Below are 237111 nucleotides of genomic sequence, written 5' to 3' on the forward strand. Positions count from 1 at the left end.
TCAGCAACTGAATGCATTTAAGCATGTAGACCCGGTCCAGATGACCTTCAGCTTGAGCATCAGAATGACGACTTTGTCAGTGATTTTGAAAGTGGCACAGTTGGTGGCTGGTCTGAGTACTTCAGAAACTAGGAAATTGAGTGGGATTTTCTCCACACAACCAACTCTGAGGTTTACAGAGAATGGTCTGAAAAAGAGAAAATATCCAGTGAGCTGCAGTGGTCTGGATAAAAATGCTTTGAGCTGATGACTCGAAGCTGATAGGAAAACAACAGCAACTCAAATCACTATGCAGAAGCGCATTTCTGAACCCATTGGATGAGAGAAGATTGGATAGTCTGGACATGGTGGTGTAATAGTTTGGGGGATATTTGCTTTGGGCCCCTCAGTACTAACTAAGCATTGTTTAAACACCACAGCCCACCGATTTATTGCTGCTGATCATGTCTATTCCTTTATGACCACAGCGTACACATTTACCAATCGCTGCTTCTAACAGGACAATTTAACATAGGAAAAAGCTCAAATCATCTCAAACTGGTTTGAACATGACAATGAGTTCACTGTACCCAAATGGCTTTCACAGTCACCCAATGCCACTTCAATAGAGCACCTTTTGTATGTGGTGAAATGGAGAATTCACATCATGGATGTGCAGCGTTATGCTGTTATGTGACTGTGGACAACATCTCTGAGAAGTCTTTCCAAAATTAAGAGTTAAAACAGTTTTGAACTCAAAAGGGAGTCCAAACCAGCCCAGTGAATATATATATATAATACTGAAAAGCAGATGAAGGTTTTGGTGTTGGAGTTGAAGCAAGAAACTAGATCTGTACTTTTTAAAAATCTTTTTAAAGATACCCGATGTGTGTGTGTGTGTGTGTGTGTGTGTGTGTGTGTGTGTGTGTGTGTGTGTGTGTGTGTGTGTGTGTGTGTGTGTGTGTGTGTGTGTGTGTGTAACATTAAACGACCCCCTTTACTTTTTTTTACACCTCTACATTTTTACACCTACACATAATACTGACTGGTTAGACCCACGTTACAGAAACATCATATGATTAAAATAGAAAGTACAAGGAAACGATTTGTTTATTAAAATAGTTTCTAAGACTATTTTCCGCAGTGATTCTGGCCTTTCAGATAACATCTGTCTTCTTCTCTCCTAATTAAGAAAATGAAAAAATAACGACTATAAACAGAATCCCACGAGAACATTTCCTGGCTTATTTTGTGCACCACAATGAGATCATATCACTTGTTTTCGAACATTAAACAAATTATGTTTCAGTGCTAATTCAATCCAGAGCTGTCAGCTAGTCCATCACCTCAGATAAGAGGTTTGCCTTCTCGGTCTGAACAGTGAAACGGGAAGAAAAGACAATAATCTCTTAGAGGGAAGGTTAAATATAGCTTTTTTAAAACAACAGATTAACGTTGTTACGTTATTGGAAGATGCGGTAGTCTGTATGAGAGTTAAAAAAAATCATTGATGTGTTCTAATAATAACAATAATGCCTTTAGAGCTACAATATAATAATAACGTCGTTATTTTAATAAAAATAAACAATATTATGAACCTGGAGGGTCGGCGTGTTTGATGACGACACTCGTTAGACACGCTGCGATTGGTTAGTTTTTAACCGGAAGTAGGTTACAACCCACTCTTTTCTCTTTGCTCCGTGGCATTCTGTAACACAACCTACCTACTGCTGCTAGTTTAACACAAAATGCAACAGCTGTAATGAGGGGCAGGAATGGACAAAGACGGGATTAGGTGAGTGAACGTTTGGGGAATGCTATGATTAACAGACAGGCTTTCTAACGGGTGAGAATAAAAACCCGAAAGCGAAGTGAAGCGCGGAACATCGCTAAGCTAGCAGCAGAACTGTAGCCATGTCCGGTTCGAATTTTTTCAAAATAAGGGGATGTGCTGCCTGTAATGTCGCAAATTTCAAAAGAATTGAAGGTGCTGAAATTTGCAGATATGCCACTAGGAGAAAAAATTCTAATTATCAGAGGTTTTGGGCTAAGAGTTTTTCTGGAAATATAGCTAACTTTTCTCTGTCGCCATACCAGTAGCTTAATTAGAGTTTGAAAGTCTCCCATCATTAGCATGACTTGGTTCTGTTGTTTTTCAGGCAGTCTGGTGTTACTTTGTCCTTGACTTAAGCTATGTTAAAATCATGCAGTTTCATGTTGACATGCTTTCTGTGAGTCAGCGGATGGTACTAAAGATACTTGTATGTGACGCAAAACGACAAGACACATTGTGGCAGGGCTGATAAAGCCCCCATACACACACAAACACACACAAACACACACACACACACACACACACACACACACACACACACACACACACAAACTCACACACACAAAATCCCCCAAACGGTTTAACAAGCACTTTTTAAAATCGGTTCCTCATTTTTGTGACATTTCATCAGCAGAACAGTTTTGCGTTAGACATTCTTTGTGTGAGTAGTTACAATCTGAAAGGCTCATATCTTAGTTGCCTTTCAGCATGTTAATACGAATCATTAATATTTTATATTTCTGTGTTTGGTGTTAAACATTCAAGATCTCATTTTTAGAAGAAAGCATTAAGGTTAAAAAAATAAATGTACAAAAAAGTATTTTGACAGCTACGGCTTTTAAAACATCAGCACAAGCTCAGTTCCAGTTCTGGCTGGATTCAGAGCCCTGCTGATTTCATTATAGCTGTCTAGAGACTGATTTATATCTGGGTGTGAGAGCCTGAAAACAGTGTTACTTTGTAAGTGTAAGCCTGGAGCTGTGTGGCCTTCAAGAACCTGCTGCACATGGTATCTGGTTGATACGATATTAGGCGTGGAAACTCATGAAGGCTGGCTTTTTACCAGGGATTCTTGACTGGTGAGCCTTGTATGACATTTACCCAGCCTGTAATTCAAAAGATAATCACAAATCGGCCTTGGACGCTGTGTGTGTTTCACTTGTTTTGTCCACTTTCATTCCAAGAAGGTACCTCTCGGAATCTGGAGTGTTTGGTCTTGCCGCTTTGCACAAAGCCCGTGCATTTATTTTGAAGAGAAAAGGCTACACCGGAAGTCAGCCTGTAGCTAGCTTTCTGTGAAGCTCGCCCACCAGTTTCCTTGTGTGTGCTGTTGTTTGGCTGAGAGCTAGCTGGCGTGTGTTAGCTGTCCAGGTGTAGCTAATCCCTGCTGTCCCTCCTTCCTCAGGTTTAAACGGAATCTTTGAAGTGAAGAAGTCGGATGCATGTTCAACAGAAACTTACTGACTGAAGGAAACTGTAGATAGCAGGTTGGTTTATTTGAAAGGTTGCTTAAAGGTAACACATTAAATGTCATTGTATGATTATCTGCTGTTTTGTCATCACTGTTTTTAACAAAAGTCCCTGTATTGGGATCCTGGATTGTGGCTTTTTTTTTCCTGATTGTGGATTTCTGTGTTTTTAACAGCTGATCGTTTTGTGGATTTACACAGGACCTATGTGTGGAAATACTGATGCATTGGAGCCAAAGAACAAGATCTCTTTATTCCAAAATGACCTACACACCCATGTCTCTAAGATGATGTATAGAAACCTGTTTTAAGTAATGTGAGCAGTCCGGGTGGCGAAGGGAATGCAGGCTTGTCAGCTATAGCTTTTATGAGAACGTGATGCCCAGGCGGGGGTTGCCACTCCAGGGTCGGGTCCGCTGGCTCTTCCTGGGTCTTTTTCTGCTGCTGGTGTTGCTGCTGTTTGCATACCTGCTGGAGTGCACTCCACCAGCAGACGTCAGCCTGATCCTACCGGGCCCTGTAGGAGAGACCTATGGAAAAGAATACTACCAGGCCCTGCTCCAGGAACAGGAGGAGCGCCACCTGAACCGTGCTGCCAGTCTGAAGCGGCAAATTGCCCAGCTTAAGCAGGAATTACAGGAAATGAGCGAGAAGTTGAAAGTTCTCCAAGAGAAAAAAGAGCTTCCAGGAGTTCCGGGTCTGGCCGATAAAGACCAAGAGCCTGGAGATTTGCTGGAGTACTTGCATTCTCAGATCGACAAGGCTGAGGTCAACACTGGAGCTCGCCTGCCAAGCGAGTATGCCTTGGTGCCGTTTGAGAGTTTTACTTCTTCCAAGGTGTACCAGCTGGAAATGGGGCTGACGCGGCACCCAGAGGAGAAACCAGTCCGCAAGGACCGCAGGGATGAGCTGGTGGAGGTCATCGAGGCCGCACTAGACATCATCAACAACCCTGACGAGGAGGATGGTGTGGAGGATGATGTGCCAATGCAGAGGCAAACCTACACAGATGGTCACTTTACTGAAGGTGAGACTCTCAGTTAAATTACAGACTAAGAGGTAATGACTGTAGCCAGTGTTCAAAATGAACCTTTTATTAACAGTTTCCACTCAGTGAAGAGACTCGTTGAAAAAAAAATTCACCAGCAAAATCTATTTTTAACGATCCAGAATAATAAACTGAGCCTTTGTTCTAAATCTGATTTGGTTAGTACATTTTATTAAGATAAAGGAGCACTGGGTTGCACTGATATACACTATCTGACTAACACTGGCCAATATTGCCTATTGATTGATGTTGGCATATGACAGTTATCAGATTTAGTGAACAGTCTGTATTTAGTAATATAAATTTTGCACTGGTTAAATGTTCAAATTGTGTGACCTGCAAGACTTTAACTCTTTACCCTCTGAAAGCCTTTGAAGCTCTTTTCTGAACTTGGTGGTTTCTGTCATATTTCAGGCCCACTTATAGAGCAAAAGGACTGGGTGTGCATCAGAAGTTAGAAACGAGTCAAAACTAAAGTACATCTTTTATTTTCTTTTAGAGTATTTCTTTGTTTTCCCCTTATTCCAGGAAAACAATAAACAACAAAACAAAATCAGCCAAATTGTTACTTTAAACATTGATATTGGGCCAAAATGTCACAATTGGCAAAGGTCTGATTCAAGTTCCGACAGAAAAATCTTGACCTCAAAAGTGATGCGTCAAACGTAAAATACATTTGAAAGTTCATAAGCCGCACTCTCAGCTGCAGTGACCCTCCATGACTCCTGCTCCTTGGCTAGTGTATATTGCTTGGTCAGAGTTGTGGTTGGGAGATTACATGAGATGGTTAAAGTTTGACAAAACTGCAGGGGTCAGAGCCAGTCAGATTAAGATTGTGGTGTGCCTTTGCATAGCAAGGATGGGGACAAAAGTTTATGCTACGTGTCTGGTTTGCGCGTTAGTCATGCACAGCAGTAGTGCCAAACAGAAATTCTCCTTGAATTTGGCACTTAGTGCCACTTAGTGGATAACTGGTGTTTTCTCAGCCCGTCTCAGTGTTTTTCAAATTGTCTTCTTTTGGCAGGGCTATACCGGACAGAGCGAGACAAAGGGACACTTTACGAGCTCTTCTTTGCCAAAGAGGATTCCAGCAGTTTTCGCCACGTCACACTCTTCAGGCCTTTTGGCCCCTTAATGAAAGTCAGGAGCACATCTGTGGAAACATCAGGAATGATTATTAACATCATTGTGCCACTAGCGGGCAGGGTAGAAACTTTCTCACAGTTCTTGCAAAACTTCAGGTGAGAATGAATCTTAAATCCATCCCTCTCCACTAAACATGAGCCAGCACACTTGGCTTTCATTAGACGTGTTGGCTTTTGTTTCCACCATTGTTGTGGAAAACACTGCAGCCTTGTGTGTCCTTGTAATTCATTTGAAAAATGCATGTGTTTTTAGGGAGGTGTGCATACAGCATGACAGAAGGGTACATCTCACGGTGGTTTATTTTGGGCAGGAAGGTCTACAGGAGGTGACGTCATCTCTGGAAAAAATGTCGAGGTGAGTCTATTGAACAGAAAGCCCTTTTAATAGGCTTGTTAATATGTCGTATGAGGCATTTGTTAAAAATCAGGTTTTGTTTTACAGGGAGGAGAGCTTCTCCAACTACACTCTCATCCCAGTGGACGAGGAGTTTTCCCGGGGTCGAGGTTTGGATATCGGAGCTCACGCATGGAAGAAAGGCGACGTCTTAATGTTTTTTTGTGACGTGGACATCCATTTTACACTCGAGTTCCTTAACACCTGTCGTCTCCACGCTGCTCCAAGTAGGTGTAATCGGCTCACATTCGTTATAGTCTTTATGTGCTCTTGCTTTCAGCCAAAGGTTAATTTGCTTGTTCTGTTTTACAGACAAGAAAGTCTTCTATCCTGTCGTGTTCAGTTTGTACAATCCTGCCATTGTCTACGGAAATTTGGAGCTGGCTCCACCTGTTGAACTCCAGCTGGTAAGAAGTGTAAAGGTTCCCATTCTGACCAACGTGTTAGAAAGCTGGTTTGGTGGTGACCTGTGTGTCAGAGGTGACTATGTGTTTTCAAATAGATTCATAAAAAGGATGCTGGATTCTGGAGAGACTTTGGATTTGGAATGACATGCCAGTATCGCTCCGACTTTCTAAATATCGGTAAGCATTGATCCATGTGTTTTATTAGACCTGACAGTTGTGCGTAACATGTTTTAAATGGGTCTTTTTTCCGCAGGTGGTTTTGATCTTGAGGTCAAAGGTTGGGGCGTGGAAGACGTCCACTTGTACAGGAAGTATCTGCGGAGTGACATGATCGTGATCCGCACGCCGGTGTCGGGTCTGTTCCACCTGTGGCATGAGAAGCAATGCGCGGACGAGCTGACGCCGGAGCAGTACCGCATGTGCATCCAGTCCAAAGCGATGAACGAGGCCTCCCACTCTCACCTGGGGATGCTGGTTTTCCGCGAGGAGATTGAGGCTCACCTACGCAAGCAGGCCTTCAAGACACAGAGCAAAACAGAGGACTGAGCGAGCCTCTCCATACCCAGCATCATTTCTACATTAAGACTGCAAGGTGCTGATATCATTAAGGCACTACAGCGAAGACATGTTTACACGGATCCTTCTGCATTTCACCGCACAGCTGTAGACAAATGAATGTACAAAAATGAACGTTAGTCAATGTGAAAGTTCACAACGTGGCACGAGTCTTACTGAAGAGCTGACGCTCAAATTAGCAATACTTAACTTGCTGAGGGAAGAACAACAGGTACGTATCTCGTGGATTTAGGTTGACAATATGTTACATGAAATCAAATCAATAGGCATGCGCTTACTAACTTTGAACTCGACAACTTCTCATTAAGCCATCCTGCCTGCTTCAAACACAGCACCTGACCTGCAGCCAGCCTCTTTAGCACCTTTTACAGCCAAATATGACTTCAGAAAGATTTCAGCTCATTCAGATGATTTCTGGCAGCTGTTGCGTGTTTGGACAGGCTTTTTAAATCAAACTAAAGACACATTAAAGGATAACAACTTGTATAATTTATTGACAACTGTAAAGACGTTGCACTTTCTCATAGTGACCAAAAGAAGCCAAAAGTTTCAGCTGATCCTCAAACACTTTATAATCTTTCACTCAGTATTTTGGCAGTAGTATATGGAGCCATAATATTCTGTTAGTATTAGAAGTTCTGTGAGAGGGGCAGTATGGTTTGTTTGTTTTTTAAAAAAAGGGAACTTGTGTTTTGTGACAGTCAGTCGCTGTTATCATTCATTTATTGCTGATTGTTTCCAAGTAAAGAGTTCACCTGAAAAGCACGTTGATCAAATGGTTCAAGGACTTGGAGCAAAGATCTGCTTACTGCATGCAACGTTACAATATCAGGTGTATGTGGACCAGTATTATTGTATAAATAACAATGAGCGTCGTTCCCAGCACTACGATTCCCACTTCTTGACTGGGATTGAATGTTACAGTCATGCTTGTAAATATTTTTCTAATATTCCATTGTTTCATACATGTGAGTTAAATATGTGCCTACATGCAGACAGTACTATGATCCGTTTCTTCTGATATTGTTTTTAGCTGTATTCAGAGCTGCTGGTTTCTATTCCACATAATGTTACAGCTGAACAGTTCCCATAGGTCAGAGGGGTAATTTTAATGAGGACAGCTGTCTAAAGATTACATAGAGCAGGCAAGAAGTGCTTTTTTCTCCCTCACAGAGGAAGCAGGTCTCATCTGGTACTGTAATTATTTTATTATTGTTTTTGCAAATATTCCAGCTTTCTGTAGATAGTCTTAGTCTCTCCTTACCCCGCAGGAGAAAACATCAGCAGTACACAACAATTCAAACGAAACACTTGAGCAAGGTGATGATTTATTTTAAGTCTTGCCATGAAATAAAACTTACAGAAGGCTGCATTCGCTTCTGCTCCTTCATTTCTGCTGTTAGTATTTGATCTGCTGATACATGTTCTTGGGAAACTTGACCCCTCCCACCATTTCTATAATTTATACTATAAAAATGTAATATCAAACTTGTCAAGTGTCTTTGAATCAACGAGCTCATTTGTATGTTTCTTAATTTAAGACAAATGGCGTAATACAATTGTATTATTCATCTGTATACAATAAACTACATCAATAAAAAAAAAAGGAAAAATAATCAAAATCCCAGTGAAGAAGTAATACGTGAAACTAAATGGGACCAAAGCAGACAGGTGTACTCTGTGTATTAATGTGCCATCTGTTCTGGATGGATCCCCATGGTCTTGTAGATCTCTTTGAGAATGAGCAGAGCCGTGTCTTCAGATTGCCTACAAAACAACACAAGTGTTAATACACAGGTTTCAGGCAGTCACTGAAGCAGCTTAAAGGACTTCAGACGTAACTCGCCATCATTTAAATGTACAGTTTTTCTACTATGGTGTGTCAGATGCCTCTTTTCCACTAGTACCTACTCGACACAACTCGATTCTGTTGCAGTCATTTTCCATTACAATTGAGTACCACCTCCACGTGGGTCATTAAAGCTTTTTGTCAGACTCGGGAACCACAGTGTTGTTTTTTTCTGCGGCCATTTTCCTCGTTGCCAGGTTTCAAAAATGGTGGTTTGGATTTTTGTGAAGGAGTCACTCTCATGACTCATCGAGTGACACCATCGTCTGGCCTATCGGTGGCATGCAGTCTGATTTCACATTTTTGGATTAACTGATCACTTGGAACCCCAACCGAGCAGGCGCTAAAGAAGGTAGTACCCAGTACCAGGTACTACCACCTAATGAAAAACTATCAAAACTAAGTTGAATCAAGTCGAGCTGAAAAGGTACTGATGGAAACAAGGCAAGAATGTACTGTGAGGAAAGGGCCTAAAAATCAGCAATGAATAAAAAAAACCTATACTACAGAAGAGTAAGTCTTTTTTTTTCATGAAACCAAAATACTACTCATGACTTGATAAATTATTAAAGATCACATATTTGAGAGGCTGAAACCACCAAACCTGTTATTTTTCCACAGGAAATATTTAAATTATTAATTGATACCAAAAAACACTGACTTAGTTTTCAGTCCGTGTCATTCGGCTGCATAATACTCAAGTTTCCATTCAAATTGCAACTACAAACAGGTCTTTAATATAAGATTGCTTGTACCAGTAGCAGAGGTGACTCTGGAGGGCAAACAAATACTCGTTGAAACTCTCGATGGGCTTCTCCTGCAGGACGTAGTCGATGCGATTCCCTCCATTTAACATCCCGATCTTCACCTGAGACTCGTCGTCTTCTTTTTGAAGCTCAGGGTTGTCTGGAATCTTATGCTCTGTGACAAACCACAGCAAAACGGTTGATCTCACACAGTACAGAAAATAGTCAAACGAAGACTCACAACTCAGCCGCACTCACCCTCGTGCACTTGTTGCTTTTCCTCCTCTTCGATCTGATTGGCCACGATGGCCAGCTGGGCCTGAAGTTGGGCATTCGAGGTGTGAGCACGAGCAAAGTCGTTGAGGGTCTGCCAGGCAGTCCTCAAGGAGCTGATGAAGCCCTGCTTCAGGTCAGAGCCCATCCTGGAGAGAGACTCCTTTAGCTCTGAAACACACAGAATCACGCCTAAACCCATTTCCACACAACCAATGAAACCTACATAAACTACAAAAAAAAAAAAAAAAAAAAAAAGCAACCACCACGAGAAACTTTATTTTGCCGTCACCTTAATGTTTTTCTGCACAGCCAAGGAAAAAACGAATCAGTTTTATTTGCCACTACGTTGCTTCATAGCAATTGAAGTGCAAGAATAGTCTTTGTGCTGTGTAACCGCAGATATTGGGGCGCTCCACCCTTAAGTGGCAGAGAGGCCAAAAATACTGAACAGTTTAGTTTAGGTTCAGTAACTAACTCTGTATATGTAACTGTCAGGATTCACAGTTAAAAACTGTTTTTTTTTTTTGTTGCTTTTGTTTGAAACTTAATCTCATATGTGACTAAAACAATGACAGCTCTGCTCTGAGTGTTTGGGTCCATACCAAGATGAAGCCTCTTCCGTCCTTTGTGATGTGGGATCAACACAGGCTTCAAGTCCAGGTCTGGCATTATCATGGGCTCAATCCTGTAAGCCACTGGGTCCAGCTGAAAGACATTATTAAAATTAGAGTCTAAACCATTAGCCTAGTGAATAAAATGCCCGTGCACACCAGAATAACGTACAAATCTGACCCAGAAACAATAAAACATGTTACACAAACACATACTGGATGATAAATATTGAAGAATCCCTTGCATGTGGGCAGCTGGTACGCCTCTTCGATCTTCTCAAGTCCTCGTACAGTCAGGAACATGCCGATTGGAGAACCCAAGGCAAAGAAATTCACAGGCTCAAAGTCCAGAGTGTGGTAGATGACAGACACCTGCAGAGGATTGATTAAATGTCAGCCAGCTCTGCTTCAGAATAGCAGCTCATTGTTGCTGACAGACAGATGTGTTTACCTGCCCCGTTCCAACTTCAAAGTAATTGTAGTCCACATGGACAGAGGAGACGGTGCTGCCCACTGGAAGCTTCTTCACAGTCGGATGAGAGGGAACTTCAGCTGCTGATGTTGCAGCTGCTGGTGGAGGTGCTGCAGTCTGAGTGACCTCTTTGACCTCTTTTTTGTTCTCCTGAGCTGCCTGACGTGCAGCCTGTGAACATGAAACCATGAGGGGGGCGGGGTCATAATCACAATAATTTTTGCAAGCCTCGCAGATACTCAGCAGACAAACTTACCTGCTTATTCACTCTTTCTTTGACAAATTTGGCAATTTTTTTCCTGGGACCAAGTGGGATACCCATCTCCTTCAGGTCCTCAATCGTGCACATAAGCTAAGAGAATATAAAAGGGTCAGAATAAGATGAATTACATTATATCGCATAAAACCCCAGATGTTCTCAAATGACCTTATACAGTTTACATTTATAACTAGATTTCTTCTACTTTTAAAACACATCTTGACTCACAGCAGTCTGTAAAATAAAAGGTGGACTGTGTTCTTACAAAAGATTCAATGTCAATCTTCTCCTCATCAAAGGTACTCTTGTATTCAGACAGGCCCAGATGTTCCAGCATAGCAGCAAGATCCTCAAACTCCTCCCCATCCTCTTTGGGCTGCTCCTCCACAGCTGGAGGCGTGACGGCACTATTTTCCTGTGCAACGGGGGCCGTCACCTGATATGAGGATAAAAAATTTACAATTACATACTGAACTTTTATTCTGAAAATATTCATCTCATTTACAAGTAAACGGAAAAGAGCATGGTGTTCGTTTTATTTTTACAGTATATTGTACTTTATTTAAATTAGCCAGGGCGTGACCTGTTTGACCTCTCCGTTAGCAGCAGGCATGGTTGGCATGGCCCCTCCGGGTGAGGCATTCTTCTGATTTGAAAGCAGATCAAAGAGAATCAAAGAACCTGCAAGGAGAAACATGCAGAAAAATTAAGTGATGGTGGAAAAAACAGAAAGGTTAGAAGCTGATTAAACATGTTTATTACCTAAGCTGTGTCCTGCCACTGACACTGCACCTCTGAAGTCCGGGTTCCTCTCCATGAACAGGGCATAGAGTCGGTTAATCTCTTGAGCAACAGTGTCCATGATGGTCTGGCAGTAAGTGGGACTGTTGTAGAAAAGCACATCTAACAAGGTCTCGTTGGTAAAGTGACGTAAACGCCCGGTGCTGGGCAAAGTGATCTTCTTTATCCTCCTGCAAAGACAAACAAGAAATAAGTCTGTTAAGGTCCTGCAAGGATGTCTGGTGAACTGAGCCACCAATTATCTCCAGTAAATAATGACAGTATCCGATAAATGTTCTGTTTACCCATCTCTGAGTAATGATGAAGGATTTACAGGTGATAAACAACATCAATTTAAAATAAGAGAGTAGCTCCAGTGTTTTCATCCAGACAGGAGCTATTTATAATATCACCACATGTGTGTCAAGCCTCTTTGGTGTTAAACATTTGTCCCCCTCACCTGTCCACCCCTGTGGCATCTCCATGTAAAGCCGTGTGCCACTGCACAGGCAAAAATTCCACTCTGCTGATAGCGTGCTCATCCAGGGATTTCTTAAAATGGCTCTGCAGCAGCTTCAGCGACACATTACGGAAGTCGTCCACTGAAAGCACGACAAAACAGCATTTTTAACGTTTCCTTCGCACACATCGTTACACGGCTGCAGTGTGACTGCTCATTACTTCATTACTCACCACACTCAATCATGCTCCGAAATCTCAAGTCACACACGGGGCCAATTCCATGAACCATGAACACAAGATGATCCACCGTTGAGAGCTCACCTGGAAAGAGGTGCGCACGGTCACTTGTCTCTAATCTTAAATATGTGCATAAAATGTGAACTGCAGTCAGAATGAGGCTGCATTATACTTCACTTAGCACCTAACCAGCTATCACAAAGTCCTAAAAAACTGATTATGATCCTGCTAATGCCTCTGGAATACCTTATCATACTTTCCATTTCCTAAAATTACACTTAGTGGATGATACAAACTGTGTTTACACTTAGAGCAAATTATTTTGAGCACAGCGGAACTTGTCTACCATCAGGCACTTCATCGTGGTCATCATCGATCCCTCTCTTCACCACTCTGGGTCTGGTCTGCCCGTCCTGAGTTGTGCCCCACTCATCTGGTACGCAGGAGGGCTGAAATTGCACTATGACCTACAAAGGCAAACAGATCAATGCTCATGAACTATAAAGCTAATTACATCATCAGACCGCTACAGCACAATAATCAAACAAGGGTTTACCTTTGGATTGTGCATCACAATAGTTTCCCCTGATGGGAACTCCAGCCTGCGGTGCCACTGGTTGGTAGACACAGCTTTCTTATATTCAGCCTAGAGATGATGCAATAATACAATATTATAATTTCCTTTTACAACAGTGCAGCCTAAACTAAACCAATAAAGAACAATGCAGAGGGTTTAAAAAAAACAGTATTTTTGAGACAAACCTCGAGCTTATCGCTGAACTCCTCAGAGTAAGGAATAAAGCGACTATCTGTATCTCCTTTGTAGAACCAGGTGCAGCGCCGGACCTCTGTAGGTTCCTCCTCCCAGTACACTGCAGTCCGCATGCGGTCATAAAGCTGCACGTCATACCTCCCTCCGTCCGTGCGTATGATCACACTTTCTGGATCTGGTTGAACTGAAAGAATGAAAAAAAAAAAAAACAACTTCACTGTGCAGCTCAGGTCAAGATGAGATTCTCAGGACCCCAAAGACAAATTTGCAATTTGTCTTGTCGTACCAGAGTTGTACGTCTCCTCAAGCTGAAGGGAGTCAAAGATACTGAAAGGAAGCCAGACGCTTTTTGACTCCACCTGCTTGCAGTAGAACCAGTGAGGCTGAACTGGCTCATAGACGTTGTAGTTGTACGGCATCATGGGAACAGCAGGAACGACGGCTCCAGCTGTGGTGGCTGGAAGTGGAGGTGGAGGGCCCTGAATCTGTGTGGGAGGAGGCTGAAGAGAGAAAGATGTGATTTAACTACCCAAATAAGTTAATAAACCCAGTGATCAACAACACCGGTGTGACACACTTACCTTTGTATACATGGGTCCTGATGGGGGGAACGTTTGCGGTGGCGAGCTGACCAAGTAGGGATTCTGCTGAGGCGTGTGCGTTGGCGGCAGGATTTCCGGAGCTGGAATATAAGGACTAGCTCTGCTGCTGGTGGGGGTGTGTCTGTACGGGTTGTGGCTCTGCGGCTGCATCTGGGGAGGCGGTGGGGTCATTGTGGTAGGGGGAGGAGTGTGACGCCCCATGGGGCTCTGGTAAACTGCACTACCAAACATCGGAGGAGTAGGGTTCATTTGTGAGCTGGCAGGTGGGGGTTGTGGTGGAACCATGCTGATACTGCTGGGAACAGAAACGTGTCCTGTTGTGGTCGGGGCTGCAGACAGCACTGTCGGGGGGCATGGAGACTGGCCTATGGATGCAAATGGGTCAGTACTGGTTATGGGACTGGAGAAGTAGCTGAACGTAGACGGGGGATGTCCATTCCCAGATGTCTGACCTACAAAGCTGTCTTCTTCTCCAACATCAGTGGAGTCATCTACTGCACACCGACATGGAGAATAAAGGTGTAACACATGTTTTAGTATCTATGCAAAAACATCTGACACACATTAAATCACAGAGATAGAGAATATATACTCAGAGCTGTAGCTTTCTACCGATTAGTCCTTAAAATATAAAAAGAGGAAACATCTTTATCAGGCGCTTGATCAGCAGAATGTCGCATCATTAAATTCCTGTAACAGGACGTTGTCTTGCCATTTAACTCAGAGCACTGTTTTGGCTGTGACCCTGAAACATACGTGCAAAATAAAACATCACACAGCTGCAAGTTTGACCACAACACATCGCTGTCAGTTAGGATAACCTTACGCCTAAAAACCGCTTCGCTACTCGGACAAGGTTTCTTTCTCTTTCTGTTACTTTTACACTCAGTAAGCCCCGTAAGCGATACGGGAACCCAATTTGCTAACTAGCTTAGCTTGCTAACGAACCCACAAATGTTTGGACATTTCCTCAGTCAGCATCTCGTCTCACCTCCTGACAGCACCGCCGGACCAGTGGCCTGACTCACTGGCATGAAAGGCAAATTGAAGTTAAACTCCGGAGCGGCGCTGAATAGTAAATTTGCACTGGTGTTTGGAGCATTATTATTTTTTCTATCTGCCATTTTCCCCGAGAATTACACGTAGCCACTACCGGAGCAGGCAGACAGGACACGCTCAGTTCTCCAATGAGCGTTTTTGTTTTTTTCACTGGGCTCGCAGATTTTGCTGATCTATAAAGCATCAACCGGAGATTGCACGACTACAAGCAGCGTAGCACATATTATTCAGATCTACTAAAATCACGCAGGCAATTTCGCCACAGTTCTTTTGTTGACGCTACAACAAACACTCTCGCTCACCACTGCCACCTATAGACCAGGATGATTACTTACACTGTAATATTTTAATCTTTTAAATAAAAAACAACAACAAACTGTATCTTTAAAAAATAGAAGTAGCTCCATATTAAAGACTATTTCTTTTTTTTTCTTCACTAGAACAGGAATTTAAAGTCAAACGAAAAACACCCAGCCTATCCTGAAGAAGAGTTATGACGAGTAACACCTCCGTGCTCCGGTTGGTCCCCGTACCCAAAACAAACCCACTACGCTCTGCGTCTGGTGACGCAAATTTCCCGCCCTTCACTTCAGCGATCCCGTGTATGGGGAAAGTCAACAAACTGGTGTTTTCACTGTGATTTTACTTTGATATATTTTCTAATCTCCGGACCTTTATCACCATCTAAGCCATGCCTTCCACACATGACTGGATTAACGACCCCCTTGGTGTTGTTGAGGGGATGTTTGGTAAGACACCGGAACTTCACTATGTAGGGCTAACGCGTGAACCTAGCTAGTTAGCTCTCTGACTACGTACCATGCCAACTTTGCACATTGCAGGTGGCTGTGTGTGGTTTCTTTTTTCTTTCTCTTCGAAAAAGCAAATGACTTCTTACACTTTTTCGTGTAGTAACTGTACACACGCCAGCGCCACACATCAAGACCGAGACGGATTTTAAAGAATATGCGGAAAAATCCACATATTCCTTAAAATTTTAAAGGACTGACATTTACGTGTCACTGGTGGGGCGGTTATATTTAAGATTAATAAAAGTTGCTTATGTCTTTTAGACATGTTCTTTTATCTTTTATCTATTTTTTCCTTCTACACCCCTACATTATAACAGGTTTTCTCTTTACCCTGTCTCACTTCTTTGCTCTTCATATTACATCTATACACTTACTAGTCACTTCATTAAGTACATCTGTTGAACTCTTCAGTAAGACATATATCTAATCTCTCTAATATATGCAGTTCCATGGCAACAACAAGTGCATTTAACCACGCAGACATGGGCAAGACGACCGAGCATGAGAATTGGATGAAAGGTTTTAAGTGACTTTGAATGTGGTATAGTTGTTGGTGCCAGACAAGCTGCTTTGAGTATTTCAAAAACTGCTGATATACTGGGAGTTTCCCATACAACCATCTCTAGGGCTTACAGAAAAATGGTCAGAAGAAGAGAAAATATCCAGTGAGGACCAGTTGTCTGGTGGAAATGCCTTGATGATGTCTGAGATCAGAGGAGAATGGTTTGTCTGCTTTGAGCTGATAGGAACACAACAAAGTAACTCGAATGACTACTTGTTACAACTAGGATTTGCAGAAAAGCATCTGTAAATGTACAACATGTCAAAAGGTGAGGCAGATGTGCTACAGCAGCAGAACGCTTCTTCTGTCAGCTAGAAGATTGGGTCAGCCCGAGTCTTGAATTTTTGCTGCAGAATTTGGATAGTAGGATCAAATTTGGCATAAACAACATGAAAGCATGGCTACGTCCTGCCTTGTATCGCCAATTTCAGGTTGCTGGTGGTGTAATGATGTGTGAGGGATATCTTATTTTCACACTTTAGGCCCCTTAGTACCAGCTGAGCATCATTTAAAAACCACAGCCAGACTGAGTGTTGTTGCCCACGGTGTACATCAGCCTGTGGTGGAACAGGAGATTCACATCATGGCTGACAAATCTGCAGCAACTGTGTGATGCTGTCACGTCAATATTGACCAAGATCTCCAAGGAATCTTTCCAGCACTTTGAATCAGTGCCATAAAAAATTAAGACAGTTTTGAACGCAAAAGGTTAAACAAGTGGGAGGAGCACCTTTGATCTTTGCGAGGATGTACTTTGAAAATGCCTGGTGTGGGGACGGGGGCTATTATAAGGGGTTGGGGGATTGGTCTGTGGTGATTGCTCACACCAGAGGGCGCTTTCCATAGTGAGACACTGAGCGAGGCTTGAAAGGGAACATTTTTATCTAATGCAGCACAGCTAAGCTAATTTTGCGCTACAACAACCATTTATCCAACTTTGAGTTTTGATTTGCCAATAACATTAGGCCTTCTTGATATTTCAGCTGCTTCCCAGAGTAATCCAAACTCTGGCTGGGAGGCAAGAGCCGTGGAGTTCTTCAAAGATCGGCTGAAAGAGAAGGACGCTCACACCTTGGTAATACAAATTACACTTTAAACAAAAACATGTGCACGAAAGTCAGGCTCCTAATCTGTTTCTGCACACTTTGATGCAGGTCCCATCTCTCAACGACATCCCCATGCATTACCTGAAGCCCAACAGCCTCGTGAAATTTCGCTGTTTCATCCAAGACATGTTTGATCCAGAGTTCTACATGGGAGTCTATGAGACTGTCGATCCAGCCACACAGGCTAAAGTACGCACTTCTTTATCCTCTCGTCTGCTGTTATTGGTATGAGTGCAGCCCTTTGATAAGCTCTTAGCTGTTTTCATCTTTCATCCTCCTTTTCTGTCTATTCTTTCACAGACGTTGCGATGTGGGAAGTATAAAGACGTGACAGAATGCGGGGTGAGTCTCTTCAAACACTCATTCGCTATAGATGGCTCATTTTAGCTCCAACTTGGTTGTTAACGAGTGTTTTATCTGCAGGTGGATTTTAACTCTAAAAACACCGTGACTGCAGAACGACAGACTTTCTACTGTGTGCCAATCCCTGGAGAAAACCCCTGGGTCAAAGAGATATCCTCAGCTTGCAAAAGACCACACAGAATCGCTCTTTACGCAGCTGGCATTCGTGAAATGTGCATTTTTATCTTGCGATCTGCTGCTCCGAGTTGTCCTTAACTCTGTTGCACAGGTATGCCAACAGCAGCCAAGCAAGAGTGGTGCCTTCCACCTCGTACGTGCCAAGCAGACAGAAACGAAGCTACGAGGAAGACGACGACATGGACGACATGGACACGCAGCCACAGAAGCAGAGGGAAGCGCACGCTGGTACGAGTGTTCAGAGCGTTAGCATAAGGCCCAACTTATAGCTGCTCTTGATCAGTTACATCATTTAATTGTGTCATTACTGTCATTTTTGAAACGCTTTGATAACTTTGTGGATCCGTCCTTGCCTTGTGAGCATCGTCTAGACTCCTTTTTTCCTCGCATTATTGTGCAAATAGAAATAACTTGTGCTTTATAAAAGAAAATAGCATGTTTAGAAATGCTATGTTGAAAATCCTTTGCTCTATTTAAAAAGCACTTGGGGAGAATTTTGACAACGACTTTAAATTTCCTAGGGGGTAATAAATTTGTCCTCATCTGTAGATCTCGTGGTCAAGGACGAACTTTATCAGCATGGCTTTATTTTTCCTCTCTGCAGGTCCTCAGAGTCCCACAGAACATCACGGCAACGGCGACTGTAAGCGGCAGGAGACAGAAGCTCCTTCCAGCCAGACGACATCTGCCTCCCACCTCGACCTCAACTTCCCCCTGCCGGGAGAGAAAGGCCCTTCCTGCCTAGTCAAGGTGTGCTGCGTCAGTTTATTCCTCTTCCAGTACTGAACCGTTTTGAACAAAGAGGTGATTTTAGAGACTATACAGCTATCATGAGGAGAGTTTTAGGACACATGCTATAATGTGGGTATCATTGGCAGGTCTACGAGGACTGGGACAGCTTCAAACTGAACGACATGCTTGAGGTCTACGGGATCCTCTCCGTCAGTCCCGCTCTCAGCGCCTTAGCCGACGAGAAGTAAGACACGTACTTTGATTTTCCTCCCTGCCCTGATCTGCTCAGTTTGTTTCTCATTGTTGACGTTTCCGTACAGAGACGCCTCTTCAAGCCTGCTGGATCCCACTGAGTGCATGGAGACGGCGGAGGAGCAGAGGGTGCATTGCCCGCCAGCCTCGCTCGTTCCACGCCTCCACATGCTCTACGCCAAGCAGCTGCAGCACAACAACCCCCTGCTGCCCTCTGCCGCCACCTCGGAGGACAACAGTGCTTGTAAGGACAAACAGTAGAGTAGCAGGCCTCCAAGTTTCTTCATTCTTTTTCCTCGTGTATGTTACATGCCAATCATAAGCCAGTAAGCATCCAGGGAAATATTTCATAATCCTGCTACAAAAATAAGTATCGCAGCAGGGTTTTTTTTTTTTTTTTTTTCACAGATGTAAATGAGATAGCTGAATGTAATCTCATTTGCATAGCATTCTGCTAAATAAGCCTGAGTACTGGGGTTGTCTAGATTTCACTTGACAACTTGAAGAAGAGACACTTTTGGCACGTTTGACTTCATTCCCCTGGAGAGATTAATTCAAACTGTATGAAAAAAAACATTAATTAAATAACCCGATGCTTCCAGCACTGCAGACAGATCAGTTATTAATGATGAATCAATGTGGGCGACACATTTAAACTGCTTTGACTACATAAATATTATTTGCGGTGACTGTGCGCTATCTTAACGATACACAGTCCCTCCTTCAGCCGTTCTCGGTGCTGGAGGAAGCATGAGAATCCTTAATTTCTGTGCACGTTTAGCACTGTTGCCTCACAGCAAAAAGAGCCTGGGTTCAAATCTAACACTCAGGATATTCTCCGTGTAGCTCGGTGGGTTCTTTCCGGTACTCCTGCTTTCTCCCGCAGTCCAAAGACGGGCTACTTAGTTTAACTGGCGATTCTAAATTGGTGTGAGGAGTGGATGTGAAAGGTGGTCTCTGTGGTCTCTGTGTGTTAGCCCTAAAACAGTGCCGACCTGTCCAGGGTGACCCCTGTCTTCCTCGGTGACTGCTGGGACAACCTCTAGCCCCATCTGAATTGGATAAGCATAACGTGATAACATAGTCGGTGTTTTGCTTTGCTCAGAGATTCTTTTGGCTAAAACGAAATCACTCTCTACCAGAATGATCACGGGTAGTCTGGAAATCGTGTTTTTAAATAAAGAGGTTAAAAATGAACTTATAAGCTCCTTTCAGATATGCAGTCCTCTCTGATCCTCGTGTTCTCCATAACATCTGTAATCTAAAAATCTGAACCTGACGTGCAGCTCCTTTAGAAGTGAAATTACACTTGAATAACAATCATCACCTCGGTATAAGACAAAATAATCCTAGTATTATGATGACTTACAAATGTCAGCAAACTCCTGGAGGGTGTTTGCTGAAAGTACTGGAATGGACGCAAGGCAGTTTTTTAGGTTTCGTCGCTCTGCAAAGATTCTTGCAGAAGGCCTCACCAGGTTAGACTCGAGCCCAACAGGCTGATATTATTGGCTGATATTAATATTGACATTAATAACGACTGATAGTAGAAAAAGTAAAGAAGAGATGGGTGAAACACCCTTCAATTGTGGCGTATTAATGTTGTGTAAATTGTCCACCAGAGGGCACTCTGCAACTTCTTTGGCAAGAGATGTTTTGAATGCAAACACAACCAGCTGAACGGTGCAGTTGGGCAGAATGTAAATGAGTAAATAAATAAATACACATAACAAGGAAAGGTTAGGGAAATCTGTTAAGCTTGATGTGGTTGGAAAAAAAAAACCATCAAATCAAATTTAATTTAAAATTTTTAAATCACCAAATATCGGTATAGGTATCTGTCTTTAAAGTTGTATATCAGTTGGTCTCTAGGCTGGAGCATGTGGGGGGAAAAGCAATACAATCACATGTCTGTAAATATGTGGATGTTTTGTTTTGTAGTTGTTTTCCATATTGGTTCCTTCTTATTTTTCTCTACAGTTTTTAAGTCCATGAGAACAGTCCAGGTCAGGTTAGCAAGATTCAAAAGTAATGATTCCATTAAGTTTAGTAAAACATTAACAAGAGCTGAAGTTTAGTTTCTGTAGCATCAGACATTTACCTACGAGTGTTCAAAAATGAGAGATTTCTGCATATGTAAGCATTTGATGCACAGCAGTAACTCATTCATTTGGTAGCTTATGATAAATTGACATTTCTGACAGGATTACTGTGTACTTTACTTCCGACAGCTGAGTTTTCACACTGTCTTAATTTATAACACACCATTTAAAAACAGTCTGAGGTGTTTACTAAAGTGTGCATAGATATCAAGGAAGTCGCTTCAGTAATTATCAAAGAAGATAACAGGACAGATGTACTGTCAGATCTCATGCATAGTAAATAATATCGCTTAAGCAGGGCGACTTGTTCCATCAGTGTTGTAGGAATGTTTAATGAAGTGTGAGAAGTATTAACATAAAGCAGGAAAACGATCCCATTAAACCAAAGTTCATTTGCCTTGAAAAGCTTTCTAATGAGAGGAACAATGCGGCGAATGGTTCAGACTGGAGCTGAGATGATTCTTTGTCCTTTCTTCCTCAGTTTTAGCTTCGACTCTGAGCGAGATGCCCTCTGTCAGAGAAGAGCTGCTCGCATACTTGACTCATGTCCTCCTGGGTGATGCTCTTGCAGCCGAGTACCTCATTCTGCATCTCATTTCTAACGTGTACGTTAAGTTCAGTATGTGAGCTTCCTGATTTTTTTATTTTTTATTTGATGGTTTCAAACTAACGCCAGCACACTTTTATTTTTCTTGTAGGTACGTGAGACGGGACGTCCTCCCGCTGGGCAAGTTTACCTTGAACATGAGTGGTTGTCCTACTGTTGCCTCATACACTGAGCGCCTTTATCAGATCATCCAGCAGCTCGTGCCTTCTGTGAGTCATCAGCGCAATCGGTCGCAGGTACTGCTTGGTTATATCTGGATGAACTGAGACACACTCAATGTTGTTTCCTCTGCAGTCACACTACCTGGGCATGAGCCTCCAGAACATGAACCAGATGCGGTTGGTGCCTAAGAAGGACTATGTGGCAAACCGGCTGGTGAGCGGCGCCCTGCAGCTGGCCAAAAACACTTCCCTCTACCTAGATGAAACACAGCTGGAGCAGGGACAGCTGGATACAACAGGTGGGTCTTCTAGAAAACCACAAGAGGTCGACAGCGAGGACTCAAACGCCGCCATTTTTCCTGTCCTTGTGACTGTAAGCACCAACCGGGTTGGATCTGTTACTCTGTTGTGTTTGTTGCTGCAGGTGTGCGTAATGTCACAGCCTTGGGGAACCTGATCTCGTGGCAGAAGGTTGATTATGACTTTAACTACCATCAGATGGAATTCCCCTGCAATATTAACGTGCTCATCGCGTCAGAGGGCCGCTCGCTGCTGCCGGTAAGAACGCAGTGAAAGCTCACTCCCACCCATCGCTGATCCCTCCCAGCACCCTCGCCTCGCTCCCAACCCCGGCTACGGCTAGGGGAGGGGTTTGGTTTCCTGCGGTGTCTCACGAGGCAGAGCCTTGTCAGACACTGGAGGTTGTTTCCAGCCGGCGTCACGCTGTCGTCTCAGCTGACATTGGTCGGCCGCAGCCAGCCCTTCAAGCCGGCGGCTTTAACCAGAGTCTCGCTGTGTTGCAAACAGCCTGAGGAATGTGCTGTGTGCTATTCCTGTGTGCTGGTCTAATGGGTTGCCATGGTGGCAGCTGTGTGCCACGGGAACAATCCCGGGAGAGGCGTCAGGCTCGGCCTGCTATTAGGCGAGCAGTGAAGGGCAGCGTGCTGTAAACAACTCCCACGGTTCATTAGAAGTCACAATGGTTACATGGTTGCGCTTACTGTTTACATTGAGCAGCTATTGGCTGATTAGAAGCTGGAGGCTCGGCTCGATCAGATGCTTAACCGTCACCAAGGCTTTGATCCTGTCTGCCGTGCTCTGAAGTTTTGATAATATGCCAAAGTAGGCGGGCATGCAGCACACAGGGGAAACTTTTGCATAGCAACACCTAGTAAAAAAGACATCCCTTCTGTATATGGGCTTCCTCTATGGCACACAATCAATATTACTCTTTATCTCCACAGTCTGACTGTCAGATACACCTGCAGACTCAGGTCGCTCCATCCCACCTGGAGGAGTATCTCAGCACCATGCACATGCTTTCTCAGGCCTCATCACAGCTCAACAAGTTCAGAATCTACCTGAGTGTGGCTCGGCTGCTCGACTACAGTATCTCAGATGAAGTGACAAAGGTGAGACAAGCTCTTATACTTACAGTGAGTTGAGTTTCAGCTAGTATGGTAGCTGTTTCTTCATGTACTTAGTCTGTTTGAGCAGCCCTTTTTATAAGTTTGCATACAAGAGTTAAGTTTCTCCTTTTCTTCCTGCACTCAGTCAGTTGAAGATGACTTTGTAGACATGAGGAAGGATGACCCCCAGAGCATATCTGCCGAGGACCTGCACAGGATGCTCGTTGTGGCGAGGTGGGTTGTGATTCGGTTGTGATTTATATAACTGCCTTTATGTAGCATTTAATTAATTTTCATTCACGAGAATAATAACAGCCCCTAAGGCGCTTTTTAGTGTTAAGCAATAAGCTATAATCAAAACTGAAAGCACCATAAACAGGCTGATGATAGCTTCACGCCTCAGTGCAGCCAATTTTTTTTTTTTTTTAACTCGCTCGTAGATCTCATAGATCGTCTCAGACTGGCAGCTTATTAAAACTGAGATGTGGCTCTCTGCGAATCTGTCCGTAGGTTGTTGTCTCTGAGCCAGGGTCAGACCTCGCTGTCCAGAGACAGCTGGCTCCGAGCCAAACACATCGAGGCGCTGCGGAGGAGCCGGATGGAGCAGCACAAGTGTGTCAACGGCAACGAGCCGTGATCAGAGGCAAATGACACATGACTTTTGTTTGCTTTTTTTCCCTATTTGATATCTAAACAGTTTGTAATAAAGATGTTTTCATTTGCCATATAGTTCAGGTATTCACTTTTTTTTTTTTTTACTGTGCTGAGCTGCATATAAGATTTAGATACTGCTGTATGTACACTAACATCGCAGTTTATCATCACACTGAAGTTCTGCCTTAAATTCAAGGTCTCGTGTGGGGTTCACACCAGAGGTTTAGCTCAATTAGACAGAAAGGTCTGTTTACAAAAATAAAATAAATAAATTTTTTATCTTCAAAAAAAAAAAAAAAAATGTAAATAAAGTAACAAGATCTGGATCACTGTTTCTCCTGGTGCATTTTTCTTCCTGGATTAGCATCGGCTGTGGTGTTAATACATTTGACAGTAAACATGCAGCAATCTTTTAGTCACTTTTTATTCCAATTAAATATCTACCTAAACAAAAAGAAGTGTACAGTGCATCCTGTTATCAAGTAACACACCCAAAGAAGGTAAGAATAAATAGGATACTTTTAATATACAATACAATCTCAGTACACTGTGGAAAACGCTGACAGTCAGTTGGTAAGGATATGAACACAGACATCCAGATGAAACGACGCTAACGAAGGAAAAATGTGCTTAAACAGTGCAAATCAAATGCTTGGAGAGCTCCAGCCACAATGGGAGTGGGCAACCACCAGACGATAAATCAAGAGGTGACCGCAAAAGCACTTGGTGTGAAAAAACGGAAGGACAGACCAAAATTTTACCCAGCAAATACAGGATCGACTAGAACTGGCGACATTTGCATATAAAAAGCAAGACACCGACACTCTAGCACTGTGGACTCTTTCAGGAATGTGGAGGATTAAGTTTCCTTCTAGGCTTGAGAACTGCCCCAGTGTTTGCAATCCTGAATGAAGTTTAAAAACACCGCTTACCCTCTGTGTTAAAACCTCACAGCTATTACCTTGAAGCTTTGGCAGCACCACACACACATACACACACCATCAGCAGCACCTAGAAAAGCAGCCAAGTCTCATTTATAATCAGACAAAATATACAAGTGTCCCGCATCTTATCTGCTGGTGAGCAAGCCGAATGCAGAAAGGAGAAAAAAAACAAAAACAGGCAAAGGTAACACAAAATATGTGACAGTTTATCTTGGGATATCTCAGCTCAGAGCAAGCCAGATTCATATCACAGACGGACACCAGCAGGACAGGGCAGCTGTGATTTATTATAATTTCTTCTGGTGTCTATAACAAGATCCTGTGGTAGATTTGTTTTTTTTAAACAAATTAACATGAAAAAACAAAACATGTACACTGTAACAAAGTTTACACTTCCATATTATAAATAACTGGGGTCTCAAAGGCGAGCGCTCCTAAACACCAGCAGCAACAGGATGCTCCGATTTACAGATTCACTGTAAACCACAAACGCAACCAAAAAAAATAATAATTCTAAAACCTGCCCATTCCCACAGAGAATGAATGTGCCGTTATCACAGTGAGATATCCCAACATAAAAAGCTCTGATGACATGCGCCAACCCTGAATCTCTTTTATACAGTACACAAAATGTAACATGTAAGACTTAAAAAGGTAGATTTTGCCATAAATACCTGATATACATAATCCCACTTTAGTTCCCTGTTAAGGCAAATATGCTTTAAGTTTGGGGAGTGCATAAAGCGTCAGTGTTTCTCGTAACTGCGTGGGTGCAGTTGCATATATACCTACTATATGCTACTCGCCTGTCTTTGTCAAACATGCAGTTTTCAATGTACAACGCAAGCTAAAGATTCAGCTCAAATAAACCCTCATTGTGTAGGTAATTATTATAACCATTACCAGAATAGTTATTTCAATACATAAATCTATCAAAAACAGCTCCAACCAGACGTTTTCTGGTTATTCATGGTTAACAATGACAGTACTGGGCGTCCTTTTCAAAATATAATGCTCATACCTCTTTAAACTTCACCTTATAGCATCAATACAAAAAGCCTAAAAGACAGCTCTACTCAGAGACAGATAGACAATACTCACTGTACATATCAACAACCAGGATACTCTAAGTTCTTATGTAGTCGTTATTTCTACAGCGGTATATCTTCTAAGTTACACTCGACAACATTGATATTACATAGGATTACTACATAGATTATGTCGTCTGGCTAGTTTCTGACAGCTATACAAAGGGTACTTTTCAACACAGAATAGTCCTTTGGGAATCACAAAAGATATTTGGTTGGTTTCTACGACAACTGTTACAAACTGAAGGGCATTACTAGATCACAAACGCCATTAAGTAACCAGGATGAGTTTATCCTACAGTACATGATAAAGTCAGAGTTGGTCTTTCGACATGCAGCTAACTGCTTACCTGCCTCGTCAAAAATCGGTTGTTACCATTAACCTCACATGCGAGCATTGTGGGTAATTAACTAACTTCGGACGAAGGGCAATAACATGTTTACACATGGAAATACTCTGCATACCACTCTTGAAGTACATGAGTTTAAAAGCCTAAATATTTTCTTTGTTCTTGGTTGTTTGTCTCTTGAGCTAATCATATAGTAGAACTATTTCTGGAGTGACTTAAGAGTTGGATGGAGCACTAAGACTTTGAAAATTATTACACCCTCCAAGTACTCAAATTTCTATAAATATGCCACATTTTTTATTCATCTTAGGTACTGTGCACTACTATGCTGAGCCATTTATTCAGCATTCATCTGAGAATTAGTTAATAAACCATAAAAGAGAGGAGAGTCAGTGTGCAAGGTTGCATGGCAAAAGATCTATGATTCAGTGCTCTCAAAAGTAGAGTAACCCATACATATGTGCACGTAAACATAGTAACTACTATGATGGGCTTTGGGGCATTTTTATCAATTCTGTACAAGAGTCATTATTAACATGGGCAAGTTTAACTTAAGAGCACATTTCTTGGCCGAGTAGTGACACCATGTGCAAGCTTTTGCTACTGCTACGTTACGGGAAGTTTATACATGACAAACGACTCCAAAGTGCTGCTACAAGGAAAGCACTAGATCTGAATGATCCTGGTCTGGCACTGTGTAAACATTGCCTTCAACTCGTTCTCTTGGACCTCGTTGACAGCTTCTGGCTCGGGGCTTTTCTGTACCTTTGCAACTGCAAAATTGATGCCCTGAGTGAATCCCGCCTGGGTCATGCTGGCCACCTGGACCATGGAACTCCTGATCTTGGCAAAGGGGGACACCACTCGGCTACCGTTGCTGTCGGCAGGCGAAGGGCCGAGGCTGCCCTCCACCTGTGAGCAAGCGCTTTTCTGAGAGCCTCCCGACACTGCAGAGCTAGGCTTGTGGATAGTGAGGAGGCTGGAACTGGAGGTAGAGGATTGGACGTCTAGCTGGGATGGCCTGGGGAGCTGAGGCTCCTCCTGCTCTATCTGCTCTGAGCTTGGCTGCTTGTTTGAGTCTGCTGGGTTCTTTTTATGCACAGGCACTGCAGGGTTGTGGAGTGGAGGTATGGCAGCTTGTGGCAGCTCTCCGAACACCTCAACAGGTTTGGTCTGTGCATCCTGGACAAACTGGTGGCAGTAGGCATCAATGGGAGTACCAAAGTCAATGAGAATGGCTTCTTCAGCCACTGAGGCAGCCCCGGGAGACTTGTCATCACTAATGTGAGTTGAGCTTTCTTGCTTCCCATCACAGCCCGTGACCCGGATAACAGAGGGTATATTTAGCTCTGCGCTACCGAAGGACTGGGAGCGGCTGCCCAGTCTGGGATTTGATGCTACGATGCCGCAGCTGGGCAGCACATAGTCCACATTTTCTAAGGACCCAGAGCACGGGTGCTCCGGGTCTGAATTATAAGAATCTGAATCTGAAGAGTGTCCATAGTTTTCATTACCAATGTCTTTTAGGGCTCCCGTGCCAGCGACGTTATCTGATGTCTCCAAGCTGCTGTCCGACTTCCACAGGTTGACATGCATAGTTGGCTTTAGGAAATTGACTTTTACATCAGGCTTCGAGAAGCTGCCCAGCTTACCGAGGGGCTTGAAGGGGCCGATGTTCACATTTGTCTTGGTCTGTTTCACTTTCTGATTTAGAGTGGAGAATTTGTTGAGGATAAAACTTTTGCCCTGTGCAAGGCCGGAGCTCCCTTGAACTTGGTCAGCAGGTTTGTTCTGGATCCCCATGATATCCTCGTGAGGTTTACTCTGCCGCCTGGAAAACACACGCAACTTAAGTCACAGCTCTAGCCGCTGTCTAAAAGTTAGCACTACAGTCTGAATGTTTAACTTCATTACACTGAAATCATATCAAAGAGAGACCGAGACGAATGCTAATCAGCATCATTTGTACTTACCTCTCCAGCTTCTTTTCAACCACAAGCAGGTCATTCCCTGTAGCCTGCTTAGTTATGCGAAGCATCTCAGCTATGCACTGCAATGTATCTGTGAAATGTCACAGTGTTAAGTCTTAAGCAATATCTGCACAGTTTAAAGTGTAAAACTAACTTTTTCTCATTTTATTTAAAGAATTCAAATAGTCACACACTACCTTTCCCATCATCCTCGGGATTTCGCGTTGCAGCTCGCAGCGTGTGAAAGTATCCGCTAGTTTCCTCGTTCTTGAAGTGCAGCCGCATACAGCAGAACTTTGGCTTCCCGAACAGAGTAGGCTCAGGACCTGTAAAGCGAAGTGCAACTTCTAATATCCGTTTGTAGTGATTTGCTTCCGTTTCATGAATCATAATGAGCGCAGATATTTCTAAAAGGTTACGGAAGAAACTGTTAAGCACACTTTCGGGAAGTGTTGAATGAGTCACTGAGTCTACAAGAGCTCTCACTTCTCCTTCGAGTTTAACTTCTTACCAATTTCGATCTTTTCCAAACCCTCTAAATTGAGGCGTTGGTACTGGTTGACTTTATCTGCTTCTTCATCATAGCTACAAGGAAATAAATGTACATACAAGTCAAATATAAGAGTTTGGGGTTTTCTCTCTCGCAAATTTAAGGTTCAACTTACAAGGCAATATAGTATGCTTTATCAGACAGGAGCAGCAGCACATCTTCATCTTTGTTGGTTGCATCAATGAGGCTGGTGGGAGATAAGAGAACAGTGTGATTAAAAGAGCACGCAAAAGCCTCGATGGAACTATAGTTCAGTTATATCCTGATTACATAAAGCCATTAAGCATCAACGCACAGTCAGAACAGCATTTCACTCACTTCATGTCACAGTTTATGAGGGCCCAGCCTCCGTGAAACTTCTCATCGTCTGGTAACAGCAGCTGCATGTAGGTCTGCAGAAGGAGGCCGACCTGCTCCTGGGCCCCTCTTTGGCTCTCCTTCTCTTTTTCTTCATGCTCCTTCTCTTTACTGAAGATGGAGTAAAGGTCCTCCGTCACTGGCAGGCCCATCATCAGGTCTGCAGACAGAAGCAAAAGGAGTTTTAACAAATGCAAATTAAGGATTGATTGATGACACTATGGGTAGAAACCAATGAGTAGTTTTTTGTTTTTAAATACCAATCACTGCTTGTCTGTAAGCATCCCTAAAACGGTTCAGATAGTAGCGATTGGCTGAGTTCACCCCGTCCTTCATGACACCGGCCAGTTTTCTTTCTCCCGTCCTGGTGAAGTCTCCCTAAAACAGGACACAAGTGTTACCTTTAATTCGTCACGCCGCTTTTTTATTGGATTATTTGACGACCTGAGTGCAGTGCTATAAAACCTCCTGAGACCCAGTAATTCATTTTTGTGCACTGTAGTACACATTTAGTTTTTGCTTGTACCTCTCATACTTTACTTGCCACTCTTCTAAGTCCTGATGTTTCTTAGAGAGGATAACAGTACCTATAAAATGATATCACATGTGTGGGGGTGTGGCCTTGCCAATTGTCTTTTTCCTACCTTTTCAAAATGGCTGGCATGCCCACAAGCACATTTTATGGAAGAAAGAAAGGTAAGCATGATATTTACATTTAAAATGTTTTTTAAAATCAGATTTTGATTAATTTTCAAAAGTAAACATCTAGTAAGTAATTTGATGGGTTTTTAAGAATTAAGCTTATTTAGTTTCACAGAGGAAATGACTAATTTATTAATGCGTACTCTAGTGCACGTCGGGACTTTGTACTTATATTTATTTCACTTTTTCCTAGTAGACAACTCTTTGACAAAGGCAGAGAGAATTCTTAACAGATTCATTGAGGGAGACTCAAACATAGATTTTTCAGAAGATGAGAGTCATGTGAGCCAGATAGGAGAGGGTGAGAACCCAGGAGGAGCCACACGAAGATTATCAAGATGCAGTGGCAGATGTATTAGAGAAAGACACAGGGCCACCTGAAATCTGTCGTCCTATCTGGTCCAAAACCAACATTTAGGAGAATCTGGAATTTGATTTTGAGTTAAAAATAAAATATGGGTAAAATGCAGAAATGTTTTCCAGTAAAGTAAAAAAAACAACAGTCGCAATTATAGCTGAATCCATGACACCCGATTGTTTCTACAAGATCACGTCTTTGCTGAAAGTGGTCGATGATCTCAATGTGCGAAAAGAACTCACAGAATCTGGAGTTCAAGCTCCTCTTGGCTAAGAAACCAGGGACAAACATGTGAACAAGACCTGAATAATACCAGTAATGAAGAGTTCTCTCCAAAAATCAAGAAAAGGAAGCCCCAACCAGATGAGAGTGTAACAAAATATGGTTCACTCCACTTGCCTGAAATGGTTAACAGTCCAAGGCATTTCAGTTGTAGAATGGTTGGATGCAACAGTAAAACATATGTGAGATGTGGGAAGTGCCAAATGTTCCTTTGTGTCTCCAAATAAAAAAAAAAAATAAAAAAAATCACAGTACTTCCTCAGATATCATAAATGAATTGACTTTTGTGAAATAGAAAGCCCAGTGCAATCACTTGTTCCTGAACCAATGGCTTACAGCTAGTGAAGTGTCAGTGACTTCTAAGTTGACCCATGATCTACATTTTTATGATATTGTTATATAAATAAGTTTTAATATCCTGCTTACAAAAATTTCAGTGGAGCATTTAATTTTCTTAAATAGCTCTTGAATTTTGTTAGTTTCACATTCGTGATCAACGAACTCCCCTTGTGCACTGAAGTGCACATGTTGTAAAATTTAAATAAAATTTGTTAAAAACAATTTTGTTTTTGTAATGTGTTTTTTACCATCCCAACACTTGATTTATCTGAAAAAAAATTAAAATCAAAATACTTTTTTTCCCCTGGGTCTCAGGAGGATAAAGTTATGTCCATATTTGTGACATCCGTTTTTGTTTGGCTTACCTATTGGCTAACACTTGTGTATTTGCACATTCACAGTTATTGCCCAATATTACAATATATGAGAAGTACAGTTTCTGTCTTTAACACTTTTTTCTTTCAGTCAAGTCTGCTAAAGAACATTTAGAATACTAGATGCTTCCCTATGTGTCATTTGGTTCTGAAAAAGTGCTGTTCAGTAAATTTACAGTAGTAAAAAACAATGCTATCTATACTCAGATTTGCTCAGCACTTTTAAGTAGGATTATCCCAGACCTCATACGATTAAGATACCTTGAGAGCTGCTGTTCCAGCGTACTGTCTGCTGATGGTGTCACCATTGTTTGCCCACATGACCTGATAAATCCTGTAACACTTGAGAGGCAGAGGCTGCTCTGGAGGCATCACACCCAATTTCTTCAGCTGCAAGAAGAAAAGCACACATAAAATGCAATCCTTGATATTTATAATGATTCTGATTTTTTGTAATTTCTAAAATATAGGTTATCATTACAAAAAAAAAAAAAAAATCAAGAAAAGTAAAAATCACACCTGTTGTTCCATCACTACCCGGGCAATAGCAGCTTGGACCACATTGGTCCTGTCAAGACAGTCCATACAGTTTACTCTGAAGATGCCCTCCTGCTTGCAGATTACTCCTGCTTGGTCCACCCTGGCAGAGGGACACACAACCAGAATCAAGACACATTCCAAGAAATCACATTTTCACACCAAACCTATCATGCTGTAGTGCTCAGGTGGCCTGACACTTACCAGGCCCACTTCATGTCAGTGATGATGTCAGAAATGGCATCTGTCAGTATCTGCACATTCTCAAACTTCATGCCGCGGCTGAGAAACAGGATATAAGAACCATACAGGGGAAGTGAATGTACTGTGGTCACATATAGATTGTGAAATTCGTGTAAAAGATGCTCGTGTACAAAGGGTCTGTCTCACCAGTGCTCGTGAAAGTCGAATGAAACATAAGTGAGGTTCGAGTTGTTGTACAGGAGGACTTGTTTCAGATATGCATCACCAATTATCTTCTCCCGCCCACTTTGATCCACCAAGTTAATGATGACCTAAAGAAGACACCAAAAAGTCCTGTCACTGGATTTTTAAGATTTTTGGGTTTAGTGAAGAGTGAAAAATTAAATATTAATTTTATCACATGAAAAAACAAACAAACTGGGAAACAGGCTTAAGTCTTTAAAAAAAAAAAAAAAAGTCAACAGCTGAGCTCATCACAAGCTTAAATAAAAGTACTGCTACACTACTGTAAACACTATCTGAAATAATCCAAGCTACTGACAAGCAATGTCACTGATCTTTATCAGGATGTTCTGTTTTAGTTACAACAGGAAGCTGGTTATGCAAGCACTATGTATAGCTGCAGACAGCACAACCCAAAGTAAATAACAGAAAATGCATTTAATAAATAGCCTAAGCGGATATGTGAGTATGCACTCTGATGAGGAACACTCACCTGCTTCTTGTACACTTTAAGTTGTTCTTCAAAGTGAGCAGCAAAGTAGGTCATAGTCTCCTTCTCTCCTGAAATATCAGGTGAAAATATGCATTAAAAACATTTTTTTTTATTATTATTGATTCTGGTGAAAGAGTTGTTTATGTTGTTTCCAATGCAAAACAAGGAGGCAGTCACAGTTAAAATATTTTACTGATTACAATCTAGAATTTATGCAAGAAATAAAAAAATAATAATCAGAGCAAGGACAGAGAAGCTAGGCTACAATTTTTAAGCTACCTCATGAGACATTGCTACTGGAAAGATTTCTACACAAAGAGTGTCAGAAACCATCAGTTTAGGTCTAAATGGAAGATAGAGCTCTACTGACCTTTTTCTATTCGTGGCCGGGGGTTGTAGCGATACCCTGCCTGACTCCAAAAGACAGGCACAGAGCCACGAGTCTGCACAAAGGACAGAGTGTGGCTGTGCACGTGAATCAACTGCTCCGTCTCCACATAGTTAGCTACATGGCCGTCTGTATCCACTCCTCTGCGTTTGTACCGCATCCCTTTGGGAGAGAATAATGCATGTGGCCTATTCAGACTATTTATATCCTGGATCATGCTTCACTTGCAGACAATAAATCAGCTAGCTACCAGAATTTGCCTTGATTCCTTGATGCAGCCCATGCAACTGGACTGAATCAGAGCATGACTCCCTTAAGGCAAACTCTACCTGCGCGGTGGCGGCTACGTCTGGAGATCAGGGCCACAGTGAAACGAGGATGGATGTCATCAACACAAGTGATCTCCTTTGGTGGGGTGTCAGGGCTGCTCCGCTCTTCATCAGAGGTCTCATTGTAGTTTACCACCAGTTCCTCCACCTGCACAAAGCCCTGGATGATTGGTATCACCCAGAAGTCAACCTCTGGGACCTGGAACGTTCAACAGACATTAAAAAAAGAAAGAAAAAAAAATAGCCGGACAGATTAAAATTTAGTTTGAGGCCAGGTTGTTAAGAAAGTACTTTGCATCCCGCCTTTGAGTATTTCCATGCTGCTTTTGATAACGCCCTGGCATTTATCAGTACATACAAATGCCACATTTAAACAGCATGACCAACTACACTCTTTTAAGCTGAGTATTTTACAGAAAATACAATGACTCTGTAAGCAGTTTTCAGGAGAACACGGCGTTTTCATTTAATTCCAATTACTCAAGCCTGAAAATAGAAAAGCAGCACTAAGCAGACACTCTCTGTATTTCCCAGTGGATGGGTGTGGTGGTTGTTCAATACCTGAAGGTCAATAAGTTCTTGGATCATGTGTTTATTCCAGAAGAAACGGTCATCCACCTTTAAAACAGAGTAAAAACACAGTCCGTCACAATAAGGAGTTTTTGTAGTATACATAAGCAGAATAAAATAACTTCAATAACTCCAAACCTGCTTCCACAGAGGCAAGTCAGACTTATCAGAGTCTCCTTGACGCTGGACACTGTTTGTCAGGTCGTAGGTCATGCTGTAGTAGAAGGAGTCGGAGTCCATGAATATCTTGTACAGCTCATCCAGCAGCCGCCTCTCCAGGCGTTCCTTCTCTTTGTTTTCCTTGACCTGGAAAGCAGGAGAATACTGGATTGGGCAGGTGGAAAGAAAAAGTAAGTCAACAAAAGAAGGAAATCCTATAAGAACTTCAAAGCCTTCACTAGTTTGAAAGAGAGGAAAGGTAGGGGATCAGTTTAAAGATGATAATCCATGCTTGTGTGTAAAACAAAACAATACCTTTTTCTTGATGGGCACAGCCACATTAGATTTGATCTGACTTAAAGTTTTCATCAGCTTGGACTCATCTGGAGACTGGGCCAGCTTCTCTGGTTTGTCAATGCCAAAGTGATGCTTCTTGCAAAGCTGGAAAAAAAAAGAAAAGAGGATGGTCTATCAAATTTCTGCAGCTTTACAAATCGAAACATGATAGTGATATTTAGACCATCAAACATGTTCAATGGGACGAGGACAGAGTTGGGAAAAAAAGTGAATTTGGTATCACATGTCAGATATTAGATAACCTCTACAAAAACAGCCAAATAGGACACTAGAGTAAACAATAGTAGCAATACAACTACAGGGCTGCTGTAAACAAGCCAACATCTACACTGATGCACACACCAGGATTTCTATGCACAAAGGGAGACACGTGTTCATTCTGCACTATAAGGGACAAGTGGACAAGATTTAAAAGCCATTGTGCTAACAATCCACCGCCATTATTACTCACTTGGAAATATTCTGTCTCACCATCCACGAAGCTCCCCTGAAAGACTCAAATCTCAGCAATCAACGTCCTTTGCGATCTGCTGCGATTATTTTAAGTCTGCATGTTTTTGTTTTTTTTTAAACTAGATATGTGTGGGCGAAAACAAAACTTATCTAAACAACTTCTACACCTCAGTCCATTCTCAGAGCTGAATCATACACTGACTCATATAGTGTATTCTTGGGTACATTAATAACAATTTAGGACTTTAACTGTTAGAAGTACTGCCCAGGGGACTGGAAGCATGATTAAAACAGAAGTTAAAGAGCAGAATAAACAGCGCATGTGTGCACACCTCCAGCTCGAGCTCCTGAGGCTCTTCGTCAGACAAGGGGATGACGGCGATCTTGGTGATCTTGTAGACTTTGTGGTTTCCCGGTAAGTGGCCAACCAGCGCTTTCTGACGGATTAACACAAGGCCGAGAGGAAGATCTGTCAAGAGGAGGGGAGAAAAAAAAAAAAGTGGGGGAGTTGCATCGCGGGTGCAAAATTCCTCACATTCTGAAAATGTGTGAAGAAAGCAGCTGCACACCGGTCATTAATAGCAACACAAGAAATCTCTTAAATAATATCACTTATACTAGAATGTATAAAAAACAACAAAAACACTCGGCATCAAATAAATCGGGGCTTGTCATCAATTGGATCACCAGTATTGATTCACTCCTCTTGATTACTACACAGATTTCAAAGCTCTTTCACACATTTCTTTTCACACCTTTACTGGTGAATAAGAAACATCCTGAGCACCGGATGATTTGGCAGCTCAAAAGTCCAAGCACACACAGATGGAAAGCACTGGCGAGAATGTGCCCGCTCTGCGAAGTGTTCAAAGGTCTTCCGTGCTCCACGTACCTGTGTGAAGCTGTATCTTTCCAATGACACCTTCCACTAAACCCAAACACACTGGATTCCAAGCTAACAGCAGGTCTGTGGCTGAAAGAAAAATACAGAGATGAAACATGACAACAATCCTGTAATACATGCTCTGCAGCATATAAGAAGTCATAAGTAAAATTTTTCTGCAGACACAGTTTGTCTGTTTTTTTTGGTCACAGTTTTGCATACGAGTTAATCAAACAAAAGTACAGTAGTCATGACAAAACGACAGTCATGGTTGGCCGGTGCTCTGTTACACGCAGGAACTTGTTTTTGTTTTTTTAATCAACACTTAGAACACTCTCAAGCCTAGATGATGTGAACGCTGTGTAAAGGTGGTGACAACTCACAGGCAGAAGGCTTTCTATCTCAAACTTGTAAGGTCTCTCACTGTTCGTGCATATCTATATAAAACGACAGCTATACACTTGCAGGAAAGCCTGCCTGCTTTCATTTTATTGAATAAAATGTGATATGATGTATGAACAGACAGCCTCTGCCTATTTATTTATTTATTTATTTATTTTTTATTTCCGAACACCAGGCCAAGAATAAGGTCAGCCCAGTAAATAAAATGCAATCTTCTGCATTGGTGAGAGATTACACATTACAGTGGAGGAAATTAGAAAAATGTGAAGGGCGTGGCTAAGGGTGGAGAACATCAACTGTAAGCTGCCCCAAACAATGAGTCTTCCTGTTCCACAGGCCAGACAATTTAATGTGCGGGGGAACTGGCTGGGAGGGCCCCCACAAGAAAGGTCTAGAAAACGGCAAAATTAAAAAAAAAAAAAGAGTTAAAAAAAAGTAACAACAACAACTTCACATAGAAAGTACTATCAGTGAAATACTTAACTATGTGCGAGAGAGTGGAGTGGAAACGCAGTGAGGAGCGGAAACCCTTTTTCCAATTAAATAATGGAACAGTGGTGCAACTAAAAACCTGTTCAGGATGGCTGCACAACCATACTACTTCAACTGCCACAGGGGACAACCTGCACAGCTCTTGTGCTGACTCTCATAAAACTTTTTCTTTCCCTTCTGCTGGGAAAATGTTAATACCACAGGCCTTGGTATTCATTTAACATCAAAGCATGTCCAATCATTTGTCACAGCCGAGCCAGTGATTCAGTACTCGCTTATGTGACTCAACAGCTAGAACCTGGCAATAACACTCAATATGCTAGTTTTAAATTTTGGTCTTTACATATCTTTATATCAGAATTATATTATAATTCAGCTCTCATTAATCAAGCACTTTTCCGGGTTTTTTTCATCTTCTCATTGTCTTGTTTTATATCCGATTTGTCTAAAAAAAGAGCTGAAGAGTGAGATGCACCTTCCAGTGTGTAACATAAAGAGCAAAGTCAGAAGTTTGAAGTCTGTTAGGGGTGTTGGCACTGTCGAAATGAAAGCTAAGAAGCGATCATTTCAAAGTGGGATCAATGCTTGAAACATTAAAAACACCTTTTAGCAAGCATTTGTTGTGCTTAACGGAGGCAGGTAAATTAGCTTCGATCTAATAATCACCAAAGGGTTTATTACAGCGATGAATAAGCGTCAAACACGAGAGATTAAGACTGCTGATGTGTTTAAGGTACACTGGGACAAAAACCAATGAGCACAGTGATGCTGTCAGCTTAAAACAAGCCAGCAAAAACGACGCTTCGTCTTGACTTTAGTGGTAAGTCCAAATGTTAGTGGCACTGTAATGTAATGTTAAATGGCCGGCTGCAGCCGTGAAAAGCGACATCGACATCCACATTCACATCCAGTACCTACATACCAGGTCTGACGGTCATCGTCCCGTCTTTTCGGCTGCACCACAGAGCACGGTCCCCGCTCTGAAGAATGTAGTCGTCTTTGGCTTGAAACAACTCCATTTTTGTCTCTTCAGGTTACACAAAAGCAAACAACTAGCTGGCCCGACAGCCCGGTCCTGGTCCTTCACGTTAACCGCTGATAGCCTCGGTTAGCTCGTTTCCCACTGGCTCGCGTGCTACTAGAGCTAGCTACCTAGCGAGCTAGCGGGAGCAGCAGCTGGATGCGTGTCGGATTTGTTTATTCCACTTCTGCGCATATTGATACTCAAACTCTCTCTGTACCGGAGTAGCATCCCTTCCCACGGTCATGCTGGACAGAGTGAAGGTGGCTACACATCAGTGAGTGAGAAAGAGCCCCGGGCTGAAGCTGCGATGTGCCGTTCGAGACGTAATAGGCAGTTTCCTGGTCTAAACAATAACACGTGACATCCGTCATCACCGGTGTGTGCAGGTACTGATCATAAATCCCCCACGTCATACTGTTTACCATATGATTACTGTAATTGTTAACTAATCTTATATTTACACTTTAAAGGATTAAGAAGCTATAAAAATGTGACCAACACATTTCCCAGGTGTTATTATTTAACCAGCCACCATATAAGGGCACAACACCACAGCTAAATCAGTACTGGGCTTAAATCTGAATGATAAATGCTTTCAAAATTAGGCGGTTATCTGCTTGAATAACCACCAGACTAATGTAATATAATCCTTAAACTCATGTTAGAGGTTAAGCTCATTCATCAGTGAAGGGCTCATTTTAACTGTCCACACCCATCCAGGAAAAAGAGGGCAGAAATGTTCCCAGTCATGACTCACTGTGAGCCTTAGGGAACAGGGAGGGAGCAGCTGACCTCACACTGTGTGATAACTGTTAATCTCACCATGGAAAAGTCTTTAGCAGGAAATAAGGCAGACTTAAGACAGCTGCCTACTAGGTACGGGACATGTTTGCATTGGAAATGGAGGACACACATACTTGTGTTTTATTAAAATCCGGCTTGATTTGGTAGCTGGCCAAGTGGACATATACGTATACATACATACAATTCAATTACCTGGTAATTTTCTTCTCCTTGAGTAAACGATTAACATAAAAATGTAAAATAAAAAGTCTCACACTTCGAGAATCTTTGGGAACCCAAGCATCAGTCAAAATTCATGTCAAATACATTTTATTTTCAGCCATACCAACGTGACTTTCTTTCATCAAAGCTACTAATAAACCGTGATCAACATTAAGCCACGATCTATAATTTCTGGTTAAGAGTGTTAGGCAGATGGCTTACAATCGTATTAGAGTAATAAATTACTACACAAACAGTGTGATCATAAAACTGACAGACTATAGTGTTTTTTTGGGGTATTTTATGTTGGCATCTTTAAGGCTTTTAGGGCCATTTGTGTGTGTGTGTGTGTGTGTTAGTGTAATTACAGATTGTGGCTTTGGTAGTTATACAAGGACATTCTGACAATCTCTTAACTGCATCTCCTATTTAGCACCTGATTGAGTGCTGATTGTCTCACATCTCAAGTAAGATACACATCTCACCCTCCATTTATTATTACACATTCATTAATGTACCAAAATACTTCATATAATGATATAAATACTAATATCATGATTTGAAATAACGAGTAAACCAATTCACATACAAACACTCAAACACATCAATCAAAACTCGTTTAACTGATATACTTAAAACGAAGTGCTGCTGATTTTCAGCATGATACAATTCAATGATGGCAAAGTGCAAAGACAGCAGAATCAGTAATGCACCAAAAAGCAGCTTCTAATAAACATATTCACTGTGTTCTGTGACAAAGCAGCTCCAACATGGCCATGTGGCGGTAAAGGGGGAGAAATGCTTTCCTTGTTGACTCAGTTTAGCAGAGTTCTGCTTTAAAGCCCCGATGTTTGCACTTGTGTACAAACACGTGTACCGACTGGATTGTGAAAAGCTTCGTATGATATTCGATCAGACAAAAGGCAATTACACATGACATTTCTTAAGAAAATACTTATGCTTCTCTTCATTTATTGAAAAAAGGCCTCTTATTTAACCCTTGCCTGGCATTTGTTGTCAACCAATAATCATGACGGCCGTCTTATTATAAAGACATCGGCACAACATAGAAGGCAACAACATTGGCTTGAAAAAACATGATTGCACTGAGCTACCATCAATTATGTGCTGAATGGCTGGACATACCAACACTGTTAATCAATGCATGCAACTTCCACAAATGCTGTAGGTAGAGGAGGAGGAGGAGAGTTAGCCAGAGCAGACTTATCCACTATCAAATATACAGCAGGTAATCCCTCTTGACTCTTTTTATGAAGTGTGCAGTCATTGCAATGTCTCCTTCGTCATCTCAATGTTCTCCTTCATGCTGGGCTCTCCTTTCTGTCCCTCCATCACAGTCTCACTGGCAGCCCTGGCTGGCGGCTCCTCCAGTTGCTCTAGTTCTTCCAGTATGGTCTGGACGCGACGGACTCCGTCTCGTCTCGCTTGCCGTACGTCTGAACGGCCCTCCGGGTCGACAGAGTCCAGCGCTAAGAGCTCTTTGGTGAGCAGCTCCTCCAGTAACAAGTATTTCTTATCATTCTTCTTCCCATCAAAGCACTTCACCTCCTGCTCCAGTTTAGCGACTCTTTCCACTATTTGCTGTACCTTAGCTAAGCCTGGGTGGATGGGACCCTGAGCAGCTTGTCCAGCCTCTACTTTTCCAGGTGGGACCTCCGGAGGAAAAGCTTTCATGTCCTGGGGCTCTGGTTTTGGAGGTATTTGAACTGTGATGTCTGAACTGTGGTGTTGTGGTTGTTCAGGTTGCTGAGGCTGTGGAGACGTCTGAGGTGGTGCCTGCTGAAACTGCTGTGGCTGCTGGAACTGTTGAGGTTGCTGAGGTGGAGGCTGCTGGAAGTGTTGAGGCTGCTGAGGTGGAGGCTGCTGGAAGTGTTGAGGTTGCTGAGGCTTTTGGACGTCGGCTTCTGTGTGCATCGGCTGGGGGAGCTGCGTGTTCTCGGGTTTCTGCTGCATGCTTTGTTGTTCCTGCTCCATTTTCTGTGGCGGCTCTCTCGTGAGGATATGCTGCTGAACCTTAGAAGTCAAAAACAATTTATTGGAATCTGTCAAAATCTAGGTCACAGCATGCTAACAGGGAAATCAAAGCTTTATATATATATCTGAAAAAAACAAAAAAACAACAACACGCCACATAGAAAAAGTAAAATTACCTGTGGCCTTTCTCCCATCACTTGTGATATAACAGGTGACTGGCTTCTGATGTGAGGAGGGAGATGAATGGAGGCAGTATCGCGGTGCTGAGGAAACAGAGTTGGCGAAGCCTGTTCCCGGGGGGGCTGCATTGCAGCAGAGTAGCCGGGCCATTCATCTGTCTGAAGACGATGGAAGGGCTGCTGATGTTCTGGGTAAGGGATGCGCTGAGAGTAAACTGAGGGATTTAATTGAACCTGTGTTTGTCCCCCTCCACCCTCATGAATCACTGGTATAGGGATATAACCAGACTGGAGACCGGTGCTGCTGGGCCGTGAAGGTTGGTGATGCGTAACAGTATAAGCCTTAAAAATAAATGAACAAATTAAAACAGTCAAAATTCAGTAGTTGTTTGAAAATTGGAACATTTCTGCCTACTGTAAACATTATACTCCATCTGGTGGCACATTTAAACTCAATTCCCACCTCTGGTGTCTGTGAGACAGGCGAGCTTGTCTTTCCAGGCTCAGCGGAGGAGCTGTCTGACGGGCCATGTAAAGGCGATCTAGGCCTGCAGTGGAGCCCCGGCGTTGGGGAAGGTGTCCGCCCATCTGTCCGGATGTTCTGTGCAGTGCTTGGCTGGATGTAGGAATAACACGGGTGCTGCTGCTGGTGCCTCAGTTCTGCGCCCTCATGATAGACTGGGATGGGAACATAACCTGGGCGAAGAATGGGGTGCTTCATCTCCCTCACAAAGGTCTTCTGTGTCTCCTGAGGACTTAGTTCTGGCTGTATGTTGGGTCCATTTGCTGACACTTCTCGAACCTGAAACATAGCAACATAGCAATCTATATAACCTTATACTCAGATTAATTACAGTTGCTATTGTAGTTTATTGCAAATTTTAGGCATCGGTTGATTACAAAATGTGCTTTAATATATTTTTAGCCATCCTATTCTTGCTCATGGGTGTGTAACAGAAGAAAAATTACTTTTACATATGTTAAATATTCAGCTATAAGCTCCTCCACTTAAAGAGTTGCATTTAAGTCCACGTACAACAGGACATTTTACGATGTGCCACTAAATGTTTTTCTTCAAAGTATTAAGGAATTTTAAAAAGCAAAGTGTTTTCCATCCTGAGGTAACTGCAGAGGTTATAGGTTAAAATGTCACAATTTCGCAGAGGGATGCCAAAAGTATTGAATCTTTGATATGTGAACCCACAGGCTCTGGTGCGTTTCCCGTCAGACAGCTTGCTGTTTCCGTGATGAATATTATTGTTGATTGTTTCACAATCAGAGTAACATAACCTGGATGAATGTCCTGACTTATCCAACAACAACAGTTAGCACATCCTTGGACCTAATAATATCAGCCAAACATTAGTATTTTTACAGAAAGAGGAAATGTGGTTTGCTTTGATTGAAAAAAAAAAAAAAAGCAAATATATGAGTTCTTTCCACATAGCACAGTAAATTCTTTCTCGAGCAACATTTATTCATCAAATCATATACAATCCCAGGATACATTTGTATACATACAAAAGTAAAATGTAATTAAAAGAAGGGGCTGGGTACTACCGTATGACTAGTAAATCAATGCTTTAAATTTCCATTTTCTACTGCAGAAAGGCGCTTGTTTTCTATTACTCTAGACTAGACACCTGCACATGACAGCTATGGATGGGTACAAGCAACAGGTCTGCCAGTTCAGCACTCAGTTAATGGCATAACTGAAAAGTCACAAAAGTTGTACCAGCTGCCCGAAACACACCCGAAGTAAACACCTACAAAGCAAACACTGCATTTATCTGTAAATCAGTGGCATTCTTCCAATAGGACTAAAGTAATGAAATAGCCGTGAACGACCCTTTGCCCTCTGCCACTATGGGACACTGCACGCTGCCAGCACCATTGCACCAATTTTATCCCCCAACAGCTGTGTCTTTCTAGCAGATTCCTCTGGACACTAACTTTGGACAACAGCGTCTCTCTCTCTGAGACGAAAGATTACCAGCTGGCAGGCTGTGAAGCTCACTTCAGCCCACGGGTTTTCTCTGCAGACCTGTGCGCTTTCACAACACGGTTTTTAATACAGCTGAATGCGATACGCGGGGGGCAGCCAGCGCCCGGCTACAGCCGTACACAACCGAAGCGAAGTGGACCAGCCTCGATCCTTGTAAGGGAAAAAGTTTAATATGAGCAGGACGTCGCAGCACTGTTTTGCACCGTGAAAGAAACACATTAAAATGCCGGGGAGCTCATCATGGGTAGCCTTTTGCATGCTGCAGAGTGAGTCATCGAGTAATAATAGTGTTAGATCATGACTCGGGAACATATCAGAGTTGATCACCCGTTATAATGGGCTTATGAGCTGTCCGTGAGGGGGAGGCAACGGTGCCAAACAGGGCCTACGGTCAACAAGACTAATATATAACAGTGATGTAGCGCAAAGGCTTCTGCCGCTTTAACAACGCAACAAACCAAAACATGCACCACAACCGACGCACGTCGACAGAAAAAAAAAATAGCGGTGAAACTGCCGTTAGCCGTTACCGTTAACTGACCAACTTTATCCCGCCGCTCTTTTACCTTTTTCGTGTCGTGTCTCGGGTCATTCCAGGTTGTGGTACGGTTGTTGTGGTCCACGAAGAAGGGCCATCCAGTCTGAGGGTCAATTTTTACTTCCCAACCGAGGGGGAGAGGGTCGTTGTCATTACTCGCCATGGTCAGTATCGGTGACTGTGTCTTCATGCCGTTCATATTGCTGGCTGTCGAGTACTGAGACATTTTATACGGGCGACGGACGCTTTAAAGATTCCTTCAAGTGACGTGGAAAAGTGGGCTGGAAGTTTCTCGAAATAGCAGGGTTAATGTTGGGGGCGGACAGCGCTGGATACAGTGGCATGGGTTCCCAGATTTGTTATGTCGCAGCCAGACCCCCCCTCACATAGACACAGAGTAAACCCTCGGTATTTTTTTTTTTTTTTTTTTTTTTTTTTGCCCACCCCACCATGCATCCTTTTTTCCCCCTCTTTGCTGTAGCTAAATCACAGTGTCCTGTCTGGGCAGAGAAGTAATCACCCTTACGTGTACAGTGGGCACTGTGGACCTTCCTCAGTGACCCCTGCCCCTGAACCATTTTCCAAGACAAGGGAATCCCAAAGTGTTTGCTTAAAAAGATGTTCTCCAAATAGATGTACTCAGACTCCCACATAATAAATGCTGTCCAAGGGAACTCAGTCTGGGTTTGCATTGATTTGGTGCACAATTATGTAACTGGTGGTGTGATAAGTGTGGGCACAGTGACACGTCTAATGACTGATCTTTCTTAATCAAAGGACTACTCCAATTCTGCCCTGTACTACAAGGAAAACACCAGTGCAGCAAACCTTTGATCTCGTGGACTTAACAGTGTCACAAACGTTCAACACATGGATTTTTAAAGGTGTTTGATATTTTGGACATTGCAGGCAACGACATCTAATATTTGCATTTTGGCACACCAGAAAATACACACGTGATTGACAGTAATAAAATATGTATTAAGTAGCTTATGGGAGCAATTCGTTTTAATTGGATATCTGCCTGCGAGGAGGGGAAGCCAACTTTAATTTTTGCAAGCTTGTCAATTATATCACCGTTAATTACCCATCGCCACGCTTTTCTTAATCCACCTCAAGCGGCTTCTTATGGCTGTAAAAATATCGCGGTTCCGCAACACAAATTAGAGCCAGTAACATTAAAGAGTGAGAGTAACTAAAGTCTTTAGTATTTTTTATGGAAAATTACTAGTAGACTTAAGAATGACAGGGGATAGTTTTTTACGCATTTGTCCTTTAATAAAAGTCCTTCAAAATAAAAGCGCCCACCATGCGCCAAGTTTAAACCACAAGGAAAAAATAAAAATGAGGGGGGAAAGAAAAAAAAAAATGTCTTTGGGTAGTATAAAAAAAGTACAATTCTTTGGTTCTGTACACCCAGGGTTATCACAACAGTTCAGGCAATAAACTCAACAATCTTGTTATTCAACTTTTTTTTACATATACTTTGACATATAATTTCCTTCCATCCCCCACCCCACAACCACTGCCTTGTTGTGACTAAGCATTTAAAAGAGTTTGTTAATAAAGCGTGAATGTACAAGTCAAACGGGAAATTTCTTCACAGTGACATCTGAGCTCAGATTCGAGAAAGGTCCTGGTGGTTCGCGCCACTGCCTTTAGCCGTCAAATCTCGGCATTGAAAACAAGCGTACCTTTGCATTGCATTTCAAAATAAGAGTTTCGTATGCAGCTTCCTTTTCCAAAATTAATAAAATAAGTACTCATTAGGTTTGCTCTTTCGGCTTTTTACAGTTAATTTTTAAAAAACGGTGTCATTCAGAAGTAACGGTCTTTAATTAGAAATTAGAAATTTTCAATTTTTTACTATTAAGAACGCAAAAAGCCTTTTATTACTTCAACCTTATGTGACGGGTCTCTTCCTGCACACGCACGTACGTACTCTGGACTCTCACAGTGTGACGTATGCTCTGGCGCCCGGTTAGCTAGCTTCTAAGCTAGTTAGCTAGTTGTGGTTTCTAATTGCCAGTTAATACCAGCTAGAACTAGCTAGTAAGTGGCGTTTTCTTCCCTGGTTACTATCAGCATCGACTATGGACGACGAAACCCACCCCAGAACCCTGTAAGTAGTTTTTCGTGTCCAGCAGTAACGTTGCGTGTCATTAGTTTCGCTATCGTCGGTGTTCGGTGGCTAAATTAGCTAGCTGTTGTTTCCACAAACAACTGGATGACATAAACATTTAGCGTTTATGCTCCACTATTTTCAGGTTAATTGACATAAGAGTTAATTAATAAGTATATGTGAGTTATATATAAGTGTTAACAACTGTCTGTTAGATGTTACTAACATCGTTAAAAACAGACTACTGTAAGGAACTTCACTTCAAAAACTCATAATCACCAATGATACTGTAATACCAGAAACGAAGTACCCGTGCTTCACTTTTTCAAAGTAAATAGCTCGTTTCCTGGAGTAAGTGGACTTCTTTTTATTTTTCCTCCTCTAGGTATGTGGGAAACCTCTCCAGGGATGTAACAGAAATTCTGATCCTGCAGCTCTTCACCCAGATAGGACCATGCAAAAGCTGTAAAATGATCACAGAGGTAAGCAGCTAAGGTTGCTGGGTTATCTTGTTTTCTACATTTTCACCTAGTTGTAGTTTTAGTTGAGCCACACTGTTAATCTGTTGTGTCTGACCTTATCCTTACAGCACACGAGCAATGATCCCTATTGCTTTGTGGAGTTCTTTGAACACAGAGATGCTGCTGCAGCCCTTGCAGCCATGAATGGGAGGAAGATATTAGGAAAGGTAGGACATAGCTGCTCTAAAAAATTATATGCAAAGTTATTAAGTTTATTTGTTGTATTAATGCCTCTCATCCTTGAATATCATACAACATTGTTTTCCTGAGTCTTCTTCACAGTTTTAAGTGCTCTCTGTGAATTCTGTTTTCAGGAGGTTAAAGTAAATTGGGCCACCACTCCAAGTAGCCAGAAGAAAGACACATCCAGTAAGCGATCGCCTATTGATTCCCCTACACCACCACGCACACAAACACACGTACACTCTGCTGGAATCAGAGTCTACTGGGGATTAGCAAATAGTTTGTTTACTATGTTCGTGTTTTCTTTTGTACTAGATCACTTCCATGTTTTTGTGGGTGATTTGAATCCAGAGATTACTACTGAGGATGTCAGGGTTGCGTTTGCGCCATTTGGGAAAATATCGTAAGTTTTTACGTGTGTGTGAGTGTGAGAGTGTTTGTGTGTGTGTATTTTTTTTTCTACTTGTCTTATGTGTAATACAATATGTTTCAGTGCAACCACTGATTTTTTTTTTTCTTCCTCCCAGTCGGTTGAGAAACAGGTTTTATAGGTTGTAAAGGTGAAACAGAAAGTTGCATTACACAATGAGGCCTGCATTACTGATGTAATCTTTTTGGTTGAAAGACAATTATGTTTGATTGTCAAGGACTGCAAATTGGCGCTCTGTGCACACCTTTTGGAGAGAAAAACGAACCAGACAACATAATGAATGTGTAACAGGAAAGGATTAACACTAGAATGGAATAGAATAGAATAGAATAGCCCTTTATTGTCACAAAGAGTATTGCTTACATTGAGTAGAAAAGGTCCCACATCGATGCATGTAAACATACTTAAACATGGAGTAACTAATACCTTTAAAATCATGTTGTTGTTGTTTTTAGATATAGAGTGGCGACACATTTGCATTGACAATGTGGTCGGTCTATTATGTCTTTATTTTTATGACTGAACTGTCAGTTTTTTTTATGCATATGTAGGGTGTGGTAAGTAAACTGTACAGCATGTGAGCAAAATGTAAGCTGTGTATATGTACCTGAACAGCTTTTAGTTTTGAGTCTCAGTGAAGTAATAGCACTTTGGTTATTTTACAGAAATGCTCATAGGATTGGACAGGAGCTTGAAGGCTAACAGCAAGGAACTGTGCACTCTGGAGACTCAGATGTAGTTTTTTTCTCTATTTATTCCATTCTTTCCATATGTCTTTATTTGTAGATGCCATGTATTAACATGACCTAGCTTAGATTAACAAATTCCAATACAAAATGTCTTCCTCTAAATCTGTGTTTTTTGTCTTATTTTTGATTTGCATAGTGTTGTTTGTAGTGCCATGATCCTCTTCCAAAAATTCTGAAAATGTCAATTTCTCAAAATTTGCAGCTCCCCAAACTCCATACTCCATATTGGTGGTAAAGAATTGACCAGGAAAAATAAAGAAATCTGTTAACAGGCCATGTATGCCGTTTAATTCCTTTTTTCTCTTTTTGATATTTTCTATTTATTTCTGTCTGTAGGAAGAGTACGAACAGCAGCTTATAAGAATGCATGGTAATCCATAGCCATTTGCTTTGTGATTTTTAAATCTGTAGCCTACTGTTGTGAGGACTGAGCAAACAGTGGTGCTCTAGTGGTAAAGATCCATTAATACGTCAGAAATGATTTAAAGACAGTACTGTAGGCTGCATGTATTTGTACTTGTTTTTCAAGTGTTGCTTTGAAGTTATATTACGAGTCAGTACTCCGTACAAGGTCATGATAGCTAATGTAGCTTAATGTCGGACAGAGTAGTGGATTCACAGTTCATTGTGTTTTGCGTGGTTCCTTTTTTGTTTTAGTGTAGAAGATTTAAACTTCAAAGTGTGCTGAAGTTGTTCTCATTTCTCCTTCCAGGGATGCCCGAGTTGTGAAGGACATGACGACAGGCAAATCAAAGGGGTATGGATTTGTGTCCTTCTACAACAAACTGGTAAGGCTCCAGTGCGAGAACACAGACTGAAGGTTATTTCTATTTTCTGTTTCTTATCCTACTTCAATACATTCACAGCACTTAAAACTCAATTATTCATAGTTAGTCTTATCCTAACTACAAGCATCCTAACATTACTAATTTCCTATTTTAATCACCAGTTTCAGTTTCAATCTCAGAATTCTGATTTTAAAATGAAAAAGAGTAATGCATGGCCACAAATGAGTTTTATAAATCTATCAAATCCATGAGTAGTCGTTTGGTTTGGGTTTACAGGATGCAGAGAATGCCATTATTAACATGTCGGGACAGTGGCTCGGAGGGCGCCAAATCAGGACTAACTGGGCTACGCGCAAACCTCCAGCTCCTAAGAGCATTCAGGACAGTGAGTATTGTCAGATATCCAGTTTCGGCAGGTGCTATGATTTCAGATTAACTGGCCACTTCATTAGGTATACCTTGCTAGTATTGGGTTGGACCTCCTTTTTCCCCTCTGCCCGAGTTCTTAATGGCCTCAACAAAAAGTGCCTGAAGCATTTTGGTCCATATTGATGTGATAGCATCACATGGTTGCTGCAGAATTGTTAGCTTGAATCCATAATGTGAATCGCCCGTTCTACCACATAAGATATAAGCTTTGTTTGGGATCCATATGGAAGAGGATTAGGGCCACTGGAGAAAAAAAAAAAAGTGAGCAGGTCTTTTTTTTTTTTTCTTCTTTTCCAGAATTCTGGAAAAAAAAAGTCAGAATTTGAGATTAAAGTCAGAATTCTGTGACTTTTATCTTAGAATTCTGACTTTTTCATCAGAATTATTTTTTTTCTCAGAATTCTGACTTTAGTCTCAAAATTCTAAAAGAAAAAAAAAAGATGTGCCCACTTTTTTTTTTTTCCTTTTCCCCAGTGGCCTTAATCCTCTTCCGTAGATCCATGCATTCATGTTATTCACACCAAATTCTGACCCTACCGTCTGAATGCTGCTGCAGATATTGAGATTAATCAGATCAGGAAACAGTCCAATCTTCTATTATCTGGTTTTTGGTGTAGCTGTGTGAATTGTAGCTGACAGGAATGTCATCCAATGTGGTCTAATGCTGCTGTAGCCCATCTAGTTGTAGGTGGTGCGTTCACAGACGTTCTTCTGCAAATCTTGATTACAATGAGTAGTTAAATGAGTTACTGTTGCATTTTTGCTCAGACAAATGACATTCATTGGATATTTTCAGGGTTTTTTTAGACTTATCTCTGTAAACACTCGAGATGGCTTTGGGAAAATTCCAGCAGATGGAAACTCAAACCAGCTTGTCCGGGACAAACAAACATGCCATGTTCAAAGTCACATAAATATATTTTATTCCCCATTCTGATGCTTGGTTTACTCAAATGCATTGAGTAGCTACTATGTGATTGACTGATTAGATATTTGCAATATTGAGCAGTTGAACAGGTATACCTAATAAAGCAGCCAAAGAGTCCGGTATTAACACACTTTGATATTGTATTTAAATATAGAAGAAACTCTCTTAAGAATAAATTCTCTTAATTTCCCTCACTTTTATCTTCACTTTCACCTTTTCATGTGACACATTTGGGTGTAGTTTGATAAAAAGTTGCAGCGCTTTTATGTGCATAAATTGCGGATTTGATTTGATTTTTATTATCAGCATGAACTAAATGTGTAAATTATAATCATCTATTTAAAAATAATCTGTTTTTATTTCAGATGGTTCAAAGCAGCTGAGGTTCGATGACGTAGTGAATCAATCCAGTCCACAGAACTGCACTGTGTACTGTGGAGGGATCCAATCAGGGCTATCAGGCAAGTGTCACATTCTAAAGATGCCATTGTTGCACCCTCTAGTCAGATTGTAATAATAACTTTTTAAGTTGCTTCCAATGAACTAACCTTGTAAACACTTTTTTGAACTCTTGTTTATCTTATCCAGAACATCTAATGCGACAGACCTTCTCACCATTCGGTCAGATAATGGAAGTCAGGGTTTTCCCGGAGAAAGGATATTCTTTCATCAGGTAATACTTGATTCTGTTGCAGCATTTGGCCTCTAGGTGTCAACACAAGCACACTGCATGAGTCAGAGACCATTTATACCTTATTCAACGTCAGCAATAGTTGCTGCTATGTTTATTCAGCGTTCCTGCTTGTAGAACTCTGGATAAGGGAGAGAAATATCTCCACATTGTTGTCCCTATGCAGTTTTCCAAAGCATTTCTAAAGTTTTTTTAGTTTCGATGTGCATGTGGTGTTATTAAAGGAAGTTATTTAACATGCTGGTAAACACGTTCCTGTCTTAATGTTAAGTATAGGGCTTAAATTATTTATTTTCATTTTAAACTGCATCCAAGCTTAACAGGAAACTTGGTTCTTTTTGTAATATGATAACAAATATGGTCTGAGCAGTATGAAAGTTTTAACTGTCCCTGTGATTTATCTGGTAGAAAATCTGACTTTCAATCTGTTCTTTTGCTTTGAAGGTTTTCCTCCCATGACAGTGCTGCCCATGCCATTGTTTCAGTAAACGGCACAGTCATTGAAGGACACGTAGTGAAGTGCTTCTGGGGCAAAGAATCACCCGACATGGCAAAAAGCCCACAGCAGGTAGAGAGAACATGTGACATAAGTGATGTTAAAATGCGTGTTTTGTATGTCAAAATTGGTAGGAATGACTACACACTAGTCACACTAGAATCAGAATGTAGTTTATTGATGTCTTAACTTCCAAACCACAAAAACACCCTGAAACTCATGACTTTGGCCACTCTTAAAGTAATCTTGCTTTTAAGCCATAATATAGAAAAAGTGGCACATAAAAGGGAAGAAGAAATTACATTGAAATTTACTTATCAAAAAGGTTTCTAGTGTCGTATTTTTCTTGTAGTATTATTTTTGCTGTTAAATAAACAGGTAAGAGATTGTATATTTACTCACTTTTCTGTCATCTGGTGTCCTTCAGGTTGATTACAGTCAGTGGGGACAGTGGAACCAGGTCTATGGGAATCCGCAGCAGCAGCAGCAGCAGCAGCAGCAGCAGTATGGGCAGTATGTGACCAATGGGTGGCAAATGCCCTCTTACAACATGTATGGCCAGACATGGAACCAGCAAGGATTTGGAGTAGAGTGAGTTTGACTTTTGATATTTTATATAGCTACACTGTTTCACTTAAACACCACTTATTATATTTTAAGTTCTGAAGTATGTAACCTAAAAGCACCATATTTAACATAAAGAGAAGAACTGTGTCTTTGATTTGTTTTACAGCGCACCTGATATTTTTGTCCATATTTGCACTAACTGGGTAACTGTTATCCTTTCAGGCAGTCCCAGTCAACAGCCTGGATGGGAGGCTTTGGATCTCCATCAGCCCAGGCTGCAGCCCCGCCTGGAACAGTCATGTCCAGCCTAGCCAACTTCGGCATGGCTGGCTACCAGACGCAGTGAGAAGGCCCTAACCTCAATGTAATACCAAGGCGACACAGCACTCTTACATTTGGACAGCTGCTGTGGTAAAAGAAGGGTGGGGCCATATTCACAAAGCCTTTCTAGCTAATAGTTGCTCCTACACAATTACAGTATACAACAGAAGGGAGCACACCCCTGTGCAATATTACATAAATGTCAGGTGATCAGAGCTGTACTGTCCAACAGTAATTGTGTTACTTCTGAGTACAGCAGTATGGTATTTGCTCTCATGCAAAGTTAAAAATGAATGGTATATATTACCTTTATAATAAATATGTTTATATAATATTTGCTTTTCTTCATCAGAGGAAATACCCTTTCAATTCACGCAATAATGCTGTTACTGATACAGTTTTGACTCTTTTGAAATCTAGGTAATATTGTACAGGTGTGTATTCGCTTTTGGTGTAGAGTGTATGATTTTAATCATAGTCAATTAAACTCAGAACATTTAAAAAAAAAAGTTTGTTTCATTATTATTCCTAATTCTGTTTAAAAGAGGAAAAAAAAGTGCTCTTGGGCTTCTCAAGTAAAGCCAAACCAACTGTTTTTGTGTGAGTACGTGTTTAAGGACACGCAGTCTTTATGAGTGCTAGACCATGTGAAACATTGAGGATTCATGCCTACAGGGTAGAGATCTTGGCAGAGACAGGACTTACGATGCCTTTCCTTTCATCACACATTTAACAGGTTGACCAGTGGGCCAACCCATTAAAACATCAATTTAGTTCTTAAATCTAATTTGTTACTCAATACAAATTCTTTCATATTTTACAAAACTAAAGGGCCTTAGAGAAAATGTACGTGTAACATAGCGCACACTTTTTAAATGCCACTATTATTATTATTTTTTTTTAATTCATCAGCTCATGAGGATTAAAAACCGTGAAAACCTCAAACATACCAACATTAATATTTAAAAACCAAACTATGGAAACATTTTTTTTTTTAGTTTATTTTCTGGTCGTGCTTGTCATTTTAGGGCGTAAAACAAGCCTTCACGCGAGTTCATGATAGTGCTTAACTGATCGAGCAGGTAAATCCTCCATGGATTTGTGCTATGCTGCACTGAGCCGCAAGAATGACCCACTCAACGTTGGTCTGGACCTTCAGGGAATAAAATATCCAGACTTTTAGTCCTGTTTTAATGTTTTAAGTCAAAAATGCTTTGTGAATAGAGGCCCTGGAATGGTAGTTTACCTTTCCATTATATGTGAAGAAACTCTTTGTACAAACAACTGTGGCTTTAAAGGAGATTCGGGTGGGAAATGGGATTGTGTACCAAGAAGATTTCACCTACACAGGTCTAAAAGCAAAAAAATTATTAGAATTTTCATGTTTTTTTGTTGTTGTTGTTTTTGTTTTTTAAATCAGATTTCCAGACTTCAGTGAATTTTAGTTTACTCCGTACTGCAGCCAAGATGGACTAATTCATAATGTCTCAAAGGAACGGCTGCAGCACCTGGTCTCTGTATATAGAAAGTATTGTAAAAACTGCTTAACCCCCAAAACTTTGTAAAGGTAACAAACTCTGCTGTGCTGATTCTGGGGCTGGTTTCCTAGAGGAATGCTGAATCTTAAACATTTTTGTCCGATTCTTCCTCCGTGTTAACGTCATCATTTAAAACCGCTTCTTTCCAGTGGCTTTGAATTTTCTGCATAGAGTTGTAGATTGAATTTTGTACTATAACCAGCCCTAGTTTTATTGCATAATTCAAATATTATGGTTTAGTTACCCACTAGCATAAAGAAAAGCTCAAATGTTTTAGGTTCACAAAGAATTATTTTACTTTTATTCTGAAAGCAGAGGGTAAACAGTGATACTAAGTGCACGTATCACTGTTTTGTTAATGTGGCAGAAACTTCCCCTTACACATTCTGAGTTTTCGGTTTAAAGAATATTGACACGTCTCGGGTAAATCATAAAACCCGCTGAGAAATTACGACAGAAGGATTTCTCACAAACATCCTGCCATTTTGGATTTTATTTGTGTATGTGCCATTTGTACAGAATATCACACTGTACCTGCTCGTTCTGTAGTGCTAGCCAACAAACAAACCTGATACCGATTTTGGTTTTGTTCATTCGCGCTGGGGTTTTCATTGAATTAAACAGGGTCTTGTTTGTCTAGAGTGTAAATACAAACCTTGATCACGAATCCTCAAAACTTAAACTGATGTACATACTGTAGGTAGAATGTTACAAAGTTAATCTCCATCATTAAATTTAAGCAATATAGTTTGTGAATGAGCCTTAATTGATTTGTTGGTAAATTCTGAATTTGTTATTTAAAGATGCTCCATTTAAAATCTAAATTATTTTCCTTTTGATTTTTCCTCATTTTAAGTTTGTGTGCCATTTTCAGGATGTAGCAGGAAGCAGGTGATGTATCAACTTGAACTGCACGCTAATGACATGTAATATATTTGTTGCTTAAACTATTGAATGTAATGACGATTTGCTTTTTTTTGACCATTATACACATAAATTGAACAACAGAAGTGATGTTTATATAATAATAAAGGATGGAATCGATTTCACATTTAACGGGAAAACTCAACAAAGTCACTTCAAATAAAGAAACCTTTGAACCTTTGAATGTTCGGTACATTTATTGAACACTAATAAATGCTGCTGCAGGAAACCATATATTCACTGCCTACCAGACACAGTAAATGACAATTATTAAACTTTAGATTAATATAGAAGACAACACATGTTTCACACATTTGCTCAAAATCTTTCTGCCCTTTTTAGTGTTGTTGGAAAGTTTAAAACGTGAATAATGGCAAGCAGTTTTTTTTAAGGTACTGTACTTGGTTAATAGACTTATTTTTCCATTTTTAACAGGAATAGGTTTGGTATCTGCCAGCATTCACTTTTGACTACCAGCATCCTATCAGCTGATGATGATGGCATTAGCTAATGTTTGTTTGTTGTCTCAGTTATGTGTTATGTTATGGTTTTTATAATACTTAACACATGTATTAAACCACCTGTCATAAAACAAGAAAATACAAATCTAACAAAACTTTTTAGAACCAAAAATCATTGAATTCACATATTTATACCCAAATTTGAACCAACACACTGGACTAATCAGAAAAAAATCAAATATAACATTGAACCACTAAATTAACTAATTTTGCAACTTAATCAAAAGGAATGTGTTTTACTACTTTTCTTGTAAAATGTAACATTCGTGGAAAATTCACGGACAACAATAATTATATTTTAATATTATTTTGGTGAGTTAACCATCACAGAAACGTAAACCTATTTTTGTTATTACCTGCACTGGTATTTTAAGACAGCTGTGGTATAAAGCTTACATTTGGTGGTGGTCTAATAAATTTGTTAAACACTATGCAAGTTTTATTCATTTTGTATGTTTAAATTGATCTTCCTTTAAAGATGTAGTGACAGCTGAAAGATTTTGGTTTCACTGAAACAAAAATTGAGAAAAGAATTGTTGCAGAATTTCAAACACTGGTATCATTTCATAGTGAGTGCATCCCAATCTGATAAGTATGATTATTACACCTTGGCATGGTGTTGAAAATTTATTGAGCCATTTCACTAAACCATATAAACTAAAATTGGCCAATAGATATTGAGCAAATGTAACCGAATGTGAACAGTCATCAATAGATTAAAGCAAAGTATTCACTTGGAATTTAGTTGACATATGTATTGCCCAGTACTGGATTATATTGCACAACTTCTCTATTTAAATATATTGTATTACACAACACTAATGCGTAACATAACATAACATTTTATATATATACTTAAACTGTGCAGTCAGCTAGTAGACAAAATATTATTTATATAATTTACATATCTGCATGAGATTTCTGTTCTTTCAATATTGAAATGTCGTATTGTCAGTACTTTATTTAGCATGTATATTAGAAAGTTTTTATCCAGTTGTTTTCCTCAGAGGTTAATTACATACATCACTTGCTGGTGGAGCTGTGTACTGCTTGCCTTCGGGATGACATCTCTGGCGTCTGTTGTGCTGTCCTCACTGACCGAAGTCATGACCATCTGAGACAGTTTCATCCTTCTGGATAAGGGCAGTTTAAAATGAATCATTGTGTGTATGTAACACTGCAACCAAGAAAGTCTACTCTCATTTTCTCGATGCTTTACAACACACTTGGTAGCTTGAATAGGATGTCTAACATGTAGTCTCGCTGTTTACAAGTGATGTTTACTCACATTGTTATTGGTCACGGTTTCTTTGCTGTTGCAGCGTCTTTAGCTTTCCCTTGTAATCCCAGTTTCTCCATAATCAGCTCAATCTGGGACACAATGCCTGCCACGGAGCTTTCAAGGTGAAGAACCTGTTTGGCCAGACTTTTGTGGCAATAGAAAGGTAATTTAGTTAAATGTATTGCTCTGGTTAGGAGAATGAGATAAGTGAATTCCCAGGTTAAGTTTAAAATTTGTCCCACCTCAAGAAATGTTCCCGCTCCACAAAGGTTTGACTGGAATTGCTCTTGTGCTCGTTGGATTTGACAGGAGGCTTCTCGTGTAATTCCATCTGATAGTTCACTCCGAGATTGTTGATTTCGGCACTGAGAGCATCCTGACAGAAACGCAAAATAATAAACATTTATTTTGTTAATCGGCAATCAAAATAAGAAATGATCAGAAAAAAATGTATAAATATGAAAGAACATAGTCATATTGAGCTTTTAAAGTGCACAAACCCTCTTTTGCTCCAGCTCAGCTTTCATCCACCTTTGTTCATCTTTATCTAGAATTTTGTTCCCGTCGCGGTCAAACTTGGAGAAGGCTGCGGTTATTTCTTGATCGCCATGTCCCATCCTTTACAATCATCACAGAGGTGAGGCTCAGGTTTAATAGTAAAATTACCAAGTGTTCCTTTTTGATGTTTTGTCACTTACTCTTTAAGAGTTTCTCTGAAGTCCTGAAATTCAAGATCTCCAGATCCAGAGTGTAGAACCTTCTGAACATCTGATATTTTCTCTTTTTTAAGCTTCAGCTTCATAAATGTCTTCATGTAGCTCTGATTTACAAGAAAAGTCTGGTAAAACATCATCCATAAATACGTCTAGTTTTATGTCAATTTCCTTTAATTTGCTTTTACCTGTTTAAAAATGTCAGTAATTTGTAGTTCATCTTTTTCAGAGAGCTCCTGCTTCACCTCTGCATATGTGTCATTTATGATGGCCAGGAACATGTTCTGAGGGAAAAATACACAAGATAATGTGACTTCTCGGGTCAGATGCTTTTATTATCAGTTATCTCGTGCAGAAGCATGACTTACCAGCAGAACAAAGAAAACAAAGAACACATAAGTGACAAAGTAGATCGGCCCAAGGACTCTGTTAGCGCTGTCGATGGCATCAAAATCAAAGTCTCCAAGAATAATTCGGAACTGTGTGAAGCTGTGGGATGGATAAAAATTATAAAGAACTAATAATCAAGTGATGCTCATTAAGATGAAACCCTTCATCCTGCCATTGTTTTCAACCCCACTTACATGCACTTTACAAAGGTGCTGAATGTTTGAACCTGCGTTCCAAAGAGCAAATATCCGAGTTGAGCATAAGCAAAGAACACGATGAAGAACATGATGGCGAATCCGAAGATGTCTTTGGCACATCGCCCCAGTGTGGAGGACAGCTGATTCATGGTCTTACTGAAACTGATGTACTTAAAAATCTACAAGGACGAGAAGAAAGCACACATTCTCTGGAGAGACACCAAAGCAAAATACCACAAGCAATATGTTGGACTGAAAGGTGTCAGTTCTTTACCTTGATCCATGCGAAAAACAGGTTAACCGCATTCATGTTGTTATACTGGGTTTGCCAGAATGCCAGAAATTCAAAATCTGGATAGATGTTAGGATTTTTCAGCAGATTCCCAAGCAAGCTGTCCACTTTGATGGTCCGAAATACATTGAATATGATGGCAACGATGGCAAGCTGTGAAGAAGGTTGTTACTTTTTAGAAGGGCCTGAAAAATCTGATAAAACGACATGTTTGAAACATCTCTTCTTACCAATATGACAACAATGTCTAGTATGTTCCAGATGCTATTGAAATAGGAGAACTTGTGTATTCTCAGCTCAAGAATCTCCTCCACAATGTAGTAGAAGATGAATACGCAGAAGAGCAACTCGCAGCCTAGGATGAAGTAGTCCCAGGTCGTTATGTAGCGAATCAGTTTGACTGTTCGGATCTGGTAGGAAGGGATTGCTCCACCGGTCGCTGGGAATTCAACCACCAACCTGAAGAAGCAGATGACACTTTGGTTAACCACTGGATGGGAATCAGCAGGTGGGTAAAGGTGCAATGGGAATTAATGCTCCTTACGTGATGACGCAGAACAAGTTGATGTTCGCGTTGTAAGTGGAGAAGTCGATGAAGACTGCTCTGGTTCCTCTGTCCAGCCAAAGGTTGTTCTGTAGCTCTGTCAGTATGTTGGCGCTCTCCTCTTGTGTGCGACTCAGGTCTTGATAGTATCCTGCTCCACTGTAGGTGGCCACCAAGCCCCAGTAAGAGGAACCCTTTATCTCTTTCTCTGTGTGATAGGTCCAGCTGCAGCGGAAAAACACAAATACTTAGAACACTAAATTGTGCTTCTGCACTTCTTTGTATGTCAGTAAGAAAGCAGTGAGTGAATTACGCAGAGCCGTTGATGAGGCCGAAGCTCTGCTCGTCTTCCTTCTGGTTAGTGTAAACAGCGAAACAGTCTTTGATCCCATTTTTGAAGTCACTGTAGACAGTGCAGGAGTTGTTCTTGATCTTGATCTGCCTCATCCTGGGGACACCCAGCAGCATGTTCTCATAGTAGATGAAAGACGTGTTTCCGCTTTCCAAGGGCTGGTTATTGTACCATGTTGTCCAGTAGAGTCCGTTCAACAGTGGGCCCTGGGCAAACTTTTCATAAAAAGAAAGAGTTTGATTTGTACCTTTCTTTGTGTTCTTAGTGATTTTTACCCCTCAGCCTGAAAGGTTTGTGGTATTGCTGTCACCCTGCAGGCAAAGGGGGAAATAGACTGGTAGGCAAGCGTCAGGTGGTGTGAACACCCAACTTTGTAAACCCAATAACTCAAAAATGAGCCGACGTAGGATTTTCAAATTGATACCATCGACTAAAAAAAACACATCTACGAAAAACCAAGACAAAAGTTTGTATAATTAAGTTCATCTCTGGCTCATTTACACAGTGTATCTTTTTCCTGTCTCCCTCCCTGAGCCTGGTTCTGCCAGAGCTCTCTTCCTGTTGAAAGAGACTTTTTCCTTTCCACAGTCATCAAGTGCTTGGGTCGTCTGATTGTTGGGGTTTTCTCTGTATTGATATAGGGACCTTACCTTATAATATAAAGTACCTTGAGGTGACTGTCGTTGTTACTTGGCGCTATATAAATAAAATTAAATTGAACTGAATATCACTGAACCTAACTTCAAGGTTGGGGTCAATGATAGAGGTTAAGTTTTCTGAAAATCTTGTGAGTGCATTTACTCAGGAAGGCTATCATATAGGCTTCTCCTACTGATAGCTCTAGACAATAGACGATCTCAGACACTTTGGTAACCTTGATACAATTCATGCATTTTTTTTATTTTGCCTGTTTCTCAAGGGTGCAGCATGATATGTAGCTATACCAGTGTCACTGTCTCAGTAAATTAAACAACTGACATTAAAAGCTTTTCCCAGTTTTCATAATGATAACCGATCTCCTATGGATTTCCAGGCCAGGGCACAATTTGATAGCAGAAGATGCCCCACACTTATTGTTTCAATTTATGTGAACATGGCCTGGAAAGATCTGTCGATATTGCTGCAGCTTGTAGTCAAAGTGACGATGCAATTCAAAAGATCGACTCAAATGTTGCATAGATTTAAATTTTTGAGTTGTATTATTTGTTACCAATTATAAGTAAGGAGAGCTGATGTGTTTAAGTTGACCTTTGACAAATAACAGACAGTGAATATAAAATTATAATTAGGTGGGTCTGAAAACTTACCAGGCCTTTTTTAGGCCTAGTAAAACAACTCCTCATTTCTTTATGGGGTTGGAAGGACATATTTTTATATTCCTTCATGTACTAATAGGAACAATCAGTAACAATTAACAGTATTGCTAAAATCTTGAGCATGTGGAAAAAGATATGAAAGAGACCAGTAACACAAACATCACTGCTTGGTCATTTTAAGTGATATGCTAATGCAGGGAAGAACATAATCGTACTTAAGGATGATCAGTTTTTATAATTGTTTTTATGATGTTTCCATTTGAGTTCAGGCACTAATATACATGTTCGGTTAAATTAATCATATAGTTCCTTAAAATTTTGAGAACATCTCGGCTTTGAAGGAAATGAAAAAAAATGTTGATGAAAAGAAAGAAACATTTAGTGTCACAACAATCACTACCATGTTTCCCATGGTAGTGAATGAGCGTGTAGGAAAACTTACAGTCCAGAAGTCAGCCATGGAGCCAATAGACTGAAACATAACCCCACTGCTACTGGGTGTATTCACAAACAGGTTCGTCATGGCGTTAGTGTAATAGTAGGCGCTTGAGCTGGTCATTCCATATGTCACTGAAAGACAACGTAATCACATTGTTAATGCCATTGGTTCCTATCTGTCTTTGGTCAGGCTCAGCTCTGAATGTTGCTCCATTCAGTTTTCTGAGATAAGACTCGAATGCTGACACGCAAACCTGCATTGAAGACTTGTTGTTTGGCTCTTTTTTGTTTTTACATCGCTCTAGCTATCAGACAGATCCAGATGAGAGGCCGTAATTTGTTTGAAGAGGGAGCACGCTGTCCTGACGCAAATAGCCTCGTCAAACAGTGTAAATCTAACCCAGACAAAGGATGAGGCTAAAAGCTCTTATCGCTAAAAGGCACATCCCTTTCACTCCTAGCTGGACAATGGCTTTTGGGAAAGAAAAATGGGAAGGCTATTTTGTGGAAGTCATTAAAGCATCAGGGATACTTTTAATGTTAAATCAACAGTCCAAAGTGCCCTAACAGCCTGTCAAACAGTGAGCACTTTAAAGTGATCAGTAAAGCAAATACAGGGTTTGAAAGTAGACATAAGGTGATTAATAGAGAAGCATTAAGCAGCATCACATAATCGACTGTAATGAATTTAGTGCTCATCACACTCACAGTTTAAATCTTTTCTGTCCATCCCCTCAGTCACATTATGAATCCATAGTGTGTAAAGCACATGCTTTTTAGATATGTTTGGATGTGTATCCCATATTTCAATGACAACATTATGTAAATTAAATACAGGATATTGTTTGGTAAGTAAAAACGTGTCTGAATAACTTCTTTTTTTAAATGTAGGAAAACATTTTTCATAACATAAGATTAAGCGTGGACAGGAAGAAGGAATTATAGTTTTTAACCAGGGTGTTGAACATTAGGCATTCATTAAGCATGTTGAACACTCAGTCAAAACTTTTGAGATCAGTGATGAACAGAAATGTTGATGTGGAGTACTCACGGAGGCATATGTCCACCAGGAAAAAGACATAGACCAGCAGCTCCCGCAGTGTGGTTCGGATGAACAGCTCTCTGTTGTCAGAGGTGTTTTCGGTCAGCGTTGTCCCCCACAGTGCTACAGAAAATAGAAGTTTAAATCATCAATATGTAATTACGTGACACAAGCTTTTTGGGTTTTTTTGTTTGTTTTTCTTTGCTGGTCTGTCAAGCAGAAGTATACCGGGCTCGACTGGTTTTACTCATACTTGTTACACTATTCATACAGCTGAGTCTTTCTTCGAAGAAGAAATGCCAACGTGAGGTAGATTCAAATGTGTTCTTGCCTTTGACAAAAGAGCAGCAGCCTCTTCGTTTCTTCTTCAGACTTTGGTCTTTGGTTGGTGGGTCCTCTGGGAGCGTTACCGGGGTATCCAGGTTGTACAGGCTATTCATGTTCCCCTCGAAGTGGGTTTTGGGGTTGAAGACAGTGGTGACCTGGGGGAAGGGTGGAGGGGAGCTACAGTAGCCCTGGTTCACCCAGCCCCCGTTACCCACTTTGTCCAACTCAGAGTCCACTTGCCCAGTCAGGTGGCTCTGAGCCCGATTGTTCAGGGTCTTCATGGTGCAACACGCGTGTGTTTCTCTGTGTGGAACTTCTGGTGTTTCGATCAAAGAGGAAAGTGAAGCCGAGCAGTGTCGGCAGCTTTTGAACACCTGCTGGAGAGGTGGATGACATCAGCTGTGTTGAGGGAGGAGCTGCTGATCTACTGTTGTAGTCTTGAGATTGAGACCCTTTGAAACACATTGACGTAATAGCACAGTAGGTGTTCTGCTAACACACAGCATTGACATACTGATTTCTATAGTGTTTGGATAGTTATAGGATAATGCAGAACAATAACATTTAACATTGTTTGGTTTTCCATTTGATTAAATTAGAAAACAAGAAGCACTCAGAGAGCGCAAACCTCCACCAAGTTAGCTCACTCTCTGGGCACTCCTTATGTAACATATGTGTTAAATACTTGTGAATTTCACCCAAAACACCTTTTTTTTTTAAATTAAATATTTCATTTTGCATTTTAATCTCCTGCCTGAATGATCTGAGTCTGTGTGTGTTCGTGTGTGTGTGCGCTGCGTGGTGATGTAGGCGTGTGCATGTGTGCCCCGGTCACAGCTCCTTTCAGCATGGCCGGAGATGGGCAGTAAAGAGCCAAAGACCCAGTGCTGTCTCCTGCCTCTTACTTTCACGCCAGAACACAACGCATAGACAGGCGTAACACATGAATGGGTTACACTTACTTTGGGGTGGTGGACGGATGTTTAGTTTGATTATGTAAACATTATGTAGGAGTAGGTAATGGATAACAGGCATGGATTTGTGAATAACTCAAGATCATTATATAATATTATACCACAGTATATTTCAGACTAACCAGGCAGCTCATTCTCTTTCTAAAGGCAGATATGAAATGGAAAAGTGAGGTCAGAGGTCAAATGTGAGATGATAGTTCAATCCAAACTATAATGTGATATTTAGAATACATATATACTGGTATCATAAATGTTGCAAATACAAACAAAGGCAGTAGAACTTTAGAAACATTTCAAAGATATTATATGAAACTGTATTTGACCCTGAAGAAGAGGTCAGAGGTCTAATGTCACGTGATATAGCACAATACAAACAATGGCAGTAAGAAACATAGTTTCAACTATCTCTAGCATTATTATGACTTTGATCTATATTTAATTTGTTGACCTTGAAGGAGAGGTCAGAGGTCAAATGTGAAATCTTTATACAGTAAATTCTACATGTTGACAGTACACACCATACTTGTAAGAATCCTAGTTTATAAGTTATAAGGCTTTTTGGTCCATTTTTGACCAATAAATCATTAAGCTGACTTTGAAGCCCTTGGTGGGTGTAAGCTATATTTTAATGGACTGTTAACATGACCTCACTCTACACCCCTACAAAGTTTTATCAAAATTCATTCAAACCTTTTCGAGCTATCGTGTTTACAGAAAGAACGACGCGCTTGCTACCAAAAACACGTCCTTGGCGGAGGTGACAAAATAAGAGTAGCTTCCACATCACTCGCATCCTTCGAAATGACATAAAGGACTTTGGTAAATGATAAACTTCATTCTTTTGTAGGAATCTCTACACAGTCCTGTGTGTTAATTTGCTGGAAATGTCCTATAAAAAAAACACACAGCCATGGGCTGAATAAGGCTGAATAATTCAGCAGTTGAAAGACAGTTTGCTTCACCCTCTCAATTACTTCCATGCTGAGCACATTGTTGTCACTATTGATTAACAAATCATCCAAAAGAGTACTTCTGCTAAGGAAATCAATTAATTGCATGTCAAGCATATTCTCTGTTACCAACTGTTCACCACGTGTGGCTGAATTAATGAGTGTAATTGGAGGTTCACTTACAGCCTCTGAATAGTTACCATTATGCACTTTTAGCTCTTCCATTTATTAATTTTTGCATCATCTGCTAGTGCTATAACAAGCCTCTCGCAGCACCAGCCACTTGTATTAAAGTCTTAAGCACTTAAATCCAAACACAGCTACACAAAAGAACAGCAGGGTAATCAGATGAGTTTAATGCGTTAGTGTTTGGACATTACAGCTAAAGCACTGCTGTAGATGTCTTCAACTTAATGTGGATAGAGTTTGGGGCCAGCTATGGGCGTTCATGCTTCATTGGCTCTGAACAGAGCGATTACGCACACCCACTGCCACACAATAGAGTTTAATTTCTGCTCCCCTGCTGAAGCGGTGGTAGGATCTGGCACGCAGGCTTCCTTGATCTGCTGCGGCTTGTGCCACTGTTCAAACTTACTCATATCTGTAATAATCACTTTTCAGTGGCTTATGATAATGATGATGATCATAATGATCATGACAGCTATTTAGATGGGTAGCCCTGTGGCTGTAAGAGTCGCTGATGATAGTCTCTGCTTACATTAAACTATCCTGTAGCAAAACTAAATGATTGTACTTTTAAAAAAAACTCTTTATGTATCAAGTAAATTTGAGAGTCAACTTGCTAAATGATGCTAATTAATCACAAACATTAAGGCTATTTTCCACCCTGTCATGTAAAAGTGTCTTATCTCAAAGCACAGGACCTTCAAACAAAAGGATGATTTAATACCAAGGCTGCAGAGCGAGGCATCGCTTCTACAGGGAGTTTGACATGTGCAAAACAAACCATGCTGTAAATTATTTCTTCCCAGTGATAATCCCTCATGCAAAGTGACATTATAAGCATTTAAATGACAGAATTCTCTAAGTAAGAGAAATATGTTTTGGAAATGTTATACTTTAAACGTCACAGTTTTGGTATGAAGTACTCAGAAATTAGCCTTTTTTCATATGTATATTTTGCAAACTTAAATAGCAATAAAGAGTGTGTGAATAGGAAATGAGCAGACCTCTCGTAGCTGTACCAATAAAAACAACACTTATAAAGTTTCATAAAAAATAATTTTATTTTTGATGAAAAACTATAATAAAAAAAAAGTCTGTTGAAAAATAACATACTTTTTTTTTCAAATCTACAAACATGCATTTACACCTTGGGAAAATAGTTACCTTAGTTATCTGGACATCAGCTATGCATCTAAGACCACAGTGATTTTTGCATAATCCATCAAACATTGCACAGCTTTTTTAGGGCCATATCAAAATAACCGATTAAAAAAAATACAACATTGCCTGTATCCTCAGTACAATCTAACGGTCATTGCTATACTCTGAACAACAACTTGCTCAACATTGCTGGGTTTCCTAGCAAAAACAAATGAAAGGCTTCAAGCCGAAACCGAAGCCTCTTTGATTGTCATACAAAAGGAAAATAATGCAATACAAATGTATTTACTGTCTCCTAGACTGGAGGAAAATGATTCACATTGTCATTCACATCCAACAACATGACTGATTATCTACTCGATGGAGCAGTTTATGCGTGCACCTCGTTCCCGTCAAACTGATACGAGAGCGATGAGTGGATGTACTCCTGTCCGGTAGCGGAGTCGTACCTCATGAGGCAGGAGTAGTTTTCAGGCTGCACGCAGTCAAACTGCAGGTCCAGCCACTGCCTGTGAGGACCAGTGTGCCTCCTGGCGTCTGTCAGGATCCGGTTGAGGGCCACGATGTAGCTGAGGGCCATCTGCAGGGTTTCATACTTGGACAGCTTCTTGTCCTGGCCCCACTGTGGGACCACCTTACGTAAGCGATCAAAGGCTGTGTTCAAGCCCTGCATCCTCTTCCTCTCTCTGGCGTTGGCAGCCATCCGGCGCCTCGTGGCAGTCTCGTACTTCTCCGGGCTCTTGGAGTCCAGCTCTGAAGATTCGGATCCAGAGTCGGTGCAGCTGGGTCGACGGGCCTTCATGGTTTTCGATTGAAGACTCAAACTAATCAGATTTATCAGAGAGGTTCCTACGTTCAAGATTCAGTGCTTCTCTGTGTTAGAGCTTTGATTTATTTGTTTTCCCAAGGTTTTCCCTGTGCGGGGTCTCAAGTATTTGCAACTCCAAGGAGTGCTCAGTCTGAAGAGTCCAAGGTGTCTGTGATCCTGGAGACATTGGGGCAGCTTTTATAAGACAAAGCAGACGAACAGGTGGCAGCAGGTGGAGCCCCTGCCCCACCCCCACCCTCAATATTGCTCATAGAGAAAAACACACCCATGCAGACTCATAAACACCCACACCCACTCCTAGGCACACACACACATCCTCAGCGCACACACAAACAAAACCTTAATGAAATTCCAATTATCTTGGGCTGGGCTATCTGGCCATGGCTTCACTCGGAGCCATGTGTCACAAACACCAAAAGTCTACCATCTGGTAGCTCCGCTCACCACTGCTGAGGATGCAAACAAGCTAATAGAGGCTAAGATTGTAGGTACTTCTCAGTTATGTAGAAGCTCTAATGTAAAACATACTAATAAACTATAATCGCTGGACTTCTAATTAAGTTAAATGCAAAAATAGATTTCTTGTATTAGAAGCTAAAACTTCAACACAAATGTTGCTTAAAAGGAATTTCATAAAAATCCAGTTTATATCTCAGCCTCTAAAGGCATGAAAGGAAGTTTTCAATCTGTACATAAATGAGTCTTTGCAGTCTAACATTTCTTTTACGTTGTTGTCTTTAACTGTCAGGATTCAGTCTTTACAACATATCCGATTCATATATAAATTAAATATGGACTCTTGCCTACAAAGCGATTATTAAGTTACATAAGCCATCGAGAGAAAGGCTTTCATTTAAAATGTAATTGCCCTCTGTGCGACGAGAACCATAATCTGAGATTAGCCCGAGGCAACGCGAGTGTAAGTGAGGCCTGTAACCTGAGGGACATTAACAGCACATCAGGGGATTATGACTTTCAAACAATATGGAGCAAGATGGTGTAAAGATTACTGCACCGGTGGAGGACTTTTTTGGGGTGTGGGGGGGGGGGGGGGTGGTAGCAGTTTATGTTCAGATGTGCAGACTTTTATAGTTCTCTTTTAATGCTTTTTATCAGTGTTTTGGCTGGTAATGAATGAGAGTGTATGGGATGCATTAATGTTCTTTATGTACTTGGGTCTGCATGCGATATAAATAATTGATCTGTTTAGTCGGCCGAGAAAATGAGACAGACAGAATAATTTGTCTGTCTGTCCTTCCCATCTGCCCACGCCGTCATTCGGCAGGTTCCAGTGACACTCAGACTTATTCTGCTGAAACACCATTTGAAGTCAAACATCATTTGACTTCAAAATAGCAATGTTTTCATCACTTTTACACATTTGCTCTGTACTTACATGTTTTAATGTACTCTAGTTAACTACTTTGAGATGAAATACAGCTAAAATGTATGGGATCAAATATTAAACTTCCAAATTTTATCAGTATAACACACTGTGAGCCACATACAGCCCACTGTGATCTTAAGTGGGTCAGTGTAAAGACATTTAAATAAACATTTAATCACTCAAATGTCTGAATATATGAAAAATAAGTGCAACAGTAGATCTCATTTGTATTGTATTTATTTTCTTTTTGTTTTTTTTTTACCATGGAGAAAACAACAACAACAACTAACAAACAGAAATTTTTACAGTACATAGTAAAAAACAAGAACTTTTCTGTTACTTGACTATTTCAGTTCATTATTGAATGCCAGTTGGGGTCTTTATCAATAGGAAATGCAGTAAAACTTATGAAAATACAGTTAAAAGTTAAAAATCTACACCCTCTTTCACAATTTCCAAAGTTGCCCAGAGGGCCCGATTGGAGTCATTGCTGGGCTTCCTCTGGCCCCCGGGCCTTATGTTTGACACCTCTAATTTACATAATAAGATTGTATTCTTAAAAAAAGGGACTCGTGCGTTTGATTCAAACATTGAATTCAGCACTTTTGTTTATAATTCAGCTCTTTTACATGGTAACCCTTTTTCTTTATTTGCTGCTGTTGCTGTGTTTTGTTGAGGTTTTTTTTCCTGTTGTCGTTCTTTGTCAGGAAGGACATGCAGCTCCTGCCACTGTGTATTGACAGACTCAAAGCTTGGGTGTAGAGGCAGGTTATGAAAGATTAATCACTGTCGGAGCCCGAGCATAATGCCCGTCTCTGGTATTGGGTCAAGCACACAAGCTGATGCTGTCTGGTCATTTTGGGATGGACTGGTTAGCTGTGCAGTTAGGCATGTAATCCCATCTACCAGTTGGTTAATTGATTACAGATTGATGCAGTTTGCCAGCTGCTGCTTGTCTTGTCTGAGGGGCTCGTCTCGACGTTGCCCTGCCCTTACGTGCCTTCCACCCTTTTCTTTTTTCGCAACCCCTCATATGATTGGCTTGTCGGAGCACCGATGGCTCAGCCATGCCCCTCTGTCAAAAGCCATATGTCACATCTGAGGAGTGATTGGTTTGCTCTGAGAGAATCATGCACCCTCAAAAATCCAGATCTCCTCATAGAGAAATAGAGATTAGGGAAGAAAGCGTATGCTTTAGTGCAAGCGAAAGTGTAAGACCAGGTTTAATCTACATCGAGTTAATAAATCTCATTATCATCAGGATCCACCTTACCTTAAACAAGCAGCTTAAATAAGATTACACTTACTTTCAGAGGAAATGCTTTGTGTGCTAAACTTCTCCTTAAACATATGTGAGCGCTTATCAAATGTATTTTGTGACAGTTACTTAAAAAACTGTTCGGCACACTGATGTTACAGTGCAATGAAGACAGTAACAGTTATCAGATTTAACGTATTTTAAAAAACATCACGGCAATAGTCATCACAAAATGAGCTGTAAGTGTAACGAATGCAACTTTTAAAAAATCTAATAAAAAACAAACAAACATTTGATTGTTTACTGCTTTACAACACCCACACACACAGCACCCAGTTAACAAGTAGGCCGGGCAGCTGGTCAGATGAGGCAGCGAGTATAATTGGGTCACGTAAGGTGAACATAATTTTATGCCTGTTTGAACTCTCATCCTCTATAATTGGACTGATTAGCAATGCTTAATTGGCTTCTGAGCTTTCCCATTTGCCTTGTATTTGGCATCAGTTTAAGCTAATAGGGCTCCAATTAGAGCAGAGTCAAAACAGGCTCATAATCGTGAAAGCAAAAAAAATAGAAGTGGATTTTAAAGCCCTCTTAGATGAAAATATTTATATGAATTGTAATCAAACAGACCCGAGTAGGAAATGGAGAAGATGTTTTTTATGTGCTGTTGAGGCTGTTCCAGCAAAGCAAACACGTCACCCATTTGAATAAATATAACTTTATTCTGAGAAGGAGAAAATTATTTTACAATGTGCAATTTTACATTAGCTGAATGTGTGCTTGCAGCCTTTTTTTTACTTGAATGCTCAGTAGTAATGGCTACTTTTGTAGTACATGACTGTCAGTGACTCATTTTCAATCGTTTTCAGACTCATGCCTCTGGGAAACACTTCTTGAACTTTAGTTTGCTTTTAAGCAGATCGATTATCTCACCTGAAATCAAGCCACTGGTGAGCGCTGAACATGGCTGTATAATGACTATGAGAAGAGCCTGCGTGTTTCTTTAGTTATTTCGTAGTCTTCATCAGCCGTAGGCAAACATGCACATGAAAAACGTGGTGCAAAATGTGATGAACCTCAAGGAAGAACCCCACCCTCCTAGAGCCATTTAAATACACCGATCTAAATGGCACATTCAAACGTCTAATATATACTATAAATAAAAACATACAAACTACTTTCTATATAAAGTCTTAAAGAAACTATTGCTACCAATACAGGTATATATGTGATTTGCAGTACAAATACATGGTGCCAGGACCACTCTTGAGTACAGGACAAACAATTAAGAACGGATCTTCAGCAACCTCGCCATCATAGCCAAGTATGATGTTGACAATAAATCAGATTCATTCAAAAACTTCACGCATGAAACTGAACTCCACTGATGGCTCATGAGCTAAGACTTTGCAAATCTGTTATTTTTTTCTGTAGGTGAAACACTCGTTGTATAACTTGAGTAAATAGGAATGGTGACAAACCCCCGCTATCAGTGCTGCATCTTTAACATAATAAATCTCTGCCGTCCTAATCTGAATCCGTCACTTCAAATGCATCACACAAAATCTGCTCAGGTAATCGCTCTCCTCAGAGAGGTCGCAGTATCTGTTTGGAGGGTCCCTCCCCCTGCGCCAGCTCTCACAGTTCTTCACTCTCCAGTGTGGCCTCCGGTGGGGAGCTGGCGAACAGGATGGGGCTGGTGTCCGACGTGGGGAACACTGACTTGATGTCGAGCCCCTGGCCCGTCAGAGCCGCGTATCGACTTCCTGTTCGTGGAGTTTTCTTCATGGGTGCGGGGATGCTCTGATGCCACTGCGCTAAAGGTGGTAGCTAGCATTACTACACAGAGTGACGTACCCAAAAATGCCGTGGATTTCTTAATAAAAGTGATAGCTACTCAGCTGTACAGAATATTTACCATATATATCAAGTCTGCAGGTGCATGAAATGACTCCAGCCTCGTTTTTTGCTGACACTGTGTACCAGCCTGCATCGTCTTTTGTTGTCGGCTGGATAAGGAGACACACATATCCTGTGGCGTCCTGGGTCATGCTGAGGTAGAGAGATGATAGAGAAATTTGATTCAATTTCAAAAGATTTGTTATATGGATTTTGGCCGTGTCTTTTTATTGGACATACAGACAGGAAATTAACAGAGGAGGAGGAGAGGAAAGCAGGTATAACATCTGAATTAAAGTTGCCAAATTTAACCGCTCAGGTTTCTAAATTCATTTCTAATCGAGGCATGGCTCTGAAACTGTGTCTGAGGGAGTCAGAGTTCTTACTAACCCGATTCTGTCTTTAGTTCTGGGAATAGTCTCGTTGTCTTTTTTCCAGAAGATGACCGGAGGAGGCATACCCACAACGCGACATTCCAGCCTTACTGGAGCTCCCTCAGGAATCCCCATGTTCTGCAGCTTCTCCACAAACTGGGGTGGGTGCTTCCTTTCCTTTTCTAAAATGAATATACATAATTGAAATGTCCACATTGGGTTTGCCCATTCATAGTCCCAATTGTATTCTCCTTACCCACAACCTGCAGCTCCAGACTGAAGGAGCTCTGCCCTGCTTTATTGCTTGCGATGCAGGTGTATGTGCCGGCGTCTTTCTGAGTGACAGGGTCAATGACCAAGGAATGGACGCCGTTCTCTCTCACCAGCATCTTGTGGTAAAGGTCTGGGTAAACGGGCCTCCCATTGACCAGCCACATGAGCTCAGGGTTGGGTAGGCCGCTCACCTGGAGAACAGAAACGTGTTACAGTATGGGGAAGCAGGAGGCTCAGTATTCTTCCTGGCTTCAGTGGCACACGGGGACCTCCTGCCTACCTTACAGTCTAGTCTGCACAGTCTTCCCTCATGAGCCATCATGTCCCCTGGAGCCTGGAGGAAGTGAGGTTGAAAAAAGCGCCCCTGACTTTGTTCACCTTCAACTTCCTGTATGCGGTTTCGCACCCTGAAAACGTGGAGGCGATCACAGCATGTTATAGGATACACACATGAATCCACTTGGTTTTGTAAATGGCCACTAAGAATAGATAGCTGCACAAGATCCCAGAATATCAATAACACTACGTTTACTTTTATAGGAATATTTCTGAGAAATAGAGTTTACATGTTCCTTTCAAATGCTAAACAGAAGGACTATAAAATGTTACCAAACCAATATTACTATCAGGGAGGATAATCAATATTTGCCTGTTCACCCTGCACACTCACCTCTGAGCATGAATGGGTGTCATTCGGTTTCGGGGAGGTCCCGTTTGGACTATTAAATGACCTGAGCAGCTGATTCGTCCCTGGTGATTAGCGAAATATCAAAGCTCAGCTCGAGCAGCTAGAACAAGGTGCTGATAACATGAAGAGGATATAAGTCAGAAGTTTCACCTGTGGATTGGCTGCCATGATGGTGTAATTTCCATCATCGTCATTGGTCGTGGATTCTATGTGTAAAGCACAGGTCCCGTCTCCCTCTCTTATCTTCTTGTAATGGACATTCTTCTTCAGGATCTGCTTGCCATCCTTAAACCAGTAAACCTGATGAGAGCCACAGGTGTGAATGACAAAATCTGAGGTCAAAGTCAGAGATGTTTTTGCATAGCCCAGCTGTTGACCTCTCACCTTTGGTGGCGGGATTCCTACTACTTTACATGAGAAAGTTACAGGCACTCCCTCCATGGCCCTGAAGTTCTTTAGTTTCTTATCAAATATGGGTGCAATGCATTTTCCCGTGGGAACGTCATCGTGCTGCACCTCGTCGTCCGACTCCTCCACCGGCGTCCTCTCCAGGCGGAACTCGATCTCGCTCATTAACCTTTGCTCAAAACTGGACACTTTATACTCCTAGTGGAGGAGAAGCACGACATACATATAGTTAGAACAGTCGTACTGCTGCAAATGGCTACAGTAACATGCACACCTGATACACAGAAACCACAACTCAGGGAGATAAGAGAGGTTTGCAGTAATCGGCAACATGAGACAACGTGCATCTCAAAACTCAAACCTCATAAATAAGGATGCAGACTTTAAACCAGTTGTTGAAAGACCACACAGTAGCATCTGGGAGTACCACTGCTGATAGGTTAAAAAACAAAAAAACACCTAAGCTAAATAAAAAGGCTTATCTAACCTAATCACAAAAACTGAGGGTAAAACAGAGAACAGAGGAAGATGAGCTGAAAAAATGGACTTCTTTGTGTGTTTAACAGGAGATGTGTGAAATTTCATGGTAATATGTATGTTTTTAAAAGTAAAAGTGTTACTGAGGAAACACTGAGGAAGGAATTTTTTTTAAACTCATGAAGACATGGCTGCAAAATATAGTTTTCCAATACAGGAAAACTATATCTTGAATCTTTGAATTTGAACCCCTTTAATTCGATTTAATTCAATTATTATTATTATTATTATTATTATCATTCGTGCAGGTTATGCTCTGTATTAGTTAACAGAAGTGTGAATGCTGGATTAGAGATATTAAGGAAACTAGATAAGTAGATGACAGAATCCTAAGTTGTGTGATCTCAGTCTGAAACAGAAGTATAACCCATACAGCCTCGAGCAAAGCAGTGCTTGGGTCGGGTCCGTGTACCTCATCATAGTTAATGACAGTAGCGGCAATGTTTGGTCCAAGGGGCCTGCTCGCTGTTTTCCCCTCATTACTCAGCTTCTATGAAAGGACAGGGATGGATGAAGAACACCAAAGACGCACAAACCCTACATACAAACACAGAGTGATGGAATAACGCACAAGCTGTTATTATTAGCATGCAGAGGTTGTTAGGCTACACTGACGCCAGAAGATGAATGACAGTTAATGACTGGGGGAGGCAATGATTGCACTGCTCTGTATTCATCATTTCCAAAAACACTGGAATGCTGTGCAAAAATAAAAACACAATGTAATGCTTCGAAAATCATGTAAACCCTATATTTCATTTAAAAAGGGACGATATATAACAGTATTTGAAAGTTTAAACATTTGATGTGTCGTCTTAAATAAAGGGTTTAATGATCAGCGGATTAGCTACATTTGCATTTTACACTGCATCACAATTGTTGTTTTTTTGGAAATGAGGTTTCGTATAAATGTCCCCATCAACAAAAACATTTTGTTGACGGAGATGTGAGAATGCAGCACAGTCACTGGTTAATACTCGATAAAATATGATCTTTAAAAGTATGAAAAACTCTATTGTAATTATTGATCACATACTAATACTTTAAACCGATGAGCAGGGATCCAGTGGAGGCGAGAGAAACCACCGGATTCACCCGTTGGGCTAAGAAAAATCTTTTTGTTGATGCTCCGTTCTATTTTCTTCACCAGTACAAATAGGCAGTCACGCCACAGAGACTACCTAGTACCTGCTGATGTACAAAATGTGGGGTGTCGTCTTTAATTCGAAGCTTCTTCTCGATGTCGAGGAGGATAATTTCTCTGCTCTCGCGGATGGCTTCAGCTGACGGAGGGCGGATCTTCAGTGCCTTCTTTTGAAGCCTGAGTAAACAGAGGGCAAAAAACAGAACACATGGCAGAAGGTGTGACAGTTCACATTCGCATTAGCAGTCGTTTGTCGAACACGGCATACCCTAACGGAGCTCCCTTGGGCAGGCCCATTGAGTTGGTGGGCTGGCTTGGGGTCAGGGATGGCAGGACAGAGCTGAGGAAGGCGACGGGGTTTTGGATGGGACTCGGGGTGGAGCTGCTGGAGGTGGGAGAAGAAGCATGAGGGGGTGACTGGGCTCTTAGGGCGAACAAGCTATGCACTGACCCCGGTGTAGGCGAGGATACGAGAGACGGTGGGCTGGTGGGAGACTTGAGGACCCTTGTGGGGAAAATCCTGGGTGGTGGGGAGAGGGGTGGAAGGAGAATAGGGGAGCTAGCGGCGGAGGAGTTGAGCTCAGCAGCCAGCTCATGTAATAGTGGTACTGGTGACTCTGTTGGGGAAGGACTCCTGACCGGTGAGAGGGTCTGAGCGGCTACAAACTCTTTAGGTCGGACGTAGTTGAAGGAGTGGGAGGTAGGTGTGAGATTCATGAGGGAGGCGTGGGTGCTTCTTAGAAGAGGAGCCGGGGACGTGATCTGCTGTAAGGCTGGGGTCGCATTTGTAGGGACCGTGTTGAGCTTTGGTGCAGGCGGAGAATAAAACTGGGCTGTGGGTGCAGTTTTGGCAAAAGATGCAGGGGACAGGTTAATATGGGAGGCATGGATGGTGTTCATCTGGGTTACGGGTGCTGTACTGAGAGAAGGGGCGGAGTTTAGCTGTGGGGCAGGTGGAGGGGAGGTCACCAGTGAGGATTTCATATGCTGAGGAAGTGAAGGAGGAGAGCTCAAAAGGGAAGCTTGGGAAGTGTTAGGAACAGGTGAAAAGGTGGTGTTGAGCGCTGCAGCAGACATTGATCCTGGAGCATGTGGGGTGGTGGTCACTGGAGGTGTTGAGTAGGGGGTTTGCTGAAGGGCTGTTGTAGTATGTAAAGGTGGCACGTGCGGTATTCTTGGAGACCACAGTGGAGCTTCAGGGGAGGTCTGGACTCCGGGCTGGATTTGGATCTGGTACGGTGGGTGAGACTGAGGCTGGATGGAGGTTTGCGTTTGTGGTTCAGTCTCCTGCTGCTGCTCCATGAGGACCTGGTTGTGCAGGATCTGGAGCTGAGCTGGGTCCCTGTTGATCAAGCAGACACAAAATCAAAGAACCAAAACTATACATGGTGAAGACGAGAGAGGCTCAGTGCATCCAGCATCCAGCAGAATACTCTGCCCTTTTATGGACTACCAACAAGCAGCCCATAAACAACACAGACCGAGCTTTAGATACACTGAGCTTTCAGTGAAAACAAAATGTTTGCTTCTTTTGTAACCATAAAATGACTGCAAATTGGCTCACAATAAATTATACATCACTATTTGTCATGTTTATCTGTGTTTTAGCCTGTGAAGAAAAAGAAAAGCTACATCACAGAACAGGATGTGATTTACAGCATTATTAGAAGTAACAAATCAACACAAATGCACAGAAGCAAACTTACAAATAGAAAACGCCATCCTTTGTCTTAGAAAGTCTGAAGGTCCACATTTGAAGTCCGCATGCATTCATTTATGAACTGAAATGATTAGAGCTGCTATCTGAGCAAGTGGAGGAGGAACCACCCACCTCTTCATTTGCTTGTTTCATAATACAGCCCATCAAACACGCTTCAACACAGACTTCAAAGTTTGACCGAATTTGGGTAAATCGTGTACAAAATCTCCATCTGAGCGCATGGTTTTTTTTCATCATGTACTGTTGCCAACAACGCACTTTTTCAAAATTCAGCAAAGTGTTGTTGCTTTCTTTTTGCTCTACTCACAGTTTAGGTTTAGCCAGCACTGGTGGTGGTTCTTTGCTGACTGATGCCTCAGTGATGTCTTCATCAAAGGGACTAGATGTGTCACTTTGCTCATCCTCGTCATCCTCAGGCAGTTTGAAGTGCACACGTCGGCCTGCTCTGGAGTTGGTTCGTGAGTCTTTGTGGTTTGTAAGGTTGCCTGTCTTTAGGCAGGAGTTGGGTGGAGGATCAGGTAAGGGAACCACAACAGGGCTCCCGTTCTGATGGGCTGGGGTCCCCTTAACTTTGGAACTGATGTCAGGAGATGTCGCTGAAGATCTGGACAACTCCTGCTGTGCTGAAGTCTCAGCTGCAGATGGAGAAGTAAAGGATTTCGGATATGAGAAAATTTTTCTGGCACCCTGTGCTCCACTGGATCCAAGAAGGTCCTTGTGTGAGAGAGGATCTAAATTTGGGGTGCTGGTGCTGTGAGAGTTCAAGCAGGAGCTGCTGCTCAGGCTGGAGGGCTCCAGATTGGGCAGGCTGGTGCGGAGGGGGTCTGGACGTAACATGCTAGAGTTGTGGGGGTCTAGACGAAGGCTGCTAGTGTTTAAGGGGTCCAGGCGTAAGGTGCTAGAGACGAGTGGGTCAAGACGAATGGTGCTGGAGTGCGGCTTAATACTGCTGGTTATAACAACCTCTGGTTGAGGCTTTACAGCGGGAGCTGATGGGGAAAGTTCTTGAACTTGACTGGGCTCCACTATTAAACTGCTTGAAGACCTCACATGGTTGCTGTTACTGCCATTGCCTGAGGACAACCAGCAACACACATACAGAAATTTCAATAAGGATAGAAATGTGAAAGCTGTTGACTTTTAAAGCCAAAGAGAGGTGTTACCTTTGACCCTGAGTGCAGCACTGCTAGACACGGTTCCATACTTGTTGTTTGCTGTACATGTGAACACCCCCGAATCTTCAGGAAAGACCTCAGCAATGACCAAAGTGCATATTTCCTCTAGAGGTAAAGAGAAAAAAAGTGTCATGCAATCAAGTCGGATATTCTATAGCTGCACCCCAGCGATTTCTCAACGTGTTTAAGTGCAGAAAAGAAAGATACATGACTCTTGTTTCAGCAGTGAGAATCTACGTGCAGCTAAGGCTGTTTGAAGTGATCTGCAACGGTGATTAGACACAGGATGGGAGGCTACCTTATATGGTCCAGATTCAAGGAAAAGCAGCCCTGGCTTATGTACAGGGGAAGAACAGGAGCTTGAGCCAAGGACTATAAACACTTCAACAGAGGAATATGTACACACTGCAGCATCGTATACAGGCAGGCAGGCAGCTGCTATGGTGCATTCAACACTTGTATTTTTGACAGACTGAATGAAATATGTACCTGATTCAGCTGGAGATCTGGGCTCTGAAATAGAAGCAAGTATCAAAATCATTATGAAACCAGGGGGGAGAAGCTCATGTTATTGTTAATGAATTTTTTGGAGACTCATTATTAGCAATCATTTCCAAAATATTTAAATACTCATGCTGGTGAATTCCACATACAGAGACGTATAAATGTATACACAATCTGAGCTTTAAAATCTGTTAATGCAATATAAAGATTTAGGACCTGGAGCTCATAAAATTAACCCTTGGACATTTTTTTAATACAGTACTGTGCAAATGTCTTGACTCACCCCTCATTTCTTTATATTTTGCTTCTAAAGAGGCAGACATTCTTGTAATATTCTTGTAAGTAATCTTAAGCAATACTTCTCCAGGCTTTCTGAAGGTATTTCAAAGTTTTTCTTTGGACATTGGCTACGTATTCATCCATTTTCAGTCCAGTCCTTGTACCTGACTGTTTTCAGAAGAAGTCAAAACTGTTTTTAGGTTTGTAAAGTCGTTTAACGCTGACCTATGAATCATTCAAGCATAAAAAGGTACCTAACTCAAGGGATGAACCAGTTTTGTGTTTACCCGTAACAGATAACTTAGCAAGTAATCAATTTTAAATAGCATTTTTAAGCACTTCTTGTTACTAGCAGCCTGTCCACAAACCAACAGTCATTTCCAAAGAGCTAGAAGTCGAAAACTTGAAATGACTTGACATTGTATGCATTATGTTCTTGAAAATTTGAGGAACCTAGACAAGTAGAGGACAAAAGAATTGAAAGAAAAAAAACAACTATCTAAAGCAGCTGAATGGGATAGGAAAGTCAGAAAGTCCAGCAAAGACCTGACATAAGACCTGAGAAATACATTTGGCTCTTGATCCATCTATTATCAAAAATCCATTTTCAAGGAAGGGAAACAGGCTGAGGTTTGCCAGATTACACAAGAACTGGTGTGAAAATTTGTGACAACGGGTATTATGGAGTGATGGATCCAAATTTGAAAGTCAAATATTTGCCAAATTATGTGGAGGACATCTTGAAGTACAAGAGTGATTGTCTACAGCCATCTGTAAAACACGGCCAAGGCTCTGTCATTGTTTGCAGCTGCATTTCGGTCAGTGGTGTTGGAGAGCCTGTCAAAACTGATGAAACTACAAATGCTAAAAAGCACCGACAGAGCCTGATCCACCCTGCAATCTTCTGGAAATCCTCTGATAGGCACCGGCTTCATTTTTCAGCATGACAAAAATCCTAAACACACTGCCAATGTAGTAAAAGCACACCTGGCTAGAAAATCAGTCATGGATCGGCCTCCCCAGAGCCTCAAACTCAATATTGTGGGATCATCTTAGCACAGAGCAGCACAAAAAGTGACCCCTCTGTTTTTCTTTACATAGTTTGTTTCCATATATATTTGTATGTTTCAGTAAATCACTCTATTTCCCATTTTCCCAGAAAAATCTAAAGAAATATGGAGAAACTTCAGACTTTTGCAAAGACTTTTTGCAACTTACTTATGATTTATTTTTTTTGTTTAATGCCGCACAAAGGAAAAACAAGTTACATTTGAAACTGTGCATTCTGTATGACAGCAAAGGGGCAACAGAGCTTACTTTTCTGCAGGATCCTGAAATCAGGCGAGTCCTCTATGATTTTTCCTTCTCTGTACCAGTCCACTCGAGGTGACGGCACCCCTTTCACGCGACACTCTAGCACCACCAGCTGGCCTTCTGATGCAATGAGGTCCTGTAGGCTCTGATGGAACAAAACCAGCTTAAAGTTAAATCACTTAACAGGCAGTATTATACAGAGCAGCCTCGTTCTGAGAGAAATGTTACCTTCGTGAAGACAGGGGCAGCCATAATGGGTTGCCCGTTTAATCCCTGTGGAGAGCTGTGGTCGGGAGTTGGACTCTGAAGATGAAAAAAAGTCCAAAAAAGGATTCATGGATCAAATTATATAAACTTAAACTAAAATAAAGAATATGTAGTGAAAGGAAAACCTTTGAGGTATTCTACCTCAGGCTGGGGTGTTTGTGCTGGAGGTGACAGGACAGGCACCACAGACGATACTGAGTTTAAAGGCTGTGACGTGGCTGTTGTTGAAGCCGTGTGTTGCAGCTGTGGAGTAGATATGACTGGGACAGATGCTGACACCCCTTGGGCTTCTGTAAGTTCTGAATCACCTGTTGAAACAGGAAACACCTGCACAGACAGCACAGATGTTTCCTCCTGAGCAGGATGTGCTGCTGATGCCACAGATTCTTCTGATAACTCTGAGACTGGAAGTATAGCAGCAGATGTCCGGATTGGTAGAAGAGGTTCAGATGCTGTTTGAGCAGAAACTGGAGGCGAGAGCTGCTCCTCTGGTGGTTCCTCGGGGGCCGCTGCAGGCTGGGATGACACGCTCTCCTCCTCCTCTGGAGGGAAGGTTTCGTTTAAAGATGACGGTAAAGATGGGGATGACTTTGGTTGGTTTCTCTGCAGCCTTTAAAAATCACAAAAGAAAGAAGTGTTTGTTTCATTTAGTGTTGATAACTCTTGTTGGTGGGTGACGATAACGACAATGGGGCAGGAACTCACTGGGCTACATGTTCAAAGTGCGGTTCCACATCAGAATCGGAAGATGAGGCACCTGTAGGATTGAACAGGAAGGTGTGTATCAATAAAGAAGTTGCAGTGCGGCATATTAAGGTGTCAAAAAGAGGAAAAAAAGAGAAAAGAAGCGATCACCTTCTACGTAGATCTCAGCTGACGTGGAGTCGGTACCGTAGCAGTTAGACGCAAAGCACGAGTAGCGCCCGGTATCCTCCTCGAATGCCTCTGCAATAATCAAAGAGTGCTGCTCACCATTGGTGATGATTTGAATGTCAGGGCTGTTCTCCAGCTCCTTTCCCTCACAGAACCACCTATCAAAGAAAAACAAGATAAACTGATCAGCAGTGAGTTTCTTCCATCTCTGTGACAGTTTTCTTTTGTTTCTTTTTGGCCAACAAAGCCAATCATTACAGGACAATCCCAGCGAGCTTTAAATTTGGTGCGTTTCTCCGTTCATTCAGATTTTTCTTTAACTTGATTTTTTTTTCTAGTAGAAGTAAATACATCTGTTTCCATTTTAGTCACGTTCATTTTTGTTCTAAACCCACTTTAGTTTGATTTCTTTTTTATTAACCTGCTGACACTGTTTCTACCAGCCTGGCCTCTTTCCCACTTCCCAAGTTGTGTTTCTGGCTCGGTAGCATTCAGCAGAGTTATGCAGGCCTGGAGGGAAATGTTTTGACGAGCAAGCCCTATCCTTTTCCCTGTAAGAGAAGAAGCAGCAGCTTGCTGTGCCACTTCAAACGCTGTTTCTATTCACTGCTGATGTTGTCATGACAAGGAGCACAAAACAGTTAGCATCATTTACTTCAACATCAACGAGTTAAAGTAAATGAAAAGCAACCAAATATGACTTTTTTTAATTTGTTTATGACTTGATGAGAGAGGTGCTTAGATGCAAGGCAGCTTACACCAGGGCTGAGTCCCAAAGCCAATCATCAGTACTGCAGTTTAAAATTTTATGTTATTAAATAGCAAAAAAAAATATTTTAACAAATGTAAAACTTTAAAAAAATGGCAGAAAACCCTTCCAGCACAACTAGTACTGCATAACCTTCTTAGAGCCATGCAGACAGGAGCTGTACTTGGCAACAGTCTATTTTTTTGTCATTGTAAAACTATAATAACTTCTTCCTCTAACTTCTTCCCCGTGCTGGCCAGCAACATATGCAGCAGCCTCTGTGTCAGCATACATCTATTTTGAGGAAATGAGGCACTGATGCTTTATAAAATCGAGCCAATAAACGAAGAGGAATGGGGAGCTGATGTGTTGCTCTCTGGAAACACGTCACCACATAGTCATAATTCATATCAAAGCGATTACACTGAGATTATGGATCATCTGCTTCACTTTTTCTGTTCAGTATGCAGGCTCTGATGTCCCCCGCCGCTGTAGTGGAAGATTTCCAGAGGGCGAAAACACAAACCCGTGCTAAAGGGATGTTCCCGATTTTCAAATGCAGGACTGGCTGGAATGTGTACTGCCTGTGTCCTGTCTGAGCCGAGCTTTGTCACTCTCAGTGAGTAAGAGTCTAAATTGAAAGCATGAGTGGCAGAGGAGGTGGCTTGTCTGTGGGCCAAAAACCCTTGCTTTCTGCACCTGTCTGGGATATTTTCCCTCTGAAGATCAGAACGAGAGAGGAGATTCCCTCATGAGCCCCGGGGTCTCTGACTGGCTGACATAACCACATACGCACAAAGCTAAACATAGACTCAGGATCCACACAATGCTACAACCTGACATATCAGAGAGAACACACCACTGAAAACTGATGGAAAATATAAGCCTCACAACTCCATTTTGACTCATTTAATTCAGACACGACGTCAGACATAAACACACTTAATTAAATGAGCTCTGTGTTAACACAGAAAGTAGACTTGTAAGTAGAAACTGTTAAAAAACACCTCAGATCTTCAGAAATGTACATCTGTGAGACACTGGGGCACACACAACAAAACATATAAAAATATCCACTCAGGAGAAACTGTAAATCATCTTACCAAAGTCTTCACACTTCTGTCAAGAGCTCAGTTCCATTATCAGACACGACTGCAGCTCACATTGCCAGCCCAGTCTAAAAATGGCTGAGAGCTACATTCTCCCTGGACAAGTATAAGGTAGTGGCTCAACAATGTGCAGCGGGGCTAACAAGCCCATGCCCCCTATAGTCAGACACCTCAGCGGGTTAAAGCTGCTCACATACTATTCACATATAACAGGTCAAACAAAACAGCCATGAAAACACCATGTGACAAATATTATTATGACGCCTCTTTAAAAATGTCTAAACTTTTGTTACAGGAGGCCTTTAACTGAATGTGGTAAAAGGTGTAAATTGTTCTTAAATTCTAGCCTTTTTATTTTCAGTGTAGTTTTTGATGATTTATAATTTGTATGACTGCTCATCTTAAAAGGAGAAAGCCTCGCGCGGTTATCATTTACTCCCCTGACGACACATAAATTGACACAAACGCTCACTCATACGGTTCAGAATCAGCTGTCGGCCATCATCACATGTCACTTCTGTCTGCATCTCCGAATAAACCTCCGCGTCATTCATCCAGAGTTACAACCTAAATGACTTTGTAATTTAGAGACGGGGTCTGATGACAGGTAACCAAAATATGTCTTTTAAAATAAATATATAAATCACATCAGAAAAGATCATTTTCATCTTTTGCATTTGATCAGCAAAGAATACAGAGTTATACATGCTGATCAGGACATTTCATTGTTACATACATAGGTGCCAATACCATTACATGTATGAAATGTTAATATTATCCAGTGCTGGACTCTAGCATGCATATGCATAACTGTGTGCAGTGTTTAAAAAGCATGTGGATACCATTAATTTATTATTTCATCTACCAAATAAAGTATATATATATAAAAAATAACATATTAAATTGTTTTTTCTTCACCATGATGACCCCTTGTGGAGAAGGAACAGCCGAAAGTAGCTTTTCTCCATATAAATGAAGGTTAGCTGAAGAGGATTAGGGCTGCAGAAAAAACCCCAAAACTTTTACTTTTTTAATAAATGTCTGTTGCAATACTTAAATACGGTTACATTTTTAAAAATCATTATATTGTGCAGTAAAAGCTTAAGATATATTTTTATGTAAAAATTTCAACTTCAAAATACCAAATCACTAACCTAATGCTGCAAAATAAATGTAGTGGAATAGAAAGTTTGATATTTGCTTCTGAACAGTAGTGAAGAAGAAGTACAAAGTAACATTGTATCCTTTGTGTTCTCATTCTATGTACTCACTACTCAAACAAAATCGTTCAGCTGAATTAGACCCTTGTGCGTGCTCTAAAGTCCACTGGGATGCTTCTGTTGAGGAAAACCAACAGCACATTGAGCTTTTACAAACACTGCATTTGAAAAAAATGTGTAGAGTCTGAGACAGACACTGTGTCCTGCAAAACAAAGAATAACTTAATGAACTTACCGGACTTCAGGCAGAGGGAGTCCTCTAACAATGCAGTCCAACCGGACCTTGGTGCCCTCAGAAACCTCCCTGCTTTTCAGTTTCTGGATGAAGCGAGGCGGTTCACACACAGGCTCTGCTGGATATGGAGTTTCTGTTAAGGCAAAGCTTTGAGGCTCTTCCTCCGCCTCCTGGAGCACAGAGTCACACTGGTGCTCCTCAGTAATCGAGCAGTCCTGAAACTCCACATGTCCTGTCTCAGAAGCCAGCTGGGCAACTGGTTGGTGTGTAACGGGAGGGCTGGGTGTCTCCTTCTCCACCTCCATGGACATGACTGCGCGCTCCCGGTTGTCAGAGACGAGGGGATAAGCTGTCCCATCGTTCTGGCTCTTGTTTGGGATCCTGCTCCTGTGGGCTTTGCAGGCTCTCGGGCGTATCCGTTTGGAGCTGTTGGCCTTGAACAGAGAGGACAGCTCCTCAATGAAGTCAGCTGCCTTATTGAGGAACTCCTTCTTGGACTGGGTCTCCACACCGTAAGGGGCATTTCTTGCTGACCTGTTATAGTCTTGGAATCCTTCACCAAAGTCCCTGCTGTTCCTGATCACATTGTCCTGCCGTGTGGATGCTTTGTGCATCTTTCTGTCAGATGTGAAAGTTTCTGGGGCCAGCTGAGTGAGGGGCACAGTTGAGGGGGAAGCAGAAGGAGCATTAGAGGGGTTAGAGATGGGAATAGAACTGGGTGTGGATGAAGAAACTGAGGGTGAGGAGATGCTGGACGGGGTAGATGGCGTGACAGAGGCTTTGACCTCTGCCCTCTCCTCACGAGGCTCGTGTCCGATGGCCTGGCGGGCCAGGTTCACGCTCTTATCCAGTTCCTCCTGGCTGAGGAAGGCTGAAAGGTCTGGAAACTGGGGGTCACTGTGACCAATAGTGTCCTCCGCCTTGCCTTTCAGTGACCCGTAGATCTGAATGCGTGAGGACGAAGCGTCTGAGCGGCTCATCTCGCTGTGGCGCTGCTGGGCTCTGGCCTCTGCCAGGTAACTCTCCCTTAACAGCTGCGACAGCGACGGTGGCTGGTCAATGCTGTTCTCTTGCATGTTGCTAAAATAAACACAAGATTTAATTTAAAAAAGTATGTAAGTAAAAATATTCATGTAGGCTTTTGGGCTTACTGTGATCCTCTGCAGGTTTATAGAATAATTTCCTGCCCCACCTCTTAAATAAGTCATTAACAAATGTGAAAGAAACGAGACCCCCTGCACACTTGTGTGTAGCTGATCCACATGAATGTAAATCAGTGAATGTCAGCAGAGTGAAATGTCACAAACAAATACATTTTGATGTGATCAGCTTCTATCTTAATGCAGTCAGTGGTGTGATCACCCATCCTGTGTGATCTGAGATTGAAAAGATTTAAACAGCTGTGCATAGAAATCTAACTCCTGAGGACAAACTAATGCAAAACATGAATTTGCTGACGTCAAACATTTAGAAAAGTTGCTGTTTGACAATCAGCGCTCAATTGTCTGCCAATATAAAGTTCAGAATAACTCCTTAAGTACAAACAAATCCAGTCCTGATTAAAATCTGCGACAAAAATATATTATAGTGGCTCATTTCCAACTCCATATTTTAATTCTTGGACAAAAATGGAGTAGCTTGGGATTTTTCACATGTCATTGATCTTATAAGGCGCCTCGGTATAGCCCCTCAATTCCCCTTCTGTTTGAAACAAGGCATTTTCACTCCTGTCCTTCTTTATTTAATCCAACTTTCTGATTCGCTGCCCCTCATCACGCTCTGTTTCAGACAGGTTTTTTTTTTTCTACAAGTGACTCAGTATGACGTCAGAGAGGAGTATATTCTTATGGTTATCTCAGGCACTCTGGCCACTATCTGAAACTGAATGCTTTTAAAGCAACTGGAAGCATGAGTGTTTGGACTCATAGTGATTACTTATTTCAGTAACTTTGGCCATGTTTAATAAACAGTATATATGACATATATATCTTTGATTTACAGTTTTATTTTATTCTATCTCAATCAAAAGATGCCAAAACATGAAAATTAACTGTTTCTCTTTTGACTTTTGTTAGATAGTGATAGCTATTAAATTTTCTATTTCCACTAATTAATGACACTGAGTTAACAGTTTATCAAGAAACTAACTGGATTCCCAGCGAGTAAACAGTAAATCTGAGAAATCATTCATGGTTCTTTAAGTCACTGACGGGTTTATCAGATCTTTATGTTCAGAAGTGCGTTAAATCAATTTAAAGCAGACGTCTTGTTTCAATGCTTTCTACTTTTCTGTTTGCGTCGTGTGTTAAGGTGTTAGTAAAAACTATACAGTGACAAGTATCTGAGCTATAACTCTCGCTACTGCAGTTTTGTTTGAACAATCCCTTGTGAAATATTTGGCACGCAGTCAGAACATGAATGCAGAGGCCGGGGTTAAAAGCAGAGATATGTAGTAAAAATAGCTTTTTATTTTAGCCTAAATTCAGCCGCAACAAGGCATCAGGTTCATGTGCTGTCACCAGATCTGAGAGACACAGGCAGGCTTTTTTACCCCCGTCCACCTCAGATCAACATTTTTATGAGGTTTAGATTTTGCAGCGCTTTCTGACACCATGCATGAGCAAGTTATTGAATGCAGACATGAGATAGGGTACACATATGCCACTGACACTCAAATCAGTGCAATTAGGAGAGACAGCGATGCCCTTCCAACAGACCTGAAGCTGCAGCTGTTGTGTACATTTATCCTTTGCAAACAGGCTCCAAGCCTACCAAGTCATATCTAATAATAGCGAGGGGTCAGTTTACTGAAGGGAAATCAACAAAAAGAAAAAAAAGAAAAGAAAAGCAGCAGCAATGCACCTGTGGGCTCTTGCTATCATGAGTTTGATCATTAATCAAGTTACACAAACACTACTATAATTATCATAAATGTGGCACTGCTGAGTGAGATGACACACATGAACAGACCCCCTGACTAAACACAACAGTCCACACAGGTTAAGCTCATTGAATTAAACAGGAGCGTATGGTCCAAACAGAAACAGATTAAAGCTTGTCTGAGGGTCAGTGTCAGTGTTTCTGAGGCTATACACAGCATCTGAGGCTGATGCCAAAAGACCGTCAACGAGACGCATGAACAATTAAATTAGGGGCTGGTGTGTTTTTTACCTTCAGAATAAACCCAGCTGGCCCCTGTGGAAGGACTAGTAAATCCTCAGAGTGCACCTGTGCTGTAAGGGGGCCGATTCCAGTCTTCTGGCTCCTGCCACCCGGCAAAATCTCAGACACCGGCAGCTGCTCGGCGTTCCCGCTTTTCTTGCTGAGAATTAACCTTGAAGTTTACAGGAAAATGTGGAGCCAGGCAGCTACGGTAACCTGTCACCAGTAAAAGTAGCAACATTTGTCAGTGCAATAGTGGCAGGTTATTTTGGGGGAGGCCTTGCCCATGTGGCTGGGTGGTGTCCCTCCTTATTGGTCATGGGGGGCTGTGCTGTAAAGGGATTCCTCCTCCTGTGGTTCATCGCAGACCTCCGTACTGCAGAATTAGAAGCCCCTTGGTGAACCTCTCTCTCACACTCACACACACACACACACACACGTGTGAACCCTGCAGATGAGCAGATAAAATCAATTTCCAAACAGAATTTGCATTAGATAAAGAAACAACAACAGTAAGCGTCTGTCATTAGTGTGACAAATACTAAGATGCAAGGATTTTATTGATTTTGAGATAAAAACAGATTGCTGAAACAGTATTTGAGCCATTCACAGTTGGTTTAAACATGAATTAATTTTGCAGCATGTAAAATTAAAAGGTGAGACATGTAATCTAGTACAGCCAGTGTTCAGCATCCCTAATGATTTAGATTCCTCTTGACTTCATTAACTGTATTACAACCCCGCTTGATGACAGGACCCAGTTGTAAAAGCTAGAATAATGAAATCATGTCCTGTGATTAGTTCATTCAAAGTAACGTGAGATAGAAACAAAAAGCAAGCCTGAGCATCTAATTACACTTAAAACAGTGTAGGAACTTGTATCAAACACATTTATTCGAGTGACTTGTTTAACAAAAACGCACCTGCAACAAAAGCTAGTGTACACATACCGGTATGCAGAGGCAAAAACTATTTACAACACGAAGAGCATGTGCTCTGGCACAAAACCACATTTGCATATCATTTGCTTTGTTAAAGTGAACCCACTGTTCCAGTGGTGACTGCTCGAACTAAACATTATCAGAGTTTCAAATCGTGAGTGCAGCGAACATACGGGTAACCACTGCGAGGCTGAGGTATCAAACTGCTTTAAACACTTAATTTGAGACAGATTTTTTTTCTGGCTCTCTATGATGTCACTCTAAGCAGATATCTTTAATACGGTCATTCAGCTACGCAGCCCTGTGATTGAAGCCCCTCCTACTTGTTGTTCAAACCTTTTGTTCATGCGGCGGCAGCCAATCAAAAGAAAGCGAGCCCAAAAACAGCCTGCTTCAGACGGTGCATGAACTGAGTGGGCGCACTGAGGCTCAGTATAAGATGAACAGGGATTATTTTGGATGGGAAATCATGCAGAGCCACTCTAGTGGGGTCCAAGAATACAAACATGGAGGTGGCAATTTAGGGGGAAATTTAGGAAAGGTGAGGTTACAAAAAATAAATAAAAATTTAAAAAATAAAATAAAATCAGGAAATCCTGAAATGGTATCATGTGGTCCTTTTAACTGTATGGCACTCAGTGTTGCTTCCTGTATACGGCAACCTCCTCCTCATACGTGCAAGGCTTAAACAAACAAGTTGTCATTAAAGGCAGAATGACTTGAGGGTAAACCAGTGGGTGAACCAAAGCTTTAACTTATTAGTATAGAATAAAATTAAATGGCTCAGTGACTCAGACAACATACAACATTAAGAACATAAGTTGGAACCCAACACATTGTGTTTAAAGAAAAAACAATAGAACAGTTATCCTCTTTGGCAAAACTGGAAAATACAACCTGGCTTACCCAAACAGTAAAGGCAGCAGGAATAACCCCAAAAAGTTGAGTCTGTTCATCTGGATGTAGCGTTTTCAGTGGGAGAAACATTTTCGTCAATCAGTGACTTCTTCAGTCTCAGCTGACCAACAACCATGGTCTTTGGCTGGGGAAACCTGCACTCAGCCGAGACTGAAGAAGTTGGTTGCGTTTTCAGTTTCTCCCACTGAAAACGCTACATCCAGATGAACAGGATCAACTTTTTCGGAATTACTTACCTGGATGATTGAGCATGAGAAGACATTTTAAGTAACAGGAAGAAGAGAGTCATAGCTAAGCTTAGTGACTTAGCTCCCACTTCTTTCCACACTCATTTGTGTTGACTGTAGTCACTGAGATACACAATATGTGGGCGACACCAAGGGATTTATGGTATTAACACACAAACAGTATTATTAGCAGCAGCAATAGAGTCTTAATTAGCCCCGTATATCAAAAACAACACAAGACACTTCCATGTTAAAGGTTAGGAATGGATCATCGGCTTCATCATGATATTCAGTCAGACAGACACCGTGAAGGCACTCTTCAGATGAGCAGAAGATGAAGAAATCAGAAGGAAAGCACCAAAATGGAAGTCTGTGTGCCACTTTTTCCTTTTTTTAAACCTTCTGCTCAACAACCCATCATGCTCTCTTTGTTGTTCACAGTGTTTCGTGACCTCGAGTTAAAAAGGGGTGACGCACTGTTAGCGTTGTACCTAGTCCAGGGAGACAACTTGTGATAAAGACTTAAGAGGCACAGTATTAGTTCTGCAGCAAATCCAGTGACGCCGGCCATCACGAGTCCTCGCTGGCCCGTTTGCGAGACTGGTCACCTCTGGAAAACAAGCACAAGACCCAAGTTAAAGCAGATGTGACTCTGTCATCATTTGACGCTAATGACTCCGGAAAACTGACCGTGGGAATCCGTTCATGGAGAGCTCCATCTGTAGTTTCTGGTCATGAGCAGCGTAGTCTTGCAGCAGAGACTCCACAGCAGGAGGGTTAATCTGGGGGATAAACCCGGAGAAGAGATCTGGGGCGAGCTGGGCCCACTCTGAGAGAGGAAACCAAAATCAAAAATAAATTAATGAATTTTTTTTTAAAAAAAGTCTGTGAATAAGAGGAGAGTGTGAGATAAATAATTTATCTAAAATCACCTGGTCGGAGGCTGTAGAGGCCCTTAACCACACTAGCCATTGTTGAGGGTTGCACTTCAAAGGGCATGGACCGAGCTTTAATGAGCAGAGCTGAAAAGAACGAGCACAATGGACAAGATGGTGTCAACTGACTTGACCAAAGGGAGGATTTTTATTTATTTATTTTTCCCTTTTTTGTGACTTTGCATCACATCGTGATTAATCAGAACAAAGCGGATAAGATGAAGCGGTACACTCACGCATCAGTGTGTTCACGTGTTTTTCTGCGACGTGATCGGCGAACAGCTTCATCAGATCCTCTCTGAGGTCTCGGTTCAGTTTAGACTCGATGTAGAACTTGTTCTGAAAAGGGAAGCGTGTACAAACATAAATTTAAGTAACAAACTAACACAAAACTACATTTGCCTGCATGGGATTTGCCAAATATTTGATTGAAAAGGGAAAACAGCAGATAAGTGGTACCTACCAAGTACATAAAGACAGGGACTATACACTGAAGAGAAGCTATATATTGTGTCAGTGCAACGTTGAAATTCTCAATGAAGTTCTCGAGTGGGCTAGCCTGCAAAACATTGCAAAAAGAGTTAGTTTTATAGTTTCTGCATGTGCTGTACGATTACGTCTTGCATTTGGGTTTGCTTACTTGTAGATGGGTGGAGACCTGCTGTAGGTGACCTGTTATTTTTGATGTCAGATCATTGTAGAGCAGCTCAGAGTGCTGCTGACAAACACACTTGTAGACATAACTAGGAAAACAAAAGACAGGCATTTGAGGTTATATTAAAATTCTCAGTTAATCACATGGTAATATATATATGGCGCTTCTTATGGCAACAGAAATCATAATCTAAGGGGGGAGTCTAGTTGAGAGGGGTGTTTATTCAACATCCCTTTACCTGTGCTGTCTCACCTGTATATCTGTGCATAAGAAACAGAGATGTGGTCTGTGGGATTCTGAATCAGCAGACGGTCAACTGCCTTCTCCAGGTTTGGCCAGTGGTTTTTCCGGTAGTCCTCCACTGCCATTGCATTCAGAACTGTGTGAAGAGAGGGGAGCTGCATTGAGCCTTCATATCACTCTCCACATACATTACTAATATAAGCGGAGGCCGAGCTGCTGTAGACCGTGAGCTCTCGGGCCCTGCTTCGAGTGAACTTACGGAACTTGGAAGTGGAGTCGAGGGCGAATTTTCCCTCGGAAGCAGCTCCCGGAGCGGTGCTGTCAGTCTCGCTGACTTCGCTGCTCTCGCTGCCTGTGTCCGAGTCCATTAACTTTGACCCACCGGTTGCACCGGACCACGGTTTCCCTTGTCGAGTACCCGCTTCTCCAACCGGCACCGTCGCACAGACGGGCTGCGGGACCGTCGATATCTCCGACAGCTGGCTGCTAAGATACGTGCGGACTTTATTACTGCCGCTCGCGCGGTAGTTGTGGTTATGGTCGTCTTTTACGTCCAAACTGTCATCTTCCATAGCCTCCATTTTCACTGGTCCGGTGAACCGAAGCACTGCGTCGCTAGATGAACATTTCAGACAACAACTAAAGATGAAGACAAAAACTGTCAGGCGTCTCCGGCGGAGTCCATCACCGTTTTGCTTTTAAGTTTTACGACACGCCGTATTACAGGAGAGCTAAAAGGATGTTGGGAAATGTAGTTCCGAGGTTTTAGGGTTAGGAATGTTCCTTAGCTTTCTGTGTGTGAACCTGCGGCTAGCTAAACAATGTGATAACCACCTAATTGTTAATGATAAGCCGAGTGACAACTAAAATGCTTAATAAAACACATTTAAAACTAGAGACCATAATACGCATGCGCAAACCCCCGATGAGGTCCACCAAAATTGATGTTGAAATTGGACCCCACCGTCTCACCAAACTTCAAGAGTTCACGTGACTCGGGAACTAGCCGGATGAAACACCAGGTGGCGCTGTGTTAATACTGATATTGACACCAATCAGATGCGTTTGCAATAGAAATGAGAGGTCAGAAATTTTTTCTTTCCTGTATTTTTTTTTACTGAGAACTCCATGAGAAATAACAACTAGAATGATGTAAAAACGTATCTTCTTAAAACGTAAACAAAACATTACCTTGTCAATGGCATGTGAATTACGTTGGTGTAGACATGTATCCAACACAGTGGCTCAATTATGTCGATATACCAACACTTTGCAGGCAGCAGACTCCTTAATGCTCAATGAAAAGTGACACAGGCAACAAAACCAGGTTTATAAGGAGGACAAAAAGTGCCATTTTCAATGTGAATATATTCCTAAGGCTTATTATAACAACTCAGTATACCTTTGTACAGATAAAAACCATCATCTACCCTTTGATGAGTATGTCTCACATCAGAGTATAAAAATAAGAGGCTTGACCATAAAAAGTAGCTGCCACATGTCAGAAGGAACACCTTGTCGATAGTTATATATTTTTTTTCTGAATTTTAAATGACAGATTAAACATACAAAGCTTATGACAATGAAGGAGAGTGTTGATAAAGTGTTCTTTGGTCTAAAATTAAAGAGTACTGTCACTTTTCCACCAATGACCCTTACGAAAAGGCAGAACTGAACTTTCTATATTGCAGTTAGTGCGTTCAAGTAAACCATCAGAAGATTCATGTATGTGTCTGAAACTCATAGTACCCACCATTTATCAGCTGCTGGCTTACAAACTGATGTTTCTAATGGTAGCATGAACCAGCTCTAAAACGTATCATTAGACCACAGGTGACGTCGCCGTATGGACCGAAAATAACATTTGAAACATTTGCCTGTAATCACTGCACTGTAGAAATTAAAGCTTAATCTAAAGTAATAATTCAATTTCTGAAAATGTGAATGCAAAAATCAGAAAAGAACATGGAAAGTAAACATTAAAAAAAAAGAAAAAAAACTACAGTATTCTATTTCGTAAGTAGTATACAGTATGTAGTTTCAGACACATGTGCATGTGACTAAACAGGGCAGAGAAAGAAAGAAGAGGGGGGGAAAAAAAAACAAAACAAAAAAAAAAACCTGCTGCATATTCACACAAAGTTGCCACACAACTTCAACTTTATGAAAAACAAGAGCAGGGTTTCCACCAGAGTACTGACAGCCCAGAGGCCCGCTGAACACTAAACATGTTTGAATGTATTTACATTTACTTTCAATCTATGAAAGAGCAGCTACAGCCGTTCAGTTTGTTAGCCCACAAATACACACACTCTGAAGAATTACAACAGGGAATCCTGAAAGTAAAAAATGAACAGGTGAACTGTGATAAACTAATACTCTTATTTTGATTTGTGTAGCTAACAGCCAAGACGTCTTCATCTAATTTAATGCTCTTCCACTCATACTATCATTTACTATCCACTTATGATTTGAAAAGAGAGAAAGACACTGGATTATTTGCTACCAAACAGAATAAATCTCCTTTGACCACTGGGTCTAACAACATTTCTGGAGGAAACCCTGAATATTAAGGATGAAGACTCAAAAATATATGAAACTTATATGTATATATTTATATATATCTATAAAAAGACAATTAGTGCTTTGTTGACTGGGTAATTTACATTTAAAGGTGTGTGGTACTCTCAGTCTTTTCAGAATTACTGTCTGTCTGCACACTTGACGTGGCCTCAGTGGCTACAGTGTGCTGTACTATGTCTTTGAGGCATGTTTCTCCATCCACTGCTGGTACTATGTCGGGATCCTCTGGCTCGCTGTCATCTTCCTCCCCTTCAGCACAGCATTCAGAGTCCTCGCTGTCACTCCCGCAGGAGCTCGACGTCTCATCTTCAGAGTCAGAATAAACCTCTGCCCCGTGGAAGATATAGTGATTTGGTGGTTGAAACAGGTATTGGCCTGCTGTGGAAAACAAAAGAGGATCAATAAGCTTTGCACACCTATCTGGGATCTGTTCATTGTTTATGACAGTTGTATGGAGGGAGAAAAACTGCTGAGCAAAGGGACACACAACATGTCTTTGCACGATTTTGTCACACATCCAAAATCTATTTATTTGTTACATTAAAGCAGCTTTGCTTGCTTTACCGTGGTCTAAAGCTTACCCTCAAGGCGTTTGCTGATTGGAGTTCTGTTAACTCGACTCATCCAGCAACGTCTACGAAATTCAAGGTTGGAGGTTTGACTCTTTCGTTCGGCTGCCTCCTCTTTTGGCGCACCTTTCTCTGGAGATTCAGTGCTCTCCGTTGGACACTGAGCATTTGGACAAGGCTCTAGAGGTGTAACATTATTATCAGCAGTCTCTGTGACATTCAGACTTTCTGTCTCCTCCGAAGGCATATTTACTGAGTCTGTAGTGTGCTGCTTCTGCTCCTCCTGAGTCGCATCACTCGAAGCAGACAAGGCCTCACTTGGTGGCTGTTCTGGTAACCGAGGGGGTTTCTCTGTGATCTCAGTTAATCTTACAGTGTTGTAGCAGAGCTGCTCAAAGTCTCCACCCAATCGATGACAGAGCTCATTGATAATGACGTCACAGTCCCCGAGTAGCTCCACGTCAAAGTTGAGATGAGGCAGCTGCTCCCGATTGATCAGGACCTGAGGCACTTCATGAGGAATGGAGTCTGGATAGAGAGGAAAAACAAATATTCGGTGTTTGAATGACATGCAAAGCATACAGAAACATATTGGTAGTATGTTTAATGTTACAGAGACTAAAACTGAATCTATTTCGATAAAACATACTTGGGATGAGGGCAACCGGTCGGACTTTAAGCGAAGAGCCAATGACGATCAAGAGATCCACCTCATCTTTATCCTGTTTCATGGCTCTGTGAAACATTTCTGGAAGGTTCTCTCCAAAAAAGACAATGTCTGGTTTCATGATTGCCAGGGGGATATCTGGACACCGTGGACAATGAGGGACAACCTGATGGATGAATTTAATGTATTAGCATTTATTTGCTACAGCCCCACCAAACACTATCCAAATTTTATTGGGGGGGGGGGGGAATCACTCACAGCAATAACAAGGCAATCTTTCTGGAATATTTTAAACAGTCAGCTATGTTATGGGTTGTTTGGCAGGTAAAACTAAAAAGAGCATTATCAGCTTTTGAAGTTCATGTGGTTCCTCTTGTTTACAAGTAATTGCGGCCATATTTGAGACCCCTAACAGCAAATATATACAGATAAATCCTTATATTTATTACTTATTAAAGAAGTTTTTCACACGATGTTTCTACATGCAATCTGTATCTCCATTGTTGGCCTTGGTGATGATGCAACATCCAACAGTGTCTGCAAAAAAGTGGTATCCTGGATTAGATTGCAGTGAACACATACCTGGTTAAAGATGTCTTCCCTTATAGCCTCACAGTCCACTTTGTGCTTACAGACGAGACAGGATGCAGTTGCAAATGACCCTAAAATATAATTGACACTGAATTACTGGGGAAGAACTATACAAAAACAAATGAAGAAATAAGCAAGAGGGATCAATCGCGTGCACCACTCACCGTGACACTGGATAATCCGCTGAACCCCAGCCACTTGTTCCAGTGTATCGATGTTTTGTGTATAATTGCGCAGCAGCTTTCTTTGCTTATCTAGCATAGATATAAATCTATGACAGGGAGAAGGTTCAAACTGCCCAGGGTAAATCTCCTGTAATATAAAATTATGCATTCAGTACTTGTGAAGAAAATGCAAACATTGCTATAGTCATATACCCCCACCATGGCTTTTCTGGACCATATTCAAACCCTTAATAACTGTTCATATTTCATGCCTCATAGCATGGCTTGAATATATTTTATAATAATAAATGAGTGATCAATCTTTAAAACAATTTAAAACATTTTTCAGGGTGCAGTATTAACTGACTTAGAACACAATATATATACAAAATGCTTATTGCAAACTAGTCTGTGCATTCAAAGCAGTGCTAGGAAACCTTGCATGTGTGGGACTTCCACATCAGTTTTCCACACTCACTGAAATGGCAGCTCAGGTCCTTTTGTAATGTTATGACCCAACCCATATTATGAGATCTGTTTTAATCTCTATTAGCTAATACATACAGCACTTTATTCGGTGTACTTAATTGCAATTTTATTCATGAAGCACATTTATTAATATGTAAACACAATGTGCTTAAGAGAGAAGATAAAAACATAAAATCCTGTGTAAGTTTACAAGACACACCCACACAGCTATTGAACTTTAAGCACTTTTTTCAACCAGGAAAAGTATTGCTGTGAGGCAACAGTGCTACCCACTATACCACGATATGCTCCTGTATATGGACCGCCTTCCCACCCTATTACAGATATTGTGTCTGTGATAAGGGACCCTCTGACTTCTGTATAGCCTCTGTTATTTTGTGCATCTTATATGATCACTCCTATGTTCTTTTACTATTTTACTGTTTGGAGAATTCCCCACGATCTTTTAAATTTCCCGTCTCTGCAGGGGCCTGGTCAAATGTGGTGGGAACACAAACAGTTCTTGTGATAAAATTTTAAGTTACTTTAGGAAAATTAAACAATTTCAAGCTAAAAGACATATGTTTTTTTTTCTTTACTGTTGCCAAATGTCAAAATGGGTCAAATTTAACTGAACATTATGTCATGTTTAAGTTAACTTAAAAAACAGGCTCTGATTCTCCATTTAAAAGTCAGTGTAAACATGGGGGTGTGGGGCACCGTATTAAACAACATTACAAAATTTAACAGGAACTCAGAAGCGGCTTACATTTAAGTAGTTTCCCTTTATTATATTTTCTAAATGTCAACACCCTTTCACAGAATGAAAGTGCATAATCCTCTAGTCATGTAGACCTTGCAGTGGTCTACATGAAGAGATTTATGGTTTGGATTAAGATTATTAATTCTTTGTTAGGGAGCATTCAAATTGTTATTCTATTGTTTGTGTAACACCAACCTTAGCAAACTTAAAAAACGGTCTAGGGTCCCGTCTGAAGTACTCAATGTCAAACATAGCTTGAGGATCTGGAAGATCTGGAAAATCTACAGCAAGCCGTGCATAAATTCCATCTCTGGAGCGGAAGTCTGGTATTCCACATGAAACTGAAACCTACAACAAATAAAATAAAAATAATAAAGAGATGCAATGAACACTAATACTAAAAATTGAATTTACACAGTAGAGCTACATGATAAAGTAAAAAATGCATACCCCAGCACCAGTCAGCACTAGGATCCTTTTACTTTCATGTAGTAGCCTGACCACATCTTCTAAGGTATTAATATCTTTCCGCTTCTTTCTTTTTGGAGGCTCTGAGATGTTGATGATGATCTGCCACAATGTCATGTCATCTAAATCTGGTGGGAGTACAGTCTCAGGCAGCAAATCCCTCAGGATGGCCCTTGGATCTGTCTCTCTAATGTGCTGCTGGATGAAACTGTAGGAACCTGCGAGCAAGAACATAACATCTCAGTATGGCTGGATTTCCAAAACACACATACTTGTGCAATGCAAACAATTATTATGTGGTTTAAATATATAGATAAACACTAAATACATATCATAAGTGGCGTAATCTAAGATACTGTAGTTTATTAATGATGTTAGTTACCTATTTGCGGTTGAGGAGTCCAGTCGCTGGAGCTTGCATGTGAGGACCTGTCATCGTCTTCAGTGATGTGCTCCGGAGTGACAGCCAAACCGTTGGAGGGAAGATCATCGTGCCCAAGAAAATCTAAGTACAGACATGGAGAAATTTAACTAAATATGACTAGATACAAGTCGGGACTCTCTTTAATAACTGCTATGACCCGTTACAAAAGTAAATCGGTGAAAACAGCCTCTCAAAGTGAACTTTCAACCGGCTAACAAACGCCAAATTGCTCTCAAAGTTTTGCGTGGTTATGAAAAAGTTAAATGGACAAACTTGTGCTGACAGGATCACTGATAGAGAGTTAGCGAAATATAATTTAGTGGAAAAGTTCCCGTTTTTAGGAGTACAGGAGTTCTCGACACCCACACAGCATTACTGTATTTAACATTGGCTAAGTTAACTGTTTCACATGGAGCCAGTTAGCTCACCGGTTAAGTTGGCAAAGAGAATTTTTCTCACTGAAAGTCACTCAAATACTCAAAGTTTTTTTTTCTCCTTTTTTATACCTGGACTGTCCTCGGTTCCGCCAAAGACAGCGGTGTCGTCAAGTTTCCCAACTGGCTTGTGAGGCTCGGAGAGCAATACTTCCAGTCCATTGTTGTCTCCGCCTAGCGCTGCCGGGGCCTGTTCTACCGCCATCACCGGCTTCGCTTCCTTCTCCGCGGGCTGCGCACAATTCAACGCCGCCTCCCAGCTCTCAGTTGCCGCGGAGACGCACGAGAACTGGTCCGCTTCGACGGCTTTCAGTCCATATTTAGTCCCTGGACTGATTTTCGAAATCTTAGCGTGAGGTTCCCCCGTATCGGAGGCGCCCGAAAAGGCCGTTTTCAGACTGTTCTCTCCGTCCGCCATCTTCAGCCCGCAGAGCCGCTGAGCAGGAGCCTTCCTCTCGGACAGCTGGCTCATTTGCATAGCACACGTGACCCGTTCTCCACCAGTAGTCCCGAGCGAAACGCCCCCCTCTACGTCGCTGACATTATACCATAACAAATATTGTTGCCTTCAAGTGCTGTCGGATGATTTCTAATCATAGGTTAGCCCTCACGAATCTTTCAAGCCTTTCGGTGATGTGTTTCGCGTAAATATAAACGATTTTATATTGACGTGTAGTCGTTGTAAACTTAATTAATGCCCCAGTTACAAATCTGTCATTTTCTTTTTTCGTTGCCACACAAGCCTTAAGTATGTGAAAGAAATTTAGTTTTACTACATAAAAATATAACATTTCTAATTTCCTAAAGCCACCATTGCCTTTGTTTCTTAGCCAGATGAATAAACGAATTTTCTAGTAAGCAGGACCATTATCAAGACCCTTGAATGCATCATACGTCATACGGTGAAAAGGGGCAGCTGGGCTCTCCCAACAACTCAGGAGAGATCTCCCTTGAAAATTTCAACAGTTTAATAATCCCTGAAATCTAACGCTAGCTGACAAAACCATACTAAGACAAACTTTGCTAACAGTTAGTAGTTAGCTAGTTGGTTATAGTGAGTGAGTGAGTGAGAGGGGGAACCCTTTGGCAACCCTTTAACTGATCAGCAGTGATCACGTTCAGCAGCATTTGTGGTCAGTTAAAAGAAGCCATACGTGCTTCTCCGACAGATTTTTATGGAGGCTGTTTTGAGCTGTAAACCTGAGGATTTGGAGGATTACTACGGGTTACTGGGATGTGATGAACTGTCATCGGTAAGTTCTGGTCAGTGGGTTTAAGGCTCAGACTATTTGCTGGGTTGCTGAACGGATATAGTCTCGATCTATAAGTCAGTAATTATTTAGGGAGAAATGGGGGTTAAAAACATAAAATACTACATGAGACATCAACGATCAATAGCCTGTACACTGCTGAGCCAAAAAATGTAAAAATAAAAATGTACGTGTGCCTCAGATTAGGCTGAACCAACTGAGACCTGTTGATGTGAAACTAGTCGTGCGTCATCCAGTGTCTGCCAGCCAGCATTTAAATTCATTTGTGTATAACTAGATTAGATATGGAATCAGTGTGATTTTTTTAATGTATCTTACTAAAACAAATCTTTGATTAGCAACATCAACACACATATCCACTGCGGTCTTGTGATCGCCAATTTTCACTCAATATATTACTCAACAATCAGCAACAGTCATAGACTGGCAGAGCTGAGGGTCTCAAATAGTCAATAACACAGTCAAGATAACATCGATCTGATTGATTAGATCACATCAGACTATGAGGTTTGTTTTGCTTTGTTGTCCTGCAGACCGAACAGATTCTCAATGAATACAAGATTCGAGCCTTGGCATGTCATCCAGACAAACACCTCGACAGCCCAAGAGCAGGTAATGCACACACACCACTAACTGTGTGTGAGTCATATTTCATATAACCTTTTTTTCATAGCCCGAAGCAATAAAGTAATAGGAAGTGTGTTATTACCGCTTCAATGCCTCTTAATTCACACTTCTTACATAGCTAATGTCTGTTTCTGACATCTTAACTTCAAAGCAAATAATGCTAATAGAGGGGATGCTTACAGCTGTACACAGTGAATTGTTTTGTTTAATTTTTAATTTTATATTAGAACCCCTTTTTTTCTGTTGTGAAAGTGGCAGATTTCCAGAAGCTGCAGGAAGCCAAAGAGGTTTTATGTGATGAAAACAAAAGGAAAAACTATGATCTTTGGAAAAGAAGTGGAGTTATGATCCCATTTCACGACTGGCAGGCCTTGAACGACTCAGTGAAAACTGTATGTAATGTCTTCACTTTGGATTCTTCAAAAGACTGTGCAATCATTGACGCTTAAAAAACCTGCTAATCTGTTTACAGTCAATGCACTGGGCTGTGAGAAATAAGAAGGAACCAATGTTGGAGGCCTCCAAACCAGAAGACCCCATCACGTCACAAGCAGAGAGCTTTCACTGTGAGCAACAGGAAACGGGGAAATCTTCGTGTGAAAGCACGACATACTCAGGTAACTGAAATTTATTCTGATTCTTTAAAGCAAGATGTTGCTGGAGAGCAATACATAACAACACACAAAATACAAGTAAGGAAGTGGTCAGTGCCATAGGATCCTTATTTTTGAAAGTCAGACGTGAGAAACGTTTAATTGATACCAGTATGATAGACGTGATTTGGTGTATTTTCGATCTAATTTCACTGCAGAGAGGCAATGGATATTCAGAGCAGCTGCTCAAGAGCTTCTCTGCTCTTATATTAACCTCATGGAATATAAAAGTAGGAGCTCTTTAGTGCTCATATTAAAGAGGGGCTGCACGCCCACCCAGTGTTTTGTGAGGTTTTGCATTTTGCACTTCAAAGCTACCACTTTAAAGCACTGATTTCATTTTACTTTGGTTATAATTTCAGGTTCAGCAATTATTCACAACTTGGCTGTGAGACCCTGTTAGTAGTTTCCTCTTAGCTAGCTTTTAGCATCAGTCTTCAGGGCTGACAGGACAGGGCTGTTTTCCTGAGATTCTACAGAAGCTCGCTGTGGATTCCTTTTTCCTTTATAATACTGCCACAAAATGTTTCAAATATTTGCCGCTAAAGAGCACTGTAAGGACTTTGTTCCCAAACTAATTTTTAGAGTTAGAAGTCAGTCATAACCTCTGGGATAAACACTTGCAAGTCAGTATTACTATAGCTGAAACACAGGTATGATTATGGACTTTCCTCCACAAGCATCAGTACAGCTTATAGTCAAGCCGAGTACACAACAGGCTTGAGTACTCAGTGAAGGATCTGAACTGTTCCTCATGTGAATTTCTTCTAGAGTAAACAGCAGCTGTTTAAAAAGTGCTGAACTGCTTAAAGGGAAGTGAAGTGACTTTTTTTTTATCATTGCTGCAGGTGATTTCTGCCATCGACGCTTCCGCTGGGCTGGTGACTCTCCATCTAATCTGCTGCGGAAATTCCGAAATTATGAAATCTAAATATATTAAAACTTTCACGTTGTCTAAGTGTTGCTAGACTTGGGACCATTTTATTGTAATGCCAGCTTTTATAGAGTATGTTTAGGTGTTGTGCAGCTGTGACATCATTAACTGTCTCACTGTTGCAAAGCTAACTGTCAGGTATATGTTATGTTTGGCTAAATACTTTAATATTAATATTATTTTTCTTGCTTGGTGTGTACCTTCCCTACAGTTTGTTGTAAAGACAGCATTCTGGCACCAAATTGCTTCCTCATTTTTTTCTGTCATGTTTGAATTATTTAATGTGTCGTCACTAATATCTCCTCATTCAGGTGAATGGGAGGGCTATAGAGGACTAATTAACCACCAGAAAAAGAGAGCCAGAAAAATGTTACTTCAGCTATCATTTTACCACCGAATCATAAGAAATTTGTCTTTTTTCTTACAATGTCTCCCTCAATGTCTTCCAGATGTATACTTTGTGATCTGGAGACATTTGAGTGAGACGAGTTCCATCTAACTGCCCAATAGACTTATATGAAGTCTATAGGCAGTCTATTGCGCAGTGAGATGGAATACATATATATGTATCTCTCTCAGTAACATACAGTGGAGGCATGATTGTGCGTGATCTTATTGTTTGCTGTAATGTATGTGTGTTTGTATTAGTATTATTCTCTGACTTCTTCAGCTTTGTTTGAGGCCAAACTAATTCTTTGAATAGAAGCCTTAAGTTTTCCACAATTGTGTTTTAGTACAGCATATTTACACCCACCCTTTATCAGAGGGAAGTCACAACTTGTGGTCTATAGCTAAATATAATATGTTATTTTGTAAAGATATAAAATCACTTATTGTTTAGTTTGTTTCACTGCACTGTCAGAAGACATATATTTTAAATGTTCAGTAGCAAACCATATGAAGTGAACACAGGGTTTCAAATCTTTAAGGTGGGAGTCGGAATCAAGAAAAAAGACACATGATTGATGTTATGTTTTCTGGTGCTCTTGCTAATATAAATATGGTTAAATATCGCAAATAAAATAAACAATAATAATAATAAAAAATAAAGATTACCTGTAAAAGCAGCTGTTAAAAATAGCAGGCTACAGAATTTTTTAGTTCCTATAATGAAAAACACACAGGCTGAGTTTCTGTAACACAGATTTAGCTGTGAGCATAAACCTTTTAAGGGAACTTGCTGACACAGTCTCTCCCACAATCTGCCCATGCTTTTGCAACATTTTTCCAAGCCCTTGTTGTCCAAATCTGGCAGATTTTGCAGTGTCTTAGTTTCTTGTTCTTGGCTGACAGGAGTGGCACCCGGTGTGGTCTTCTGCTGCTGTAGCCCATCTGGTTCAAGGTTTGACATAATCTGCTTTCATGGATGTTCTTCTGCAAAGCCTGGTTGTGATGAGTTATTGTTTGAGTTAGTGTTGCCTTCCTATCAGCTCCGGTCAGCAAGTAAATTTCTATATACCTAAATACTCTGAGATTCTGCCATGTGATTAGGTGATGATATTTTCATTACTGAGTGACTGGTGAGTGTATTTATCAGACATTTCATCATAAATAAAATGATGGCATGACAATCCAATACTTGTAATGCAAGTGACCTTCTTTTATTTGTATCACTGACTATTATTCACGTAGCAGACTGTGAGCAAAGAAGTGGAAATAGATTAAAATCTAAACAAAAAAAAGTTTTCGAATGCTGTCATATTTACTGGTGGTTATATACTGGTGAGTTAATCCAAGTTATCAAGATATGTAAAATAATCAGTCCAGTTTCCAGTGCAAAGGGTAGGTTTGAGCTTATTCTGCCTTATTAAGAAGGTTACATTATATGGAAAAAGTTGTGTAAATACCAAGTAATAAACGGCTAAATTACTAGGATTTTTTGGCCTATTACAGAGTACACAGATAATTTGCTCATGTACATAGATACATGGAATAAAAAAACGGGCTTTTATTAGTGCTGGAAATTTAGAAAGAAAAAAGAAATCATATTTCCTGGAGTCTTTCACATTCATTGAATCCTTCTAATTGGCTATCCGAGGAGCCTTTTGTTTTTTCAGGGAACGACTTACTAATGTTCCTAAAGAGGAATTAAAAGTACCAAAGGAAAACGTGTATCTCGAACGGTGTGCAGAGCTTTTATAACAGTACCCGGTTTTCACCACTTGATGTCGCTGTGGTATTCGTGACGTCACTTTTGTAAAAGATAAAAGCCCGAGGAGCACTTCTGTTCCTCGCCGGGTGCGGTGGCGCGCGCCTGTAATCCAAGCTACTGGGAGGCTGAGGCTGGCGGATCGTTTGAGCTCAGGAGCTCTGAGCTGCAGCGGACTATGCCGATCGGGTGTCCGCACTAAGTTCGGCATCGATATGGTGCTCCTGGGGAGCTCAGGACCACCAGGTCGCCTGGGGGGTGCACCGGCCCAGGTCGGAAACGGAGCAGGTCAAAGCCCCCGTGCCGCTCAGTAGTGGGATCGCGCCTGTGAATAGACGCTGTAGTGCAGCCTGAGTAATACAGCGGGACCCAGTCTTTTTACACTCTTTCTCCTCTCCACAGAAATATACGCACAGCGCACACACTCTCACATCACGTTTTTACAGCTTATAACACCGTCAAATACGGATTCTCAGTCCTCTCTTTCCATTGAAAACCACCGCTGTTTGTTGGTCCCACAGCGCCTCCAACCGGAGAGGAGTTGCAAATTCAAAGAGACGGTGAACTATTTTCTTTTCTTTCAGTGATTGAGTTTGATGAACAAGACCATAAACAAAAACAGTCCGAAGCAAACGCGTTATTCGTGGTGTTTTAAAATCCAAATATGGTATCAGTGGAAACATCAAGAACTTCAACATGTAGGAATACTTTTGGTTTAGGTTGTTATTCTTAATACCAGTGATATACAATTCATCGTGGAAAAAGTATATCCTAAAAGAGTAATTTTCTTTGCATTATTATCATTATTATTATTATTATTATTATTATTATTATACAGATAGATGTTTTACAGACAGGTATTTGAAAAGCTAGATCGCAAATGTCTGAACTTGGTTGGAAAAAGGCCTCTCATTGATTGCAAAATCTAATTTATTCATCTTGTCACAGACTGTGGTTTCAGTAAAATAACAGGATGTTTATTTTTCAGTGTAATACCAAAAACAACCAAACTGTGGCTATTAAAGTCAACAAGAGTGACCCTGAAATTCTGCAACAGGCAAAACAGGAAATTTTCATCCTGGAGCAGCTGCGACGCTTGGATCCAGACAGGTGCAACATTGTTGAATGGAACAGCTATTTCCTTGATGGAGAGCGTATTTGCTTAAATTTTGAACTCCTCGATCAAAGCCTGTGGGACTACATAGGGGACCGGAATAACCAGGGTCTCCCAATAAGAGAACTCGGGCCAATTTTGCATCAGCTCGCAAATGCTCTGTTCCACCTGGGTTCTGTGGGAATAGTGCATGCTGACCTCAAACCTGCCAACATAATGGTTGTGAATCGCCATGAGTCTCCCATCAAAGTCAAACTTATAGACTTTGGCATCGCATGTCCCGCTTCTGCACTGATTCCTGGTTACCGTGTGGGGACGGTTGGTTATTGTGCACCCGAGGTTATGCTTGGCATTCCATATGATGAAGCAATTGACATGTGGGCTCTGGGGCTGGTAGTTGTGGAGCTTGCTACAGGGGTGCCTCTCTATCCTGGGGAAGACGATTATGATGTTTTGAAATTCATAATTGAAACTCAGGGTCAGCTACCAGATCATCTTCTAGAGTCTGGCTTGTACACTGATTGCTACTTCATCGAAGATAACTACAACGAACAGTGCTGGACATTTAAGACCAAAGAACAATTTCAAAACGAGACAGATTATCAATCCAAGGAAACTCGATATATAAAACTTAAGTGTCTCGATGACCTTGAACAACTACTGAAGGTAAGGCGAGGACCTGAAAATGGCCAACCATTATTTGTCAGGCTAATCAAACAGATGTTGGCCTTGGATGCAAATCAGCGCATAACACCCTTGGAGGTTCTGAAGCATCCCTTTTTCAACACTGGCCTCTCAAGGAGTGCCCCCTGTACTGACATGAATAGCACAGGGGGACAAAACCTTGTTGTCTCTCAGCAATCGTCTGATTGTTTGGGTTGCCAAAATTCTAGGGGAGCTAGAAATTGTTTTGAAAAAAAGCCCAAAATAATAACAACAACAAAAACAACCAATGAATATGGTCTTAAACTTAGGCACAATTTGGCTTAAAATCCATTGACTAATCTCTCAATATTCAAAGTGGAGCAGCAGTCAACTTACCATCACATCAGTCCTTCAATCAGACCTACAACAACTGTCTTCCTTCTCTCACCCCAGCCGGTCGCAGCAGATGGCCGCTCCTCCCTGAGCCTGGTTCTGCTGGAGGTTTCTTCCTGTTAAAAGGGAGTTTTTCCTCCCCACTGTCGCCAAAGTGCTTGCTCATAGGGGGTCATATGATTGTTCGGTTCTCTGTATGTATTATTGTAGGGTCTACTTAAAAGCTCTTAAAAGCTGTTAGCGCAGAGTACGGGAGGACGTTAAAGTAGAAACGGAAACCGGAGGAAGACTTCTTTGGGTAATTTCAGTTAAACGATTTTAATAATAATAATAACAATAATAATAATAATAATAATAATAATAATAATAATAATAATTCAAAGTTCCACCCTTCGCTCTCAAAAAATACCCGATTCGTTTTATATATATATTAAATGTATTTTTCTTGACATTTTTCCATTATTTATACATGTTTTTCTTCTTTCACTTTTGCCCAAAAGTATCAATTTTGATACCGATTCCGACAAAGGCTACTTTTGTAAATGACATCGAATAAATTATGAGTATTATTTTTATTAAAAATACAACTTGTAACTCGACTAAAATATTTATCTATTTATTTATTTTATTAAATAAGACGTGTTTGGGGTAACTCGAAGCAAAAAAGGAGCTGTCGCTGGCCTTTTATATATGAACCATCAAACAGCAGAAGCTCATTAAAGGACAGCCTGTTTTTATTTTATTTTATAAGAGTGAGATAATTTGGTGTTTTTCAACACAAACTGCGTTATTACGGTGAAAGTGTGCGAGAAAAACGCGCCGGGCTCCAGTCATCACTCTGAGTGCTGTAATATTTTATGGAGATGTGAGAAGGTTGTAAGAGTGAAATATGGCCACGTTAGCATTTGAAAGGCCTCAGCAAATGCACACTGCCGCCCATTTGCTCACCGGGGGAAGGACTGAGGATTTTAAAAGCTTTTTCTTTTTCTCTTCTTCTCTGTATTTTTTGTTGAAGCTCGAGGTGATTCACAATTTTGGCTGTATTTCTTCAAGCTGGATGCAGTGCATGAACGTCTAATTCTATAAATGGCGTCTCTATTTCTAGATTAAATCTGCATATATATATATATGTATTTTCCTCTGGTTATTTTCGGGTCACAGGATGACTGTGAAATATTAGGATTAAAAAAATCTAATCAGATCCTGTATATAGGTTCTAAGAAGCCGACAGAGGGAGGCTGGGGCCTTCTTAGTTTTACTAAAACCCCAGTAAGTTAAAATGAAGCAGTTAGCGGCTGGCACTTTGTCCAGTTCATCTGCAGCCAAAGGCGGCAGCTGCCAAACAGCCAGTCACCGTAAAACCATAATGGCAATTTAACATAATGAATTATTTGAATTTTTATCTCCTAAATTTACAGGTAATTTAAAGTTGAAACTCTTAAACTCAGATTTGTTACAGACTCTGTCGTCACTAAACCAATGAAGAATAAAAAATCTGGACTGAGAGCCGACTACACCTGCACATTATTATTATTATTATTGTTATTATAAATGCTTTGCAGTCAAATGTGGACCTGTTGCTCGGTGCACATGAACATAAGCCTGACTACATTCCTGTGTTTTTCAGTAACGGGTCGTTGGCCCGCTGATGGCGCGTAGTTTGCCGCAGGCCTTTGTCCCACCGTGGAAGGGAAACGGGCTAATAAACAGCGTAAAGATAATCTTATCTGAGCGTAGCCTCGACACAAATGGGAAGTGACAGAGCAGTGACAGGGAGCAGATGCTGGGGCACAAAGACGCTTGTTGGAGGCTGTGGATCCGTGCAGTCACCGGTGGCTTCTCTGTCTCTCTGTGCTTTAAACATCCAAACACGTGCATGCAGTCCCAAGTACATAATATTCAAAAGTCTGAACAAATAAGTAAATAAATAAATAAATGAAGAAATATTTTCTTTAAAAAAAATATTACTTAATAAAAATCCCTAATGTTAGAAGCTAATGAGCACGCTCGTATCTTCTGTTCTGTTGCCTTTAAAAGCACCGTGTCTAAACAGTCCGTGGAAAGGACAAGTGGACAATAAAGAGCCGGGACAGCCCTTTCAAACTTGATTACATTTAAAGAAAGCCACACGAGAGCAGCGTGAGCGCCTACATAATCTGGCCAGCACCGCCCTCTAGTGGCTCGTACGGGAACACTAGTTCAGTGTGCGCACACACTGGTGCTCAGTCTCTCCTTCAGTGTTTGTGGCTTTTCATACCAAAACTAACAAATAAAATTAAATGCACAAACACACACTGTTGTCCAGGGAGAAAATGCATCTATGAACTTTTGGTTTTATATCGGTCCAGGTGAGTGTGTTTCTATTAGCTAGCTAACTTCTCTGAACATTGACGATATTAATAATAATAATAATAATAATAATAATAATAATAATAATAATAATAGTAATAATAATAATAATAATCAGTTTCTTGAGGTCTCTGCAGGACCAGGCCCGTCTTTTCTCCACATGTCCTGCAGAGGTGTGTCGTGGTAAATGCAATACCTTTAGTGCGGGCAGGGTCATGACAGAAAAGGGGATGAGCGCTTATCAAAAGAGGTCATGCAACATATTTATTCCTAAAGAAAGGCCAACAGAGTAGTATAGGAAAAAGGTACACAAATAAGAACAATGCAAAGCAAAGACAAGGACAAACACATAAGATAAGATAAGATAATTCTTTATTGTCATTGCACAGTCATACATAGTACAGTAGTACAATGAAATTGGAAAAACTGTCCTACGTCGGCACTACATATAACACAACACGACACGATATGACACATCACAACGCAACACAAACAACACAACACAGTATATTAACTTAGAAATAAAAAAGAAGAATAAGTGTTATGTGTATTGCACACTGTTATTATTGCACATTAATTATTATTGCACCTTGTTATAAATATAAATATTATTATTGTTATTGTTTCAAACATTGTTACCTCCCCCTAAAAAAAAAAGTCCAGGCAGGTAGCCAATCAGGTCAGCTATTTGCATTGATTAGGGCTATTGCCCTGTTGTAAAAGCTGTCCTTGAGTCTGTTTGTTCGGGACCTCAGCAGCCTGAACCTCCTGCCAGACGGCAGCAGCTTAAACACCCGATGTCCTGGGTGTGTACAGTCTCGTAGGATGCTGCGTGCCCTCTTGAGACAGCGAGTGCTGTACAGGTCCTTCAGGGAGGGAAGAGGATGTCCAATGATTTTTTGGGCCATATTGATGACCCTCTGGAGTGCCTTTCTGTGTGCTGTGGTGCAGCTGGAGAACCACACACCGATGCAATATGTCAGCACACTTTCAATGGAGCAGCGGTAGAAGACGGTCAGGAGCTCCTTCTTCAGGTCCATTTTTCTGAGGATTCTCAGAAAGTGGAGACGCTGTTGGGCACAAAGAAGAAGAAGAAGAAAAGAGCACAAAGCAATAATCAGTTAGGAAGGCAATTATAAAATGAAATTAAAAATGAAGAATGTATTTGAATTGAAACTTCACCCTTATTTCACTTTATTGTTCTTTAATTTTTGTCATTTCACAGCAGTCACAGAGCTGAGTATTTTAAACATCCACGCTTATCCTCTAATTCACCTTTTCTTCATTTGTGTCCCTTGTGCTGCTGTAACAAGTGAATTTCCCCAGTGTGGGATTAAACAAAGTCTGTTCTGTCACCGTGAGGCCATCCTTCATGTGTGTATGTGTAGAACAAGAAACACACATATTTCAACATATTTATGCTGCAGTGTTGTGGAGATCTCCACTTTCATTCATTGTTTTGCTTTCCAAAGAATTTTGAAGGTGATTTTTATTGAATGAGAGCAGTGCTCCCTTTTAATAAAACCTTTAATAGATCACACTTTAAATGACTCTATAAAACCCTTTGTCCTTTACTGACATCAAATAAAGATCATCAGACCAACTGCTCTTAGTGCAACCCAGGTCTCGCTTGAAAACCAGAGGTGATCGTGCCTTCGCCGTTGCAGCACCTAGATTATGGAATACATTTCCTTTCCATATCTGGCCGCATCGGATTCTATTCAGTCTTTTAAATCACGTTTAAAAACATACATGTTCGACATTGCATTTAAGGTCAATTAGGGCAAACTGCATCCGGATTGCATTGGATTATGTAACTATTTTATTGTATTTTCATATTTATAATTTTATTATACTTGATTTTATCTGTACTATGATCTTATGGAAAGCACTTTGGTGTACTTCGGTCTTGAAATGTGCTATATAAATAAACTTTGATAAACTTTGATTTGATCAATTACAAAAAGAGTTTTTATACTCTGTAATTGTTTAAGTCTGGACTATGGCAGCAAACTGCCCTTTGTAATAATAATGAATTGTGAGTGTTCACCACAGGAGGCAGTGTAGCTGACGGCGCTCTGATCCTGCAGTCACAACATTAAAACCACTGACGCTGATCATCTCATCATAATACAGTCAATATCATGTAGCATTGTCTAGGACACACACACACACACACACACACACACACTCTCAGATGGCAGCGACCTTCATACATAGTGCAAAACACCTGCTCAGGAGTGACCCAGACTCCCACCTCCCCAGACCCTAATCTGAGGCCCCAATCCCCAGCAAACCCAGAGTGGCCCTGTGCTCATAACCCGACAGTTTGGACCAGTTTTGTTGGAAAACAGGCGACCTGCAAGGTGAAGTGGCTCTAATGTTGCTGCTGTTGTGTAAATCAGCAATACTACATCAATATTCATTGAACTCAGCTCTAACCTAAACTCTGAGTATTCCAGTAATCATTGAATTGCAGTGGCTGTAATTCATCAGCAATCACATGGGTTTGTCACCCACCCTAACCTGCATGCTCGCCTTTTTCAAGAGCCTGTATTAAACTAAGTGAACACATCTCCTGCCCATTGCAGGTGAGGACAAAGTAGCAACAAAACAAACCCATCTGGATCTTATTGAAACAACACATCTGTGTGTTCTCCACAAGATCCTGTTGTGTGAATGAATAATAAATCTTCAGCGAGGAAGACTGCCTCGTTATAACCTGAATCTGAGCATTCATCACTGCACATCTGCTTCTGTACTGCTGGTGTTTTTCATGCTTTTCCCATTATAAAGGTGAACAGTGAAGCCTGTGTTTGGCTGGTCGAAATATCTAATGTAAAAGAGATTTACTCTGGCCATTACAATTTCATCAATATTTAAATATTCAAAGAAAAAAGATGTGTGCTCAGCGTAAAACTTAGTAACACCTCCTCTCTCGAGTGACGCACTGGATGAAGCCTATGAACCCAGTAATGCCACTAGATGGCGACCTATATCCAGAACAAGGTCAAGAGAATCCTGCTACACCTTCAGAAGCCTGTGAGCCTCGATCATAGATGGGTATCAGACTGAGGTCAGACAATCATAGAGAAAAATTTGTGAATGAAGGTTTTTATGCAGGAAACACAAATCTGGCTGAAGAATTTCAACAATGATGGTTTTGATCTATCAGATAAACTCAATGATGAGACTTACTGTGACAAAGTGTTTATGAAGGAGAGCATGAGGAACAGTCATTGCATTACGTGATATGAGTCTGACGTATGATATGATGTAATACAGGAAGCCTCTACAAGGTTACAGCAAATAATATTTCAGATTTACCAGACTGAAATCAGACTAATGAGTTGTAAGAGAAGAAACAAACATTTATTGACTATTTACCTTTATTTAGTAGCATGTTAGAGTAACTTCATTCACATGTAGAGGATTTAAGTTTGCAAATATCATGCAAAGGATTTCTAAATATAAAATCAAATCAAATCAAATCACTTTTATTGTCACGTCACATGTGCAGGTACACTGGTACAGTACATGCGAGTGAAATTCTTGTGTGTGAGCTTCACAAGCAACAGAGTTGTGCAAAAATACAATAACATAAAACAAGCAAAATATAAGAATGGCTAAATCTGAAAGTAATAAATATATGTACAATATAAGAGTATATGCATTACTGGATGTGTATACTAAATATGTTTTTCTACGTGTGTGTGTGTGTGTGTGTGTGTATACATATTTTACAAATTAAATAGAGTAAACAGAATATATAAAATATACAGAGGTTGGTAGTTGGACATGTGCAAAACAGTGGCATTAATGTACAGTGTGGAGTGCATAATGTTGAAGTTCAAGTAGTGAAGGTGAGGTGTCTATGACGTGTTCAGCAGTCTGATGGCCTAGTGGAAAAAGCTGTCTCTCAGTCTGCTGGTACGGGACCGGATACTGCAGAACCTCCTTCCCGATGGAAGTAGTCTGAACAGTTTATGGCTGGGGTGACTGGAGTCCTTGATGATCCTCCCCGCTTTCCTCAGGCACCGCTTCCTGTAGATGTCTTGGAGGAGGGAAGCTCACCTCAATTATCCGTTCAGAGCACCGCACCACTCTCTGGAGAGCTTTGCGGTTGTAAGCGGTGCTGTTGCCATACCAGGTGGTGATGCATCCAGTGAGGATGCTCTCAATGGCACAGCGATAGAAGGTCCTGAGGATGCGGGGGCTCATGCCAAATCTTTTCAGTCTCCTGAGAAAGAAGAGGCGCTGCTGCGCCTTCTTCACTGTTTTGTTTATGTGTCCTGACTACGTAAGATCCTCAGCCAGATGTACACCAAGGAAGCGGAAGCTGCTCACTCTCTCCACAGCAGCGCCGTTGATGGTGATGGGGGTGTGTACTTCCCTGCACCTCCGGAAGTCCACTATCAACTCCTTTGTCTTTGTGACGTTGAGGGTGAGATGGTTGTCTTGACACCAGTGGGTCAGGGCGCTGACCTCCTCCCTGTAGGCTGTCTCATCACCGTTGGTGATAAGACCCACCACTGTAGTGTCGTCCGCGAACTTCACAATGATGTTGGAGTTGTTAGTGGCTGTGCAGTCATAGGTGTAGAGTGAGTACAGGAGAGGGCTCAGTACACACCCCTGTGAAATAACACCTTCCCCAGCAAAAATCTGATTGTTAATCCCCACAGCACTCCAAGCTCACAAACATCCTTTGTTACTTTCTGTGGTAGGAAGTCTCTTCAGAGCACATTTCTATCAAAGTTTCACTGAAGCACACTTGTTTGCAGAGACCTTAGACCATAGCTGGACTGGCCATCGGGCATACCGGGGTGATTTTTCGTTTTTATGGGCCGACGGTTTTTTGTTTGTTGGTTTTTTTTGTAACAGTATAAACAATGAAAGGTGGTGGACTGGCCAATTGGCAGGACTGGACTGAGACAAAAAATCAGCCCGGGCATTTTGACTAGAGAACGGCCCACCAGGTATTATAGGAAAATCCATAAAGCCTTTGAATGAAAACAAATGCTGTTGTGACAGTGATGTACACTGTCTTGTTGGTACAGTGGCTTGCAAAAGTATTCGGCCCCCTTGAACTTTTCCACATTTTGTCACAGCCACAAACATGAATCAATTTTATTGGAATTCCACGTGAAAGACCAATACAAAGTGGTGTACACGTGAGAAGTGGAACGAAAATCATACATGATTCCAAACATTTTTTACAAATAAATAACTGCAAAGTGGGGTGTGCGTAATTATTCAGCCCCCTGAGTCAATACTTTGTAGAACCACCTTTTGCTGCAATTACAGCTGCCAGTCTTTTAGGGTATGTCTCTACCAGCTTTGCACATCTAGAGAGTGAAATCCTTGCCCATTCTTCTTTGCAAAACAGCTCCAGCTCAGTCAGATTAGATGGACAGCATTTGTGAACAGCAGTTTTCAGATCTTGCCACAGATTCTCGATTGGATTTAGATTCCGGTTGGAAACTCTAATAACTAACCTTATAAATAAGATAAAACAAGTTCAGCATCAATAAAATCATAGTACCCGAACAGCAGTATATAAACTCCGTCATGCTAGCTAGCACGCAGTACGAGTTATTGTGACTGACTGTAAAAAGTCAGCATAACGAAAATAAACTCCACCTAAACTTGGTTTATATCTGACCCAGATAGACTGCAGGTCATAACTTCTTACCTTCTCACCGCCTCGTGTCTCTGCTCCTCCTGCCTTTCCGTCATCCGCCAGCGTGTTGCATCTGCTGGCCTCCACCACTTGCTAATGTTACTGAATCTGTGGAAGCTCCGCAATAGCCACCACCAAACAATTGAGTTATTTTACACATCTCCCAGCATCTGGCCAATCCACCACCTTTCAGTGTTTATACCGTTACAGAAAAAAAAAAAAAAAAAAAAAAAAACCATCAGCCCATAAAAAGCGAAAAATCACCATCGGGATGGTGATGCCCGATAACCAGTCCAGCTATGTGGCCAGTCCAGCTATGCTTCCAGGCACGTTAGTCACACACTGAAACAGACTGACGTGCAGAGGTACAAAACAGCAGCCCAGGCAGAGAAATGTTGCTTTTAGACCAGGGTAGGCAACCTTTCTGATGGCGAGTGCCATTTAAAATTTCCTCAGAAGTCAGTGTGCCATATGATTGCATTAGCAATAAATTTAATAACGCTCTATATGAACAGTTACACATTATATAGAACCACTTTATAGAATTATATTTGTTTGCAAATGTTGGCAGCTATCAGCGAATAGTTATCAGCTATTTTGAAACAAAAAAAAAAGACACTTTTATTCATAACAAGAACTCCATAACAGCAAATGAACTGTACAACAGAAAATACAAATGCTATTTATGGTCTCCTCACAACAATGATAAGAAAAATAAATTGGGCCAATATGGCATGTTTGTTAATACAGAGACACGCATGTTAATGTGATCTCTGGTCTCCCACTCAGAGACACAGGTCTCCGAGTGTCCAGCATTCAGACGGCTACCTGAGGACACTCATGTGAGAGAAAATCTGCTCACACAGATATGTAGAGCCAAATACTGTCAATAAGGCCTCTGCAATGTTCTGAAGACAATTAAACTTGTCAGGTAGTGATGTCCGGCCTGTGAAAATGCAAGCTCCATGAACACGCACAGCTGTGGATTCCAGCTGCTTCGATGTCGCATTAACTGGCATTAACTCAGCCAGTTAATGCCAGACAAATCCAGCTGCTCATTAAAGATTTCTGGTTTAATCAGAAAATAAAACATTGGTCCATACACCTTAAAGTCCCAAAAATGCATTGTGTCTCGAGTCTCTGGATGCATTTTGACTAAAGACCGGCCCCCCAGATATTAAAGTCATAAAGCCTTTGAATGAAAACAAATGCTGTTGTGACAGTGATGTACACTGTCTTGTTGGTAAATGTATGATTTCTATTCATTTTACGTCAGATAAAAACTTTGGTTGTAAGCTTCAGATAATTATTTAATAACAGCCAGACATTTTAAATGAGAATAAGAAAGTATTTCTTTGTGCCCCCCTCTCCCTGTTAATGCCCTACCTGGCCCCCCTGGTAAAACTTTGCTAGATCCGCCCCTGCACAGTTACCAGCTGTCAGCTACATAGAAAAGGATCCTGGTGTTATTTGTCTCTCAGAAACAGTTCATAACTTCCCTTCAACTCATTCATGTCACCTAAAAGGTAAACCTGTTTCTCCATCACCTGTTCAGCTCTGATGACTCAGTAAGGACATCTCCTGGTTTCATCTGCATGTTTCCCTCTCACCAGATATACAAACCATCATGACCAGCAGCTTTACAGCTGTGGCTCCAGAAAACATCAGCTGATACTAGAAATTAATATGAAATAAATTAAACAGCAGCTGACCAAGCTTAAACGTGCTGCTGTTGTTTAGTGCGACATCCGGTGGTTTCCTCTTTGTGGCGCAAAGTGAGCGATAAACAAACAAGAGAGAAAAGCTGATCAGCTGATCATTGATCAGTTTCATGATTGAAGTAGCAACAGGAGAGAAAGCAGTAGCGTGTCTAGAAAATTTTTGTTGGGGGGGCCAGGTAGGGGCACAGATTTGGAGAAGGGTGGCAGATGTAATTGGCAGATAATGTTAAAAAAAATTCTACCAACAGTTAACCATCATTCAATAACCCTGTAAACCTAATAACTGAATTTGCTTTTGACTCTTATTAGAATGAGGTTTTAACCACTACGGTGCAGCAATATTTGCATAGTATTTTTACTGACATATAGTGCATGTATGTTTTGGGCAAAAACATTTTTAAATATTAAAATACGAACATTTTTAACATATTTTAACACATTTAACAATTGGCAAATTAGCCAATGCAAAACTTTATCTGCCTATTAAAAAAAGAAGATAATCTTCTCACAAACTGGTGTTTGATTTTGAAACAGGAAAAAAGTGGGGAAACAAATGAAAAGACTAACATTTGAATAAAACCTGAAAGCAAGTAAATACTTTCTATGCTGCCTTATGGTAAACTTTGGTAATATTGATGTATAAAGAACAACACTGGCTGATGATGAAATACAGTCAGCTGGCATGGTGACACTGCCAGTATTAACATGCAGGGCTGGACTGGGACAAAAAAATGGGCATTTTGACTACAGACCGGCCCACCAGGTATTAAAGCCATAAAGCCTTTGAATGAAAACAAACGCTGTTGTGACAGTGATGTACACGGTCTTGTTGGTATATGTATGATTTCTATCAATTTTACATCAGATAAAAACTTTGTTCGCAAGATTCAGATAATTATTTATTAAAAGCTAGATATTTTAAATGAGAATAAGAAAGAAAAGTATTTCTTTGTGCCCCCCTTTCCCTGTTAATGCTCTACCTGGCCCCCTGGCATAACTTTGCTAGAGCCGCCCCTGCACAGTTACTGGCTGTCAGCTACATAGAAAAGGATCCTGGTGTTATTTGTCTCTCAGAAACAGTTCATAACTTCCCTTCAACTCATTCATGTCACCTAAAAGGTAAACCTGTTTCTCCATCACCTGTTCAGCTCTGATGATTCAGTAAGGACATCTCCTGGTTTCATCTTCATGTTTCCCTCTCACCAGATAACCAAACCAACATCATGACCAGCAGCTTTTACAGCTGTGGCTCCAGCAAACATCAGCTGATACTAGAAATTAGTATTAAATAAATTCTAACAACAGCTGATCAAGCTTAAAGGTGCTGCTGTTGTTTAGCGCGACATCCGCTGATTTCCTCTTTCTGGCAAAGTGGGCGATAAATAAACAAGAGAGAAAAGCTGATCAGCTGATCATTGATCAGTTTCATGATTGAAGTAGCAACAGGAGAGAGAGGGGGGAGAATGAGAGGAGAAGAGGCAGCTGTGCAGCAAAGACACAGAATAACTCCAGCCTTGTGTCTTTTTCATTCTAGCTGAAGTTCGGGACAAACTGTGTCTCTTCTCAGCTCAATACAAAACCTGTAATATTTTCTCTGAATGAGGGACCATTCCATTTTTTAAGGAGCCGTTGGCAACTCTACTAACTAACCTTATGAATAAAATAAAGTTCACTATCAGTAACATCACAGCACCCACCCAGCTGTATAGAAACTCCGTCATGCTAGCTAGCACCAGTACGAGTTATTGTAACTGACTATAAAAAGTCAGCACAACGAAAATAAACTCCACCTAAACTTGGTTTATATCTGACCCAGATAGACTGCAGGTCATAACTTCTTACCTGAAGTTCAGTTCACCTGACACTCGGACCGGCGGCTGCCTCGGGTCTCTCCTCCTGCCTCCCCTTCCCACATCCACCTGCTAGCCGCTGTGGAAGCTCCGCCATACTCGATGGCCAGTCCAGCTATGTTAAACTGTTAATCTTTCGCCGAAAAACTGTTTTCTGCGGTGCCTCTTTCTTGCTTGGCTCTCCTACCTTTGCTAACATGATGCTCATAGCGCAGAAGCCGATGCTGCATTCACTTACACTCGGATATCTCAGCTTCTCTGTGAAAACATAATCGTACATTTGATATTTCATTGGATTTTATTGTTTTGGCTTCGGGGTGGCACCTGGGATGGCCAGTCTGGTTGGGGGGGGGGTGGCCTGTGCCCCCCCAGGCCACCCCGCTGGACACGCCACAGAGAGAGAGAGGGGGGAGAATGAGAGGAGAAGAAGATGCAGCTGTGCAGCAAAGACACAGAATAACTCCAGCTTTGTGTCTTTTTCCATCCTGGCTGAAGTCCGGGACAAACTGTGTTCCTTCTCAGCTCAACACGAAACGCGTAATAATTTCTCTGAATGCCGGACGATTCCGTTTGTACGGGACGGTTGGCAACTCTACTAACTAACCTTATGAATAAAGTAAAGTTCACTATCAATAAAATCATAGCACCCACCCAGCAGTATATAAACTCCGTCATGCTAGCTAGCACGCAGTACGAGTTATTGTAACTGACTGTAAAACGTCAGCACAACGAAAATAAACTCCACCTAAACTTGGTTTATATCTGACCCAGATAGACTGCAGGTCATAACTTCTTACCTGAAGTTCAGTTCACCTGACACTCGGACCGGCGGCTGCCTCGGGTCTCTCCTCCTGCCTCCCCTTCCCACATCCACCTGCTAGCCGCTGTGGAAGCTCCGCCATACTCGATGGCCAGTCCAGCTATGTTAAACTGTTAATCTTTCGCCGAAAAACTGTTTTCTGCGGTGCCTCTTTCTTGCTTGGCTCTCCTACCTTTGCTAACATGATGCTCATAGCGCAGAAGCCGATGCTGCATTCACTTACACTCGGATATCTCAGCTTCTCTGTGAAAACATAATCGTACATTTGATATTTCATTGGATTTTATTGTTTTGGCTTGGGGTGGCACCTGGGATGGCCAGTCTGGTTGGGGTGGCCTGTGCCCCCAGGCCACCCCGCTGGACACGCCACAGAGAGAGAGAGGGGAGAATGAGAGGAGAAGAAGATGCAGCTGTGCAGCAAAGACACAGAATAACTCCAGCTTTGTGTCTTTTTCCATCCTGGCTGAAGTCCGGGACAAACTGTGTTCCTTCTCAGCTCAACACGAAACAGCGTAATAATTTCTCTGAATGCCGGACGATTCCGTTTATGCGGGACGGTTGGCAACTCTACTAACTAACCTTATGAATAAAGTAAAGTTCACTATCAATAAAATCATAGCACCCACCCAGCAGTATATAAACTCCGTCATGCTAGCTAGCACGCAGTACGAGTTATTGTAACTGACTGTAAAACGTCAGCACAACGAAAATAAACTCCACCTAAACTTGGTTTATATCTGACCCAGATAGACTGCAGGTCATAACTTCTTACCTGAAGTTTAGTTCACCTGACGCTCCGACCGGCGGCTTCCTCGGGTCTCTCCTCCTCCTGTCTCCCCTTCCCTCATCCACCTGCTGGCCTCCTCCACTTGTTAATCTGTGGAAGCTCCGCCATGGCCAACACCAAACAACTGAGTTATTTTTACACACCGACCAGCGTCTGGCCAATCCACCACCAAAAAAAAAAAAAAATACCGGACATTTGCTCGGGCCACCGAGCAAATGTCCGGTATGCCCGATGGCCAGTCCAGCTATGGTCGTGCGTGCCATCAGTTAACCCTGCACGCGTGCCTAGGGCTGCCGACCCCTGCTCTATCTGATAAGAAAACTATTCAATCAGATAGTTATTTGTGGTGAATGAAATACGGTTACAGTTTCACGAAGTTTTAAGCACCAAATCCGAAATCCACGAACTACAATATTAAAATCCAAGATTCTTCATTACTTTATACAGAAAAGCTTGACATGGTATGCAGAAAACAACAACAAAAACCCCCAAATACAAATAAACGAACAAAAAGTTTTGTAACTGTCAGTTTCCTTTTAAAATTCTTAGTGTGAACAACATTACACAAACAACCACGTGTGTGCGCATGCGCGCACATATTCGAACGCCTCGATCCCTTGTGATGCGGTAACTTTGCTTTGATCCTTCCTGACGTGGCAACTTTGCTTTGATCCCAAAACCCATAAATAGGAGCGCTCACCTATTATACTTTATGGCTTGACATTGACCTGACAGCGACTAAAACCCTTTCGAGAGGTTTTGAGAGCATTTTCTGACGGAAACCAAAACAAGTTCAGTTTTGTTTCTAAACCAATTCAGAAAACAAGCAGACATATTACACCATGTCAGCCAATCCATCCTTCGGCTCAGATGAGCGTAAAATATCTGAAGGGACCATTTTGGGAGATCACCACATGGTAGAGGCTTTCCTTGGAGAAGGAGGCTTCGGTGTTGTAACCAAATGTCGCAATACAAAAAACAACCAGACTGTGGCTATTAAAGTCAACAAGAGCGACCCTGAAATTCTGCAACAGGCAGAACAGGAAATTTTCATCCTGGAGCAGCTGCGACGCTTGGATCCAGACAGGTGCAACATTGTTGAATGGAACGGCTATTTCCTCGATGGAGAGCATATTTGCTTAAATTTTGAACTCCTCGATCAAAGCCTGTGGGACTACATAGGGGACCGGGATAACCAGGGTCTCCCAATAAGAGAACTCAGGCCAATTTTGCATCAGATCGCAAATGCTCTGTTCCACCTGGGTTCTGTGGGAATAGTGCATGCTGACCTCAAACCTGCCAACATAATGGTTGTGAATCGCCATGAGTCTCCTGTCAAAGTCAAACTTATAGACTTTGGCATCGCATGTAACACTTCTGCAGTGATTCCTGGTGGTACTGTGGGGACAATTGGTTATTGTGCACCTGAGATTATGCTTGGCACTCCATATGATGAAGCAATTGACATGTGGGCTCTGGGGCTGGTAGCTGTGGAGCTTGCTACAGGGGTGCCTCTCTATCCTGGGGAAGACGATTATGATGTTTTGAAATTCATAATTGAAACCCAGGGTCAGCTACCAGATCATCTTCTAGAGTCTGGCTTGTACACTGATTGTTATTTCATCGAAGATAACTACAACGAACAGCGCTGGACATTTAAGACCAAAGAACAATTTCAATACGAGACAAATTATCAATCCAAGGAAACTCGATATATAAAACTTAAGCGTCTCGATGACCTCGAAGAACTACTGAAGGTAACGCGAGGACCTGAAAATGGCCAACCATTATTTGTCAGGCTAATCAAACAGATGTTGGCCTTGGATGCAAATCAGCGCATAACACCCTTGGAGGTTCTGAAGCATCCCTTTTTCAACACTGGCCTCTCAAGGAGTGCCCCCTGCCCTGACATGAATAGCACAGGGGGAGAAAACCTTGTGTTTTCTCAGCAGCCTTCAAGCTGGGAAAGTCATGGATCGCAAAAATTCAACTGCAGTTTCCAAAACTCAGTTGAATATCCTCAAAAAGGACACGTCAACACCTCAGCCAACCCATCTTCCTCTGAAGATGATCTTGAAATATCTGAAGGGACCATTTTGGGAGATCACCACGTGGTAGAGGCTTTCCTTGGAGAAGGAGGCTTCGGTGTTGTAACCAGGTGTCACAATACAAAAAACAACCAAACTGTGGCTATTAAAGTCAACAAGAGCGACCCTGAAATTCTGCAACAGGCAAAACATGAAATTTTCATCCTGGAGCAGCTGCGACGCTTGGATCCAGACAGGTGCAACATTGTTGAATGGAACGGCTATTTCCTCGATGGAGAGCGTATTTGCTTAAATTTTGAACTCCTCGATCAAAGCCTGTGGGACTACATAGGGGGCTGGAATTACCAGGGTCTCCCAATAAGAGAACTCAGGCCAATTTTGTATCAGATCGCAAATGCTCTGTTCCACCTGGGTTCTGTGGGAATAGTGCATGCTGACCTCAAACCTGCCAACATAATGGTTGTGAATCGCCATGAGTCTCCCATCAAAGTCAAACTTATAGACTTTGGCCTCGCATGTCCCGCTTCTGCACTGATTCCTGGTGACCGTGTGGGGGACGGTTGGTTATTGTGCACCCGAGGTTATGCTTGGCATTCCATATGATGAAGCAATTGACATGTGGGCTCTGGGGCTGGTAGCTGTGGAGCTTGCTACAGGGTGCCTCTCTATCCTGGGGAAGACGATTATGATGTTTTGAAATTCATAATTGAAACTCAGGGTCAGCTACCAGATCATCTTCTAGAGTCTGGCTTGTACACTGATTGTTATTTCATTGAAGATAACTACTACGAACAGCGCTGGACATTTAAGACCAAAGAACAATTTCAATACGAGACAAATTATCAATCCAAGGAAACTCGATATATAAAACTCAAGCGTCTCGATGACCTCGAACAACTACTGAAGGTAAGGCGAGGACCTGAAAATGGCCAACAATTATTTGTCAGGCTAATCAAACAGATGTTGGCCTTGGATGCAAATCAGCGCATAACACCCTTGGAGGTTCTGAAGCATCCTTTTCAACACTGGCCTCTCAAGGAGTGCCCCTGTACTGACATGAATAGCACAGGGGAGAAAACCTTGTGGTCTCTCAGCAGCCTTCAAGCTGGAAAAGTCAAGGATCGCAAAATTCAACTGCAGTTTCCAAAACTCAGTTGAATTTCCTCAAAAGGACACGTCAACACCTCAGCCAACCCATCTTCCTCTGAAGATGATCTTGAAATATCTGAAGGGACCATTTTGGGAGATCACCACATGGTAGAGTCTTTCCTTGGAGAAGGAGGCTTCGTGTTGTAACCAGGTGTCGCAATACAAAAAACAACCAAATTGTGGCTATTAAAGTCAACAAGAGTGACCCTGAAATTCTGCAACAGGCAAAACATGAAATTTTCATCCTGGAGCAGCTGCGACGCTGGATCCAGACAGGTGCAACATTGTTGAATGGAACGGCTATTTCCTCGATGGAGAGCGTGTTTGCTTAAATTTTGAACTCCTCGATCAAAGCCTGTGGGACTACATAGAGGGCTGGAGTTACCAGGGTCTCCCAATAAGAGAACTCGGGCCAATTTTGCATCAGATCGCAAATGCTCTGTTCCACCTGGGTTCTGTGGGAATAGTGCATGCTGACCTCAAACTTGCCAACATAATGGTTGTGGATCGCCATGAGTCTCCCATCAAAGTCAAACTTATAGACTTTGGCCTCGCATGTCCCGCTTCTGCACTGATTCCTGGTTACCGTGTGGGGGACGGTTGGTTATTGTGCACCCGAGGTTATGCTTGGCATTCCATATGATGAAGCAATTGACATGTGGGCTCTGGGGCTGGTAGCTGTGGAGCTTGCTATAGGGGTGCCTCTCTATCCTGGGAAAGACGATTATGATGTTTTGAAATTCATAATTGAAACTCAGGGTCAGCTACCAGATCATCTTCTAGACTCTGGCTTGTACACTCATTACTATTATTTCATCAAAGATAACTACTACGAACAGCGCTGGACATTTAAGACCAAAGAACAATTTCAATACGAGACAAATTATCAATCCAAGGAAACTCGATATATAAAACTTAAGTGTCTCGATGACCTCGAAGAACTACTGAAGGTAACGAGGACCTGAAAATGGCCAACAATTACTTGTCAGGCTAATCAAACAGATGTTGGCCTTGAAAGCAAATCAGCGCATAACACCTTTGGAGGTTCTGAAGCATCCCTTTTCAACCCTGGCCTCTCTAGGAGACCCCCTGCACTGACATGAATAGCACAGGGGTATGAAACCTTGTGCTTTCTCAGCAGTCATCTGATTGTTGGGGTTGCCAAAACTCTAGGGAAGCTAGCAATTCTTTTGAAAAAAAGCCCAAAATAATAACAACAACAAAAACAACCAATGAATATGGTCTTAAAATTAGGCACAATTTGGCTTAAATTCCATTGATTAATCTGCGGAGCAGCAGTCAACTTACCAACATCAGTCCTTCAATCAGACCTACAACAACTGTCTTCCTTCTCTCACCCCAACCGTCGCAGCAGATGGCCGCCCCTCCTTGAGCCTGGTTCTGCTGGAGGTTTCTTCCTATTAAAGGGAGTTTTCCTCCCACTGTCGCCAAAGTGCTTGCTCATAGGGGTCATATGATTGTTGGGTTCTCTGTATGTATTATTGTAGGGTCTACCTTACAATAATACATACGGGGGTCATATGATTGTTGGGTTCTCTGTATGTATTATTGTAGGGTCTACCTTACAATAATACATACAGCCTTGAAGTGACTGGTGGTGTGATTTGCTGCTATATCAATAAAATTGAATTGAATTGAATTCAAATATTGTTGTTTGTAATTCTTTATAAATATATATAAATATAGTGCTACTCTTCTACTGTTTAAATTGCTACTGTTTAAAACTGACTCGTTTATTCATACACTCGAGCATAAACACACACACACACACACACACACAAACACACACTGTACAGTACCAGTCAGTGCTTACATACTAGTTCTTTCCCCTACTTTTTCATGCTCACTGGTACAAATGCCTGTTACTATAGAGCTAAATGCTATCAATGTACTCTCACAGTTATCGAACTGTACAAATGCATACAAAATAACGCTCACGTAAACATAACTGTGCACTAGTTTGCCCTTATTGCTGCAGTGTGTTTCAAATCACTTTGAATAAAGCTCAGCTTCTCTCAAGCTCTCTCTCTGTCTCTCTCTTACACACACACACACACACACATACACAGTATGTAATGTTTCAGCATCTTGTCTTGTAAGCTTTTAACTTTCTTCTGTCCAGCAATGCATATTCCAAACTTAAAGTCTGAATTGCTCCTCCTCTTTCTAGGTCCTAACAATATCTCTTCTTAAGATCTTGATTAAGACCAGAGTAAACTAAATGGATGAATGGAAACTAGGAACAATGTTCAGAGAGTAAAGTATCTCTTATTTTAAGCCTCATCTATTTAAACGACGTGGTGTCTGTTTTGTAGCTGAGAGGAAACAGTCAGCTGGAGGCTTCAGAAAGAGTCATCCCTACAGCTGCAACCCCCAATACCAGTATACCTGGGACTTCTGATCCTCTCCAGATACACAGGGAAGTACGTGATGCAGCAAGCAAGCAAAACAAAACCCCAGAAATAACATTTGTTAAATGAAGACTTAGCTAAACTTTTTTAAACTTCACATCTGAATAACAAATAACACACGCAGCACATAGAAACAAATATCTAAAATGAGTTTGATCTAGATCACAATAAAATTAGACACGCTTCCATAAGTTTTATGATCGACTTTTACGAGAGTAAGTAAAGACATTTCACATGAAGACCAGAGGCAGGAGAGTTGTATTTCAGAAAGACATCCAGCTCAGAGCGCTGAACTCATTCATCTTATTTTATTTTCCTATTTCAGTATGCATAATAACACAGCCAGATGTTTTCATTCATTGCCACTGGAGCAGATGCATGTGTGTCTTCTGCAGACTGATTGAATCCTTCTGTACGCAGCTTAAAATGAGTCCTGAGGGACATGTTTGGATGGAAGTGGTGAGGAAGAGTGTCATGTTTTTTTCCTCTGTAATAAATAAACAAAATAATAAGCACAAATATTTTTGTCTTCCAAATATATTATTTATGAGCGCTGAACATGTGATAAATGTTCAGATGATAAATACAAGATTAATTTCACTATTCTGGTGTATTTCTACCTACCTGACTCATTTTTGAATTAAATTAATGTAATGTGTGAGACTAATATTTGTAATCAGATCTTAATTTATGCAATTTTAATTCCAAAATATCCATCATAGACCCCAGAAAAAAGCATGAATAAAAAGAACACCCAATCCATGATATTAAAAAAGCCTTGATCATTAATAGCAAGTCTTTTTTAATATCAACCAATATGAGTAAAGTTAGCTGAAAGGCAAAAAAGCCAAAACCCCTGTTTTTCAGGCTGAGGAGAAAAAGAGGGACTTGGTGTAAGATAAAGAAGCATTTTTTTGAACTGTGAATCGTGCAAAGCTACTCTAGTAGAGTCCAAGAATAAGAATATCATGTTGGAAATGAACATGAGGATGATCAAAACGCATTCCCTCCAACAAATAAATACTATAGAGAGCGGAGCAAACACAAGCGCTCAGGAATCAGATTAACCAACAACAGACAACAGCCAAGATTTGTTTCAACAACTCAGAGTAAAGAGTAATGAGCTAACACTGAGTAACTGTTGGCCAGTAAAATCAACAGTTGCTAACTTTCACATTCAGCAGCTCATTAAGACACTTAAAATAAATCTAATTAAGACATTTAAATGTTGGTTGTATTTTCCTTCCTGATGCATGTGAAAGGTTAAGACTTACATCTCCAAATTGACTGGAACTGATTTGAACCAGAGGACTTACCCACAGTGTTACGATGTACTGCATAAACATGTTTACCGATGAAGGTAAATCAGATGCCGTCCTTACTGTGTGACTAAATTTTGTGCTGAAAGCATCCAATCAATTTAATATGATTAACTTTGCACGTGTGACTTTTTCTGGGTTCATACACCTTTTTCAGGGTCAAATTCAAGCACTTTGTAAGCACGTTCAATGTCCATTTTCAAACTTTTCCAGCACATTACCAAAAAAAGGATGCATATTTCACTTTGCATCACCTCAGTAAGACCATGTGAAAGGCCAAATTAATAAGTCTTCTCATCAGATATTGATGCTTCTTTCTTATGTGACACACAAAATTAGAGGAGACTCATCTTTGCTTGTCTTGTTTTTTAAGTTCATTCATTCAAAACTAACTGTAAGATGCTTAACTAGATTGCAGTCTGTGTTATTGTTGAAGTCCTAAATTATTACCTTTAAAGTGTTTGTGCTAATGACATCATGTACAGTAAGACAGGCATAGAGAACAGTACTGACTGGGAGAGGTTTTGAACAGATGGCATACTCAGTTCAATTCAACACTTTGAATTGAACTGTTGTGACAGTGATGTACACTGTCTTGTTGGTATATATGTATCAGTCTAATAAACTTATACCTACACCATCCTCCCTATTCTGGTATTTTAAACAGTACTTACCGGAAATATCAAACAACCTATAATCAATAATTACATATACCTAACTAACAGGGTTGCCAACTCCCAGCAAAAAAATAGGGAACCACCCCCCACCCTCCGCCTCATGATGCTTAATCGACGTAATCGACTTTAATTTATTGCCTGGGTAAAACAAATGCACAGAAACCAATTATTTTTCTACAGTAATTAAATAGATTCAACATTTTTCTGCAACAGAATTGCAGACTGCACACATGGTACCTTCCCAAAGGAGAAAGTACTATAGCTTATTAGGGCATATATTAGACTTAATATTTACTATATACAATAATGAATTTTTTATATATTTTACATCAGATGACCACTTTGGTTGTAAGATTCGGTTGTATTTATTAAAACCTAGACATTTTAAATGAGAATAGGAAAGAAAAGTATTTCTCTGTGCCCCCCTTTCCCTGTTAATGCCCTACCTGGCCCCCTGGCAAAACTTTGCTAGACCCGCCCCTGCACAGTTACCAGCTGTCAGCCGTGTACAAAAGGATCCTGGTGTTATTTGTCTCTCAGAAACAGTTCATAACTTCCCTTCAACTCATTCATGTCAACTAAAAGGTAAACCTGTTTCTCCATCACCAGTTCAACTCTGATGATTCAGTAAGGACATCTCCTGGTTTCATCTTCATGTTTCCCTCTCACCAGATATCGGTTAGGATATCTGTGTGTTGACTGTGTGTTGACCAGCACCTTTAGGGCTGTGGCTCCAGCAAACGTCAGCTGATACTAGAAAGTCATATTAAATAAATTATAACAACAGCTTATCAAGCTTAAACGTGCTGCTGCTGTTTAGCGCGACATCCGCTGGTTTCGTCTTTCTGGCGCAAAGTGGGGGATAAATAAACTAGACGGGACTTAGGACAGCAAAGCCGATCAGCTGATCATTGATCAGTTTCATGATTGAAGTAGAAACAGGAGATGGAGGGGGAGAGAATGAGAGAAGAAGAGGCAGCTGTGCAGCGTAAAGACGCAGAATAACTCCAGCTTTGTGTCTTTAAAAAAATTTTTTTTTTGCTGAAGTTCGGGACAAATCGTGTTCCTTTACACCTAAATACGGAACTTTAAAGTTCGACCTCATCGGCTGTAATTGGTCCAGCTCAGAGTCGATCATGACCAATTGGCCAATCCACCACCTTTCATTGTTTATACCGTTAAAAACAAACAAACAAACAATAAAACGTCGGCCTATAAAAGCGAAAAATCACCATCGGCCCATCGGGCAAATGCCCGGTATGCCCGATGGCCAGTCCAGCCAGTCCTGAAGGATAATGTTGTTGGCTGCTATCTGCAGCACTGGTTCCTGATGACGTCACGTGTGTAAACCTTAAAGACTGCGTGAACGAGGGCGCCTCTTGCCGGGTGCGGTGGCGCGCGCCTGTAATCCAAGCTACCGGGAGGCTGAGGCTGGCGGATCGTTTGAGCTCAGGATCTCTGAGCTTCAGCGGACTATGCCGATCGGGTGTCCGCACTAAGTTCAGCATCGATATGGTGCTCCTCGGGGAGGTCGGGACCACCAGGTCGCCTAAGGAGGGGTGCACCGGCCCAGGTCGGAAACGGAGCAGGTCAAAGCCCCCGTGCCGCTCAGTAGTGGGATCGCGCCTGTGAATAGACGCTGTAGTGCAGCCTGAGTAATACAGCGGGACCCAGTCTTTTTACACTCTTTCTCCTCTCCACAGAAATATGCACACACAGCACACAACCTCATACATCACGTTTTTTACAGCTTATAACACCTTCTTTTTTTGTCATCACCATGTGAAACAGCATGTGAGCATTGATGTTTGTTGGTCCATCACCGCCTCCATCTGGATCACAGGAGAATCAACCAGGGAAAAAATAAAAGCAAGAAAACACGTTTCTCTTCACGTTTCAACAACTTTCTTCTTTCTCCACTGCAGAGTACCTCTGTCAGCATTTTCTCTTTCTTTCTGCTGGTCTATATTTATTCGAGCACAGTGGTAAAAGGATTTAAAATACCACACCTCATAGGGAAATATAGCACATTTTACAAATAGAATAGAATAGAACAGAATAGAAAAATCCTTTAATTGTCCCACAAGGGGAAATTTGGTTGTAACAGCAGCAAAAAACACCGTCTGGTTGTTGAGTTGTTTGACTTTGTTTTCACCCTCAAATGAGCTGACTGCTTCTGCTCTACAAAAACACACAAAATTTTTTACAGAAACACATATTTACATCACGGACAATATACAAAAACAGAGTACTGTACAGTTATTAATATTGAAGTACAGATGAAAGTGGCAAACCCAGGTTTTAGTGTGAAAACAGAGTAGGGTATTGAAAGATGTTTAAATAATTAAGAATATTTAGAATATTTACAAAATGTACAGATTGTGCATTGTACCTGTGCATCAAAAAGTAAACGTGTAACTTCCAATAAGTTAGTATATATAAAATGAGAAAAATAATGTGCAAGTTATAACAGTAGTAGTTGTTCAGTTGATTAGTGCAAATTACAGCGCTAATGTAAACATCTATGTGTGTTGGGAGCAAACCTTATGTACACCATTGTACATAAGATTTTTATTTTTATCTTTTATGTTTGTTTAAGTGTAAGTCTGAGGTCCGTGGGAGCACTGTAATTTCAAATGCCTGTGTATGGTTTGTACATTTGGTTTTTGACTTTGATGGTTCCTTCTTCCCTTGTAATTGAACGGAAATGTAAATTTAACTAACTACAATAACAGGTGCTATCTTAAAGTGATTTTTTTTTTACATAACAAAAATGAAACTATGTCTTTCTATATCTATAATAAAGTATATAGCGGTGTTTACCACCTGTTGAGCGTGCCGCCCACTGCTGAATCTGATTGGTCGGATCAGCTGCGCTTCTGCTCATTGGCCCGCGCACCCGTCACTCAGGCGGTTGTAGCGGGGTCATTTCAGTCCGGGTTATAGCAGAGTCAGGTCACTCACTGTACTTGGAAAAAGACGCTACAATGGCGGGACGTCTTCTTCTCCGAGCTTGTACAACAACACTGCAGCTGAGGAGCAGCGTGCTGGCCCCGCCGCTGCACCGTTCAATGGCCACGGTGAGAGGTAGGACTCCGTATTTACGACAGGAGACGTGACTTTACAGGCCTCCGGAGTGCGTTACAGGCACAGCTGTCACCGCTCACTTGACTTAGTGCGACCGAAAACGAAAGGCTGGTTATATTGGTAATTTTAGCGGCGTCTTTATTGTTTAGTTTGGTAGCTCACAAGTTCTGTTTTACACATAAGGAGTTTGCAGTACGTGCTAGCTAGCTACCGCCAGTGTTTTATTTACAGCAAAAAGAAACACCTGTGTACATATTTATTTATTTACAGAAGTAAAACATATTTGTGGGAGGCTTATGTGCTTTGATATACACAAAGTCCCCACCTAAATACGACTATAAAGTACACCTTTAACAAAAAAAAAAAAAAAAAAATGAAGGTCATTTGGACTTTAGCGAGTGGAAAGGCCTTTGATAGACCCACCTCCTTTGGCAGACTCCGTTGGGCAGGTGCCAGCACCCTGACAGGGGACAGGAGTGTGTTATTGTGGGAGGCGTCCAATGCTGACGTGCAGGCTTACCCGCACTCACTACAGACTTTATTATAGTTCTGTATTTTCTAATTAGTTAGAATTTTTATTTCTTTTTGAGTTTTTCGTTTTAATTTAGTTTAGTTTTTGTTCTTAGAAGACGTTTAGTGTTGGTTTCTGTGTTAGTTTTAGTCTTTGTAGTTATTAGTGTACGGAGGACATATGCAAAAGGTAAGATTTAAGCAAGTTATTATAGGCTTTTAATATAAAACTGATTTTTTTTTAAGCAGCTGTACAGCCTGAACCAAATAAAGATTTTTTGATTTATTTATTATTATTATTATTATTATTATTATTTTTAAATAAAAACCTTTTTGCTATTTAATTTTTCAGGCATACCAACAGATGAAGAACAGGCCACTGGACTGGAGCGCCGTACCCTCCAGGCCCTCAAACAGGGAAAGGTAGGCTACTGTATACATATAATAATGAACCTGAACTGCACATAAGCTAATTTTTTTCTTTTTCCTGTTTACATCACAGGACCCTTACAGCATCCTGAAACCAAAGCACTATGCCGGTACCAAAGAAGACCCTCACATTGTGCCAGGCATTGGAACCAAGAGGCTGGTGGGATGTCTCTGTAAGTGATGCATATTGAATACAAATTTCCTCTTTATGAATCTGTGTTATCAGTGTTAACAACTTTTTTTTTTTTTTTAAATTACAACTTTTTAAAACTCTTTGCAGGTGAGGAAGACAACACTGCTATTGTGTGGTTCTGGCTTCATGAGGGAGAGGCCCAGCGCTGTCCTTCCTGTGGTTCCCACTATAAGTTTGTCCATCACGAGTTGCCCCACTGATACCAAAACTAACACAAAAAGCCCCCAAATTGGGCAACAACAGACAAGTGTATTTGCCTCCTTTATGGCCATATTCTGCAGTGTGCGCATGTCATTCAACTTGTACAGTTTATGATTAAATTGTGACTTGAAGTGGAATGTGTTGATGGGTATTTTCATGAGGGAACAGACAAACACAGTTAAAATATTAAAGGTTAATTTACTATATAAGCTGGACTTTAAAGGGGACCTATTATTCTCATTTCCAACATATTTTAATTCATCACAGCAGTTTTGTACTGTCAATTTTAAATTTTACTTATACTCTACCTTAATGCAGGCCCTCAGATTTCGTCTCTCACTTTAAAGCAACTTTATTTCTGATTGGCTGCCCCTCACAAAGGCTTCTATTGCACTTTAACTACATTTCTGACATCTCAACAGTTGCCCTTGAAGAAATGTCATGGTATCAACAATTAACCAATCATAGGGAAAAATCACCTTCTTTGGAAGAATGAAGTGATGATATTTTAAATGTGAAATCTAAAACATCGGCATTCTTTTTCTGTCTAGATTTTGGTGTAAATAATTACTTTGGCTGTCTTAACCGCTTTCATGAGACCCTCCACTTGCAGGATGTGAATAGGAAACGGCTGTGTGCCTGAGATGACATCTGCCCTTTGTAACTTCATACAAACCCAAGAGTAGGAAGACACTGATGCCTGAGCACACGGATTACACATACCTATACTTATCACCTCCTCTCAAACTCTGGTCACGTGTCATAAGAGCATCCATCATCAGAACATATTTGAAAGAAAATAACAAAAAGCAGAATTAACCCCTTTTAAAAACAGAAAGTCTGGTATATTTTTGTTATAAAAATACCTTCTACAGCAATATTCAGACACAAGGTACTATATTAAAAATAACCAACCTTTCATAAGAACTTAGAACCTTACCAGCAAGTAGCCCATTTATTTCAGTGGCTGTACTTTGTTTTTATTTGTGGATTGTTAAGGCAAACAGCCAAGAAAATCCACTCAGCATCTATAGCAAACACTTCACATTGCTCTCAAGCAAATGTCACAAGAGAACCTTTGTCAAACATAAAGTAGATTTACATTGGCTAACAATTTTTGCAACAGGGGATGGGGGAAAAAAAACAAACTCCTGTAAAATACAGTGTCACTTTGATGACAAAGCCATGCAGAAAATACTGCTAGTGTAGTTTTAAAAAAATGTGTTTCTGTTGACACTTTGTCAGATGTGAATCAGGTCTTATTTGTTCTCTCTATTTTTGGGGGGGGTGGAATTACATGGTATTTTGTGGTGTTTGACTACATTTTAAACCAGTAAAAACATGATAGAAGCATCTCACTGTCACAATAAATTAGGTGTTAAGCATTACAAAAAGTAATTTCACTGTATTTTACAGGAGTTTGTTTGTTGTCAGTTTATTTATGCCCCTGTGCTGTATATACCAGTAGTTTGCTTCATCATACTTGTCCTATCCAAACATGAATAAAAGCATATCTACAAGAGCAATATTAAATGTGAATCAACTTGTGTGAGATTGGGCATCAAACACTTTGATGGCAAGAAAGCAGCTGGAAAAAAAAATAATTAAAAAATCAACATTAACATTAAAGTCCAGCCGTTCATATCAGTCACTGCTAGTGTCATGTGGCCTCCTTTTTAATTTTTATTTTTTTTCAACTTGTGTTTGACTCATCCAGACTGAGAAGTCTGCAAAAAACCATCTGGGAATGTGGTTGCCATCAACAGTCTCAACATGGATTTCTATGTTCTATCAGGCAAGATTAAAGCCTTGATTGTGATCTATAGCCTGTAGCAGCTTCTCACGGAGCATTTCTAGACTCGTGTATTTGGGCAGGTCCAGCAGGTTGAAGCAGGTGTGGGCAACAGGTAAGTAATGCTCCCCTCCACCAGTAGGCTGGATCACCAGTTTCAAGCTTTTCATGCCCAAGATGGGGATGCGGTCACTTCCCGTGAGGAACACTGTAAAGACAAGATTTTTGTTTCTCTTCACTTGTCAAGGTCCGCACTTAATATGCAAACTCACACAAAATTAATGAAACTAACTTTTCTGCTGTTTTGGGCAACACTTACAGAGAAACTGTTTTTTCTTCTCCAATGGAAGATCGTGAAATACCTCCCAGAAAAGCCTGATTGTAGGGTGGTCTGTCCAGTACTCCCCTTTGTACTCAGTAGTCTATAAGCAAAAGAACATAAGCAAAAATTATTTTCATAATCCATCTTATAATGTACAAGGCTCACTTTAAAAAGTGAGATTCACAGTGGCCACTGGAGCTTCGCTCAGTCATTAACAGACTTTTTTTTTAAAAAAACTTGACTTTTTAAATGATATATTGACTGAGAAACCAAGGATACTGCACACTCTTACATCAGCAACCTGCCAATCACCCGGTAGTCACGCCATACCGGCAAATGTTTCCTTAATTCACAAAATGAAGATTATACTGTATTAGATGGAATGTTAAACTAGCATACAAGACCATAAACTAAATTCGTAAAATGTTTACTGAGGTAATAAATCAAGTGAGAAATAAGGACATTTCAATACAACTAGAGGAGTCGCCCCCTGCTGGACACTAGGAAGAATACAGCTTTCATAGTCCTGAAGGCTATGCGGATATTTTCTTCACATTGCATGGTCAGATGCAATTTTTACTAATCACTATTTAATACAAAACCTTTTCAAGCTCCATCCAGTCATAGTTGGTATTGCCGATAACCATGGCTTGCAGTTCGTTTGGCTGGAACAGTTCTAAAACTTTCCCACCGCACACTTTGTGGAAGCCTGCATAGAAGCACTCGAAGAGTGGAGCTACCGATGTGTTGAAAACATAGTCTACATAGGCATTGACGAAGTCCTGCCTAGAGGAGAAGAAAGTAAGAAAAATGAGAGTAACGTGAATGTTTCAACAACAGGACAGAGGACAGCATTAAGCTTCTTCGTCTTTCGGCTGCTCTCTTTAGGGGTCGCCGCAGTAGATGATCCATCTACATCTCACCCCATCCTCTTCTGTCTTATGCCAACCCTCTGCATGTCCTCCCTTCCTACATCTGTGAATTTTCTATGGTCTCTCTCTTTACCTCTTGCCTAGCAGCTCCATATTCAGCATCCTTTGACCTGTGTAGACATTACCCTTCTCCCAGTCTTTAAGATACTTCTTAGCTAAACCTTTGTTGGCGTCACAGTATTTTTACAGCACAGATTAATAATCCAAAATATCCATGAATCCCTCTTAGTGAATAACTGCTAATGGATAAATATCAGGACAACTTTAAAAAAATCTTTACCTGTTTGACATATTGACGTTAATGTTTTCCCCATTTGGTACAAGCTCAAAAACCTCTGTGGCACCGTAGTTTTCCTCTGTGATCTGAAAAAATAAAAATAAATAAACAGAAAATAAAAATCATATGATAGGTGGATGGCACAACTTAAACCACAGCAGAAAATGTTGATAGTCAATCATCTTACTGTGAAATTCAAGCAGAAGGTTTCCTCAAGGTCATCTTCCGTGTAGTCTAGTAGCTGCTGCAGACTCCTGGATGAACAGGAACACAAATCTTTAAATTTCTGTGTAATTACTGTGGCATCAAAAGGTTTAGATGAAGTTAAGGCAATGCCAAGGTAAACTACCATTCATAAACATATTAAATGGAAACCTCAGGTGACTGTTCCTTGATCTGACCTTCCCACATCTGGCATTAGCTCTTTCAGGTCTTCTAGCGTTGGCTTCTTCTTCAAAAGCTTCTTGTAAAGGGCCAAGGGGAAGTTGAGCTCAACGATAGTGAGATTGTAGATGGCCAGACCGCAGATGACCCCGATGAGGTTGAACAAGTCAATGTCCTCAAATGTCTGCAAAGGACAGTGGGTGATTGTCAGCATTTAATCGAGGGAGGGTTTCACAAAGGTCACGCAGAGACACCGCCTGGTTTAAAGCAAGTACCTTGTTTGAAAACCAGATGAGGCGAGACTCCTCGTAGTAGCGAAACATTCCGTATTTGGGATCTAGCAGCTCTTTCATGATCAGAAGGAAGAACTCCTTTCTCACGCCGCCTGCATCGACAGCCTCTTCTCCCACAAAGATCACCTGCCACAAACGTCCCAAGTAAGTCACAGTACCGTTTGAACCCGGCCTACTCTGTGGGTTCATTACCATGAGCACCATCTTTCACATTCATATATGTATTTTCATTCATAACTAGAAACTTCATCCTAAGTGTACTGGATTTAAATTTGGCTGTTAGCTCGTTCACAGTTGTCTTCGTTGTCAAGGCCACGGCTCCTGCGATATTTAGTGATTGCTACCTGGAAATTCTGTTCTGACCACTTGCACCACTCTGCGTGCTCGCTGAATCACCACTTCTGTGTCAAAAGTGTGAGGAGTCGAGACAGAATCTACAGTTTTGAACCTTAAGAATGGATTTATCATTCGCAACACCGTGAAAAAAATGCCGAGCATGCCTCAAGTCAAGCTTGTGATCTAATGTTGATGCTACGTTTGGACGTTGTGGACTCAAACCTGAAGAGTGCCTTTTTTCCCTCTCTAGCTCTTAGCTGTATGATGTTTCCTCCCTGAGTTAGTGGTGTCGTTGTAGACTGCAAGGAGGTTCATGTTGAAATCACACACGCACATGTGCATGTTGTCAGAACGGGACTTCCTGGGACCAATCCAAAAATAGCACAAGTATTGGAAGGGATCCAGAGTTTACAAGAATATGACTGGAATGGAAATGGTGGCCAAATTTAAATCAGGTATGGGTTATGCTGCTTATTTTTTTTAAAGCTTCAAACTTAAATGTTGTTTCTACCTTTAGTGGTTTCTTGTAGTCAACATTTTTAGACTTCCTGAGCACTTCCATAGTGTCTCCAACGATGTTTTCCCTGCGAACGATGAGGATGAGGCACGGGTTGACGGATTCCACCGCCGGTAGGAACATGGAGCTGAAATTTTGCATCTGCGCCTGGTCCACTGCTATCTGTTAATACAGAAAACACACGATTATGAAGCGATTAATGAGAATAAAGGTAAGAAACTGCCTTTAAGAGGTTTAGTGAGTAGTACCTGCATCTGTATGACAGCATCTGTCTGAAGGAGTGTAGTCTTTGCTTGGGCATCAAATACAAAAGGATACTTGCACAGAGTCACCACACCATCATGTCCCTGATAGAACATAAACAAAAGGTTCATATCAAAACCTTAACATAGAAAAATGCATTACTGTATTACTCGCAGAGCCAACATCCACAGCAGACTCACCATTGGGTACATCTGCCTCTGAAGCCATGTGACGTAGTCATTTCGGATGTCTATCAGGTTATCCAACTCGTGAATGTAGAACTTGTCGTACTGAATGATGTGTCCCGCTTTCTCGCTCACCTGAAGCGACAAGTGGGAGCGACTGTCACCTGTAGTCCTTTAAAGAAGGATAGAATGTGCAACAGGAATTTAACACGGCACCTTTTTCCTCACCTTGTGTAGGATTTCCAGGAGCCGCAGCGATGTGTCCAGAAAACAGGTGAAAATTCTCTGCTCTACTGCAGGAATGCCCACCTTGTGCATCTGCAGCAGATACACCACCACTTCCTTGTACAGCTTAACTAGACGCTGGAAGACTGGGGACTCAAACGTAGACCACCAGTTTCCTGCAAATACATGAGCAAACACTAAATTAGTGCTCCACAAAACCCTTTTAAGACCGTGTAAAGTGCTCATTTTTTCCCAGTCCTAACTATACCATCTGGAATTAAATTCCTGCATAAGATTTATGACAAATATACGCTATTTTAAGACCTTATTTTCCTTAACGATAACTTCAGGAATCCTGAAATTGTGTAGTATGGAAAAAAAGTGCCAATAAAGCTTTAAAAAACTCCTTCATCCTACCTACCTAGCACCTTCAGTGGAGCCTCTTTTAGGCTGATGACTGATTTGGCAAATGGGATAGAGATGGTCACGTAGTTATTTCGGTTAGTGAAGAGAGGGCATTCTGGAAGAGTGAGGTAGAGTCTCAGTGCTTCGATGTCTGGAGGAGAATTGTTTAGCCTGGGAATGAGGTTCTTCTCCAGACTGGCAGCAATCTGAGGCAGACAGACGAAGGGAAACTGGTCTGTTATGATTAATGTGATAATCCTGAATGCATACAAACTGCTGATGAGGTGTGGGGTAAAGTGCAACAATAACACACTGAATGGACCAGAGTACCGGAAAAAACTGGAGCCGACACAGTAATAAAACTGGGGACATTTACACTATAAAAACATCTGCCCGGTCAGGTACCAAATCAAAATAATATGAACGTCAGTGACAAGACAGCAGTGGCAATGTCAGATGAGCAAAGGTCATAAACACTGCTGAAGAGTATGAGGAATAAAAAAGAAACTCCAAGTCAGAGGGACTTCACCAATCAGAGAAAAAAATTAGTGCCCAAGTATTTGGCATGGTACTGACACGACACAGAATGCAGTTTTGAATTACAATGAAGAATCCAGAATTCAGTCCCAGACCTTGAATAGAACAAGTAGAAGGAGATGGATGGGTGGATGGAACTATATTGTATGTGGCCACTGACCTGCTGAGCAATCTCAGGGTGACCCTCTTGGATTACTTTGTTGAAGAGCAGGCGAGCCATGTTCATATCCACCCCTGAACATTTACTGCTGGTACTGTAGTGATCTGGATGACTGCGTTAAAAAAAATTAATAAATAAAAAAATCAGCACTCAGAATGAGATAATTACAAAAATGCTAGGCAATAACTATAACAACACAAAACAAAAGCATTAATCTAACGTTCTAAACTTATTGGAAGGTGCTTCAGAGTGCAAATGGTTAATGAGCCAAAGCACACTTCAAAAGCAGCCCAAACGTTTCTCAAAGCAAAGAAACAGGATATTCTTCAATGGCCAAATCAGTCATCTGATCTCAACCCAGGAGAGCACGCTTTTTATCTGGTCAAAGCGGTGACAGCAGAACAAGCTTTAGATTTACCATGACAGCAGATGAGTGTCAGTACTGAATGTCGTTTATAGTTGAGCTTCCTGCTTTCATGGCTAAAACTGTGGCCATCTCAATTTCATGTTTTTATATAGCCTACCAAACTCATGCATTCACCTGGCTCATATGACGGGAGCAGCTTAAGAAAGCTTTAATTATCTAACTAGAGAGTAAATAAACAAGAAATTCAGCGAAACAATGTGTTGATTTTAATACAAATCAGTCAAAATGATATTTCTGACTAGATAATGAATGAATGTTACCCATTTTCCTTTGAAATATCTGGAGTGCATTTACCTCATTGACAGGAAAGACCCATTTAGGCAGCTTGCTGAGGAGAACACGAGGTCGATCTCACTAAGGAAACCAGAAAAGGCAAATAATTACTGTGTAAATCTCCAAAAAGGATCTGGTAATTTGATTCTATTCAAACACACCATGCCAACTCCAACATACTACTACTAGTACTACTGAGGGGGAAAAAAGAAGAAGAAAACTTTACTTGGAGATATCTAGCGGGAGTCTTCCTGGTGAGTGGTTCAACCATTTTTGTATGAGATCCTCATTCAAGGAGCAAATCTTTCTCTGTGGATCTTTTATCCTTGTGTCATCTCCGTTCTGAAGACTCTGCACCAAAAAGTATAAATGTTACACAAATAAAAACTGAAAAATGTAAACCTGTGTAAAAGAAACCGATCAGATGTTCTAAGTGTGTAAAAACAGCATTCACAGCTATCTGCGGCACATTTTAGAAGAAGGTGCTTCTGAGAAAAGGAAAAAAGTGACATACATCCTCATTACAAATTACATTCTGCTTGAAAACTCATCATACGCTACATGGCAACGTGTTTTAAAACCAACACCAGCTTGCATTGACTGTTGGGGAACAGCTGGAGCAGTCTGCTTTAATTAGATTGACAAATGCAATTCTGTTTCCTGGAATTCGAAAACTTTTATTACAAGATTTTAAATTAATGTCATTTTCTCATTTTTCAAATTTCTCGTGGTTTCACAGGTAAGTTTCGCCTTCTTTAACTCACGTGAATGGTGACGTTGTCAAACAACGCTGTGGTATAAAATTACACGCGAACCCATGTGCTAAGATTTTTTTTTTTTTTAATTTCAGATAATTACAGGCTGTGTCTGGAAATATTTACAATCTCAGCTCATCTGCCTGACATCGCTCTCACTCCCCAGCGGTGATAATAATCCTTTAGTTCAAATCACTGTTGTTCAGCTGCTCACTATTATCGAGTACTGCCAGTGCCATTGTTTTTACTGTAGAGTAAAAACGATAGCATTCAGCACAGCTGTGCAATTATTAAAACGTGCTGTATATTTGTAAGCATCTCCATGAAATCTCTGTTTCAGAGGAGAGTGAAAACTTACGTTGGCACTGCAATAGTGAGCAAAGCTTTGATCTCCTCCAGCATAAATCCGTTTGACACAACATTTCTCCTCTGAATCTGCAACAAAAGTGAGGGAAAATTGGTTTTTTATGTTATTAAAACATCTTACCATCGAGTTTTACGTTTGAAATAAACCCTTCAAACTAATTATGTAATGTGGAAGTGCTTTTATGACTTCAGATTCAGATTAAAGCTAATAAATCTCCATGTTCAGATGGATACACAGCAGAATTATATAAAACGTAGTCAGAGAAAATGTAAACGGAGAATCCTATCGATTAATACATTTGACTGCTTATGATTCAAACTTTACCCCCCTCAAAAATGGAAGGATGTTTCGGTTTTACATGTGCTGTCCCCTCACCTGTATCTGTTGCAGTACTGGTGGCTACCCAGGGACCTTTAACAAGAGCAGGGCTTTTTCTGTTGGAAGTGGACCGTGTGCCAAGCTGCCCGTTCCCTCCAAGCCCAAATGAATCCATCTTCCCCGATGACGGCGTGAAAGCCAGCGTGTGTTGCCTTGACCGCACAGCAATTTGAAATGTTACTAGCAGCCTTGTGACTTTTCAGTATAATTCACTGGTGTTGTATTTTAGATAAACGTGCAAAAACAAAGTAGATTTTACCTTCCACATGCAATCTGTGTGACTACATTTCCCATGAGCTCAAACACTTTTCTGGGGTTTATTTCATGATTTGTAGAGTTATGCCCAAGCTGTCCATATCCTCCCGCTCCAAATGTGAACACGCCCCCTTCCTGTATTTAAAAACAACAGAACCAGTTATTCTGACCTTCAAAAGGGTTAGCACTGTGCAAGGCCAAGTGTTAGCAAACACCCCTGAACATGAGGCTGGAAGAGACAGAGAGGCATGAAAGACAGCTGTCATGTTAATGATTTCAGACTAGTTTTTCCTTAACCAGAAACAGCTAGATTAGTAAAGGCACATGCCAGGAGGGGGATTCTTTTAACATCCAAGTCTTACAGCAGGGATCCTCGTCCTCTACAGCGTCAGCCCACTACTGAAACAAACTTACTGCGTCTGGGCACCAGGACAGGAAATGGGCATTTTTATCCACCGCTCAAGAAGATTTAAAACTTCACTATTTAACAAGCCAAAAACTATTCCAGGTTCTAAATAACTGTCCCAAATCATCCATTCTTTTCTAAAAATCAGAAGTAAACACAGAAATGGCATTCCTTATCAGCCTAATTACTGAGGACCATTCATAAAAATAAGATGAACATGATTACCCGCTGAAAATGTAAAATGCTTTTTCTTATGTAGAAGAGGTCACGCCTCATACTTGTGCCAAAACATGTTAACATCACATCTCATGAAGACCCTGAAGAGATCCTGAGCCAGCTTCCAGCACATGGTTGGATCCCTTCCGGTCCTTGACCTGCTCAACAGGGTCTACATCCACCGAGCACTGTGAGAGTCATGTTTTGATTTCTCCAGTGTGTTCACCACCACCAGCTCAGCTCTGCTGGGTGGATGCCTTGGCAGTGACCTGGATAGTTGGCTCATTGATCGGCAAAACACCTGCAGCACCATGTTGGACAGCAACACCAAAGCCCATCGGGGGACTGTCCTCTCTCCCTTTCTCTTCACCCTGTTACCCACAGCCTTCAGCACTGCACAGACACCTGCCACCTTCACAGGTTTCTAATGACTCTGCAGTAGTGATGTATCACACAAGGTGATGAGGAAGAGTATGGGGGTTGTGGATGTGAGGAGGGTTAGAATGCTGGTCACCCCTATTTCCATCTGTGTGGTTTGGGTGCAGACAGTAGAGGATTAAAATACCTCAGTGTTCACACTAAAAACACTGAAGCCCTCTACAAGAACGACCAGAGTCGTCTCTATTTTCTTAGATGACTCCTTTAAAATCTAATGGATGACTCAGGATGTTTTGAGTCTGTAATGGCCACTGCTATCCTCTATGCTGTGGTGGGCTGGGGCAGCAGACTGAGGGTAGTTGATAACAGCAGACTCAACAAACCGATCCACAAGGCCAGTATTACAGGCGTGGAGCTCAACTCTGACAGCAGATGTCAGATGATAGCCGACAATCCTTCACATTGATTCCACGACTTGCAGGACAGTCACAGGAGCAAAACACCCACTGCACTACAACGCCACAGGAAATGATTTCTACCTGCGACGATCAGACTTCATATCTTCCCCTTATGACACCTGGGCTATTCTCACTTGTCATATCTTCTTTATATTGTACATACTATTGTTTAACTTTGGAGTATTTATTTTAACATAATTCACGATTGGTGGAGCATCTTAGTTTTATAAGGATGGTTTACATTTTTTTAATGATTTCTTTTCATTTTCTACCTTTTATATCATTTGCTTGAGAGTCTGTGACAAAGCAATTTCCCCCTGCCATTATAAAAGTATTCTGATGTATAAACTGTTACAATTGGAGGGTGCTCAGATGAAATGCCTGCAGCCTCAAATAATGAGCTCAGCATGTGTGCAAGTAATCCCAGTGAGCCAAATGTTCAGGCAGTTTCAGGCAGTTTATTCTATATCAGCATGATGTCAGTGAGTGCAGACATCCCTAATATAGTCATCTCAGGCGTATCGCTTTGGCTGTGAAGCCTAACTGATGTGTTAGTCGATCCTTCGGTATGAGGGGCAGCCAATCAGAAGAGGCTTGGCTAAATGGGAGAGGAGCTGAGGAATATATAAAAAAAGAAAAGAAAAGAAAAAAAGCTCATTTTAAACAGCAGAGGAACCCAGGAACTGCACCTACAGCACCGTGGGTGCTGAACAGTTTGTTCATCTGACAACAGCTTAATGTTTTTCTAAAGGAGAGCTTTATAAACATCTGTCTGACAGTGTTTTTAAAAAGCAAAACATTGAAATCTTAATGTACTGCAGTGATACTGGGATGTATTCTAACTGGTCGCTTGGCAGCAGCTGTCTGAGCAGTATGCAAACTGGAGAGCGAGGACACAACACACTGACTGTGACAAGTGATGCATCTGTAATCCTGCTTGGCTGCTGTTTGAGGTCAGTTAAGAAAATGGAATACATATAAACAGGCAGATTAAGAACAACAACAACAACAACAACAACAATGAATTAGGAAGAAGGTAAAGAAAGAATCAAACAAGCATAACCCAGCATGGGAGTAAGTCCCAGTAAAAGTCCAAGGCCCAGTATATTGATTTAAAAAAAAAAAAAAAAAAAAAAAAAGGAGAAGCAAAGCCTAAGAATTAAAACCATTAATTAGATATAAAAGAGCCACTTCTTAGTTCAAAAATTACCAAGTGGATTTTGGCATTGCCATGCCATAGTCACCACACAAACTCCAACAGTACCACTTTTTTAAAGGTGATCACCTTGTTTTAACTGGATTGTCTTAATGTTTACTTTCAGATCAGTGATTTGATATCTCATTAAAACCTTTAACTGTCACAAGAGCCCACATAGCTAAACCTGCGATGCTCTGAAGATCTGCTGTTTTTACATTTTTAGATGGGGCAGCAGCAGTTTAATTAGAAATTCAAAGACAACAAAAATAACAACAACAACAAATAAATATAGCAGTCCACTATCACTAATCCCACAGTTTCCAATTTCGGCCTTCTGTACATACACAGCTGCAGATCCATCAAAGAACCAAAAAGTATGCAACTTAACTTGGTCAGCGCTGCTGTGTGATCTTCTCCACAGCAAATGTAAATCACTCTCTGTGATCTGAGGGACTTCAGGAGGGCCGGGAAATACCGATCTGAAAAAGACCTCCTGAAAATTAGTCCAAGTTTTGGGTTTTAATGTACACCAGCACCTTCTCACTCACCGTTGCAGTCGTTGAGACCAAGCTGACCGAAATTGTTGCGCCCCCAACCGAACACAGCTCCCGAGGGAGTGAGGGCAAAGCTATGAGCTCCACCTGCTGATATTTGAGCAAAAGGAATGCCCTGCAGAGACTGAATCATCTGGGGTGTGGAAATGCTCTGTCCGTTGATTCCTAACCCAAGTTGGCCATATCGATTCTGGCCCCATGAGAAGATGTGGCCCCCTGTGTTAAAAACATAGATATAATTGAAACGGTTTAACATAACATTAACACTGTAAGCTGCTCTGGATATGCACTAAGTGCAAACCATTCCTCACCTTTTGAAAGTGCATGGGAGTGCCAGTACCCACAGGCTACCTGAGCAATTTGAACATCTGACAAAGTCTTGATGTTTCTTTTCATACAGAGGGAAAAAAAAGAGAGAAGAATGCCTATATTAGGTCTTTTCATTACATGGTGCCTTTACAAAACAAAGGATGAGCAAGTAGTGTGTTAAGTAGGACACACAGGGGTTTCCTGATAGTTGATGAATTTACCTAGGCACGCGAACACATTCTTCAAAGTTATTTAATCCCAGCTGTCCATCTGAACCAAGACCCCAAGAGAAAACCTGTCCTTTGTCATTTAGGGCGAGTGTATGGGCCTCTCCACATGATACAGCCACTATGATCTGTGCATCCAAGGCCACAACTTGCTCTAATAGATAACATAAACAAGTGCTTGCACGGTGAGCAACTTTGTTTTTCTAATAAAACATAGTTACAAACAAACAAACAGCACACATCACCAACCGGGTTTCTTTCTGGCTTTCTCATGTCCAAGCTGTCCAAGATCATTGCAGCCACAGGTGTACACCGTCCCGTCCTCCAGCAGGAAAGCTGTGTGTCTGCGGCCACACCCCACATCACTCACTTGCTTCCCATGAAAGAATTCACATTTTCGTGGCTCAACCACAATCTCTTCATCAATCCCACCCAAGCCCAGTTGTCCGTAGGAAGCATTTCCCCAGCACAGCATTGTAGTTCTCCCTTTAGCTGCACGCAAAAGCAGGATCTCAGGCTCTGCGAAGAAGACACTTGGGCTAATATAACCTTCCAGAGTATAGTCACATATCCCCCGTTTCATTTGCAAGGTGTAATCTAGCTGGTATCACCTAGCAAAGCCGAAAGAGGCAAAACAACATCATCGCCACATGAAACAGACGCAAGCATGCGGTCAGACTAAGTCATGACTTCAGGATCGTATACCTAGATATATATATATAGCGAGAGCACTAGTACGTTGCAGTCTAAACTGACCATGTAAACAGATTAGCCAAGTAAGCTACAGTCAACGGTGTTGGATGAGTTCCGTTAGGTTTGCTAAAATCGTCAAATAACACCACTTCCGCCGCGGGCGGCTGGGTTTACAAATTAAAGTACATGCCAAAACGTATTTAAATACGAGTATTGCTAATAACTGTATGTAACCACACTATTTACACTTTCATAATCGTAATTAATAAACGTACACATTTCTTCCTGGGTCACAAATGTATGCGTTTATAATATTGTGAGCGGAAGTATAACTCTTGTCAGGAATGTTAGCACACGCTAGCTTGCACCTTGACGAGTACAAGCGAGGTAGATCATTTCAGATTGATGGCACTTGACCGACTTAATGTCAGTATTTAAAATTATCATAGTGCAGTTGGAAATTATTTTAAGAAATATATATGTTTAAGCACTCGGCACGTGGTATATGGCTGACTTATACAGACAGTACTGATATAGCAAGCTAACGTTAGTCAGACCCAAAGACTTTATGTCTGTGTTTGGAACATACTGTACTTAAGAGTTCATTCAGAAACCTCAAGTGACTTCACAGCTGAGTATCTCAACTTAAAGCCCCGCCATTCTTTACTGTTCCACTTAAAGCATAAGTTGAACAACTTACAGCCAGGTGTCTCTTATGTTAGCGCCAAGAGCAAATCTTACCAAAGCCACCAGACCCGACAACTATATGATCTTCCAGTGCCGTATTCGTTAGTTGGTCCGACTGTTAAAAACACACATTACAGCACGCTACTGTCCTAAGACAACTCCCTACTCAATCTAACCACTCCGATGCACTGTCAACAACTGCTGTACGTCCAAGAAACGCGTCAAAGCAGTCGTATCAAACTCTGGATGTCCGGTTTGTCCTTTTAGAAATAAAAGTCTTTTTATAGTAACAGAGCGGAAAACAGTACAAGATAGCTAAAATATATACCCAAGAGTCCCGAAATGTCCAAAACACGGTCAAGGAGATTTGAATACTTGTCTGTAGATAAGCCCTACAAGTAAACGGGGGTAGGCTTAATTTGAAGGCGGGTTACCATAACCGGAAGTATTAACGACGTTTTCACGGATTTTACTTCATGGACGTGAAGAAATGTCGCGAAGCTGCCGAAATGTTCTAGAGCGAGCACACCCGCGCATGCGTGTATCGGCTGCGCTGTACTACCTTTACCATGAAACACGGGGGTTACTCTCCTTGTCCCCAAACTCCATATTTATACACACACACACACACACACACACAAACATACAGATACACGCACACCTCCCCGTTTTGTCTTTGGCACACGGAATTTATTTGTTATTAATTAGTAAGTAAAATAAGGAAAGCGAAAGTGCGAAAGACTACCACTGAAGTGCGCAGCATGAACTAGCAAAAGAAAAGTCCACAAATGAATACATTCGAAATAAACAACACATACAACGGTATTCAAGACTACATGTTAATTAATATGTAAGTACATGTAAATATTAATACAAGCACATTTAAAATATGACTATAAGTTGCAGATATATGCGATTAAATGTGAAACGTTATTTTAAAAAAAAAATGGTATATCTGCATTCCAATAGCAGATGTTTTATTTACCTGTACTTTTGTTCATCTTATGTAATCAGACTGTAAGTATACTAGAAGAATCTCGAACTTCTACCGGCTCTGGCATGTCTTTTTCCAAAACCATGTTCGCCAACTTGAGTTGGTTCACAACCACCGGGCTCCCCCTGGTGGAGAGCAGGCTCACTCACTCCGATTAAAACAAACAGACAGTGTCACCTTAATTAAGATAAGATAAAATAAGAGAAGAAGCGAAAATGTAACTTTAAATACAAGGTAAACTCAACAAACACATTAAAAAGTAGGCATTAATATGTATATATTTTAAAATAATGAAAACAGCAATGCAGCGAATGAAGACATCAAATCAATGTAATTCTCTTTTTTCTCATCTAGTTTTAAAAGAGCTTTTTGCACCAGTTAAAAATAGATTGGACATTTCATTGATGTCCAGTATGCTTCTGTAACAGAGATCCAAGTTTGTTCATTCAAAATCCAGCTAACACAGCTAGGTTTCAGAGCAAACTTTTGTTTGACCGAATGGTTTCAAAGGAGATGAAAAGTCAGATACATTCATATCATGCATACTCCATCTGCTGGCACAATGCCATCTATCAGTCAGTCTGTCTGTCTCTTTTTGTGTTAGCTGATTTCTTTTATACTGCAATATACTACATAGAAAATCTGAAAATGTTTATTTGCATTTGTGTAAAATGTAAATGCAAACAGAATGCAACGATTTGCAAAGCTCCCAAGCCCATATTTTATACACATCAAATGTTTAAGCTGAGACATTTTAATATTTCACAAAAATATTATCTCATTTTGAATTTGATGGCAAAAACATGTCTCAAAAAAGTTGGGGTTGGGACAACAAAATTGTGGAATCATTTTACATTATATAGGATCATCAAAAGAATCAGAGAATGTAGATAAGTCTTTGTGCGCATGGGACAATACTGAACAGACAATACTGGCATTAAAAACAGGCATTGTTGTGTCATGAAATCAGCGCATGGAGTCAGGAACACTTCCAGAAAATACTATCTGTGAACACTGTTCACCGTCCCATCCACAAATACAGGTTATCTCATACAAAGAAGAAGCCATATGTATGAATCTCTTTAAAATGAAACTGAGCTTGTAGTGAAAACAAACATACATTTTGTGACGCAGTTTGTGCAATGCTATCTGAGCTGCATTTTAAAATCATCTACTGATTGCATGAAACAGGGGACAGCCTGAGTCAAAAACAGATTTTTGCATACTTTGAAAGTATGATAAACATAGATATTATTTCAGTGCATTGCTGGTGAAGGTGGAGGAGGCGGTTTAGTTAACCTTTTCCAAATGTTTCCTATGCGTAAATATATGACAGAGCGGATGACAGGTAGGTTGTGAGTCTTTGACATCTGTTGTTTTTAGGTGTCACTGTGGTTAGATCATCTTAACCTGCGTTAAGACTTACAGCTAATGATAGCTCTCTTTACACACAAATCAGCCTATTTTACGCATTTGTTTGCGTAACCGCACATTTGTCTCATGACTTCACCCAGGCGTAGGCAGTGTTGGGGAGTAACGGAATACATGTACCGCCGTTACGTATTCAGAATACAAAATATGAGTAACTGTATTCCGTTACAGTTACCGTTTAAAAAGGTGGTATTCAGAATACAGTTACTTTGTTGAAATAAATGGAATACACAGCGGTACTTCCCTGTTTCATATTGTCGCGGGTCAGGATTATTTGGGTTTGTTTGACAGCTATGTTCTGTTGTTCCAGGCGGCAGCGTTACGGTTGCCATGGTTACAGGGTGACGCGCCTCTCTGCGTGTTTCCTGGGTGAGAGAGCGCTTTTTGTTGTTGTTGTTGTGCTAAGCTAAAGGCAGAATGCTACAGGCATAGCCCTAAAGCATGTAGCCTGATGGGCAGTGTAGTCCGTGCTGCAGGGAGAATGGACTACCATACCCGTTATGTGTCTGTGAGCGAGGGAGGGAGAGAAAGGAAAAGTCCGAGCTGTCACGGAGCAAAAACGGGAGCTGGAAGCATGTAAATATAATAATAACCACAGCAGCCAAGAAGAGTGCCTGACGAGCCCAGCTGTAAGTAAGCTATTAAGACTCAACTGTACACTGTGTTCGTGTTTTCCTCCGGAAAAAATAAGTTCCGTTGGAGCAGCCTTTCAACGCCTCTCTCTGTCTCTGGCAAGCAAAGTTGACCCAGACAACAAAGTAAAGCTAGTTTTCGGCTACCAGCCCGACACGAACCCGACGTATTAGCCAGAGGTCCCTTTACTACGTTTCGGGGCCGCGGACCTTCAGTAACAGTAATAAATCACAGCAATAGTACATTCATGTAGTTGTAAACAGCATGATAATATATTAAGTATTCCAAAGTATTCAGAATACGTTACTCTCATTGAGTAACGTAACGGAATACGTTACAGAATACATTTTGGGGCATGTATTCAGTATTCTGTAGTGGAATACATTTTAAAAGTAACCTTCCCAACACTGGGCGTAGGATAACCTGCTTGGTGAATATGCAGTCTATCCTGTACTGCTGGTTCTTTAGGGGAGTTTTCCTCTCCTGTCTTACGCATTGTGGTCCGATGTCTCAGAGGAGGATCCTATTTATTTCTTCTTAGGTTACAAATCAGAGCACAAACAGGGCAGACACAACAGAAGCAAACATGTTGTACTTGATCGGAGTAAGTACAGACCTCTTTATATATTATTTTAAGCCTTTTAGCTGTAAGTAAGCTCACTTTTCAAAGATTTTGTTTTCTAGTGGTGAATGTGACCTGTGTGATACTGACTGCTGTTCGTTTTGTCTTCAGATCGTTGCAGGTCTTCTCTTCGTCATATATTGGTTTTCACAGGGACTCAAAGAGGTGAGCAGCTATTTATTTTTCTTTCTTTCTTTCTTTTTTAAATGTAGCTCAGATCAAAATAAGACATACATCAATAATAAGGAGTTTGAAGCAAACAGAAACAGTTAGAGAGATTGCCCAGTGGTGGAACAAGGAAGCAAAGAGTAACTCTGAGTAATGATTCTTATCATTTTCAGGGAAATAAGTCACAAAAGTCCCAGCTCCCAGAATCCTCTGCAAACAACAAGATGGTAAGCGGCAATCAAAAGTTAAATGCTGAGCTTACTGAGAATAGTTAGGATAAAATATCTGACTTTAATTTCTTTAACAGAATGATCTTAGCGAAGACGACTTGCATTTATTGGCAAAGATCCTTTCGGTTGGATTGGTGGATGCGGATCCGAACTACCTCCATCACCTAAAAGGCTACAGGGACTTGCGTGGTCCCTGATCTCCTTTGGAAAAAAAGAAAGAAAAAGAAACAAGGAGCTCATCTGGAGCGACGGGTGGATACAAAAACAGACTTTCCTGGAGATCTTGAAGGATTTGTGATGTCATCAAATCAATGCTGATTTGGATTACAAGTTATTCTCACATCACCCTGCAGATGTTTCATGATCACAGGATAAAACATGCAATATGTTCAGTTTAAACGTGACACTGGCATTGAATAACTCAGAGGTGCACACAACTGCGTTATGTTAAACATGGATCCTAACTGCTTTACTGTTGCCTTTGTAACCCTCAGCTGTGCTGCTTGTTGCAAGTAATCTGGCTCAATGCTGCTATTTAACATTTAGCTAAAATGCTAAATTGGTGTTACAAGGAGCGCAAGTGGAGAAGAATACAGTCTTTATCGCAATCATTACCCAGTCATCAAATCAGAACAATGTGTAACGCATTAGGCAAGGGTGTGTTTTGTCCTGTGGTTCAAACTGTTTTTCGTAAGAGAAAGAATGGATTGTTTGCATAGTCTCACTTCAAAGAGAACCATGTGACCATTTCAGTTTGGGAAAAGATTCAATTAATTTGTTTCTCTTGTCTTTTTGTTCACGTCCTTGTCTGGAAAGAGGAGACAAAAGAGAGAGTTAAACAAAGAGACAGATTAGATTCTCGTGGTGTTGTTGTTATTTTTTAAACATTTTTATTTTTGCATGATATGGCAAACTTAAAGCCTCTTACCCCAGACATGTCTGCTGAGCTCGTTCCCGAGCAGGTAGAGTGAGATCACCACAGACATGTTAAAAAAGAAGAAGCCAACCAGACCAGGAGCACTGAAGCGCCCCAGAAGAGGATACACCCAAATCCCGACTGACATGTACACCCATATAATCCTGCAGAATATGTTCATAGTATAAAAGAAAAAAAGAAGGGAAAAAAAGGTTTGGCTCATGCAAACATTCACCCAGTGTGTTCACACAGTCATTGTAACAGCAAAGCAGCAGCAAAAATAAACATCTCATATGCAATGAACAGCATGCTTATGGTTTGTTCTGGACTCGTGAGGAGTTATTGGCTGCATTACAACATGTGAGCCCGAGCTGTGGAGGTTGAAAAGAAGCTTTTATCCGCAAGCTGTATGCGCACTGGAGCAGCAAAAATAGATGCATTTAGACAGTGTTGTGCTTTCAGCCACGCGAAGATGAACTTTAATCAGTGTTAAATGAAAGATAAAAACTCAAGACATGCTTTGATTGCTTGATTATGCTGTTGATGCTGAGTCAGCACTTACCAAGATAAGTAAGCCAAGCCCACGATTCCTAATGCCGTCAGTGCACGTTTAGTCTGTGGGTAGGCGTGAGGCTGCACCAGCACTTCTCCAAGTAAGATGGGAAGGACAAATGTGTGCTGAAGAAAAAGCCAACAGCAACATGAGAAGCCCCGACAGGCCAACCAGGAATTGCTTATAAATGTTTTAAAAATACAAACAATGCTGAGTAATTATTTTTTATGTCGAAAAACACAAGTCCACAGACCATAGCGTGGTTCATCCACGGAGGGAAGAAGGTGTCGATGGTAGCTGGATAGACTAATTCTCTATCATATGCAAAGATTGCCCAGAAAAGTAGAACAACGAACTAAAAAAAAGGCAGCAAAGGCAGAGTTAATGTGAAGCATAGTGGGATTTTTTTTTTGCCCTTGAAAGAATGTAGGATTTACAAATGTGGGGTTCTCACCGTGCCCACTGGAAAGGCAAAGACAGAGAAGAGAAAGTCTTTAAACTTGCTCAGAGTACTCTCAGCCTTTTTCCCAGGTTGAAGATCATTCACTGCCGCCAGTCCAAAGAACGTCATTTGCAATAACTGAAACATTACAAGCAGCATTGTTGTTTTTTCACACTGTCCTTGTTGGGATCTCTGTCATTAATCCTTCACAACACCTATAAATGATCAAGGCACTCACCAAGTTTAAAAAAGTGAGGTACTTCCAAGGTCCTCCATAAACAAAGATTCCTGGTGGCAAATCCTCTCCATCCTTATCGTTGAGATTCTTAACAATAAAAGCATACCAGCTGAATGCTGTAATGTGATAGACTCCCCTAACAGCTGAAGTCATTCTCAGTGTAAACTTATACTCGTCTGTAATAAATAGTGTAAATAAATTAAAATGCAAGCAAAAAAACAACAACAAAACAAAAAGACTAAACTTCAAAGTTTTCCCTTCAGACGTGAGGCACTTGAAGCAGTGGAGGTTCTTTAAAGATTAGTGTAATTCGGCGCCGGCTTATCAAGACATTTGCAGGCAGCAGAGACAAAGAAACACAAGAGAAGCACTGTTCAGTTTTTTACGAAACATACGAGGACTTCTTTCATAACCGCTTGTGGCTGGGAGGCAAATTTATGCACAGTGAGAGTGTAATCTGTTATATAGTGTTTTGCAAGTGAAATCCCAACGTGTTAGGAAGGTTACAAAAGTTCAGATACAGTACTGCGCAAAAGTTTTAGGCAGGTGAGGAAAAAATGCTGTAAACAAAGAATGCTTTCAAAAACGGAAGTGTTAATATATTTTCATCAATCAACAAAATGCAGTGAATGAACAAAAAAGAAATCTAAGTCAAATCAATATTTGGTGTGACCAGCCTTTGCCTTCAAAACCGCATCAATTCTTCTAGGTACACTTAGAAATGTCCCTAGTTTTTGAAGGAACTCAGCTGGTATGTTGTTCCAAACATTTTGGAGAACTAACCACAGATCTTCTGTGGATGTAGGCTTCCTCACATCCTTCTGTCTCTTCATGTAATCCCAGACACCCTCGATCAGGGCTCTGTGGGGGCCATACCATCACTTCCAGTACTTCTTGTTCTTCTTTATGCTGAAGACAGTTCTTAATGACTTTGGCTGTATGTTTGGGGTTGTTGTCCTGCTGCAGGATACATCTAGGCCCAATAAACAATCATTTATATTTCTAAAAGCATTCTTTGTTTACAGCATTTTTTCACACCCGCCTAAAACGTTTGGACAGTACTGTAGGTAAATCTCTTCTGACAAAGACTGGATCACAGCACAGTTACTTCATTATTATTGCTGGAAATCTAAATTCAGGAGCTCGACACATCTCTCAGGAGCTTATTAAAAAATAGTAAATGTGTGATGTCAAAATAACCCGGTAAATTCATAAGAAAGAACATTTCAAAGAGCAAAACTTTCACGTTAGAGAATAAAAGTGTTAGAAGAAACAGGCAAAAATAAAAATAAAATAAAGTTTTCTCCTATACTTGTTTTCCCATTACTTTTTCCTGTCATGATCCTTAAAGTATTTATAGATGTCATAAATGGCCTGAAGATGGTGCTAGTGTAAAGGCTGTGATCTGATAGTATTGTGACACATCCAATATGCAGTATGTTGCAATCACTGTGTTAAAGCTACTAAATCTGTGTAGGTTTAGAAGAGTAATCTGTTATATAAAATATAATGTATGTGTTCTTTTTGAATATTTTAATTCAAATGGAGTTTTCAAGATACATATGAACACGTTACATATGAAACATTTATATGACAAATTATATACGTAAATATTTAAAAACCTCTTTCAATTAAGGATTTAAATAATTTATTATTTAATTTGTGTTTTCTTTGTATTTTAGATGGCATGTCTAATTTTGTGGAAATAGTGTCATAGTACCTATAATTTACCTTTAAAGCAGTACCTAAGTTTCTTTCTGTGCTATATCAAACATGAATTTAATGAACTTTAACTCAGACATGGGAGAAAAACAACAACAAAAACAAACAAGCCTCGATATATTTAAGAAGTTTTATTTACAAACAGCAAAAGGTGATGAAGACAGGTATGATACTGTAAATCTGTGAGAACTCACTTTCACCGCTCAGCTCTACATACTCTTATGTAAACTCTTCACAGCTTCAAGATCAGTTTCAACAGACATGCAGAACAGGTACTGATTTAAAGACTGCAGGGTACAGAAAAGTTTAAAAGACAATTAAAAGGCTGGTTTCAGCAGATTATAAAATACATCCCCATACTGTCAGATTGTTTTGGCTTTCCACGGGCAAAGTAAACACTTAAAAAAGCTTCATACGCTGGATTTTGGGGTTTGTTCCTCAAAATGTGTAAATGAAAAAGCGTTGAATGGTTTATATAAACAAGACCTTGAAGTAAACCTGATGCACTTTTGAATATTCATCATTAACCTCGACGACATTTGCTTTCGACAGCTGAAAACAAAAATGACACAGTGTTACATGTCGACATGTCGTGTGCATTTCCTCGCTTTCGGTTGCATGTTTAGGATGAAAAACGTTACAGTTTATTTACACCAGCATGAACGTGCCTCCACAAATTACACTTACTTCCAAATATATGTAATTATCATCTTTTTAAGATGAAGGTGAACCATTATAATACAAACTACAGTATATTACAGCTTTACAAAATCTGACCACTGTAGATTATCAGTTCTCAAACATCTGGTCATAAAACTAGCTGACGCTGCTGTCAGTGTTGTAAAAAATACGTCAATAAGGCCTCTTCACAGAAACTTGGTTTGACACATTGCACGTTACCCTGCAGTCAGTAAAAACATGTTCGATCCCGCACACATGCTCTCAGTTCATACTGGGAGCAACTCGATGATTCAGCCACAGTAAGAAGCTCGTTGTTGAGCACGTAATTGGGACAACGGCTTTGCAATAACTTGCATATTGTCTAAATTCACGCTTCAGTACACGTTCCCTGACTCTTCTGTGCACGATAAGCCTTGTTTTCCATACAACCCAGAAGAGAAATCCCATTTCTAATAAATATCTTTGCCAGCTTTTTATTTATTTTATTTCACTTCCTTCTACACATCCTGTATCCACCTTTTAATATCTCATCTTTCTTTGGATCCCATTTAAGTTGTCATCTGTGATAGTAGAGACAAAAAAAATAGATTCACCACAAGGGCAATCAAATATATTTTCAGACTGCTAATAGCAAAGAATATTGGTAATACATTCATACCTCAAATCGACTGTAAACTTTCCTCTCCTTTCTCATACTCTGGATCCTCTCCAGCAGCTTTTCTCGCTCCTGAGGTGATTTTTGCTCTTTGTTTAGTTTATCGAGTCCTCGCTCTTTCTCCCTTTTAGCATTTTTGTCAGCTTTGTCTTCTTTCTCGTCATCGGTAACAGGAGACTCTTTGGTAGCCTCATTCCTGCTTTGGCTATTAGCGGAAATCTGCTCCAGGAGCAGCTTGGTATCGTCTCTGAGGTTGCTGCTTGAGAGCACGTTGGCTGTGGATGAGTGGTAGCGAGACTGGCTCGATTTGGGCTGCTTGGATGTGATCTCTGCTGATTCAGAAAAGTTACTTTGCTGTATTTGGTCATTCGTTTTCTCACTGCCGACAGACTCTTTGGCACTGCTTTCCTTTGTACCCTGGGTATGATCTGAGTTTCTCCCGCCTGTGTCCAGTTGCTCAGGCTCTGTTTTACTATTTTCAGCAGGCACAGGTGGCTCTGAGGTAGGCTCATTTGTGCTAGAGGGAGTTTTGGGGGCTTTATCCGATTCTGATGGAGTCTGGTTGGAAAGGGAATTTGTATCAGCGAGAGTGTGCAATGCAGACATGTTGGATTCTGCTTTTTTAGCTTCAGGGGGCAAAACTAATTCAACTGACTCAGACAAAGGAGAGGAACGTGATCCTGTTTCAGCAGGGGTTGGTGCCTCAGCTCCAGTAAAGTTGAGGTCAGAGGGAGGGGTTGCTTGTATCTGTGCGTCTTGAGGAGATGCAGTTGTTTCTGACTGCGAAGCATTAAGAGTAGAGTCTGTAATGACAGTGGAGCTTGATTCTGAGGGCAAATGCTCGGCTGGAGTGTCTGTTGGTGTGGGTACAGTAATAGTGGGCTCTTTTATCTCAGGTAAACCTGGCTCAGGTGGAGAAGGGCTGGTAGGTATGATATCACCTTTGACATGTTGTGGAGATTCAGGAACCAAAGAATCCTCTGCAACAGGCTTTTGAACTGAGCAAATTTCTGATTGAGAAACGTCTTTTTCTGATTCAGCAACACCTTCCTCTGATTCAGAAACAGTTTTTTCAGACTCAGAAATATCCTTTTCTGAGTCTGGCTTTTCAGAAATTGCCTTTTCTGTTTCAGATACACCTATCTCTGATTCAGAAACATCTCCCTCTGACTTTTCTCGTTCAGAAACTATGTTTTCTGATTCATTAACACACTTTTCTACATGAGAAAGGCTCTTTTCTGATTCAGAAATATCATTTTCTGATTTTAATGTTTCAGAAATGGCTTTTTCTGATTCAGAAACACCAATTTCTGATTGAGTAACTTCTTTTTCTGTCTCAGTAACACCTTCCTCTGATTCAGAAACAGCTCTCTCTGACTTTTCTCGTTCAGAAACAATGTTTTCTGACCCAGAAACACATCTTTCTACTTGAGAAAGGCGTGTTTCTGGTTCACAAATATCTTTTTCTGATTTTGATGTTTCAGAAACACTTTTCTCTGATTCTAAAGTACCCTTTCCTGGGTCTGATGTCTCGGAAATGGCCCTTTCTGTTTCAAAAACAGCTGTCTGTGATTCAGACGTGCCCATTTCTGATTCAGAGATATCTTTTTCTGGTTCAGAAATGCTCTTTTCAGAGTCAATATCTTTTACTGATTCTTGTTTTTCAGAAATGGCATTTTGTGTTTCAGACAGAGCTCCCTCAGATTTTTCTGGTTCAGAAACACACTTTTCTCCTTGAGAAAGGTTCTTTTCTGATTCAGAAATATCGTTTTCTGATTTTGATGTTTCAGAAATGTCTTTTTCTGATTCAGAAACACCTTTCTCTGATTCCAAAGTATCCTTTCCTGGGTCTGATGTCGCAGAAATGGCCTTTTCTGTTTCAGAAATAGCTGTTTCAAACACGACTTTCTCTAATTCAGATACACGTTTGTCTGATTCAGGCATGCCTATTTCTGTTTCAGAGGTATCTTTTTCTGGTTCAGAAACCTGTATTTCTGATTCAGTCATGCTCTTCTCTGCTTCAGAAGGATCTTTTTCTCTTTTACATTTGGCTTTCTCTGATTCAGAAATATCTTTTTCTGACCTTTCTGTGGAAGTTGTAGCACCAGAAACGCTTGTGGTGGACTGTAACGAGGAGCTTGGCTCAGCACCACTAACAAACACCTCAGGAGAAACACCAGATTCCATATGTACAGAGTCAGTTGCTGAAGGAGTCTGGGATGACGGCAACTTGGAAGAGGAATCTAGAGGAGTTTGGTTACTCATATCTTTAGATTTAGAATCTTCTGCTAATCCTTTTGGCGAGGAGCTCATAGAGTCATGTGCCTCTGTTTTATCATCATTTGAAGCTAATATGCCAGAAGCAGGGGGTGAGCTGGAATCTTCTGAAAGTCTGTTCTCTTCAGTGGTGGAAAGAGAAGGTGTACTGGACGATAACGAAACTGGACTTTTCTGTGAACCAGAATCTAGCAGATTATTCTCAGAGGAGGATCTCTGCATTGATGGGTCAGAGGTGTCAACTGTTGATGTTACTGCAGGAGGGGAGATGCTGGTTGCTAACTGAGTCAATTCAGGATTTTGAGTGTGAGAAGCCAACGCAGAAAGTCCTTCATCAGAATTGGCACAGACTGATTTAGACTCCTTTGAGGTAGAATCCAGGCTTGGGCTTTCCTTTTTATCAGTACTTTGTGTAAGTGAAGAAACATTAGCGGGAGCAGGATTTGTGGGTGGATGACTGGGGCTGCTCTTGTCATCAGCAGGATCTGACAGCATGGGTTCTTGTGGTGATTTGTTCAGAGGTAACTCTGAGGAAGCAGGAAGAAGATCTGCTGACTGACTGTTGTCCAGTTTTGTTGTGCCTAAATCTTCTGCTACTTTATTTTGTTCTTTAGAGCTCTGGGAGGTATTGGAGTGATTTTCGATCCGACTGTCCTGCTGGTTAATGTTTTCACTGGCTTCTAAAGACACACTAGCTGACTGACTGGACTGACCGTCTGCAGTAGCACTCTTTTCCCCCTCAGTTTTGGAAGCCATGTCTTCTGAGGATTCTCTTGGTTCAGGTCCCTCCTTTTTGACACCACTGTTGACTTTTAGTTCAGTTTCTGGTTTCACCGGATCTTTTCCTTTGCCCTTTGCAGCTTTTGCGGCTGCTTCAGCTTTGCGTTTTGCTGCCAACTCTTTGAAAAACATCAATCTTACATCAGGATCATTCATATCTGCGTATGGTAGAAGGGTGGCTAAAGGTTTAGGTGGTTGTACCGGCTGATTGGTTTTGGGTAGCTCAGCTTCAGAAAGCTTGGATCGAGGCATGGACGGTGAAAGATTAGGCTGCTCTACATGGGATACTTTTGCTGACTCTATTTCCTCACGCTTTTCAGAAACGTCTTTTGAATCTTCTTGCTTTGATGAATTTTTATCATCTCCTTTACTGCTTTCCTTGTCTGGTTTTGATGTTTCTGTGGATGTCTTTAGGTACCGAGTCCATTCGTAAGGTTCTCTAGCAGCAGTTCTCCTTTGTCCCAGAACTTGAGAAACAAAGGGTAGTTTTATCTTTTCAGATTCAGTTTTGTCACTGTCTTCAATGTCTCCGTCCTTTTGCTCAGGAGGGGTAGTTTGGCTATCCTGAGGAGCTGGCTGGTCTAGAGAGCTGAATATCAGAGAGGATCTTAACCTGGAGCACCTGCTCATTCCTCCAGCATTTAATTTCCTCCTCAGAAGAACAGAAGTCTTTGGCTCATTTTGTTCTGCCTCCTCTGTCCTCTTTTCCCCCTCGTTTGTGGTTTGGGGCTCTGATGTTGATGGTGTTGTTTTGGTTTCTTCTGCCACTGCAGGAGGTTCATCGGTCAATACCTTAGGCTGTTCTCTGGCAGTTGTTTTGACATAATTTGGTATCTGACTCACCCTGGATATAACAGGAACTTTGAACTCTCTGACATTTGGGATTTTAGGACCTGACAAATCGACCCCTGGTGCGGTTTTCTGCATGGTGTTACGGGGCTCTTCAAAAGGATCTGGGGCCTGAGGTGGTGCCACTGGCAGGCCTTCATCTCCTGAATTATCATATGCACTAAGGTATGAGTTAATCCTCCAGTTTCGCAGCCCCTTTTTAACCATGGGATCCTTGCGGTCACTGTTAGACTCCTGAAGAAACTGCCTCTGATCAGCGTGGCTGGAGGGCGTGGGAGAGGTTTGGCATGTATATGGATGGCCTAAACTCAGTCTTCTAGGTTGAGATGAACTAAAATCTGCTGCAGGCAGCATTTTCTCTGAGCTCTGATCATAGTCTTTGGTAGATGACAAGTAGTTAAAAACTGGGTCAAAATCAGGGGGTTGCATCTCTTGTGGTAAAGCAGATTCAGAGTATTGATCTCTTGAAAGATAACCTTGGTTCCAGAACTTGTCAGAGCTGTAATCTGCTTCTGGTCCTGGTGCTGGTCCTAGATAAGGCTGCTGGCCCCTGTAAAAATGCCTCCCCTGGGACTCAGGTTCTGGCATTCCCTGAGGTTGCAGGAATGGATAAGAATATCTTCCTTGAACACCTTCAGCAAAGCCAGGATGTTTAAAGGGTCGATTTTCCATCGGTGGAATCCTGACACGTCCCTGATCAAATGATGGGTCCATGTGTGGTTGCTGGGAGGGAAACCTATTGTACAAATCTGCAGGTCCACGCAGGGGTTCCTTAGTCTTAAAGGGCCTCCTCCTCCAATCGTCATCCATTCGTTCATCACAGGACTGTCTGGCCCATTCATCTGGTTGACTAGAATCAGCTGCTGGTAGAGTTCTCATAGGCTCCCTGTACAGTGATAGCCTTTCACTGGCGTATTCCCTCTTTTGTAATGGATTTATGTCTTCCACTGGAGGAACCACATCTTCAACAATCAGTGGCTGGGAATGAGCATACAGGATCCGAAACTCTTCATCAAAGGTAGTCACGAGCTGTCCGAAGAACAGGTGCGCCATGCAGCGGTGTAGTTTCTCAAAAGACCACATGAAGCTGGACATGATATAAGATAAGTGCAATTTAATACAAGCATCATTAAAATGTTCAATAAACTGTTGCAAACACAACACATTTATTAGGAAACAATCCTGGTGTAGTAGGATTCTGCAGCAGTTTTAAACAGCCTCACCTGTAATTTCCACTCAGCACAGCCCTGCAGTCAGTCAACAAGAAGCGATCCATCATCTGACCTTTGAAGGATTTGCCTGAGCGGCACTTGTACGAGCTGCCAGACACTGTTCTCACTCGTAAAAACTGCAAGGCACAAGGAATCACCTTAAGATTTATAAAACCTAAAAATTTATGAAACACATCTAGCAATGTTTTCAGTTGCATAAATCCAAGATAGGTGGCAGCATTGCATTAGCACTGCTTCTTCTGAGATCACAGAAAAGGAGAAAAGGACTGCATACATAGTTCACTTTTGCAGTACTATACTGGTCATGTGATTTTTTTTAAACATCACTAAATGAGTCAGTCTCCATTTACTCAACATATCAGGCTCAGATGTATTGATACTGGCATTTTATTTATTTTACACAATAGCATAAAATGCAGCTCTAAGAATTTTCCCATGCCAGTGGAGACTTGAGAGAGTCATCTTTTACCAAATGCTTAGCTTTTGTTGGACAATATGCCTTACTGTGAAAAGACCACTGGGAGATAAAGCTGGTGATATTCTACATTTTGTAATACTGTCAACAAATCCCATGAAAAGATCAAACAACCATGGGTTATCTCTCAGTGCTTTCCAAACACCCCCACCCCGGCCTCTGTGGCCTGTAGTGCCAAATCCATTCATTCCAAATGAAGACAAAACAGCCTTCAAAATGCATAACAAAAAGAGATTTCAACCATTTAATCAGTTAAAGCAGACATAAACAGCACATTTGTTAAGGGCTACTTTGAGCCGCGGATCATGCATATTCTATATAAGGTAAAAGGGCAGACATAAAGTATAAATGGAAGTGGAAATTAAACATGTAAGAAGACAAAATGCATTGCAAAGAATACTTAATCACCTGAATGCTCTGCAGGTTTACTCTGCAGTTGGATACCATGCTCACAAAGTGATGTGCATTCAGCTCGTCTAGAAGGATATAGACAGCAACGTTTCTCATGGCAGCGTTAAGGACATCCGCAAAAATGTCAACATCGGTAAACATATCCATCGCTATGGCAATGACCTGAGGAAATGAAAGAAAACAAAGAGACCAAAGCGAAAACAAAACCGCCATGAGTACGACTTCAGTCGAAAAAAGAACAATGGTGATTAATGTGAAGAAAACCACAGGCCAACCTGTTGAGCGTTTTTGATGAGTCGCCGGGCCTGCTCCTTGATACTTGGCATGTCTGGCTCAGGGGGGTTAACCAGAGTGGTAACCTCTGTGGGCACACTGAAGAGTTGCAAGTGGGGCCACCCGAGGTCCAAATCTGGGACGTCCTGGTCGCTGTGAATTGGCCAGTAAGTGTCTGAGGATCCATCTCCCCCGCTCTCCAGAAAAGGCTGTTCAGGGTGTCCGATCAGCTGGGGACCCTGAACGGAGCCCAGAATGTGCTGAATCTCAGGTGTGGACAGAAAGTCCACCACATCCGCCTTTTGGATGAACTCATAGTACCCCTCCAAATCCCCCTCAACCAGAGCGTCAATAGCCAAGCGGTACTCTTCCCGGTAGTGAGGAGGGAGGTAGTTGGGGTCCAGGGGGTTATCCCCAGCAGAGGAACACTGAGAGCGACGCGCCATACTGTGGTCTTAGGAGAGGACAAAGGGCAAAAAGAGACGTAACTTGTAGATGTTTTTGAACCAAATTTGGGTTCAGCTGTAATCAGATACACTCACACAACCCACAGATGTCTAATTCGCTGCTTCTTGTTGTCATGCAAGATAGTACATGTTGTTATCTTTAGATTTTATTCAATTTGACAAAAAACAAAACAAAACACCCCAACATGATAAAGACTCTTAACAAATGAAAAGTAACAGAAGCATTTATTCTAGTGTTTGTGTGGCATATTTACACTGTCTGGGTCCATAGTTACAACAGTGGTGGAGTTCACTTTCATGAAAATCAACCAGCTGTAGCCAAGTTTAGATATCACTCTATCAATACACCGTGACAAACCCAGCTCTACAACCAGAAAAATAAAAATAAATAGACGTCAGTGGATACTTCTCAGAGATATCGCAGCATCTGCTACAATTTCATTGGACCGGTGAAAGCACAATGACTGAGGAAAGATGGAATCTAACCACAGGATAGATGGTTAGGGTGTGGCTCCTCCCTCTGGCCAAACACCCTCGACTCCATTTGAACTTTCATGTAAAGTCAGAAATCTCACATATACGAGAAAAGAAAAACCAGGAGTAAAGAGTAAAGCTCAAAGCCGTGGAGCAGACGTTAAAGGATAACGAGCTCTAAGTAAATAAGTTAAAGATAAGATGGCTGTTTGTTGCCGCTACGCAAGTGAGCCTGTCATTTACGGACAAAACTTTTCCCCCCACCGAGTTAGAAAACTTAACCGGAGCTGGGTCAGTCTGTAGCCGCATGTTGGATCCAGCTGGCCCAAATGCAGAGGCTAACAGCACAGAGGCGCATACAGCCCCCTACAGTTACAGTCTGCTGAGCCTACCTCATTGGTGTACCCGTCAAGCTCTCCGTCGGTTAAACTTCACAGCAGTCATCTTGCTTTCTTCACCGTGTTGTTGTTCACAGCTGTACCGAGCTTCCAAGTCCAGGTGTGACCTGCCGAAAGTTTGCTCTTACACTGCCTTTTCCCCCGTCACCCAGCTAAACCAGTTTGCTGTCATGCTTGAGGCATGTTGGCGAGAATGTCTGAGACGCATCGACCGGAGGAAAAAAGTAGTGTCGACAGACCTCGCCCCGCCTCATCGGCTGCAGCAGCTCCGCAGTTTGTTCACTTCTGCTCAGCTCTCAGTGTCCGAGGCTGTCCTGAGCCAGCTGAACTCTGCACAGCTGTTATCATCTCACTCCTGACACTCACTCGCTACTACTGCTGTAAACTGGAGCCGAACTTTGTGGCTAATTTTAGCCCTATCAGGTAATGCGTTGCTAGTTCATAAAATCCCTGCGTTTATCGCTCATTTTTCTCCCCCCTCCCCGACCTGACACTGTTCTGAATCATTAGTTATTATCAGCTAATACGTGTTCGTGTGATTGTGCAGCCAGATATTGTTACCCGGTTATAAAGGCCAAGGATAAACCCACTGTAAATTAATTATCAACAGGTTATAGCAGCCTGTAGGGGCATAGTGACACATTAATACAGACCATAGTTTGAGACGGCTGTTGTTACCAGGGACGGAGCTAAGGGCATGGCTCGCCCCCCCCCCCAATCAACCAACCAACCAACCAAACAAACAAACAAACAAACACAAAGAAAAACAAAAAATAGATAAAGGTTGGATGAGGAGGTTTAACTCTATCTATAAAATGTTGAATAACATTACACGTAATAAAAGCTATTAGCTTTAATTGTAGGGGGAAAAAGACATCATAAAGCCACGCACACTCTGGAACCAATTCGCACTGACATGGCAACAAGAGACCATAAAATTTAATCATATTCATGAGACTTTAAAGAAATAGAGGTGAAGAAATGGACGCTGGGCAAATTGGGTGAGATCTGGGATAAACTCAACTTTCAAGCGAATGACTGTCGCTGCCAATGAGGAGTAAAGAATAACGTTGACTGACATATGACCTGGTAGTAAATAGAGGGCCATTAGGCAACTGGAGCCTGGAATGCCCGCTACCGATCTCCGACTTGTAACCCCATGTAAGGTCGGGGGGGGGGTCCCATCTCACTGCAGGGCAACCTGCTTGTGACAAATAAAGCTGATTCTGATTCTGAATTGACCAGCTGACTTTTTCAACACGATGTGCTAGATGTATTGGTCTACTGCCTATCATTCCCTAAAGCTGCATCCATGCTGCAAGCAATTCGCTTTGAAGTCGACGGCTGGTTCCTTGCATAGATTCCAGGCTCTGGTCTAAGGCCCTCTAAGGCAATGTATCAATTAACAGTATCCAACGCTCTTATTGATAGTTGCTTCAATTGCTTGCCTGGAAATTGATAAAAGTTTATTTTAGGTCCCACCCACTTTGCATAGCTAGCAGTTAGTTGCTTGAAGTCACTGAATGTCATTCACTTTCTATGGCATCTAGTTGCCACATCACTGTGATTTGCTTCAGGGGTGGATGTGGCTAAACTTCTGCACTTTACAAACCGCAAACAAACAATGTATAAATACTGTTGCAAACAGACTGCATTTTATTAACTACGTTACTTTGCAGTTAAATCTTGCTTCAGAGTAGCCTCTGAATTGTTCCAGGGCAGCCATGTAGGCAGAAAGGTCTGTGTACATTGAAATCATTATAAGTCAGTGAATTTTCAATCAGTTTTCGGGTGCTTTTGTTTGATATTTGTTTTTTCTTTCTGATAGAATTTTCAGATTTCACATGTTGTAACGTTCTCCTGACCTTTGGATTCATAAGTCAATCATATCTGTTACTGCTGATTTTCTGTTTAGTTTTGTATAATTTGACATACCTCACCATTTTCTCCTAGTTTTCCTGGCTTTTTGACAGCCACCCTTTGACTGAGACTTTATCTGATGAGGCTTTGGTCAATAGTAGATAGATCAGCTAAAGGGTGAGATGGATCTCTCGGGAATCAAAATATAAAGAAATGAGGGGACACTTTGAGAAAGAAAATGAGAAGAACATGCTAACAGTGACATTGGTTTAGTCCTTTTTGGGCAAATGAATTACACTTAAGAAAATGTTTGTGGTTTAGGTTTAGGATTAATGTTTACTTATTTAATTGACCAGTTTCAGGGTGGCCATTAAGGGTGCATGTCTTACTTTTTCTCATGGTGTATTAGCTGGTAAAGCCATCACTGCTTATAAATATGTTAAAAATGGGAACTAATGGGACTTCAGATTCAGTGGTACCTAATTATAGGCCTATTCATTAAAAAAAATCATTCCTAATCATATTTACTTTGATGCTATAAGATGAATAAAAATGAACAACTACCGGTAATTTTAAAGCTGTTAAGAGGTTTCACTGGAAAAATGCTGAGACGCGGCAAAGGAATAAAACTAATTAATACAGGAATGAAACCTATCCTCTCTGAACAATGTAAACAGTCACTAGAATTCTATTCAAGCCTGGATTCTATAGAAAAGACTTCCTAATATGTTAACCTCAAACTTCTTACTATGATGAGCATATTAACAAACAATAGAAACACTGGGCGAGGATGATCATTACAAAGAGTGCCGCCCTACCAGCCCTTGTTGAAGGTGTAGCCTCAAGTGTGCAAAAAAAGGCTACACCTTCAACATGATCCCATCATTCATTGTTTTCTTTTCTTTTCATGCTTCATTAACGATTTCTTTTGTGGCGTTCACTATAAACTGAAATGATATGATCCCTTCTTTGTTGTTTACTAAAGGTTCTCATGAGGGAATGTAGCCTAAAAGTTGGAGGAAGGACATCTGGGTTTCCAAGACAGGATTTTGCAACCCGTGTTTTGTTAAACCTTGAAAGGAGAGAGATAGAGAGGCTAAAATTCTGTGATTTTTCTTTAAGGGCAGCTCCAACCTCAGACCTAAAATAGCCATGTCAGCGTGAATGCTGATGTAACCAATCCAAAGGAAGTGAGACAACATAGCAGCTCAAGTAAAGACTTGAAGACAATCCTTCATTGTTCGCTTCAGGCACCACCCAAGGCACACAGAGGAGCAGTTGGAATAGAGACATAAAAAGTCATGTTCTCTTGGTTCATAGATAGTTGCTACACTACATACCATTGGGTAGCATTCACAGTGGCAGTCCTTTAACTCGTGTAGCTCTCAATAAAAATACACAACTCATGTCTTGCCTTTTGGTTTTGTGACTGACAGCAGTGATTATGAAACATGAACTTGGACACACAGTGACTCAGAGCTGAAGTCCTCCCCCTTCGTAAAACACCACCAGGAATGTGTGAATCAAACTCAGTGTGAACTGTTGTGATTTATGTGATACCACAACTTCAGCTCAAATGTACAACTGTTATTGTCAAAAGGGGACAAAGAAGGCATATCCTGCACAGCAGATCTGATTACCGCGTCCTCGCAGAGGCCTCGTAGACTAAGCAGGGTTCGTTTAAAGTGTTGAGTGATACAGTTCACACTCATTCTGCATGATGCACACACTTTGATAACACTGCTAAACAAACAGAGGAGTGCAAGGCGTGAACAACACTACCTTCCCAGACTCCCACACTCTTGGACTGTGCCCCACCAGTACGCACTCTGTAATGAAGAATATATATATTGGATTTAATTGGAAACCTGCACAGAATCAACAGCTGCCAAAGTTAGAGAATTCAGCACCCATCCTGCGGTGAAAACAAAACCGAGGAGGTCCCATGAAGAGCTGGAAAGTACACAGCACATAGTTTGTAGGCCATACCGTTTGAATGACATTGAATGACATCTGAACATCTTACGTGAGTGAATTGTAAAGGTGTTCACCGTATAAATGGAGAGAGCTGTATCACGTCAAAAGACTTCATATTCTCATAAATGCTTTAAATGGAAAAGCTTAACTTCAGTTGTTGGGTGGGGCCGCAGTGCTGTTTGCAGGTCTTTTTTAATGTGGGTATGTACAATACAAGCCTTAACCGACCATGCTTTTTAGTTAGGCTTGCAACATGACTCCAGAAATGACAATAATGGTTGGTTGTTCTAGATCAGGGATGTCAAACATAAGGCCCGGAGGCCAGAATTTGCAGAGCAAAGACACCAATCCAACCAACTAGACAGTTTTGGAAAATCCGAACTGCATTTTCATGCATCTGATTGCTTTTCATCCGTCTTGATTTCTTAAATTTACTACAGCATCATTTATTTATCCAGTAAAACTGATAAAATGGAGATGTATTATTGAAATTGCACTTTTTCTTATATTAAGATCTCTCAGAATTAAATGTGTACTTAAACTTCTTTACATTGTCAGAAAGAGGAGGTTAACTGGTCTGGCTCACTTAATATCAAAGCGGTCTGCATGTGGCCTGAACCGTAGGAGTTTGACTTTCCCGGTCCTGACAGTTGATTCCATCTATAAATCTATTCCATCTATTTGAAGCCTAGAGTCTGAGATTTTGATCGTGTCATTGTGGTTTTTTAAACCATCATAACATAAAAAGGAGGGTTTAATGTAAATGATAGCTCATCATTAGCAAGATATCCCCAGAGATCTGTGTCTGTGCTAAGATATAAGATATGTAAGGTGAGGCCTAGCATACAGCTAACAACTGTTCCTTCCTGTTGGCATCTATCTGTTACTGAAATCAGCTACGCCCTTAATCCTGCATAATTTTAAGGATAATACGTTTAAAAAGAGTGACTTATATACAAATTCACTCCGTTCACAGTTGTCATGAAAAGGGAAATAAGCTATGGATATCTTTGTTTTGTTTTGTTTTTTTAACTAGGCTGTAAAAATGGTTTGCTTTGTATTTAGCATGGCGAGTTTGTGGGGATGGAAGCCAGCCTGAAGGTGCTAAACAATGGCCATGCTTTCCTCAGATTCTCGGTTGGCATCGGTTCAGACTGTAATATTTACACCTGTGGTTTCGACTACATTTTTTATGTACATTTATGATTGATTTTTTGGCTGAACAGTTTATGTGAAGTTCCTCTCTTTTACCTCTATGTAGGAAGCCATGTGTTCATCTTTTGTTTATAACATGTCCTGAGGCTATTGTGCTGATAAGGAGAGCATGTAGGAAGAGGAAGATTGTCACTAGAGAAAAAAAATGGAGTGTGAGAAAACAAAGAGAAAAGGAAGAGCAGCAGCTGCTGAATCCATTTCTGGGCGCATACTTTCACGGAGGGACACAGGAAGTCTTAGCGGTTCTCGAAGAGGTGAGATCATTCTTGCCTAAAGAGATGATGAAAGTTAATGAAGGTCTGCGGACAATGAGTTGAGCACAGTTCCAAATGAGCTAAAGTTGTGTTACTTAATTCGTCCATATCCAGAAGAGATTCAGCTTATGAAGTTCTTGAATATGATAAAAGTAGATGGCCAATCTTATCTGGGTGGATTCTAGATCTGTGTCATGTTGGACAAACCTTGTCATTTGGGCAAAGACTAGCTCCTCTGTCTTTGTCACTTGTTGAGAGAATGGCAAATTCCGCAGATTATTGAATTCCCACATCAAGAGTACAATAATGTACTCTTTCAACCCCCTGTCACCAGTTTTTATCTCCATTAAGCCAGAGATTACCACCTTGCTGGTGACAAAAGGTGTAGATATAAACACACAGATGTAACAAAACAGGCTTGTGTCAGTGCAGAATGTCTAGAGAGCGACTTGAAGGTGTGAAATGGATCCACGTTGTTTGGCGTACGTGGAGGCCGTGTTGGGCCAGTGCTGAGCTCCTTTCCCAGGGTGCTCAGCAGCAGGTGTGCATATCATTTGCCTGTCATTTCGCTTGTTGACAGTGTTTGTATTTTTAGAGTATTTGCTCTGTGTGTGTCTGCAGCTTGCAACAAGAGAAAAGTTTATTTTAGTCTACCTTTTGAATTCACTTTGGACACGCTTTGGCTTACAAAGCTGCGTGTGTGTGCATGTCCCGCGCTCATTTGCAGCTGCGAGCTCGTGTGCAGCTACACTAACATACGAGCTTGCTTGTGCCTGTCTTCGCGTGTGGCAGGTCGCCACAGGAGTGGCAGAGCTGTAATCAGCACTTTACACTATGTCGCACTTGAGGAAATGTTCTGAGAAAAATAGGAGCAATTACTGACTGGAGTAATACACAACCAGCTCTGACCTCATCCAGGACTTCAGATTACATTCAGACAGGACACAGACTTACTGTAGGGAGGGTAGCTCTCCACAGTGATGTCATACATGCTGTCTGCCAGTGGAAAAGATAAAAAAAAACAAACAAAAAACCAGGGAGCAGCTATAATGCCTTATATCTTGCTTACATTTACTTTTTTTGTTTTTTGTTTTTTACATGCCTGCGTTATTTCCAGCACTATTGTATTGCATCCTGTGGTACATCCTGCTGCTGAAATACTGCATACTGGGATGTCCTGCACTGAGTCAGGGACACTGAATAGACATCAGGTCCCCACGGTACATCTCAGACTCAAGCACGCAGCTATAGCTTTTCCTTTGGCATAAAGTGCTTGATGTCAACGCAGTCCTTCAAGGTTAGCTGCAGAAAGAGCCTGGAAAGCACAGAATAAGCAAATCACAAGTAAGACAAACATTAGAGTCACATTTCTGCCAAGATGACTTCCTTTCATACTTCCAGTGACCTTTCAGGTTGTTCCATTTTCTTTCGTGGCCTTTGTTTGCGTACGCCTGCAATTAGTTGTTTGATGGCACTGAAGTCGAGTTGGCAAAGGCTCAAGAAGGCAGCACAACGAGCTGCTGAACTTCTAAACTCTGCCAAGTTAGCTCTCGGGGCTGCTTGCATAGGCATATACTTTTGCATAAAAATGAGAAATCGGTTACACGGAAATAGCCTGCTTCAGATTCTGAACTAAAGTATGAGGGGATTTACAAGACCAAGCAGGATAGCAGGTGGAAAGTATTACGTGGCTCTATGAGAACTGAGCTCACATGGTTTCTCACTGCAACTTAAACCTCAGCAAAAAGTGTAGATGAAACATATTTTGTTTGAGACGTCCATTATAATTCATATTTGACTCTAGATGAATAACAAAATGCAGATTCCCAGGAAAGGGTGGCAAAAACTTACCCAGTATCTGTTTTTCACTGCTACCTCATTCTGTTTGCTTTTCCTGCAGGTGTTTGAGGACAATCTGCTTTTCAGGATTGAGATTTTGGAGTATCTTCATTAATTCTTGCAGGAAACCCATTCTTAACTTTCACATGAAACTACAAATTTTAAAATCCAGCCTGGATTTATTTGAGGTTGCAGTGAGTGCACTGAGAAACTCTAGCAGAGGGTACTATCCGAATGGTGACACAAGGCCTTTTCTCACAGCATTTTATCTGGTTGAGGTCACCTGCCTGAGGCTAAAACGTAGCAGCCTAGCAACATAACTCTGGCACCTAGTGTCATAATCACAGAGGGTTCATGTAGCCTAGATTAGTTTCCATGAAAAAATAAATCCTCATAAAATATCTGAGAAGATTTGCATTTTGGAAGATTCTGAACTACCGCCACTGTTCTGCTGTAACCCACCGCCCGAAAGGCATGCAGCTTTATGAGGAATGCAGGCAGTTTGTGGTCAGGCCAACTATGCGCACAGGCAAGGGCCTCAGGTGAATCAGCCAGGAATACAGGGGAGAAGAATGCGCTAATGCCTAATAGTTTTACCTTTTAAAATACGTAATTTAGTAATTATTTAGTTTTGCCTTATCTGTACATTAGATATTAGACAATGCAGACCGTGCCACTGTGGGTTAAGTCTTCTGGTGGGAGTGAAAGTAGTTAATATACAAACTATTTAGTGGGAATGTTGTACTCATACAGAACAAGGCTCTGGAATTTAGATGTGAAATGTCTTTACCTGTACATGCCACAACAGGTTTATATAGTAAGTTGCATGCTATATGCTACTGTCAGCTGCTCCCATGTGAAAAACAGGCAGCTCTCCATGTTTGATTTGGCCGATTTTTACACAGCATGCCCTTTCCTGATGCAGTCCCAAGGGGATTTCTGTCTCTGCCGGAATCTTTCATAGACGTTTCACTTCATAGACGAATGTGTAAACGACTACGTTATGGAGCTGCATTGTACGTATTATACTGTACATTTTGCTCATATAACTATTACTGTGCACTATTCAGATATTTAGATGTATGCTATTGTGATGCTTTGACAATACTGTTTCTAAAAAAAGGTCATCAAAATAAATCTCTTTTTAATGTTACTTTGAACTTTTATGTTATATATTTGCTCCACAGCATGGCGGTTTACGCAATTTCCTCACAAGCGAAAGATCCCTGTTTAGATCATGAGAGGCGACACACATCCCTTTGGGGTTGTGTCAGGAAGGACATCTGGCATTAAAAAAAAGAAAAGAAAAAACTCTGCCAAATCAAATATGCTGAGCTACCCATATGTGGTTACCTCTTGGGAATAAGGGAGAAGCCCAAAGTAGCTTTAGTCTATGCTGAAAATTGCTGAAGGCAAAAGATCAAGCTAAAGTTTCTTATATTAATATAATGTTGTTATACAGCAGGTCTGTGATTGTGAAGCCAGGCTTTTTGGGGCAGTTCTGTAAGCGGTTGTGACCCCTGACCTTTTTGCAGACCAATCTTTACCAGGGGGCAGTTCTCAGGACTTCATTATGTAATGGTATTTATGGCTAATTACTTAAGCTATTTATTACCGAAAGCCTAAGTAAACACTTCAAATTTGTACAATCCAGAAATGGGCATGGCAAAGACCCACAGTATTATCTGTGTACCAGTCTCAGCACTAATAGATCAAACAAAAGGGGGGGGGAGAAAGTAAAACACTTTAGTGGTTAAATAATTGCCATTTATTTTCTGCAAACATATTTGTAATTGAACTATATAACCGTAATTCTTTTAGCTTTTCGCCAATACCAGAAGTCTATCGAGGGGAAATATAGTTTTACTCCTCAAAAAGCATGATTACGCAAACGTTACGGGTCGCTAGGCTACAGTGTTTCAAAAATATTTGCCAACGAAGAAGACTTTCCGGGAATTGCGTACCTCTACAGCCGGACGTAGTCCCCGCCCCCTCCTTCTACCCGCGCTGTCGTCGAAGATCGTGTCTTTAGGAAGATGCATGCCTTTATCTAAATAAATTGAAAATGATGTCTAAATTTTTTCTCCGCAATTATAGTTTATTAAAAAAAAAGATTAATAGTTTTAAAACTTTATTATAACGGTTATTGAGGTATTTGAGGGACCGACATTATAACTTCTGATATACTCTGACATTTTCAGGCGGAGTGAGTGGTCTGTTTGTTTGCTTCCTCTCTGGTCACAAGCGTGCTCAGTTTCGTGTACAGCAGTAATGCTGCACTTTAGCTTAAATAAATACCGTTTATTCCATATGTTTGCGTACTCGCACATTCTGCCTGCCCTTTAACTTTAACCAAACTACAAGTCAGCAGCTCTGTAAACATGGCGGGAGTTATCCGGAGGCTCGACGAGACTGTTGTCAACCGCATTGCTGCGGGAGAAGTTATTCAGCGTCCTGCCAACGCCGTCAAAGAAATGATTGAAAACTGGTAAATTAGCAGCTATATAAAGAGCAGTTTCAATAACGTGAGCTAATGTACGACTGTACGACTAGTGATTTAAAATGTCCAAGTAGCGGGATTAATAAAGGTGGCCATACATGGCAGGAGTGACTGTTTACATCACGTGTAACATAGTAACAGACCTGTAACTGTCTCCTCTTAGCGTGCAGTGTGACCCTGTGGTAACTACACTTTTGTGTTCTACAATTGTTCCAGTTTGGATGCAAAGTCCACAAGCATTCAGGTGACGGTGAAGGACGGCGGACTGAAACTTCTTCAAATTCAGGACAACGGCACTGGCATCAGGGTGGGTGACACATGAGGGGAGCAGGGCGGAGGACCCGCCCTTTTAGCTGGGTGGCCTCTGCTTTATCATTACTCAGTCAGGGTTAAGCTATTTTGGTTTTCATCTGTCACTGAGTGTGCTAAGTCTTTCCCTGAACTGAAAGACGGAAGACACTAACTCAAGTGTACTTGTTAACACATTTGAACATTTTATATTTGAGCTGTTTTCTTGTAACTACAGCCATTTTTTCATGTCTTCCCCTGTAATTTGTGGTAAGATTAAATATGACAGAATGAGAAGTAATATAAGTTTTTTAAAAAAAGATCGATTTTTCATTAAAATGTAATTAAAATGACATGATTTTCATGTTCCAACCCAAGGCGATGTATTGTTAAATTGTATAAATCTTAGTTTTGACCAGATAGAGAATTACATATTACTTACTCATAATTACTTGTCACAGGCTTCAGTTTTCCCACCACAATGAGGAACAAGCATACAGTGATATATGACTATAACAGCTGAATGCATGAAGTTAAAACTGAATGAGTGCCTAAGCTTTTAAATGATGTTTTATATTAGGTCAGACATATTTATCCTATGAAAAAGAAAAATTCTTTGTTTGGCTTTGATCAAAAATCACTTTAACTTCAAATTTTAAGGGTCAGTATGAATGGTTGCCTCAGAATGACCCTGCTGGTGACGTTATGGTAGTTTGTTCAGAATATGCTGTGTAACCAAGTGAAACTTTTTCACAACTGCAGAAGGAGGACATGGAAATCGTTTGTGAGAGGTTCACCACAAGCAAACTCCAAACTTTTGAGGACCTTTCGAGTATCGCAACCTATGGATTCAGAGGAGAGGTGAGCTGTGCACCTCTGTCTGTCTTCACTGTATTTATTTGTTCTGCTTTATTGTACATTTATTGTGTTTGTTCTTGTCTGCAGGCTCTTGCTAGCATAAGCCACGTTGCCCATGTGACCATAACCACAAAGACAGCTGATGCAAAGTGCGCTTACAGGTACTGTTGCATTCCTTATCTGCTCTAAAGCCTTACTAAAGGCTACAAAACAACTAGGACATCAGCTCTCTCATAAATTGGTTGTGTTCTCTTGCAGAGCCAACTACAGCGATGGCAAACTAAAAGGCCCTCCCAAACCATGTGCTGGCAACCAGGGAACGCAGATCCTTGTGAGTTCTCCTTGCAGATGAGCTGTTCTATAAAATACAATTTATGGATGCTGAGAAGCTGCTCTTCTTGTTGACTGCAGGTGGAGGATCTTTTCTATAACGTCTCCACTAGGAGAAAAGCTCTAAAGAGCCCGAGCGATGAGTACTCCAGGATTGTAGAAGTGGTCGGCAGGTGTGTCTTTTATTCCTCGTGTCTCATGATTCCTGGTGAATTTGCTTCAACTTGTTAACATTGTCTTACTCTGCAGGTACGCCATACACAACTCAGGAAAAAGCTTCTCTGTCAAAAAGGTAAGATGTGCTTTATTTTTCATTTAAATTAAATGCCTCCCTCAAGCACGCAAAGCAGTTTTCTTCAAATAAACTATTTGCTGTCTGTTTTTGTGACTCCTCTTTCCAGCAAGGAGAGACCGTGGCAGATGTAAGGACTCTTCCCAATGCGTCTGTAGTGGATAATATTCGAGGAATTTTTGGCAACGCAGTCAGCAGGTATTCCGGCAAATCTGCTGTGATGAGCGCTGCTTTTAATGCAACCTCTTCTCACCTCTGCGCTGATTGCATGACCGGCTCTGTGGTATGTTCCCAGGGAGCTGATCGAAGTTGCCTGTGAAGATCAGAAGCTCGCATATAAGATGAAAGGCTACATCTCCAACGCAAACTATTCAGTCAAGAAATGCATTTTGATCCTGTTCATAAACCGTACGTACCACAGAAACTTACTGGAAACACAGCAGTTAGCATTTAATCTTGGTAACATTCTGTTAAATGAAGCTGTCTTCTGCGATGTCTCAGATCGTCTGGTGGAGTCGAGCGCTTTGAAGAAAGCGATTGAGACAGTTTATGCTGCATATCTCCCTAAGAACACACACCCGTTCCTTTACTTGAGGTAATGTACTTTACCTGTGTGGTTTTGTGTGTGTGTGTGTGTGTGCATGTGTTTGTTTGCTTTTTTAAGTCGTACATATATTAATAACAACAATAATAGTTAGGCTCAGCAGGGGGAAGACACGCATCTTTTTGACATTCATCTGTCCTTGTAACTCAGTTATCACATCTTGACCATCGCTCGAAGTTTTATGCAAAAGTTGTTAAAAACCTGTTAAAAATGGACCAGGCACATAATGAAGGGTGTGTTCCTGTATTATCCAGTGCTGCCTGGTGATTGGGTGAGTTTGATGAGAAATCCACTTAAGTAGTACATTTTTTTCCTGCCACAGAAAAGACAGATGTAAATATTTGGGAGATCAAGGAGACGAGACAGCAGGTTTAGCTCAGTTTCAATTCAATTTTCTGCAATTCACAGAGACCTGAAATGTGTGTAAGACAGTTTATTTTATACTTACAACATTAAAGTGAAGTGCCAGCCTTGAAGTTTGAAAGGGGCTGTGTGAAAGAAAAGTTCTGTTCAGAATTTAAGGTGTAATGCATTAGATTGCAAATTGTTATTTTTCTCACATTTTTCTAAATGTCCTGTTTGAGGACATACAGAAGGTCTGTCTCAGCTGCCCTGGTCCCAGAGTACCCCCTCACAATTTTGTACAACATGCTAACCGAAACATTACTCCTTGTAGAAAATTTCAGTGTCAGAGACCTTGACATTGTTTAGCAGACCGGTTTTGTTATTGACATAGTCTCTTATCTGAAAGTAATGCAAGAGGTTGTTCCTATCTTACATTCTTGCTCTATTTGATTAAAGGTCAGTAGGACCACATTCTCCAGTTGGTCTCTAAAAGAAAAACCTCACAGTCCATTGTTTAAATGACCTGGTAAGAAATCCAGATTGGTAACAGTTGGGGAAGATGGATGTTATTTCAGTTCTCACTGCAATGCATTGCACTTCCCTCCAGTCCTTGAGTGTTTTTATTGTGATTGGGTTCCTACACCAATCTTTTACAGTTTTCATATTCTTCATAACAGTTAGGTTTGAAGGAGGGTGCTTAGACACTGAAGATTCAATATAAAGCTAAATTGAAGAAGACGCCTTATGTATCTGGTTAAATATTCTAAAAGAGCACTCAGTTGATATTTTCTAAATTCTGTGAAGCTGCAAAGTTGACTTCTTTATGAGAGCCCATCTTTTGGACCAGATGAAACTTTCATTTATAGATATATATATATTTTATTTGAATCATCCTCACTGGATAGAGCAGATGTGGGAGAACGTTGATCTGAAGAAGTGAGACCCTGTGTAACCAGGACATAGGGAGTGAGTTGTAAAGTTCAAGATCTTGCTTAGTCTTATTGAATAAATAAGCTTTAAACATCTGATCAAACTGGGATGTTGTAAATATACCCAAGTAGACAAAACCCATCAGAGACCATTTCAAAGGGGAGGAAGTAAAAGATCTGGGTGTCTGTTGCTGACTCCTTAAGGACATAGCCTCAGATTTGGAGAAATTCATTTCATTACTGGAAAAGGTGCTAAATAAATGTATCATTTCTATCAGACGATTTACTGATTTTGTAGGGTTAGACAAGAATAATAAAACATCATCAGCATATAAAGTAATCTTATGAAATTCCTGACCGATTACAATCCCACAGACTGCAGGGTCACATCTTTTTGTATCAGTTAACAACTCTATAGCCAGACTGAATAACAGTAGCGAGAGGGGACTTCCTCTCTTAAGAGTTTTTAGACCTAACCACATTAGCTGTAACAGTTGCCATAGGGCCATTAAAAAGAACCTTAAAGGAGTTAATGAAATTATGACCTAAACCAAATTGTTCAGCTTGGTCAAAGGCCTTCTCTGCATCAAGAAAGACCACCTATTGCTTGTTACTGATATATCTGAATCATATTTAGGACTCTTTTAATGCCGTTACTTGAGTTAAAACCTTAAATCACTGTTGCTTTCTAACTTTCACAGCTTAGAAATCGCTCCTCAGAATGTGGATGTCAATGTTCATCCAACTAAACATGAGGTGCACTTCCTGCATGAGGACAGTGTCATCGAGAGCGTTCAGAAGCACATCGAGAGCAAACTCCTGGGCTCCAACTCCTCACGTACATATTTCACTCAGGTATGAAGTGACAAGGTCTCTTTCTTACTGTGCCCCCACTGTTTCACGTCAATATTATCTGACATATTGTGCACCATCACATGTGTTTACGGCAGACTGTAGATAAAAGATGGATGCAGTCGCATTTCTTTTAAAGCTCGGTTTTAGCGTTCCTGTCACCATCTTTGTTTTGTTGCAACCACAAGTGACAACATCTGAATGAAAGGGTTTTGCCCCGGCTTCATCTTTCAGCTGTGAAAGTTACCACCAGGTCATTTACAGTCTGTGCCCATCTCTGTCTTTGTGTAGACGTTGTTGCCGGGACTGTCAGTCTCAGGTAACACCGAGGTTAAGGCCTCCAGCACTACATCGGAGTCTAGCGAGCGAGTCTACGCACATCAGATGGTGAGGACCGACTGTCGCTCACAGAAGCTAGATGCCTTCCTCCAACCAAAAGAAAAGCCGCTCCCTGATCCCGAGCCTGCTGGTCCCAGCAGTGGGCAGACAGCAATCAAAGCCATCCAGCCGGACAGCATAGAGATGGACGATGTAGATGACTCAGACATGCTGGAGGCGGTGGCTGAACAGGAAGCAGAGGTGCCAAAGGGCGAGGAACAAGGCAGCGTCGGTGCTCTTGATAATCAGAGGTGAATGACATGTGTGCAGTAGCAGTAGCAGCATTAGATTGTGTGAGTCAGCAGGGATTAAAGACTCAGTCAGGGAGTAACTTTAGGTGTAATCCTATCAGAATTTCTGCAAGTTAGATCAGGACAAGTCTAATGTACGATTGATCCTGCACTGTGAGCAAATCTGAACATTGACCCGCAGCAAATGAGTTGTGTAAGAGAGCAGAAAGAAGAATGTAAAAGTAAACATGGATCAGCCCTCGCTGATGAGACATCACCCTTAGGGCCAATCAGTAACAAAAGCAGTGTTGTGTTTAACTAACACTGGCATTTAAAGTTTCAGTATGTCATTTTTTAAGGTTATTTAACTGAACAAAAGAACGCTGTGCTCTTAAATATGCATTGAGGAGTGTATCAATACGTCTTCCAACAAAGTGTTGCGTTCTCATTAAATTGCAATTAATACAGAAATAGAATTAAATACATAGGAGCAGGCGATGGTTTGTGAAAGCTGCCATGTTGCCCTGCCATACTGAATACAGTGGCTGAGATGGACATGTGTTTATGTATGTGGCTAAAGATTGGCCATACATACATAAGGTAATAGTATACCAGCAGGCTCGAGTATCCTAAGAATCACACTTTCCCTCTGATAAACTATTTGGTTAAACTTGTATTTATTCACTACCTGTAAGAGTGCAACGATTTTAGATCCACTTTAAAGAAAGTTTCACTTTAAGCGCCAGCTAACAACAGCTAACAGCTGAAAAAAGAGCAGTGCTTATCAACAGAGAAGTTCAGGATATCCTCAAAAACTCAGCTCATTACCGCTGTGATTACACAGGAGTGATTTTCACTGACTCATCAACTGGTATCAGACTCCTTTCACAAAGTTTTACAGCCACCACCAGAGTAAACAGACGTGGACACATATTGAGGGCTGAGGTAAACGGTGGAGTGACAGTCACACTCACTACAGATGAGCGGCCAGAGATGTTTGTCCTACAGCAGCAACTGTAAGAAAACAGAATTCAGTTGACTGTAACCTACTGACATCTAGTGGTGAGATTGAATAACAGTTGTTGGCGAGACAGTTGTTAGAACAACAACACTAAAGATCCTTCACAGATAGATTCCTGAGCTGTAAAGGGTGATTAAAGAGTTTCAGGCAAAATTTAAAGTGAGTCACCTACGCAGCACAAAACAGCTGTGACAAATCAGACAAGAAAAGTCAAACATCTGGCAGCTTCAGAGCCACATATTCCTCCTTGTTGTAGAAGTAGATAAAGAAAGGATAAATATTGGAGTTAACTTACCAGAAACATGACTCCAGATGAATACTGTTGGTTTCTTCTGCCCCCAAGTGGCCAACAAAGAAAGTCATCCAGTCCAAACTTGGAGTACATGTAGACTTTATATTTTTAAGACAACAAATATCTGCAACTAAATGTGTGTTATCATGTATGATCACTGCCACATCCTGTTGAGTCCCACAGCATTTTTACTGTAACCTGGTGTGATTGAGTCTGTGTGTGTTATTGTGAGACAGGAAGCGACAGAGGACAGAGCAGAAAGAGAAAGAGCAGGAAGAAGGCGAGGACTTGACGGCCGCAGCCACGCCCAAGAGACGAGCGATCAAACTGACCAGCATCAAAGACCTGAGAGCTGAGATCACAGAGAACACGCATAAAGGTGTGGCGTCACAAAACCTGCCCTGTACCTCTGAGCACTAGCGCCAAATCAGATGTGGGGAATCTCCATCTCGGCTCTGAGCAGTCTTACATAAGAACCTCTTTGACTCTCTAAAATTTTCCACTGATTTGACTTCCTGCTTCGGGGCCCAGGTCGTTTTTCATAACCAGCTTTACGCAACCTCTTCTGCTGCTACATCATGCTCTCGTAATGATTCATTTGACCTCTCAGCATATCTCAAATAAACCCTTTATTGATGAACTTTAAGAGCAGTTTTTGTGATTTATATAACAAAACAAAGTCAAACGTGTTTTATTCATGCACGTTCTCTCCAGGTCTTCAAGAAATGGTGCAGAACCACTCGTTTGTGGGCTGCGTCAATCCTCAGTGGTCTCTGGTGCAACATCATACTAAGCTCTACCTGCTCAACACCACCAAACTCAGGTGAGAACCATGAAAAAAGGGAAAAAACAACTCTCACACTGCCTGTTCAGCTCTGCTCTTTCAAGCTGGTGCTGCTGCTTTATGTCTCATAATGTGTTTCTCTTACAGCCAGGAGCTTTTCTACCAAATACTCATTTATGACTTTGGAAATTTCGGTGTACTCAGACTGTCTGTAAGTAAAGTGTACAACGTCAGTGATTAGAAAACACTGTGGGGATCCTAATGGTGGATAATGTGTTTTCAGACCCCAGCACCTCTTTATGATTTGGCCATGTTGGCTTTGGAGTCGGAGGAGAGCGGCTGGACTGAAGAGGACGGTCCCAAAGAAGGCCTGGCTCAGTACATAGTGGACTTCCTAAAAAAGAAAGCAGAGATGTTGGAGGACTACTTCTCCATGGAGATAGACCAGGTGAGAAATATTCTCTTTAGATAATTTCTGCTTGCATTTCAACATTGTTTGAACTCATGTTGTAACCAACAAAGAAACCAAACCCAAAACACATCCACAACAGGAAGGAAACCTACTAGGACTCCCGCTGCTCCTCGACAACTACACTCCAGTCATGGAGGGTCTCCCCATGTTCATCCTGCGCCTGGCCACTGAGGTAAGCTAGATCATAGCATCTCCATGTAAGCTACAATTCTGGAAACACAAACTGAAGACCGATGTCGTGCAGGTGAACTGGGACGGTGAAAAGGACTGTTTCAGAGACTTCAGCAAAGAGTGCAGCATGTTCTACTCCATCAGGAAGCAGTACATCCTGGAGGCCGAGCCAGGAGAGGAGCAGGTGGGAATACTGAACTTTGCAGAAATTGTGTAGCCAATTATGGACCTTATTGTGACTCATGTGAGGTGTAACGCTCGCTCGTTTCAGGGCACTGAGGTGAACTCTTGGCGGTGGAAAGTCGAACACCTCATCTTCAAAGCTTTCCGAACCCTCTTCAGTCCTCCGAAGAGCTTCAGCGAGGATGGCACCGTGCTGCAGATCGCCAACTTACCCGATCTCTACAAAGTGTTTGAGAGGTGCTGAAACTGCTCATCATGACTGAAAAAAATCAACCATATAAGCTGCTCTTTTTCTTTTTAAATAACACATACTGTAAATAAATACTTTATAGAAAACAAGACTTCACATGTCTGTCTTTATGAGTAAAAACTCTGTTATAAAAGGGTCTCTGTCACAGGAAACCCTCTTTCTGAACGGCTTACTGAAAAGTGCCAAGGCTCCACATGGTTTCCTAACAGTAAGACTTGGGGCATGAAGCCAGGAAAATAGAAGTGGGTCGCAAGTCCCATAACGAAACCCGAAAACGTGCCAGCAAATGAGCTCGACTTTTATTACTTATGCATTCCACCTGTCAGTCGAAGCTGTGTCAGCACTCTGCGTGAAGGAAGTTAAAGCAGCTCCGCTAGTGTTTCCATCAACACCTCAGGGACAGTAACTAGTTTAACACCTGCAGAAGACCAGAAAAGTGAGTGAACTGTACTTACCTGATTTACTCTGTTTCGTTTTAAAAACAGAAAGAGCGAACCTGAGTTATTCTAGTGATTCCAAACAGGGACAAATTAAATTCTATACTTTAAATACATCTTTTGATTTCAGAGTTTCAAAAGTGGAAATTGGTGTAGACTCTCCTCACTCTATGCATAGAGAAGCACAAATCTAAAAGATGTGCTCCACTTTTTAAGATTCCAAAATCAGTATAACTTCAATTCTTCACTCGCGCATCACAGTAACACAACCTGAAGTGAAGAATTCTGACAGCCCCTTTCATGTATTGCTTAGCAGTGGGATTAACGTGTTAAAAGACATTCATGGGAAAGAAAGTTTGACTGGAAACAACACAAGAAAAGCAGATAATATTTAATAAAAATGGTCCACAAAATTTGTAGGTTTGCTCTGTGGTTTTTTTGTAGCCTTCACTTTGAGGGCAGTGGGAATGACAGGACACCAGATGTTAGCATGAATCTTTAGCTTTAAGCCATTGAAGTATTTTTAGCTCATAAAAGAATCACTAAAGGGCCATAATGATGGGCTTCATTTGAGGTTTTTAAAATCCACTTGGTTTAAAATCATCTTTCAGGATGCCAGCTTGTATCAATTTGACCATAAGATGGCGCTATAATGGTTGGGTTGATCATTGAGTATCCGGCGTATGTGGTTAAACCAGCATTGTCCTTGTTTGGCCCCTGATAAAATATTGGGCTTCTGTTCAGTATTAGAATCAAATGAAGACTGCTTGGATAATAAAAAACAACACTACTTGGTTTCTCTTTACTGGCTCCCTGTTAAATTCATAATTTTATTTCTCTTTACATTGAATGAGAAATTCTCAATAGAGCCAGTCAGTCTCAGAGTGACGGCTTACGTCTTCTTAGAGCATCCAAAAGTTTCAAGTCATCAGCCATCAGACCCCTCTCCTGTCAAACCAGCTTTTAGTTTAGGTTCAAGAGACAGAACTTAAAACTTCACTCTTTGGTTTAGCTCATAGTTGACACTACGTTCCCTGAATCTGGTTAGAAGTGAGTTTTATCTGCCTGTCGTTATCAAGTGCTTGCTCAGAGTGAATAGTTGCAGGGTCTTTGTAGGAGCACCTTGCTAGTACCAGGTTGGACACCCTTTTGCCTTCAGCACTGTATTAATTCTCCATGGCATGGATTCAAAACAGTGCTGGAAACATTCAGCAGTTTTTGATTCATGCTGATGTGACAGCATCACACAGTGATCCTACCATACAAATGTCGCAGCAGAAATCAGCCCAGGGGGCATTTCTTTTCTTTAGTCTCAGTTTCCTGTTCTTAACTAAAATGAGTGGCATCCAGTGTGATCGTCTGCTGCTGTAACCCATCCGCTTTAAGGTTCAACATGTTGTTGCAGAAGAAAACGGTTGTGACGAGTGGCTGGGTTATTGTTATATCAGCTTTAAGCAGTCTGACCATTCTTCCTCTGACCACTGGCATCAGCAAGGCATTTTCACCCAGAGATTTGGACCCCTCTCGGTGATCCCTACAAAGGTTGTGTGGGAGATCCCAGTAGATCAGCAGTTTATGAAATACTTGGAGCAACCTGGCTGGCATGATGAACCACAAAACCATCTTTTGTCTCCATTCTATTGCTTTGTTTGAACTTGACCAAGTCTTCATGCCTCAATGAACTGAACTGCAGTCATGTGACTGGCTGATTAGATTACTGTGTTCACATGCAGTTAACTGTTGTACCTAACATGTAAAGTGCCTTAAGATCTATGTAGAATTAATGTAGGGTCGATTGTCCTACATACAAATAAAAAAAAAAAAATCAAATCCACAGTTCTGTAAATGACACATTTATTTTCAAGAAATCTTTTAAATATTTGAAAAATTTCAAAGAAACCGCAGCAGACACAGTTGGTTTTATATATATATATTCAAATAATAACTGCACCTTTATTTTTGTACTTTTTTCCTTTTTAAATACATGTACCTGTTAAAACAATTATTGTTTTATTAAGCGGTGCAGACCCCCAATCTCCTGGTGTGAAAAGGCACTTCACTGTGTGAGAGGAAGTCAGGAAGGTGCGGGGCTGGAGCAGCCATCAGGGTTGAATTGTTTAAAAAGCATCATTATACTCATTCATGCAACTTATGGAACAAAAAACAAAACAAAACAAAAAAAAAAACACAACAAAACAAAACAAAAGGTACAGTCAAGCACCCAGTCAGAGGGAAATAAATCTCATGGATAACATGATGTAGTATAAAGCTCTGAAATTTTAAGTAGTGAGTAGAGAAATGTCCTCAGATGTATCTCCCAGCAACTTGTGTAGTTTTATTAGTCGTATTTCTGAGTTCATTCCCACACAAAACCAATGTCTCTGATTTAGAAAAAACAAGAAAACAGTTCAGTTCGTTTGCCTGTGCTACAGGTTTTAAGTGTTTTTGGTTAGCTACAAATCTCAAAGTGTTACAGCTGAAAATGGAAATGTGCTCCAGTCGCAATATGGCAGTCAGAGGTCTGAGGTGCGGATTTAAGGGCTTCTGTGGTGACGCTGCCTTGCCTCATTGCTGTGACAGAAGGGCATTCCTGTTGGCCTTCATCTTCTCAAGGCGCTTTACTAGATGGTTGTTGGTCATCTCCATCTCCTCCATCTTATCTAAAGCTGTGCGCAGCTGTGGGGGAGCAGAGGGAGATAACACGGTCAACATTCTGCCAGATCAGGTTTTGTGCTCCGGGCTAAAACTGATTTAAGTGTTGTTACCTCTCTTTGAAGTTTACGTTTTTCTGCTTTAAGTTCGTCCTCGACTTTCTCTGCATTATCTGCCGCTGCCTTGTACCGGGACACTTGCCCTTCAAGTCTGTTAATCTGGGGGAGAAAAAACAAACAAACAAACAAACAAACAAACAAACAAACAAACAAACAAAAACCCGGAACGGATTAGTTTCCTATTTTAGCCACAATACTTTTTTACTGAGGTTTCTGCAAAATGTTTCACTTACATTTTGTTCCATTGTACCCATTTCCTGTTCTGCTTTTGAAAGCTTGAATTTGTATTCACTAATCTGTCTGTTGGCATCTCCTACAGAGAGCAGAGTTTCAACGTTAAAACCAAGAAAAAAAAAAAGGGTGGTTGCGGTTTAGGTGTTGTGTAGGTCAGGTAGCGAGGTCAACTTACTCTGCATTTCAATAAAGTGCAGGTCTGTACCGTTTTCCATCCTCTCCCCATCTGTGTACGAATTGTCCACCTTTGAGTGTTTCTGTTTCTCCTCCTCCAGCTGATTCTTCAGTTTCCTGATCTGAGCCAAAAGTTCGTCCTTCTCCTCTGCCAACTTCCGTAGCCTGACATCTACAAAACACAAGGAGAGTACATGTAATCAAGCAGAGAACTTTAGTCTTTTCCAAGGAAAAATTGTTGAAATGCCTAGCTTGCTGTAAACATTCCCACTATATACGCAACAGGTGGTCTAACTCACCCAGTGGACCCTCTCCTGCAGACTCCAGCACCTGGGCGGCCTCCTGGGAGACCAAAGTGATCCCTGAGGACGGAGACTCATGGTTGACATCTCCGTTTGGTGTACCATCTGGGATGATGACCAGCCCATGTTGCTGTAGTTAAGAAAAAAAAAAAAAAAAAAGCTAGCTGAAGCCTTGTTCTATTATACTTTCTTTTTATAGGATACCATCCCTCACAGTGAGTGCTGTGGTTCCCGGATGTAACAGTTTGTGATTTGTAGATGTTTAAACGTGTGGATCGAGACATTCATTCCAATGTTATACACCCTGACACTGCACAGGCTGCACTAATCCAAGCCTGAAAGCACAAACTGGACTGAAACAACAACTGCTTGATGAGAATAATGATGGATTCAAACAATGTTCTGCTTGTGTTCTGACAGGTTTTGCAAAACACTTTAATATTATTGCAAAATTTGATTTCAGATAACGTCACCCTATCTGGCAGTGGGTAAAGAAACATGACTCCAGTTAATTCTATTGTACTGTTACAACAACACGTCCTAGCAGTGTGCATTCTCATCATCTGAACTCACATTGCCGTTATTGACTGTTTTTTTTTTTACCATTCAGGAAAGTTACAATGTTGAGATCCAAGTACTACAGTGATAATGTTTGCATACATTAGGAATTTTAATTAATGAAACATAGTCATGGTCAAGAACAAATTCAGCAGTTACCAAAAGTTATGCACAAGTAGGAAGCAGGGGAAAAAACCAAAAAAAACAACTAATTAAAAAAGTGAAACAGCAAAGAAAGCGGAAAGAAAAACAAAGCAGCGGAAGTAAAATGTATAACAACAAAACAGCAGGCTTAGTTCCAAGAAGAACAAAAAAAACAACAACAAAAATCTTTTGGCCAGCAACTCTTTCCTGTAACCTTTATTTTTTCTGGCATTCGGTTGACCTACCTCTCCTGCTTTGGATTTCCCCTTGATGTCAGCGAGCTCATCTCTGAGCTCATCTCTTTCATTCCTAATGCAATCAAAGTACTCTTTCTGCCTCTCTAGGGCCTGGCCACATGGATGAGAGAAGACAAGAGAGAGGAGAAGAGGCAGAGAAGTTGGATAGACTTTGGATAGACATGCAATGCCACACATGCTGGAACAAGACAGGTACCATGCACAAACATGCACTGTGCATATCAAACAAACAAGAGGGACGTAATAACAAACAGCACACTAGCAGAGAAGGACAAGGTGACGAGCTTTGAGGGTTAAAGGGAAAGATTAAAAGGAAAGGTAGAGCACAGGGGGTTTGAAGGGGCACTGCTTCTGATTCTCACAAAAAACTGTACATTAACACGATGCTATGAAATAAATACCACGATGCTGACTACATTAACAAATTGACCGATTCACAGATGGAACATGCATCTCATGCTGCAATTTATGGACTTAAATGTCTCTTAGAGTTCACATGACCATCCTTCCAGAAATGTTGACCACAGCAGGTTTAACGCCGTGCCAGTACACTGTTATTGTTAGCTGAGGCTGCACAATCAAACTGAAATCTGTTATTCTGACATGCAAAAATCCAAACCGTATGTGAATGGGTTCTGTTATGTGCTAATGCCTAAGGGTCTCCATCATGCAGAGACAGCATGAGAGGCAAAAGAGCTGGAGCGGAGAAGGGAGCAAAAAACAAAAAACCCCACAGCCATCGATTGCCTCTCATGTTCTGTCAGAGCACTGGCATGGGACCTCCTACCGCAATCTTTTTGTCCTTCCAGTTTATCGTTTCCTGCAGGTCAAACACCTCTCTGGTGAGGGCATCTAACTTAGTCTGCATTTTCTGGCTCTCCTGGAGTGGTGTTGAGCAACAACAAGAGGACACAACACAGGACAGGAACAAAACAGGAAAAACTGAATGGAACAAAGAAGTGAAAATGCACATGTATACAGACAAAAAGACAGACACTGGTGAAACAGTGTGAAAAGACACTAATTAGAGCAGATATAGCTGGAATAGGAATAGATATAGAAATGAATGATTGATATATGGAATGAGAAGAACTGTCAGAGCAATAGACAGGATCTATGGTAGAGGCGGGCCAGTGCCAATCAGTCCTTGTCAAGCTAGCGCAGTAGTTTCCGAACATCTTCTGCAGCCAGTACAGACACATCAACACTAGGCTGAAAAAAAAAAAAAGTTTAAGGGTCAACAATACCTCTATAAGCTCATCTCTCTGGCGGATTCCCTCTTTCAGTTCTTCTTGTTTATGTTGGAGAACTGTACATGTGTGTTTTTGTCTTTCTAGATCCTGAAAGCAGAGACAGAACGTTTTAGCCACAGCTCTTCTGTAAAAAGAGTTTGTAATGTTACAGGTTACCACATAGGAGATTTATTACCTTTGACTTTTCTTCCAGCTCCCTCTTCATCTCTGACATTTGCTCCTCCATCTCCTCTATGACATCCTTGAGTGTGTCCACTTGATAGATGAGGTTGGCTTTGTCGTTGTCCAGCTGTGCATTCGATACCATGGCTTTCTTGTACTTCTCCTCTACCTCTGTGAGTGACTCCTGATAAAGGTTTGCAACATATTAATACTGAAAATTTTTTTTTTTTTTTTTTAAATTGCACAGTTCACCTACATGCAACAGGTGCGTTCTCTGGTAATAAGAACAGCTTTTGTAACACATCAAACATGAAATGGCCAAACATGCTACACATGTTAAAATTTCAGATTAATAAAAAGATATTATTTAAAATACAAAAATGCTATTAAAAATACTGAATATGTCATTTGGGACTATGTAATGCACAAATGGTGAAAATGATCACACAATAATAAAAATGCCTTCAACCACTTTCAGCAGTGAAATAAGGCAGGGTCTCTGAAAAAACTATGAGTGCACCAGAAAGCAGAAAACCAGTTAAAAGTGCACCAGTTGTATCCAACTATGAAAAACACAAGATTGTTAGTAAACTACTCTTATCAATAAAAACAAACAGTTTCCTTCCTTAGAGGACAGGAAGTTGCTGTGAAAGTCAGTGAGCCAGAGGGCCATTCAACCCTGTGCCAAAGAAAGCCTGGGTGGAAGAAATAATTTGAAAGCACGACTGATCTGTCAGCAGGTGGAGCTTTTACTCTTCTTCTTAAGACTTTGAAAACCAGCGCTAACTGAGGGAGTGTCTTCATTTAAGATCAAAACAGGAAGAGGGAGAAGACCATGCAGAAATAAAGGGTCATTGTGCAATTCTGACTGGTAGCAGGCAAAGAAACAGCTGTGGTGTTAGGAGCTACAGGACAGACTTCAACAGGGGTGTGAGTGGGGAGGCAGTGTGAGTTAGTGAAGTCATGCTGCTCCCAGAGGACAAGAGAAGACATGCTGTGAGCTCAAGCCCCTCTACCTTCAGCTCTTTAAGCCCTTGCATGTACCGCCCTTCTACATCCTGAATCTGGTCCTTTAGTTCATAGATATCCTGTAGAGCAGATGGAGGGAATGGTTGGGGTGAACTGGGGCATCAGAGAGGTTGGGGAGTATAAAAGGGAGAAATAACAAAGCACCCGTGCTGCCATGTCAAACAGTCCAGCTGACATACAGATGCCCACTTAGAGACAGACAGTGTCATGGGCACATGTCACATCCAGTCCTCCCATGCACACACACAGAAAACTGGTTAAAGCAGACACAAAGAACAGCAGGAGGGCAGCAGAGGCAACGCTCCAGAAGGAATATGTGTTTACGTAAAAGGCTCAAAAACACAATAATCAAACATCCAAAATCAAAATGGAATTTCATTTGCTAACTTGTAAACAGTTATTCACTAATAAGTATAGAAAAGTGACACTGTGTGCATTTGAACTTCTTACCCTAAGTTCACTCAGACTGGTGTCGGGGTCATAGGCGCTACTGGCGTCTGTGCTACCTCGACGTGATGAGGTACCACCCAGTGATGCCAGGGTGGCTGCCGAGAGGCCTGGGGTGGCACAGCGGGAGGATGGCTGAGGACATAAAGTACCCCAAACCCCAGTGAGAAAAACAAGCGCAGCACAGCACAATGCAAAGTAATCATCTGATACTACATGGCTCTTGAGTAATCCTTTTCTATTCAAATCCACCTGAAAGAGAAACCAGCTCAGACTCCCAAACGGCTGTTTGTATATTGTTTGTAAACACTAGGTTACTTTTATTCCCATTTTTTGTGCTTGCATGTAATACAGAAAATTAATTCCCAGTGGAATTTGATTTATTGATGGCTCACACATTACATTTAATTTTTTTAAATTAACTATGTGATGAGGAGTGCAATAGCTGCAACCAGAAACAGAAATGTGTCGGGTGTTATTCTGCTCTCCACATTCCTTTGTATAAGGGTACTATAGCTGTTTACACACACAGCAACCCTGAACCTTTCTTAGCGCTACCTGGTGAAGCTGTATGTGCGATCTGAAATGAAACACTCGCTAACCCTGCCTTGCGTTGATGTGAGATAACATAATAATAACATAGTGAGGGTGACACACATCCTGGCACCTGTATGCTCTACCCAGGATGCACCCTTGCCTAAACCAAACAAAAGCCTCTCTAACAGTGAGAAATGATCTGATGGAGATCATCTTCTGGTGTGTGCTACATGTCTGAAAAGCAACAATAGTCCGACCTCTTATCCCCATGACTGTCCAAAACTGTCCTTTGAGGACATCTGTTATAGCGACTCCTACATGACTCAAACAGGATGTACAAAAGTCTTGTGCGATCCCTCAAATCTCTATAGGTATAACAAAATAGGTAAATACGTGTAGCAATTTATCGAAATGTAGCAAAATTGAAATTCAATCCAAACAATTACGGATGGCTGTAGACACTCACTGTTGTACCCGTACACATATTGGTGATGTTTTGAACCAATCAAATTTGGATTCATTACTCCATAAAACCTGTTGCCACTGATTTTCAGTTCGGTTCTTGTAATCTAGCATACCTCAGTCTTTTCTCCCCGTTTCCCTAAAGAACAGCTTCTTGACAGCCACACTTCTGCTGAGACCATTTCTGAGGCTTTAGCGAACAGTAAGTCAGATGCGTCTTTCAGGTCCTGTGTCAGGTCTTTGTCCTATTTCTTAAGGACCTCTAAGGTCTGTCTTCTTCACTTGTTCCATTTTCTGCCTGTCAAACTTAAATTAAATGGCCTGTATTTGTATAGCGCTTTACTAGTCCCCAAGGACCCCAAAGCGCTTTACACATCCAGTCATCCACCCATTCACACACACACTCACACACTGGTGATGGGCATTAGGGCATTTTTCACAGTTTCAACTAAGAAAAAGGGAACAAATGATTTGTTTTTACTTTAGGCTGCTGGCAAGCCATCTGTGATGTGTAGAAATAATACTGGTTATTAGGTGTCTTTTTTTTTTTTAAATACCTGAATGATTCATAGGTCAGTGTTAACTAGCTTAAAAAGAATCTTGCACAGTATCCCAGAAACACCTTCATTGGAGATCATTTAATGCTTTGCTTAAGAAAAAAAAAAAAAAAAAAAAAGTAATGGCACTTACTCGACTATAATCTGAATACTGCTTGTCACATTTTTCATCCAGCTGCAAAGCAAGAAAGAAAAACACAAACATCAGTTTAGTTCATATTCATGCAATAAATCAGAACATACAACCTGTATGGTCAAGCTTGAAGCCGTTTCCTCATCTGTAAAATCAGGCAGTTTACAAGTTAATATGAGTTGGGTAAAAGTGCTGCATGTTCACAAAAACTACAGAGCTGACAGCTGAAAAAGGATCAAGACACCAATACATTAGATACCCAGCAGTCCATGCTGCCTCACACTGCATTCACAACCACTGCAGTGGCCCACAGCCACCCTACTATCAAGAACAGATTAATTTCTACCAAAAAACAAACAAACAAAAAAAGATGTGGAATGAATTTTAAATACCAAATATAATTTTTAATCGTGCGTTAGCTACTTCTGTCATTCTGTCAGTAATTTGTGTTAGACTCCATTCCCAAGCACACTGTCTGGAACTTTGTTCGGTCACTTACAGCATCCAAATCTGGAATACTCAAATCATCAAGGTCAGACACAATACTGCCTCTTCGGTTGGAGCGGCTGAAATAATCAGCGGCCGACTCACTAATGTCCGAGAAGTCAGAAGACTACTTATAACGGGCGCAGGATGAAGAGAACAGAGAAAGAGGCAGAGACAGAATTAGAGAGGGCCACAGAGTAAAACATGAGACAGGATAAGTACAGAGGAGTATTACATTAATGATGTGTATTGAGCTGAATCTCTTGCCCAGTAATAATACAATCAAAGAAGCAAAGGCGCTTAAGTTTACTGGCACATCAACTACCCCATTACTACAGCTCACCCCACTGTCCCTCCTGCCTCTGCTACCGCGTTCCTGGGACACACTGCTGACAGTGTCATCATCTGAGGAAGACTGACACAAACACGCACACATACAAACAGACAAACGTCACAAAATGAGGAATCAATGTAATTTCATACATCTCCATGCCAAAAACTTACTCTAACACACGCTTCTTGTTCAAACAGCAACCGACAGAAAGAAAGTCTTGGTCTTAAATAGAATTAAAGCAGCAGTAAGAAACGTAATTTAATTTAATTTTATGCATTTAAGATAATTATCTCAGATGCATCAGCTGGACCCAAGTTAAACCTTGCTACAACTTCTCAACCTGCACAGAACTGTTCACACACTTGTCACACAATGTCTGTCAAAAATGCTTTCCTGAAACTGTGAGAGGAGGTGAGGAGGAGACTGTTGGCAGTAGGTGTTTGAGTGCTCTCATGCAGGCTGGCGGTGGTTTTAAGGTGCTCACCACAGGGCTGCTACGAGTGGAGCTGGCTCCAGAGGAGTACCAGCTGTATTCAGAGGGCTGTGGATGGGATGAGGAGGACAGGGATCAGCATGGAGCCAGACATCACACTAATGGCATAACAGTAAACTGCTGTGGGATGACAATGCAAAAATAACGTGGTTCGACAAACAGAAGACTTACAGCTCTTGAACTGTAGCCTGAGCCGTAAAGGCCAGCGTCGTCGTATATAGAGGCCTGAGGGTACACGTGGGAGACAACGTAGGACTCAGCAAAACACGAGAGCAAACATAAATCTATGACGCACTAGCTAAACAGGCTAAACAGACTCTCTTTTAGCCATGCAATAAACAAATACTTGGTTTTCCAACTTCAGCTTGGTTTCAGTGCTCCACATCAGAAGCCTTGGCTTCACACAGACTCCTGTCTTATCTAACCGAAGCACAAATCTCTGCCCACAGATAAGTGCGCAGAGAGTCCAGGAGCTAAATATAAGCAGACCCAGCCACACTGGGCATCCAATCTCATGTACGTGGCTGTGACAGAGGGGGGAGGTCTGCCTCTGAAGGCAACTGGAAGCGTGCAGAGATGCTGGCCACTTAGAGAACAAAAACTGACCGTGCTGTAGCTGCGAGACAGCCCTGTGCTGGTGGTGCAGGGTGAGGAAGTGGTGGCCTGTTGGAGAGGAAAGGAGCAGGGAAAGGTCACCTTAGAGGACAGAGGCAGACCATTGTGGGACAGTGAGGTGGTGAGAGAATAAAGAGAAGCAGCGAGTGGAAACAGGACGAATGTTTTGCTGAACCTAACACATTTAGGACTTTGAGCTCAAAGTGTGATAAGACATGACATGTCCATTTAAATAACACCACTGCCAGACTAATTTACATGAATTCAAATGATTTTAAGAAGTGTGGGTATAAAGTTCTGAGCAACACTATGCGCCAACTGGTATGTTTCTCTCTACCCTGATTATTATGACACACAATGCCCCTTATTGCAAATATCTAACAAATATGTAACACATAAAAACTCCACTAAACGACACCATGCAGACAGGAATAGTCAGCTTCAGTTGGCTCCATTTTCAGTGAGTGTCTGTCAACTAAAAGTTGCACAGCAAAGGACCAACCCGATAGGTAGAGGTGGAGAGAAGAGGTGGTGGTTTGGTCTTTGTTAGGCTGGTGTAGTTCCTCTGATCGTGGTACAGTCCAGTCTGGAAGGATATAACCACCAACAGAAATTTCATCCTCTGGCGTGTGTTTTATTAACACTTCTTGATCTATGCGCCACTTCACACAGTGATGATGAGTAAAGGGTAAAGTCAACTGCCAATAAAATACCACAGCAAGCCACCACAATGAGTCTACACCATCTCCATGCTTGAGATCTCAGCCAAGACAACAACACTGACCAGAAGGTCTTTCTTTGAGGACCGGGATGAAGCCTTCTTATGGCCATGCAGATCATTGTACACAGAACTCTGTTCAACACAGAAAAAAATGCAAAGAGAAAGAAAATGCAGCTGTAATGGGAAACAGGAACTTCAGGAAAAAGAAAGTTATAAAGAATGGCCAACACCTAAGTTTCATACAGTGGAGCGTGAACTCTTGAGCGCAGAGCTAGTAGAGATGCCATCAGACTGAGGAGAGACCACAGGATTATGATCGGATAAAGATTCAACAAGAGCAACAACCAAACAAAAACACTTCTGGGAAGCTGTTAGGTCAACTTCTACACATGCATGCATATGTTTGGTGTACTAGACACATAACTGTGTTTTGAAAAAGCTTTTCGTAATGCTGTACTGTACACTCTGCTATTCTTACACAGTTTAGAATCTGTGAGTTTGTTTTTTTTTGTCTGCCAACTCATGCTGTATGACCAGGAACTGAGCAACCAAGCTTGACACGCACGCTGCCACTCAGGCCCCACAAGGTTCTTATCCATTTCAAATATCATGTTGTCATTATATCACCTGGCAACCGCCTAACAATTGGCATTTATGTGCCTGTAACACCTTTTAACTCTCTCTATATATAGCTGCAAAACTTCACTTATGTATGATATATTATGAGACCATCAGGGTGCCTGGCAACAATCTAGGAAAAATACTAAAATTACCCATAATCCCTAACATTACATTATATTGCCCATATATTACCTACAACACCTCATGAAAGCACTGTATCATTTTTATTTCACAGCCAACACCACAAGCAAGCCAAACAATACAGTACTATGAGCATATACTAGTGGGTAAAAATATACCATAAATGATATCTGAGAACCAGTGACAATGTGCACGCATTTCCAGCACAATGAAAAAAAGAATTTAGAAGCTGAAAAATGTCACACCAAGTTTTCTTATCAATTAATCAGAATCATAAAGCCAGGCATTCAGAAAATATCAGGTATTTTTAAGATTAGTAGATGAGAAACTTCAACCAAAAAAGGTAACTACTCTTAAAACGGTTACCATCTATGAGTTAGATCTGCTTGGAAAAATAAGGTTAGGTGAATCTACTATTTAGCCTTCAAGCTACTCTCACACAAATGTACAGAGAACAAACCAAGTCATCTTTTCTACGGGAACTGGATCGACTCTTAGACCCCAAGTCACGTATTCCTGATGATGATGACTTAGAATAAAAAACAGTAAAAAAAGATAAGCAGGCAATTTCTCAAAGATAACTAAAGTAACAGTCAATACTGTCAAAATAAAACACCATTCAGCCGAATCTTAATATATATAACAACTGCTTTCCACACAAGAGCAATGGCTTTCACACATCAGTGTGCCCCTATGAGTGTGCAGTCTTAATAAACCTGGCAGGGGTGTATTATGTACGCACCCTGTAGCTGCGGACTGACGTGACATCATCATCCAGCCCCTGTTAATGTGGAAATATGGAGTCACAGTAGAAAAGCAGATAGAGAGAGAGAGACACATGAGTGATGAGAGATTTACTGTATGCCTAAAGGGGAAATAAGAAAAGGAAATACAGGGAGACAAAGAGGAAGTATGTAGGAGAGATACAGACCCGCTGATGACGGCTGCTGGATCTACTACTACTAGAGGCTCTGGCTTTTTCTGCATCAGCCTAGATTCAGGAAGGAAAGTTGGAGTGAAAGCAGAGAGATCACTGGAACACTTGGTTGCTGTGCAAAGCCCGAGCCATTCAAAATAACCTCTGCGTGTTTATCACCAAATGGGTGTCATAAACATTTGCAAATGTTAGCCTTTTTAAGCAAAACAGCAGGATTAATGATAAACTAGACATGCTAATATATTACAAACCTTTGTCTCATTAAACAGCACACAGTGAAAACCTCTTTTCTACATCAATACACCAACACATGGATTAATTTCATGCAGAAGTAGTTCATAAACATTTAAGACACTATCATTTCTTAAGTAGCTGGAGGAGTACAGCTAACGGTCCAAACCGCCTCCTTACATACAGACTCACCCACTCTAAATAAAGTCAAAGGCCAAAGCCTGCTCTCCAAATACACATAGTCACAGATTACGGTGTCTCCAAAGCAAATACACTGTTGAGGCATATTTCCACAGTGAGGTACATAGTAGTCAGCGAGTCAAGTGTAGCTAAATGGTCAGGGTTGACTGGGGCTCAGTCCCACACAACAGGCTGTGTTAGTGGAAATGGAAGCAACAACACTGCCTCACTGGCCTACCATCCACTGGTGGATCTGACCCCATTTTCTGCTGCTACTGCTGGATGAGCGGTAAGAAAGCTGGGCAGAGGGAGGAAATGCCAGGAAAAACATACAATCATATTTCATTCAAAACTGCTGAAACGGAAAAACTGGGTGACATTTAAACCAGGAATAGAAGATTTTTTGTTGATTTGTGGACATGCAGCACTTTCATTTTTTCTTTCCATGGGTATATTTCTGTATGTGAACTGTCACTTAAGATTTTCTTTTATGCTATCAAGTCAACAGCTTGCAGCTCCTCTGCAAGAGGCGCTGTGGAAGAAGATGAGCACTTTGCAAACAGGAGGTAGCGACAAAACATTAAAATGTGATTAGCAGAAAGAAAACAAGACCAAATCCCATAGTAAAATTACAAAACATTTGTGCTAACAGACACAGCAGTAAATCAGAGTACCTGATGGACTGAATTACAGTCAGAGTATCTTTGCCTATCAGGTCCACTTACCTCTTTCTGTTGCCGTTCAAGTTCCCTCATTCGGATGTCTCTTGCCTCTGCCCGAGCCGCCCTCTTTGCTGCCAGCCTCGCCTCCGCCTGTGACACACAACATGAACACACCTGTCAATCTCAAATGGAAACTTATAAAAAGGTATAAAAGAGATAGCGGAGCGCTGCAGTAAAAATAATCACACAGTAGAATTTACATGAGTATGTTTGGATATTTCACTGTTTCCTGTAAAAGAGAAGGCACTCTGGCAGACGTGGGTTGATTTCATTTCTTCACACTCGCTTGAAGGTTGTGTTGTCACATAAGATGAAGTGCTGCTTAGTTTTAACAACACATCAACAATAACAAATCACCAAAAACTACCTAGTTTATGGATCTACCAGGATGATATAGACAAACTAGTGCTTATTTAAAAAAGAAAATGATAATAAAGATAGATTTTTTATTTCACAAACACTGCTTTAATCACACAGTAGAGACCACTCCATGTAACTGTAAAATGATCTGCTCTGTAAATACCTTATTCTTCAGCAATATCAAAGATTGAACTTTTTTGTTTTGCCTCGACTAAAATAACATTAATATTCGCTGATTTTGTTGTTGTTGTTTCTAAACTCTCAAATATTGCTACAGGTCTAAAACGTCTGTCTTTTTACAGTATGGAAACTTTACACAGCCCATATTACATTGTGGACCCTTGCGGACCAGCTTCCTCTGTGCCACAGCTCCCGTTGAGTGCTTGGGATGCCTCATCCCCACCAACATGTGCTAACCATTAGCTTCAGGAGGGCTAATTTAAAGCCCTCACAGGGGGAGATGCCGATAGCGCATAAACAAACTGAGAAGCAGCGCAAATAGAAAAAACAAAAAAACAAAAAAACAACATGAGTCAGCCTGAAAACAATTTCATAATATCTAAGTGACCCTGAAGCACAAAACAGCTATAAATAAAAGCTAACCTGAATACCAAAACTCCTCCTTTATTGCACAATTTGTTGTAGTGAGTCAGATTATAAACAGGAGATAATTTTACAGAGCATGGAGGCTAATGTGAGCAACCCCTTCACAGCTCCGATTAGACACAGGTGACTATGTAGCCTAGCTTTTCATTGGGTACTGAATACTAACAGCATACCAAACATGCTCTGAAACTAAACATGCCACAAACAGAGAATGGCAAACTTGTTCGTGAAACTAAGCCCTTTATCTCTAGCTAAAAGGCAGTCCATAAATACTGGGGGTAGTGTGTACAGTATCTCACTACAGACAAACACTGTCAGCATTCCAGCAATTTCTTATCTCCACTGCCAGAATCGAAGGCCTGTGGACCTACGCTATTCCCATTTCAATAATAGCCTGAAGCGCACAAACACAACTTAACAATCTTGTTGAGCAGTTGAATAATCATTTAATCCTAACAACAAATACAAGCTAGAGATGTTCATATCCAGACATGTTTTAATAGATTAGTATCAGCTAAAATACATCAACCAAACTCTGATCTTGTCCTTGCTGCATTTCCAACTAAAGCCTGCCAGTGTTCTCTTCTTAAAAGACATTAGGGATCAACACTGCAAGCACTTCACTGCACTGTGACTGAAAACCAGAGTGCCACTGTGAAAAATTATTTGGTCACAGAAGTAAGTCATTCAATTCACACTCATGCTGGCAAAATTAGTTAAACAACAAAAACAAACCGTTTAGTCCTCCTTTCTCTTTGCTCATTAGGAAAGATGCACCATTGACTGACATCTGCAAATAAGATGACATTTACCAATGGAACAGACTGATGTTTCTATCTTCCGTTTCACACCAGTGTTCAAAGACAGAGTGATAAATACAGAGTTCTTTGTTACCCCCACACAAATGGAAAAGGGGAAAGAGAGAGAGAGAGAGAGGAAAACCCCCAAACAAACCAAAACAAACAAACAATAAACAAAATTAGCAACATCAAGAGCAGCCAGTTTTTTTATTCTCAACATTGTTATCAGGCCAGACCTTCACAATTGGCACAACCATACTAATTAGCAAAGATAAGCACCTGTTAGTCAGCGCTGACTTTCACTTTCACTGTTTAAAATGACAACATCATTGGCTGATAAATATTAACCTCAACTCCAAATTAAGCCCTGTTATTCCCTGGTTTCTGTCATCCCTGCAGTCTGTACAAAGACTGATAGTGATGTAGAGGGAGCAATGAGTAGACAGCAAGTAGACAGTCTAATACCACAGTTTCAAGAGTTAATTTTGATTAATAATAGTTTACCAACTTCATGAACATATAATAGCAACTTCAATATTTTGAGCAAGTCGCCCATGAAAAACAAGTTGTGGTTTGGATGTTCAGTTTCATTTCAGGATATAAGTAATGGCCATGTTTTGCCAGAACAAACTTTTGACCTATGGTAAACTTAATATCCTGCACTGTGATTTGTACAAGGTGAAAAAGGAAGTAAAGTTGCAAGTGTGTAAGAGAGACCAAATGAGAAAGCAAATGAGATGGCTGGCTGTGTGCTCTGCACCTGTTGATCTGTCTGACAGTATGACCTGCTCTGCACAGCAGCACAGCTGAGCTTCTCTGTCTGTCCTATCTATAGACTGGCCCATCCAGCCTTGCTCTCTGACTGCCACATCATGGGCCTGAGAAGGAAACCCGAGCAGTAGAAGTTCGCCATTAAACACTCCTCCTACATTTGAGGCAATAAGATTAATCCACCATATGATCACCTGGGATATTCACCAAAATTCAGGTAATAAGAAATGTAACAGCTGGCTCCTTTTTCTCTGGTTTAGAGGTAAAGTGACTTGAGTGCTGGGAATGCTGTTCAGAAAACACTTCAAGACATCTGAGCTTTCTGAAAATTTGAAACTTATTAAAAAAGAAATAAAAAAGAACAGATTAATTGGTACATGATCTACAAAATGCCACTGTGAAACCTGAAGCAAAACACCCACTGTACAAGAAGTTAATGTAATCTAATAAAATCAAAAATAAGAATAATAATATATTGATAAAATATGGTACATCATTGCCATCTGAAATGAAACAGTCAATATTGAGCTTTTTGAAATTAACCTATATTTATGCAGGTAGTCCCATTAAGACTCAGTGTCACATTTACAAGAGAGATCTGTTTGAGCTTGTTTTAACTCCAGTGGAAATAATTATGATATTTGCTTAGTATGTGCTCTATACTAGTCCTAAATAGCAAACCACCAGGTCTCTGCTCTCTTTGAATTGTACTCAACTAGTCCTTGAAAATGCTCACTCCTCTATGCCTATGTCTTACTTTTAGAAATCCAAATAATAATTGTTAAAAACTGGTTTTAATGGGGATAGGAGTGTTAGTGATTGTCTCCCAGCAGCAATCCCAATGCTTATGAACACAAACTGTAATAGGTGCTTTGTTCTTTGAACTCTTAACACTCCTAACCATATAAGGAAAGTTGGACGCTTTCCATTGCAACAGCGACTTGGTGATATCAGAAATGAAATCAAATGGACTATGAACTATAGTTTGTGCACAGACACTCCTCTCTCTACATCAAAAAAAGACCCGCATGGCTTTGTTCAAATAGTTGACTCCTTAGATCCCTATCTGAGGGACAACACCTATGAGGTGATAATCTAATTCTAATACTTGGCCCCTGCTTGATTTGTAAGCTGCCAGTATTCCAAAGATTGAGTGCCCAGTAATGTAAGGGGCCTCAGAACTAGTCTGGTGATGGTGCAGGCTCAAATTCACAGTCACTCTCAATCGCGGACTGTGCCAAGACTTTAGACTGGTCGACTTTCGGCTCTCCTGACCACAAGGTAGGAGCTGCAGAGGTTTAAGACTCTGGGCTGGTGGTTACGTGAAACAAGTTAGACACTGACCCCTTGAACTCCCTAAACAGTCTAATCTCTGGTTAGCACCACAAAGAGAATGAGATTTAGGACCTGACTGGGAGGGTTGGATGACTCATGTTTCTATGATGAGCCTGCGCAACTATAAAGAGAGCAAATGGAGCCTTCTGCTTAGAGTTCAAGAATGAGGAACTGCACCGCTTTCGATCATCAAAGACTTCGCTCTCAAAGGTCAATATAAACATCAACTAAAGGCTGATATTTACCGTTAGGTTTAAGCTTTTAAAGGCAAGAAATTATCTGATTTAGCCCAAATTTTACAGGAAAAAAACCAGCAGAATCACTATTACATGCAAATATGAATTTAAAAATCCCTTTAAAAACTATTTAAAACAATACAACAACAACCAAAAACAATATTTGCTTTTTCTGCTGTTATCCACATTATTGTGGAGAAAAGTGAAGGAATGAAAGGCCTGTAGTGGAACAAAATGGAATAATCCCAGGGCATGTCGTTACAAGCCAGGCAGCTTTTTTCTTTGCCTGTGTTTTTCCTTCGTGAACAAAAACACTACAAGTGAAGTCAACCTCTGTGGACTCCAAACAAGCTGTCTTCACTTGCTTGGGGTGAAACACACAACTTAACCAGCAAAACACAAACATCCATATCTAAATATAGACATTAAGGTTTTTGATAATGCAACGCACACTTCAAATTAACATCACTCGCCCTGCAGTCTTTGTACACCTCTCTAATTCAACGTGCTGCTAAACTGAACTGATAGCTAACCTAGTCTGAAACCTGACAGATCGCATACAAGTTCTGCTGAGTAGCCTTTGGTCTCAACTTTCAACCAGTTTTTCAAAAGACAACATTGGAACATTAGTAGGATCAACCAGGTTACTCTAAACCTGGGCTCTAAAATTGTTAGCTCAATTTCAAATGGTGTAAAAGCTATTGGTAAATACTTTCCACAATCTCTCAGGCAAAAAGATAATTAACATTTTTAATTCTTTTTGTTTGAATTCACATAAAAGTAAAAAAAATGCTTCTGTCTTCTTGAAATGTTACCCATTGCTGAAAAATCATTAAGATGACCTGAGTTTTTTCTTTGGTTTAAGTAATTGCAACGATACAATAAGGGTTACAAAAAGTAAGTAGACGCATGCATTTACATTATAAGGCTTAGGCAAAAGATTTAATCGACATGTTCAGTTTAAAAGGGCTCTCACAAACCATAATGCTGCTTAGGCAAGCATATGAGTACTGATAATGCTCTTAAGAAACTACTTGGTAGTTTTAAAAAGTGATGGTTCTGCTGCCCAGGTTAGCCACCCTTAAACTGACAAATCAGTCCTCTGTCTATACTTGAAGCCCCCATTGTCTCAACAAGGATAAACAAGAATATTTGAGCTGACTAAAAATCAGATTTGCATTGATTCAGGATTGCATAAAGGGAACATTTTATGGAGAAAGCATCCCAGGTTCATTGCAGTAAGCTTCAAAATTAATCTAAGTGATGAATGACCTTACCTCACGAGCAATGCTATTCAGCGCATCATCCTCTGCTGAGAACCGATCTTTTAGAGGAGCACGCTTTCTACCAGTGCCTTGTGTCCCCATGTTAGTACTGGAACTCATACTGTGTAAGCCCAGGAAATGGAAACGTGTGTTAATTCCTGGAGGAACAAAAGCAGATAAAAATAATTTCAACAAGTCAGTAAACAAAGTCAAATGATAGAATAATTAGACATATGTCTTTTGGCTGTGTTTCACTGTGTATGCTTTCTGCACTCCCAACTCAGACACTTCATATCTCTTATTTTCACTCCTGCAAAAACAGACCCTTGTATGGCACCCACAAGGGCTTTGGATAAACACTTGTGACTGACATGAACCAGCTTTAAAGTGACATGCATATAGAAGGAGCTCTGGTAGCTTAAATCAGCCGGAGATACCAATCCAAAACACAGCATGATAAAGTGTACAGAATTAATAACACAATTAGTTAAAAAAAAAAAATCTACAAACAATACCTGTCCACTGATTACGCTTGCATTTTAAGTTGATGTAATGGGTATTCCACATGCGTTGATAGACACAAGAGTAATATCAGAGTTAACATTATCACTAGACAAAAGCCCACTGTGGATGGCTGGTACAGACACGGGGGGGGGGGAAACGCCTAGTTTAGGATCCGGCTGAGTCAGAGGATCCAAGAGAGACATGAGCACTCCATGCAGACGTTTGATGAGCTAAACCGCGTAGGTCCAAGAGTCAAACGGACTAGTCACAGACGCCGCAGGCAACTTAAGGAATTCTGATCCTTGACAAAGAATAGGGTGATTAGCCAGCCATCATTAATCAGCTGGGTTAAGTTACCACCCACTAACAAAGCTGGAATTATCCCCTACACCATGTCGTATAAGCAAAATAATTAAAATAACGGCTGCGTTAAAACAAAAGTAATGCAATGAAGTGAGGCAATGTGTTGCTCCCTAGCATTAGCTACCAGCGTTAACTACTGTTAGCTAGCTCTTTGCTGAGCTAACTGGGAGTGCTAACTAGCATTTCGTCGTTCCCGAATTCATATTTGAAAAGTTCCCTTATTAGGTTCTCATTGAGCTTTCAGTCCAGCTAACGCTCTAGAACACGAGAACTATTTAGACGTGTCCGTCCCACGGCAATGACCCCCACCCCCCAGTCCCGAAGACCTACCTAAAGCTAGTTCACTTGTTTAGCTGGATAGCTAGTGGGGCTAACCTCGACTCTCCAGAGACAGACAGGGCATACTGGCACTGATCCTCCAGTCATATTTCCCAGCCCCCCCCCAAAACAATACCTCACCTTCGCGACACCTTTAAATAACCCGCGATACTGTCGAGGTGTTATCCCTTGTCTCCTGGAGTTTCAGGGGTGAGCCATTCGGGTTCTCTTCAGAGATTGTTAGTGTTTTTGTCCGCAGTGACAGCTGTCATCAGTCCGCCTTTCCACCGCTCCTCACTGCCCTCCTTACCCAGTTTCCACACGCACTGGTTGGTTCCAAAGGACCCGGATGTTGGGAAAAAAATTAGGGTGTGATGCTGCGTTCACGTCCCGCAAGAGCAATCAGAATCGTAACTTTTTTTTTCAAACTGATGCAGACCTTCTAGTTTTTGTATTACCATATAATAATTTTAGGCGATAAAAACATTTCTTTCTTTAAACGAGAAAAAAATCAACCATCTTGTATTGTTGTTACTGCTGTTACTGTTATCCCTTTGTATTGGACAGTTTCTTGCTTTGATGAGCAGGCTTTGTTAAGCTTGCTCACAAATGATTATATGATATCTGTAAAGCTTTTATCTTTTAGCCCATATTTAAGTACAGTATAAATTTAATGCAGTTGAAAATGTAGTGTGGAATATATTGTATGTAGATTTTTGCCAAAATATTATCTTATTCAAAAAATTCCATCCAGTACACATGTTATTATTTTATATTATTATTATTTCGTTTTTATGCAATGTTATATTTTCAGCATTTACTTTTTTTCCTTGTCAGAAGTTTAGGTCGGCCTTATCGATGGGGCTCGGGGGTCCAGACCCACCCAATAAAGTCGGTGTACCCCTTCATCGGATTTCTACTGATATCCTTCAACTGTAAGTTCCATTAATTCATAGAAGTTGCTAATAATAAAAAAAAACATATCGGTTAATAATATTTTAGTGCTTCTGCAGCAATCATGTAACCAGCATGACTGAGGAGGTCATGCTGGTAACCTTCATGTACCTTTGAAACTAAACAGAGGTCATTCATCAGCTGGTGCAGCTATATTGTATGAATGTAATTACTAGAACAAACCGAATACTCCCATGAACTTGGTTGGCCATTTAATAGCATATGGTGTGCCACCGAAGCTGCAGAGGTTACCTAGGAAGGTCAAAGGGCACTGTAGTCTGCTGTCACGGCTACATAGTTTGTCCACATGAGGGCAGTAATGGATAACGATTTGTTCTGCATTTTGTAAAAATGCAGTGGAGTTACTCCATACTTTCCTAAATGTATGATGTGGATGCAAACATTTATGCCGTTTAACTTAAATGCTGAAGTCACCTGTTTAAAAAAATATAGATGGCAGTCTGACAGAGCCAAAAAAAAACCCCAAAACAAAACTTATACAAGAGGGCAGTGACCTAATATTTATATATGCATGAGAACAGTGCAGAAAACTAGTGTCTTATTAGCAACAACTCCAAGGATATATGCAAACAAAGTACTGTTTATCTCTCTTTATGTTTTTAGAGCACTTGAACACCTGTAAGGGATTTTCACGCAGAGAACCTGTGTGGGAATTTCCTGACTGACACCCATAACACAGGTTACATGAACCACACACACACACACACACACACACACACACACACACACACACACACACACACACACACACACACACGTATTCTTATTTTCCCTCATTACAGGAAGCTAATGCTAATGACTGTTTTGTCCCTGATCGCCTCTCTCTGTTTGCTGCCGTGCAGACAGGGTTTACTGGAGTCTTAACCCAAAGACAACATCAGCCACACTGTCTCCACACTTCTACTCCTGATTAACTTTCTATGTAGTCATCACTTCAAGCACTAATTAACTACTGCAGCTGTAATAGCTAAATAAATAGGCAACAGATGCACAAGATTGGGTTCAGTTATGCAGCTGCTCATCAGTCACTGATAATAGTGATTGCAGTTCTTTGTTTTTCTGGCTGTTATCCTGGCAGAACATAGAATCACTGCATGTTTGGCAAACCGCCTCGGATGCCATTTCTTGGATTCTGCAACACAGTTTTTTACTGTAACAGGACAAAGCAAACAGCCACGGGACTTGGATATCAGTCTAAAGTAAATGATGTGTGTGAATATCACCGGACAAGCAATAGTGGAGGGGGTGGAGAAAAAAACGGAAAGCCTTGAGGCAGCCAGACAGTACTTAAGTGTGTTTTCCTAGTTTTATGGCAGTTTTGACTCATAAACACTTAAACACTTGGCTTGTTTTCCTGGGACAGAGAGGCGTGTACTCAGCTGCAGCAAATCTTAATGTCACTCTCCCTGTTTATAGTATCTTTAACTGACTTTGTCATTTGCTTCTCTCAATTAATAAGCGTTGTGCCATAGCATGTATTTCTTTAAAATATGTTTTTGAGGGTGAATTTGTATAATTTTGGATGGTATACACCATGAGTTGGTGATCAGTGGTTGGAATAGCCTCCCGCTGCGCTAACAAGACTGAGTGAATTGTTAACTGGTCTGGTCTGTCTTTAAGCCAGAGTGTGCACAGAAAAGGACTAGAGACCATAGAGCCTCGACTTGTAATTACCCCATGGAGGGCAATAGTTCTCCTAGCCTACATCTCTTCGGGGCCTCTTTGAAGATGCTCCATAGGGAGCTGGTTGTAATCAGGACACATGACTCATTGATTACTTCTTTGCGGTCTTCCAGGAACACAGCACAAGGAGTGGACAAATCCTGGGGGGAGGGTAGTCCCCTCAGAGCTGTGCAGGCAGACTGCAGATAGACTGGAGGTAACGATGCAGGATGGAGAGTGTGGCTTAGATACAAATTAGATCCTATAATAAGTTAAATGTGCATTTTTTTTTTTTCAAAAAGTGGCTATTCATTAATGTCTCAAACAAGAATGTGGAATCATGTGTCAAGGAAGGCCACAAATCTGCAGGTTTTCACTCCAGCCACACTCATTAGTACACTGATAAATAAATACAATGCTAACCAGGGAGAGAGGAACCTAACTGCTGTAGGCTGTAATACATTTTCCTCTTAAATTACAGGTGCTGGGAGCTGAATTTGTCGGTATTAAACTACATGTCATCTAAAACAACAGTTTCTACAAGGTTTTGTGCTGCAGAGAGTTCAAGCTTTCCAGTATAATGCCATCAGCTGTTTGATAACTTCCATTTTTGTATTCCTTCTCTAATCTCCAAGGCAAGCTTACTGTTACCCCGTGTTCTCGACTATTTCTTGTCCTTCTTGATCTATGATTTCCCCCAAACTCTATTAAACACATGGTTACAGGAATGCTGTGTTAAACATTTTAACAGCTATCCTCAAGATGAGCGCTGGCTGGACTTGATTAATTGCTACGGGAGTCTCAGCCAACATGGGAAACTGAAGTGCACGCATATAACAAAGTCTAAACACAAAGTAACTTTAGCAACAATCGCAAGACATTTAGTTAACAATCTGAGTGCATTCCTGTGAGTCTTTGTGCGCACCAAAGACATAAGTTTGTTCAGTAACTAATGATTAAATGCAAAGTTGTGTAAAAAATACATAGAGAGTGAAAAGGGGTGAGTGGAGAAGAAACACTCAGTGCATCATGGGAAGCCCCCAACAGCCTAAGCATACCGCAGTATAACTAAGAGAGGGTTCAGGGTCACCTAAGCAAGCCATAATTATAAGCAAAAAGGAAAGTTTTAAGCCCAATATTAAAAGTGTAAAGGGTTTTCTGTCTCCTGATTTTAAACTGGGAGCTGGTTCAACATCTTAATAAACTGTAATCAACTATATTATATTATAAACATCTACTGTAGGTTGCTAATAATATGTTTTTCGTTCCCTCACAAAGAAGAGCACTTTGCCATACATTTCCTGTATTTTTACAGCTATTATTCAAGTGTCAATTTAAATTACACACATTAAACATCCATACATATGTGCTATGAATGAATTTTCACTTTGTAGGTTTTGTTATTATAGCCAGTATTACTTGTTTGTTCAATCATAAGTGATGCCGGTCACTTGCCTTACGATGCCACATAATTATGCAGTAAACAAGTATCGGGTAGTTTTGCAAATAATCTGTTTGAACCTGGTCGTAGAGCTCAAAATAAGTTCACACAGCTCCTAATGAGATATATTTGCCTGTCCCTAAAGATTGTAATCAGTAACATAACCAGCACTTATGGCCTCAACACCCAGCTGACGATGGTTGTGCAGAATATAGAGTTTTGGCAGAAAACAACAACAAAGCAATTATCTTTAAGAGCTCTGTAAAGTATCAGCTGGACATTCTTCGACGATACGTGAGTTAACATTTAGAGAGGCATCTCTGGTAAACAGATTGGGCAAACCGAGTAGATCATAAACGTGGTCTTAAAAGGTGCCTTTTGATGTTTTTCGGCTTGCAGTCTGGACACCTGTGGGGTTGAACCCGGTGACTGGCTGTCCTATGTGAGCATGGTGCGCAGGGGTAATTGGGTCATTGCGCAGCAAGAAATAAAGCTTGAGGTAATGCTTAAGGCAGTGGAAATTTGTTTTAATTGCTCCGTGCATGAAAAAGTGCTGTGGTGTGGTGTAAGTGCAGATTTAACATCTCATTTCATTTCATCTTTTGTTAAATTAAAAGCAAACAAACATCGAAATTAATTTGATAATTTGTTGGTGTGACTTTGCCCCTGCAAACTTACATTCATAACACCACACACGGATGCTTTTTTTTCAGTTAGCTGTCATAAGTGATATATGCTGTATGGTTTCTATTTGTATTGGATTGTCCTTTGTCAGTCAAGCATTGTGGACGTCTGTAGCTGATCCACTCTCTTGGCTTCTCCGAGTGAGCGTTAGTGATGCGGGGTGTGTCATTCCGGCCTGTGCTGATTGCAAAACAAGAATCAGGGGAGCGTGAAGCTGCAGACAAGCTGCATACACACCCATTTCATTGTTGATGACCACACCGGAACAACTTAGAGTAGCAGAAAAGGCTCGCGGCAAAGAAAGTCAATCAAGGACTGCAGACTTGTAGAGGCTCATTGATCATATTGTGTCTTTGTTTTGATGGATATGAGAACCTTGTGTACTCCAGATGGCACGTTAGCACACTTTCTCCGCTTGTTTGTCTTCATTCATTTTGTGATGTCTGAATGATAGCGTGTGACCTTTCGCAGTAAGAATTTCTGGGTAAAAGCGAGCCATAAATAAGACAGCTGTCACGCAGGCAGCTCTGCGCACTCGCCCCGTGCATTTGTATGTCTGGAGCACTTTTGCAAAAAGGCAAACATTTAAATGTCTATAATTCTTTATTTGCTTGTGTTTAGCATCTTCCTGCCTCCCACCTTTTACAAAGAGAGTGGTTTGAGTAATCCTCTTTGCGGGGTAGGCTGGGCTTATTTGCCAGTTGACATTTGGTGAAAGGGTGTTAGATGAAAAAAAGCACCTCACACCATGAGGTAGTACCCTCACACCAAAACTCATTCAGACATGTTGCGTTTGTGTGTAAAGAGGAGCTCGTTTTACTGCTCCCCTCTCGGTGCTGTGGTGAGTGTGCTGATCTGTGCCCAGAGACTCTTCTTTAGAAAGTCTTTTTGTGCAAATAAATAAAGATGAGTTGAATAAATTTGCCTGCTTACTTCTTTTCATTGTTTTGACAGCATAATGGATGTAATTGCATGTTGATAACCGGTTTTTGGGACTTGTTATCTTAGCATTATCATTAGAGTAGTACCGGTTAATTACATTACTCACCGTATAATTACTTTAGTGGGACAACAAGATGAGGGCAATTGTGCAATAGTAGCACAGGTCAGGTTCAGCCATTCAGCAGTTAAAATTTGTATCTTTATTGAAAGAGAAATACTTTTAAGTGATTTTTTTCATGGATCTAATGAGTCATTAAATTTTTGGAATTGCTCATTTGCTGCTTAGCATGTTTCAAACCATTAGTGATGCTCTAAATTAACATTATCTTTATGTTTTATTCATTTGTGAGGATGTTATTCTGAAGGAAAGTGCGCTCATTCATCCTCCAGTCCAGACACATTTACATATAATGACAGCAAATCAAGTCAAATCAGGATTTCAGCTACTCTTGAGCTATTACTGTACAGCCTGAGGCTAATAAAGTTAATAATGCTTTAAAGATTCAGCAATGCTCAATAATAGCTCTGTACTTTTGAGAATAAAGTCCAATTTTAAAGATTAGCTCACTGCAGGACTGATGAGTCTTTATTTTGAGAGTATCCTTTACTTTGTCTGTAATGGAGAGAATATTTTTGTCTCCAGTCAGTTCGAGCAGCGAACACTTTTCGTACCACTCTGAATGATAAAGCAGAAAGAGGGCAAGTCCAGTAAGGCTGAACAACGGGAAAGACAGGCCCTGGACAGAGATGAAGTAATGGGTCAGAATCTAAGCCCCTCATTAAGCAGGGGACTCGTTCAGGGATGAAGGAAACTGCAGGGGGTTGCAATGTTAGATTTACTATAAAGAAATGGCAGAGTGCTAGGAATGTGTAGTGAAGTACAAGTCAGCTGACGTTTCTTTGAACCGACTCTCTCTCTTTCTCTTCAGTAGCCACACATCTCTTTGTGTATTATATGTAGGAAACAGGGATATTGCTTTTTAAACGTATATTAAGATTCACATTTGCAGCTCTGGACTGAAAAGTTTACAGTGAGCCACCTTTTAGTTCCTCAGTAACACAAACAGAACTGTTTAAAGCACCATTTGATCACACTGGTCTTGTAAACAGCTTCGGCCACACTCAGTAAAAGTGATAGTAAGAGATTTTATTGATTGAAGTAATCACTGTCATGCTTTTGCCTAAGTACAGTGATTCTAGGTACAATGATTCTTCTTTAGGCTATGTTATTAAAGGGTATTATGGAGGTCTTTCAAGAGTATGACGCAAAGGTCCAGTGTGTCTGCCTGATGAATGTGCTGTCTGGGCATGTCTTCATGGAATGAAAGTAAAAGAGCGACTGGCCTCGTGAAACAGACAATAATAGAACGGAAGAGTTTGAATTAAAAAACAAAAAGTAACTGCTGATTAAAAAAAAAAAAAAAAAGGCTTCCAATTGTAACTATATAGGAATTATTTGAACCACCATTCAAATACAGATTCAGATGAACTTGCGAAAAGCTAATGCAAAATGTAGTCAAAGCACTGGTCTAATCAAATATACTCCATGACAATGAAAATATTAAATGCCTTTTTCAAATGTATACAACTTAAATTAAATTATATGTATATTATAATTGATTAATGAATTTAAAATGAATGTATATTGTTCGCATAAATGAAAACTCAGAAAATAAATGCCTTAATGTTGTTTTATTTTATTTTAAAATTTGAATTAACAAACTGTGGTATGTTTTCGAAAATGAAACTGTACAAAAACCATAAACATTAAATGTAAAACAGGTTTTTCACATTCATTTTCACACGCACACACATTCTTACTCGAATAACACATATTTGTGGATAAATATAATACTGTTGTGGAATTACATTTTCATATGTAAGCTTACATTTTCTTTTAAATGTAGGACCCTGCAGGAGCCTGAATATTAGTAGTCTTACAATATAATTCAGAAGTAAATGTAATGAAAAAAACAAACTATTGATGAAGCTGTATAAACCTCAGAGGATCACAAAACTATTGCATTTCCTTCATCTTCGGGGTGAAATGACTGAATCAATAATCAATCAAGTGGTTATTGAGACATCTCACTCAAAACCAAAGGTCAGGTCAAACTGAGTCAAGTTAAGGCAAGCCCCTTTTCTGTGTCACGTCTCCACAAATCCAAGTACAGAACACAAAAACACACATAAACAGCAAACACATTATAATGGAAAGCAAAGCTAGCAAGCTAAAACGATAAAAGGAGTCAAATAAAAAATATAAATAACAGGAACAAGAGCTAAAATAAAACAAAAAAGAAGTAAGAAAACAATTACAGTGGACTCGACAAAACCATAACGCGTCTCAGAATAACAGAAAGTGAAAATGTGTAGGTCTTTAGAACTGATTTAGATAGGTCCTTATATGGGATGGCAGATATTTCCAGAGCAGAGGAAAAACAGAGAAAACCTGCTTGGTGTCAGTGTTTAGGCAGCAGGGGGGCATTGACAGAAATGACTGAGTTGCATGAATATCTGTAAAAAACAATATTACAATACAATAGTTGGTGAGACTGAACAGACATCACACAGATGACACGGCTGCAGCACTAGCTTGGCTAAAACTGATCCAGATTATTATATCTCCAGCTCCAGAGTCTGCTTTTTTCTGCAGTGGAGTGAAGTATTGATTTAAAATGCTAAAAAACAAACAAACATACAAACAAATAAAAAAATAAATATAAATGTCACAGGAAGTTATACCGCAGTAATAAAAGCAATGGAAAAGCAGTGTGCTTTCGCAGTAAATCAATATTCTAACAAAAGTATTTAATCTGTAATGTTTGATCTGAGGCTTAAGAGAGAAAATGATTGCTTTCAACATTAGAGGGATCCAGTGTTCTCCAATAAAAGCAGCTCCACCATACTGACTCCAGCATGTGTCAGGAAACAGCCTCTACAGTAAAGAGCCTTTTGTCAGCAGGGTAGCAGCTTGCTCTGTCATTATGCAACAGCAGCACACATCACTTCTTAACTGAGCTGTTTACATTAGGTGATTGATGACAGTTATTCCCCTGCCACCTCTCCAGCAGGCTCAAAGGTGCATTTAAGGTTTACAGTACTCCATTACTGGTGCATATGCATGCCTTGTTAAGAGGGAACAATGTCTGAGGAAATTGATCTCACACATGGATATGCTGCTTGGACTTCCAGCCCAGATTGTTGCTGATGTCAGGCTAAAGTGAGGCCAGATTACTGTCCTCTGACCCTTACTTAGAATCTTCTATAAATACAACCTGGTTTCCTGGTTGACAAATCCACTTATGGGACAGAGATGTCCTGTCTTCTTTGTAAGAGTGTGCCATATGTTGATGTCCTGCCTGCTGATGCGATGAAAGGAGCGATGAAGCGGAAGAATAAGAGCAGAGACATTGTTTGCCGTTAGCATTCTCCCCAGTTTGATGGAAAAGTGATGTACAGGCTCAGTTCTTACACTATTGTCGCCTCAGATTAGCTTCCCTTCTGTGGCTGTGTGTTTTTCCTCCACGGAGGATCCATAGACTTCACTGCTGCTGCTGTGGTGACCAGCATCCTGTGCCTCACTGTAGGACTGCCCAAGACGCTTGGTAAACACAGGAAATACAAAGCCACTAAATACATCCCTACTGTGTTTGGAGGACTGCCATGACAACACATAGTGGATCTCCTGGAGAGCTGGGGTGTTTGTTAGGTGGATACACACTGAGATATGCCCAAACGTTGCCCTTCTGTGCTGGGGCATGCAGCTTTGGCTCATGTGCTGCCTGTCACTCCACTAAAATAAGAAGCTCTCTGGCTGCAGGGACACAGTTTGTTTAAGACAGGAATCTGTTCTTGGCTTTCACACATGTTGAACTCTACTGGAATGCTGGACTAAAACTCTCAGCCTTAATCTGCTTCATGAATCTTTATGCTGGAGTTTTGAGATAAGGCCAGTGATCCTCATGCATGCACCATAGAGGTCAGAGCAAGTACGCGCTGACTTCTCTTGGACATGGATGAGGATCTTCAGACACCTTCAGATTAGCTTTCTCTCTGCAGAAACGACCGTCAAGGCTAATGTGCTCTATAAGCACGAGTCAGCTGGAGACAGGATAAAAGCTGGACTTTCTCCCCCAAACAGTCCCTGCCTTATTGTATTTTTTTTCTTCCTTGGCCCTCTTTTTTTCTTTAGAGTTTAATAGCTCTCCTGACTAGAGAGGAGGAAATCCAAATCTGCACACACATCCTGCAGAGAGGACGTCTTTGCTGTCATCGATCTCACCGAGGAAGGATACGCTCTTTGGTGCAGCTTGTAAAAAGCAGTGAAAAGAGACAGGCATTGATCAAGCTAAAGCACACCCAGCACCGATCAATAAAATAGATCGGCTAGGGAGCCACGAGCGTGAGGGCGTCAAATTAAACTGAATGAGAGCTGAAGGCTGCCGGAGAGCAGTCTGACAGGAACCTCTAAAGCTGTGCGTCACCCTATCTGTCATCGTTTTCTTTCTTTATTTAATGATTGTGGCATTTGTTAGGTGGCGCCGAAAGGTAGCGTGACTACATAAGCCTACCTGAGGCCATAGTGAGCAGAGTTCCCACAGAATATACTTTAATAGTTGTTTTGACATGGAACTCCCCACCACCTAACCTTGCAAGAGGTTAGAGACAGACCGGTATTATTTCAAAAGAGCTTTTCTGTAAAAGTAAAACTGCTTGTACTAACAAAGTGGCACGTGGTTCATTGATCTTTAGCACTCCCTTTCTCCGCTTTTTGCAAAGCCATGTAGTGTACATTTCTATGAGTCGCCCGGACATGTTGCTACTGATTTATCTGTTGGATTTGTGCCATTAGTCAAGGCCTATCACTGCCAAATATTCATATGGTTAACTCAATCTACGCAGATTTTCAGCGATGCTTTGATGTTCTTGAACTTCTTCATGTGAAAACACCTCCAAAAGCTCCAAGGGTGTTATGTTTTTGATACAGGTGAAGCCCAGCTGCTCTGATTGTAATGAATGACACACACACACACACACACACACACACACACACACACACACACACACACACACACACACACACACACACACACACACACACACACACACAAAGATAAGGGATCTTACTTGCATTCCTCCTTTGAGACCCTCTAAACTCTCTGTCCTTCATGTGCAAATCCCTCAACAAGCTGGCATAGTGTGTCCCCCTGGGTTGTCCTGTTCAAAGGAGCTGCAGGGTCAGACTTGGCAGGTCAACCTTAGAGTGCCAGAGTTTACCCCCAAACTATCCCCCATCCTTCTAAAAACACAAGGGCCCCCAGATCTACTATCATCCTTCCTCACGTCCCAGCCCCGTGTTGATTTACTGCCTCAGTGCACACCCCGTATAAACATATCATCCTCATGTCATCATCCAGGCCTGCTTCACTGAGCTGACGTCCAGATTTGGATGAGTTATCCACTTCTCTGCGGTTAACACCATGAAACATTAGTCATAACCAGGCCAGTTTTCTCCAGAAGCCCCTTCATCTTTGCCTCCAGAACATTTATCAAAGACTAATCCTGGTTTATCTGGAAGCACATTCACTCTCAGGTGTTAATGTTTATCTTAAGAGCCATAAATGGGAAGTTCATTTGCAGCCCTTTTAACATACTTATGCCAGGAAGCTGTGGCGCTAACACCCAAAAGCGATAACAGAAGCCTCGCCGTATGTTGCTTTCCACTGCGAGAGCCTGCAGCTCATGCAATATAAAAATATGATAGTTAGTGAAATAATAGATTTTTTTCTTTATTTGAAAGATCCTTTTAGAATGACTTGAACCCCATTTCCTGTCGTAATTCTTCTCTTCAACTTTCCCTACTACCACAGTAAAAGGGCTTAAGGCCAGCCCTCCCCCATCAGTTGCTTTTGTGTCATGTTTCAAAGACCCATTCCTCAGTACAACATAAACAAATGACACTCGAGTGCATTCAAACAAACTTTGGCCCTCTGGAGCTTCAAATTATTAGGTTTCATGTTACGTATTTACAGAAATGTGTAGCGTAAACTGTCCATCTCTTATTCTTATAGCTACACTGGCATTTTTATGTTTTTTTTCTTTTACAAGTCTATAAATTAAGCTATGAAAGATATTTTGGAATATTTTGTGTTATCTCTGTGTTTCCTGAAGGTGCAGTGAGTTGATACCACACGGTCTGTTCCCTGCATGACCCCTGACCCCTGTGATGAGAGAAGAGGCCTGTCCAAATCAGCTCTGTGACAAGACCTCAGGGTGTCCTGCAGTTTGTTAGTGGAGCCAGATGAAATTACATTTGTCTGCTCCACAGTTTTCTGTTTGTTTGACTTTTGCCTTGAGACACTCTGAAAAAAAAAGGCGAAACAGAGACTAATGCAAAACAAAAGGACAGAAAGGAGGTTCTGAGTTAGGGTGTGTTATGGAAAGAGCCTTATTATTTCTTAGTGTTGGATCTTTTCCATTGCACCTGCGAGCTGGGACCTGTCTCAGATGGGGGGTGTGCAAGCTAACCACTGTACCTTGGAGACAGAGGCAAACAAACGAAACGGCAAGATACTGACCCCAAGGAAATGTGGCACTTTCCACCATAACAAGCAGTTTCCCCCAGCTGACTCGAATTTAATTGGACGGTCTCGGATGCTTTCAAGAAAATACAGTGTGTGTATTTCATTAGAATTTCTTTATTTGATGGTGCTTTTCCTTTTAAATCAAGTAGCTATTTAAAAAAATGTTTGAATTGCTTAAATGAATGAGAAGCACTTGGGGTCATAAATCTGTGACAAACAAACAGTTTAGAGCTCCTAAAATTAACAGAATATTGACTTGTTTAAAACAAGCCAGCTGAGCCCATCTTTAACTGGAACACATGGGCTGGAAAGAGACAAATGGGGAGTCCTCGCTCAAAGTCTAAAATATTTTTACAGGTGTTAGGCTCGAGTCCATTAGGTTTGGAGCTGTAGAAACCCACAGCTTTCAAGTGGTCGGCTGCAAACGCTCCCAATGGGTTTATGGCATCTTGTGGAAGGAGAGCAGTCACATGTGAAGGACAGGCAAACAGAGTGGAGGTGATAACTAAAGATAGCTAGAGGTCAAAGATAAAATCCCTGTAGCTTGGTGGGTGAACGAATAAATGCATTATTTTAATAGAGATATTATTTGTATGCACGGATGTGCCTGAAGTCAGAATATTCACAGAAAGAATTGCTGCGTTGTTAGGTGGGAGTCTTGTTAGTAGCCATATGGGAGCAGTAAGGAGGGTGACGGGGCGTGAGGGAGGTACCTGTTGGGTCTCATGTACTCCTGTCACTCTGATCTTATCAGGGGGCCAGACCAAGAGGAGGACCAGCTGTCACTCTCCCCGCTCTTTTGATGTGCTCCTTCAGAGCTCTCACACAACACTTCAGAGGAGTCAAGGCTTGTTTTTTGTTCATGATGAGAATTGGTGGCTTTGTTGGCGAGCCAGCTGACAAACCCAAAAGTAGGGGGAAAAAATGCAAGATAAAGCAAGATAGTTAGTGCTCTCTGAGGATATATGAGGCCCGGGTGGTTCAATTTAGTAGTTTAGAGCCTGAGGCTGGACAAAAGAGAAGCAATTCCTTGAGCTGAAACAGGACATCCTGCTCATAAAAACGCCAGGACATCCTCACGGAGACACTGAAACTGATAAAAAGAAAAAGGGGAAACGTTACCTAATACTTCACAAATACACTCTCCATTTTCCATAATGAGCTTATGATTTATTTTTTTTTTAAATTGCACACTTTAGGTAGAGTCCCACTAAGCTACAAGGGGATTGTGGAGTAATCATTTTTGCCTATCCAAGCGTGAAAACACTAGGAGTGGACTGTTTTTTACAAAGTTTGATGTTCAAGCAGCACCGACATGCTTGAGCGTTAACTAATAAACTTTAAGCATTACTGGATTAAAAGTCAATTTTCCATATCCCACTGATTTATATAATCTCAGCTGTTTTTAGCTGAGAGAGCATGTTCACACCTTCCTTTCTGGATTCCTACTTCAATGTTTTTAGCATTCATATATTAACAAAACAAGAGTGATTTTTAGCCAAGCAGGGAAAGCAATATCTACTATATGGATAGTAGGGTGAAAGTAATAAAGTCTTCATATATTTGTGGTCTCCACAAGATAAACCCGGTCACTTAGATTTACAGGAAATGTCCCTGTTAAATTACAGATAGCTTGTAAGTAAGGTTAGTAGTACTGTTAGATGTGGCAGCATTAAAATCTTGTTTCCGTTTCAATTCCTGAACAGTGATAAAATATCATGATTTGCCCCATTTCCACGACACCATACGCCACACAAAATACTATTTTACCACAAGGAAGAATGTAATTCATTTCAATAGCAATTTTTGGCCCTGGTGGCCCATTGTGTGGTAGTCACATAACACATATGCAGAAATCAAAGTCCAAGCACATCGTTACTGAGTGAGAGTCACAACACTTTTATATTACTGATTTGAATTTAAACATGCCCACCAATATATAAACTCTACTGTAGTAAAAATGTACCGTCGCTTGCTGTTAATATTTCTTTTCTTAGCGACATCAGCATTTTATTATTCAAGGATTTGCACATTTTGTAATTTACTAAATTTGCAAAATACTTTTCCACTTGCACATCTGTCTGTTTGACATTTGTGATTTTTAATTGAAATGCCTCAGCAACGTGTGGATTTATTTAACCAATCAGATGTTACTTTATTATCTGAGATTACTTTGATCTCCATCCAAAACTGTAATTTGTTTACTTTCGTTGATGATCAGATACCTGAGCTTCCACTGAGCTTTGTATTTGCTGCTAAATTAATGATTATTATATAATCATTAATTTTGTCTTCACATATTTTCTCACAAATGTGTGTCTTTACATGGATTGCTAATATAATCTGCACTGTAGTCTGCCCAATTATCCGTCTGCCATTGTTTTTTTTTTTCATATAAAAAAGCTGATAATGTTGGCTTCAAATGCTAGAACCCCACGACTCCCTCACATGCGTGCACAATCTTTGTCTCAGACAATTGCTTGGCAGGAGCGAAAATACTCACAATGCCCTCAGTTACTGTGAGTGCGTGCCCTCCATACACTGCGAACTTTTGAACCAGCTCTTGACCACAGCTTGAAGGGAGTAGAGACAATGGTTAGTAAACATGCTGGAATGAATGAAGGGATTAGGTATTAAATGACAGGATGTGCTTAAAGCGGAACAGGTGGTAGCTGAGAAAGGGCCAGCTAAGCCCTAACATCATGCATCTCCCTGCAGCTTTTTCTCCATTTTCTGCATTTTCATGCTCTGTCTCTATTGCTCTGCATCTTTCACACTTGTCTCTGGTTGCTCATCTCTTCCTGTTCACATCCCCGCTTTTCTAAAGTGTTGTCTCTCCGTTCTCTATCTCTATTGTCCACTTCTACACAGCCAGCGAAGCCTGCTCCTTAACCCAAGTCTCAGACTATTGACATTCATTAGATTGGACATTCCGGTCCAGCCCCATTCATATGTACAGTAAGCAAAAGGACAAAAGCCTCCCCACACACTACAGAGCCCATCCCCCATCCAAAGGACTGCAGTTGAGTTGCTGGTTGAATCAGTGGCTTAACTAAAAGTGAAGAGACTACAGTTAAAAACCCAGTCATCTTGTCAACATGATCGCTCACCACAAAATATCTGGTGACATTTCAAAATACATCCACAGTTTCCACTAAGATGACATGTTGATAAGCTGTATCATTGCATTTTGCACGTTTGCACCATCAAATAATAATCTGTGTGTTACTGTGCCAACATACATCTTTTTCAGCTGATCTTAAGTTCTCATATGAGCCCAATCTGCAATCATCCTTCAGAAATCAATCCATGATAATCTGAAATAAAAATGACTAAATGACTAAATATGGCCGTGACTCGGCTCTGGCTATTCTCATGAGTCAGTCTGCTTTGGCTCTGTTATCCAACATGTTAAACTAAAGTTAATCCTTCTTGTTTTCTTGCAGGATCCTGGAAAAGCATGAGACCCCCTCCTGGGCTTCCGGGGGGTTCCACTTTGGGCAGGAGAGGAAAGCTCCTCTCATCGGAGTGGTAATGAGTTTCTGAGCTCACATTTGTCAACATAGTAAATCCACATCTTATATCTGAAGCCCAGCACCCTCTTTCACATGAGGGAAGCAACACAGCCTCCAATAAATCATGTATATAAAAAAAGAACTACAGGATGGAAATATACAAACAAGAAATGAAGAGAATTACACGATAAGCAGCGTGAATTTAAAAAAGGAGCATTATATACTGGAGTCACTGTGATGAGGAGATAAAACAGACTGCTTGATGTGGTATTATGCACTGTGAACATGCAGGCAGATTGGGAAGGGCTGGTGTGGATCGGGTTTTGGGATTACCTCATGCATGTGTAAGAGCAGAATCCCTCCTCCATCTGTGACCCAGTGTGAACCAAGTCAAAATTGAATTACTGTAGTACCTGTCTATGACACGCCCTTTGTTGTTCTTTTTCTGCTCTCAGTCACGCTTGTTTGTGATATTTACCTTGTTTTGCAGATGTCACATTGTTACAGGATTGCTAACGTCAATCTAAAATAATCTGATTCCCTTTTTTTTTTTTTATCTCTCTTGTTATTTTTGGGACTGTTACAGAGATGCAGCTGTGAATGGACTATTAATCAAATCACATGCATGTTAGCTGAAGAAGTAAGGCGTTAATGCATAATAAGATCACTGTAACTGTAAAAGCCAGCTCAGTGGCGTGCGTTCTTGGCACCGTTTAACTGTACTCAAAGTAAATCAGCATTACACATGCACCTATTTATATCTCCCTGAACACTCACAAGCCGGGTCTGCATGTGCGTGTAAGGAAACCTAATGTGCTATTTTAATTTTTCTTACTTACTTACTTAGGTAATGTACCATCATTGCTTTGATGCTATTTCAATCAAGACTTTTTACAAAAGTACGTTATTTAAAAACACTAAACGAAACTAAAGCACCTTTGTTAACACCTTCGACTGGCAGGTGTGAGCCAGGAAGATGTCTCATCTTGATTAGATGTGATCATTTACCCATGTGTTCACACGTATATGGTGTCAGAGTCAGAGCAGAGTGGCTGTAATGAGATCCCACACGACATCTGTAGTCCTTCAGTATGACTTGACCCGTATCCACTGGGAATCCTTCTCCTATGTGTACACAACTTTAAACCCTATAAAATGTCATGGGAAGATCCTGTTTGCAGGTGTTTGCCTGCATACCTGATGCTCAACGTGCTGCTTTCATTTCCACCCACCGTGGTTTCATCACCTTGGCAAATTATTTCCCCCAGGTATCCGAGTATAATCACAGTTAAGATTCTGACTGATTCTGCATGAAAACGCAAGATTTTGCGTGGAATGGGCTTGCAGTAGACAGCCAGGCTTGCCCTCTTGCCATGGTCTCAAACAGCGAGTTAAAAGAAAGTAACTGGCTGATATGTCGGACACGGAGGAAAACAATAAAGAAAGCCCAGAGACGGCAAGCATAAAACAAGACCCCTGACCTCTTTGTTATGACGAGATGCTCTCTCAGAGATGAGCTGGCTCTACATCTGGAAAGGTCACTGAACACACAAGGTCAGCCGACGCGATCCTGCAATACTCAACATCAAAGACAAGTCCAGCTCCTGTCATGCTCTCTCTGAGCTGGGCTGAAAACAACAGCGCTAATCCCACCGACCACTTGCTGACACTCTTACAAAGAGGACAGAGGTCAGCTGGATGTACGAACCCTAATAAGCTGTTTTGATTGTTGCAACTTTGTGAACTTAAAGTGCTGACTTAGATCAGCATGTACCCCCCTCCCCCTTTTCCCCATTGTGTCTAAAACGAATAGAAGAAATGTGCTTCTGCTCTTTATTGAGCATTTCTATTTAAAAGAAATGCATTTTTTAAACCTCTGAAGGTAAAGTGAACATTTCTAGTTAAAAGAGCGCGAGACTCATGCTGAATAAATGATTCATGAGCCAAAAATAACAGCCTTCGTAATGACTGGATTTGCAGGGACCACATCAAAGCAAAATTTGATCAAATGCTGAAAATGTTTGTCAGGCCTGTAAGCTTCTTAGTTGTGAACTTTAAGGTCACTGTGGCCTCCTGATGGGAGAAAACATTATCAAATATGACCAAAGTAGAGAGGACTGATTTTTGGAAGTGCTGCCTACCTTCATTCATGCCCTTTCACTCACCCCATCTCTGAAAGAATTTTAATGGAAAGATACCGAGGCGGGCTTTTTAGAAACGAGATTATTGGGCAACTTCGTGCAGCTGCCCTCTGCCTAAGCTTCTCATGACAGCTCAGAAATGAGGAGGCTCTTATCATCTGTCATTACTTCTAAATCCCACGTGCCCCTTGCTATACACACCGACTGATTTAAAAACTGCACGTCTCTCCACAGAAACCCGAACCTCTGCAGCGACCGTCATCGAGGTGTCTGTTTGCGAAACTCTAGGAGTGGGAGTGTGTGTTTTAGTTCGTCATTGCAAGTATTTACTTACATTCAAACGAATGGGGCTGATAGGTTTAACCCTGTAATTAAACACAACCGGCTGGTTTGATTGTTGAAGCTGCGACTTATTAAACCAACAGCTGGGCAGAATCAGGAAAGCAGATAAGGAGCTATCTATGCTAAACTGGGCAGCCACAGTGGGATGTTTGTAAGGATTAAGTAGAGACTTTTCCAACATGACTGATAACAAAGAGTGAGCAGAAGAAGAAGGAAGTTACCAGATAAGACACTGGCAACACTGTTTTGCTCACTGGTTCATTTTAAAAATGTCTACAGTATCTAGCTGTCTGAATATATGAGAAAAAAGGACGCACAAATCTCGCAGTGTACATTAAATATCAGTTTATTCAAATAAGATGGATAACTATAAGCAATCAGCCAAGTGAAAATAAAATGGTAAATAAACAAGATTTATTTCTCATGTACAGACAGTTATAAGACAGAGAAATGAAATTGTTCAATGCAGCTGCAAGCTATGAGAAAATTCCATTATAGCAATATGTATTTTAAAATAATTAAGTGTAAGAGTGGTAATTTTATACATGCAGTACATACAGTGATTTTTTTACACTTTCAGATTCATTCATACATTGTTGTTTTTTTCTGTGTTTTTTGTCATAGTAATTACACAATCAGTGCACAAATGTGATCCAACTTGAATTAGGGGTTTTCTTACAATAGACTGCATTAGATCTTAACAGTTCTGGGAGGCTAAAGCTCTCTGTGTTTTCCCCAGGAATTCTCATTGTGCCTGGGGGAAACTCTTCTACACCAGGGTCATGACCTTTAAGGAGGCTGGCTGGAACCGACGAATCTTCTTCTTCAGGGCTCTGGAAGCTTTGATGCGGCAGGCTGCGGGCTCGGGGCGGGGTGGGAGCTGCTTGAGGGGCCTTCCAGCTGCGGTGGGTCCCAGCGCAGCCTCAGCCCACACCATGCTTCCCTCCTCTTCATGGCTGTCTGCCTGCTCTCCCTCGTACAGGGACAGGCTGCTGTCGGAGTCTGAGAAGGATTGGAAGCTTTGGCTGGACTCGCTATCTCCAAAGCGGTTGGTGGTGTTATCGCTCATCTCTCCCTCGCTGCTTTCAGCGATGGTGGAGTGAAACAGTGAGGCGCATTCAGCTGAATACTCAGACTCACACCTTGGAGGGTAGTGACTGGTAACGTGAAAAGGTGCTGGAGGGTATTTGGCATTAAGACTGTGGAGAAAAGAGCTAGAAGACACGGAGGACTGGAAGGGGCGTGCAGGTCGTATCCACTGGCCTGGCTTGGCACTCATACTCTGGACCATCTGCATGCTCCCTGGTGCCAGAGCGTGGGGATCTTTTAACCTCAGACGCTGACCACATGAGGCCTGGAACATGTCCGCATCAGAAGGCCATTTGGCAGTCATCTGCCTTTTCTTCCTCTGCTCTACAGGATGCTCATACTCCAGAGACTGCAATCTGGGGCTTTTGCTGGACTTTGTAACAGCATGGCTGGGATACGACTTTGGGTAGGTCTTGTGGGCAGACATGAGTCCAGGACTGTAGAGGCTGGAGTCTGAGCCTGAACCCTGTCTGTATCCCTCTGTTTGACAGGTGGGATTTTTCTGGGTCGCTTTCCCCTTTCCCGATCGTCTGTGGTCTCCCTTTCTTCCAGTGCTCATCTCTCTGGTCCTCTCACAGAAGGAGTCAAAGTTTTGGTGCCTCGCAGCTCGAGGCTTCTCGTTGGTTTTCCTTTTCAGTTTCAAAGCCTTGCTTTTACGATCTGCCTGCCTAACCTTGCCCTTCTGAGAACCCGCAGGGACAAATTTGGCATGGACAAACTCAGGTGAAGCTGTGTGACTGCCATGAACCTCAAAGCCTTGACTTTCCTCTGCACTAGAGCTATGGGTCATCACCGGTCTTTGCCTGTGATCCTTCCTATCTTGCAGCCTTGGTTCTGGATTTTCTCCACATCGTTTGTCAGAAAGGCTCTTTGCTACACTGCCATACCTTTCTTGTGGTTTATCATTTCTCTTCAGCGATGAATAGGTGACCTCATCAGAGCTGTACTCCTTCATGGCAGCAGGATAGGAGTACTGCTGTGGCACCTGTGGGCTTCTCACCGACTGTTTATGGTCTGCAATATCGATTAGCTCTTGGCTGGAGTATGCCATGCAGTGTCTCTTCTCGGTGAAGTCTAATGGAATGATGTTTGTCATCTTAGTTGGAAGAGGCTGCAGCATAAGCACCTCTTTCTGAGCCACTTCAGAAAAAATACTTTTATCTTCAATGGGTTTCCTGCAATAGTCACTGTGTTTCTCCAGAGTTTGACTTCCTGCATCACTCTGGATTTTGCTCAGGCAGCGCTGGAGAAGGTTGTCAATGTAATGTGTCAGTGTCTTTGTCTCATAGGCCTTTTCTAGGGTGTTGTAACTGTTTCCTGGGGGTCCTTGACCCTCTAATAGTCCATACATGCTTGCTTCACCCCCATTGGAAAAGATGGGACTCTGGAGAGCCACCGCATGCAGCGGGCTGGGATAGTGGTACTTTTCCGTCCCAATGCGGGACTCCAGATTGCGCTGAAACTTTGGGTCCCCTGTGGAGGTCTTAAGGTTTGGACACATTGGGGGTTTCTTTGCATCCACAGACTTGTGGTAGCCTGGAACTTGAGCCAGCATTCTGTCAAGATCACCTGATGGAAACAAAAACAGACATTAACTTTCCACAGCTCTGGCTCCTTTTACAAGAAGAAAGACTGTCTTAATAAAAAATTAAGAGATGTCATTACCAGTTGACACAGGTCTTGGCCGCGCCTGTTCGGAGCCTGTAGCGCTTGCTCGGATCCTGCTGCTGCCCAGATGAAGGCCTGAACCCCGTGGAGGGTTGGGCTGGGTAGTGTTCTCATCAGCAGAACGTCGGCGGCATACATCAACTTGTGGTGGAGGGCTAACGTGACAATTAGAAGGGCTCATGGGAGCGAGGAGAAGGCTTGTTTGTGAAGATGACAGGCTCTCGCTGTACACTGAATTGCACGAGTTTGACAGGGAGCAAGAGCCGCCGTCACTGAGCTCATAGAAACCTTGAAAGAGAAGGAACAATTCAATGAGTATCTTCTCAGTATTTAAGAGTATGTGTAGTTGGTTGGGTGTATGCTTTAATATAGTATGCCACCACACCTGAACTTGGCCTGCTGTCACTCTCCAGCTGCTCCGTGGAGGCCTTGCTCACATCCAGCTTCAGCTCACTGATCTGCTGATCCAGCTGCTGCAAGTGAGTCTTCAGGCCCACATCCTGCTTCCGAAGACGAGACTGAAAAACAGGCAACAAATACATAAGTGTGAGTGGTACACCCTAGAACAAAGACCATCTCTAAAAAGACTTCCTTAGAAAGGTAGAAGATTTCTAAGCTACACAGTAAAGCTTCCCATGCAAACAAGGATTTCACTCAGATTTTCTTTGTGCCAGTCTCTGAACAGGAAAACTGGTCTTAAAAGTCAAAGTATATGTCAGTAATGCTGTAATTCCATTAGGATTAGGTCTGTTGTTTAGATAAAAGAAGCTCTAATGTAGAACCATCAGAAAAACAAAAGCGACTCAGCTGTGGCTGATGATTAACCCCAGCAGGACATGGGGGAGCATGGAAGAAGCAGTGGTGGATAACTCATTTCTCCCCCACAGCGAGGGGCTGGCCATTGTGTAAACTACTACAGGAGGAAAGCTTGGGGGTTGGGGCAAAGCACTGCTTACTTTGCAGCTTGAGTGGGGTATTTACTGTTACAGTGGTTCTTAAAGTGAAATCTCTGGAGTCAGTGCCTGCAAACGCACTACTTTGAATGCTACATTCTCTTGGAAGATCACATTAGATCATCTGGTTTCTATTTAAACTGAGACCATTCTTGGAAAACTCCCAGTTGTTATCAGCATGATTGCAAAACGCAATTTAAACCTTATGCTGTCTGATGCATTTGACCAGTGCTGCATGTCAAGTATAGCACCCTAATCCCTTGCACTTCCTTTAAAATGCTTATAACAGCAGCATGCATGGAAAAAGCTTGTCATGGAAAACTCCACAGAGCTCTCTGTCTCTACAACTCCTCTGAGGAACAAGACTCCCTTGATTCTTATCCACAGCAAAAGTTCCATTTTTTTTTAAATTTCCCAGCATTAGTGGTTAATGATTGAGGTTTGACCCCCTGCGGTCCGCATGCACAAAGTGCGCGCGCACACACAGCTAAAAAGTCCTCGGGTCCTGCAGTGAACCTTGATTTATGACACCCATCCTACTTCCTACCCCCAGCTGAGGACATAAAAGTGTGTCTGGTAATAATTGAAGGCGGATTGCACATGAGCATCAGCTGACGGAAACCCTTTCTATACAAATAAACTGTTTATTAAAAATAAATAAAAAATAAATGAATGTGAGCACAGTGAAGTTCTCTAATATTTAATGAAAACTGCAACAAAATATCATGACAGCATTAGGCTGTGCATAAGCATAATATCACAAGAGATTCTGTTGTTTTTCATCTTTATAGCTTTTTAATGAAATGATATCTTACCAGCTGTTGCTTCAGGGCTGTCAGGGTCGCCTCCAGTCGCTGCTCCTCGGCCCCCATGAACCTCGCACCTTCTGAGTCTGCGTTGACCGAAGTGACCGGTTCCTCTCGGTCGACTCTCAGCGCCCAGTTCACCATATCGCTCTGTCTGTCCCGGAGAAGCTGCAGCTCGTGCAGCCCTGCCAGAGCAGCCTGCAGCCTCTCTCCGACCCTGCTGCGGTCCACTACGGCTGCTGCGCTCAACATCCCCGTACAAGAACCCTTCCTGCTCAGCATGCTGAATGATCAGCGCCGCCCGGGAACATCCAGAAACACAGTGCCGTTAAGGATAACCGCTTCCCTTCTCCCCCGGCTCTTGTTGTGCTGTTTGGATTTTAAACTACCTGTTAGAATAAATTTTGAGTACAGAATAGGGACTAAGCTCCTCCCACAGACCAAACGGTCCTCCTCCTTATTGGCTGGCACGTCGGTCCCAATGAACATCTGGTTCTAATCCTCCCCATTCAAGTCCTCGCTGACTGAAGCTGCCCAGGCATGCGCAAAGTTCATCTGCGTAATACCACAAGATACCGCACTTTATTATGCGATTTCCATCATTCTTTTGTTGCTATTAATCTCTCCAGTAGCGGAGCAAAACAAAGATCCGGAATCATCTTTGTGGACATCTGCCAATGTTTTCAGGGAAAGTAGACATGTGAATAAAAACGACAGGTCTTTCTGTAGTCACGAGACAACGCATTTAATCCCATCAGAGGCGTGAAATTCAACAAATTTGAGGCAGAAGGTTCATCTTTAAATTTGTGTGATCTCGATGGCGCTTTAAAAAAAGCCTTCTTCAATATAATCATCATCGAGTTAAAACTCACACAAATCATAAGTGCTCATTTTTGTTTTTATTGTTATTATTTTTGAAATGAATACCAGCAAGATTAAACAAATGCAATAAAAGAGACTGGCCGGTTGATATAGACCAATGACAGATAAACAGCTCCATCGTGTGGTTGAATAGAAAGATACAGTTTATTAACGTGACACTGTAGCTATTTTTTTAAACTCATCATCTCTATAATGAGTTAAAAACAGCTGCTTTAAGCAGAGAGAATGACTAATAAACTCAGTTTAGGCTTTTAGAAATTAAACTGTATTTTATTAAGGTATTATAACAACACAGCAATTAAGAATGACAAGCAATGCCTCACATACCTCATGTCACTAAGTGTTAAGAGCCAGCTTAGCAGCACAAAGTGGGAGTGTGGTCATGACTGTGGGTAAAATACGAGAAAATTTATACAGCACTGAAAAGAAAGACAATGATTTTTGATGAGAAAGTATGGATATTGTTGGGTCTTACAATATAAAGCACCTTCGGGCAACTCTTGTTGTCAGTTGATGTTGTAGAAATAAAGTTTATTTGAAATGATATGAATCACGTGGAATGCCCATCAATTAGATACAGTGTAGTTTATACATATTTTTAATGGGTGATCTCATCAAAGCCAAGTTAATAGAGTCAACGATTGGAACAAGTCTACACATCTGAAACATTAGAAAGCACAACTTCAAATAAAACTTTTCTATGAAGATAAACTCCATAGTATCTACTTTTGAGTAAAAAATGAAAATGTTGTGTTTTATCTGATGAATTTACATTTACAGTCAGAGTGAAAAGGAAGCACACTCAAGCTTTCACGTATCAGGACATAATAAAAATGATCTGTTTCTAACCAGGTTTTAAATTAGGCAATTACAACCTCACATGAACAACAACACATGCCAAGTCATTTTTTATTTTACAAAAAGAGTCAAAATACAGAAAGAGTGTGTGGAAAAACTGTATACGCCCCATGATTCATGATGTTGTAGAATAACCTTTGACAAAAACTTGAAGTACTTGTTTTCTGTGTGGCTTTATCAGTGTCTCACATTGTTGTGGAGGAATTTTGATCCATTCTTCTTTACAAAATTGCTTCAGGTCAGTGAGGTTTGAGGACATTTGTATATACACAGCACTCTTAAGGTCCCGCCCCAGAATCTGACTCAGCTTGAGGTCTGGACTTGTTGTAGATTTGCTGCTGTGCTTGGGATCAGTGTTGTGGTGCAGGACCCAGTGTTAATCACGCTTTAGCTGTCGGACAGATGGCCTCACATTTGACTCTAGTATACTTTGGTATACAGAGTTAATGGTCAACTCGATGACTGCAAGATGCCCAGATATGAATCTGTCCTGAATGTTTTCCACTTGTGAATAATCTTCCTCACTGCAGAATGATGGAATTGACATTTTTTGAAAATGGCCTTATAATCACTTCCCAGTTAGGTTGGTAGCAGCTATTACTTCTTTAAGATCATTACTGATGTCTTTTCCTCCATGGCACTTTCTTACCCCTTTAAGTGCTATTGAAGCTGTAAGGATGCTGTAAGGATGTATTTACAATGTTGAAGTCTCTCAATTTTTGTGTGTTTGTCACACTTAAATATTTCAGACCATTAAACAACATAAATAAACATCTTTGGAAAGCTGATTTCAATTTCTCTAGCCACACGCAGGCCTGATTACTGCCACACCTGTTCTCGATCAAGAAATTTGAATTGGACCTGCCTTAAAAGCCAGACATCATGCTGCAATCTGAGGAAATTCAGGAACAAATGAGAAACAAAGTAATTGAGATCGCTCAGTCTGGAAAAGGTTATAAATCCATTTCTGCAGCAAACCAAGGTGAGAGCCATTATCCACAAACAGCGAAAACATGGAACAGTGGTGAACTTTCCCAGGAGTGGCCAGCCGATCAAAATTACCCCTAAGACTGCAGTGATGACTCATCCAAGAGGTCACAAAAGACCCCAGAACAAAATCCAAAGAACTGCAGGCCTCACTTGCCTCAGTTAAGATCAGTGTTCACAACTCCACCATAAGAAAGAGACTGAAATGGGCAGAAATGGCCTGCATGGCAGAGTTCCAAGACGAAGACCACTGTTGAGCAAAAAAGAACATAAAGGCTCTACTCAGTTTTGCCAGAAAACATCTTGATGATCCCCAAGACCTTTAGGAAAATACTCTGTGGACTGACGAGACAAAAGTTGTACTTTTTGGAAAGTGAAAGTAAAAAGTAAAAAGTAATAAGTAAAAGTAACAGCATTCCAGAAAAGAAACATGGTACGAGCAGTAAAACATCGTGGTGGTAGTTTGATAGTCTGGGGCTGTTGTGCTGCCTCAGAACCTGGAAGACTTGTTGCTGGTAAAGGGAACCATGAATTCTGTAAAGCATCATGAAGGAGAATGTCCGGCCATCTGTTCATGACCTCAAGCTGAAGCGCACTTGAGTTCTGCAGCAGGACAATGATCCAGAACACACCAGCAAGTCCACCAATGAATAGCTTAAGAAAAACAAAATGAAGACTTTGGAGTCAAAGTCTTGACCTGAATCCGATTGAGATGCTGTGGCACAACCTTTAAAAAGGTTCTTCATGCTCGAAACCCCCACCCAATGTGGCTGAATTACAGCAACTCTGCAAAGAAGAGTGGGCCAGAGTTCATCCACATTGCTGTAAAAGACTCACTGCCAGTAATCGCTTGATTGCAGTTGTTGCTGCTGAGGGGGCCCAACCAGTTTAGTCCAGGTTTGGGGGCACTTTTTCACACGGCCATGTCGGTTTGGATTTTTTTTGTTCTCAATAATAAACACCTTCATTTAGAAATGTGCTTACTTACTTGTGTTATCTTTGTCTAATATTTAAATTTGTTTGATAATCTGAAACATTTAAGTGTGACAAACATACAAAAAATAGGATATCATGAAAGGCGCAAACACTTTCCCACACCAATATATTATTCCACACACTTCTTCTTTATTTGTTTAATATATTTGACATGGTGTCCTGGTATCTAAATTTGAAAGGGGGTATGCTTTCTTGTTACCGTGACTGTATTGAGTCCTGAGCTGGATAAATTAAAGGTGCAATATAAAAAATTAAACGATGTTCTCCTAACCACATACGCCTCAGTATGAAAGCAAATTAAAATGAGGGAAGTTAATTAAATCTTGACCTTTGTTCTTTCATATAGCCATTAATTATATGTCATACTGTACAAAGATTCCAGTCTTGCTCTTTTATGGCATGAAAATCTAAATGCAACAAATGTTAGTAGACTCAGTATGATTCTTAGGACAAACATCTGAGTTCTTTCTAACTCAGCTGCTGTTTCAATAACTAAGAAAAACAACCTACCTAGAAATCGGATAAGAAATAAATGACAGAAAATGATTGAACCACCACTTCATGCTATGGGGGGGGCGGCATGAGACTGTTCATTTACAGTTAAATAAATAATATACATTTATTTATTTAACAAAAACTACACCAAAATTAAGATACATTGTGTGGAAAAAATAAGTACATTGTCACTGCTTTTATAGGGATAACAGAATAAGTACCATGTATTTGCTGCTAGTCAAATGAGCAGTGCTTGATTGACTGACCATCATTAAGTGTGAGCAAAATTCTGGCAGTTTGCTGATCTGGAGCATTCACGTGTGCATTAACTCAATGCCACAATAAGAAAAGATAGAGGGCCAATAATTAAATGAAATAGGAATTAATTATATATAAAAATCCATCCATCCATTTTCTTTCTCTTATCTGGGGCCTGATCGCGGGGGCAGCAGCCTAAGCAGAGAAGCCCAGACCTACCTTCCCTGGACACCTCCTCCAACTTGTCCAGGGAAACCAAAGTGTTCCCGGGCCAGCCAAGAAATATAATCTCTCCATGTGTCCTGGGTCTGCCTCCGGGCCTCCTCCTGGTGGGACATGCCTGGAAAACCTCACCCAGGAGGCGCCCAGGAGGCATCTACGTCAGATGCCCGAACGACCTCAACTGGCTCCTTTCGATGTGGAGGAGCAGCGCCTCTACTGTGAGCCCCTCCCGGTTGGCCGAACTCCTCACCCTTTGGAGAAAACTCATTTCCACCGCTTGTATGGGCGATCGTTTTTCTTTTGGTCAGTACCCAAAGCTCGTGACCATAGGTGAGGGTAGGGATGTAGTTTGACCGGTAAATTGAGAGCTTCGCTTTTACACCATCAATTGCTACCTTATCGTGGTGGAGGAGTTTGTGTGTTCCAGGGATCCCAGGGGCTTTGTTGGGGGCTTTTTGTCCTCTGGTAGGATCTCGCATGGTAAACTGGCCTGGGTGAGGGACCAGACAAAGAGCAATTCAAAATCCTCTATGAGCAGAATATTGAGGGAACAGTTCACACTGCCTGAGACAGCAGGGCCCTGTCCTGGAGCCAGGCCCGGGGAGGGTGCCCAAGGGTGAGCGTCTGGTGACTGGGCCTCAGTCCATGGTGCCCGGGTGGGCATAGCCCAAAAAAAGGCCATATGCTCACTCCTGTAGGCCCACCACTCACACACATTGTATACTTTGCGGTGGCCAGGTTGGCCAGGGGCACCGCATGGAATATATAAGGAATTAATTTATTTTAAACATTAAATAATTAGTTTCCAATTGTAATTCATTAATGATATATTTAAATAATTATTTAATGACACATTTATTTAATTCATTTTGGCATTTGTGGCCCTTCAATGAAATATCAGGAATGATTTAAAACAAGCAATTCTTGTAGTCCATCAGTTCGGGCAGAGTTAAAAGAGGGTGTGGTGTGTTTTTACTATGACTGCTGTTCACACTGAATCACAGGTGGAAAATCAGGCTGCCCGAATTGAAAATAAATGTTTGTATGTGCTAATAAAACAAGCCTCAGAATGAAAGCAAAATAAGGCTGATGAGGCTAATTAGTTCTTTGCCTTATATAGTGTACAAAGGTTGCAGCCTTGTTCTATCATGGAGATGTTAGCAGACTCCCATCAGTATGACTCACATGAGAACATCTGAAAAAAAAAAAAATAAAAATTAATTAGTTATATATATATATATATACAATTAATTAAATATCAATTAATTTCATGTTCAACATTTAATAAATTATTTATTTATTTATTCATTTCAATTTTTAATTAATTAATGACACATTAACTCCGGCTCCACCCATACTTACACATACCCACATGCATGCTACATGGGATTAAGAAAGCTTGACAACATGGCTTAAAAAAATGAAGACACTAGACACTAGAGGGTGGTGTTACACAACTTCTCAATTTATGTGAGAATCCTTTTTACACTTTGCTATATTGTTGCTGCATACACTTTTATGGACGTGGCATTATCGCTCTCACCTGGAATTCTGATCATGGATGGAAAAATAACGCCATGTCACTCCTTCACTATGTAGCGGATCATGAAACATGAAGATTATTTTTAAGATACAAAGCTAAAATCATTTGTTTACCAACCTCTGATTGCACAAACACATCCGCATCACTTTGATAGTCCACTTTGGCAGGATCCCCATCAAGATGCTCACATTATAGCAAACATATACAGTGCATTGTGAAGCCCACTCCTTACAGGGATAGCGTCATGTCCTTGTGATGGTGCTGGAATAAAACACTGCTTTGTGATGCCTGGATGTAGCTGTGCCCTCATCGCCTTCAAAGCACTTCCTTCAATGTGACATCACTTGGGGTACTGCTCCAAAAAGGTCCCCGCTCTTTAGCAGTCAAGTATGTACCAAGTTTCTTATCCTCTTCCACTTGGACTTCCAAAAGCACATTTAACTGCTTTGCCAGCCAAGTCCAAAAATATCTATCTTTGTGTGCCGTCTCTGCATTTATCAGCATATTTTCCATCCTCCCTCTTTTTCCACACACTTAAGGTATGATAAAACAGACAAAAGCGCATGGGTGCGGATCCCTTTTATGGTATCCGTGACACTTCTTGAAAACAGCCAAGACAGGAGGAGTGTTTTGTACATGCTCAGGTAGATTTCAGAAACAAAGCAGCAGACGATGATGCCACAAACAGGATGCGCGTGATGGAAGGGGTAAACATGAGGTGCTGTCATATGTGGGAGGGTGAGAGGAGGAGGACAGGAGTGGATCCATTGTGAGCTCTGTGTACATGGAAAAAAAGCTTTTTACATGTAGGCATTTTGACCTTTTAACTTCAAAAGATGAAAATCTGATATCACAGACAAGACACAGGCTTAAAAAAGAAGCAGAATTCCTCTGAAGGGAGTTGCTGATTTTGAGTTATTTCCTGGCCTTGTTGTATTGTCACATCTTTCTGTGTACTGTTGATCTTGTCAGGGGATTCCCATGCAGGCTCACTAATTGAAAATCCAGGTAACAAAGGCCAAGATGGGGACTTTCAGAGATCAAAGTGGCCCCTTGTATCTGACAACAGAGCCTCCCTTGCTTTGCCACCTCTGGCCACCGCAACACGAGTATCACTCGCCGCACTGAATGAATGAGTCTTGTAGAACCTCGTATGGCGAAAACTGCTTTTTTGATGTTAACACGCAGCTGCTCACCAGTCTCCTTCCTCCACTAGAGTTACTTAGAGAGATTACGGCATTAAATTTTATGTCCAAAGTGAGTTTTACTGGGAAAGTTAATGCATCTGTCCTTCATCTGCAGCTTCTTACACATATACGTGCTCTTAAAAGAAAGGCTGGTTGAATCGCTCTCTGCTGCGGTTTTGTATGTTATGAAACTGTTGGCTTACTTTTAATGCCTCAAGTGATTTTTAATCTAAAGAGATCCAACTCGATCTCGATCATGAGACATGTCAGGGATTCCAGCGGGCTGCCTGGGAATTCATTGCTCTTAAAGTTCCAAAACAGAAAGCAGAACTGACATTTGTTGATCCAATTTATGTTACTGACCACACTCAGAACAGTTCCCAGGAATTTTTGTTTTTTACAAGGTATTTGAGATATGTTCTGCTTGTGTCTACAGTTTCTGACTTAAGAGCAAAGATCAGACAGTCACTACGCAATCCACCATGTCAGTTTCCAATTCATTGCCAGCGGAGCAGATCCAAGATTTTGTCTCTTGATGAAATCCCAGATTAGAGGTTTGTGTCTGTGTGTGTGTGTGTGTGTGTGTGTGTGTGTGTGTGGGTTTTTAGCTGCGAGTTGTCCACGATAAAGCATATTGAATGGCCTGTCTAATAGTGTTAGAATTCTCCTTTGGGTTAGTTTCATTACTCAATCTGGACATTTATTTAAATAATAAAGAGGGATATTCATTAAAGCAGGCATAACACGGGTTCCCTCAGGTAGAGCATTTAAATCCTGAAAAGCTTATATGAGGTTTGTAAAAATGTCATAGTTTAGGAAGACCCGGAGGATAATTTAATTTTGAAAGGTACAAAATAAATTTTTGGGGCACATGGGCGTATCTCCAGTGTTGGACCGGACTGATGGTATCTCTCTCTATCATCTTGTCCGCTGTGTGCTGAACTAACTCTTTAGACTTTCATTTGATTTGCCCTCCGAGTGCAGAAACCCCGCACAAGAGAGAGACCTTTATACTGCAGGCTCGCAAAATTATCTCCTCATCAAATTTTATTTGGGTTGAGCAAATTTTTGTTTATTCAGCAAGTGAAGGAGACTGGCTTCCACGCTGTACTCCTGCAAATCATAAAGACATCAGTCTAAATTAACTGATTTAGTATTGCCTTACCTTTTGAATGCAGTGTGCTGCTTTCAGCCAAGTTCCACTGGATGGTCTATACCTCTTGTGTGACAAGCTGGGAAAGCTGTTTGGAAAGTCTCCCCCCCCACTTATGTATCCTCAGTGGGATTGGTCAAGGGGCACAGTGTGCTGTGCACAATCGGCACAAATGTGGAGTTAAAAAAAAAAAATCATATTTATATGTTTACACCTGCTTCACTCTCACCCTCATATATTTTATAGAGATTTGAGATAACTTATGTGTACCTATGTGTACAGTATGCATGTCTGTTTGGGCTTCAGAAGGAGAAAAACAGAATTAAGACGTTAGTCTGAAAGACATCATTTACCAGGGGAATGGTTACATTTCACGCATGAATGTAAAAGTGTCAAAGTCCATACAAGGGACACTTATCATGGAGAGTCTCAAATGGCCTGTATCTTTTCATAGGCATGGAGACATTCATCTGAGCAGTGGAAGGCTTGGACATCGTACTTAGCTAACCCTGTCTGCAGTGCCCTGGAGACCCATGCTACTCCACAGACTGCAGCATAGGGAATAAACTGAATTCCACATGTGCTAATAAAAAGGAGATTTTTATTATTGCTAATTAGATTTAAATTAGATTAAATAGTTTCAGACAGACCACACAATGTCACAGTCCACATATTTCCTTGCTGTCATCTCTTTGCTTTGTTTCTAGCCAAACAACAGCAGAGACCAGACACTTTAATTTTCTGCTTTTTTCCAATTGCTGCAGCTGAAAAGATTGTAATTCCCATAAACTGTATATAAAAGAGAGATTTGGCCCCAGGGTCTGTGCTGTGAGCGTAGAAGTGACCTAAACTTCCAGTTTTTCCAAAGGCCTGCAGGGGGGAGGACTCCTCTGGCTGTGAAAAAAGAAAGACAGTATAGGAGTCCATGGGGAAAAACAATATCTCAGTAAAGAGTTTATGGTCTCAATTGCTACCTTCAGGTCTTATTTCATAGAGCATGGTGTTCATTTTGTAAATTATGATCCCATTTACAGTAAAACAGAAGATAAAGCAGGGTATTATTTAGGGCATGACAACCTTGTGATTAACAAGTTGCTACTCAGTGTGTAATGTTCCTTGTTTTCTCAGTCAGATTCATCATTCCTCTACATATGAAATAAAAAAAAGAAAAAAGCAGATTAAATAAAAATACTTAAAATAAAGTTTTACAACAGGAGTCTACAAACCAATAGACAATGACACAGTGGCATGTTTTTATATACAGTGTAGTAGGGCTGCTACCTCTGGACAGAGTTGAGGAATAGCCTTAGGATTTGCAACGAGGTGGAAGACTGAAGGTCACTGACATTTCTTCTTTTTTGCCAACAAAGATAATTGAACAGTAATGGTTGAAACAACAACTCACTTCTCTGGTCCAACTCCTGCCCAGATTGAAATGAGCCAACAACAATGGAACAGTTTGCCATTAAAATCCGTACAGATATTAATGCAGTAAGCACCCTGTATGTGACTCTTGTTTGTAGCTACAAGTCTACTGCAGAAGACAGTCCTTATGAACTAGAGCCTGAGCGATTTATGAGAAGGTTTATGTTATCCATTTGATTTTAGCCATTAACTGATCTATGGGTATCAACATTCATAGTTGCCAATAAATGAAATGGAAAAAAATTGAAGAAGATTAACACCATTCAGCCATGTTATGAGTGCTGATGTTGTCCACTAGAGGGCACGTTTGTTGTCAGCAAGACAAACACCTAATTTTACCTGGTCTTTAAGTCTGACGTCATTAGCCATGTCTGGGCCCAAACTCCACTGCAGGTCCATAACTCAAATGAAAACAGAATTTATTAAATTTAACAGTTAGAAGTTAGCACGGAGTTAGCGCGCTAGCTTCCTTCTAAATATAATATACCATCTTTTGACTGAGAGATTTCTGAAACAAATTAAGACGTACAGCTCTGCTATCACTTCCAACATAAATGAAGACAGGAAAATAAACGGCAGTGATGTTTGTAGGGTTACTGAAGTTTGGCTAGCTGGTATATAATGATGTGCTACATGATCACTAGCGACACAGCTATGTTAGGATAATATAAACAGTGAAGCTGGAGGACGAACGCTAACGAATGGAGGACTTTTTTCCACTCGATTAAAGTTAATGTGAGGGTTCCCGATGGTTAGGGGCAAATGCAAATGCAATTGCAATTGCACGGCAGGATGCTGTAAAGGGACCAAACTTCAGTAAGGAGAACAACTGAGATAATCCATCCACAATAATAAAAACTGAGCTTTAAAATGATTAGTGGTAATAAAAACCAACAGTGATCACTAACTGTTTTTAGGGGCTTGTTGAGATTAAACAGAACAAAATACAAAGCATTAAAACATGTTTAAAACACAACAGTCTTATTAAAAGCAGAGTAGTTTGGGTCCGGAAGCAGGATTCATCACGTTATCACTTAAAGACCTGATAGCAGTTTTATGAACAAAACTAGAAAAGATTCTGACCCCCCAAATTCTCTGATTTTAGTCCGAATATCAGCCACTAGCAATAAATTTGATAAATGAAACATGTTCTGTTAAGGTCTAGGAAAGTGTAGAAAAATAGCTGCGAGGGACTGATAGCAACAAGAAATTCTTGGCTATGGGTAACAGCATAAGCCAACAGTCACAAAAACTTTCCACTGTAAACTGTCTGCAAGTTGTTCCAAGTCGTCCTGCTGTTTGAGTTGTCTACATTGGTTAGGGTAGTTTCTCACTGTTTCTCCTTGGCTTTTGAATGTAATCATTCTGTGATTCCATGAAGTACACAGTGATTCATTCAGTGCATGAAGCTGTAATGACTGAGGGCTGCGCAGATGGCAGAAGACGGGCATTGTGAAGGAGAATAACGCAGACCACCTAATTTAAAATATATTAGAAATGAATTTGAGCTGCTTACATTTTCGAATTGTGAGTTTGGTTCAGAATTAATTATTGTAAACTATGAATGGCAGCTAGCCCATTTTAATTCGTATGAAGCTGCACAATCCTGACCATGACACACATTTGTGGTTCTGAGTCAAAAGTTTCAGTGAAATGATTGTGATAAATAAAAGCCAAATACAATCAGTGTGCCGCTATCACATTTCAAAAACTGATCAAAAGTGTAAGTATACAATACAGGCCTTTATCCGCTGTTTCTCTATTGCACAAATGCTCGTGAAGAGAGGAAGTTTTGTTTTCCACCCAGCTTCTGTTATCGCCATCCAGTGAAGGGAAGTTCTGTTGTTAAAGAGAGCTACGTGTCATTTGTTGTGTCCTTTGTCCTGCATTCGATGTTTATGTATGTTTATCACGATGGTGGTAGAGACATAGAAGCTTCTTTTAGCTACAACAACTAAATCTCCTCTCCTCCTTTCGGGGGGACGGAGCATGTTGCTTCTTGTACACAGGAACACCAGCAGACATTGCTTTAAGCCATCACAATGAAGTTACAAGACAAACTCGGGAGAACCAAACCTGCCTTGTCTAAACCTCCCTCATGTCCGATCGGAATCAGATTTTGGCATCAAATCTGCGTGAGATGAGTTTGTGCTGAGATCTGTTGCTGGCTTGATAGGAACATAACCACAGGCTACACAGGCTGAGTGCTGAAATGCTGCAGCATGCAGGTGTGCAGTTTTAAGGGGCCTCTTTATTTGCAGAATCCCCTCCTGTGGGGAGTGTGACAGAATTGCTCGTGCCCCTAGGCTAACGTTACAATACATCTGTCCGCGCAGAATGGTCGAATTCATCAAATGTGCCCCCGACTACCCCACTCCCCTCTCCCTTATACACAAATAGAAAAATGTGAGCCCCTGCTTCAGCTCTCTGCTTTTGAGACATGAGAACCTTGCTGTTTGTCAAGACAAATCGATGCGCTGTGTGATTTGTAACCACAACCTGCAATTCATCAAACTGAGGCAAACTGCGGCTCTCTCCCTCCTTGATTGTAGTCAACAGGAAAACGGCAGACTCAGGTGATCATGTGCCCGTCGGACGAGGAGATCCTTCAGTGTGGATGTGAGAAAATTACACCTGATAGGTGGACGAACGGAGGCGGATGTCGGTGCAAGGAGGCTCAATCAAAATAATACATCACAGCACATTAATTGAGGAGATCAAATCCGAAACCTCAGCCTGACCCCTAAACACTTGATCCTGAACCCTTTCCCTCCTCTGGTGTGCTAATCCTCCTAGAGCCCTCCGTGGGAGCTCATGTGGCCGCGAGGAGATGGACCAGAGCCCAATGAGGCTGACAGCACCAACACAGCTGGCCTGCTGAATCAAAGGTTGGGACTGGGACCCGCCTTGGACGCTCTTTCACACAAGTGATGATTGCCAAGGAGAATGAAAACCCTCTCCTGCCCCATGCCCGTGTTGCGCTGGCCCCTTCAGAAACCACACTCCATAGTTAACATTATGTGCTAGCTAGTGATCCGATGGCCGTGAGAGGCATACGTGAGTGTGTTTCATTAGACACGGGACCACACAAGACTGTTGTTCGGTATTTCCATAAACATTCGAAATAAAAGGCAAGATCTATCAAGAGCACCAGATTAAAGTTTGATTTTGCACAAACAAAGGCTCAGGGCTGCGTTCCCAGAGCCATCATAGAGCGAAAGTCCACTGAAAAATGTACCTTTTTGTTTTTGAGGTGTTTGCCCACAACCTCTGCGACTCACATGTCTTTAAAATTATGAGCAGACTTTTACTGAGGCCCACACGGGGAGGACAAGAGCCATTCTAGAGCGTCCTGTTTCCCAGGGCTTTAGTTTTATTGTATTTTCACTCCAGAAGCCCACTCACGAACACTAAGTCAACAAATTTATCTGCAATTAAAGG

General features: G+C 41.2%; 20 protein-coding genes and 1 long non-coding RNA gene across 43 annotated transcripts; 7 read left to right on the top strand and 14 right to left on the bottom strand.

The window, feature by feature from the left end:
- Positions 1-1632: 1632 nt before the first annotated feature.
- Positions 1633-8224, top strand: csgalnact2 (chondroitin sulfate N-acetylgalactosaminyltransferase 2). Of its 3 annotated transcripts, none has more exons than XM_031737944.2 (9): positions 1633-1774; positions 3219-3328; positions 3459-4309; positions 5355-5571; positions 5729-5830; positions 5918-6096; positions 6182-6276; positions 6372-6453; positions 6530-8224. In XM_031737944.2, exons 3-9 carry the CDS (start codon positions 3661-3663, stop codon positions 6820-6822), a joined length of 1617 nt encoding a protein of 538 aa, XP_031593804.1. In that variant the 5' UTR covers positions 1633-1774; positions 3219-3328; positions 3459-3660; the 3' UTR covers positions 6823-8224. The 3 variants fall into 3 exon arrangements, with proteins under 3 accessions (XP_031593804.1, XP_031593803.1, XP_031593806.1); XM_031737943.2 differs by having other exon boundaries at positions 3219-3300; XM_031737946.2 differs by having other exon boundaries at positions 3219-3300; positions 3484-4309.
- LOC116318797 (SEC23 interacting protein) lies at positions 8164-15231 on the bottom strand. Of its 2 annotated transcripts, none has more exons than XM_031737941.2 (18): positions 14910-15231; positions 13898-14412; positions 13603-13816; positions 13307-13500; positions 13101-13190; positions 12891-13011; positions 12539-12628; positions 12306-12447; positions 11828-12036; positions 11649-11746; positions 11331-11501; positions 11063-11158; positions 10786-10977; positions 10551-10706; positions 10326-10428; positions 9706-9891; positions 9457-9622; positions 8164-8619 (listed from the first exon to the last, which is right to left on the bottom strand). In XM_031737941.2, the coding sequence occupies exons 1-18, from the start codon at positions 15040-15042 to the stop codon at positions 8538-8540; spliced, it is 2958 nt and encodes a 985-aa protein (XP_031593801.1). In that variant the 5' UTR covers positions 15043-15231; the 3' UTR covers positions 8164-8537. The 2 variants fall into 2 exon arrangements, with proteins under 2 accessions (XP_031593801.1, XP_031593802.1); XM_031737942.2 differs by having other exon boundaries at positions 13898-14409; positions 14910-15042.
- Positions 15232-15529: 298 nt separating this feature from the next.
- Positions 15530-23989, top strand: LOC116318790 (minichromosome maintenance complex binding protein). The gene is made up of 16 exons (XM_031737935.2): positions 15530-15726; positions 17335-17426; positions 17506-17646; positions 17758-17799; positions 17881-17970; positions 18087-18225; positions 18602-18747; positions 18876-18973; positions 19050-19225; positions 21565-21688; positions 21782-21899; positions 21985-22150; positions 22276-22409; positions 23096-23263; positions 23406-23494; positions 23771-23989. The coding sequence occupies exons 1-16, from the start codon at positions 15669-15671 to the stop codon at positions 23895-23897; spliced, it is 1908 nt and encodes a 635-aa protein (XP_031593795.1). The 5' UTR covers positions 15530-15668; the 3' UTR covers positions 23898-23989.
- Positions 23990-24320: 331 nt separating this feature from the next.
- Positions 24321-38087, bottom strand: inpp5f (inositol polyphosphate-5-phosphatase F). 2 transcript variants are annotated; one of them, XM_031737899.2, is made up of 20 exons: positions 37640-38087; positions 35833-35913; positions 35273-35409; positions 34446-34571; positions 34110-34277; positions 33963-34019; positions 33402-33600; positions 33055-33234; positions 32685-32752; positions 32156-32280; positions 31970-32047; positions 31748-31868; positions 31490-31618; positions 29434-29551; positions 29135-29333; positions 28932-29003; positions 28778-28851; positions 28464-28592; positions 28270-28357; positions 24321-28127 (listed from the first exon to the last, which is right to left on the bottom strand). In XM_031737899.2, the coding sequence occupies exons 1-20, from the start codon at positions 37734-37736 to the stop codon at positions 26963-26965; spliced, it is 3411 nt and encodes a 1136-aa protein (XP_031593759.1). In that variant the 5' UTR covers positions 37737-38087; the 3' UTR covers positions 24321-26962. The 2 variants fall into 2 exon arrangements, with proteins under 2 accessions (XP_031593759.1, XP_031593760.1); XM_031737900.2 differs by lacking the exons at positions 35273-35409; positions 35833-35913; positions 37640-38087 and adding an exon at positions 34939-35001.
- A 592-nt stretch (positions 38088-38679) lies between these two features.
- On the bottom strand, positions 38680-43850 carry bag3 (BCL2 associated athanogene 3). The gene is made up of 4 exons (XM_031737938.2): positions 43492-43850; positions 41384-41722; positions 40918-41262; positions 38680-40780 (listed from the first exon to the last, which is right to left on the bottom strand). The coding sequence occupies exons 1-4, from the start codon at positions 43687-43689 to the stop codon at positions 40031-40033; spliced, it is 1632 nt and encodes a 543-aa protein (XP_031593798.1). The 5' UTR covers positions 43690-43850; the 3' UTR covers positions 38680-40030.
- Positions 43851-45391: 1541 nt separating this feature from the next.
- On the top strand, positions 45392-54334 carry tial1 (TIA1 cytotoxic granule-associated RNA binding protein-like 1). 3 transcript variants are annotated; one of them, XM_031737877.2, is made up of 12 exons: positions 45392-45585; positions 45971-46067; positions 46175-46273; positions 46421-46475; positions 46605-46692; positions 48181-48256; positions 48533-48641; positions 49979-50074; positions 50202-50286; positions 50749-50872; positions 51228-51391; positions 51590-54334. In XM_031737877.2, the coding sequence occupies exons 1-12, from the start codon at positions 45557-45559 to the stop codon at positions 51711-51713; spliced, it is 1146 nt and encodes a 381-aa protein (XP_031593737.1). In that variant the 5' UTR covers positions 45392-45556; the 3' UTR covers positions 51714-54334. The 3 variants fall into 3 exon arrangements, with proteins under 3 accessions (XP_031593737.1, XP_031593738.1, XP_031593740.1); XM_031737878.2 differs by lacking the exons at positions 45392-45585; positions 45971-46067; positions 46175-46273; positions 46421-46475; positions 46605-46692 and adding an exon at positions 47671-47745; XM_031737880.2 differs by lacking the exons at positions 45392-45585; positions 45971-46067; positions 46175-46273; positions 46421-46475; positions 46605-46692 and adding an exon at positions 47788-47838.
- A 1386-nt stretch (positions 54335-55720) lies between these two features.
- Positions 55721-61845, bottom strand: pkd2l1 (polycystic kidney disease 2-like 1). The gene is made up of 15 exons (XM_031737927.2): positions 61569-61845; positions 61247-61360; positions 60200-60327; positions 58403-58656; positions 58090-58314; positions 57776-58004; positions 57528-57698; positions 57251-57432; positions 57035-57155; positions 56855-56950; positions 56652-56773; positions 56454-56571; positions 56196-56329; positions 55960-56097; positions 55721-55804 (listed from the first exon to the last, which is right to left on the bottom strand). The coding sequence occupies exons 1-14, from the start codon at positions 61843-61845 to the stop codon at positions 55971-55973; spliced, it is 2298 nt and encodes a 765-aa protein (XP_031593787.1). The 3' UTR covers positions 55721-55804; positions 55960-55970.
- Positions 61846-65205: 3360 nt separating this feature from the next.
- On the bottom strand, positions 65206-65637 carry atoh7 (atonal bHLH transcription factor 7). The gene has a single exon (XM_031737928.1). The coding sequence runs from the start codon at positions 65635-65637 to the stop codon at positions 65206-65208; it is 432 nt and encodes a 143-aa protein (XP_031593788.1).
- Positions 65638-69014: 3377 nt separating this feature from the next.
- mypn (myopalladin) lies at positions 69015-86389 on the bottom strand. Of its 2 annotated transcripts, XM_031737947.2 has the most exons (21): positions 86251-86389; positions 83080-84159; positions 79750-79925; positions 79600-79651; positions 79036-79504; positions 78856-78930; positions 78631-78772; positions 77020-77043; positions 76519-76635; positions 75663-76428; positions 73904-74977; positions 73680-73812; positions 72904-72981; positions 71931-72152; positions 71697-71846; positions 71529-71608; positions 71139-71265; positions 70842-71049; positions 70602-70767; positions 70231-70364; positions 69015-70129 (listed from the first exon to the last, which is right to left on the bottom strand). In XM_031737947.2, the coding sequence occupies exons 2-21, from the start codon at positions 84153-84155 to the stop codon at positions 69951-69953; spliced, it is 5448 nt and encodes a 1815-aa protein (XP_031593807.1). In that variant the 5' UTR covers positions 84156-84159; positions 86251-86389; the 3' UTR covers positions 69015-69950. The 2 variants fall into 2 exon arrangements, with proteins under 2 accessions (XP_031593807.1, XP_031593808.1); XM_031737948.2 differs by lacking the exon at positions 72904-72981.
- Positions 86390-86767: 378 nt separating this feature from the next.
- On the bottom strand, positions 86768-90894 carry cacul1 (CDK2 associated cullin domain 1). The gene is made up of 8 exons (XM_031737937.2): positions 90420-90894; positions 90170-90296; positions 89903-90005; positions 89726-89821; positions 89499-89601; positions 89260-89349; positions 89018-89156; positions 86768-88937 (listed from the first exon to the last, which is right to left on the bottom strand). The coding sequence occupies exons 1-8, from the start codon at positions 90739-90741 to the stop codon at positions 88898-88900; spliced, it is 1020 nt and encodes a 339-aa protein (XP_031593797.1). The 5' UTR covers positions 90742-90894; the 3' UTR covers positions 86768-88897.
- A 357-nt stretch (positions 90895-91251) lies between these two features.
- sirt1 (sirtuin 1) lies at positions 91252-97793 on the bottom strand. The gene is made up of 9 exons (XM_031737908.2): positions 97364-97793; positions 96816-96938; positions 96416-96651; positions 96161-96313; positions 94735-94882; positions 94562-94641; positions 93962-94145; positions 93325-93840; positions 91252-93121 (listed from the first exon to the last, which is right to left on the bottom strand). The coding sequence occupies exons 1-9, from the start codon at positions 97767-97769 to the stop codon at positions 92829-92831; spliced, it is 2139 nt and encodes a 712-aa protein (XP_031593768.1). The 5' UTR covers positions 97770-97793; the 3' UTR covers positions 91252-92828.
- A 407-nt stretch (positions 97794-98200) lies between these two features.
- Positions 98201-102352, top strand: dnajc12 (DnaJ (Hsp40) homolog, subfamily C, member 12). The gene is made up of 5 exons (XM_031737881.2): positions 98201-98544; positions 99096-99174; positions 99442-99581; positions 99662-99806; positions 100691-102352. Exons 1-5 carry the CDS (start codon positions 98467-98469, stop codon positions 100771-100773), a joined length of 525 nt encoding a protein of 174 aa, XP_031593741.1. The 5' UTR covers positions 98201-98466; the 3' UTR covers positions 100774-102352.
- Positions 102353-119011: 16659 nt separating this feature from the next.
- On the top strand, positions 119012-127541 carry LOC120443419 (homeodomain-interacting protein kinase 3-like). The gene is made up of 2 exons (XM_039622089.1): positions 119012-120891; positions 127228-127541. The coding sequence occupies exons 1-2, from the start codon at positions 119127-119129 to the stop codon at positions 127539-127541; spliced, it is 2079 nt and encodes a 692-aa protein (XP_039478023.1). The 5' UTR covers positions 119012-119126.
- Positions 127542-128811: 1270 nt separating this feature from the next.
- Positions 128812-130466, top strand: LOC116318600 (cytochrome c oxidase subunit 5B, mitochondrial). The gene is made up of 4 exons (XM_031737665.2): positions 128812-128996; positions 129859-129929; positions 130009-130108; positions 130216-130466. The coding sequence occupies exons 1-4, from the start codon at positions 128897-128899 to the stop codon at positions 130326-130328; spliced, it is 384 nt and encodes a 127-aa protein (XP_031593525.1). The 5' UTR covers positions 128812-128896; the 3' UTR covers positions 130329-130466.
- A 795-nt stretch (positions 130467-131261) lies between these two features.
- On the bottom strand, positions 131262-145614 carry herc4 (HECT and RLD domain containing E3 ubiquitin protein ligase 4). Of its 8 annotated transcripts, none has more exons than XM_031737662.2 (24): positions 145504-145614; positions 143388-143657; positions 143133-143292; positions 142914-142990; positions 142597-142818; positions 142436-142527; positions 139397-139527; positions 139135-139289; positions 138751-138827; positions 137864-137988; positions 137659-137718; positions 136938-137049; positions 136257-136446; positions 135839-136011; positions 135626-135745; positions 135431-135529; positions 135177-135344; positions 134312-134455; positions 134054-134220; positions 133840-133906; positions 133656-133738; positions 133046-133229; positions 132441-132543; positions 131262-132329 (listed from the first exon to the last, which is right to left on the bottom strand). In XM_031737662.2, the coding sequence occupies exons 1-24, from the start codon at positions 145517-145519 to the stop codon at positions 132121-132123; spliced, it is 3204 nt and encodes a 1067-aa protein (XP_031593522.1). In that variant the 5' UTR covers positions 145520-145614; the 3' UTR covers positions 131262-132120. The 8 variants fall into 8 exon arrangements, 6 of the variants coding, with proteins under 6 accessions (XP_031593522.1, XP_039477385.1, XP_031593523.1 ...); XM_039621451.1 differs by lacking the exon at positions 145504-145614 and adding an exon at positions 144847-144862; XM_031737663.2 differs by lacking the exon at positions 145504-145614 and adding an exon at positions 144573-144784.
- A 4316-nt stretch (positions 145615-149930) lies between these two features.
- LOC116318515 (androgen-dependent TFPI-regulating protein) lies at positions 149931-152017 on the bottom strand. The gene is made up of 4 exons (XM_031737529.2): positions 150746-152017; positions 150520-150645; positions 150319-150420; positions 149931-150190 (listed from the first exon to the last, which is right to left on the bottom strand). Exons 1-4 carry the CDS (start codon positions 150896-150898, stop codon positions 150071-150073), a joined length of 501 nt encoding a protein of 166 aa, XP_031593389.2. The 5' UTR covers positions 150899-152017; the 3' UTR covers positions 149931-150070.
- A 562-nt stretch (positions 152018-152579) lies between these two features.
- On the bottom strand, positions 152580-161925 carry fam83ha (family with sequence similarity 83 member Ha). The gene is made up of 6 exons (XM_031737558.2): positions 161434-161925; positions 160103-160554; positions 159825-159989; positions 158933-159057; positions 153807-158796; positions 152580-153708 (listed from the first exon to the last, which is right to left on the bottom strand). The coding sequence occupies exons 2-6, from the start codon at positions 160544-160546 to the stop codon at positions 153697-153699; spliced, it is 5736 nt and encodes a 1911-aa protein (XP_031593418.1). The 5' UTR covers positions 160547-160554; positions 161434-161925; the 3' UTR covers positions 152580-153696.
- An 8677-nt stretch (positions 161926-170602) lies between these two features.
- Positions 170603-185033, top strand: mlh1 (mutL homolog 1, colon cancer, nonpolyposis type 2 (E. coli)). 2 transcript variants are annotated; one of them, XM_039622200.1, is made up of 20 exons: positions 170603-171072; positions 171301-171391; positions 172135-172233; positions 172318-172391; positions 172489-172561; positions 172642-172733; positions 172810-172852; positions 172962-173050; positions 173148-173260; positions 173354-173447; positions 175432-175585; positions 175874-176211; positions 177740-177882; positions 178218-178326; positions 178435-178498; positions 178571-178735; positions 178839-178931; positions 179004-179114; positions 179202-179350; positions 184328-185033. In XM_039622200.1, exons 1-20 carry the CDS (start codon positions 170966-170968, stop codon positions 184344-184346), a joined length of 2220 nt encoding a protein of 739 aa, XP_039478134.1. In that variant the 5' UTR covers positions 170603-170965; the 3' UTR covers positions 184347-185033. The 2 variants fall into 2 exon arrangements, with proteins under 2 accessions (XP_039478134.1, XP_031593507.1); XM_031737647.2 differs by lacking the exon at positions 184328-185033 and having other exon boundaries at positions 170604-171072; positions 179202-179454.
- On the bottom strand, positions 173469-177733 carry LOC120443455. The gene is made up of 3 exons (XR_005615437.1): positions 177507-177733; positions 173905-173944; positions 173469-173769 (listed from the first exon to the last, which is right to left on the bottom strand). It is a non-coding gene; the product is annotated as an uncharacterized LOC120443455 (long non-coding RNA).
- Positions 181638-201202, bottom strand: lrrfip2 (leucine rich repeat (in FLII) interacting protein 2). 8 transcript variants are annotated; one of them, XM_031737676.2, is made up of 27 exons: positions 201001-201202; positions 199687-199832; positions 194305-194391; positions 193818-193877; positions 193163-193222; positions 192974-193012; positions 192692-192760; positions 191713-191760; positions 191533-191601; positions 191251-191334; positions 190740-190796; positions 190305-190358; positions 190125-190181; positions 189650-189721; positions 189320-189433; positions 188821-188862; positions 187135-187266; positions 186672-186743; positions 185669-185839; positions 185488-185580; positions 185028-185120; positions 184229-184330; positions 183279-183411; positions 182981-183151; positions 182805-182884; positions 182566-182670; positions 181638-182476 (listed from the first exon to the last, which is right to left on the bottom strand). In XM_031737676.2, the coding sequence occupies exons 2-27, from the start codon at positions 199792-199794 to the stop codon at positions 182366-182368; spliced, it is 2283 nt and encodes a 760-aa protein (XP_031593536.1). In that variant the 5' UTR covers positions 199795-199832; positions 201001-201202; the 3' UTR covers positions 181638-182365. The 8 variants fall into 8 exon arrangements, with proteins under 8 accessions (XP_031593536.1, XP_031593532.1, XP_039478136.1 ...); XM_031737672.2 differs by lacking the exons at positions 184229-184330; positions 185028-185120 and having other exon boundaries at positions 201001-201199; XM_039622202.1 differs by lacking the exons at positions 184229-184330; positions 185028-185120; positions 192692-192760 and having other exon boundaries at positions 201001-201199.
- Positions 201203-219476: 18274 nt separating this feature from the next.
- dact2 (dishevelled-binding antagonist of beta-catenin 2) lies at positions 219477-224048 on the bottom strand. Its single transcript, XM_031737658.2, has 4 exons — positions 223674-224048; positions 222291-222423; positions 221903-222193; positions 219477-221806 (listed from the first exon to the last, which is right to left on the bottom strand). Exons 1-4 carry the CDS (start codon positions 223944-223946, stop codon positions 219918-219920), a joined length of 2586 nt encoding a protein of 861 aa, XP_031593518.1. The 5' UTR covers positions 223947-224048; the 3' UTR covers positions 219477-219917.
- Positions 224049-237111: the final 13063 nt, after the last annotated feature.

Source organism: Oreochromis aureus, linkage group 13 (assembly GCF_013358895.1).
Source record: "Oreochromis aureus strain Israel breed Guangdong linkage group 13, ZZ_aureus, whole genome shotgun sequence".
NCBI lineage: Eukaryota > Metazoa > Chordata > Actinopteri > Cichliformes > Cichlidae > Oreochromis > Oreochromis aureus.

Coding starts and splice junctions, on each gene's coding strand:
- csgalnact2 (XM_031737944.2), top strand. CDS start 3,661: ATGCCCAGGCGGGGGTTGCCACTCCAGGGTCGGGTCCGCTGGCTCTTC. Junction 5,572..5,728: donor CAGTTCTTGCAAAACTTCAG/GTGAGAATGAAT, acceptor ATGTGTTTTTAG/GGAGGTGTGCATACAGCATG. Junction 6,454..6,529: donor CTCCGACTTTCTAAATATCG/GTAAGCATTGAT, acceptor TTTTTTCCGCAG/GTGGTTTTGATCTTGAGGTC.
- LOC116318515 (XM_031737529.2), bottom strand. CDS start 150,898: ATGACTTCAGCTGTTAGGGGAGTCTATCACATTACAGCATTCAGCTGG. Junction 150,421..150,519: donor TTGCCTTTCCAGTGGGCACG/GTGAGAACCCCA, acceptor CCTTTTTTTTAG/TTCGTTGTTCTACTTTTCTG. Junction 150,191..150,318: donor CGTGGATGAACCACGCTATG/GTCTGTGGACTT, acceptor CTTTTTCTTCAG/CACACATTTGTCCTTCCCAT.
- herc4 (XM_031737660.2), bottom strand. CDS start 143,721: ATGAAACGGGGGATATGTGACTATACTCTGGAAGGTTATATTAGCCCA. Junction 135,746..135,838: donor TCCTGGAAATCCTACACAAG/GTGAGGAAAAAG, acceptor TTGTCGCTTCAG/GTGAGCGAGAAAGCGGGACA. Junction 134,456..135,176: donor ACTACAAGAAACCACTAAAG/GTAGAAACAACA, acceptor CGTTTGTGGCAG/GTGATCTTTGTGGGAGAAGA.
- mypn (XM_031737947.2), bottom strand. CDS start 84,155: ATGCAAGAGAACAGCATTGACCAGCCACCGTCGCTGTCGCAGCTGTTA. Junction 77,044..78,630: donor TTTCAGGATCCTGCAGAAAA/GTAAGCTCTGTT, acceptor CTTCTATTTCAG/AGCCCAGATCTCCAGCTGAA. Junction 76,429..76,518: donor TGCTGCACTCAGGGTCAAAG/GTAACACCTCTC, acceptor GGTTGTCCTCAG/GCAATGGCAGTAACAGCAAC.
- pkd2l1 (XM_031737927.2), bottom strand. CDS start 61,845: ATGAAGACCCTGAACAATCGGGCTCAGAGCCACCTGACTGGGCAAGTG. Junction 58,657..60,199: donor CCATGGCTGACTTCTGGACT/GTAAGTTTTCCT, acceptor TTTTATGAAAAG/TTTGCCCAGGGCCCACTGTT. Junction 56,330..56,453: donor CTGAGCTGGAGCAAAAGAGG/GTTTGTGCACTT, acceptor CGTTTCTGTCAG/GATGCTCTCAGTGCCGAAAT.
- fam83ha (XM_031737558.2), bottom strand. CDS start 160,546: ATGGCGCGTCGCTCTCAGTGTTCCTCTGCTGGGGATAACCCCCTGGAC. Junction 159,058..159,824: donor TAAACCTGCAGAGCATTCAG/GTGATTAAGTAT, acceptor TGTGCCTTGCAG/TTTTTACGAGTGAGAACAGT. Junction 158,797..158,932: donor GTGCTGAGTGGAAATTACAG/GTGAGGCTGTTT, acceptor TATCATGTCCAG/CTTCATGTGGTCTTTTGAGA.
- lrrfip2 (XM_031737676.2), bottom strand. CDS start 199,794: ATGAGTTCCAGTACTAACATGGGGACACAAGGCACTGGTAGAAAGCGT. Junction 193,013..193,162: donor CCAGCAGCCGTCATCAGCGG/GTCTGTATCTCT, acceptor CCACATTAACAG/GGGCTGGATGATGATGTCAC. Junction 188,863..189,319: donor GTATTCCAGATTTGGATGCT/GTAAGTGACCGA, acceptor CTTGCTTTGCAG/CTGGATGAAAAATGTGACAA.
- atoh7 (XM_031737928.1), bottom strand. CDS start 65,637: ATGAAGGCCCGTCGACCCAGCTGCACCGACTCTGGATCCGAATCTTCA.
- LOC116318797 (XM_031737941.2), bottom strand. CDS start 15,042: ATGGCAGATAGAAAAAATAATAATGCTCCAAACACCAGTGCAAATTTA. Junction 13,012..13,100: donor TTGTGATGCACAATCCAAAG/GTAAACCCTTGT, acceptor TTGCCTTTGTAG/GTCATAGTGCAATTTCAGCC. Junction 12,629..12,890: donor CCACGATGAAGTGCCTGATG/GTAGACAAGTTC, acceptor ACCTCTTTCCAG/GTGAGCTCTCAACGGTGGAT.
- inpp5f (XM_031737899.2), bottom strand. CDS start 37,736: ATGGAGTTGTTTCAAGCCAAAGACGACTACATTCTTCAGAGCGGGGAC. Junction 35,914..37,639: donor GACGATGACCGTCAGACCTG/GTATGTAGGTAC, acceptor TTTTTCTTTCAG/CCACAGACCTGCTGTTAGCT. Junction 31,869..31,969: donor ACTGACATGAAGTGGGCCTG/GTAAGTGTCAGG, acceptor TCCCTCTGCCAG/GGTGGACCAAGCAGGAGTAA.
- LOC116318790 (XM_031737935.2), top strand. CDS start 15,669: ATGCCTTCCACACATGACTGGATTAACGACCCCCTTGGTGTTGTTGAG. Junction 17,647..17,757: donor ATCCAGCCACACAGGCTAAA/GTACGCACTTCT, acceptor ATTCTTTCACAG/ACGTTGCGATGTGGGAAGTA. Junction 17,971..18,086: donor AAAACCCCTGGGTCAAAGAG/ATATCCTCAGCT, acceptor ACTCTGTTGCAC/AGGTATGCCAACAGCAGCCA.
- dact2 (XM_031737658.2), bottom strand. CDS start 223,946: ATGCTGAGCAGGAAGGGTTCTTGTACGGGGATGTTGAGCGCAGCAGCC. Junction 222,424..223,673: donor CAGCCCTGAAGCAACAGCTG/GTAAGATATCAT, acceptor CCTGTTTTTCAG/TCTCGTCTTCGGAAGCAGGA. Junction 221,807..221,902: donor GCCAAGACCTGTGTCAACTG/GTAATGACATCT, acceptor TGTTTCCATCAG/GTGATCTTGACAGAATGCTG.
- dnajc12 (XM_031737881.2), top strand. CDS start 98,467: ATGGAGGCTGTTTTGAGCTGTAAACCTGAGGATTTGGAGGATTACTAC. Junction 98,545..99,095: donor GATGTGATGAACTGTCATCG/GTAAGTTCTGGT, acceptor GTTGTCCTGCAG/ACCGAACAGATTCTCAATGA. Junction 99,582..99,661: donor TGAACGACTCAGTGAAAACT/GTATGTAATGTC, acceptor ATCTGTTTACAG/TCAATGCACTGGGCTGTGAG.
- tial1 (XM_031737877.2), top strand. CDS start 45,557: ATGGACGACGAAACCCACCCCAGAACCCT. Junction 45,586..45,970: donor GAAACCCACCCCAGAACCCT/GTAAGTAGTTTT, acceptor TTCCTCCTCTAG/GTATGTGGGAAACCTCTCCA. Junction 48,642..49,978: donor TCCTAAGAGCATTCAGGACA/GTGAGTATTGTC, acceptor TTTTTATTTCAG/ATGGTTCAAAGCAGCTGAGG.
- LOC116318600 (XM_031737665.2), top strand. CDS start 128,897: ATGGCGGGACGTCTTCTTCTCCGAGCTTGTACAACAACACTGCAGCTG. Junction 128,997..129,858: donor TTCAATGGCCACGGTGAGAG/GTAGGACTCCGT, acceptor TTAATTTTTCAG/GCATACCAACAGATGAAGAA. Junction 130,109..130,215: donor GAGGCTGGTGGGATGTCTCT/GTAAGTGATGCA, acceptor AACTCTTTGCAG/GTGAGGAAGACAACACTGCT.
- LOC120443419 (XM_039622089.1), top strand. CDS start 119,127: ATGTCAGCCAATCCATCCTTCGGCTCAGATGAGCGTAAAATATCTGAA. Junction 120,892..127,227: donor TGGTGACCGTGTGGGGGACG/GTTGGTTATTGT, acceptor TGCTATCTGCAG/CACTGGTTCCTGATGACGTC.
- mlh1 (XM_039622200.1), top strand. CDS start 170,966: ATGGCGGGAGTTATCCGGAGGCTCGACGAGACTGTTGTCAACCGCATT. Junction 172,392..172,488: donor GATGCAAAGTGCGCTTACAG/GTACTGTTGCAT, acceptor GTTCTCTTGCAG/AGCCAACTACAGCGATGGCA. Junction 172,562..172,641: donor ACCAGGGAACGCAGATCCTT/GTGAGTTCTCCT, acceptor TGTTGACTGCAG/GTGGAGGATCTTTTCTATAA.
- cacul1 (XM_031737937.2), bottom strand. CDS start 90,741: ATGGAGGCTATGGAAGATGACAGTTTGGACGTAAAAGACGACCATAAC. Junction 90,006..90,169: donor TCTTATGCACAGATATACAG/GTGAGACAGCAC, acceptor TTGTTTTCCTAG/TTATGTCTACAAGTGTGTTT. Junction 89,822..89,902: donor AGGTCTCCACCCATCTACAA/GTAAGCAAACCC, acceptor AATGTTTTGCAG/GCTAGCCCACTCGAGAACTT.
- sirt1 (XM_031737908.2), bottom strand. CDS start 97,769: ATGCAAATGAGCCAGCTGTCCGAGAGGAAGGCTCCTGCTCAGCGGCTC. Junction 96,314..96,415: donor TAGTGCTGACTGGTGCTGGG/GTATGCATTTTT, acceptor TATTTGTTGTAG/GTTTCAGTTTCATGTGGAAT. Junction 93,841..93,961: donor ACCGGTTGCCCTCATCCCAA/GTATGTTTTATC, acceptor CTCTCTATCCAG/ACTCCATTCCTCATGAAGTG.
- bag3 (XM_031737938.2), bottom strand. CDS start 43,689: ATGTCTCAGTACTCGACAGCCAGCAATATGAACGGCATGAAGACACAG. Junction 41,723..43,491: donor CGAGACACGACACGAAAAAG/GTAAAAGAGCGG, acceptor GCTATGTTTCAG/GTTCGAGAAGTGTCAGCAAA. Junction 41,263..41,383: donor CTGTCTCACAGACACCAGAG/GTGGGAATTGAG, acceptor TTTATTTTTAAG/GCTTATACTGTTACGCATCA.